Source organism: Schistocerca gregaria, chromosome 1 (genome assembly GCF_023897955.1).
Source record: "Schistocerca gregaria isolate iqSchGreg1 chromosome 1, iqSchGreg1.2, whole genome shotgun sequence".
Classification (NCBI taxonomy): domain Eukaryota; kingdom Metazoa; phylum Arthropoda; class Insecta; order Orthoptera; family Acrididae; genus Schistocerca; species Schistocerca gregaria.
In genome coordinates, this window is record NC_064920.1 from 226,911,149 (window position 1) to 227,133,552 (window position 222,404).

General features: G+C 42.7%; 1 protein-coding gene and 1 non-coding gene across 2 annotated transcripts; one reads left to right on the forward strand and one right to left on the reverse strand.

Moving 5' to 3' along the window:
- Positions 1 to 4,720: 4,720 nt before the first annotated feature.
- Positions 4,721 to 179,973, reverse strand: LOC126340263 (uncharacterized). The gene is made up of 18 exons (XM_050001682.1): positions 179,763 to 179,973; positions 174,121 to 174,300; positions 172,517 to 172,674; positions 162,623 to 162,751; positions 158,207 to 158,394; positions 153,760 to 153,961; positions 149,214 to 149,659; positions 147,612 to 147,755; positions 144,110 to 144,195; positions 69,873 to 70,046; positions 54,499 to 54,678; positions 51,681 to 51,838; positions 45,119 to 45,247; positions 38,714 to 38,901; positions 33,468 to 33,669; positions 19,466 to 19,911; positions 14,803 to 14,946; positions 4,721 to 4,961 (listed from the first exon to the last, which is right to left on the reverse strand). Exons 1-18 carry the CDS (start codon positions 179,917 to 179,919, stop codon positions 4,874 to 4,876), a joined length of 3,399 nt encoding a protein of 1,132 aa, XP_049857639.1. The 5' UTR covers positions 179,920 to 179,973; the 3' UTR covers positions 4,721 to 4,873.
- Trnat-cgu (transfer RNA threonine (anticodon CGU)) lies at positions 113,593 to 113,667 on the forward strand. Its single transcript has one exon. It is a non-coding gene; the product is annotated as a tRNA-Thr (tRNA).
- Positions 179,974 to 222,404: the final 42,431 nt, after the last annotated feature.

Genomic DNA, 222,404 nt, shown 5'->3' on the forward strand with positions numbered 1-222,404 from the left:
TCTAGATAAGATTTTCAAGGAATGCAAAGACTGACAGCTTGCTTTAAACGTTCAGCAAAAGTAAAATTTGACACTCCAGAAAATGCAGGAAACAGCAGATGACAGAATCAATAAGTCACAAACGGAGTCAGTTAACTGTTATAAAAACCTGAGTGTAAAAATTTGTGAAGATATCAAGTCACAGGTTAAGCAGGTGGCAGATTTCTGTTTATTGGTAAGGTACTTGGAAAATGCATTCGATCTACATATAAAGGAGGCTGCTCACAAAGCCATCCCTGAATATTGTTCCAGTGTTTCAGACCTATATGAAATAGGATTATCAGGGGACATGAAAGGTACACAAAGAATGACAGCGCGAATGTTCATAGCATGACGATTAGGTCATCGTCGACGGTTCGAATTTTTATTCCAGCCTCACAGCGAAGGTGCCGGAGAATCCTGCTTACTGCAATTGTTATCGAAGACAATGTTCCCTCACACATATGTCCTTCTGATTGTGTTCGTATGGAGCGTTCATAGTCTGCAATACACGAGTGCAAGTTTATTCATACTTTAATCAGAGTCCAGAAAAGGACCTTTCAGAGAATGGCGGATTGACTGCGTCTGACTGAAAATCATAGTTACATTTAACCATACTGTTTAGGTTCATACCAATCATTCGTTCTACTGGGTGTCATAGTGTGTCAGAGATTACTCTTTCGGTTTCACTTTTAAAAATCATGCCTAATATTGTTAACGAAAATTGGAAGTCTTCTCGCAGTGAGATAACATGAGATAACAGTTCTTCTGCAGATAGCTTCAGTGGAGTTAATCGCATCAATGGCGAAATGAAAGCGCTACTCCTATTGTTTTTTATACTTGTAAAAAGTAGCTGAACTGTGCTTCGGCTCGCGTTGTAGGTTTCCGCCCTCTCTTGGAGGCCAGACTGTAGCGTTTAGTTGGCTTTGTTGCGGCTGTTTCTCTTCTTGTCGTGTTGACTGGCGTCACTCCGTTTTGTAAGCATTGCCCGTCGGCTAGTGGCAGCAGCGGCGGCTATCGATATGTAGTAACTGTTGCCCTATCTTTGGGGCGACGTCCTTGTTTGTGGAGGCAGTGTGGATTCGGTTGGGGGACTCAGGAGGAGCCAGGTCCGCGCAGTGCCAGAACACGCCGGGACCGCTGGCGGTGCGCATGGACTGCCGGATCGAAGGCCTGTCGTCACGAGGGTGCACGACCTCTTCGTAAACCAGATGCTGCAAGCTTTAAGTTGAGTGCATTTCAGTCCAAGTAGAGAAACCTCCACCATTGTGATACCCCGCGATTCCCCAGTGACTTGGGTTCGTGTTGCTGCTCGTAGTGTCGCCAAGGCGAAGAGCAGCGAGTGGAATGCTTGGGAAAGACGGATCTGATTAGCTTTCCTCGCTTTCTTATTACTATTTACTGCGTTCGGCTTGTTACAGTTTGTTAAGTTCAACCAGTGGTATTTTTCCTGCATGGCCGCCGCTAAGGCCCCACTTACCTGCCCTGGGTGTTAGTGTATGTAACGACAGTGTACGTTTGAAACTTCCTGGCAGATTAAAACTGTGTGCCCGACAGAGACTCGAACTCGGGACCTTTGCCTTTCACGGGCAAGTGCTTTATCAACTGAGCCACCGAAGCACGACTCACGCCCGATACTCACAGCTTTACTTCTGCCAGTATATCGTCTCCTACCTTCCAAACTTTACAGACGCTCTTCTGCAAGGTTCGCAGAAGAGCTTCTGTAAAGTTTGGAAAATAGAAGACGAGATACTGGCAGAAGTAAAGCTGTGAGTACCAGGCATGAGTCGTGCTTCGGTAGCTCAGTTGGTAGAGCACTTGCCCGAGTTCTAGTCTCGGTCGGGCACACAGTTTTAATCTGCCAGGAAGTTTCATATCAGCGCACACTCTGCTGCAGAGTGAAAATCTCATTCTGGAATGTACGTTTCTTGCCTTGCCGCTGCTGTGCGGTAAGGCGTGTAGTTTTGACAGCTTTCTTGATTGTAGGATGGTTGGCGATTCTTCTACTCTTATGCTAGTGATTCCTTCCTCGTTCCGAGTGCTCTAAACACAATATTCTGGGGACGTAGTGCAGACCGCCGGTCCCGGCTTTGGCGTATTGTCCCATCGTTGCATTTGGTTTGTAGGACGTCAGGTAGCTTCAGAAAATTATCGTTAGTTATTCGTTAGTGTGCCACTAGTCTGAGTTACCATCTTGTGAAGCGAATGCAACTCTTGCCTGCCTGTCTCATCGCTCGCAAAAGTGTTTGTTCTCAGAGGTCGAGTTCTGGAGCACCGTCTATGACTGGTTTTATTATTGTATTACTTATTGTAATACCTTGTAATGCCTACATTAAAGGTTATGTGTGTCTAGTTAATATTCTGGTCGCCTTCTGGAATAAATCTATATAATTGCCGTTCTTGACTTGTAAGGCCTTCAGCCGTAATTGTGGTAATTTGCTTTAAAATTCTAATTTTGTATTGGTAATTTTAGCAGTAAGCCTTAAAACCCTATTTACTGCCATGTCTGGTGTCTGATGCCTCCTGCTGTGTTTGTGCCTACTTACGTGTAATATTTTAATGCTTGTAAGTTGCGTGCGGTAGCGTTCTCCCTTCCCACGCCCGGGTTCCCAGGTTCGATTCCCGGCGGGGTCAGGGATTTTCACTGCCTCGTGATGACTGGATGTTGTGTGCTCTCCTTAGGTTAGTTAGGTTTAAGTAGTTCTAAGTTCTAGGGGACTGATGACAATAGATGTTAAGTCGCATAGTGCTCAGAGCCATTTGAACCATTTTTGTTTGTAAATTGTAAATTGCAGCGCGTTCTTAAACATTCTTAATTTATTGCCATTCGTGACGCATAAGGACTTCAGCCGTGATCACAGTGGCTTGTTTTTAAAACATTTTGTGTTGTATCTGTATTTTATGGTGATTTGCTAAATTGTAACGCACTGAAAACACTATTATTTTACATAGTTGTTCATTGCTTCATTAACAACGTGTGTTTTTATTTATTGTTGAGTCTGGAATTACTGGTTTAAAATAAATGTGTATAACTGTAAAAGGCAACCAATAGTAACTGACTACAGCCCCGTTCACAATCGTAACTGAATCCTGCCTTCTCCTGACTACCAGGTTTCAGTAGCCTTTGGAATCATATGAAATAGCCCTGACGATCAAACTACCTTGATTCCTGCATCTAGTTTGATATGTATTGTATTATGGTGGTTAAATTAACGTGGGTTAATTAAATAATGCAAATTAAATAAAATATATTAATCCCTTTTTTAAAAGTAGATTGTAGATTCGTACTCTCCAAATCACATGCTACAGTTTGATGCAGGGAAAGGAAAGATAAACGCCGGACGGAATGGCCGAGCGGTTCTAGGCGCTACAGTCTGGAGCCGAGCGACCGCTACGGTCGCAGGTTCGAATCCTGCCTCGGGCATGGATGTGTGTGATGTCCTTAGGTTAGTTAGGTTTAAATAGTTCTAAGTTCTAGGTGACTGATGACCTGAGTAGTTAAGTCCCATAGTGCTCAGAGCCATTTGAACCATTTGAAAGATAAACTGGACATGGCAGAAAAAGTTGTCATGCATAATTTTTTTCCTGTACCGTGCTGCTCCCTGCCGAGATGCGGTCGCTGTAGTTCTTATATACACCATCACTGTTACAATTCAGTTTGACGGCATAAGCTTTTTGCGGTTTTTTTTCTTAAAAAGTTTTCTAGTTACTGGATGTCTGATAAAAGGTAAATCATTTATGTTATTCTTGTTACGTCAATTAAACGCTGAGTAATACTTTTTTACACACTAGTAATGTCGGTACAAGGCCTGTGGTTATAAATGTACCGTAGTCCTTTATTGTTTCTGTCGGTCTGATAGTGCCGACATGGCGTCCCATCGAGGAAGCTGGCCACACTACTCGTCAGGAAAACTGACAAAGATGTTTTCTTTCATATTTTACAAATAGTACTACAAATTCACTTCTAAATCCCTTCATACAAAAAGCTATCATCCGTCATGGTATCTCTTCGTGATGATTTTGAACTTAATAAAACTGAAAATAAGTTTTCTAAGAAAAAGATTCAAATGAAGAAGGCGATAAAAAGAATTATAAGAAGCTTATGGAGTATGTTCAGAAAAGAACAAGAACAAGGAATCCGTCATTATGCTTACGAAATTGAAAAAACTATTTTATAGATTTACAGCGAACGGTCTATGGAGATTGGCATTCAAACTGGAGGAATGGGAAAGTGAGCAATCTCGAGAAGTAGATAAAACTCGATGTATTTCAAAAGTCTTGAATGAGCATTTTCACTATAAATCATTTTATGGTGCCTACAGTGATATTAGATATCTTAGAATTTTTAGTCGATTTTGTGTGTGTGTGTGTGTGTGTGTGTAACATGTATGTTTTTATTCGAGCTTCAAATGAAAAATAAACAAACATTACATAAATTTGCTTTCGTCCTTACCTGTAAAGAATCTTTAAAGTACGTGCAGACTACAAAGTAACCCGTGGGCTTGCACCTTTGCTCTAACCAACAATTTCAAAAATATAAGTGTATCAACTGGATTGGCGATCTATAAATGTATGCTGACGGAGCAGCGAAGCAATTTTACATGTGAAAAATATACTTTATGTAGGACCTTAACTTACCGTGAAGATCGAGATCTAAGATCAACTGTAACTGCACCTGGATGACAGACAGACAGACACTTCGTTAAATTAATAGACGGCGTAAGCGTACTTTATTTATTTGTCAAACGACAACGTCATGAGACACATGCACGTCTCAAAATAAATTCTCGGTAAGTGCATTTGTATCATGTAGGCGACAGCAGGTGGGTAGTTGGCACACGTCGACACAGCTCGCTCAGTACTCTTCGAGCTCCACTGGCGTCGAAATGAGTGTGACGGATTCGTGGGGAGAGAACACCAACAGGCCGGGATCGGCTGGCCCACTGCAAGAGAAGCAGAAGTGAAGTGCAGTTTAGGCAAATTTTTCTTTCACAATCTGTCAACCACAAGCTCCTGAGGCACATGGGAATGGAGGTATCTAGGATGGACATGTAGCTCAAGGTTATGAGACAGATGTATCTCTTAGAAATAATGTATTTTAGTCTATAGTCGTAATGTTTTATTTTGCTCGCTGGCGACCAGTTTCTGTTCACAGTATCATCCTCAGGCAATAACATGCTTGGCATTCGGCACGCTCGCTACCCAAGTAGGTGTGTCAAATGTTTGACACTTCCGATTGTAAACTAAAACGTATTACTCCTAAAGTGCATTGGTCGCTGTTCCAGCCGACAATATCTCAAGAATATTATGTATCTAGTCTCTATGATTAGCATAAATCTAGGATTTTAGTAGCAATGAAACAATTCAATCGCGTACTTGGGCATGTTATGTCACACGGTAAAAGCGTCTTCATTTACTTAACTGTTATTCAAATTGTCTCTCACGTAACATTGGACAACACATCATAACCTAATCGGAAGCAAATAAATGACAACAATAACAAAATGAAAACAACATTTACTTAGTAATTGTAGAATAAAAATAACAGTTAGAACGTTAATAACAATTGTAAATACAGAGCTTACGAATTTACATCTTTCACCAGTTTAGTTATAATTGTAATGGAAGTGAAGCGCAAGCATGTAACCAACGAGCATAAAGCATGAAGAAATCTGGACAGGGCCATCACACGGCAATGGGTGTCACATGAATGATGGTAGTGATGATGACAAATCTTAATAATGGGCCTACTAGTAGGCCGCTCCTCAACTGTTTCCTGGAGTATTTTGAATAAATAATAACCTTAATCAAGGCGGTGGGATCATGTAAATAAACCAGCAACGTCTTTACACAATTAGTTTTTCCACTTTTCAATGCATTTTGGGGTCTAAAACACTCACATATGAATAACATTGCCTACTATTTCAACGAAGTACATTCCTGCAACACGGTTAGGTGAATTCATAATATTCCTTTAGGCAACGGAAAAACTTAGAGTTGAAAATCTGTGGTCTGTCGCTAATAGCCGTCAGTTTTGTCTAGTAATAGTTGCTAAAACACATTTTGCCAAAACAGAAGCAGCCTACGACTCCGTTAAAGACAAAACTTGAATTCAAAAACCTTGAACTTAAGTAGGTACTGAAAACATTTTAGAATGTCTTAGAAGTGGCATTTTATGGAGTATATATAATACCCAAATGGTACGGCTAAGCAGTAATTTTTTATATGAGATGTACAAGATTTACACAGTGTGATCACAAAATTGTATAAGTGCCATCATATAAGTACACTTTCACCAGTTGCACTTCAGTGAATACAAACTGTTAATTTTCAGTTTATTGCTCATAGACGTACCGTAATTCTAACATTAGATTTCGAGCTTTATCCTGCAATTAAAATATGTTGTCGTCTGTCTAAACCAAACTGCACTTTTTCTCCGGTTCTGACTGAGACAATGTAACGTATTATCTCTTCTGTTGAAGTGAATGTCTTCCATAAAGTATTTTGATCGAAACGTTTTATTATTGTCTGCACTCTTTTAACTAACCAAATATGTAGGTATGGCGCATTGTCTGATAGTAACGTCCCCAGACAACGACTCACTAGGAAAGCCGGCCCAAATGCCACTGCATTTTCAGGAGAGACCTCTTTCGCATCTTTGGTTAAGTCATACTGCTCTGGCCAGTATGACGTAAATATTACGACTCAACAAGGAGTGCGTAGATTCTGGGAAAAAAATCAATAAACTGTTATATTATCGGCAAGTGACTTATTTTGAGTGAAAAAGAGACCATTGCTCATCAGCAACGAAAACTACTCTCAAACACACTGCATAGATGCCAGTATACGGGAGTTGCAGCAGTTGTTAAGGAAATGGAGTAGCATATCCGAGACTTTTGTCTTCCTGGGAATGTTTTATTTCTCGCAAAGTAATTAGTAAATGACATGCAGAAAAGCGACTCTGAGATCATCATTAATGGAATGGGCTGGTTACTATTTTTAAATGTAATTTATGGCAGAACGATATCTGCTGTTTTTATTTAAAATAAAAGCCATAATCATTTAGTTTAATTACAGTTCTCAACCTGCCATAATTAATCCTATTATTGTTTATTGATTTTAAATGGCGCATAAAGGTACAGTGCTTTAATTAGTCTTTCTATTAGATAGTAGCGACACTTCTAAGCATGATTTGTAATTAATAAATTTAATTAAGATATATAATCTCCATAAACGGCAAAGTGTAATAATTTTTTTGCTTTAATTTTGAAAAATGATGACCTGTGAGGTAAGACCAGTGTGTCGATACTGAGATTTAATTTCGAAATTATGTGCTAATATCTATGTTTCATCTACAGTAAAGATACAGGTCTGTGAGACTACTTAATCGCATGTAGAAAATAATTCTGATTACATTCCTACAGCGCATTATAGAGAACAAAAAGACAACAGTTGCATTTCCAGTCAGGTAATCTATTGAGCTAGAACGAACGCAGGATCTGTCATGGCATGAGTAATTTATGTAAATTTCATGCTGAATGGCGAAAACTTTTTGACATTTCCAACAAACAGCTCTGGGCACATTGGCTATTAGTCAGTACCGACGACGTGTTCTGGTTCACTTCAAAACAGCACTGAATTCATATTTGTGAGTATTTGATGGGGAAAGATGTGAGCTTCGTTTACGAAGATTTTCGTCTAGCGGGTTGGGTGCTACCCTCCCGTGTACCCCTTTCACAAAGTTCTTTATTACGAGTATAATTATACAGCGCATCAGTACTGAAGGTGTCCCAGCACGAAAACAAACATTGCAACTTACAAATGGCATGAATTTCAACCTCACTGCAAAGGTGAATATTTGACTCAGTGACTCCATTTGTTTTCTACAGTTTGTAACAATAGAATATTTCGATTTCCTTTTTTTCAACATGTTGTTACAAAATGCTTCTGTCAACAGTTCAAGAGCTCCCAATTTATTAAGTTCGGTAAGTAATATTTTGGCAGTATTTGTCCTTTGAATTAATTACTGGCCGAAAAAGGTAATCTGAACTCAAAAATACACTCCTGGAAATGGAAAAAAGAACACATTGACACCGGTGTGTCAGACCCACCATACTTGCTCCGGACACTGCGAGAGGGCTGTACAAGCAATCATCACACGCACTGCACAGCGGACACACCAGGAACCGCGGTGTTGGCCGTCGAATGGCGCTAGCTGCGCAGCATTTGTGCACCGCCGCCGTCAGTGTCAGCCAGTTTGCCGTGGCATACGGAGCTCCATCGCAGTCTTTAACACTGGTAGCATGCCGCGACAGCGTGGACGTGAACCGTATGTGGAGTTGACGGACTTTGAGCGAGGGCATATAGTGGGCATGCGGGAGGCCGGGTGGACGTACCGCCGAATTGCTCAACACGGGGGGCTTGAGGTCTCCACAATACATCGATGTGGTCGCCAGTGGTCGGCGGAAGGTGCACGTGCCCGTCGACCTGGGACCAGACCGCAGCGACGCACGGATGCAAGCCAAGACCGTAGGATCCTACGCAGTGCCGTAGGGGACCGCACCGCCACTTCCCAGCAAATTAGGGACACTGTTGCTCTTGGGGTATCGGCGAGGACCATTCGCAACCGTCTCCATGAAGCTGGGCTACGGTCCCGCACACCGTTAGGCCGTCTTCCGCTCACGCCCCAACATCGTGCAGCCCGCCTCCAGTGGTGTCGCGACAGGCGTGTATGGAGGGACGAATGGAGACGTGTCGTCTTCAGCGATGAGAGTCGCTTCTGCCTTGGTGCCAATGATGGTCGTATGCGTGTTTGGCGCCGTGCAGGTGAGCGCCACAATCAGGACTGCATACGACCGAGGCACACAGGGCCAACACCCGGCTTCATGGTGTGGGGAGCGATCTCCTACACTGGCCGTACACTTCTGGTGATCGTCGAGGGGACACTGAATAGTGCACGGTACATCCAAACCGTCATCGAACCCATCGTTCTACCATTCCTAGACCGGCAAGGGAACTTGCTGTTCCAACAGGACAATGCACGTCCGCATGTATCCCGTGCCACCCAACGTGCTCTAGAAGGTGTAAGTCAACTACCCTGGCCAGCAAGATCTCCGGATCTGTCCCCCATTGAGCATGTTTGGGACTCGATGAAGCGTCGTCTCACGCGGTCTGCACGTCCAGCACGAACGCTGGTCCAACTGAGGCGCCAGGTGGAAATGGCATGGCAAGCCGTTCCACAGGACTACATCCAGCATCTCTACGATCGTTTCCATGGGAGAATAGCAGCCAGCATTGCTGCGAAAGGTGGATATACACTGTACTAGTGCCGACATTGTGCATGCTCTGTTGCCTATGTCTATGTGCCTGTGGTTCTGTCAGTGTGATCATGTGATGGATCTGACCCCAGGAATGTGTCAATAAAGTTTCCCCTTCCTGGGACAATGAATTCACGGTGTTCTTATTTCAATTTCCAGGAGTGTATAATTGTACATGTAATTTGCGAGTTCTTTATTTCTCGATTCAATTTTCTGCCATTTTATTTTAAGTTAGAAGCGATAATTTTTGCTGGCAAAATCAATCAGTCTCCAGAGTTCATTGTCACAGTAGAGCGTGTGTCTGTGTGAATGTGTTTGTGTGTGTGTGTGTGTGTGTGTGTGTGTGTGTGTGTGTGTGTGTTTTGTCACGCCATCTTATAAGAAAATGTTCTTCTATAAATCTTCAAATATGCAGCTACCCAACAACTAGGTAGCGAACGTATACACTGATCACCCCGAACATTATGACTACTGCCCTACTGTAGAATCAGTGAGCGTCTCGTCCATGTGTAGAATGGAGAAGGCTTGTAATCTATCTGAGTTTCACCGAGGGCAGATTTTGATGGCCCGGAAGCTCGGCACGAGCACTTCGCAAACTGCACGACTTGTCAGGTGTTCGAGGGGTGTTGTGGTGAGCGCTTCAACACGTAGAGAAACCAGAATCAAACCACGTTCAGAAATCGTGGTGTTGGACGACCACCCTCATTACAGATGTCGGATGTCGTAAGCTGGAAATACTTGTAAAACAGGACAGGCGGCGTACTGTGGCGGAACTAACATAAGACTTTAATGCTGGGCAGAGTGCAAGTGTGTCTGAACACACAGTGCACGGAACTCTCCTAACGATGGCCTCCGTTGCCGACAACCCTTGCATGTCCCAGTGTTAACACCACGACATCGGCAACTATGACTGAATTGGGCACGTGACCATCGGCACTGGACGTTGGTGTAATTGGAGAATGTTCCATAGTCTCATGAATCCCTATATCTTCTTCATCATGTCGATGGGACAGCACGAATCCGTCGTCTTCCAGGATAACAACTCCTTGACACTTGTAGGGCTGGAAGCAACATGAGACTAGCGATAAACTCAACATATTAATTGCTGATCACTAACTAGTTGAACTGAAGGAACTGTCGTTGCTTGGAAGTAAGGCACGAGGGACGAAGCTGGAAGGATATAAAAAGTCTAGGAGTACAGGAATGGAGAGCACTCCTTGTGCAAAAAACTCTACTAGTATCAAGCATTGGGTTTAATTTGGGGAAGAAATTCCCGAGAACTCGGTTTTGGAGCACAATATTGTACGGTAACGAACCATGCGTGGACTGCGGAAAGGTCAGAAAAGAGGATAATTGACGCGTTTCAGAAGTGTGGTGATTTCATTGTTAGAGACATAACATTTGTGCAATTTTCATTGGAGTCTTAATATGAAAATTTAAAAAAAAACATATAAACTGAATGTGGCCCTATTTTGCAACGAAGGTTTGAAATCTGTGTTGTTTTGCCACCATACAAAGGAACAGGTAGTGTTAAAGGCGTAACCAAACTTTCACCTTTCATGAAACGACCCTTGGTGCTACAGCAGTATGCTGAATATTATGTAGCCTGATAAGAATCGTAGTACAAAAGAACAAGATCAGGATGAGGGGCAGAATGGTAGGACATGAGTTAAGACATCAAGGAATAACTTCGGTGGTACTAGAGTGAGCTGCAGTGGCTAAACACTATAGGTGGAAACAGAAATTGGATAACAAAATCCAAGAAGTAACTGAGGATGTAGGGCGCAGGTACTATTCTGAGATCAACGGGCTGGCACAGGGAAAGAATTCATAGAGGGGTGCATGAAACCAGTCAGAAAACTGTGAGAGAAAAAAGAAAAACAAATAAAAAGTGTTGAGAGGAACTGGTACAGCCTCAACTGGGAGGTTTGACTGTGATTCTCCGCGGACGCGCTGCAGTCTCGACTCTAAAGAGGCAATCTATCGTCACTTATAAGAGAACCCGACCATGAGTACTCGAACACTGGCTGTGCCAAGGGCTCCTGTAGACCACACAGGTCGGCACTCATTGTCTCCAGCGTGTCCGTACCGTGAAGATCGCGAAGTGATCCGATCTTCACCCTTATTTTGCATTGAAACGTAGGGCTGGGATGCATCTGTATCCCCGGAACCGTACTAGTTTTGAAGGCGTTCCGGGACGGCCCTAAAGATTTTATACAACTGTACGGGAAACCCATACCTTTTATTGTGTCTGGAGATGTTCGATTGATTGGTAACAATAGATTTTAATAACTCTTAGTTAAAATTTACTAAATGAAAAATGGTGCATAGAGAGTTTCCTTCGTTTAATACTAGAAAAACAGTGGCAAGCCCGCCAAGACAGTCTTCTTAACACGTATTTTCCACCTTTCCTCAGAACAATGAGAAGCCGTTGACAATCGATGATCGCATTCACAGCGCCACCCCGCCCCGCCATCGTTCAACTTGTCTTTAACGGACTGTGTGAGTCCAGAAAAATAATCCGATTTGACCCTAATATCTGTGGTTTCCGAAGGTGATGCAAGGCGTGAGCAAGCGTTAAATATCACAACATGGGTTCTCATATGTCTCGCACCGATGGGGGCGCAAAATGTGCCTAATTATTTATCAGTGTACAATGTCAACCATTTAGCACTTTACGCATTCTGAGCCGTGTGTCGCTCATGTTCGTGTCATATGTTGTGTAAGATATTGTTTTACCGTACGGCCACCCGTAATTTTATTTTTCAATTACTGGTGCCACTGAATTGCATGCCCGTGAGTGGCAGCAGCAGCGTGTATCGATATTTTCCCTGCTGTATTATCTGTGGTGGACGGTTGTTACTTCCCATTCGTGATGTGTCACGTGGAGAGATCGGACCTGGCTCCGTTGGAGTTGGAACGCGGCAGAAGTGCAGTCGGTATGTAGCAGCAGTCGGGGACGGAGCGCCAGGGAGGCGCGGACGACCAGTACTCGCCGACACAGGATGAACTGTCCAATGGGGCACCGGAATCGACCGTTGGTCGGTCGTTCAGTTGATCGCCTCTTTGGGCGAAGTGTGTTTGGTCTTTTGACCGTTTCTGGGCCTCGTCGATGGGTCATCTTGCTGGACATGGCTCGGTTCCTTCTTGTGCGGAGACGCCGTGGCCAATGGGAAAGAGTTACCTCTGCACGATTCTGTCCGAGGCTGTGCGCCCGGATCGCCGTCTCTCCCAGTTCCCGACGGACAGAGGAAGCACATGGTTTGAGTGCCAAGACCTTGGTTGGTTGTTGGTCGGTCGTCTGGTCAGACGACGTGTGTTTCACCGCCGACCGTCTTTCGGGTTTGTGTGTGTGATTTGTTCTAGTTGTTCATCAGTGATTCGTTTTACGAGTGTTCGAGTTTCTTGTGGCAGTGTTTCGCGCAACACTGTGTACCCTATGTCAGTTCGACTGAGCAATGCTTTAAATGCTGTAATGCTGTCTGCGTTCTGCAGCAGCCAGTTGGTCGACTGCGACAGAGCAGTGAGTGAGTGTTTTCTTACCGTGTTGATGCTGACCGCCACTGCGTGTATTTGCACAGCCGTTGCGCTGTTCATGTATGTCAGTAGTTATTGTGCCGTGGTTTATTAACTCACCAATATTTGAAGACTAGTGTTACTGGTCTCTTCGCCTCGCTGGCATTTTGGTTGTAGTGTTTTTGGTCTGGTGACCGAAATCAGGTAGTTGGTTGGTTCGTCGGCTGTCTGTCGGTTGGGTTGCCTTCCGATTTAAACACTGTTGGTCAGGCTGTCTGTCTCGCCTGAACGGGCGTTAGTGTTACAATTCCAAGCGGACCCTTGGAAACTTCTGAGCGCCGTTCCGTGTCTGTTACGTAGTAACTTCCCTGTTTCAGTTTTAGTTATTTGGTTGGTGTGAGGCCTTCAGCCGAGTTTTTATATATCCTGAATTAATGTTCCTGTCTTGCCCTTTAGACATAAGCTTGTTATTCTTTAAATGGGGCTTTCAGCTGAATTTTACATCAAATCTTTTAAGACCTTAAACCTTTAAATTATTGTGGTGATGTGTGGCCTTAAGCCGAGTATTAATATGTCTTAAATTAAAGTCCTTGTCTTGCCCTTAAGTCATGAGATTGTTATTCTTTATTTATATGCAATGATTTAAGATAAGGACTTCTGCCTTTTGATTGAGACTCCTCTTCTTGCTTAATATGCGACCTGCAGCCTAGTTCCATTAAAATTAAATTGCTAAGGCCTTCAGCCGATTAGATTGAAGATTTAGAAAATATTCTTGAGTGAAACCTCCAGAAGATGCTTGTATTTCAGTTTTGTTTAGGCCTTGTGCCTTAGATTTTGAATGTGACCTTCAGCCGATCTAAACTTAATCAAAGAAGATCGATTAAAGTTTTGTAATATTGTGTGTTGATAAATAAAGATCGCATGTTGAGTGCAACTGAAAGGAACACATTTTGCCCCCTTTCCACAACCTAATCCGCTATGTCCTGCTAGCCAGGCACTTCACATTCATTTTTCAAATCCACTGTAATTAAAAATAATTTTTTGCAGCGCTAAACAGGTGTATGATCAGCAAGTGCACATAATCTGGCTTCCGATGCTGTATGTGTGCAGTATTGTAATTTGCTCCATAAATCTGACCGTCGCCACTGTATTAATATTTTCCGAATGGGTAGCAAACACACGATTTTGACGTTTTAAAAGCCACCTTATAAATCACAAGGAAGGACTAGCTTCAGAATCATATGTCCCACCCATCTCGGGTTCCGACTTTGTACCAATGCCTTGGGTTGTACACCAAACCTCTCTGCGGAGCTTCATGCAGTAAGGTCATGTGTGAACCGTCCGTCAAATGGGGACGTTAAGCTTAGCGGTGCCCTTGTTGCTGTTATAGAGGCGTTGGAGCTGTACCTCGCCCGGTTCATCGGGCCACCCCACCCCTTCTCTCATCGTCATACAGCACAAACACGACACCCACCCACTGCAGTGACCCAAACTCAAGAGACACACTCAAGAGAACACTCACGCAACTCGAGGAAAGATGCCATTGTAGGCAGAGAGAAAGAAAGATGAAAAGGTACTTGAACCTGCTCCTCAGGGTATCCTCGCAATAGATATTTTCATTTCTGTTACATGATAGACAGCAACGCCCCAGAGCATTGATATTTTTGAGACCAGTCCGTCGGATGGGTATATTAAGCTTACATCACAGAGGAGATTCACACCTTAATGAAATTTCAGAAGCAAAGGACATAAACAATTCTGTAATCCTAATCATTGCCTGCTCTCGCATACGTAATACTCCATATTCCGTCCATGACAGTCACATGTATCCTTGTTGTGTGGCAGTTATCGTAATCATTAGCGTACCTTGTCTCTAACGTAACTGATTATTTTTTTTTTTTTTTTAGTTTAAGCTCTTCCCAGCATGTAAACAGTGAGGTGTTGGACTCACCCAGGCTGTCGAATGCTGGATACGCTGGCGGCGCTGATGACAAAGGACCTCTGAGACAGGCCGAGCATTTCGTAGAGGTCCACGACGTCTGGCCGGTCGCCCACGTTCACGGCAACCACCACCTCGGTGCCGTCATCTGCAGTCCTGCCAACAGTACACAACCACGACACTATCAAGTAGGTGCTGTTTTCTAGGTAATACAGTATTGACTATAGACTCATTGTACTGAACACGTATAGTAGAAAAGAAAGGTTTTTTGTGAAGGAACGACTCATTGTGAATTTATCCGGCAACTGAGTTAATAAATAGAGGGTAGCGAACGAATAATTGACACATTTAATACGGTCATAACACTATTACTTCTGAAATGAAAATTTTCAAATTTTGCACACAGGTAGCTGGTCCATGGAAATGTATTTCACTTCATCAAGTGTACAACATATGCTCCATTCCAGCGGACAACTTCGAGAAAGCGACTACACATATTCCTTACAACTTTGCGGCACAAGTCTTCATTTATCTCGTTGCGCAATTGAAATAGACCGTGACTGAATAGACCTTCCGACAATTTCTCTTTTTCTCATGCGTAGTTTTTTCATGGAAATGACCGTTTATCGGTTTTTTTCTGCCACAGAATCGAATATGTTGTTTCTTTACGGTTCCATTAACGTGGAAATAAACTTAGTCCCATGAAATGGTTCAAATGGCTCTAAGCACTATGGCACCTAACACTGGAGACCATCAGTCCCCTAGACTTAGAACTACTTAAACCTAACTAACCTAAGGACACCACAGAGATCCATACCCGAGGCAGGATTCGAACCTGCGACCCTAGCAGCATCGCCGTTCCGGACTGAAGCGCCTAGAACCACTCGGCCACATCGGCCAGCAGAATTATTTCATCTTTTCCTTCTGTCCATAATGAATACTTCAGTCTTATTTGTTTGTTGCGCCCAGTCAGCCTCTATGTCACAGTAATTTTGTAAGGGAATAGCCTGAGATCAGTCTGCAAAATTCTTTGTACAGAACCACGATATATCTCTAGTGCCCTTGCTGCCCGCCGGGACTACTTGTTTGGACTTCGTTGAATGGGACCAGCAGCGTTGCAACGCTTTCCGGAGAACGAACAGTCGGTGCCCGGTGTCGTTCCACTGGCAACAAATTGCTTTATTCATGTAATTTTCTCGGTGACTGGAGAATTGTCTCTCTTGATGGAGCCCAACAAATGTAGAGTAACACCATAAATCTTCTTTGCTTTCCTGTGGTACTTTTCAATTCAGCATAAAGGAGAACTGCCGCCACACGATGTTGAACAGATATACGTCAATGCCAAGCTGTGACGAAACGCTAAATTCGAAATAAGGGGCTGGCGATGTTGCAGCAACATGACCTCTGACTTTTACGTGAAATGAAACATGTAGAAGCGAAACTGAAGTGAAATATACAAGGGCTATTCGGGAAGTAAGGAACGATAGGTCGTGGAATGGAATTATTCAATTCCTTCGTTATAGAAGACAGCTGCCATTGCTTTTCGACAATTTTCTTCTCTGGACTGCAGCTCGTTGTCTGTGTCAAAATATTGTCTTCATAGCCAGCGGTTCATTTGAGCAGAGAAGCACCTAAGGGATAGCCAACTAAGGGCTGTATTGTGGGTGATCAAACACTTCCCATCTAAAACGTTGCACAAGCATCTTCACTGCCTCTGCGGAGTACGGCCGACAATTGTCGTGTACAGCGAACCGCATGACAGTTATGTTGTGTGGATTGCATAGCTTCAGGCGAAATCTTTCGCCAGGCCTTCATACTTGGTGGGAGACGCTAATTTCTAGCCGTCTTTACGTTCTCACTGTGAGCTCAGAACTGAAAAGATCGACATGATGCGATCGACAGGCGTACTAGACACAGTGCCCAACGCATCTGTGCAAAGCTTCATCAGATTTTCACTGTATTTTCCATTTCGCGACCGATCGTTCCTTACTTTCCAAATGGTTCAAATGGCTCTGAGCACTATGGCACTTAAAATCTGAGGTCATGAGTCCCCTAGAACTTAGAACTACTTAAACCAAACTAACCTAAGGACATCACATACATCCATGCCCAAGGCAGGATTTGAACCTGCGACAGTAGCGGTCTCGCGGTTCTGGACTGAAACGCCTAGAACCGCTAGGCCACCAGCGGCCGGCAACTTTCCAAATAACCCTCGTAGTAGAGGTACGATTTTTATTCAGTGTTGAAGTATGTCAGTTATTCGTGCGCCACCATATACGTAAATATAAACTGAATCTGGACTGTTTATTATTATGATATGATGTAAGTACCATTCATCATTCGAGTCCACACATCAATACGTTCACTTTCTGATGAGGATGTGGAACAATTATAAAGGGAGTTAAAAACACTAATTTATGAAGGAATATTAGATGATGATGATGGGAGATCATGTCATGTCTGGTTTTCAACTAGATGTATTAAGTTCTTGCGTTGTATGGCGTAAAATACCTTCAGCAATACAAAACGTATCTACCTACGAGGGTTGGAACTTTAATAGTGGCTACTATTTATTTACAACTCATACAAAGTAGATACGTGTCTCAAAGTTTAACTGTCCTTCAGAGTAGTCACCAGCATTGTGTATAACCCGTTGCCAGTGATGTAGAAGTCGTAGGATACTCTTAGCGGTGCCAGTTGTGTTCACAGTTGGAGCGACGCGGTCTATTGCACGACGAATTGTGGCAGTTACGAAGCGAATGCCGTGAAGTGTTTCCTTCAGTTTAGAAAACGAGTTGAACTCACGAGCGTTTAAGTCAGTGGACTGCAGTAGGTGGTATAGCACTTAGCAGCCCCATCAGTCAAACAAATCAGTAACAGTTTGCACTGTACGTGCTTGAGCATTGTCCTGCAAAATGATGGTCAGGTCCTGCAGAAAGTGTCAGAACTTCTGTCTCTATGCTGTTCATTTTTGGAACAAAAAATGGTTCAAATGGCTTTGAGCACTATGGGACTTAACATCTGAGGTCATCACTTCCCTAGAACTTAGAACTACTTAAACCTAACTAACGTAAGAACATCACACATCCATGTCCGAGGCAGGATTCGAACCTGCGACCGTAGCAGTCGAGTGGTTCCATAGTGAAGCGCCTAGAACCGCTCGGCCACTGAGGCCGGCATTTTTGGAACACAACCTACGACCATCTTAGAGACAGTAGTGATGACGCTTTCTGCAGAACCTGACTATCATTTTGCAGGACAATGCCCAAGCACGTATAGTGCAAGCTGCTATGCTTTGTTTGACTGATGGGGCTGCTAAGTGCTGTATCACCTATTTCACTCCCCTGACTTCAGCCCTCGTGGGTTCAACTCGGTTTCTAAACTGAAGGAAACACTTCATGGCATTCGCTTCAGAACTGCTACAAATTCATCAGGCAATAGACCGCGCCGCTCGAACTGTCAACACAACTGCAACTACTAAGAGTATCTTAAGACTTCCACATCACTGACAACGTGTCATACACAATGCTGGTGACTACTTTGAATGTCAGTTAAACTTTGAAACACATATCTACTTTGTTAAGAGCTGTAAATAAATAGTAGCCACTATTAAAGTTCCAACCCTCGTAGGTAGATACGTTTTGTACTGCTGAAGGTATTTCACACCATACAACGCAAGAACTTAATAGATCTAGTTGAAAACGAGACATGACAAACAATGTAATTTAACTAAAATAACATATAATGGCAATATGAAAAAGAAAAATGTCCAAATTAAGCGACCGCTACGGTCGCAGGTTCGAAACCTGCCTCGGGTATGGATGTGTTAGGTTAGTTAGGTTCGAAGAGGCTGATGACCTCAGATGTTGAGTCCCATAGTGCTGAGAGCCATTTGAACCATTTTGTATAAATTAAGAAGTATTCATAGTTGCAGGTGACGAATTTTTTTATTTAATGCAGTTGAACACACCTGGCTGGACACACAAAAACAAAGTAAAACAAACGGAAAAGTACGGTTAGAAATCTAAGTGTCCGTTAGGATGGCCTAATGGAAAGGCGTTGAGATGCGTTAAAAGACATGAAGTAACAACATTGATACGAATAGCTGAAGACCATAATGTTTGGAAAAGTCGTGAGGCTGCCTTCATCGAATAGTTGGTGTGAAATGATTGATGATAATGACAAAATGGTTCAAATGGCTCTGAGCACTATGGGACTTAACCTCTGAGGTCATCAGTCCCCTAGAAGGTAGAACTACTTAAACCTAACTAACCTAAGGACATCACACACATCCATGCCCGAGGCAGTATTCGAACATGCGACGTAGCGATCGCGCGGTTCCAGACTGAAACGCCTAGAACCGCTTGGCCACAACGGCCGGCAATGAAGATGATGTTGATAGTTACTGAACGGATGGCCTTTAGATTGCGCTGAAGCCAAACGCTTTAAATCGAGATTCGGGTCACGATGGTGATGCTGGTAGTGGTGGTGAGCTTGGTGGTGGTGGGGGTGGTGGTGGTACGAATGCTGAGAGTAATGACCGTGTTGGTGATGGTGAGGAATATACTAATGACGTTGATAAGACAGTGATGATGGTTTTGCTGAGTCTTGTGATAATGATGTTCACTATGGTGGCCTGTGCTAGCCATGACTGGAGACTGAGCTGTCTGGGTACCTGGAGAAAGCGATGACTTGGGCGGAACTGTTGACGGCCGTCACTCCAGTCTGCACAGCTGGTTCCTCTCTAAGCGCCACCAGCTGGCGGTAGGTCTTGAGGTGGCTCCTGCCAGCCTCCTCCTGAGCTTCAGCGTTGAGGGTGACGTAGTTCTCGTTCACTGGTAGCCAGGTCTCGTTAGCCGTGCTGAAGCCCGCATTCGTGCTGTTGTCCCATTGGAAGGGAGTCCTCTCAGGGTCTCTGGAATTGCCGAGTGTGACACCGTCCCAGCACCCTGCAGGGTCTGTAGCAATTTCACACGTCATGTTGTAGTTGTCCTCCATTCCGATCTCCTCTCCGTTGTAGGTGACGGCGGTTCCGGGCAGCAGCGTCACCAGCATGTTCATCCCGTCCACCAGGTCTGGGCTGAAGCGGCTGGCCACGCGGTGCTGGTCGTGGTTGCCGATCTGCAGAGGAAAGCAGTAATACAACTCTCGTAAATACTGTTGGATGATAAAAGTCATGGGGTAGTGATATGCAAATATACAGATGGCTGTAGTACCGTTTTTTTTTTTTTTTAGTCATCAGTCTACTGAGTGATTTGAAGCGGCCCGCCACGAATTCCTTTCCTGTGGTAACCTCTTCATCTCAGAGTAGCACTTGCAACCTACGTCCTCAATTATTTGCTTGACGTATTCCAATCTCTGTCTTCCTCTACAATTTTTGCCCTCTACAGCCCCCTCTAGTACCATGGAAGTCATTCCCTCATGTCTTAGCAGATGTCCTATCATCCTGTCCCTTCTCCTTATCAGTGTTTTCCACATATTCCTTTCCTCTCCGATTCTGCGTAGAACCTTCTCATTCCTTACCTTATCAGCCCACCTAATTTTCAACATTCGTCTATAGCACCAAGTCTCAAATGCTTCGATTCTCTTCTGTTCCGGTTTTCCCACAGGCCATGTTTCACTACCATACAATGCTGTACTCCAGACGTACATCCTCAGAAATTTCTTCCTCAAGTTAAGGCCGGCATTTGATATTAGTAGACTTCTCTTGGCCAGAAATGCCTTTTTTGCCACAGCGAGTCTGCTTTTGATATCCTCCTTGCTCCGTCCGTCATTGGTTATTTTACTGCCTAGGTAGCAGAATTCCTTAACTTCATTGACTTCGTGACCATCAATCCTGATGTTAAGTTTCTCGTTGTTCTCATTTCTACTACTTCTCATTACCTTCGTCTTTCTCCGATTTACTCTCAAACCATACTGTGTACTCATTAGACTGTTCATTCCGTTCAGCAGATCATTTAATTCTTCTTCACTTTCACTCAGGATAGCAATGTCATCAGCGAATCGTATCACTGATATCCTTTCACCTTGTATTTTAATTCCACTCCTGAACCTTTCTTTTATTTCCATCATTGCTTCCTCGATGTACAGATTGAAGAGTAGGGGCGAAAGGCTACAGCCTTGTATTACACCCTTCTTAATACGAGCACTTCGTTCTTGATCGTCCACTCTTATTATTCCCTTTTGGTTGTTGTACATATTGTATATGACCCGTCTCTCCCTATAGCTTACACCTACTTTTTTCAGAATCTCGAACAGCTTGCACCATTTTATATTGTCGAACGCTTTTTCCAGCTCCACGAATCCTATGAACGTGCCTTGATTTTTCTTTAGCCTTGCTTCCATTATTAGCCGTAACGTCAGAATTGCCTCTCTCGTGCCTTTACTTTTCCTAAAGCCAAACTGATCGTCACCTAGCGCATTCTCAATTTTCTTTTCCATTCTTCTGTATATTATTCTCGTAAGCAGCTTCGATGCATGAGCTGTTAAGTTGATTGTGCGATAATTCTCGCACTTGTCAGCTCTTGCCGTCTTCGGAATTGTGTGGATGATGCTTTTCCGAAAGTCAGATTGTATGTCGCCAGACTCATATATTCTACTCACCAACGTGAATAGTCGTTTTGTTGCCACTTCCCCTAATGATTTTAGAAATTCTGATGGAATGTTATCTATATCTTCTGCCTTATTTGACCGTAAGTTCTCCAAAGCTCTTTTAAATTCCGAAGTACCGCGTACAAAACGTGTAAAACGGCAGTGCGTTGGCGGAGCTATCATTTATTCATAGGTGATTCATGTGGAATCAGAAACTCGGACTGGATTTAAATCTACCATTCCCTTTCTAAGGAACCATCCCCGAATTTGGGTGGAGCGATGTTGGGAAATCACAGGAGACATAAATCAGGATGGTCAGATGCGCTATGAACCGTCCTACTCCAGACTGGGTGTTCAATGTGCTAAATACTGCACCAATTCGCTCAGTCTTGGATGTAAAAATAAATGAAACATATTCAGATGCATTAAAATGGTCTGGGCATTACAAACTTCTTTTGCTTTGCAGTGTTAACGTTACTTTTAAAATAACACAAAACATGATTTTATCAGTTTCTGCAAAGATACTTTTCAAGAGTAGAAGAAGTCGTTCTTCAGAAAGTTCTGTAATTTATTCTTAAACTGCACCGTATTATCTACAATGTATCAAATATGCTCTGGCAGATTTTTAAATGCTTGTGTCACTTCTTTCTGCACCACTGTTATCCCTCTGAAACGTTTGTAAAGGTAGTTTTGGTGATGGTGCTCTATTCATGAGATTCACTATTCTTTGAGACGCGAAAATCGTTTTAACGACTAAAGACATTAATCAATATATCTGCTGTCAAATAGTTATCAGAGTACTTAGCTTTCTTAAGAGGTATCTGTGGGATATCGTAACTTTAGAAATTTTCTTATATATGTTCTGAAAGTGTTTGTAGTCTGCTAGCCTTCTATGCTGAGTTATCCCAAGGAATGACTCCGTAACTCAGTGGTAAATGGAAATCTTCAGAATATTTTAGTTCCTTTGTTTTTAATTAAACTACACCAATAAATTGTTGAGTTAAAATTGTGATTTATGAGGAACTTAGAAAACTTAACACATTCTATTTCCTGTAGACAATTTTTACAACTCGTGGAGTCTTACAAGAAGCAGTTAACTGGGTGTACTGAGTATTGTCAAAGTTTATTGGTAATCAGTTTGATTTTAACCATCTTTTGACATTTTGAAATAATACGTTAGTTCCTTCTTATGTAAACTGCCACCAGGTATTATTCCTTTGTTTCATCATCGAAAAGGGTACCATTCTGATCTTCTGATTCTGCAAAGTAGAGATAATTTAATAGTATCACAAACAATAGGGGTCGCAAACCAGAAGCCTCCAATACACCAGTTCTGGTTCCTTCAAAATCTTAGTGGAGCTGCTACGTGATTGATGTAGAACTAGTATAGTTTAATTTCTGTCATCAAGATGAAAAGCATGTATGTGCCACTCTACAGGGTGCGTCACTAAGTAACGCCACCAAGAATAACTCCGAAAGTATAATAGGAGCTGTAAAGTTTGTGGGACAAAAGTTGCATGGGACAACGGGGGCCATAATATGACGTTGGGTTTTTGTTGCAACTTAGTTTTTTTTTTAATTGGATGCTATATTCTGGTACCTATTTTCTGATAGCGACTGTCCAGACGAATCCAAGGATGTGTAACAGTGAGGTCTTTGAATGTCAGCGAAGGTCACAAAGGTGGCATGAACGTCCATTCACAGAAGGTGTTCGAACTGATGACCATTGGTATCAACGCAGTGCTGTAATCTTCTTATCATGGATTGAGTGGTATTCCTTATAGCGTCAGCACTTGTCGAAGCACATGCTCTGATTGATTATTCTCTCTCACATCTTCAGGTCCAGTTGGAACGTCTTAATAAACAATGTCCTTTTCGAATCCCCACAAGAAAACATCCAGAGGCATCAAGTCTGGCGAACGAGCCGACCACGACACATCTCCTCGGCGATCAATCCAATGATTTGGCAATTGTCTCTGCATCTCATTTCTAGCCATCAGCTAAAAAGTGTTGTATTACGAAACCGTCGAATGGTGTACACATCAATACCACGTTAGATGGATACGCCGTATTCGGCGAATATTTACTATTTTGCACGATTTACGAGAGAATTGTGAAAGCATGTGCTTCGATACGTGTCGAAGTAATAAGGAATACCACTCAATCCATGATAAGAAGATTGCAGCACTGCATTGATACCATCACTTCGAACACCTTCTGCAAATGGACGCTCATGTCACTTTTTTGACCTTCGTTGACCTTCAAAGACCTTACTGTTACACATCCTTCAGTCCGGAACCGCGCTGCTGTTTCGGTCGCAGGTTCGAATCCTGCCTCGGGCATTGATGTGCGTGATGCCCTTAGGTTAGTTGGGTTTAAGTAGTTCTAAGTCTAGGGGACTGATAACCTCAGATGTTCTCATAGTTCTTAGAGCCATCTGAACCATTTGTTACACATCACTAGATTCGTCTCGATAGCCGCTATCAGAAAATAAGTACCAAACTATAGCATGTCATTCAGAAAAGCAAAGTTGACCTTCACATCCCTGACAAGACCGCACCTATCAGCAAAAAACAAACGTCATATTATAGACCTCGATGTCCCATGCAACACTTTTCAGATACTGTATATTTTCGGAGTAATTGTAGGTGGCAATAGTTAGTGACTCACAACGTATAACATCTAAAAACTTGCATCAATATGTTATTGCTCACACAAATAAAATATTTGCCTTCCTATGATAATAATTTCTGATTTATTGATTCCATAAGAGACAGTCAAATGAAAACGAGATAGAGGGAAGAAGAGTGGTTAAACTGTTTATTATTTCAAAAGTACCTGCCATAACTTCGAATACATTTACCCAGGCGTGCTCTATGTCGTCCAAACAAAACGATGGCCACAAATGTCTTTCTTTAGCACTCCAAGGGCATCGAAATCATATGGGAGAGATATGGACTGTATGGAGGGTATGCAAGGACTTCCCAGCGTAATTTCTGCAGCGTAGGGAAAATAACGTTGGCAACATCTGGTTACACTGCAGCAGACTGATGCCGTCTTTCAACATTCCTGGGCGTTTGAACTTGATGGCACACTTCAGTTAACGCACAGCCGTACGTGAACTCTTTACAAAAACTTAAAATGGCCATGATGTCCAAACGCACACGAATGTTGACGGACTTCGTCATTCTGTTGGAGGATAATACTCGCCCACATGTTGCCAACGTTGTTTCGATTACGTTGCAAAACTCTGCTGGGTTCCCCTTACACAAACTCCCCATCATTCCCAATACGATTTCCATATTTTTCGAGCCCTGCAATGGTCATCGATTTGCTTTGGACGAAGAGGTGCACCGAAACACTTTAGGATGAATGCACTGACCGTCTTTTCTCACACTGGGAAAAATATATTAACAGAGATGGCGATTCCGTTTGAAAAAAATAATAGCTTTCATATGACTGCTATGACTGCCCCTTATAGCATATCATCCGTTAAGCTAAGTATAGGCTGTCCAGTTTATTGTCTTCTTTGAAGTAAAAGCTGTTTACTGCTGACCATGGTTTACCGTAGAAATTGTTCACAAAGGGTGCTGGACATGTTATTATTCATTTTTAAAATAGTGACAATAATGTGTTTCACCAGTGTATTATCAACCCCCCCCCCCCCTCCTGGAACCATGGACCTTGCCGTTGGTGGGGAGGCTTGCGTGCCTCAGCGATACAGATAGCCATACCGTAGGTACAACCACAACGGAGGGCAGGTAGGTCAGAAAATTTAAAAAGGGAAATGGATAGGTTGAAGTTAGATATAGTGGAAATTACTGAAGTTCGGTGGCAGGAGGAACAAGACTTCTGGTCAGGTGACTACAGGGTTATAAACACAAAATCAAATAGGGGTGATGCAGGACTATGTTTAATAATGAATAGGAAAATAGGAATGCGGGTAAGCTACTACAAACAGCATAGTGAACGCATTATTGTGGCCAAGATAGGCACGAAGCCCACGCCTACTACAGTAGTACAAGTTTATATGCCAACTAGCTCTGCAGATGACGAAGAAATTGAAGAAATGTATGATGAAATAAAAGAAATTAATCAGATAGTGAAGGGAGACGAAAATTTAATAGTCATGGGTGACTGGAATTCGAGTGTAGGAAAAGGGAGAGAAGGAAACGTAGTAGCTGAATATAGATTGGGGCTAAGAAATGAAAGAGGAAGCCGCCTGGTAGAATTTTGCACAGAGCACAACTTAATCATAGCTAACACTTGGTTCAAGAATGATAAAAGAAGGTTGTATACATGGAAGAACCCTGGAGATACTAAAAGGTATCAGATAGATTATATAATGGTAAGACAGAGATTTAGGAACCAGGTTTTAAATTGTAAGACATTTCCAGGGGTAGATGTGGACTCTGACACAATTTATTGGTTATGACCTGTAGATTAAAACTGAAGAAACTGCAAAAAGGTGGGAATTTAAGGAGATGGGACCTGGATAAACTGAAAGAACCAGAGGTTGTACAGAGTTTCAGGGAGAGCATAAGGGAACAATTGACAGGAATGGGGGAAAGAAATACAGTAGAAGAAGAATGGGTAGCTTTGAGGGACGAAGTATTGAAGGCAGCAGAGGAACAAATAGGTAAAAAGACGAGGGCTAGTAGAAACCCTTGGGTAACAGAAGAAATATTGAATTTAATTGATGAAAGGAGAAAATATAAAAATGAAGTGAATGAAGCAGACAAAAAGGAATACAAACGTCTTAAAAATGAGATCGACAGGAAGTGCAAAATGGCTAAGCAGGGATGGCTAGAGGACAAATGTAAGGATGTAGAGGCTTATCTCACTAGGGGTAAGATAGATACTGCCTACAGGAAAATTAAAGAGACCTTTGGAGAAAAGAGAACCACTTGTATGAATATAAAGAGCTCAGATGGAAATCCAGTTATAACTAAAGAAGGAAAAGCGGAAAGGTGGAAGGATTATATAGAGGGTCTATACAGGGGCAATGTTCTTGAGGACAATATTATGGAAATGGAAGAGGATGTAGATGAAGATGAAGTGGGAGATACGATACTGCGTGAAGAGTTTGACAGAGCACTGAAAGACCTGAGTCGAAAAAAGGCCCCCGGAGTAGACAACATTCCATTGGAACTACTGATAGCCTTGGGAGAGCCAGTCCTGACAAAACTCTACCATCTCGAGAGCAAGATGTATGAGACAGACGAAATACACTCAGACTTCAAGAAGAATATAATAATTCCAATCTCAAAGAAAGCAGGTGTTGACAGATGTGAAAATTACCGAACAATCAGTTTAAGAAGCCACAGCTGCAAAATACTAACACGAATTCTATACAGACGAATGGAAAAACTAGTAGAAGCCGACCTCGGGGAAGATCAGTTTGGATTCCGTAGAAATGTTGGAACACGTGAGGCAATACTGACCTTACGACTTGACTTAGAAGAAAGATTAAGGAAAGGCAAACCTACGTTTCTAGCATTTGTAGACTTAGAGAAAGCTTTTGACAATGTTGACTGGAATACTCTCTTTCAAATTCTAAAGGTGGCAGGGGTAAAATACTGGGAGCGAAAGGCTATTTACAATTTGTACAGAAAGCAGATGGGAGTTATAAGAATCGAGGGACATGAAAGGGAAGCAGTGGTTGGGAAGGGAGTAAGACAGTGTTGTAGCCTCTCCCCAATGTTATTCAATCTGCATATTGAGCAAGCAGTAAAGGAAACAAAAGAAAAATTCGGAGTAGGTATTAAAATCCATGGAGAAGAAATAAAAACTTTGAGGTTAGCCGATGACATTGTAATTCTGTCAGAGACAGCAAAGGACTTGGAAGAGCAGTTGAATGGAATGGACAGTGTCTTGAAAGGAGGATATAAGATGAACATCAACAAAAGCAAAACGAGGATAATGGAATGCAGTCGAAATAAGTCGTGTGATGCTGAGGGAATTAGATTAGGAAATGAGACACTTAAAGTAGTAAAGGTGTTTTGCTATTTGGGGAGCAAAATAACTGATGATGGTCGAAGTAGAGAGGATATAAAATGTAGACTGGCAATGACAAGGAAAGCATTTCTGAAGAAGAGAAATTTGTTAACATCGAATATAGATTTATGTATCAGGAAGTCGTTTCTGAAAGTATTTGTTTGGAGTGTAGCCATGTATGGAAGTGAAACATGGACGATAACTAGTTTGGACAAGAAGAGAATAGAAGCTTTCAAAATGTGGTGCTACAGAAGAATACTGAAGATAAGGTGGATAGATCACGTAACTAATGAGGAGGTATTGAATAGGATTGGGGAGAAGAGAAGTTTGTGGCACAACTTGACTAGAAGAAGGGATCGGTTGGTAGGACATGTTTTGAGGCATCAAGGGATCACAAATTTAGCATTGGAGGGCAGCGTGGAGGGTAAAAATCGTAGAGGGAGACCAAGAGATGACTACACTAAGCAGATTCAGAAGGATGTAGGTTGCAGTAGGTACTGGGAGATGAAGAAGCTTGCACAGGATAGAGTACCATGGAGAGCTGCATCAAACCAGTCTCAGGACTGAAGACCACAACAACAACATAATCTATTATTTTGTGGAGGTTCTTCACAACAGCATCTTTAGACCTATCAGGGAAACTATCACTATGAAAAATCACGTTACATACGTAACTTAATATTTTCTAAAGTTCAGGTGAAGAATAATGAATTATTTCAATATAAACTCTTTCTAAGCATGTGGATAATCCTGAAAACTGCTTTTAGAGATGCTGAATGTCGTTAAATGTTATCAGACTTGCAGAAACTAGTGTCCTGTTCTCTTTCAGAGAATTCCTTAACTCATCAACAGTGAACAAGCGGGCGTGAGAAGCAATCCAGAGCTGACAAATCAGTGAATAGCTGTACTTTGTCTGGTAGTGCTTATCTGCTTACAATGCCTTTCCATGCTTTCTGTGAGTTACATAGGCGTCTCACTGATATCAAAGCAGGTGAGAAGCATCTGCTTTCATATCAGTTTTGTCTTCGGTTTACCGCACCCGGTGGAGCCGATACTTCCGAAAATTTTCCCCCTTTGCTGAGTAATGACATAATCCGAATGATCCATACAATGTTGATAGAAGGGGCTTGTGTCTTGCCTCATCCGAGAAATGCAGTGTCGAGTTTATCTGAACAACCGCTTCCTGTGGGAGGAGGAGGCCTGCCAGTATACACGAAGCTGTCAGCAGTCAGTGACATCGGGTATAACTTCCCCATCCCGACTACCTTTGTACACATCTACGTCATCCTTCTGGGTTTTGTCCGGCAGTGTCGGTGTTCATTTCTTAAGTGCCGATTTTAGACGTGCCACGTTGTTGTTGAACTTTGGCTGCGAAAGGCTAGATAAAAATGGTGAACATGATAACCTTGAAACTTCTTGGCAGATTAAAACTGTGTGCCAGACCGAGGCTCGAATTCGGGACTTTTGCCTTTTGCGGGCAAGTGCTCTACCATCTGAGCTACCCAAGCACGACTCGTGGCATGTCCTCACAGCAATGACTTTTTTTCCAATGGATCTGTGCTGAAGGACCTACCGAGTTTGAAACTGAGCATAAACCTGGAATTCTTCTGTTTATACACTCATGGAAATTGAAATAAGAACACCGTGAATTCATTGTCCCAGGAAGGGGAAACTTTATTGACACATTCCTGGGGTCAGATACATCACATGATCACACTGACAGAACCACAGGCACATAGACACAGGCAACAGAGCATGCACAATGTCGGCACTAGTACAGTGTATATCCACCTTTCGCAGCAATGCAGGCTGCTATTCTCCCATGGAGACGATCGTAGAGATGCTGGATGTAGTCCTGTGGAACAGCTTGCCATGCCATTTCCACCTGGCGCCTCAGTTGGATCAGCGTTCGTGCTGGACGTGCAGACCGCGTGAGACGACGCTTCATCCAGTCCCAAACATGCTCAATGGGGGACAGATCCGGAGATCTTGCTGGCCAGGGTAGTTGACTTACACCTTCTAGAGCACGTTGGGTGGCACGGGATACATGCGGACGTGCATTGTCCTGTTGGAACAGCAAGTTCCCTTGCCGATCTAGGAATGGTAGAACGATGGGTTCGATGACGGTTTGGATGTACCGTGCACTATTCAGTGTCCCCTCGACGATCACCAGAGGTGTACGGCCGGTGTAGGAGATCGCTCCCCACACCATGATGCCGGGTGTTGGCCCTGTGTGCCTCGGTCGTATGCAGTCCTGATTGTGGCGCTCACCTGCACGGCGCCAAACACGCATACGACCATCACTGGCACCAAGGCAAAAGCGACTCTCATCGCTGAAGACGACACGTCTCCATTCGTCCCTCCATTCACGCCTGTCGCGACACCACTGGAGGTGGGCTGCACGATGTTGGGGCGTGAGCGGAAGACGGCCTAACGGTGTGCGGGACCGTAGCCCAGCTTCATGGAGACAGTTGCGAATGGTCCTCGCCGATACCCCAGGAGCAACAGTGTCCCTAATTTGCTGGGAAGTGGCGGTGCGGTCCCCTACGGCACTGCGTAGGATCCTACGGTCTTGGCGTGCATCCGTGCGTCGCTGCGGTCCGGTCCCAGGTCGACGGGCACGTGCACCTTCCGCCGACCACTGGCGATAACATCGATGTACTGTGGATACCTCACGCCCCACGTGTTGAGCAATTCGGCGGTACGTCCACCCGGCCTCCCGCATGCCCACTATACGCCCTCGCTCAAAGTCCGTCAGCTGCACATACGGTTCACGTCCACGCTGTCGCGGCATGCTACCAGTGTTAAAGACTGCGATGGAGCTCCGTATGCCACGGCAAACTGGCTGACACTGACGGCGGCGGTGCACAAATGCTGCGCAGCTAGCGCCATTCGACGGCCAACACCGCGGTTCCTGGTGTGTCCGCTGTGCCGTGCGTGTGATCATTGCTATTGCTTGTACAGCCCTCTCGCAGTGTCCGGAGCAAGTATGGTGGGTCTGACACACCGGTGTCAATGTGTTCTTCTTTCCATTTCCAGGAGTGTATTTCCTACTGAACCTTTTCTAATACACACGATTAAGTTGCTCTCTTTCAGAAACAATATCTTTCTTTTATTTTACGCTCCACAGTGTTGTGTGATATGTGTTTATGTACGTTTGAATGCAATTATCTTGACATAAATCATGTGTAAAACTATATTTATCTGTACATTTTAGGGGGAAGACTTTCTGATACTTGCTGAACGTACTGTCTATCTGTTTCTATGACAATCCAGGTCAAGTAATACTGTTCATGAGTTGCCTCAGCGTACTTGGTAGCCGCGTTTTATCACTGCTTTTTGTTATTAATTATTTTCGTAAAATATATGTTTATGTATTTATCATTAGAGTATTTCTAAAAATCTGTTCAGTGGCTAATAAAATACTCGTTTACGATCATAGAGTGCTCATAGATTATATTAGCTAACAATGAATGTGTTTCACGGTTAATTATTAGTGTGTGGAGCGGGTGAGTAAATCAAGGGAACCATCAGTAGAATAAATGAGTGAGTGAAGGGGTAACATGTATAAAAGAATTGTAAATACGTGATAGAATGAGTCAGGATTAAAACCAGCAACATTTTTACACTTTTTCATTTTGTAATAAATGGGGTTTGCAGGCTGGAAGCATTCTTAAAAAGAAAATTTACCTACATCAACTGTAAAACAAAACATCATATAAAAGCCTTTAGCATCAACACCAGCAATGAAGTTGCATGAGTTTGGTGATTTGTGTAAATACAGGGACTGAAATTTATGTTTTAGTATTGGCAGAGTAACCCCGTTTCCCATGTCCTTGACATTCCTACTTCCACTTGTGGTATGGCGTTCCTACTTAGTGTAAAACTAAAAAAAGATATGAATGAGAAAAAGGAGAAAATTTCATTGATGGTGTCACATCCTAATCCATTACTGTATCTCCATCCACCCAAATTTTTATTGTGAGTTGAGAGTGATGAGTAGATGTGTGTGAATTCCTAAGGGACCAAACTGCTAAGATCACTTACACACTACTTAAACTAACTTATGCTAAGAATGAAACACACATCCATGCTCAAGTGAGGACTCGAACCTACGGCGGGAGGGGCCGCGCTGTCCGTTACATGGCGCCTCAAACCGCGCAGCCACTCCGGCGGCGCTGATATTCAATTCTTGCAGGTGTTGCTCTTGTCGTGGCGCGGCCGTAATCAGCGCACCATTGGCCAACGTCGTTTCACCGCCTTCACTGGTCTTGCGTTCTTCGTCTTCGTTCCGGCGCTTGTGGTTACGCCGGAACAACTTCCACCAAAGGTGGGACACGTTCTTATTGGCCAGTCTTAAAAAATTCTCAAGAGTGCGAGACTAGGATCTGACTTTCTGGGGATTGTGTACGCAGACGAAACCAGAGATTGGCGGACTGAAAAAGAAATCGATGGAGGAACAAAGGTAGATAAAATGTTTTAAATACTGCGTCGGCAAGAAGCCAGCAGATTGGAGAACTTTTTTCGTCGTTTCTTTGGCTAGAGAGCATACAGCGCATTATCAGTAACCTCACTGGCCAGAAGTTGGTACATCTTTTTTCATTGGCGGTCTGTGTTCTGTGATGCAGACTCTGCTTAGAGTAGGGACAGGACACATGGTGGGCCGTGCGGAGTGGGTGCTGCGCCGTTTGAGGCGTCATGTCATGGATTGCGCGGCCACTCCCGCCGGAGGTTCGAGTCCGCCCTCGGGCATGGGTGCGTGTGTGTTATTCTTAACGTAAGTTAGTGTAAGTAGTGTGTAAGTCTAGGGATCGATAACCTAAGGAGTTTGGTGCCTTAGGAATTCACACACATTTGAACATTTGAGGAGGCTGTAGGAGGACTTTGAGGAGAAGAGTTGGTGATAGAATTCGGAGTTATGACTGGGGACTTACGGGCTTCAGCGAGGAGACGCGGCAGAGAATGAAACTTCTGAGTGTCAGCTTGTGCATTGTCAGACGAGTGGCTACAGCAGCCATTAGGACCGTATAGAGCTTGCCTCTCTACACATCGTCATGGTGAGATTATCTGGCGGCGTCAGCCGGTTAGGTAGGAACGAAGACAGGCTCTTTTTTCACTTACATTCATCTAGGCTCCTCCATAACCAAGTGAGCAGGAGTAGCTGCTTATTTGCTTTCCATTCTCTGTTTGGTATCATCCTACAATCTCTGTGCAACCAGCAAAGACCATGCTTCCCCCAGTTAAGTTACTAGAATAATAATTATTTCTGAAACCCTTCATTCCTCTTCCAAGGACTTCGCCAAGTTTTGCTCACTCTGTCTCATTTCTTTCTCTTAATTCGCTGTTGCGTTTGTCATGTGCCTAATTGAGATTCCTTTTAATGTTACGGTTGACATGTACACACTGAGAGTGATTGCAATAAACTTAGGTTCACACGGGCCAAGATTTAAATTCAGCTGGTAGTGAGTCCATTTTTCCCAACTGTGTACCTTTAACGATTTTTTCCAAGCTCAACACCCAGGACTCATTTACTAGAGCCAGCCCCCTACTATCGTAAAAGCCGATATACACAGTTCCCAATTCAGTATCTGAGTTATTTGGGGAGGAATTTGTCTCTCAGTAGCCCACCTGATGCAGATCCCAATATCAGATGCAAGGCTAATGTTCATACATCCCCGTTGACGCTTATTATCTTGCGTATAACTGGTTCCACTGGCAGCACTTTTCCTAAAACTAATTGTGATAACTAATAAATGCGTATTGCTATGAACTCTTTTCACCCAGGCGGCCGGAGTGGCCGAGCGGTTCTAGGCGCTACAGTCTGGAACCGCGCGATGGGTACGGTCGTAGGATCGAATCCTGCCTCGGGCATGGATGTGTGTGATGTCCTTAGGTTGGTTAGGTTTAATTAGTTCTAAGTTCTAGGGGACTGATGACCTCAGCAGTTAAGTCCCATAGTGCTCAGAGCCATTTGAACCATTTGAAATCTTTTCACCTTCAGATTCTTTTTTGTGTTGTGCATGGTCAAAATAAAATTAAAAAAAGACTGTATCAGAGGAACTTATAATCAACGCCAAGAATAAACTTACCACCCAGTTGGACCACACTCCCCGCTCGTCGACAATGTCGATCCAGTTGCCGATGACTTCAGCGAAGTCCGCTGCAGTGGAGCTGGCGTTGACATCTGTGATCAGCAGGAAGTTGAAGGAGAAGTCAGCCCCAGGATTGGTCTCGTTGCCGTAGTAGCCCAGAATCTGGTCCACTGTGCCATAGGACTCGGTTATCATCGTCCTGGAAAACCATAAAACCATTTAACAACTCTGGAAGGAAACGACAAATTTTTGCCAAGTCTTTGCTCGCATTTACCCACGAGATATATTAACAACGTGTGCTGGACAGGGACTTCAAGTTCTGTAGGGTCCGCTCTATCTACTCAAATCCACTCGCCAGTATGACAATTTCAGTTTGCCAGTGCTTTCCATCCGTAATCCCTGTATAACTCTGTTCGTAATAACATATTTTACTTGAATTCGTGAAATTTAAACAATGTTTTTTCTGTTCTTCTCCCTAAATTAAACCATATGAAAGAGGAGATTATTGTAAACATGGTTATTGCACATAACCAGCTCAGTTAGGCTCATGGCAGAAGACAAAAAATATACCAGTACATAAACATAAAACATTAAGAAATAATGAACACATACATTCCACGAATCATGAATAAATAGAATGGTAACATCACAGATATTGATTTCAAGTGTTTGCCCGTTTGCTTTTGTCTCTGTCACTCTAAGTGCTGACTGTTGGATCTGCTTCTTCATTAAAGTTCTGTCTTTCCATCTCGGTCGCGGACGCCCTCTTGAACTCCTACCAGTTATCTGATGTTCTAATAGTTTTCTAAGGGATGTACCCTCTGCTCGGAAAACATGATCTGCCCACTATAGTCTTCTACTTGCAGTCACTCGTCCGACATTAGCGTTCTTAAACCGCCGATACTATGTTACTGCTGGGCTAGTACCACGAAATTACGAACTACGAGTTGCAGTTCAGTATGGTGCTAGTCATATGCTGGCTGATGACCAGTTATCTCCACCTTTCTACACGACATGGTGTCTGCAAGGTGTACGGTATTCTCTTCACAGTTCTTTCTAAAATAGCTGCAAAGGCTTGTTACCATAACTTCATCGTTGCTGTTATCTTTACATGTTAGTTCACCTTGCAGAGTCAAATAATTTTTGAAAAGCTGTTTAACTGTTCTCACTAATGCTACGTTACTCGCCAACATCAGTAATACTGCCGCGCGGGATTTGCCGAGAAGTCTCGGGCGCTGCGTCATGGACTGTGCGGCTGTTCCCGGCAGAGATTCGAGTCCTCCCTCGGGCATGGCTGTGTGTGTTTGTCCTTAGAATAATTTAGGTTAAGTAGTGTGTAAGCTTAGGGACTGATGAGCTTATCAGTTAAGTCCCATAAGATTTAACACACATTTAACACATCAGTAATGCTATTTACCACACAGGTTAGCGGACTAAACATAGTACAAGGTATTATAATACAGAGTGTTTATAAATGAATATCGCGGATTTAACGCTTGACAATATTTATTATATTAAACTTACAGTTATAAATGATATGTCAAATGAAAGAGCAACCTCAAACAGTTTTACCAAGAACCTTATAAATTGCAATGTGAGCACAATTTGTTACACAGCTCACATCAAGTCTATAGCCGAGTTCTTCCCAAACGTTGACAAGTGTGTGTTCAGTGATTGTAGAAACAGCTGCTTCAATCCGGTTTCTTAATTCAGGGAGGTCTGCTGGTAGCGGAGGCACCCACACATGATTCTTGATGAAGCTCCAAAGGAAAAAATCGCATGGCGTTAGGTCGGGTGAACGTGGAGGCCAGGCAAAGCAAGCCCTGTCATTGGGCCTCTTGCGGCCTATCCAGGGCTTGGGTACAGTGAAGTTCCACCAATCGCGTATTTCGCTATGTCAGTGAGGTGGCGCACCATCTTGCTGGAAAATGAAGTTCTCTGGCTCATCTTCTTCCAACTGAGGGAAGAGCCATTGCTCTAGTGTATCAAGGTAAGAAGTGCCAGTTGCAGTAGGTTCACGAAAAAAGAAGGGCCCATAAACTTTCCATTGGGATACGGCACAAAAACAGTCACTTCAGGGGAATCTCGTTGCATTTGTACCACCTGGTGAGGATTTTCTGAGCCCCAGATGCGCACATTGTGAGTGTTAACATGTCCACTAAAGTGAAAGGTCGATTCATCACTGAAGACAACATCATCCAGAAAATCTTCATCGTCATGAAACAACATTTCATTTGCGAAATTGGCACGTAATCCATGGTCTGCCGGCTTTAGAGCCTGTAATAACTGTAAACGATAAGGACGTAGCTGTACGCGTTTTCTTAAAACTTTCCAAACAGTCGACAAGGGAACTTGTAATTCAAGACTAGCCTTCTGGATTGATTTCTTCGGGCTACGAGTGAACGAATCTCTCACTCGCTCAACCGTCTCTTAACTAACTCTTGGTCGTCCTGTGCTCTTCCCTTTACAAAGGTTGCCGGTATCTTAAAATTGATGATACTATCTACGAACGTTATTATCACTTGGAGGATCACAACCGAACTTCAGGCAGAATGCACGCTGCACAGTTACTACAGATTCGGTCTTTGCAAACTGAAAAACACAAAACAGTTTCTGTTCACTAGTCGCCATCTTCGCTACTACCGCTGTCTAGCGGATTGCTGTGGAAACATTGCGTGCTGCGCATGTACACTGGTGCCAAACAAAATTGTTTGAGTTCCTCTTTCTTTTGAGACATCATTTACAACTGTAAGTTCAATGTAATAAATACTATAAAGCGTTAAAACCCCGATATTCATATATAAACACCCTGTATTTGCGAAGGAAGAGAACCATGGAACGGAACCACCATTTCACTCCCTTCATCTGTCTATTCTCCAGCTGTCTAATCGATAACATAATAACATAGCTGTTTAGGCATTAGACACAATCAATATTTCAAAGGAGTGGATATCATAGATATTTTAATTGAAGTAGGGCGAGATCGTTCCATCTCTACAGTCTCATTTAATTTAGCCCTGCCGTAATATGCAGATAATCTCACAGTTTGTGGTATGACTGCCTGAGGCTCCAAGCTGTCTGAATTCGCAGACAAGGAAACCAGAGGGAAGGGCCACACCATATTATATTGCTACTGGTGTCTACAACAGGGACGCTTTGGAGAGTGCTTCCGTAACAGCCTGAAAAAAGGATGCTCCACTCAACAATTTGAGGTAGGGAACTTGGGATCGGAGAAACCAGAATTTGGAAGCCAAGGCATTAACGTGTGTGCACTATTACGCTTCTCCAAAACAGAAGCACGACTTTGAGCAATTGTCTGGCTACAAGATGCCATCATCGCCAGGCAAGACATCCAGCATTGAGGGATGCAGTCGGTCCGCAATAATGTTCACGTACTCCACAGCAGTCACGGTGCGTTTGATTACTATCACAGGTCGCATGGAACCCAAGTGAAATGTCCCCCATAATATAACAGTGCCCCATCGGCCTGTGTTCGTGGTGCAGTGCAAGTTTCTATCAGCAGTTCATCCAATGATGGCATATCTGGACACGAGCTTCGACCTGGTGTAAGAATAAACGTGATGTGTCCAAGCAACATGTTTACATCGATACAGGGTCCAGATTCTGTGATTCCGTGCACAGTGCTATTGTAATTCTTTGTGTCAACATGGGAACACAGTAGGACCCTGGCAATGTGCGTTGAACTGTGCATTCCGAAACATCTGTGCCTGGAGCAGCACCGTACTTCGTAGTCATATTGGCCACAGACAGTCGCATACCCAGCTCTACGTATGCTGGCAAGCCTCCCACTTCAGCGTTCTGTAACGAGACGTGGACGTCAGGTACCATGTCGCCTACTCGTAGTTTCATAGTCCTTTAGCTGTATCACGTGACAGTCGATCAGCATCAGCCTTTGCGAAATGATCTCTATCATCAGGCCGTAGCAATTTGTCCCCCGTCAAGGTCGTTTACATCAGTGGATTTCCACATTTACGAACCGTATCGTCGCTAGAATCATTCCTCATTCCTCCGTACTCCACTGGTACGCTTCCTTTCCACGTCACATCCCTGCGTCACCATCAGGAGCATTCAGTATCGCTGTGAGCAGTGTCCATAATGTCTGGGCTGGCCAGATTACACAATCTCATAGAAAATAGACATCTGTTGGTGAACGTCATGGGCTGTACACCTATATGATGACTCGAAATTTGATGGGGACACTTCCAGATGCACCATTTGGTTCATATTAGGACTCTGGTCATTCCAGTACATTTCGTGAAAGTTATTGACCACAAACAGTCGCCTCACTGATAACACATTATGAGATAGTCCATTGTCATGCTGATACAAACAGTCTCTTTTCCTCTACTGTATGCATTACACAGTGCTGTGAAACGGGGTCGTATCTTATACAATTAACGTTTTCTTAAGCACACAAAGGTGACCAGACTCTAATCATAAATAATATCCTCATACCGTAAACCACCTCCTCCATGCTTCATGGTTGGCGAGACACAGAGAGCCATGGAACATTTTCCACACATTCCTCAGTACCCAAACCCTTCAACCGTATTACCACTAGGTGTAGTTTGTTTCATTACCCCAATCACTCTTTTCCACTCACCAGCTATACACTGGAGTCGGTGGGCATACCACCCCAAGCGTCGCTTAGCACTGACTGTGGAAATGTGTATCTGATCAGGAGCTGCTCTACCACTCTATTCACCCCCTACATACGAATAATGTGCAAGATGGAACTGTTGATAGCACTTTGGAACTCACGAGTGAAACCTCTCCCTCACTGCATCCGATTTTTTACAACCACACCCCACAATGCACGCTGGTCCCTGGTCCGTCGTTATATGAGGCCTTGCGTGTTGTTGGCTTAGTAGTGGTTGTTGCTTTCCAGTTGAGAACTATATCTCCAAAAGTCGACTTGGTTGGCTTTACAAGGGTTGAAATGTTGCTGAAGGATTTGCTACCCAGATGACATCCAATGACTAGTTGACTTTCGAAGTCACTTATCTGTCCTTACTGACCCATTCTATTACTGCTTCTCTACTGACATCAAAACAGTCCCTCTCATGATGCCTAGAGTGAATTCCGCATTACATACACATGTCAGGTTATTTTTGATTAAACAGTATAAGGTGTCTGCCACGTGCTGAGAACCAGGGTTTAATTTTATGTGGACACTGAAACGCTGAAACATGTATCTTCAGTGGAATACAGTGATTGCTTACCTGTTGTCATATTCATCGACGACGGCACGAAACTCTTGTACGACGACGTAGGACTCAGGCTGGTGCATGTACGGCTGCTCTATGTCGCCTGGGACCCCATCTGGAAAGCCCTCCGCCTCGACCAGGAACGTCACCGCGTCCATGCGGTAGCCATCCACGCCCTTGTCCAGCCAGAACCGTAGGTTGTTCTGAAAACCGAGGTCTTGATTTATGCAGGGCAGCGCTTTAAAGAATCATTTCAGAGAAAAGAGAAGTTCCTTTGTCTATGGCGTATGAGCCTAAAAAGTTAACCTCATGCGGAAATTCCTTTCTTTTCCGAAATTTTGTAAGCGTGTCAAGCATTTGGAGTCCAAACCAAACGCAGTCTAGGTCTGTTCATCTGCTCCTTGGTAACGTATAGATAATTTTTTTTCATCAACTTTCTCACTCCGGCTATCGAGGGACTGGTAAACTACAAATGTTGTATCCTAGCCAACAGCCATTTTGCGCCCACATCATGATAGTAGCTGTTGAAGTACAAGTATACGAACGTCCATTAGGCCTTGTAAGTGTGTATGTGGATGGGTGTGTATGTTTGTGCGTATGTGTGTGTCAAGGAGGTAGAAGGGGAGAGAGGTGTTTAACAGTCAGGAGATGGGTGAAATGGAAGGAATTAAATTCTGGATAAATAAATATCGCATTAACGCAGATTTTTTGGAAATTTATGGGGAGGTCGTATGGGAACAAACTGCAGAGGTCATCGGTCCCTGAGCTTACGCACAACTTAAACTAACTCAAACTGACCTACGCTAAGGACAAACACACACAGCCATGCCCGAGGGAGGACTCGAACCTCCGACGGGGGCAGCAGCGCGGACCGTGACAAGGCGCCCTTAAACCGCGCGGCTAAAGCTGATTTTTCAGCGACAGAGGAAAGCGAGCCGATTTATAAGCAGTATGGTGAAACAAAATTGAACTGGTGAATAGTTTTCGAGTGGTGCAAACGTTTCTCGATCGCAATGTGCAGTAGCGGGCGATGAATGCAGCGTTTGGCCGACAGTCTGGTTCAACAAGTATACTGCAACTATTGCTACGTTTATTAAAAAACTGTTAGGAAATGACGTCTCAGATGATAGAAGAAACATTAGACCTCTCCAAAAAAGTCGATTTTCTTCTTTTTGGTGCTCAGCCGAATTGTTGCTTCCGTTTTTATGCACAGTACTTCGGCGCAGAAGAAAATGTGAAGAATTGGAAGTTGGTTTTGACTCAGGAGCAAATTGACGATCGATTGATACTTCTCAAGACACTACTGACAATGATAAAAGGGTTCTATTGAAGCTTATTACTAGCGTATAATTTTCTGCTCTACTTACTGTTCTGAAACAGTCTTAAAGCCATATGGGCCGATGAAAAACCTCCAAGATCGCAAGTGTCAACACAAATTTATTTCTGATTTCCGTAGTGGAACCTTCACACAAAAAATACTTCGTGCCTCCACATAGAAAAGTATATACACAAATGTATCTGAAAGTGTTTAAACGCTTGGTACCTCGAACACAACTACACTCATGTTCAGAAGAAACAGAACACCTTGAACGATTAGAGACAGGGCGTTCATATTCACAGGATACGAACATTAGTATGTTGTGCAGAAATGATTAGCATTTGAACCATGTCGGCTCGCGGATTCCAGGTTCAATACCGATATCGCGGCGCAACACCACTTACCGGTAAAATGTACCTGCAGATCTCGTTATTGCTATAAACCAAAGGTAATGGATCATTTTGGCTTGAGCAGACGTGCAGGTAGCCTCGCAGACGTATCCGAGAACCGTATCGTCAAATCATTGAGTTTGAAAGAGGGCGCATTATCGGAATGACATAATGTGATTCGTCCAGCCGGAGAATTGCTGCTCACGTGAGACGAACGCAGTGCAATGAGTGTGTGCAGCATGGTTCACCACAGGCAGTAGTTGTTGTTGTTGTGGTCTTCAGTCCTGAGACTCGTTTGATGCAGCTCTCCATGCTACTCTATCCTGTGCAAGCTTCTTCATCTCCCAGTACCTGCTGCACCCTACATCCTTCTGAACACGACGAAGTGAGTCATTTCGTACCACCCACTTCTTCACCCCCCCCCCCCTCCCCGAGATCGGCACCTCTGTTGAGTGGTACTTAAGTAAATAAATTAGTGAAGTCAAAGTGAAGTAGAAATTAGATTATAAATGAAAAACCTATGTCCAGCCTCAAATGGTTCAAATGGCTCTAAGCACTATGGGACGTAACATCTGAGATCATCTGTCCCCTCGACTTAGAACTACTGAAACCGAACTAACCTAAGGACATCACACACATCCATGCCCGAGAGAGGATTGAAACCTGCTACCGTAGCAACAGCGCGGTTCCGGACTGAAGCGCCTAGAACAGCTCGGCCACAGCGGCCGGCTTGAGCGTCAACAAGCAGTAACCATTGACATAGGCAGGTAGCAGTACTAGCTGTGGAGAGTACACAAAGGGTGTCCAGGGGGCCGGAACAACATTGTGGTCGTTGTCGTAATGCGGAAACGGAGCTATTCATCTGACGTTCAAAAGGCCATGATCACTGGCTTTTGGGCCTAGGGTAGAAACGTTTGAGAATCGGCTAAGTTTGCAGCTCTTTGCTTACCGGTCTGGTTATTAGTACAACGTACATAGCAAAATGGTGCTATGTGAAATCGGCAACAAAGCAACTGTGGTTCACCACGCACCATAGAAGACAGGAGTGTACGACGGCTGCAGAGATGCGTATCGGAGAATAGACGTACAGCTGTCGAGCGGCTGACCTCCCATATGAAGCAAACGTCTACCAATCACGACCGTTTAGCGGCAGTTGTTGCGTATGGGCCTCTGCAGCAGGCGACTAGTTCACGCTCACATGCTGAGATGAACTCAAATGGATATCCACTAAGTGGCGACTCGTGGTCTTTCCAGACGAATCACGTTTTATGCTCCATGGACAGGTGGCCATTTGCGTGAACGGCGTGAAACGTCTTAAAGAAGACACCCTACAAGAAACGTCGGAAGGATCCACGCCGGAAGAGGGAGTGTTGTGGTCTGGGGAATATTTTCGTGGCATTCCCGGGGTGATCTCGTCATTCTCTAAGGCACAACGTGTTAACAACAGCGTGCATCTATGCTTGGGGATCATGTCCTCCCCCACATGCAGTTTGTTTTGCTCGACGTCTACCAGCAGGACAATGCAATGTGAGACAGAGCTCACAATCTAAATGCGTGGTTCGAGAGAGCACCAGGATGAATTTATCATAATCCATTGGCCACCAAACTCCGCCGGCCGGAGTGGCAGAGAGGTTCTAGGCGCTAAAGTCTGGAACCGCGTGACCGTTACGGTCGCAGGTTCGAATCCTGCCTCGGGCATGGATGTGTGTGATGTCCTTAGGTTACTTAGTCTCAAGTAGTTCTAGGGGACTGATGACCTGAGAAGTTAAGTCCCATAGCGCTCAGAGCCATTTGAACCATTTGAACGAAACTCCTCGGATTTAAAGCCATTCGCCAATCCGGGTGGCCCACCTCCACCAGCCTGTTCGCGCCATGGATCCCCAACGAGAAACCTAACACAGCTAGTCAGAGCACAGTAGTCCGCATGGCTCCACATCTTCGTCGGCACCTCCCAGAGCCTCACTGACTCCCTTCGTCCACATCACACAGCGGTCTGCGCTGCAAAAATATCGTTGTTCAGACTTGTGACAGGCGGTCACATTAATGTGGACACTGGAATGAGATTTTCACTCTGCAGCGGAGTGTGCGCTGGTAGCTCGCAGGGAAGCTTCTATGAACTTTGTATGGTAGGAGACTAGGTACTGGCGGAAGTAAAGCTGTGAGGACGGGGCGACAGTCGTGCTTGGGTAGCTCAGATGGTAAAGCACGTGCCCGCGAAAGGCAAAGGTCCCGAGTTCGAGTCTCGGTCCGGTACACAATTTTAATCTGCCACGAAGTTTCATGACTGGACACTATATGTTCTCCAGCCACCATACGTTGTGGCTGTGGGTACTTCTGATTTAACTATTTAAGTCCCATACCCCTTCTTTCTTCAATATGCGAATGGTGCATGGAAAAGACGACACATACTCCATATGAACTCTAACACTTCTGATTTTGCTGTAGTGGTCATTTCGCGAGAAGTATGATGGCATACGTTTCCCGACTCTTCTTCCAACTTACACTCTCAGAATTTTAATAGTAAAGCTACTTACTATATACGCCTTTCTTGTAGGGTTCTGCCACTGAAGTTTGCGAAGCACCTCCGTAGTGCTCTCGCACCGACGAAACCATACCGGTCTTCATTTGGTCTTCTCTACGTCTTCCATTAACCTTGGTAAGGATTGCAGACTGAAGTATAATACTAGATCGAACAAGTTTTTAGTAGGCGGCTTCTTTCGTGGATGAATTACAATTCCTTAAGGTTTTTCTTCTTTTCTTACAGTTGGTCCACTTTCAATACGTCCAGATGTTTCCTCCTATTTTATAATTCACAATTTTTCCCTTCTGCACTGCAACACCCTTGTGGATTCGATACCAAAGGATTGACAAGACTTTGCTGAAAAGCAAGTCTCAACGTTGTGACGTAGTTGCCTTTCCGGTTGTAATACGTCTTGGAAGTCTCTTCAGGTTTTCTGCCGGACCCTAAAATCAACTCGATTCAATATTTCGGCCATCCAACCGTTCGCCATCTTCAGGAGAACGTTCCTGCTGTTGAGTTCCGCTAAGAACTGATGAGCAGGAACAGCGTTCTCCTGAAGATGGCGAACGGTTGGATGGCCGAAATATTGAATCGAACTGATCACCACGTTTACCAGAGAAGTTTACATCTACATCTACATTTATACTCCGCAAGCCACCCAACGGTGTGCGGCGGAGGACACTTTACCTGCCACTGTCATTACCTCCCTTTCCTCTTCCAATCGCATATGGTTCGTGGGAAGAACGACTGCCGGAAAGCCTCCGTGCGCGCTCATATCTCTCTAATATCACAATCGTGATCTCCTCGGGAGGTATAAGTAGGGGGACGCAATATATTCGATACCTCATCCTGAAACGCACCCTCTCGAAACCTGGACAGCAAGCTACACCACGATGCAGAGCGCCTCTCTTGAAGAGTCTGCAACTTGAGTTTGCTAAACATCTCCATAACGCTATCACGCTGACCAAATAACCCTCTGACGAAACGCGCCGCTCCTCTTTGGATCTTCTCTATCTCCTCTGTCAACCCGACCTGGTACGGATCCCACACTGTTGAGCAATACTCAAGTATAGGTCGAACGAGTATGCCCCCTCCTTTGTTGATGGACTACATTTTCTAGGGACTCTCCCAATGAATCTCAACCTGGCACCCGCCTTACCAACAATTAATTTTATATGATCATTCCACTTCAAATCGTTCCGTACGCATACTCCCAGATATTTTACAGAAGTAACTGCTACCAGTGTTTGTTCCGCTATCATATAATCATGCAATAAAGGATCCTTCTTTCTATGTATTCGCAATACATTACATTTGTCTACGTTAGGGTCAGTTGCCACTCCCTGCACCAAGTGCCTCTGCGCTGCAGATCGGATCACCATCGGAATAGTTCCTCAAAACGAATTGTGCATTTGAGGTGTTCTAAATTCTGCTATCTGAGACACAGGAAACAGGCAAGGAATCTGAAGTATATTACCAATTAACAGAAATACCACTCTGTGTAACCAATTGTAAGTGTCAGAACGAGATTTTCACTCTGCAGCGGAGTGTGAGCTAATATGAAATTTCCTGGCAGATTAAAACTGTATGCCCGACCGAGACTCGAACTCTGGACTCCTTTCTTCCAGGAGTTCTAGTTCTGCAAGTTTCGTAGAATAGCTGCTATGAAGACTGGCAGAACTGAAGCCGCGAGAAAGGGTCGTGAGTTGTGCTCGGGTAGCTCAGATGGTTGAGCACTTGCCCGCGAAAGGCAAAGGTCCCGATTTCGAGTCTTAGTCTGGCACACAGTTTTAATCTGTCAGGAAGTTTCAATTGTAAGTGTCTCAGTATGGTTGCAACCTTCCTTTCTCACCACAATCTTGATTGGATGGAGGTTACAGAAGAAGATCTTAAATTTTGTTTGGGAACTCTGCTTTCCACTAAGAGTCTTCTTTAGAAGGTCGTTATTATGTGAGATCCGTAACTGTTACAAATCGTTTCCCACTACTATGGACCAAACATCTTTTACGTGTTTTAACTGAAAAGTAGAAAAGAATCCGACTGGATAGCCTTTCGTGTCTCATTTTCGGCAAGTGGCGATAATTTCCTGTTGATCAATATTTCATATAATATTACATAGACGTTTCCTCCGTTTCAAGAGCATGTACATTTGGCTCAGAAAAGATCAGTGAGCATCGAGACGTTGTAGGTACCTGCATTTCGGCGAGGACCTCAGGGTTCCTGTAGTTGAGGTCGGGCTGCTTGATGTGGAACTGGTGAAGGTAGTACTGCTGCCGGGCGTCGTTCCACTCCCACGCCGTCTGCTGGTCGAACTGAGTGGGCTGAAAAGCACACGTGACACTTCATTAAGCACTAGCCAAGTTATAATCATGATATCTAGCAGCTAGACGTCTTTTTCTGTGAAGTTCGTAGCATGACGTGCTGAAAATTAATACCTCCGAATTATTTCTATGAAAGCTCTTAAGGATTTTAAAATAAACCAGATATCATTAAAATTCTATACCTTTATTCTTCATGTTATACGTTTATTTCCCAACTTAGTCAACCTGTCGATGAACACGTTTCTCCCGATGAGAGAGAGTTTGTTCATACAGTCACTATTGAACGTCTGCCTTTGTTGACGGTGCCACAACCTTACCTCCGATTGCACCGCTTCATTATTATGAAAGAGAAGTCCTCGAATATGTTCTCTAAGTTTCGGAAACAGATGAAAATCGAATGGAGCGAAGCCGGCACTGTATGGAGGATGACCATGACAATGAATCCTCACGCTCAAAACGTGAAAGAAATTGTTAACAAGTGTCCCGTCTTGTCTACCTCACGCCAGTAGTGAGTATTCAAGGCAATCACCATGCACACAGTTTACTGTACCGCAGTTCTGTATTGATGGCCTGTACACGCTCCTGTGGTATGCAAAACTTACCTCAGACCTGTGTGCGTGTTGTCCGACGATTTTCTCTGTTTATTTCGTCAACTGGTTACCGTACGCTTTCGACCACTACGTGCTCTGTACCACATGTTGAGGTTAGCACCACTCTTTCCTTCATAATGAGTTCGAACAAGCCTACGTCGCACATTACTGAAGTCGATAGTCATCACCACACACAGTTTTCATCCATCTTTGGATTTCAATTGGAGGTACTTTTACTGCGGTTAGAATCAAGACTACAGCACGCTGTTTCTCACGCATCGACATACACTGATGAGCTAAAACATTATAACGGCCTCCTTAATAGCTTATTTGTCAGTCTTTGGAATGACATGTCTCTGAGCACTGTGGGGCTTAACATATGAGGTCATCAGTCCCCTAGAACTTAGAACTACTTAAACGTAACTAACCTAAGGACACTACACACATCCATGCGTCCGTAGCAGAACCGCTTGGGCACCGCGACCGGCCTTCAATGAAATACATCACTGATTCCGCCCATCAGGGATCCGTCAGTTTCTTGGTAGGTTTGTGGAGGAATGAGGCATTAGACATCAAATAAATTCGCAATTAGGAACAATGAGCACCATCAGCTGTAGAATGGAATGAGGACAATGAAAATTTGTGCCGGGCCAGTACTCGAACCAGTGCAACGTCTGATGAGCGCAGCGTCTGACCTGTACGGGAATACACATAATGTTTGTGCGAGTACAGATCGCAGACGTATGGTTGACGACATATGGAAGTTTGAGTCTGGCCGTGAGTCGTGCAAGGATAGCCAAACGGTAAGGCGACTGCTCGCCATAAGCAGGAAATCTGGGTTCAAATTTTCATTGTCGTCTTTCCATTCTACAGCTGATGGAGGTCATTATTCGCAATGTGAATTCATCTGACGTGTTTCGTAACGGCTGTGTTCGCTACAGTGCGCTGTCATCAAAATAACACAGGCACTGGAATACTGAGACATTAGATGTCAACATATAGCTAAATAATAGGTCACTGATTTGCGTAAATGGCCGAGCGGAGTGACCTCGCGGTTAAATGCGTCATGTCACTGATTGCGCGATCCCTCCTGCCGGAGTTTCGAGTCCTCCCTTGGGCATTCTTTTACGTTAGTTTAAGTAGTGTGTAAGTCTAGGAACCGATGACCTCAGCAGTTTGTTCCCTTAGGAATTTACACACATTTGAGGATTTTGTGTGTGTGTGTGTGTGTGATGGTGCCCGATAGCGACCCAGGTGCGTTCCACAGGATTTACATCAGGTGAATTTGGTCGCCGTCACCGTGAGTTCAGCATAATGCCCCTCAAACTACTGCAGCACAATTCTGGGTTCGAGACACGGACAGTTATCTTACTGAAACATGACATCGCCATCAGGGAAGACATCAAACATAAAGGGATGCAGATGTAATTATGTCTTCAATTACTACCACAGGTCCCAAGCAAGAGCAGGAGAATGTTTCCCATAATGCTCCCACCAGCCTGCGTAGTCTTGATTGGCCAAGACCTTGCAGCTGTCGAATCCCGGCACGTGCTGGTAGAAGTTTCTCGTTCTTGCACGAGACGTGAAGCAATTTTTACGCAAACAACCAACATTTAAATGCGATTTCTGAATGATAAATAAACTACATAACCTCTGCTTACGTATGGATTGTTGATGGTGTTACTCCGTTACTTTGTGAGGTGTGTCCCAAATAGAAAATTGAGAAAAAATATCACCAAAGGCTGTCCACAGGGTTAAGTTGGTCGTCCAAAGTTCTGGGATGTTGGCTTAGATCCATTACTAAACCAGCTTCGAAGCTGCATCACCTACGCAGACCATCTGCTAATTATACTACCTGCCAACCCAAGGGTTTAATTACTAGGTCTACAACTTTGCTTCAGCCGTTTTTTTCTCTAAGTTCGGGACTTCATTGCGAAAAAATTGTAAACGGGTCAGATGGCTCTAAGCATTATGGGACTTAACATTCTGAGGTCATCAGTCCCCTAGACATAGAACTACTTCAACCTAACATCACACACATCCATTCCCAAGGCAGGGTTCGAACCTGCGACCGTAGCAGCAGCGCAGCTCTGGACTGAAGCTCCTAGAACCGCTCGGTCACAGCGGCCGGCAAAAACTTACAAAAAAATTATGATTAATAGTATTTCCTATCGCTGGCCACTACATTCTCCCATCTTTCGGATAGCATACGAATCCCATGGCGGAAGAATTTGGCGTCTTTCGTGGGGATCCATGAATCGATTCAATTTTGCACTTGTTCATATGGACGGAAGTGCTGGTCAGCCAGACTGTATGCCACTGATCGAAAAAATTGGTAGTCAGAGAGAGCAACGTATGGAGAATACGGAAGGAGGGATAGGAAGTCTCATTTCAACGTATCCATGTATATTTTGGCGGGTTTTGCGACATGGGGTCGAGCACTGACCTGCTGCAAAATTACCTTTAAGTGCCTATCGTTGTATTGTGGACGTTTGTGTTTCAGTGCTGGGCTCGAACGCATAAATTCCTTTCGATAATGATGTCCTGTGACTGTCTTCGTCTGTTTCAGTAGCTACGAAAACGTTTTGTCTTCCACCGCCATGCCGATCTTCGACATCAAAATCACCGTTCTTAAGACGTTGAAAACATTCTCTGCACGTTCTTCTACTAATAGTTCCCTGACTATTGGTCTTACGCAGCATTTTAATAGCCACAGCCGCAGAGTTCTTCATGTTAAAGCAGAAAATTACAACTTCCCGTAAATGGCGTGAAATGGGTACGTAAGTTGACGTACTTAATCGAGAATAACCTTATGATGCAATCACAAATTGACTAATGCTTTTGTGGCAATATGTTTAGAGATGCCTAAGCTTATTGTATGACACGTATGACCACCCACCTGAACCCCACTTGCCGCTACTGCCATCTGTTGCAAAACGGCGGAAGCAAAGTTGTCGACTTAATAGATGAAAAGACTAAGTAACTGGTACGTAGAAAATAGCTAACCATAGCAGAACACAAAGCGGTTCATATGTTACGAAAATGAGCATTATCAAGAACGAGAACCATACAATCAGAATAAACGACCAACCTGCGAAAAGAAAGGAAGTATTTGGATACCTTTGCATAAACGTTGATGGAAAGCAAAACTTTCATGCTCTTGTAGAAACTGTCTGCCAGGTAGTCATTAAACTCCTGAGCAAAATAGCAACAATTGGCCACAGAAGTTTTCAGCTGCCACTAAGTACGATAAGAACATACCACAACTTAGTCGTAATTGCAATTGGGGCTACAGGTGGAGAATTTTGGCTCATAGAGCCAGGAACGTAAGGACAGTACAGGCTCCACGGCGAGCACAAAGAAGTATACCCATGCCCCTGACAGGCGCGTGTAGGGCAACACAGACTGAAGCAGTGCTGGTGATATTAGGCTTTCTACCTCTGCACCTGGCAATAAGAAAGAAAGGTGCACAATATTGGCTTAAAAACGGCGAATGTCATAAGGTAAAGAAGATACTGGGCACAAAACCAACTGCGGATACAGAAATAAAGGCTTGCATTGACAGAGTAGGGCTAGAAATGGGGGACAGGCCAGAAACAGGAAGTAGAACTTACCAGTTCCTTCCTGAAATAAAAGAAAGATCAAAAACGTCATAATTATTCCCTCCGAGGGAGCTATACGCTACCTGTCGGGACATGGTTCACATCCCAGCTAGTTACTGAAAACATATCAACGCACCACAGATATTTGTCAATGTGGAGCAATCAGCACCCCAGACCACATCGTCTGGGAATGTGCCACTAGACGAGATGTTGCTTACCACGACAGGATCGTCTTTGGCAATAAAACAGTCTATAATATAATAAGGAACGAGAAATTGTTGCATATGTTGAAATCGCTGACAGCTAAGATATCAGCTTATGAACTGCAAGGGTGAGTGACAGACAACCAAGCAGAGGCCATACATCACCGTAACGCACCACGACATTACATCCACTGCAACAATCTTACGGAGGCAGTGACGAGATGCGCCTCGGGGAGGACCAGGATGGATTTCCTTGGACACCCAAGCCATCTCCCAATTTTTTACACCTTGGGTGGCACAGCAGCGCAGTCCCTTTGAATCTGGAGTTGTACTTCAGCGCACCAGGATCTAACTATCCAGGCAAATGAGAAACCTATCTTCGTTCTGATACCAAGTACAGTAGTGTAATGTAGTTCTGTGTAGTGTAGTGTTGTATAGCAGCGTGGTTCAGATTTGTAAGTTACAAATGCAGCGTAATGTAGCAGACTAGTACCATGTGGCCTCTGGATTCCAGATGAACATATGTCTGTGGGCCAGATGGCCAAATGGACTTTATAGCTATTCTTTTCTTTTTTCCTTTGTATACAGATATTGTATGTAGACCTTTCCCCCCTAAAGACCACAATGCTTAGTTATACTAAAACATTTGAAATTATGATAAAATATTATGTGCTATATTCACTGCAATTCACGTCTAACACTTGGTCTGTTCTTATATTTAGATTACAGACTAAAAGAAAACAGTAAATAAATAAATATGTAAATGAGAACTAATCGCTTTGGGAACGTGAGTATTACTTACTTAGCAACGTTTCAAAATGCACTCAGCAATCAAGAGCTCCAATGATTAAACTGAAGTTATGCGTTAAGCTAAACTGTGAGGCTTACATTACCACAAGTGGTAAGTAGATTTAGTTCACTACAGTTGTACTGTCAAGTCCAAAATATAGTGGTCAGCATTCAACCTTAGCTCTTGATGTTCCTAACAACAGGGTACAGTAGTGGGAAGACGTGGGTTACTGCGCTGAGACAGGGAACCTAATGTTACGAGTTGTTAACGAGATTCTGATATGCCGCAAACTATATGATAAGCTGGTTTTCTGACAGGCACATACTTTGCTACTTGGTATTCTCAGATTCACATAGAGTCGACACACTACACGTGTCAGTTCTTTTAGTTGGACGACCTACTAGCGTATCGGCCAAGGAAAGTTCAGATTTGATTTGCTGGACGTCCTAGAGAATTCAGCAGTAGCGTGGTGTTGATATTTTCCTGATACGAAAGCAACAGGTTTCATTGAATGTGCCATCTATTAGTCCCTGACACACTATATTCATCAACTCCAAGAACCTGGGAGCAGTTACTGAAATGGAGTGATACGTTGTTTCTACACTGGTCTTGTGGTCATTATTTCTGTTCTCTTAGCAAAATTTCTTACAGATATGATCTGTGCCGCACGCAGATCCAGCACCTCACAGAAAATCCAAAATTACTAACGAACTGTTGCTTACATTCATCTGTAACATGGCTCACATGGTAGGGAGCAGTTCAGAAGAAGCTAGTTCGAATCACGGTCCTTGAAGACTAGCAGTATGCAGAGGGACACTGTCTGTCATGCTTTCCCCCTTCCTTTCACATACAAAACCATCCATAACAATACAAACACTACATTCCCAGTAAAATCTCTCACCGCAGTATTTACACAACGAAGATACAAACATAAAAAATTTGGTGTGAAACAGAAAACAGAGAGTGATTCTACATCATTTCTTCAGTACATTCCAGACGTACCCATTATAACAGGCCACAATGGCTACGTTCGAACTGGTGACAAATAGATATACTGTTTTACACACAGTTTAAGTGTGCTGGGCAGTTCAAATATTTTCAGTCACATTAATTTCTTAAGTGATACAGGCAGTTAGCACTTAAATTAAAAAATGTTATTATTCTTTAATAAAATTTTCAACGATTAGCTAGAAGTCAACAAATCGCCCCATTTACGTAGTGATATATGGTATGTGCGACGTAGCTTACCCAGTTGTTTGGCACTGATCCGTCTTCTTTGGCGTCCACCCAGACGTAGTAGTCCTTGTATTTCTCGTAGTTCTCGTGTGTTGGATCGCTGGAAGCTATGAACCACTCGTGCTCGTCGCTGGAGTGGTTGGGAACGAAGTCCAGGATCACCTTTATATCTGCACATAGTATCATATAAAATGTTGCCTGATTTTCACTTCGGAATTCAGCTGTATGAAATTAAAAAAAAATGGTTTAAATGGCTCTGAGCACTATGGGACTTCACATCTATGGTAATCAGTCCCCTAGAACTTAGAACTACTTAAACCTAACTAACCTATGGACATCACACAACACCCAGCCATCACGAGGCAGAGAAAATCCCTGACCCCGCTGGGAATCGCACCCGGGAACCCGGGCGTGGGAAGCGAGAACGCTACCGCACGACCACGAGATGCGGGCTGTATGAAATAAAAACATTTTGCTATACCATGAGTTTTTTAGTCTCTTTTTATCTTTGGCAAAAGTTCTTATATGCTTGCTGAATATACACTATCAAATAACAAGAATCTGCCACCTATTAGAGGCATTAATATGAGTTGCTGAACGTCCATCTTTTCGCAGATGGTTGCGGGACCTCGGCTGTTCAGTACAGAATGTCAAATAAAACACCTTTCGGCCTTCTAAATTTCTAACCTGTTATTTTATTGGCCCCCCTGTTTCTGAGATATATTACTCCATATTCAGTCCCCTGACTGACGTTTAGGAAAAGTTATTTTATTGGGCTACCGGTTTCGGTGACATATTACACCATCTTCAGGCTCCTGACTGATGTGTAGGAAGAATCCTCTTCTGGTCCAGTCGAAATAGGTGTTAGCGTTGAAAGGCTGGTATCAGTAGATTTTTGAGCCAGCGATTACTTCAAACAGGATCTGCCGACTCGTCAGTCTCAAAAATCTACGGATAGCAGTCTTTGAAAGCTGGCCGCTATTTCGACTGCATCTCTGTACATATTGGTCATGGGGCCTGAATATGGCTCCGAACTGCATTGCCGAAACTGATAGCCTAATAAAATAATGAATTGGAAATTCAGATGTCTGAAATGTGTTTGATTTGACATACTGTTAATATGGGTTGGGTGTACCCTTCGCCTTTACAACTCTTCTAACATTTCTGGGGACAATTTCAATGCGTTTTCTGAATGTTTGTGGTAGAACGATAGCCCATTCTTCTTCAAGAGCTGAAACCACAAAAGATAGTAATGTTGGACCCTGCGATCAAGAGCGAAGTCAACCTTCTAACTCAGCCCAAAGATGTTCCATTGGGTCAGGTCGGAGTCGGGGCAGGCCATTCCATTTCAGGAATATTGCTGTCCACAAACCATTGCCTCACAGTGCTGCTTTATGAGAGGGTGCATTTTCATGCTGAAACGAACAATCGTCTCCGTACTGTTCCTCTCAGCATTCCTCTCAGCACTCAGTAAACATTGCTCTTAAATGTGGTCATATCCTTCCCCATTTAGCGTTTTTAAAGAACATTAAGGGGACCATGAAAAAAATCCCATACTATAACACCACCTGCACCTCACTGTTGGTGTTTCACACGAAGGTAGATCTTCTCCAGGCTTTCGCCAAACCAAAACTCTTCCATTGGATAGCCACAGGGTATAACGTGATTCATCAGTCCAAATCACTCACTTGCAGTCTTCCACTGCCCAGTGGCGTCACTGATTACATGATATCAAGCGCCACTTAGCGTTAACTACAGAAATGTGTGGCTTATGAGGAGCTGCTCCGCTGATTTCAGTGGTTCAAATGTCCCAGATATACCCAGGTGGTATCCCTTCTAAGTCACTGAGCCTTCCCAACCGACTCACTCTGCTGTTATGGCTTTGCTACTAACAACCGGAGGGTGCGCCTTTGTCGACATATAATAGTCAGTTTCTCATTACGTAGGGGTGTCCGTATACCTTTGATCAGACGTGTAATATGGAAAACGTGTGGATTTTTCTACCTTATATTGCAAAACCTACTATACGAAACTTATTTTATTAAAAATAAAAAAATGTGCTTGATAAATTTTCACTTTCTCAACAAAAAAGGGTTAAATTACACGTTAAGCTAAACAGTGAGCATCCATGTATTTTCACAGATATGAAACCTCACCGACAAAAAACTTTTGTGTTTTGTTTAGTTAACTCCGTCAGAAATTATATATCTGCAATCCAACTTCAAAGTGAGAAAGAACGTTGTTGAGTTCAACACTTATATTCACTAATACGACTATCTTTAGAAGCTAAATTCACCTTTTCTTCTAGAGAAATTTTACCATTATAGATTAAGAAAGTTAAATGGCTGTACCTTAAAAAATAAGTTAGTTACCGCAGCTGCCAAATGGCTTCTGCCTTCACATCAGCGGATTATTTTGCAATTATTTCCTAGGACAATGATTAGTAAGTAATAGCCACTACCCATACTGCAGTTATTGACAACGTTTGGAGCTTCTGGATGTATGAAAGGCGGCGATCCCGTAATGTAGTCAGTTGAAAGTTCTGACTAGAATAATTGTATGAATGAAGAATCTGTCACCACTCTTCAAAACGGAGAAGAGTACTGCACTTGAAAACACACGTTTCTCAAAGAATATGTTGATTTTGAGGAAACGATAACATATATCGTACTAGAAAATGAAAAACAACAAGAATAACATTGTGAGGTAGAAAGAGAAATTTCCACTGAGAGGACACTATGTTGTAGTCTTCCTACCATTTAAATCCAGGAATAGTACATTGTTCAGTACGTTTTCCTGTGCCGATATAATACACATGTTAGATACATACCTCTTTGATGAGCACCTTCCAGAAGGGCCTCGAAGTCGTCCATAGTGCCGAACAGAGGGTCGATTTCCCTGTAGTCTGATATGTCGTATCCATAGTCCGCCATCGGGGATTTGTAGATGGGTGAGAGCCATATCGCTGCTACTCCTAGACTCTGAAGGTAATCGAGCTTCTCAATCACACCTGTGAAAGTGAAGTGCGTCGTGCTCAGTAAAGAATGAGAATAAGAGTACAAGCTGCTCATCTGATCTAAATTGTGAAGTGATCAAATCCAGAGGCAGGTGTTTCAGATCACAGAGGTAGAGTCAATTTCCATCTGCAGAACATGACCACCAAGAGGAGCCTGGTTTACCGAATCAATGGGGTATCAGCGTTGCGACGGCATTTGGGAATTATACAGCGTCGTTACTATGTTGTGCTTTCGCTAGCAGATACCGTAACCTGGGAAATCCAACGGACCAAAATCTTCTTTGTAATTCTCTAACAAAACTGTCTACGACTTTGACTTTCACCTTTGTCCCTCGTCGCCAAGTGTCTGCAACATCTCGGGAACTATTAAAACGAAAATGTCACTGGGTCTCAACCGCAATACACAATGCTAAGTCAGGATAAGACTGTACTTGCTTCCAATAATCACGTCTCATTTACAATACAGTGTTGATTTGCTTTTGGAAAGCTCAATTTACGTTATTACGGCTAGGCTACAAATTGACTCTGGATAGGGAGGACAAACATCTATAGAGCAAGTTGAATATTACATGCATTTCACGAATATTCTCCACCACTACCCTGAAATCTAGTGTCGATGATGAAGTCCTCTGCATCCATCGCTCACGATGACCCACGAACGTGTCAAGCTTTTCGAGCGGTGTCGTCACCAGGTCACCAGACTGACAGCACAAAGAATGTTTATGCGAGCCAGTCTGGTGTCCCTACTTCACATTATGGTACTTCAGCTTTTAATATAATTTTACACTACGCCTATGTAAAAATAGCTAATCTCTCCGTTACTTGGTGGGAGTCATATCTTCTTTGCCTATATGTCTCACAGTACATGACATGAAAATGGCTAGCTCCTTATTTGCTCCATTCCATTTCACCATATCGCACGTTGTTAACTGTACCCAATGTGGCCTCCTTCGTCGACAATAGAAGCACATAGAACGTAAAGTGATGGCAGGGTTATAACAGTACACACTTAAACGAAAAACAATGTGGAATTGAAATTACCACCTGACTGTACTGATTAGGGTTTTCGTTTGTATCCCCTAACACCTTTGGGAGGATTCTGGGATGGTTCCTTCAAAAGGGCCGATTCATACTTCATGCTCACCCAGTGAGGGCTTTTGGTCGGTATGTAATGCCCACGAACCCAACCCACAAATATTTGTTCTTATTTTCTTTAACAGAAACGCAACCATTCCACATGATACATGTTATACTCATTCTGCAAAGGAGAAATATTAGAAAAAAATAAAAGTAAAGCATTCCTCAACCCAAATTTTTATTTAAGCACCGTTGTGGTTTTACAGCCATGGTTTTATTGGAGCTATTGCGTCCTTACCTTCCTCTGTCCATTGTCCTTGCCCAGCCAATTACATTTTTTTTCTTTCTCGTTATTTTAAACACCTTGTACAAAGGTGGGCTGTCAGCAGCATAGTGCGCTGCTCATCAGCCGCGAGTGATACAATGTATGACATAAAGGAGGTACAGATAATACAATAAAATGGCGGACAAAAACTGTAGACACGGAAAACAATATACACGAATAAACGATGACTAACTGAAACCATCAGCTGCCAACAGGTGTTGTTGATATACCTCGATGTGGACAGATGAAAATACATGCCCCGACCAGGACTCGAACCCGGGATCTCCTGTTAACATGGCAGACGCTCTATCCATTTTAGCCACCGAGGACACAGATCAGTAGCGCAACTGCAGGGACTTATCCCTTGAACGCTTCCAGTGAGACTCACATTCCCAACTGTCCACAATTCTACATACGTCATGTACCTTATAGACATTGCCCATTCACTCATTACTCGCACACGCTTTGGCGATTTTCGTAAGAGTTTGGGCAATCTGTGGAGCATTCGCAGAGACGAAGGTCAATGGATGGGTAGCCTTAACTACAGTATATGGAGACAGTAACTGTTCTCGAAAGAACAGATTACTGTTGTTGACTCTCCAGCTTTTCCCTGGAATATATGATGACTAACTGAAACCATCAGCTGCCGACAGGTGTTGTTGATATACCTCGATATGGACAGATGAAAATGTGTGCCTCGACCGGGACTCGAACCTGGGATCTCCTGCTTACATGGCAGACGCTCTATCCATCTGGTACATTACACTGAGTGTGTACGAGTCCGGGGACCTCCCAAGGGAGGAGGAGGGGGGGTGGGAGAAGGGAGAGCAGGGATGCCATTGGCAGGGGTGATAGGGGGAGGAAGGAAGGGGGGAAGGGAGAGGGGAAGCACAGGGGAAGAGGGGTGGAGGAAGGGGGGATGGGGGGAAAAGGAGAGAGAAGGGAGGGAGGGTGCCCAAAGAAAAAATACAGGAAGTGGGAGGGGAGGATCAAAGTTGATAGGAGGGGTAGATGGAGGGGGAGCAGGCGGAAGCCACCTTGGGAGAGGGTAAGGAGGGTGGAGAGATGGAGACTGGGTGGGACATTGGAATACAGGTGCGGCAGCAGGCGGGGGTGGGAGAGGATGGGCGAGAAAGTGGGTCAGGAGGATCGAGTTTATGGGAGGTGTAGAGGATCCGTATCCGTTCGAGGAAAAGGAGGAGGTCGGGGAATGGAATGAGATCGTACAGGATCCACGTGGGGGAGGGGAGATGGATGCGATATGCAAGGTGGAGAGCATGGCGTTCAAGGATCTGGAGGGATTTACAAAAGGAAGGGGGGGGGGGGCGGAGATCCAGGCCGGACGGGCGTAACAGAGGATAGGGCGGATGAGGGATTTATAGGTGTGGACTATGGTGGAGGGGTGCAGACCCCACGTACGGCCGGAGCCAATTACATGGGAACCTACATTTTAAGAGGAACCCCTGATCACGGTGTAGCTTGACGTTTACACATTTTTAAATCATTGCTATACGGAAAAGAGTTTATAAAAGGCAGAGGATAGTCACAAAACAGATTTAGGATTAAATATACAGGGTGGTACATTGATAGTGACTGGGCCAAATATCTCACGAAATAAGCATCAAGCGAATGAACTACAAAGAACGAAACTTGTCTAGCTTGAAGGAGGAAACCAGATGGCGCTATGGTTGGCCCGCTAGATGGCGCTGCCATAGGTCAAACGGATATCAACCGCATTTTTTTAAAAATAGGAACCCCATTTTTATTACAAATTCGTGTAGTACTTAAAGAAATATCAGTGTTTTAGTTGGACCACTTTTTTTTGCTTTGTGATAGATGGCGCTGTAATAGTCATAAACATATGACTCTCAATTTTAGACGAGCAGTTGGGAACAGGTAAGTTCTTTTAAATTAAAATGCAGAACGTAGGTACGTTTGAACATTTTATTTAGGTTGTTCCAGTGTGATACATGTACCTTTGTGAACTTATCATTTCTGAGAAAGCATGCTGTTACAGCGTGATTACCTGTAAATACCACATTAATGCAATAAATGCTCAAAATAATATTCGTCATCCTCAATGCATTTAGCAGTACGTGAAACGACATTCCTCTCAACAGCGAGTAGTTCGCCTTCTGTAATGTTCGCACATGCATTGACAATGCAAAGTGGGTAACTTTCCGAGTTGATAAATAAACGTTATACAGGGTGGTCCATTGATCGTGACCGGGCCAAATATCTCACGGAAAAATTTCGCAACAAGGGATTCCATAAAATCCTTTCTTCTGATGCGTATGTACAGTGCCTACTGTACGCCGTCCGTTTACGGAAGCTCACGCTTCAGGAACACTTGGCATTCCTTCGTCCGTGTTAATGAAAGGTTATTTATATTTTTGTAACTACTAATACTGTACACCACGACTTTACTGGCTTGTGACGTCTGACCAAACGGTGCTTGTACATTGCTGACCATTAAAATTGCAATATCACACAGCGGGATTTTTGTTTTTATGTCATCACTCTTCTGTGTCGTCTGATGCGCCCCGTTTCCTATAACAACCTTTTCATGTCGGAGTAGCAGTTGCGAGCTACGTCCTCAATTATTTGCTGGGTGAATCCCAATCTCTGCCTTTCTCTACTGTTTTTACCCTCTACACCTCCCTCTAGTACCATGGAAGCTACTCCCTGATGTGTTAACGTATGTTCTGTCACCCATCCATTCCTCTTGTCAGTGGTTTTCATATCCTCGCCGATTCTGCGGAGAACATCTTCATTCTTTACCTTATCAGTCCACCTAATTTTCAACATTCTCCCGTAGCACCACATCTCAAATCCTTCGATTCTCTTCTATTCTAGTTTTCCCAAAGCAAGTGGTTAAGAACCAAACATTTTGTGCTCCAAAACTACATTCTCAGTAGTTTCTTCCTCAAACTGGGGCCTATTTTTAATACCAGTAGACCTGTCTAGGCCAGATATGCCCTTTGGTAGCAGATTTCCTTAACTTCATCTACATTGTGATCCGCAACACTGATGTAAAGTTCCTCGCTGTTTTCATTTATACTACTTGTCATTACTTTCGTGTTTCTTCGATTGACACTCAGTCCATATGCTTTACCCATTCGACTGTTCATTCCACCCAACATATAAAACAATTATTTTCCACTTTCACTGAGGATAGCAATGTCATCAGCGAACTTTATCGGTGACATCTCTGTCTTACAGCCTTTCTAATTCGAGCACTTCGTTCTTGATTTTCCAGTCCTATTGTCTAGTCTTATTCTTGTACATTTACGTATTCCCAGTATTTTCTTGTAGCTTGTCCCAATTTTTCTCGGAATTTCGAACGTCTTGCATCATCTGCCATTGTCGAACGCATTTCCAACGCCGACAAATCCTATGAACGTGTCTTGGTTTTTCTTTAGTCTAGCTTTCAATATCAGAAGCCACGTAAGAACTTTTTCTGTGGTGCTGTTACCTTCCCCAAAGCCAAATTGATCGTCATCTAACACACCTCAATTTTCTTTTTCATTCTTCTGTAAATTATTGTTCTAGGAACTTGGGTCCATGAGCTGTTAAGCTCATTGTGAGATAGTTCTCGCTCTTTTCGGCTCTTGAAATCTTTGGATTGTGTGAATGAAGTTTTTCGGAAGGTTTGATGGTACTTCGCCAGTCTCATACATTCTAGATACCTACGTGAACAGTGGTTTCGTTGGCACGTCCGCCAATGATTTTAGAAACTTCAGTGAAATGTTATTTATTCCTTCTGCCTTATTTGACCTTAAGTCATAATAAGATCTTTTAAATTCTGGTACTAATATTGGATTCCCTATCTCTTCCCTGTCGACTCATGTTTCTTATTCCATCACGTCATCAGACAAATTCTCCTCCACATAGAGGCCTTCAATGTATTCTTCCACGCATCCGCTTACTAATCTGAATTTAACACTGGAATTCCAATTACGCTTTTTGCTTTACCGTCCTTGCTTTTAATTTCACTAAAGGCTGTTTTGTTTCTTCTGTTTTCTGATTCAGTTCTTCCGACAGTCATTTCTTTTTCGATTTCCTCGCTTTTTTCATGCAGCATTTCGCCTTAGCTTCCCTCCACTCCCTGTTTATTTCGTTCCTAAGTGGCGTGTATTTCTGTATTCCTGAATTTCTCTGTACATTTTTATACTTCCTTCTTTCGTTGATCAATTGAAATATTTCTTGTGTTACCCATGTTTCTTTGTAGTTCTCCTTTGTACCTACGTTTTGCTCTCCAACTTCTGTGATTGCCTCCTTAGAATCTCCATTCCTCTTCAAATGAACTGCAGTATCCATAGCCACAGAAAATTTAAAGCGTATCTCTTCATTCCTTAGTTCTTTGGTATCCCACTTCTTTACGTATTGATTCTTCCTGGCTAGTGCCTGAAACTTCATCCTACTTTACATCCTTACTAAATTGTGATACGAGTCTATATCTGCTCATGTGTACGCCTCACAGTCCAACACCTGATTTCGAAATCTTTGCCTGTCCATGACGTAATCTAACGGGAATCTTGCCTTATGTCCTGGCCTTTACCAATTATACCCCCCCCCCCCTCTTGTGATTCTTGAACACGGTATGCGGCACATAACAAACGTAATATTGGAATGGGGTGTACTACATGTCATGATATGGAAATGATTGTCATGTAGGAGCAACTCCACGATATAGGTAGATGTAATGTCGCATATACTTTGTAAACAATAGATTATTCAATAGTTTTTCATGCACAGTTTGCATTTGAATTTTAGTTGTTGTTGAGAAGATCGTACTCCGTCCCGTGTAAGTGTCGGAATTCAACAGCGGCAGAACCGTGGCCCATCTGGTCTGCAGGTTATCCTTCCTTGATATTGGTTGTTGCGCTGGCCGCGATCCAACGGCTATGAAGTGATAACAGTTAAGGAGGGTCATACTCGACGCCATGCAGGATCTCTACACTCCCACGTGGCTATCGCCGGAGAGGTCAGACATTGTTTATTCGGTCGTGCAGGACTGTAGAGCCAAGATAGGTATGTACACAGACAGCGCGGCCCATAGCCGCAGAAAGGGGGGGGGGGTATGGACGGCGCCCCTCTCTACCTCTGAGGGAAGGAAAAAAATCGTGTAGTCAAGTGCTTTTCTATCAAAAAGTGATTTAAAAGTCGGTTTTCTACAGGATCGGACCTGTGACTTTTTAATGGCTACTTAAAAGTCGCGATTCGTATTTTAATCAAAAATACTACATACGCCCCGTCTAGCCCCCCCCCCCCCCTCCCACACACACAAACTATCGTATGGGCACCCTTGATCTGCAGCACCCTGGGCTGTTACCACAACGACTGCTGTTGCAGCTTCGTTTGAACCCTTAGTCTCGGTAGCACCGCTACCCCCAGCGATAACACTAGAGAGAGGAGAGGGCACCACACACTCTCTCCAAAAGAGTTCTGGTTCTGTATATAGCATTACGCTGCCAGACTGTATTCGCCATGGTCGTATGGTCCCAGCATTTGGCTTGATGTTGTGAGGTCCAGTTGGGGACACATCATGATTATATCTGATTCGCATAGCCGGCAATTTGGAAAGCAGGCGTTGCATTTCTGACGTTTTGTTGCCGGTTCCTGTGCCTGACTTCATCTTCCAACAAGATAACGCCAGTTCTCGCTTTATTTCTCTCGAAACAAAGTGTATTCGAGTGTTGCCCCTGTCCAGCACGTTCTCCAGATCTGCCACCCATTGAATCCATCCGGTCACGGGCTAATGAAAGACAGGCCCTCCACCACTCACCTGACACAACAATCGATCAACTCTAGCACTGAGCTGAAGTATGACAGAATGACGTCATCCATGCTGCATTCGATACTGTTCCCAGACGGTGACTGCCTTTGTTGCTTGTAGACGTGGCAGCTGTTTGCACCAAATTTCGCACCCTGTGTGCTCACAAATCACCTAATCACATACTCTTACCACTAAATGTATAAACACATAAAATAAAATTTTATGATTTGCTGTCCTTCCCGTTCTGCACATTTGTTGATCAGTGTAGTACTTCGATGGAATAACCATTTATTGCCTCAGAAGAACAATTACTCGGCACCATAGTTCCCAGTTGTGTGAGAATAACATTTCTCAGTAGTTGGCCTTTCATAGCGGGCGCTACAGTATAATGGAGGCTCTAGACCGAAAATTTCTTCATTTAGGTACTGAGCAAACCCAAGGGGATCTCAGCACCAACAGTCCTACACATTCTGTTCCACTCTGCCAATACCTGCTGCTGTCCAGCTGGGTGCTGAGCCAACACAACGGGGCCACCCTGCTAACGCTTCCATACGATCCATTCCACTCTGTCGGTATCTGCTGCTCTAGACTTCGTTTGGGTACTGAGAAAACACAAGGGACTGTTGCTTCTATCAGTTCCACACAATCCATTCCGCTCTGTCTGTACCTGCTCCCACACAATCCATTCCACTCTGTCGGTACCTGCTGCTCTGTACTAGGCTGGCAGCGTCTCCTTCCCAGGCGCTTAACCATGGCAGAAACTGATACACGGACGTAATTATCAAACCTTAGAATAATCTTGAAGGTCGACGATCTTATGTACAGGCCACTATTCGGTTTTGCACCATACGAGAATCTTTTCATCCAAAGCAAATTTGCCACAATGTTGAGTGTGTATCGATAAAATTGTTGACGTATTCCTTAATAATGATTATATAGCCCATGATACAGCTGATATTTTACGGTAGTTATAAGTGGATGAAAAAGTAAAATTTCAACCTATTGAGTTTCTATTTAATAGCATAGGATCACCAAAGCAATGAAATCATCTTTGATCTCTCTCCTAACTCAGCCACCACCAAATAGTTGAAACTAAATCAGCACTGTACCTTCCTGTCTGTCTGATTCTATCGTGCAAATTCGCTCAGCATCACATTAAGGCTGCCATTTCCAACAGGTTCCACATGCTCCGGCCTTGCTCCAGCACTTCCTTAATACTGTAAGGCAATGCGCGTTCTTTCCTTGCTCATACACTATGTGGCCTGTACTATGTAACTGGTTTTCAGTAATCTACAAAAACCCACCTTCCTTGTACTGAAAAACGGTGCGCTCTAGACGTTCCTTTACAAAAGATGTAAGACTTTGGTCTTTTCTCCGACCCCTTCGTAGATACCACCATAGTATGTTGAAAAACGACGTCAGTGAACGTTGTAATCGAAAATGACATGTATCTGGTAAGTTTGTGGAAAGATCTGACATCCAGTGACAGTATGGTTATTTTTCCGCACTTAGTGAACGATAGACAATGCAATCTTATCACACAAATAACATTTAACTGCGATTTCTGAATGATATACTCACTGGATAATTTTCCTTGTACTATGAGTGGAACAGGGAATTGTATCTATGCTTTATAGATCTAGAAAAGGCATATGACCGGGTTCCTAGGAGGAAGTTATTGCCTGTTCTACGAGATTATAGGAGGCAAACTTTTGCAAGCAAATGGTTCAAATGGCTCTGAGCACTATGGGACTTAACATCTATGGTCATCAGTCCCCTAGAACTTAGAACTACTTAAACCTAACTAACCTAAGGACATCACACAACACCCAGCCATCACGAGGCAGCCCTGACCCCGCCGGGAATCGAACCCGGGAACCCGGGCGTGGGAAGCGAGAACGCTACCGCACGACCACGAGATGCGGGCTTTGCTAGCAATTAAAGGTCTTTACATGGATAGTCAGGCAGCAGTTGGAGCTGGCGGTAAATTGAGTTCATGGTTCAGAGTAGTTTCAGGGGTAAGACAAGGCTGCAACCTGTCTCCACTGTTGTTCATATTATTTATGGATCATATGTTGAAAACAATAGACTGGCTGGGTGAGATCAAGATATTTGAACACAAAATAAGCAGTCTTGCATATGCGGATGACTTAGTTGTGATGGCAAACTCGGTTGAAAGTTTGCAAAGTAATATTTAAGAGCTAGATCAGAAATGTCAGGACTATGGTATGAAGATTAGCATCTCCAAAACGAAAGTAATGTCAGTAGGAAAGAAATATAAACGGATTGAGTACCAAATAGGAGGAACAAAGTTAGAACAGGTGGACAGTTTCAAGATGGCAACATAGTGAAAGAACTGGAAGCGAGGTGTAGCAAAGCTAATGCAGTGAGCGCTCAGCTACGATCCACTCTCTTCAGCAAGAAGGAAGTCAGTACCAAGATTAAGTTATCTGTGCACCGCTCAATCTTTCGACCAACTTTGTTGTATGGGAGCGAAAGCTGGGTGGATTCAGGTTAACTTATCAACAAGGTTGAGGTTACGGATATGAAAGTAGCTAGGATGATTGCAAGTACTAGTAGATGGGATCAATGGCAGGATGGTGGCCACGATGAGGAAATCAAAGAAAACTTGGGAATGAACTGTATAGATGTAGCAGTCAGGGCGAACAGGCTTAGATGGTGGAGTCATGTTACACGTATGGGAAGCAAGGTTACCAAAGAGACTCATGGATTCAGCAGTAGAGGATAGGAGGAGTCAGGGCAGACAAAGGAGAAGGTACCTGGATTCAGTTAAGAATGATTTTGAAGTAATAGGCTTAACATCAGAAGAGGCATCAATGTCAGCACTGAACAGGGGATCATGGAGAAATTTGATAAGGGGGCTATGCTGCAGACTGAACGCTGAAAGGCATAATCAGTCTTAAATGATGATGATGATGATGAAACAATCACATTAATGTGAACATGAAATACCGCAACGTACAGTAACCACTCACAGATAGCAGGTGATACCACAAGCTGTGGAGGGTATGTGAAGGTTGTCGGAGGAACACGGGAAACAGTGTAGTCGTTGTCGTAATGCGGGAATATAGCGATTAATCTGTTGTCCAAAAGGGCATGTTCATTGGCTTTCGAACCAAGGCGGAAGCATTTCCATAATGGCTAAGTTTGTGAACTGTTAGCGTTCCTTGTGGTTAAAATATACCGTGACTGGCGCTATCTAAATCCACACGAAGGCAATTGTCATGCAGGGGTGAACGACGACTGCAGAGATATATGCAAATGAATAGACTGTTGGCCAACTGACCGCCCAGATGGATCAAGAGTTTCCCGCAGTGTCTCCTCAACGACCGTTCAGCTAACGTTGCTGAGTGTAGCCTTCCACTGTAGGCCCCTGTTTCGTGCGTCCATTCTGACTACTGTTTATAGGCAACGAAGGCTGTAATTTGCACGTCAGTACCGAAACCGGACTCCACTGGGGGGCGACAGGTATCCTTTTCAGATGAATCACTTTTTATGCTCCACTGGACAGGTGTCCGCTGTCCTTGGAGACAAACACACACGGTTTGGTGTCTGAGCCGTGCTGACCACGGGTTATGCGTTGCTTTGAAACTTGGCAGTTACCCTGATTTTGGTTTCCTGCGGTTATTGCGGTTATGTCGTGGTTCTTCCTCTTTCTACGTGTGGCAGCAGCGGTGTGTATCGATATTTGCACCGTATACCATATTTGGTCTGGTGCTTATAGTTCCGGCTTGCTGGTGTGCAACCAGTTGGTAGGTTGGAACGGATCAGCAAGCAAGTTTCCGCACAGCGCAGTCGGCTGGGCCCGCTGGCAGTCTCTATGCAGTGCTGGAGCATGTTGGGACTGTTCCGAATGCTTGGCCCACCGGCGCAGGGCATAAAAGTTGTGTGGTGATTTTATTACCAAAGCCACGTCTATTCACGTTGTTCCCTTGGTTGCTGGTTTGCTATTGACGGTATTCCTGGGAGCAGCAGCGAATGTTCGAGTTGGTGAAGATTTAGCCGCCGTATGGTGGAATTAACTATATTTGTCGAATTTTCTGCCTTGTGGCCGTTAGAGCTCCGGTTACCTGCCCTGGTCGCTGACGTAAATTCAGGCAGTGTCCTTTCATCACTTGTTATCACTGTCCAATATGGTGTGTGGTTTTTGACAGCTTAAAGTATTTTTGGTTGTGGGCGGCTATGTAACGTTTTGGCTTTGGAATTCTCCTATACTGGTCGGTGGTTGGTAAGTCGTCTTGTCGGTGGGTCCCTGACTGTCTCTTGGTTATGTTGCAGGCGAATCGAGTATAGTCGGGCTGACGGTCTCACTTAAGCGAACATTAAGATTTCAAGGGCAGACCAAGCCCCCTGGGAACTTCTGAGCGCCGTTGCCTATGCTGCCTTTTTATAAGCGTTTAATAGTGTATTTTTAATGGCTCATAGACGATGGTTGGAATTTGTATGCTTGTAATTGTGCTTTTAAAAACAAAGGCCTTCGGCCGTTTTAAAAGTAAGTTTTTCTAAATTGGGCAAGTCTTAAGTTGTCTGAAGATAAAGCTTGGGCCTCTTACCTGTTGAAAATTTATTGTATTGTTTTTAAAAGAATCGGCCTTCAGCCGCCTTAAGTTTTAATTATCTTATTTATCAAGTATTAGCTTTCGGAAGATAAAGCTATGGGCTTTCTGGCTGTTGAAAATTTATTGTAGTGTATGGTTTTTAAAAGCATCGGCCTTCAGCCGCTTTAAGTTTTAAGGTTCCTACTTATCAAGTATTACACATCTAAGCAAAAAGCTGTGGGCTTTTTGCCTGTTTAAAATTTATTGTCATTGTATGGTTTTGAAAAGCTATGGGCCTTTAGCCACCTTAAGTTTTAAGGTTCATATTTGTCAAGTATTACACTCTTTCAAGATAAAGCTGTGGGTCTTCTACCTCTTGAAAATTTATTGTAGTTGTGTTGTTCTTAAAATGATGGGCCTTCAGCCACTTTAAAATTTTGGATTCTTAGTTATCAAGTCTTACATCACTCAGGTCTAAATACTATTTAAGGTTAGAAGCTTTGGGTCTTCTGCCTTGGAAAATTGGCTGCAGCTTTTTTAAACAAAGGGCTTCAGCCATTTGAAGTAAAATTTCTTATTGGTCATAAAGCTTGGACGTTCTGCTTATTGAAAGGTTATTGTAGTTACGTTGTTTTAAATTTATGGGCCTTCGGCTGCTTTTAAAAACTTAATCTATCTGACTAGTCAAGTCTTACATCGCTTGGCCTTAAATACAATTTAAGGTTAAAGCCTAGAGCTTTCTGTCTCAAAAAAAATTATTATAGCAGTTGTATTTAATTCATAGGCCTTCGGCGGTTTTAGAATTAAAGACGTTTCCTGTCGATAGTCAAGGTTAGAAGTTGCGCTGTAATGTTTGCACAACTAAATAAAGTGTTATGTTTGGAGTGTAACTGACAGTCGCTCATTCTGGCTCCCTTCCTCAATTCCTACTACTTGTTCTGTCCTGCGGGTTTAGCTGGGCGTCTCAGTGCTCCTCGGCACAATGGCATCTTCCAGCAGGACAATGCAATGTGTCACGCAGTTCGCACTGTACGTACGAGATGTAAATAGCACCAGGATTAGTTCACCATACGCCCCTGGCCACCAGACTTCCCGTATTTAAACACAATCGAGTGCCTGTGGGACCACCTCGACCAGGCTGTTAGCGCCACGGTTCCTTAATCGAGAAACCTAGAGCAGCTGGCCACGCCACTGGAGTCGGCATGGCTACACATCCCTGTTGGTACGTTCCAGAACCTCACCAACTCTCTTCCTGTACGTCTCACAGCGCTCCGCGCTGCAACAGGTGGTTTTTCAGGATGTTGACAGGTGGTCACGTTAATGTCTAAGGACAGTGTGTCGTGCTGTTATGGTGTAGTGTTAACTGTTTACGTACCTAGGCAACTAGTACTTTTCACACCAACTTGATGGTTTTTTACATTCTACCCTCATGTTGCAATGTTAAAGCCCAGCAGTGGTAATACAGTACGTGTACCAAAACCAATTGGATTTTTTAACATCCCTTCAGGTCTCAGATTCCGAGTGACATCGTGAGACATTGTTCTCAGTGTCCACAGCAATAGTAGATGCTGGAGCACAAGGTCTCTGTTGATAATTTTCCCTAAGTGGAAACCCAAATGCTGCAAATAGGTCTGTTGACAGCGTTCACATTTAACTGATCGGTAAAGGTGGGACGTCAATATTCATGAAACACTGCCCACATTATTGTGTGCTAATATATCTTACGCTTCAGGACTTTGAAGTTGTAGTTATATCTTTATTTTATGGAGCGCTCAAGTGTGTAACAAAGCTTAAATCATTACGTACAGTTTTATCGTATCTTGCCAAGTGCCACTAACTGAATAATATGGAGTGCTGAAAAAAGATTAGCTAGTTATCAGTGTGAATTAAGTGTCTAATGGATCCAAATGTCAAGTGTTAGCTAAAGCTGCCGACATAACTGTTACTGACTGACGCAGTGAGGGTAGAAAGCACAAGATAATACTGCTGTCTGTCAGACACAGAAATAAACATTATTTGTAGAAAGTTCAAATACATAAAATCACCGTTTAAATCTGTATTTGTAGGACGAATGATGACGTTTTCGAGAGATGATTTGCTTAATTTCCTTATAGTTCACAGCGAAACACTATGATACAAAAAATTGGTTCTTCTATTATTATGCCTGTCGTTCTCCCCACTAGTGCAACTTTAATGTGAGTACTGACTCTTCGCAGTTTTTGCAGTCGTCCGTGTGTTTTGGCTTGTGAGTACTTATTGACACTAATAATTTACTTTTATTTAAAGAACTGTCTCACACAAAACAGTTGTAGATTCTTAAAAGTAAATCTATAAAGACTTTGTGTCTCTCTGGACGTTTTTGAGAGGTACATCTTGAATCGATTGCAGTGATCTAATATGTTTATATCGCACTCTCAGTACGCCTCCAATGACACAGATATGCACACTTGTAAGAAAACGTTTAGCACATTACCCATGATTGTATCTGTTTCCTGCCTGTTAGTCTCATATCCCTCTGTTTTATTTTCTGTCTTGTCTCTTTCCCTTAATCTTTTCTTCCATTTCTCCATTGTTCGCCAACTTTTCATTTTTGTCTCACTTTACATTTTTCTCAATAATTTCTCTCTTGCCCTTCCTGGTCTCCCCTCACAACCCCTCTCTCTAACTGTTTGTTCCATCACACCTTCTCACTCTCCTGTCATCTTCTATTATCCCTCCTTCATTCTATACCACTCTCTACCTGTCATTCACCTACACCTCTCTCATTATCACACACACACACACACACCTAACACACACACACTCACACACACACACACACACACACACACACACACACACACACACACACACACACACACACACACACCAATGCATACCATGTGAACAAAAGCACAAACGATATATATAGTCTGTTTATTAAGGTCGTCCCTTTAATTTCCCTCTGTCTGTTATATTGGCAGCTTCCTCTTTAGTCCTTAATATTCTTACTACAAAGTGCTGTATATCACCTCCATCTAGTCCCTTTCTTCACTCGCCAATTTTCCCTATATTATCCTACCTGTTGTCTTTCTAGTTCCTTCTCTTCCTTCCTGGCAACTTCCTTCCTCATCTTCCATCATCCTCTTCTACTATGCTCTATTCATTCTTCATTTTTTCCTTCTGTCACTTCTTTCCCTTTTTCATGCCAAACCCCTGCCCATCTCTCCCCCTCTTTCTACGCATGTGTCTGGCTCTTTCTCACCATCCTCATGTCCTTTAACCATCTTCCTCTGCCTTCCCTCCTCTGTTTTTACTTTAGTCTTTCCCGAATTTCTTCTGTTTCTTATCTATACTCGTATCACCTCATTACTCTCCTTCCACCTCCATATATTTATCTACTTCTGGTCGCAGAGTTTGATTCACGGCAAACGCTGTCGCAGTACAAGAATGTCCTACCGTGTCTTACCATTGAGGTCGCCCACGCCGTCACCATCGCTGTCCTTGAAGGACCGTGGGTAGATCTGGTAGATGACGCCGGACTGCCACCACGCCAGCTGTCCCGCTGTGGCGCCCACCATAGCGGCCACTGCCGCAAACAGCAGAAGTTCCTGAACGTTACGCATGTCAGTGACTCTTAAAACTGCTCACCTCTAATAATTGCCCTCTAGCAGCAGTATTTATACTTCCCAGTCGCAGATTGTGACGTCACTGCTGTATCTTGGAAACATGAACCAGCTTGCGGTCTACTGCACGATATCGCGAAATCTGAACATGTGACCTTATCTGTATAATGTCCCTTGTAACGTCTTGAAGAATCAATATAGTACAGGTTACGCCAATGGCTGCTGCGACAGCTTTGTTGAAAGACAAGTGTGAACTATTGAGCAAACTGTCCATTCGCAGCGCTAAGTTTCGGCACGAAGAGAGAGGTACTGGGAATCTGGATAACGTGTGTATAGCGTTCTGGATTCTCTCCCCAGAAATTCGACAAATTGAATGAACGCAGTTTCCGCTACAGGAGGACGTTAACACCATTTCAAAAGCCATGTTGGGCGAAGTTAGGTATTACATAATCTGTCTTACAAAAAAGCACTACTGGCCATTGAAATTGCTACACCATGAAGATGGCGTGCTACAAACGTGAAATTTAATCGACAGGAAGAAGATGCTGTGATACGCAAATGATTATCTTTTCAGAGGAGTCACACAAGGTTGGCATTTCTCATACACAAACAGCAGTTCACCAGCGTTGCCTGTGAAGCGTTGTTGTGATGCCTCGTGTAAGGAGGAGAAATGCGTACCATCACGATTATGACATTGATAAAGGTCGGATTGTAGCCTATCGCGATTGCGGTTTATCGTATCGTGACATTTCTGCTCTCGTTGGTCGAGATCCAATGAGTGTTAGCAGAATATGGAATCGGTGGGATCAGGAGGGTAATACGGAACGCCGCGCTGGATCCCAACGGCCTCGTATCATTAGCAGACGAGAAGACAGGCACCTTATCCGCATGGTTGTAACGGATCGTGCAGCCATGTCTCGGTCCCTGAGTCTACAGATGGGGACGTTTGCAAGACAACCACCATCTGCACGAACAGTTCAACGACGTTTGCAGCAGCATGGACTAATAGCTTGGAGACCATGGCTGCGGTTACCCTTGACGCTGAATCACAGACAGGAGCTTCTGCGATGGTGTACTCAACGACGAACCTGGGTGCACGAATGGCAAAACGTCATTTTTTTGGATGAATCCAGGTTCTGTTTAGAGCATCATGATGGTCGCATCCGTGTTTGGCGACATCGTAGTGAACGTATATTGGAAGCGTGTATTCGGCATCGCCATACTGGCGTATCACCCGACGTGATGGTATGGGGTGCCATTGTTCTTGTTTGCATTGACGGTACTTTGAACAGTGGACGCTACATTTCAGATGTGTTACGACCCGTGGCTTTACCCTTCATTCGATCACTGCGAAACCCTACATTTCAGCAGAATAATGCACGACCTCATGTTGCAGGTCCTGTACTGGTCTTTCTGGATACAGAAAATGTTCGACTGCTGCCTTGGCCAGCACATTCTCCAGATATCTCACCAATTGAAAACGTCTGGTCAATGGTGGCCGAGCAACTAGCTCATCACAATACGCCAGTCACTACTCTTGATGAACTGTGGTATCGTGTTGAAGCTGCATGGGCAGCTGTTCCTGTACACGCCATCCAAGTTCTGTTTGACTCAATGCCCAGACGTATCAAGGCTGTTATTGCGGCCAGAGGTGGTTGTTCTGGGTACTGATTCCTTAGCATCTATGCACCCAAATTGCGCGAAAATGTAACCACATGTCAGTTCTAGTATAATATATTTGTCCAATGAATACCCGTTTGTCATCTGCGTTTCTTCTTGCTGTAAAAATTTTAATGGCCAGTAGTGTAAAAAATGGAATCACCCCAAAAGGGAGGAGGAAACGAAATAACTCTTCACGACTTGACACGATATGTGACGATATCTGAGTGACGACAAAATCAAGACAAATTTACTAAGATTTTGGCATAATGAGCTCGGTTGGGAAAGGTGGTATGAAGCTGTGGTATCGTCTCTTGAAGCAAGCTGATCCACAATATCTGTAATGGGTCTGCGATATCCTGGATACTGACGCTGGGTCGAAGTCGGCGTCCAAGATGGTCTCACACATCTATAAGGAATTGATCTGTGGACTTCGCTGGCTACAGGAGTATCTTGGCATCAAGCAACCACTTCATAGAGACACGTCTGTTATGCGGACGGGTATCGGACTGTGAAAAATGGCACCACGATACTGTCGCGTGAGAGGTGATATAGGAGCATGCAGAAAGATTTCCGAGACGTACTGTTGTGCCGGCAGAATTCCCTAAATCACTAGCAGCCTTAACCTGAATTCATACCCCATGACGTCAGCAGCTACACCACTGTGCCTCTCCAAAACACTCGAGGAACGGGACCTATCCCAAGATCGCCGTCATACACACCGATGATGTTAATCTGGGTTGTGCAGAACGGCGATCCATTGTTGAATGTAGTGCGATGCCATTCATCAGCGGTCCATATTTCGCAGTCATGGCATCTTTACAAATGCGGCCGTTTGTGTTGTGGACAACGAATATGACGGAAATTTACGGTATAGCTGCTGCTAGTCTCCGACGAATGGCGTGGAATGACACAGAACGGGCTGGGAGTCCATTATCGGATTGCACGTGCGCATCTGAAGCGCTTACGAAGTTCTTAGTCAACAATACAGCGACCCTGCCTTGTGGTGGTCAGACGTGGCTGACGGCAAAATGGTTCAAATGGCTCTCAGCACTATGGGACTCAACTGCTGTGGTCATTAGTCCCCTAGAACTTAGAACTACTTAAACCTAACTAACCTAAGGACATCACACACATCCATGCCCGAGGCAGGATTCGAACCTGCGACCGTAGCAGTCGCACGGTTCCGGACTGCGCGCCTAGAACCGCGAGACCACCGCGCTGACCGCAACCTAGAAGACGATATGCTAATTCTCTCATCCTCTTGGAGTTGAATATTGGGCTTCAGTCACATCCTTATGCCCCACAAATCTGGATATTGCACGATTCGACCAAACGGCCGAATGAAGATCCACAGTAATGTCACTTTCAAACGCTGAAGGGAGTTGGTAACACTGTCTGACACAAGTATGCCGCACCTCGGTATCCTTCACAGGAATCACATCTATCGCTGCTTACGGCCCTTGTAGGTTATACTGTACCACGCCTGGTAACTACCCTAAACACGAACATACTACGTCTGTGAAAAGCCGCCCACAACTCACCACATCAGCAGAGATCCGTAAAATTATGCGGCAGACTTGGAATAACGCACCAGGCAACTACTCCATGAGCAACACCGATTTGAAACAGTTGCCCAGGAACCCAACTGCACTCCTTACCAGAATTTTCAACTGCTGTCTCCTGCAGGTATATTTTCCTACGGCATGGAAGACGGCTCGAATAGTTCCAATACAAAAGGCAGGTAAAGACCTAGCAGTACCCAGCAGTTATGGGCCAATTAGCCTGTTGCCGACCCTTGGAAAGGTGCTCGAGAGGGTGCTGGTGAAGAGGCTCTATGATACGCTTACAGCGCATGCTGTTATACGACCCGAACAATTTGGTTTCAAGGACAAGTTATCTGCCGAACTTCAACTTCTGCGGATTACCGAACGGATACAAGAAGGATACAACAAGCAGCACTTCACGATTGGTGTATTCCTTGACATCCAAAAAGTTTAGGATACCGTGTGGCGGCCCAACCTTATCATCAAACTACATAGCACTACCCCTATTGCGGATTGTTACATTGGACTCACGGACAACTTCCTGCAGGACAGGAAACTGTATGTACGAGTCGACGATAAAAACTCCGAAATGAAACCTCCGTAGGAATTCCGCAGGGCTCTGTCATTTCACCTCTGCTTTTCAACTTATGTATAAATGACATTCCAACAATCCCCCTTGTTACGGCGAGATTTTATGCGGAGGATACGGCCTTTCTGACAACAGGACGACACTTGGACCAACTAATCACTAGAATGCTACGACAGTTTGCTGTAATGGAACGCTGCGCGCTGCAAAATGAGATAACGATCAACCCGACGAAAACGGCAGCCGTCATTTTCACACGGAGGAAACCAGTTCTGAACAACAGACACCAAATAGCTGATCAAATTACCCCATGGTCGCCGGGAGTGAAGTACCTCGGTGTCTACCTTGACTAAAAATTGCTCTTTACGCAGCGTATTGGCGACAAGAAGACAGCAGCCCAGAAGATGGCCAGGTCATTGATTCCGGTCCTGAAGAGTAAAGATCTCAACCCTAAGACTAAACTCCACTGGCCGTGGTGGCCGAGCGGTTCTAGGCGCTACCGTCTCGAACCGCGAGACCGCTACAGTCGTAGGTTCGAATCCTGCCTCCGGCATGGATGCGTGTGATGTCCTTAGGTTAGTTAGGTTTAAGTAGTTCTACGTTCTAGGGGACTGATGACCTCAGAAGTTAAGTCCCATGGTGCTCAGAGCCATTTGAAGCATCTGAACTACACTCCAACTGTATAAGGCAACGGTGGAACCCACAATGTTATATGGCTCCACCTCGTGGGGAACTACGTGCGTCTCCAACTACAACAAACTCCAAACGCTGCAAAACATTTGCTACCGATGGATCACAGGAGCTCAATGGTGGACACGAAACGTCGACTTCCGCACCGCACTCCACGAGACCACTGTACAAGAGAAGGTCCATGACAAGGCTCTACGAGTTTTTGACAAAATCGATGGCATTAGGGACGAAGTTCGACAATTAGAATCGGTAGGAACGGTAAACCCTGCCAGATGGCACAAGTATCGAGTACCGAAATCAATAATGTTCCCCCCCCCCACCCCCCCTCCCATAGGGGATCTGTCACAACACGAGCAAGTTGTCACACATAACAGCCTAGAAACATCTACCCTCCACAGCAGATAGACATCACCAAAGACAGCAGGCTAAAGGACCCATTGAGAGCCCAAGCCTAACTGAATGTGTAATAAATAAAGTGTTTTCCTTTCATCCTTACATCCCATCCTAGAAGAATAAGTCATCAAGGATGATCTCTTCAGCCCACACTAAACAGTAAAAAAAAATAACAAAACAAAGTAACGATTCATGTTGAATGTTACTTAACGTAAGTATCTTCTGCCTGGTCCATTGATGAATGTATGCGAAATTTTCATGGTTTACAGAATTTATTCACATTAATTGACATCCGAAGAGCACACTCATCATATAAACAAAACACGGACAGACTTCACTGATCTCTTTTACTTCCAAAAGAAACTTCAAAACTGACGCCTCGCAACATCGCTTCATATAGAACTTCCAAAATAAAGCATTATTAATTTTGTACAATTTTGATGTTCCAATTAAAATTTACAAAATGTAAAGAAACTGATGTTACAGCCGAATAAGGTAGAAAATACAATATTCAATGACAATAGTTTACAGTAATATCTTTAGTTTTCCATAAGAAAATCATTTTTATCTTTAATTACAGCAATTTCTCTCTTATTACTTTATTAATTAATTACAGTTTGGATTTGGTTACTAATATTCAGTGGCAGTACAGAGCTTGTGCTTTATCCGATTACATACATAAAATACACAATAAGACAAATTCTGGAAATTGGAGAACTGGGAGATGTAAACAGTTGGAGGGTTAATTATAAATGTAATTACAAAGAATATTAATTACAGAGGAAGACATAAAAATAAGTAAGAAATGAAAATACATCGCATGATAATAACTTTTAAGCTGTATCTCAAGATAGTGAAGTCTTCTGTTACTGGGTTTTTAGATTACCATTTTGTTAATTAGAGGCATTGATTTTTGTTGCTAACGTCTCTGCAGTCTCTATTTATTTATTGCTAAGGACTTACTACTTCAATTTTTTTATTAGCTACTTAATTTAGTATATGTACATAATTTTGTCAACGACAACAATCCATCGATAATTATGACAACGCATGTCCTTCCAGAACATTCCACATGCCTTCGCAATGAATATCAAGTTTTTTATCATATAGGACAGGTTGATACGTATAAAGACACACATACAAGGCCTTAGGAAGCACTGAATTGTTCGATAACTATCCGGATGCATATAAAAAAAGGCAGTGACCATGCCTTTCTGCTGGAGTGGGTAAAGTTCAGCTCTGATGTTAATGTTTTCCATCTTTGTTTCCGTTTTTGGTTTAATGATTCTATTATTTGTTTTCCCTTTTGTTATCACCGCTCTCGCTGTCCTCTTGGTATAGCTTGGTATTTTGGGGAAGGCTATATCGTTATAAGCTGTGATCATTTACGTGCCTGCCGTTGGTGTGTACGCATCCAGAGCAACACAGGCATCCTATCAAGTCTTTTGAACGCTTCACTTTTTCCATTAGTCACATGCCACCTATCTCAACGAAAAAGCAAATCTATGAAAATGAAATTTGAATCGTAGCTGCTGATAACTGATCGAGAGTTTTGGTGTTGTACTACCCAAGCAGCATAATATATTCAAATGTAAACATGAATATTCGATCGGAAGACGTTCTCCACTCAGAAAATCGATATCTGAATTTTAATACCTATCAGTAAAAAAACGTGTCTCTGGATCAGTAGATTAATCTCTACAGTGTCTTTCTCTGCCAGTGACCGTGCAATTCAGCCATCCTGCACGCCTGACTGATTAAGTCACAGGTTCAGGTGTCGTCAAGTTACTCTTTCGCCTTTCCTTGCTCCACACAATCTCAGTCGCGGCACTATGGTCATAACACTTCTGGCTATGGGCTGGCTGTCTGCCATTGCACACGGATCCGTGAGTCGTTTATAGAAACATGAGCCAGAGCTTGAGTCAGTGACTAGCACACAGTGCTAGCTGTCTGTGAATTGTATGTTAAACAACTGATCTGACATTGGTGTCTAATTCTCCCTTGAAAACATGCACATCAGTGTTGAGATATGTACATGACCCCATCCTCTACCCTTCTGTTGCAGCAATTCATGTTTTCCTGGATTCATATTCTACTTCGTGGCTCTCACAAAGCTTGATTCATATCAGAGGGCTCGGATATATCGGTATTGAAGCTAAATTACCTGGAAGCATTTAGTTTTATCATTCACTTGATCTCTTTTTGTATTGTAGTTTTAAGTCGCTATCCGTGACCATAAAGATGTAATTTCCACTTTATTGCAGGGTCAGGCAGCTAAGAAAGGCCACCTAAAATACACTATCTGATCAGAAATATCCGGAGACACCTTTTTAATGCGGGACTGACCACCAGATGACTCCATAGGCGGATCAACCAGAATAAAAGCAGGCGGCGTGCATTCTGCTGACAGTAGAGAAGCAATAAAATCAGAATGGGCCAGTCATGGCAGCTCTGTGATTAGAACTTGGTCTAGTCACCGGATACCACGTGAGTATCAGAGCTGTTTCAATCCCTCTAAAGTTGTACAAATCGACTGTCAGTGACGTGACTGTGAGATGGAGATGCGACGAACAACTACAGCTAAACCACAAGACAAACTTTAATTACAGACGGACAGTGACCATCCGGAACTGCGAAGAATGGCTGTTAAAAATTTCTTGCGATCAGTCAAAGGAATCACTCCTGTGTTCCAAAACGTTACCAGTAGTCCAGGTAACACAGTCACAGTGCGTGGGGAGTTCAAAAGAACCGGATATATTGGTCGAGTAGCTCCTCATAGGCCACACTTTTCTGCACTCAGTACTAAGCGACGCTTGAGGAGGCACAAAGAGAGGCCCCTACTGGACGCTAGGTGACTGGAAAAAAACGATTTGGAGTGATGAATCACGCTGTATCTTGTGGTAATGCGACGCGACGGTCTGGTGATTCGCTGCAGATCGTTACTTGCCGTCATGTGTAGTGCTAACAGTGAAGTAAGTAAGAGCTGACGGGTGTTTAAGTGTGGGAGTGTTGTTAATGGTTAGCGTGTGTGCACCTTATTTGCTCTTAACAAAATTATAAATGTGGTAGAATATAAACATATTGTTCGGCATTATACAGGGTGGTCCACTGATCGTGACCGGGCCAAATATCTCACTAAATAAGCTTCAAACGAAAAAACTACAAAGAACGAAACTCGTCTAGCTTGAAGGGGGAAACCAGACGGCGATACGATTGGCCCGCTCGATGGCGCTGCCATAGATCAAACGGATATCAATTGCGTTTTGTTTTTAACAGGAACCCCCATTTAAATTACATATTCGTGTAGTACCTAAGAAATATGAATGTTTTAGCTGGACCACTTTTTTCGCTTTGTGCTAGATGGCGCTGTAATAGTCACAAACATATGGCTCACAATTTTAGACGAACAGTTGGCAACAGGTAGGTTTTTTAAATTAAAATACAGAACATAGGCGCGATTGATCATTTTATTTCGGTTGTTCCAATGAGATACTTGTACCTCTGTGAACTTATCATTTATAAGAACGCATGCTGTTACAGCGTTATTACCTGTAAATACCACATTAATGCAATAAATGCTCAAACTGATGTCTGTCAACCTCAATGCATTTGGCGATACGTGGAAAGACATTCCTCTCAACAGCGATAAGTTCGCCTTCCGTAATGTTCGCACATGCATTGACAATGGGATGACGCATGATGACAGGCGTTGTCAGTGGATCACGATAGCAAATATGCTTCAACTTTCCCCACAGAAAGAAATCCAAAGAAATCCTGGGACGTCAGTTCCGGTGAACGTGCGGGTCATTGTATGGTGCTTCGACGACCAATCCACCTGTCATGAAATATGCTATTTAATCCCGCTTCAACCGCACGCGAGCTATGTGCCGGACATCCATCAGGTTGGAAGTACATCCGGATTCAGTCATGCAGTGAAACATCTTGTAGTAACATCGGTAGAACATTACATAGGAAATCAACATACGTTGTTACATTTAGATTGTCATCGATAAAATGGGGGCCAATTATCCTTCCTCCCATAATAAAGCACCATACATTAATCCGCCAAGGTCGCTGATGTTCCACATGTCGCAGCCATCGTGGATTTTCCGTTGCCCAATAGTACGTATTACGCCGGTCCACGTTACCGCTGTGAATGACGCTTCGTCGCTAAACAGAACGCGTGCAAAAAATCTGTCATCTTTCCACAATTTCTCTTACGCCCAGTGGCAGATCTGTACACGACGTTCAAAGTCGTCGACATGCAATTCCTAGTGCACAGAAATATGATACGGGTGAAATCGATATTGATGTTGCATTCTCAACACCGACGTTTTTGAGATTCCCGATTCTCACGCAGTTTGTCTGCTACTGCTATGCGGATTAGCCGTGACAGCAGCTAAAACACCTACTTTGGCGTCTTCATTTGTTGAAGGTCGTGGTTGACGTTTCATATGTGGCTGGACTTTTTTTTCCTTTATTATTATTTTAATACCTAACAATTAGGTAGGCTGTCAGCGGCATGCTACGCCGCTCTTCAGCCATAGTGTTGACAATAACAGAACACAGAATGGAGAAGCAGAATGAGCATAGTGATGGGCAAAAAATAGTGGTCACAGATACACAAAAAACACGAAGCCGTTCACACTCGACGATAACGACACTGAAAACACGTTGGCACGGTGCACAGAACACTGATGAATCCGACGTCACAAGTGAACGTAGAAGCGTGACAGCGGACACTAAAAAACACTAAACGACGTCACACACACGAGACACAGATGGCGATGATATCCGGCGCGCGAAAGTCCACATAGCATGTGCGAGTCCAGAGGACCTGCCAAGAGGGGAAGAAAGGTGAGGGGGGTGGAGAGGGTGGAGAGGGGAGAACAAAGATGCCAATGGCTGAGGAGATGGGAGGAGGGGTAGAGGGACAGGGAAGGGGATGCTCAGGGAGGAGTGGGGAGAAAGGGAGGAGGGAGAGAGGGTGGCCAGACACAGGAAGAGTGAGGGAGGATCAGAGTTGGTAGGAGAGGTATATGGAGGGGAGGAGGTCATCATCAGGGAGGGGGAGCTGGCGTAAGCCACCTTGGGAGAGGGTAAGGAGGGTGGAGAGATGGAGACCGAGTGGGACTTAGGAACACAGGTGCAGCAGCGGGCGGGGGCGGGAGAGGATGGGCGAGACGAGCAGGTGAGGAGGATCGGGTTTGAGGGAGGTGTACAGGATCCGTATCCTCTCAAGGAAAAGGAGGAGGTGGGGGAACGGAATGAGATCGTGTACAGGATCTGCGTGGGAGAGGGGAGACGGATGCGATAGGCGAGGTGGAGAGCATGGCGTTCAAGGATTTGGAGGGATTTATAAAAGGTAGAGGCGGCAGAGATCCAGGCCAGATGGGCGTAACAAAGGATAGGGCGGATGAGGGATTTATAGGTGTGGAGGATGGTGGAGGGGTCCAGACCCCACGTATGGCCGGAGTGGCTGAACTCTTCCTATTTCCTTAAATAACGTAACTATGCTGCGAACAGTCCGGACACTTGGATGATGTCGTCCAGGATACCGAGCAGCATACATAGCACACGCCCCTTGGGCATTTTGATCACAATCGTTATACATCAACACGATATCGACCTTATCCGCAATTGGTAAATGGTTCATTTTAACACGGGTAATGTATCAGGAAGCAAATACCGTCCGTCCTGTCGGAATGTTTCGTGATACCATGTACTTATATGTTTGTGACTATTACAGCGCCATCTATCACAAAGCTAAAAAAGTGGTCCCACTAAAACATTCATATTTCTTTATGTACTGCATGTATATGTAATAAAAAATGTGTGATCCTATTTAAAAAAAAACGCAGTTGATATCCGTTTAACCTATGGCAGCGCCATCTAGCGGGCCAACGATGGCGCCATCTGGTCTCCCTCTTCAAGCTAGACGAGTTTCGTTCTCTGTAGTTTTTTCGCCTGACACTTATTTGGTGAGATATTTGGTCCGGTCACTATCAATGTCTCCCCCTTCCCACTGTATACTTTCATATAGGGAGGAAGAGTTCGGAGATAATGACTGACACATTAGAAAACGCATCCTGTCATATAGCAGCATCTGTGGATGGTAACATTCCTGAAATATGCTGGCCTGCCCCGAGTACTGACCTGAAACGAATGGAACACCTTTGCGATGAATCAGAACGTCGACTTCGCTCCAGAACGGAGCGTTGGCAATTTAATGGCATCCGTCATAAATAAAAACAGTATCCGTTTGTTTGTTTTTTTCGTGTGTCGTATAGGGGAGACAGAACGAGCCTGTCACAAGGGTTGATTGTCACAAGTCTCATTGTTCAGTTGTCAACCGCTGCTTCTTCGTAGATGTCTAAACTCAAACCACAGTAGAACTACAACATTCTGACTACAAAGTTTCCTGTTCCTGGTGATAGTAGTCAAGACATTAAATTTTTTGTAACTGAAAATATTTATTTTTTATAAAGTTAACTCTTATTATTCTCTCTGCATTCAGTGAAGTCTATATTCTAACCATTTTCTGTTATAAGAGTTGCACAATATTGTTCTGTGTCAGGGTTAAGGCTAAGGTCAAGCTCTTTTTCCCCAGCTCGGTTTTGTCAATAACGTTTGTTCAGCGTTCGATGTCACAATAATTTCCTGCATGGTTGTTACATGTGGGAACGTACCATGGAAGGTTTTTTATGTTTTTATTATTTCAGGTGAATTTGGTGAGAAATCACAAACAAAAGGCAAACCGAGGGAAGCTGCTGCAGGCATCAAACTTGCAGCAGTGATGAACATAAACAAGAAAGGATTATCGGTTTTTAAAGCTGTGGCTGATTATCAAAACAAATATCGAACTTCCGCAAGATACTGCAGAACGTTCCCTAAGATGATACTAATGATAAAGTGGTAGCTCTGTCTCCTACCACAGTTGATCACTTTCGGTATGGAAAATTTCTTTTTGATGACAACAAGAAGGAATTATGCAATATGTTCTTCAAGTAGCCGATAATTACTACTGATTATTGCAAAATAGAAAAAGATGATTTGGCTGATGATCTATGTGGGCAAACTCTATTAAACGTCCTGAATCATGGCAAGATAATGGATGTGCCTGAATCTCTGTTCAGCTGCTTTTTCAAAAGACAAAAAACTCTTTAATTACGTAAAAGTGGTACGACCAGCTTAGCGCAAGCTCCTAGCACCAACCGAACGAATGTGGAATCTTTTTACAGTAGTTAGACAACAGTTCCTGATTGACAATTTTCAGCCTCATGAAGTTTGGAACATGGGCGGAAATGTTGTTACTTCAGTGCAAAGACAAGACAGAACTGCCTGTCGTAAAGTAGCTAAACAGATCGGTATACTTCTTTCTGCTGAAATCAGTACTCCAGTAACTTTGCTTTGTGCTGTCTGTTCTGTTGGAAATCTTATACCAGTATCCTTTGTGTTTCCTATGGTCAGATACTGCAAGCTCTCTAGACACTGCGCCTGCTGGTTCTGATAGTACTTCGCTCTCTATGAACCGGTTGCCAGATACAGCACTTAACAACGGTATCGTGAGTCAGTCACTTCGTGCGTGTTATTTTGTTGGCATAACAACAGTGCCACTGAATCACGTGAGTGTGAACAACGTAATCAGTGAAATTATCTTGGACTCGGTAAATAACAGACGTGATATTCCGCAGTGGCTTAGCCAATGGCGTTAACCGGCAGCCACAATCCCACTTTCTAAGCCTCTTACCAAAGCACCTAACACAAACGTTTAGTGAGTCACGCGTTGAGAAGGACGAGATCCTGTAACATGGCCTACCCCTTCACCTGATCTGATATCCTTTCATTTCTTTGCTATGGGGGCGTTTAAAGACACTAATACATTCCACATCAACCGCTACGTGCAGACGTTACAGTCCCGTGCATATGACCCAACCTGGGAGCAGTCAGGATACGCTCGCGATTCACTGAGAAGAAGTATTGAACGATAAGTAAGAATGAGTGGCAACCACTTTGAACATCCCCTGTACTACCAACACTTAGCTCACGTAGGACGTAATGGCGCATATCTCAAGAAGTATTTGTTTACGACCATATATTTGTAGGAAATTTATTTTCTATTTTTGACCTGTATTCTGCAAGAATATGGGACACTTTTTTTAAAGCATCCTGATTGCGTCTTTCACATCATTCTTTTCCCTGGCCGAAGAGTTTGTCTCCACATATCTCATAACATTTCCTGTAGACTTTTACTAATATTAGTCGCTATTCAAAATATGTGAAAGTTAATCAAACTCTAAATCTAACAGTATAGTATATTGCCTGTTAACGCGACAAGTTCAATACGACGCTATATATGTTGCAAATAAGCAAGGTAAGTAAACAATATTGTCTCTCGCAGAACTGTACTTATTCTCTTCTCATTTTCAGTAGCACTACACAGACGTGTGTTTATATTTTTACATTTTTGTCAATATTGTCCCACGTATAATTCGACTAAAACGGAACATTAATATTCTGCGTACTGTAGGTGAAATCTCCGCCAGGAAATAAAATTTGGTACCATGCTTTCCCTGGATCTGTTTTCTTCGTTTCATCATTGGGTGTTTAATATTATGACTACGATCGAGTTCGTGCAAAGTTGCAATGTTAGTAGTGTTTTTATTAACAACTGCGCCTGTAATTTGTGATTATTATACAATGCTCAGAATGAGTGGACTCGAATGTGTTTCATCTCCAGAAAACACAAGGAAAAGAAAAGAATATAAAAGGAATATTATTAAAACTGGTCGTGTGAGAGGCAACGAATACATGGAGCAAGACGATGTTAGAAGGAAAGCGAGAATGACTCGTTCACCTTGTAAGTATATTTAATTAACAATATACTGTACGTCTCTGAAGAGACCTAACTTTTCATTTATACGATTTGACAAACGAAAGCATGACGCCGTGCTTTTTATAAGACGTGCAACAGAAAATGCTACGACCGGTTTGGGGACGTCAACGAAGTAGTTATCTCTGATTCACTGCATACGTTGGCGTTCAAAAATGAAACAGATTTACATACACAACGGATGTTTAATGCATGTGAAGTGGCAATTACCGGTCGGTAAAAGAAGAAGCCATATTCAAAGAAAAAATTTTCAAATATCACACGCTAGTGCGTGATACGGAAGTGGGGTTCCATAGAGAGACCTATTGTAGGCATTACGACGTTTCTAGTGAGAGAATAAGACGTTTACGAAAACTCTTGTCGGACGAAAAATTCCCCAAAGATAAGTGAAGTCATCATGACAGACTAAAGGCCGAAATACTAAATGCCTTTTTCCATAGCTGTTTCACAGAGGAAGACTGCATTGTAGTTCCTTTTCTAGATTGTCACACAGATGACAAAATGGTAGATATCGAAATAGACGACAGAGGGATAGAGAAACAATTAAAATCGCTCAAAAGAGGAAAGGCCGCTGGGCCTGATGGGATACCAATTCGAGTTTACACAGAGTACGCGAAGGAACTTGCCCCCCTTCTTGCAGCGGTGTACCGTCGGTCTCTAGAAGATCGTAGCGTTCCAAAGGATTGGAAAAGGGCACAGGTCATCCCCGTTTTCCAGAAGGGACGTCGAACAGATGTGCAGGACTATACACCTATATCTCTAACGTCGATCAGTTGTAGAATTTTGGTACACGTATCATGTTCGAGTATGATGACTTTTCTGGAGACTAGAAATCTACTCTGTAGGAATCAGCATGGGTTTCGAAAAATACAGTCGTGTGAAACCCAGCTCGCGCTATTCGTTCACGATACTCAGAGGGCCATAGACACGGGTTCCCAGGTAGATGCCGTGTTTCTTGACTTCCGCAAAGCGTTCTATACAGTTCCCCACGGTCGTTTAATGAACAAAGTAAGAGCATTTGGACTATCAGACCAGTTGTGTTATTGGCTTGAAGAGTTCCTAGATAACAGAACGCAGCATGGAGAGAAGTCTTCCGAAGTAAGAGTGATTTCAGGTGTGCCGCAGGGGAGTGTCATAGGACCGTTGCTATTCACAATATACATAAATGACCTGGTGGATGACATCGGAAGTTCACTGAGGCTTTTTGCAGATGATGCTGTGGTGTATCGAGAGGTTGCAACAGTGGAAAATTGTACTGAAATGCAGGAGGATCTGCAGCGAATTGACGCATGGTGCAGGGAATGGCAATTGAATCTCAATGTAGACAAGTGTAATGTGCTGCGAATACATAGAAAGAAAGATCCCTTATCATTTTGCTACAATATAGCAGGTCAGCAACTGGAAGCATTTAATTCCATAAATTATCTGGGAGTACGCATTAGGACTGATTTAAAATGGAATGATCATATAAAGTTGATCGTCGGTAAAACAGATGCCAGATGAGATTCATTGGAAGAATCCTAAGGAAATGCAATCCGAAAACAAAGGAAGTAGGTTACAGTACGCTTGTTCGCCCACTTCTTGAATACTGTTCAGCAGTGTTTGATACGTACCAGATAGGGTTGACAGAAGAGATAGAGAAGATCCAACGGAGAGCAGCGGGCTTGCAGGATCATTTAGTAATTGAGAAAGCGTTACGGAGATGATAGATAAACTCCAGTGGAAGACTCTGCAGGAGAGACGCTCAGTAGCTCGATACGGGCTTTTGTTAAAGTTTCGAGAACATACCTTCACCGAAGAGTCAAGCAGTATTTGCTCCCTCCTACGTATATCTCGCGAAGAGACCATGAGGATAAAATCAGAGAGATTAGAGCCCACACAGAAGCATACCGACAATCCTTCTTTCCACGAACAATAAGAGACTGGAATAGAGGGGAGAACCGATAGAGATACTCAGGGTACCCTCCGCCCCACACCGTCAGGTGGCTTGCGGAGTATGAATGTAGATGTAGATCCACCTTCTTTGTAAACTAAAAGGAATGATCATGTTCAGCGGCACACACATATAAGTTCTTTCCCATTGAAACAGGCTCATTAAACTTCATTCAGTTACACTTAACTTGTAGTAGAACTTTATTTTGCTTAAGTGTGCAGCCTTATTAAAGAAAGGTACCCCGATTCAAGAATTAAATATGAGTTGTAATTATGCTATTTCAAAAAAAAATTCCGTCTTAAGTTTGGCAGGCCGCAGGTGGGCTCTTGCTGTGAATGTGAAGAAAAAAAACTGAAAACAAGTTGTTAAATGATAATGCAAAAAAGTCATTTCTGCAGAATTAATGGGGCACCAAAGGAAATCCAAACACTTTGCAAACACTTTACACGTCACCAAACAAAAATCTAAACATTATAATGAGGTCCTGGATCTTGTTTTAGATTGCATGCAAACTCTCGTAAAATCCGAAAATCCTGTTCAGGAATCGTTTTATTTAAGACTTATCGTACAAGTATTCTGTGTGTATAACATGAAAACTGGTCTGGTACATCATGGTGGAGAAACCCGGAAAGAACCGAATGATGGTAACTACATCAATAATAATGTACAAAATGGTTCAAAAATGGTTCAAATGGCTCTAATCACTATGGGACTTAACATCTGAGATCATGTGTCCCCAAGACTTAGAACCACTTAAACCTAACTAACCTAAGGACATCCCACACATCCATGCCCGAGGCAGGATTCGAACCTGTGACCGCAGCAGCAGTGCGGTTCCAGACTGAAGCGCCTAGAACCGCTCGGTCACAGCGGCCGGTCTTCTCCTCATAGTGTGAAAATATGTGCAATCTAATGTCCAGGAAATTCAGATTTTTTCAGATAACTGTCCAAGACCAAATAATCACACTTTGTCGCTTTCCTGCTTGGCCCTTACAGACTCCGGGCGATTCAAGACAATTATGGTCTTCCTCCGCCCCCACCCTCCCCCTTCGAAGTCACCCGTTCTTACCTTATAACAGTAAATTTAGTTCTATAAACCGGTCAGCACGAAGAAAGGATTGTATTTCGACAGTGAAGGGTATCTGCGGTTTCGTCTGTATCGCTTACAAAACGGCTCAAGAATCTTTAACAATGGTTGAGAGTGGCATCATTCTTGATTTTAAGAGCTTCTTGCCACTATTGGGCTATTATAAATGATCAGTGAACTCGCCTGAGACAATGAACGCTTCTCGTTCGGAAGGAGAACATTTCAACGTACTCATGTTCCATTATACTGAGTACAGCAGTAAGTTGAGAGGTGTTGTGAAAGTATCAGAAGCAATCAGTAACACCACTTCCTGTCACATGTTTGTACTTCGCAAAACATCACGAGCGATTTTTTTATCACACGAAGCCTACCAGCCTGATAAGAAACCGATTAAGAAAGCCAAGCTGGATAACATTCAGAAGGTTTACCGCCGTATTCTACATGAGTACTCTGCCATCCATGAGGAAATGGCCTTCAGTGTCTGGCGAATATTACGATTTATTACGATTGCGATGATTGACAATGAGATTATAGTGCCACTACAAGACATGTCAGTGTGGGTATCATTATTGTTACTCTTATTAATAGTAGTGTATTATTGTTATTATTATTGCTCCTGAGTGAGTTCTCTTCTTATTCGACCTTTCCAAATACACTACTTGTTAAATACAACTTACGTTCTTCAACTGTTTTTCTTTGGTACAATAGAGTCTCTTCGGCTGTGAAACTTGCAGTATATTTTCTCCGTCAACAGAAAAAAAACTGCAATTTATAATGCCACTGAAGTAAGAAATTATGGCTTTATAGTTAAAAGGTACATAAGCCGTCGAATCATAATATTTTTTTCTCCTTGAGAAGCATTTCAGTAAGCAGGCAACAATGTGCTCTACAATTCATTCGCAGTTAATTATTTCCTAAAATGAACTCTACTTGTATGGTACAAATTCTAGAGGACAGAACAGTGTGTTTTTCACAAAACTGTCCAATAATAGGTTAGGTCTCTTTTCATAATCACCTGTTCTTTCGTAATGACTATTTTCAATGTATTGTATTTGTAACACGTCTGGTTATGTGGCACCTTTTCACCAAATGCCAAACATTTAAAAAAAAAATCCTTGTCTCTGGCTCACGAGCGTTTGTACCACAGTACTGTATGAAGTGGTTTAAATCCTGCTAGCGACTCTCTCATAGCTCTAAGTTAATCAGACGAAATATAGGAACAAGCAAAAATACTAACCTGGATGCACGTCCGAAAGATGATGGAGTAAGTAAAATATTTTCTACCCTATTTCTAATCGTGGTGGTGCAATTTATTAACCAGAGGTTGCGTGTCCTGCACAACACAGGACTGCACAAGATGCGCTTATCGCAGGTGACAGTTTGCCCATTTATGCAAAGCCTGTTGATAACTATTACAAAAAATTAAATGTTATTCGCGGTTTGTGTATCTTTGCGCACATTGTCGAAAATACTTGTACATTGCCGCATTACTGAAATGTAGATGTTGAGCGTAGAGAAATACCAGAAATCGGTGCTTGGTCTATCCGGAAGGGACGCCGAAGAAATTTCTTTCCATGCGGGTGATGTGGCTCCTAAAGTGAATTACTTCAAGAGCTTAGTTTAACTTTCTGCAAATTAGCTCCTGAATAAGAAATCAATTGGCATGCGCTGAGCTATGCGTTACGTAAGAGAACCTTATGGCTACCATATGTATGGAGAGTAGCCATGTATGGAAGTGAAACATGGACGATAACTAGTTTGGACAAGAAGAATGTGGTGCTACAGAAGAATGCTGAAGATTAGATGGGTAGATAACATAACTAATGTGGAGGTACTGAATAGGATTGGGGAGAAGAGGAGTTTGTGGCACAACTTGACCAGAAGAAGGGATCGGTTGGTAGGACATTTTCTGAGGCATCAAGGTATCACCAATTTTGTATTGGAGGGCAGCGTGGACGGTAAAAATCGTAGAGGGAGACCAAGAGATGAATACACTAAGGAGATTCAGAGGGATGTAGGCTGCAGTAGGCACTGGGAGATGAAGAAGCTTGCACAGGATAGAGTAGCGTGGAGAGCTGCATCAAACCAGTCTCAGGACTGAAGACCACAATAACAACAACAATGGCTAACATAATAATATTCCTCGAGCAAGCTGCGGAATTTTACAACTTGTAATATGTTATCATTCAACAATTTCATTAAGTAATCAATAGCGCGACTGTGTCGGAGATTAAAGATGAGAGAATTCCCTTGTCTCGGCTCCTCTCGGGAGAATAGCTAGTTTGAAAAACCGGATCAGTGTGGTTCTTAGCGTTCGCCACCGATTGCTGCGTAGAACAATAAGTGCAGTCAGATAAAGTAAGGAGTCTCCGTGTAGCGATAAGGATATGCGTTCTCGTGTTGAGTTAGGTAACCAATTGGCTCACGCCACTAATACCGCCGGCCGATGTGGCCGAGTGGTACTAGGCACTTCAGTCTGGAATCACGCGACCGCTACGGTCGCAGGTTCGAATCCTGCCTCGGGCATGGATATATGTGATGTCCTTAGGTTAGTTAGATTTAAGTAGTTCTAAGTTCTAGGGGACTGATGATCTCAGATGTTAAGTCCCATAGTGCTCAGAGCCATTTTGAACCATTAGTACGGATGCGGTGTTTTAAGACGCTCCCTAAATACACCCGCTTTTCATATTAAGGTTGACTGCACAATCCTTACCTATATCTCTTGTATGCTTTAGTGATTATTTTAAAAGCTGTTGTATCTGTCTAGTAAATACCCACCCGTGTGACAACTGTGGTTATCGCCTGTTATTTACGTGGGGATCGTGGTCACTGATTGTAGCTTCTCCACGACCGTTTCACACACTCACGACGCGCGTTAAGTTTGTATTATATGTCAGTTAAAAGAAATTTTAGAAGTGGCAAGTGTAGAGGCGTACACCCGCTGCTCCGAACCAAATACGTTTAATTATCTTAAATGTTTCTCGGTTAAGGTCAGCCGGAAGGTGAAAAATGTGAAAGGTATGGATTTTTTGTTTTTTGCATATTAAAGTATTACCAAGTTTTCTGATAAATTTCCTTCAAGAATCACGTATCTACCTTAATTCTAAATATTTAAAAATTAATAAATGGAAAGGGCCTGCGCTGCTTTTTTTTGGGGGGGGGGGGTGTTTCCCGACCCGTTCGACAGGTTATTTTTGTTTTTCGGAGAAAGATTTTTTTGCATCTTTTGAACTTTCTTCTATTTTTTTCGGTGATAAGGATAGGGACTTTGCGTTGTATCGATTTTGTGCAGAGGATGGCAGCTCTGGCAGAAAATAGTCAGCTGTACATCAAACTTGGTTGCGTGGTTTTCAAGCTCGGTTTAGAGTGTTTTACGGAAGTTTGTTGAGTAGATAGACAGAGTGGGTGTAGTCTTGTTTTAATCTCACATTTCTTAGCGAAAATGCCATGAGTGAGTAATAGAACATTTAAAAATCAGAAAGACAACGGAAAGAAGCGTGTTTGGAAGAACGTTTCTGCAGATGTAGAGGTTAGGTCTGAAGCAGATACTGAGGCTTCCTCCGCACACTGCAGTGCATCCAAGAGGAAACTGAATATTCATGAAGATAGTTACAATAATGTCTCAGAAAATAGTTCAAAACAATGTAAATGAGATATTTGACATAAATTTACTATCAGATATTTTTAAAAATATCTGGTCCTAGAATTGTAATCAGGAAGATCTTGAACTTCAAGTCAAGCGACATGTTGGGCTTGCATAAGTAAAGTTATCATGTGATATGTGTGATTAAAAAGTATTTTTTTATTTGTCATTCTTTGCAAACGGAGTCGGGATTGTTATTTGAACTTAATTTCTGTTGGGTAATGTGCAACAGCAGGAGAAATGATGTGTGGTCTTATGAACTTACCAAAGCCTCCACAAAATTTAGTATTCACAATAAAATGTTAGGGTCTGTAGTGGAAAATATTGCACAAGAAACAATGCAGGAAGCAGCTGAAGAAGCTGCTTGTGGCAATGACAGTGTCAACAAAGGGGACCTTACTATAGGCTTAGACGGTACCTGGCAAAAGAGAGGGCATCAGTCACTCAATGATATGGTAACAGCCACCAGTGCAGACACTGCAAACGGGATTGATGTAATTTTATCAAAATGTTTCAGACGCCCTGAAAGAATTAAAAATAAACATTCTGAAAACTGTCAAGCTAATTACAGTGGAAACAGTGGTGGTATGAAAGTTTAATGGGTAAAGAAAAATTTTGGAAGGTCTATCCCACGGTACAACGCTAGACATTCAATTTCTTAGGTAATGGTGACTGCAAAAGTTTCAGAACAATTGAAGAATTGAATCCCTATGATAATGACATCATAGTAAAAAAGTTGGAATATATTGGTCAGATTCAGAAGAGAATGGGGTCAAGACTGAGGCAGTTCAAAACATCTTTACAAAGAAAGCAACTTGCTGATGGGAAGTCTATTGGGGGTAGTAACAGGTTGACAGATGGCGTCATAGGCAGATTGGAGTGATATTACAGGCTTTGTATAAGGTAGAATACCAAACAGGTAAGTGACATGAGAAAGGCAGTTTTGGCACTGTTTTTTCATACGATGTCGACAGATGCAAAACCTGAACGCAAATGATGTCCACCTTGTCCATCATCATGGTGTAAGTACAATAAATTGAAAAATTTATCTGCAGAAATTTCAGAAGTTAATCCAATATTTAGAGAATTATCAAATGGAACATTGCTGGAGAAATGTTTACTTAGAAAAACACAAAATTGCAATGAATGTAAGAAAAACGTAATTTGGAGTCACATTACCAAAAGGATTTTTGGAGTCAATGATGCTGTAGCTGTTTACAATAAATGGAATGTGATCAAGCGCGAAGTTCTGAAGAGGCTAGTAGTAAAACCAGGATTCTCCATAATCGAATCCCTGCCTTCGATAGACTCAATAAGAAATGCTGAAAGGGTACAAACTTTTGCTGAAGTTTGTTTATGGGAACAAGTTTGTTTATGAGGGCAAACTCCATCAGATAAAAAGTGTAAAAATGAAACTGTTAGATGAGATTGAAGACCCTGACTGTCCATCCTATGCAGCTGGATTGTTCTAAACAGGTAATAGTATTTAAAGCTTCGTTTCTCAAATTTGTCAGATCTACATTTTTTAAATTGTAAGTGTGGTTTTCTTTAAAACTATAATACATACAGAGCTCAAACTTTTTTACAGGCTGTTGTAATATGTATGTTTATTGTTTTAAAATCTTTCTGTTGAATTCCATGCTACAGAGGAAAATGTTATGAGATGTTTCAAGTGATACTTCCTGTTAAAATATTAGTATTCAGATAAAATCTTCTCGAGGTAGATTTCAAGATCTCTCAAAGTTTTCCTTCCATTGTTCAAGTTCTCCACCTAGTTGTTCTCTGGCTTCTCACAAACCTTTATTACATACATTTTCTTCAGAATTCTCGGTCATTGGTATACAGATAAAAAAATAAAAATATTTCATGTTATAGTCCATGATTGTGTACAACCGCGCAAGTGATTTTTTTATCTCAAAGACTCATTATGACTGCTAGAGTCAGGTTATCTCTGACTAGTGATATAAAGCCTCTGTGGATATACTGTGGAACATTATATGTACAATGTACTTACTACTTCTGACTGAGAATTGCGGAAAGTGCAGTGCATTGGAACTGTAATTAGCGGCATTGTTGTAAGACGCCATTTTAAATACGGAATGAAATGTGATTAAATGTGATAGCATCTCATCTCAAATTAGAGGATGATGTATATTGGAACCTATCTAGGAAAACCGTTTATGGGAAATTATAATTTCATGAATGGAATAGGAACATTCAGTTCTTTGGTTATTTTAACTCCCCCCTTGTTTGTGGCTGGGAACGTTATTTGGTGTGTCGTAACTCGTCGGGAACCTTGTATCGTTGGAAATTAGGAGACCCTACACCACGGTAATTTATACTCTGTTTTAAGAGATTAAAATCTGTCTTTATCGAAACATACACAACTTCGACACTGATTCCCATGCAGCATAGTGAGTACATCGTAGCACCTAAGACGGTTCCCCATGGTGCCTCTGCAGATTTTAAGAATTTTCAAAGTCGACGATCGCCGTCATTCTGCAGAGCCACAGAGATTTTATTGCAGGTTCTAACTTCGACGACGAGAGTTAGACGGATTATGATCACCAACTGTAACTTCTAATCATTATGTGTTATACACTCAAGGATTTAAAATAGTAATAAAATTTCTACCTGGAAGCGTGCGAGATAGTTGTGTCAAAACTATGGAGAAGCGACTTCTCTCGACCAAAAGTTTCCATTCAAGTAACTACATATTATTCAGTCATAATAACTTCAAATCTTAGGCGGAGAGAAGTTGAACTATTTATGCGTATCGGTTTTTAAAACCATTAATGCGAGAATGAAATGTTCGTTTTGGTAACTATCTCCAGTTTATTATAAACATCTGTGAAAGTGTAAAGGCCTAATTCCAGATTTGATGTATAAGCAGCAGTTGAGGAAAAACTGCCCCCACCCGAGAAATAGTGCTAGAGGTAGGAAGTCGCAGCGGTTCTCTTAGTTTCCTTAATTTGCTAAACAGTTCTTCCAAAGTAACATTTTCTTTGAAGTTATGTGTGTAGTGGCCAACGAAACTGCTATATCCTGAGTCTTCGATACCCAGTTACCTTTCGCTGACTTCATACATCAAGATAAAATGAAAGATAGATCCCAGTTTGAAGAGGAATTGGAAACATCTACATCTATGTGATTACTCTGCTATTCACAATAAAGTGCCTGGCAGAGGGTTCAATGAACCACCTTCATGCTGTCTCTCTACCGTTCCACTCTCGAACGGCGCGCGGGAAAAACGAGCACTTAAATTTTTCTGTGCGAGCCCTGATTTCTCTTATTTTATCGTTATGATCATTTCTCCCTATGTAGGTGGGTGCCAACAGAAAGTTTTCGCAATCGGGGGAGAAAACTGGTGATTGACATTTCATGAGAAGATCCCCTCTTAACGAAAAACGCCTTTGTTTTAATGACTGCCAATCCAGTTCACGTATCATGTCTGTGACACAATCTCCCTTATTTCGCGATAATACAAAACAAGCCGCCCTTCTCTGTACTTTTTCGATGTCATCCGTCAGTCCCACCTGATGCGGATTCCACACCGTACACCAATGCTTAAGAGTAGGGCGGTCAAGCGTGGTGTAAACAGTCTCTTTAGTACACCTGTTGCACCTTCTAAGTGTTCTGCCAACAAATCGCAGTCTTTGGTTTGCTCTACCCACAATATTATCTATGTGATCGTTCCAGTTTAGGTTATTTGTAATTGTAATCCCTAAGTATTTAGCTGAATTTACAACCTTTAGATTTGTGTGACTTATCGAGTAATTGAAATTTAACTGATTTCTTTTAGTACTCTTGTGAGTAACTTCACACTTTTCTTTATTCTAGGTCAATTGCCACTTTTCGCATCATATAGATATATCTAAATTATTTTGCAAGTCCTTTTGATTATCTGATGACTTTACAAGACGGTAAATGACAGCATCATCTCCAAACAATCTAAGACGGCTACTGAGATTGTCTCCTATGTAGTTAATATAGATCAGGAATAATCGAGGGCCTATAACACTTCCTTGGGGAACGCCGGATATTACTTCTGTTTTACTCGATAACTCTCCGTCTATTAATACAAACTGTGACCTTTCTGACAGGAAATCACGAATACAGACGCACAACTGAGGTGATACTCTGTAGGCACTTAGTTTGGTAAGCAGATGCTTGTGAGGAACGGTGTCTTCTGGAAATCGAAAAATATGAAGTCAATTTGACATCCTCTGTCGATAGTACTCATTACTTCATGAGTATAAAGAGCTAGTTCTATTTCACAAGAACGTTATTTTCTGAATCCGTGCTATGTGTCAATAAATCGTTTTCTTCGAGGTACTTTATAATGTTCGAATACAGTATACGTTCCAAAATCCTACTGCAAATCGACGTTAGTGATATAGACCTGTAATTCAGCGGATTCTAATACTTCCCTTTTTGGGTATTGGTGTGACTTGAGCAATTTTCCAGTCTTCTGTGAGCGAGTGGTTGTATATAATTGCTAAATATGGAGCTATTTTATCAGAATACTCTGAGAGGAATCTGACTGGTACACCATCTGGACCGGAAGCCTTGCCTTTATTTACGAGGGTCAGTCAAAAAGTAATGCCTCCTATTTTTTTTCTACGTTTAATTGTCAGGAAATTTAAATGCAATTACATAGGTTGAAAACCACAACATTGAGGATCATTTTGTCATTTTTCAATGTAATCTCCGCCCATCTCTACAGTTTTGGTCCATCTTTGAACAAGGGCATGTATCCCAGCACGGTAAAAATCACAGCTCTGCTTCCTAAGCCATTGACGCACGGATGTTTTGACGGCCTCCTCATCTTCAAAATGAATCCCACGATGAGCTTCTTTTAGTGGCCCGAACAGATGGAAGTCTGATGGTGCCAGGTCAGGGCTGTATGGGGGATGAGGCAAAACTTCCCATCCAATTTTGACAATCTCGTCAGAGGTGTGACGACTGGTGTGTGGTCTTGCATTGTCATACAAAAGAAGAACATCTGCCATTGATTTTGTTGGGCGAACTCGCTGAAGACGTGCCTTAAGTTTTTTGAGGGTTGTGACGTATTGAACAGAATTTATTGTGCATCCCTGCTCCAAAAAATCAACCAGAATCACACCCTTTGTATCCCAGAAAACTGTTGCCATAACTTTCCCTGCCGATCGCACAGTTTTGAATTTTTTCTTCCTCGGCGAGCTTGTGTGACGCCACTCCATTGACTGCTTCTTTGATTCGGGTTCAAAAAAATGCATCCATGTTTCGTCCCCGGTCACAATTTTTTTCAGAAACTCATCTCCCTCCAAACAGAAGCGCTGCAAGTGTTGGGAGGCTATTGTTTTCCTTGCCTCTTTATTCTGATCGGTTAACATTCTTGGAACCCACCGTGCACAAACTTTTGAGTACCCCAATTGTTTAATAATCGTGATCACACTGCCTTTACTAAGAGAAATAATGCGACACACTTCATCTGCAGTCACCCGACGGTCACCACGAATGATGTCATCAACTTGCTGAATGTTGTGTGGAGTCACTGCACTCACCGGCCTGCCGCTCCGCTTTTCGTCAGTCAACGGTGTTTGCCCTTCAGCTTCCTTACAACGACGAACCCATCGTCTAACAGTGCTGACATCCACTGTCACAACACCATACACCTTCTTCAGGCTTTCATGAATGCGTATGGGCGTTTCACCTTCTGCATTCAAGAATTCAATCACACAACGCTGTCTCAAACGAACATCGATGTCGGCCATCTTACAAACTTCTGCTGTGCTGCCACCTGTTGACACAGAAAGTTACTACTGCAGTGGATTGCAGAAGGAGATTTGAGGAATGGCGCCAAATTCAAATTTTTCACTTAACTTAATTTTTTTAAGTAGAAAAGAAATGGGAGGCATTACTTTTTGACCGACCCTCGTAGTTATTTAAGCTGCTTTGTTACACCGAGAATATCTACTTCTATGTTTCTCATCTTGGCAGCTATTCTTGATTGGAGTTTAGGAATATTTAATTCGTCTTCTTTGGTGAAGGAGTTACGGGAAACGGTGTTTAATAACTCTGCTTTAGTGGCACTCTCATCAGTGACTTCACCGTTGTTATCGCGCATTGAAGGTATTGATTGCGTCTTGCCACTGGTGTGATTTATGTATGACCAGAATCTATTTAGGTTTTCTGCCAGATTTCGAGACAGAATTTCGTCGTGGAAATTATTAAAAGCATAAAGCATTGAAGTACGCGCTATATTTCGAACTTCCGTAAAACTTTGCCAGTCTTGGGAATTTTGCGTTCTTTTAAACTACGCATGCTTTTTTTTCGTTGCTTGTGCAACAACGATCTGACCCGCTTTGTGTACCATGGGGGAACAGTACCAACACTTATTAATTTATGTGGTATATATCTCTCAATTGCTGTCGATACTATCTCTTTGAAAACATTCCACAACTTTTCTACACTTACATGATGAGATCGGAAGGAGTGAAGACTGTCTCTTAAAAAAGCGTTAAGAGCATTTTTATCAGCTTTTTTAAATCGATATACTTTGCGTTTCTCTTTGATGGCTGTATGTGTTACGGTTTTCAGCCTAGCAGCAACTGTCTTGTGGTCGCTAATTCCTGTATTCGTCACAATACTCACTATTTGTCCAGGATTATTTGTTGCTAAAGGGTCAAGTATACTTTCGCAACCATTTACGCTTCGAGTGGGCTCATGAAATAATTGTTCAACATTATTTTCAGGGAAAGCTTTCAGTACAATTTGGATGAGGTTTTAAGCCTGCCGCCGGCTTTAAACGTATAGTTTTTCCATCATATCGATGGTGGATTGAAGTCACCACCGACTATAATTATATGAGCGGGGTACGTATTTGAAATGAGACTCAAGTTTTCCTTATACGAAGGAACATATTATAGTTATAGAGAACCTCACCTACCTAGTTTAAAGTGCCTTCACAACACTTCTGTATACCACAAACCAGTTTCTACAATCACGAAGATGAGATTGAATAATGGCAGCTATCCCTGTCAGTTATTTCGTCTACAACTAAGGAAATCTGACAGCTGTGCCTGCAGTAACCCAGATGTGGGTGGCATTAATCATTTAATCTTCGCTTGCACAAAGTACGATCAATAGAGAAAACAACTGCTCTCAGAACTAAGCAATCTTAGGATTCTATTCCCAACAAGCACTATTAGAACGTTACAGCAATGCGTCGACGTCAGGCAAGACTTATTTTGGTGAGCAATTTTAAAATTTGACCACAGAACTATAGACAAGGAGCAATCACCATTTTACTTAAGAAATCGTTTAGATCTCATAGAGTGGTGACTTGACAAACATGACACTGCTTCTTCATCCTTTTTTTTTATTCGATTGTTTACAAATTAAGCTTGTTTTGGTTTACACGACAGTGAAGAAGCAATTTTCAGTTATTGCAATGCACACGGTCATGTCTAAGTTTCAGAAATTCCCCTTTTTCTTTTAGCTGTCAATAGTTACATAGAATACTCACGCTGAAGGCCAAATAAATAAAAAAAATGGAAAAGGAACTGCTGCCAACTGATTTTGTCTGAATCTTATAAAACACTGAGCCTTTCTTTTGTTAATGTAACTGATAAGTTTCTCTACAGGGGCGATGTTCTTGAGGACAATATTATGGAAATGGAAGAGGAGGTAGATGAAGATGAAATAGGAGATATGATACTGCGTGAAGAGTTTGACAGAGCACTGAAAGACCTAAGTCGAAACAAGGCCCCGGGAGTAGACAACATTCCATTAGAACTACTGATAGCCTTGGGAGAGTCAGCCCTGACAAAACTCTACCAGCTGGTGTGCAAGATATATGAGAGAGGCGAAATTCCCTCAGACTTCAAGAAGAATATAATAATTCTAATCCCAAAGAAAGCAGGTGTTGACAGATGTGAAAATTACCGAACTATCAGTTAAATAACTCACAACTGCAAAATATTAACTCGAATTCTTTACAGACGAATGGAAAAACCGGTAGAAGCCAACCTCAGGGTACATAAATCTGGATTCCGTAGAAAAGTTGGAACACGTGAGGCAATACTGATCCTACGACTTATCTTAGAAGAAAGATAAATGAAAGGCACACCTACGTTTCTAGCATTTGTAGACTTAGAGAAAGCTTTTGTCAATGTTGACTGGAATACTCTCTTTCAAATTCTGAAGGTGTCAGGGGTAAAATACAGGGAGTGAAAGGCTATTTACAATTTGTACAGAAAGCAGATGGCAGTTAAAAGAATCGAGGGACATGAAAGGGAAGTAGTGGTTGTGAAGGGATGTTAATCAATCTGTATATTGAGCAAGCAGTAAAGGAAACGAAAGAAAAGTTCGGTGTAGGTATTTTAATCCATGGAGAAGTAATAAAAACTTTGAGTTCCGCCAATAACATTGTAATACTGTCAGAGACAGCAAAGGACTTGGAAGAGTAGTTGAACGGAATGGACAGTGTCTTGAAAGGAGAGTATAAGATGAACATCAACAAAAGCAAAACGAGGTTAATGGAATGTAGTCGAACTAAGTCGGGTGATGCTGCGGGAATTAGATTAGGAAATGAGACACTTAAAGTAGTAAAGAAGTTTTGCTATTTGGGGAGCAAAATAACTGATGATGCTCGAAGTATAGAGAATGTAAATTGTAGACTGGCAATGGCAAGTAAAGAGTTTCTGAAGAAGAGAAATTTGTTAACATCGAGCATTGATTTAAGTGTCAGGAAGTCGTATCTGAAAGTATTTGTATGGAAGTGAAACATGGACGATAAATAGTTTAGACAAGAAGAGAATAGAAGCTTTCGAAATGTGGTGCTACAGAAGAATGCTGAAGATTAAATGGGTAGATCACATAACTACTGAGGAGGTACTGAATAGAATTGGGGAGAAGAGAAGTTCGTGGCACAACTTGACCAGAAGAAGGGATCGGTTGATAGGAGATGTTCTGAGGCAACAAGGGATCTCCAATTTAGTTTTGGAGGGCAGCATGGAGGGTAAAAATCGTAGAGGGAGACCAAGAGATGAATACACTAAGCAGATTCAGAAGGATGTAGGCTGCAGGAGGTACTGGGAGATGAAGAGGCTTGCACAGGACACAGTAGCATGGAGAGCTGCATCAAACGAGTCTCAGGACTGAAGACCACAACAAACAAGAAGTTTCTTAACTTGGAGGAGAGAAAATAGACGTGAGATGAGGATCAGCTCTCATTATTATAACAAAAAGAGTATTCAAGAAAGCAGCACTATTATCCAGTGACTTACAGAATCGATATGTTTTTACTAATTAATCTCACGCACATGAATTCACATTTTGAACTACGCTGAAGGAAAAGTACTTAATTCGTGTTTGTCACTATAGTCATAGAGTGACGAATACATAATAACGTTTGTCCACATGAAACAACTTCCATAATTCAACTCAAAAATTCAGTAAGAGTTTGCAAAGACTGGTAATTAGTCTGGCACCGCCTAAGCAACAGTCAACAAAAATGGACAAAACTTATATCATCTCGTAGTCGAATTGAATTGATTAAGAAATCCATATGTTATTTATCACATTAGCAATAATTGTTGGGATATTAGATAAGGAACTGTGCAACTTTAAAAAGGTTTTCTATCTCGCCTATTTTAACTGAGCTCTAAACCATTACATATTAACTAGCTAATCAGTTGATAATTTTTATTTTGGCTTGAGTGACAGTCACGGAAAATTTTTTGAATGTAGCTGAAGACATTTTATCCGTAGATATCCGACCCTTGCTGAGAAAGAAGATGATCAGTTTGCATATTAATTTCGAGGTACTTTATATGCCTCTTAAGGAGCGCTTTCATCTGCCGAAATCTTGGCGTCGCGATGTCTTGATTTTTGCGTCCTGTGTTCGAAACGCAATTATTACTTTTAATTTATATATCCATTTCTGTAGAAGATTGCTATACGAATGTTTCTCAGTGTATAATGATATAATGTTGTCCTTATTTGTCTGCTAATTGCATGTCAGATGAATGACTTTAAAAATGAGAAAAATTTTTGAAATTGTTTTCGATGAAACTCCTGTAGTGTATGTTGATTTTTACCTATCACAAACGCCGGTTTCGGGGAAAGTGATCCGTTATGTATATTTTGCCGCGAAATTATTGCTAACATCCGAAATCTTGTCTAAAGTTAACGGCGTTTCTTTCTCGAGTTAAATGCATAAGAAGAAATATCACTGTGGCAAACATGCCTTCGAGCGATGCTCGCGATGTTCGGAATACCTGTGTTTCGAGTATTTCTATTATCGGTATCATCCAAGGTAGTGCACCAAATTTTCCAGAATAAATGTGTGAAGAAAATATAAAAATTAATACAAGAATTGATAAAAGAAAGAAATATCAGAATAAGAGAATTTAAAAAGATTGTGACACTTCAACATGCCATGTACACATATGTTATATAATGAATGTGTGACACTTACTGTGACATCCAGTTGTAATTTTACAATTAACTGTATCCCCTAAGTTGATAAGAAACATTCGTGTAGCAATCTTCTACGGACATGGGTAGATAAATGAGATATAACTGAGTTTAGAAACTGGGGCTGAAATTTAAAAAAAGTTGATGCGCGACACTGATTAAGATTCCAGTGTTTCACGTGAGCATATCACGCAGTAAAAGGGACATAAAGAATCTGTAAAATACGTCGCAAACTTAGACCGTCGTTCCCTCAGAAACGGATGAGTACCTACGTATAGTCCAAGACAACTATAGGCTTATTTTAACTCCTCTTACACTGAGTGAAGTTCCTCGGAAATCGGATGATAACATTTGCCGTGTTCTCCTCTTAAGAATGCTGTTACCCACATTCTGTTCAACAGTAAAGACAAGATTCCATCTCCACAAAAGAGTGGAATTTATAGAATTTTCTACAGTTTGTGTGGCAAATTCTGTTAGACAGGACTATAACTGCTAGACTGATTGAACTTGACAGGAGTCGGAGACTGAAAACGAAACATTCCACCTTTACTGAATATGCTTTGAACTTCATTCTTATGATGTGAAATGAGATGTTGCCAACAGAGGAACTAAAACCAAAACACTAACATTACTTGAAATTCTGGCTATCAATAAACACCATCCACAGAATCGTGAATTAATCCTTAACTAGCGAAAACTGTTTCATTATACACCCCTGCCAATGTAACAGAAAACAGTTAATATTTTTTCATGATAAGATAATATGCTTGTTGTAAACAGTATAACTGTTCCCCACACACATTCCACTGACTCCTAGCTCAACTTTGCCCCTACGATTTTTGGCTGTTTATAACGTTCGCCAGTTATTTTGTCCACTAGTCTGTGCCACTACTCGTTTCCGTACCGTTACTGGTCTGTGCGTTCTTATCCTTTTAAACTGTGAGTATAAGATAATATAAGATTTATTTGTTCATAGCTTCTTTCCGAATATCATTATGCTTGTGTTTTTGTAGAGATATGTAGTCGTTAAAGGGCATATATCTTCCCAAAAAGAGTCTTTGTACCGCTATAAACTCTGTGCATTTAAGTTTTTCATATTTTACAATTAACTTCGGTCCAAGTTCCGACGTACGATCGTAGCCTCATTAGAGATTATATTCTCCCAAACTGCTAACGGAAGTCTGCACATTTCGCACTAGATGTGCGTCACAGACGGCGGTTGCTTGGAGCCAGTACGCTCATTCTCCTGTACCGTTACTCTGATAATTAGTACATGCTTCCTCCCTTGTTTCTACATGGACCATATCATCTAACAAGGGGATCTTCCCTACTGGTTCTCTTCGTAACTTACACCACTACACGATCTACAGTTCACTGCCCAGACATCATTATCCTAAAGCATTGAGACGCAATAATTAAAAAAAACTACGGAAAAACTGTCGTTGAACATCAGGAGATTTCCGAACGCGGTTAAATATGAAATATTGGTGCTGTTTTACCGGGTTTCCGTTGCGTATCAGTGTTACAATACGATGTCCCACTTTCGATTGTCACTTGTTGTAGCTGTGTTCCACTTTTCTTTAGCCGGAAGTAGTGGTCGAGCGGTTCTAGGCGCTCCAGGCTGGATCCGCGCGACTTCTGCGGTCGCAGGTTCGAATCCTGCCTCGGGCATGGATGTGTATGATGTCCTTTAATTAGTTAGGTTTACGTATTTCTCAGTTCTAGGGGACTGTTGACCTCAGATGTTAAGTCCCATAGTGCTCAGAGCCATTTGAACCATTTCACTGAGTTATGGGCGAATCTTAAAAAAAAGGGATGGGAGGGGGAATGTATCCTACCTAACAGCACTCGGAAATTTTCTCATTTAAGGAGACTTTTTCTAGTTTTGTTCTAGATTTTTATTTAATTGTGTCGTAGTGATTTAGGGTTTTGATGTCCGGGTAATGACCTTCAAATTCTATAAATATGAAGCCAATCGAAGGGCGCCGGTCTATAACGGCGCGTTTTGAGTCCATCTTCGAGTATGATCATCTCCTGTGCCCGCCAAGACCGGCTGACGCCCTTTTACAGCGCTTGGGAACTGTCCTGTCATTAACTCATATTATTTATTTAAGCGTTGCTATTTACACTTGACCTGCATGTGAGGGCAGAGACAGGTGAAATTTATCTCTATTTACAGTTGCACATTATTTTTCATTAATGACATAAGTAAGTAAACAGCTGCTTCATTCATTCATGTGAACTTTGTCCTGTTTAGTCTCGGCTACATCAGTATTATTTAATAAAATGAAGTCTGCTTTGACTCCTTCACAACGCTTGGGAACTGTCCTGTCGTTAACTCATATTATTTATTTACTCGTTGCTATTAACACTTGGCCTGCATGTGGGGGGAGAGACAGGTGAAATTTATCACTATTTACAATTGCATATTTGTTTTGATTAATGACGTAAGTAAGTAAACATCTGCTTCATTCATTCACGTGAACTTTGTCGTGTTTATCCTCTGCAACATCAGTATTACTTAATAAAATGAAGTCTACTTTTACTTGTTCTGATCAAGCGTATTCGTCAAGAAGAAACAGAAAGATGACAGAAAAAGGGTAGCAGCTACTGGCACCCAAGTCGAGCACGGGTGGAAGAGGCCTTGGATAAAGTCAGAGATGTTCACTCTACATCTAAATCTCCTGATCGGAAACTACTTTTATTGTGCTACTGTATATCTAATGCTGATAACGTATTGTTATTTTTCACCTGTTAAGAATTTACTACTATATTCGAAATCGAATGTATCAGTTATACAACTATTTTTATTTTAATAACAGTTTTTATGTAACTAAAGCTGCTTAAAATCCAATCACGATCTAGTCTATCTGAGAAAACTTTAGATTTTCATCGTGACCCACATCTGTGTCTATTCGCGTCCGTGCCTGTGGTTTCATAAGTTTGAACGTCTACGTCATCACCCACGCCCTTCAGTTTCGTTTGCATGGCCAAGTCCCCTAGTACTCCCTGTAAAGTGTGTTTCAAGTAGATTCGGCTGCATTATTCAAATAAGTCCTCTGTACTGGATCCCTGGTTGCGTTATATTCAGTTGTCTTGAGTTTGTCCAGGATGTATGACGTTTCCAAACAATCTGCAGCGAAGAACTGTGTGTTCAGAGGATCGTATTTCCCTGCAAACACAATATTGCCTTTGGCTGAGATGTGTAAAATTTAAATGCGTTCGATAAGGACAGTGTCCGGTGAAGAAACGGACCATGCCAGGGCCGGTCGCCTTATATCCCATCTCAGTAATGTCGAGGAAGAATGCTTATCACCTAAGGCCCTTAGCGCTATTGTCCCATTCCCTCCGCCAGGTAACCCTCCACGTACTCACTCGGCGTTTATGATGTATGGTCTTTGCTTCTATAGCCAATATGCACATTTTTACAACTACACCAGTACGTGGCAGCCTCGTAGTTAACGCTGATATCTACGGGGCAGATTCCAAGCACCACTAGAAGTGTCTCCACCGTCTTGGCGCTGAAAGACAAACGTTCAAATGTGTGTGAAATCTTATGGGACTTAACTGCTAAGGTCATCGGACCCTAAGCTTACACATTACTTAACCTAAATTATCATAAGGACAAACACACGCACCCTTGCCCGAGGGAGGACTCGAACCTTCGCCGGGACCAGCGGCTAATCACGCGCGGTGAGCTGAAAGACGCTAGCAAGAATTCCATTCTCCTGACTGCAGTGGTGTTCGCTGAAAGGCTTATTTGGTGAGCCCCTATGATTACTGCGAAGTAAACAACGGACTAAAAAAGTGATAATTGGTATATTCTCACAGAGGCTAGAGGCAGTTGCATTCTACAGAATTTATTCAGCCAGGTTTGTGAAAGATTTTTTTCGGCTCTATCAGATCTCTTTCGCGTAGGAAAGCCAGTCGCCCATCTATGATTACACCTATACATCTAGTTACGGTTTTCCCGTACAACAATAAGTCGTTACTCTAAAAAAGAACAGTCACCTTTGATATTTCCGTAGCATGCTTACTCCCTAGCCCAGACTGACTACACACACACTGCGTTTGTACATTACTAGCAAGTATCAAAGAGGAAATAACAATGCTGGATCAGTGACTTGAGAAGTTTGTTATCAAAAATGTCAAGGACACAGCCAGTAGACGTGTTACTGATAAATGTTGCAACACACCGACACACTCAAGATGGGTACTAATTGCTAACTGCCACGACATGAATATCTCTGGGGAAGCCTGTTAATGACCTTACAGACCCTCTGGTTTTCTTCCTCACATACCTGCACTAAACCCTAGCATCTCGACCATAATGACGACTCAACTGGAAACGAAATTGGTGTCTGGGTGTTGGAAGAGCATGTAACTAAGCGAATGAGCGGTATGTGTACGACGGAAATACTTCGGTAGTTCCCATGTGACAAGGAATAATCGAGGCGCAGACTTATCGAAATAATGCAGGAGCAACATTGACAGTGAACATTGCGTTGTATGAGAAAGTCCAGACTGGGCCTTATACAGCAGTGGATGTATAACGCCTACTGCTGCTGATGATAATGTCTAACATCCGTACAGCAACACTAGTCGTGTATAAAAGTATTTTGAACTTTACCGACTGACTGGGTCACTTGTTGGCTGAAAATTCAGTGAGAGAAGTTTCCGACTTGAGCCCTTGCATTGACGTGTGTCTAACAAAAAAATGATTCAAATGGCTCTGAGTGCTATGGAACTTAACATCTGAAGCCATCAGTCCCCTAGAACGTAGAACTACTTAAACTTAACTAACCTAAGGACATCACACACATCCATGCCCGAGGCAGGATACGAACCAGCGACCGTAGCTGTCGCGCGGTTCCGGACTGAAGCGCCTAGAACCTCTCGGCCACCACGACCGGCTACTTGTGTCCAACAGAACGTGCTCTTCCTCTTCTTGAGCATTTCTATCAGGTGCTTAAATTCCGTGTAATTTTTGTAGTACTGATTTCTAAAAATGGGTGGCTTGAGTGAACTACTGATTGCTGCTAATAATAACATAAGCTGCTTTCGATTTATTTATGATGAAGAAGTACCACTCCCTTGAGTCCTGTGGCTTCCCTCATTCGTCTAGTTCTACTCTAAATCTGAACATTCTGACTACCTCATCAACATATCGGAAGTGAGTACGGTTTCTGTCTCTGACATATATTCCGTTGAAGTCCTCATCAGATGTTTTATTCATTATCTTCTGTAATGAAAGGACTGGACATGTCAGACATCCTGTACAAACGCAAGACACTTTGCTTCACGAACGACACTCCGCTTGATACAGTTCCATAATTATGTGGTAGACTCAAATTCTTTAACGATGTAAGTAGAAGACGAGCAAGGAGCAAATAAACTGAGCAGCTAGAAAGCCTGGCAGATATTTAAAGCACACGCCTGCTTGAAGCCTGCGACAGGGTTGTTGTTGTTGTTGCGATCTTCAGTCCGAAATCTGGTTTAATGCAGATATCCACGCTATTGGGTCCTGTGCAAGTTTCTTCATCTCCAACTAACTACTGCAACCTACGTCCATTTCAATCCGCTTGGTGTGTTCACCTCTTCGTCTCTCCCCTGAAATTGCTCCTCCCCTTCCCTCACACTTCTCTCCATTACCAAAATGTCTCACGATATCTCCTACAACCAGATCTCTTCCGTAGTCAGTTCTTTTCAGTACCTCCACAGTAGTCCTTTCACCTTGCTGTAACTTTTTAGTAGCAACTATGCCAAATACCCATATTGATCGTTTGTCTTATTCGGAAGTCCACGTCAAGATCCCACCTAGTTGCTGGTTCTGGTCCACATGGAATGTTAACTAGTCTGCCGCCACTTTTCAAGAGCTTCTGAACTATTCTTGTCCGAAGCGTTTATTGTCCACATTTCATTTCCGTCCTAGACAACACTCAATATAAATACCTTCAGAAAACACTTTCAAAGATTTAAATTTATTTTAGATGTTAATGAATTCCTCTTTTTCATAAATGCTTTTCTGTGCTATAGTCAGTCTGCATTTTGTACTCTCTCTATTGCTACCATCATCGGGTATTTTAGTGTCCAAATAGCAAAACTCAGGTACCTATTTTAGCGTCTGCTGTCCTAACGACGTTCCTACGGCATCAACTGATTTAAATCGACTACATTCCAGCAGCTTTGTTTCACGTCCTTTGATGTTAATCTTATGACCTTTTTCAAAGTACTATTATTCCTTTGAACTGCTCTTCGAAATTCTTGGTTACCTCTGACATAAATATAGCGTCGTCGGTAAACTTCAAAAAAATATTTTTTCTTCTTCTCGGACTCTAATTCCCTTTTCAAATTTCTCCTTGGTTTCCTTTACTGCTTGCTCAGTGTACACTCTGAATAACGTCAGCGACAGGTTATAACACTGTCCCAGTTCCTGCTTTCCTTTCATGTCCTTCGACTCTTGTAACTCGGATCTGATATCTGTACCAATTGTAAATAACCTTTCTCTCATTATTTTTATCCCTGCCACCTACAAAATTGTAAAGACTGTATTCCAATCAGTAGTGTCAATATATCTAAATCAACTAATACTGTAAACATAGGTTTACCTGTCATTACCCTGTCTTCTAAGACAAGTTGTTGTCACTTCTGGCTCGTGTGTTCCTTCATTTCTCTGAAACTCAAACTGCTCTAGCCCAAGGTCGGCTTCTACCATTTTTCCCATTGTACTGTAAATAAATCGTGTCTGTAGTTTGCAGTCATAATTAAATTAAATTGATAGTTCTGTAATGCCTCCTTTCAAACTGAAATTATTGCATTCCTGTTGAAGTCTGAGGTATTTAGTCTGCGACAAGTTGGTATAAAATAGAAACAGGTCCGTTGGAATCACGGCAATCGGATGACAACAACGGAAGAGATGACGATGATGGTGTCGTTGTTGTTGTTGTTGGTAGTGGTGGTGTTAGTTTTCTTTTTAGTGATGGTATTGGTGGCGGGAGAGGTGATGACGATGATATACACTATGGTCCACACTACTGTTCAGACTTACGCACAAAATAAATGCCCACAGACAGAAGTCAGACAGATGCAAAACACTTGCTTTGATATTTTTCAGCGCTACCCAAACAAACTGTGACAAAAACAGTTGCTAACAAGATTGAAACTTCCTGGCAGATTAAAACTGTGTGCCCGACCGAGACTCGAACTAGGGACCTTTGCCTTTTGCGGGCAAGTGCTCTACCAACTTTTTTTTTTTATCAAAATTTAGGCAGTGGCGGGGATCGAACCCGGGCCCTTAGGATTCACAGTCTGTCACGCTGACCACTTTTTTTTTCCTGATCCTTTTTTTTTTCATAGTACAAAATAGTACACAAGAAAACGACTTATTGGGAAAAGTCTTACAAAGCTTCACCTTTGTGGTGCAGAACATAACAATTAAGCTCAAATTTTACACTTCAAATGGAAAATAAAAATATTACAAAAAAAGAAAAGAAAAAATCAGTCTGTGCATAAAATAACCTCCCACCTTTTTGGTTACTTTCATGGAAATGCGATGACAAAGCCACAAAACTGAAGTTGTACTAAGGCACTTATGCAAATAACATGTACAGAAATATGTCAATGAATACTTAAAGAAAATGGTGTTTCTACACACACTCATTATTAAGCTCAACAAAAATATAATCACAGCCTACAATGCTTATTTCACAAACTACTAACTACATTTTTTTTTGAGAATGCATAAAAAAAAACAAGGCAGCCATGCGCAAAAAGTTGCCAATAAAGTGAACTAAAAAGGGCCATCTTGCTCGCCGCGGTCACATTGCTAGGCGGGCGGCCAGGAACGGGCGGTCGTCATTGCATTGGACATCACCAGCCACCAATCGTTGGAACGCCCGGGGCCGCTGCACACAGTCAGAGACTGTTTCTGTTACCATAGGGGAATCGTGGAAAGATCACATCTACAAGTTAATGTCTTCTCACACCCGGCACACCCCAGCTGGGTGGTGGGTCCATGAATGACGAACCCAAATAGTTCGCAAAAAGGTTCCGGTAATCCTGTCTGTTCGTTAAGACCAGAAACTCGTCGATCATATAGTACCATAAATCGAGGACGTCTTTGTCTCCATCGCGGTATATGTAGTGTATCGCCATTCCTCGTACCCAATTAACCGCATTCATCCGGGTCATAGGGAAATAGACAGCGTCGGGATGAAAGAGTTCTTGGGGTAAAATTGAAACGTAGGGGCGGCGGAGCAGGAAAGCCAGGATCTGGCGGATCAGTTTCCAGCACTCACGTGCGGGGCCACAGTTCAGTCTATGTTCGTCCGTGTCTAACGTCGTGCAACGGGGGCACACAGGGTCGTCAATTAGGTGAATGGCATGCAGCCGTTGTCGGGTTGGAAGTTTCTCGTTAACGACCACATACCACGTCGACCGCACGAAAGTAGACAGGAACGGCGCGTGGATGGCTCGCCATACTCGTGGCCAGTCGACCGTAGGGTGGCGCCGTACAATGTCGTTATCCGGAGTCCAGTGCTGGAGAGCACTATAATAAGTCTTCGCTGTCGGATTCCGTGTCTCCAATATAACCCGCAACACATAGCTATGCTCTACGAAAAACGTTCTAATGTGTGACAGCGAGGGCGATAAATGTCCAACTGGTACCGGTGGGTACAGCGTACGTGGGGCCACTTCTTCAATCAGTAGGCCGGGGAGACTGGCTGTTGGTGAAAGCCAGAGTCGCCTCATGGAACGGAGATACAGTGCCAGCGCTCTGTGCTTGACGTGAGTGAGTCCAACACCGCCTTTGTCGAAGGGTAAAGTAAGCGTAACAAAACGGATCTTGAAAACAGCACCATCGTTCACCACGTGTCCAAACACTGCCTGTATCCTGGAAGCCATCGTGTCCGTTATCGGCAGTACATGGGCGTAATGGTTAAGGTGAGAAGCCATGTACACATTAACGTATTGGGCGCGTTGCAAAATGTTCAATGATCTGAATTTATTGAGACGAGCCTCTAAACGGAGTCGTCGTAAGACCATACGATACGTAAAGGCCGCCGTGCGTTGTATTTGTCGATGGAGTGATATCCCTAAACACTTGAGCATCGGGACCTTTGTCAGAGGTACGGCCAGACCTGCAGGCATTCCTCGTCCTACCTCCATGTAGCGTGATTTCCGAAGGTTGAGCACACTGCCTGCCACCACCCAATACTGGTGGAGCCAGGAAAACGCCGTGTGTATTTCGTCACCAGACCGTGCTAAGAACATCACATCGTCGGCGTATGCACCACATCGAAAGGTTACGGAACGGAGGGTAAGTCCTTCTAAGCGTCGCCGTAGTCCGTGAAGAGCTGGTTCGAGGGCAACAGCGAAGAGCATGGCAGAAAGAGGACAACCCTGCCGGACGGACCTGTTGACACGGACGGGGGCGGACCGACAGCCGTTGATCATAATCCTCGTGACAGCCCCATGGATCAATCGAAGCACAACAGACGTCGTCAGACGCGGGACACCGATGTGTTCCATAACAGTACGCAGGAAACCATGGTTAACGCGGTCGAAAGCATGGTCGAAGTCCAGCGCAACAAGAGCGCCTTGGAGGCGGCAAGTTTGCATGAGCGCCACCACGTCTCTATAGGTGCTTAAAGTCGTAAACACATTAGTGTCGCCCCCGAGGCAGGTTTGATCAGTGTGAATGGCCGCCATTACCGTAGGTTTGAGCCTCTCACGGAGCATGCGTGTCAATAGCTTATAGTCAGTGTTTAGCATTGTCAACGGGCGAAAATCAAAAGGGCGACGGCCTCCGCCGGGTTTGGGCACAGGGATCAAGAGACCCTCAGTAAAGTCAGATGGTACCTGAAAATCGGCGTCCAGGAGTTCACTGTACATCCTGACCCACATTGGGCCCATGAGATCAAAGAACCGCCTGTAAAATTCAAGAGGGAGGCCGTCAGGGCCAGGCGTTTTGTTGGGAGAGCCACGCAACAGAGCCTCTCGCAGTTCTTCCAAAGTCACCGCCGACAAGAGCGTAGCATCATCTTGTAGGTTCCGAGAGACTGGTAGGTCAGATAGGACTTCCCTGACCCCTACATTCATGTGGTACTCCCTCTCGTAAAGAAGTTTATATGACTGTGTGAACGCTCGGACGATATCCATTTGTGCGTCAACGCGTCGCCCGTCCTCCGTCTCAACCTCGGTAATGAGCTGCCTCTTGCGTCTTCGGCGTTCTTGAATGATATGGTGGAGGGAAGGTCGTTCACCACGAACATCATCAGTCGTCCTCGCTCGCACCCGCACACCCGCAAGACGTATGGCGTTGATACGAAGCAATTGTGCCTTGACGCGTTGTACTGCTGATTGTCGCTCTGGCGACGGCGGTTGTACAGCCAGTTCGCGGAGCGCAGTATAGTAAAAATCAGTAGTCGCAGTATACCAGCGCGCTCGGTCGCGTCCATAGCTGACTAATGTTCGGCACAGTGCGGGTTTTGCACACCGTAACCACCATTGAAGTACAGAACGGTAGGCGGGTAAACGCCGGTGGCAATTGCTCCATGTGGACTCGACTGCGCGTCTGCAATTTATCTCATCAAGAAGGGCCACATTGAGGCGCCACGGACCCCTACTTCGGCGGACGCGCTGGCGGGGAAGGGTGAGAGTACACACATATGCGAGGTGATCCGTGAACGCTGCCGGCCACATCTCAGCGTCGACAACGGCCGATCGTAGGCCGCGGGTGACGTAGACTCGATCCAAACGGCTCGCGGAGTGACTAGTAAAGTAGGTGTGTGCTCGACGGTCGCCGTGTTGGATGATCCAGGTGTCCAACAAGGCCAAGTCCTGTACAAGTGCCTGGAGTGCCGGGCAGGTGGTATAGTGTGGCTCCTGGTCGGATGGGCGGAGCACACAATTAAAATCGCCGCCTAGTACCAAGTGGTCGGTATTGCCCTGTAAGAGCGGGGCTATATCTTCGGCAAAAAAGGTGCGCCGTTCTCTCCTTTTGCCGGAGCCTGAAGGAGCATATAAGTTCACCAGACGTACTGTACCAATCGTGAGTGCGACCCCCCGGGCCGACGGTAAATAGGAGACATCAGTGGCCATTATCCCTTCCCGCAGTAGAATCGCCGTACCTCCGCCGCCCACATCTGCAGGCATAGTGTAGGCGTCATATCCGTAGGCATCGAGACAGAGTCCTGATCGGACTTCTTGAAGGAAAACAACGTCCAGATTCGCAGCGCGTAACGTATCCTTCAGCATACGGGTCTTGACATCAGATGTAATGCCATTGACGTTGATCGTGGCGAGGCGGTATGCCTGGTCCATCAAGTCTCGGGAGGTGACCATGGTATGACAGGAGGGCAGTAGTCGTGACGTGGAGCGCCGGTCTTGAGAAGTGCTAGGCAGCGACGAGAGGTGCTCATGCCGTCCTAGGCGTCTGTCGCCGGCCGCGTAGACGCTGCCATCGGCATCGGTGCATCGTCTTGGTTCTGAAACGCATCCTGCAACTCCATCTCCTGCGCCCAGTCGCCCAGGGACGTTGACACCACTGGATCTCGAGAGGCAGACGGAGGCAAGTGTGCATCCCCGGTGTCGGAGCTGCGGTGATCTCCCGCATCCCCATGTGGTCCAGACCCAGCGGTAGTGGGAGGAGACGTCGAACCGTGTGAGACGGTAGGGTCGCCTGTGTCGGCGCGGTGGAGTGGTTGATGCACCTCGTCATCCAGCGGTGTCGCCTCGGGCTGTTCTACGTCGTCGGTTGTCTTGCGCCGCTTCTTATGACGCTTGGGTGATTTCTGCTTACGCTGCCGCGCCTCTGTTTCCGACGTAGGGCAAGGGGAGGACGCTGCATCCTGTGCTTCAACTTCCATCGCACCGTCGGCGAGCCGTTGTGACGGTGCGCCGGGGTCCGTCGAAAGGACATCAGTAGCATCAGCACTGAAAGACGCTTGGGGCTCCGTGGAAGCTACTGCAGGGTCCTCCAAAGCTCGCACCAATACAGTGGGGTCGTCATATACAGCTGGCGTCTCCCGTCTCGCCGCCGCAACATACGTAATCGGCAGAGAGGTCGGTGTCGACGGACGAATCTGGTCGGTCGAGGGTGTCTGCGCGAGACGGCGTTGCAGGCATTCGGTACGTATGTGTCCCGTCTGGCCACAACCGGAGCAGGTTCTCGGCTGACCGTCGTAAATAATTATTTCCCTGCAACCAGCGATCGTGAGATACGAAGGAATATGGCGATGCAGGTCAATACGGACTTGTCGCACCCCGTTAAGGACAGGGTAGGTGTCGAAGGTCTTCCATTTTTCGGCCGTGTGGCCGAGAACTGTTCCATAGGGTCGAAGAGCAAGGGTGACCAAATCCGCTGGAACTTCAAAACCAACTCAGCTACCGAAGCACGACTCACGTACGGTGCTCACACCTTTACTTTTGCCAGTATCCATCTTCTACCTTCTGCCAGGTAGTTTCATATCAGCGCACACTCCGCTGCAGAGTGAAAATTCTCATTCTGGAAATATCCCCCAGGCTGTGGCTAAGCCATGTCTCCGCAGTATCCTTTCTTTCAGGAGTGCTAGTTCTGCACGGTTCGAAGAAGAGCTTCTGTAGGGTTTGCAAGGTAGGAGATGGATACTGGCAGAAGTAAAGCTGTGAGTACCAGACGTGAGTCGTGCTTCGGTAGCTCAGTTGGTAGAGCACTTGCCCGCGTAAGGCAAAGGTCCCGAGTTCGAGTCTCGGTCGGGCACACAGTTTTAATCCACCAGGAAGTTTCATATCAGCGCACACTCCGCTGCAGAGTGAAAATTCTCATTCTGCTAACAAGATTATTTACTCCATCGTATGGAAAATCAGTTTTCCTTCAGTAATGTTTTCTTCACATTACATATTTAAGTCTTGTCAGTCAAAATGAAAGTGCATGTACTTACTAGGAGAAAAGAAGTACAACGTGGCGCGTTACTGTGAAGTAATGCGTTTTAGGCCCACATGTTGCACAACTGTAGACAGGTATCTCTTTACTTAGTTTTAATCGGGAACTTAACTGTAGAGCGGTGAACTGACCAACCCTACCACAACTTCTTCTAATTTTAAATTCTTTCTGATTAATTCTGTAACTGTTTGCAGGTTCGCCTCGTCCGAAGAAGAATGAGCTAAGAAAAGAAAAATTGTTTTTCTCTATAGTCTCCACATGAAAACGACGTAATATAGTTGTTGATTTTGTTCGTAGTTCAGACAAAATTTGGCACTCCAATCCAAAATGTTCAAATGTGTGTGAAATCTTATGGGGCTTAACTGCTAAGGTCATCAGCCCCTAAGCTTACACAGTACTTAACCTAAATTATCCTAATGACACACACACACACACGCCTATGCCCGAGGGAGGACTCGAACCTCCACCGGGACCACCCGCACAGTCCATGACTGCGGCGCCTGAGACCGCTCGGATAATCCCGCGCGGCAATCTGGCACTCAGCGAAGCTCTGTGGATCACTGGTGTTCGCGCTATGAGGTATATTTGAAATTTAAAGTTTGGATGGAACCTGCCCTCCTATCTTTCTTGGTCTCTCTGAGGTTAGCATATTTGTGACCAGTCCCATGCTCGTAAGGCCGGCACGTACTTTCCAGTGGATCACCTTCACAATGGGACAAACAGGTATATTTGTTTTTAGAGGGTAACCAGTATCAGATGTGGGACAATAGTTTGATTCTAAGAATCAAATCAAGTCCTAGTTTAATATGTCATTTATTTACTGCAAGATACGACCCATATCACATTAAAATGATAGACAATAAGTTTCCACGGTATCAACATAAAGCCTACAATATTGACAGAAAAACTGCTGCAGCACAACGAACACAAACTCACGTAAACTATTGAACACAAAGTTCTCTAGAAATTCAGTTTAATCATGAATGTCCTGCTAACACAAAATGCTTCGTTTTGTCGTTTTGAATTATAACTGAATCATTTCTGTATGTTTCAACAGGTAGAATTAGTTCTTCTTCTTCGTTTAGTGATAATGAAATACAAATTCCCTATATTAAAAATTTTATAAGTAGCCCACGCCTTTATGTCTCTTGGACAGGATTGGGTACAATTCAATAACAGCATGTGATCAGTTTTATGGCTTTTTTTTTTTCTTTTTTGTGTAAGAGTGAAATCTCAGCGGTGTAGTATATGCTGAGAGGCGACACAAACATGTGGTTCGTCAGGAAGGGCAGCAGGATTCTCAGTAGTTGCAAGCGGAACAGTCCGGATGACTGACTGAGCAGGACTTCTAACATCAGTCAACATGGTCTACCTGTGCTGATACTGAGAATGGCTGAAAGCTAGAAAAAACTACAGCCGTTATCTTTCCTGAGCACATACAACTCTACTGATGGCGTCCGCTTGAGTAAAATATTCCCAAGATAAAATAGCCCCCATGCAGATCTCTGGGAGGGGCTACTCAGGATGATGTCGTCATCAGAAGAAACAAAAGTGTATTCCGTGGGTCGTAGGGTGGAATGATAGAGCCGTTAACTGGGGAGGCAGTTTAGAGAATTTGAAAAGAGGAATGGGTAAGTTGAAGTTAGGTGAGGTTCAGTGGCAAGATGGACCGGACTTCTAGTTGGATGAGTACAGGGTTACAAATACAAAATCAAATAGAACTAAAGCAGGTATATGTCTTATAATTAATAAGAAAACAGGAGTGCAGGTAAGCTACTTGCATAGTGAATGCACTATCGCGTCTATCATGACATGAAGACAACGTAATCCAGCACCATAGTAGTCGTATAAGCTTATAAGCCATTTAACGCCGCAGACGATGAAGAGATTCAAAGAAAACGAGAACAGATAAAAGAAATTATTCAGAGAGTTAAGGGAGGCAAAAATTTAACTGTGATGAGGGGCAAGAATTCGTCAGCAAGAAAAGGAGGAGAAGGAAAAATAGTAGGGTAATATTGTCTCGGAATTTTGCTCGGAGCATATTTTCATCACCGCTGTCAGTTGTTTTAAGAATCATGACAGAAGTGTGTGTACATCGAAGAGACCTGAAGGAATTGGAATCTTTCAGCTTGCTTGAATACTGGTCAGACAGGTATTTCGGAATTATATTTTAAACTGTAACACATCTCAGGGGCAAATGTAGACTCTGACCATAATTTATTGGTTATGAACTATTTGAAGGAACCAGAGGTTGCTGAGACTTTCAAAGGGAGCATTAGGCAAAGATTAACTGAAACTGGGGCAAGGAATACAGAAGAAGGCGAATGGGTAGCCTTGAGAGATGAAACGTTCAAGGCAGCAGAGGATTAAACAGGATAAAGGACAAGACTCAGCAGTAATCCTTGAGTATCACAGGAGATACCTAATTTAATTGCTGAAAGAAGAAAATGCAGAAGTGTAGCAAATGAAGCACGCGAAAGGAAAAACAGACATCGGAAAATGAGACTGACAAAAGTGCAAAATCGATAAGCAGGAATGGCTACAGGAGAAACTGAAATCTGTAGAAGAATTTTTAAGTAGGTGCAGATTAGATACCGTCTACAGGAAAATGAGAGAGTCTGTTGAAGAAAAGAGAAGCAGTTGTATAAACATCAGTAGCTCAGAAGGGAAACCAGTACTACGGAAAGAAAGGAAAGCTGATAAGTGCAAGGGATATATGAAGGGGCTATACAGGGGAAATTAACGTGAAGGCAATATTATAGAAGAGGAAGTAAATAGTAGATGAGATACTGCGAGAAGAATTTGACAGTACTAAAAATCTATGTCGAAAGGGGGCATCTGGAGTAAACGATTTTCTCTCTGGACTACTGCCCTTGAAAGAGAGGCCATGGCAAAACTATTCCACCTGGTGTGCAATATATGCGAGACATTGAAAATATCCTCGGATTTGAAGAAGAATGTAATAACTCGAATTTCAAAGAAAGTAGTGCTGACAGGTGTCACATTACCAAACTATCAATTTATTAAGACAATCCTGATAAACAATGACACGCATTATTCAGAAAATGGAACAACTGGTAGAAGCCAATCTCGGATAAGGTGAGTTTGGATTCTGGAGAAACGTAGGAACATTGTAGGCAGTACTGACACTACGACTTCTCTTAGAAGATAGTTTAAGGAAAAGGAAAACTACTTTTATAGCATTTTTAGACTTGGAGTAATCTTACGACAGTGTTTATATCACCCTAACTCTGTGAATAATCATACATTTTCTACGTGCTTTGCAAAGTTCGTTTTATTAGTTGTGTTGAATATTATTCTTGTAAATATGTTGTCAAGTTACAAATGCTATTTGTTATTTAAGAAAGAGAATACATATGAAATTTTAACACTATGTAAGTAGACACTCTGGCCTAGTCAGGGAGAAGATTTTGTCAAAGAGTGTAATAAATTGCAAATGTGTTATCGCTGGGCGTGCGAGCGCGCCAAAATAGTAGCAGTCAGGAGGCGAGAGGAGACGATTGGTGTCGTTGGTTGTGTGTGTTCGCTGTGCAAAAGTGCGGAGGTAAAAAGTCTGTTTCCGAAGGGCGGAGCGTGAAAACTGAAGTGGTTGGTTTGGCGGATGTTTAACATGGGCAACCTAAGGCACTTACTGGACGCAGTACAAATGCAAGAAGAGTAATTCACATAACATCGACAGTGCTGTAGGCCCTTGTTAATGGCTATGGTATGGCAAGAAGATCAACCTGTGCTCTATTTTACCGTTAAATGAAGCCACTTGACAGACCAACGGCATCATAAAGTGAAGTAAAACCTAGACTTTTTATAACTAGAAGTGCAATAGGCTGACCAGCGTAGTTGGGATTTCATTGCTTAAATAACATCGTTCTCGTGCATGTTGTTACATAAATAATTTTCCCGAGTTATCATCCAAATAGTATTCATCCTATCCCTTTGTACGAACGGAGATAATCAGAAGGTGAACCGAAAATGAATTGAACATTAATTTAGTAGATTATCAAAACATAATTTTCCAACTTTTGGACATTTACGTAATAATTAAATCTTTGGCTGCAGTATGAATGATGTCAGAAATGGAACGACGCAAAAGCCAGTATTAATATTTTGCTAAAAATAGAGTAACCTCCATGATTAAAAAAAATTGGTAGTAAAACTTTGCGAAACTTGGATACTGAATTTCTTTGTCAAAACACAGTTCTTGTTCATTTTTGCGGCATAATTTATAATTTTTATTACAAAGAAATATCTGACTAACTGTTAGGTAAATGACAGTCCTTAGTACTGAGTAAATTCAAACAATCTTTCTGCTTGCTACAAAACGACAGTCACTATTACGGTGAGTAACGTAACAAAAAGATTCAGTTCACAGTCTGTAAACAATCTTACTTTAATTGATCTTTGAAAATTAATATAATATGTAGGATGTGTTTACGATTGGATTATTATTTGACTACTGCGACAAATTTTGTATGGAGTACTTGAAAGAGTGCGTTAGATACAGTTCCTACGCTATGACGCCAATAACTAGTGTAAGATTGCTTACGAGTATAAAGGTCAGTTTCAATTTAATTATTCTTGTTCCGGTGAGGAACATACTTCGAAAACCATTTTTCCAAATTTTCCTCTAACTAGTATTAAGTAAACATTAGGTCCCGTAATAAAAATATATATAGTTAACTAAACTTTGTCTGTAATCATCATTGCTGAAGTACTGAGCAGAAACGATTCAGTTATAACTTCATCTACTTCTCTCGGTTTTGCCTTGTTCTATGGATGCATTTTCCCCACAGATTATGGACTTCAGGTACACGGTCATATAGAAAAGCCAAATTAGCCGGAGAGATAGTAGGGGGGCTATGTTGACTGGAATACACTCTTTGGAATTATGAAGGTATCACGGCAAAATACAGGGGCGAAGAGCTACATACAGCTTCCACAGAAAGTGGGCGGCAGTTAACAAGTGTCGAACGGCGTGAAAGGGAAGCAGTGGTTGAGAAAGGGGTGGAGGATTGTACGCTATCAACGATGTTCTTCAGTCTGTAGGCTACATTGAGAAGGTAGCAAATTAAAGCAAAAAACATTGATGATGATGAGGTCCCATACTCCGAGGAGCGTAGGGTATGATGCGTGAGACCTGCACCCCCGACTAGCCAAGGTCCTAGCGGAGGTGGTTTTGCCATTGCCTTCCTCCGACCGTAAGGGGTATGAATGATGAAGACGACACAACAACACCCAGTCATCTCGAGGCAGGGAAAATCCCTGACTCTGCCGGGAATCGAACCTGGCATCCCGTGCGCTGGAAGCGAGAACGCTACATCAAGACCACAAAAAACATTAGAATATGAATTAAAGTTCAAGGAGAGGAATTATAAAATATGAGTTTTGCCCACGACAGTGTAATTCTGACACATACAACAGAGGACTGGGAAAAGCAGCTTGACTGAATGGACAGCAGCTTGTACAGAATGGACAGGATCTTAAAAGGAGGTTATTAGATGAACAATCAGAAAAAAAGCAAAAAGAGTGTAATGAAATGTAATCGAATTAAATGAGGCAATGATGAGGGGATTAGATTAGTAAAGGAGATACTAGAAGTAGTAGACAGGTTTTACTGTTTGTACAGTAAAATATACGGTGATGACAGAGATAGAGATGATATAGAATATAGACTGACAATGGCAAGAAAAGAGTTTCTGAAGAAGAGAAATTTGTTAATATCGAATACAAATTTAGGTGTTAGCGAGTTTTTCTGATTTTTTCATCTGGAGTATAGCCTTGTATGAAAGTGAAACAACGTGGACGTTAAGCAGAAGAGAACAGGAGCTATTTGAAATTTGGTGCTAGGGAAGAATGCTGAAGATTAGATAGGTAGATCACATAACTCATGAGGAAGTACTGAACTGGGAAGCAAATTGTGGGATAACTTGACTAAAGGAAACGATCGGTTGACTGGGCACATTCTGAGACATTAAGGAATCATCAATTTCGTATTGGAAGGAAGTGTGTGTGTGGGGGGGGGGGGGGGCGAATAATGAAGAAGGAGATCAAAAGACCATATAGTAAGCAGGTTCAATGAATGTGGGTTGCAATAGGTATTCGGCGAAGAAGAGGCTTGCACAGAACAGAGTAGCATGGGGAGCTGCACCAAACCAATCTTCGGAGTGAAGACCACAGCAACAACAAAAGTGAAATAAGCTAAGTGAGATGATGTTTAAACGACGTTTTACCACTGTAAGAAATGAAAGATGACAAAAATTGTGTCACGTTATTAAAATAGTTAGGAAAACCTTGGAACAGTATACACGGCATTAAAGCCAAATATAGAATATTTAATTATTGTTCAAACAATTTCCATTTCATTCGTGTCAACAGGTGAGAATTTTTTGTTTTATTAGCAAGAAAAATCATGTACAAGTTAAATCTTACGTAATATTAGAAATTCATTAGGTTATAATAGATATCTCAACATTTTCGATCTTAGCAATTGATTTCAAGGATCTTCCTTAAAAAATCTCAAATCTTACGTAATATTAGACACTCATCACGTTATAATGGATATCTTAGCATTTGCGACCTTAGCAATTGATTTCAGCGAACTTCCTGTTCATATCACCAAATGATCTTTAAAAAATCACGCATTCGGCTGTCACATGAGCGCTGGGAGAATGCTGTACATTCCTTGCACTGTCACACCATTCAGAAGGAAAATTACGGTAAGAATCTCATCACGTGAGAATGTGGGATTTTCTACCGATGTTAGTTCAGATAAAGGCTACCTTGTTCAGTTAAATTACAAGAGACGTTATCTGGGTGAAATTAAAACCTGTACTGTAAGACTGCTAATCTGAAACGCTCCTGTGAAAGCTAAAAGATAAGACAGAAACTTTTCCCCATTAGAGTAGTCAGTCTTGGATGAATATTACGAATAAATAGAGTTAAACTAAAAAACTATATATATCTCGATGAGGCCCTGAAGACTACGCGACCCTTTACCATAAAGCGTCGTGCGGATATGGTACGCCGGCAGGGGTGGGCGAGCGGTTCTAGGTGCTTCAGTCTGGAACCGCGCGACCGCTACAGTCGCAGGTTCGAATCCTGCCTCGGGCATGGATGTGTGTGATGTCCTTAGGTTAGTTAGGTTTAAGTAGTTCTAAGTTCTGGGGGATTGATGACCTCAGATGTTTAAGTCCCACAGTGCTCAGAGCCATTTGAACTTTTTTCTTTTATATGGTACGCAGGAACATTGGGTCAGTACACCGCTCTCCCGTCCGTTGTTAACGTTTAGACCTTGAAGCCGCTACCTCTCAGTTAGGTATCCCCTCAATTGTTCTGAGAGCACCATGTTTCAATTTTCCAACCAAGTAACAATCCTGGACAGTACTGGGAACTGAGCCCGGGACTTCCGGATGAGAATAGGACGTGCAGACTACTCTGCTACGGAAATAAACCTACCTATAATTACAAACGCTGAAGTCGCGCGCGTTGGAAATTGAATTGTTTTATTGACTACGCTACTGTTACACAAATTTGAATTTATGTTAGCCATAAAATTAATCTAAGATGGCCTTATTTATTGGGCTAAATTTGCATTTGAAATATTCGTATTATGTCGTCATATCGCAAACCAGCAGAAAAATGCTCCTATAGCAGCACAAAAAAGTCGAATATGCTCCTGTTTAGAAGACTCTCACCGAAAAGTGGGGTACCAGCTGCCAAATTCTACCTTCCTCAGCACCTTTAAAATTTTCCCAACAATTTTGACATGCGAACATATTTGCGCTCTTTTTAACGCGTAGCTCACCTCTCACTCCCACAAACTCCCATAACTGTAGCTCACTTACTCACATCTACTAGGCCATCGCTGCAAATCGCTCATACCCATCCACTCCCATTCGTCGATTTTCACTCACTCGTTCGTCCCAACTCTTTCTCAAAAGCTCTTTGTATCTCTGTAACTGTCGCTGTCCCTGTCTCACAGCCATAGTCGCCTTCTTTCTGTCCAACTACTCCTGTCTTCTCTCATTGTAAATGTCTCTCTATTGCCGCCTCTTACTGCTACTATCTCATTCACTCCTTCCCACTGCTACTATCTCTTCTCGTTACGACTAGCTCCTCGTAAGCGTCGTATACTCTCTCTCTCATTATCACTTGCTCCCAACCACTTCCACTTCCTCCTTCTGTTTATTCCCCTCCTACTTCCACTGTCCCCCTCACCCCCTTCGTAGCACTGTTCTGTCACTGTCAACTACTTTCCACTCCCATTATGTCTCTCTCTCTTTCTCTAAAAAAGCGTCACTGTATTCTTCGCTCTTTCTATACCACAACCACTGTCTACTGTACTCCAGAATTTATGACTTTCCGTCTCCTTCCCACTGTCACTGTCTCTCTCACCATAATCAAGCGCGAATCTGATGCCAAAATTTTTTGGAAAATTTTTTAAGGTGTTAGAATGCGACAGCTGTTACTGCACTTTTCAGCCAGTCTTTTCAAAATGTCCTAATAAAGGTAATTTATGGGGCATTAAATTTTGACAATTACGTGAAACTGATATAACGCAAAACTAATTTTACGCCTCAGACCGGATTTTACATGCACGAAAATTTTGCGTGTGCTTCAGTACTACAACATGAAGTTGCCAGACCCTTCTGATGATAACGGAGACACTTATTGCGTTCTCCGGGTTCTAACTGGATGCAGAAATAATAAATAAAGCAATTCAATACTTATAAACATATGCACAAGTTCGGAAAGTTGTCTCAATCGTTACCAAATTGCTACAGTACTTTATTATCTAAATCGCTTGCTGAGGTACCCGACATCGCTCAGGACGCTGATATGAGATTGTGTGGTAGCTGGAATATAAGCATAAAAAATTTTAACGGAAACATATTCTAACAACTTACAATGATTGTTAAAGCATAAGAGGTAAAAACGTATTCAAACTATTTGCAATACTTGTTTATAACCAACATTTTAAAAAAAATGGCTCTGAGCACTATGGGACTTAACATCTTAGGTCATCAGTCCCCTAGAACTGGGGACTGGTCCGACCAGGCAACATGTTTCGAGTCATCAACAGTTCAATGTCTGTGTTGACGGGCCCAGGCGAGGCGTAAAGCTCAGTATCGAGTAGTCATCAAGGGTACATGAGTGGACCTTCGGCTTAGAAAGCCCATATCGACGATGTTTCGTTGGATGGTTCGCACGCTGACACTTGTTGATGACCCAGCATTGAAATCTGCAGCAATATGTGGAAGGGTTGAAGTTCTGTCTCGTTGAATGATTCTCTTCAGTCGTCGTTGATCTCGTTCTTGGAGGATCTTTTCCCAGCCGCAGAGGTGTCGGAGAGTTGGTATTTTACCGGATTCCTGATGTTCACGGTACACTCGTGAAATTGTCGTATGGGAAAATGCCCATTTCAGCATTACCTCGGGGATGCTGTGTTCCATCGCTCGTGCGCCGACTATAACATGACGTTCAAACTCACTCAGATCTTCATAACCTTCCATTGTAGCAGCAGTAACCGATCTAACAACCTCGCCATACACTTGTCTTATACAAGCGTTGCCGACCGCATTTCCATATTCTGCCTGTTAATACATACATCTGTATTTGAATAAGCATGCCTATGCCAGTTTCTTTGGCGCTTCAGTGTAATATACAGTTTTGATGAGTTGAGATTTCTTAGTAGTATAATCGGAGATCCAATTATGACTCGAAGCCATGGTAATGGCATTCCTGATATTGCCAAAGAGTTTAGAAATCCTGTACGGACGTTCACACCTTCTTCAATGTTTACCAGTGTGTCGATTAATTTATATTTTCTCTCTTCACCAGGAATTTTCTTTTAAGTATTAAAATTAATATCGTCTAAAATAACCTTTATAGTTGCCAAAATTGCCCTTTCAAATAGCCATTCCGGACTGGTAAAATTGTGAGTAATGTGTGGATAAATTTCGTCGATGATTTCGTTTTCAGCAGTGACTATTGCAGAAATCACTGTTGACTTTAATGAGGCCAGTCATTTGGTCAGTAGGATATGTGCCTTCACTTATTTATAAATGTTGTTGAGCAAAGTGTGCTGTTGTTTCGTCTTTCGACAGTTCAGCTCTCATATTTTTTGTTAGTCGCAGAAATTGTATCTGTGGCCAGAGATGCGATTTTTTTAAGCATGGTTTAATCTCGTCTGCTGGTGTTGATAACTGCAAGTGTTTGTCGAAAACCTCCTGAGAGTATCAGTAAAGCTCCTCGCATCACTAGAGAGTTTCTTCGCAAGTCTTGTAATGTTCTGTCCACGGCTTCGAGTGTTTTTTTTTATGTGCCGTCGTGCATTCGTCCCAGAAGATAATTTTAGCTTGCTTTAGCAGTTCACTCCGTCCAGATGCTCTTGAGATTTTACAAACCGCGGATTGTTCTTCGGCTATATTCAACGGTAGTTTAGGGCGGAATGAGCAGTTCGTCCATCCATAAGTGTGGCTGCAATGCCTGATGATGGCAGTGCAGGTGTGATGTGTTGTTTAGTACTCATTGACGCAAGCAACATATTCATTAGGAATGTTTTCCCGGTGGTGCCTGGTGCGTCCAAGTAAATAATTCCGCCAGTGTTGTTGTCGATCCGGCTCATAATAACGTAATACATTTCCTTCTGATTGTCAATGAGGATTGGTTTGTTGTGAGCAACGTGTTGAAGTACCTCGTTGATACTGTAGCTTTTTTTCCTATGTAATTTCGAAGTTCAGCACACTGTCTTTTCGTGGTTCTTGCATCCCAAGTTGTACTAAAATCTGCTTAGTTATTGCTGAACATTTGTTATCAAGGCAAATGAGTGTTTCATTGAATGCGTCGCCCTTGAATTCGATGGTCAGTTCAGGATGAGGTTGTCGGATTTGGTACAGTATGTCGTCATTCACATTCTCTTTGAAGGAGTCCCATAGCTGTTTTGGATACGATGGGTTATCCGGCCGAAATGGCCGAGCACGGTCGCGGGTTCGAATCCTGCCTCGGTCATGGATGTGTGTGATGTCCTTAGATTAGTTAGGTTTAAGTAGTTCTAAGTTCTAGGGGACTAATGACCTCAGCTGTTAAGTCCCATAGTGCTCAAAGCCATTTGATACGATAGTTTACTTGTAGTTAGAATTATGGTGATTAAGTCTCTTGTTCACCTGAGGCTGCCAGTAAGGCTTCTGTCGTTTTCCAGTAATCGTAAGCGTTTGCATGCTTCTCTGTACGTCTGGCGTAGGTAAGCATCAACAGTCTTGAATCTGTGACACTTCTTGTTGCTTCTCGTATTTTGCCTAACAACACCCAGAGATAGAAACATTCGGTGCTGTTAAGGTGTACGGGGTATACTCGGTCTAGTGCGCTGGTTTTCATGGCTCCTGGATGATCTTCTACTGGAATTCCTCGTTTTTGTCGTTGAAAAATGTTTGTAGCTGCGCTCCACGTAGAATAGGTAGCGACGTCGGCATATAGTAATGTTTTCGCAAATGGATCCATTTTTCATAGTTGGTAAAAACTCGTTAATGTTGTGTTCTGAGGTGGTTCGCTTGCAGTTTTTCTGGTGATGTCTTTTATGAAGTAAACATTCTGTCCATTCTCAAAATGTACTGCTTGATGTTGGATAATTGGTTCGTGTTCGTGTATGGGAAAACCGAAAATCCACCACGCTGTTTCTTTACTTTTGATGTATCTTACCATTTGGCACGTGATGATCTCGTCGTGCCGGCCGCGGTGGCCTCGCGGTTCTAGGTGCCCAGTCCGGAACCGTGCGACTGCTGCGGTCGCAGGTTCGAATCCAGCCTCGGGCATGGATGTGTGTGACGTCCTTAGGTTAGTTAGGTTTAATTAGTTCTAGGTCCTAGGGGACTGATGACCACAGCAGTTGAGTCCCATAGTGCTCAGAGCCATTTGAGCCTTTTTTTGTTTTTTGATCTCGTCGTTTCTGTTTTGTTGTTCGCTGCCTCTCGCTGTTTGAAATTCTGCCCCTTCACAGCCTTTGTTCACAGACATATAGAAATACTTGATGGATGTCACTGAATTGCAGTATTGTACGTTTGTTTGTGCTTGGAACATTTTGGAGAGTAGTCTGTTTTATGGTATTACCCCTTGATTGTCTGTTTCCTCATATTCATATTTTTGCTGCGAAGCTATCGATATTGGGTGATAGTCTTCTGTACTTTGGATAGCCATCAACTCCGGTTTGCGTGTCGTCCAAGTATGCTTTTTGGCATTTTTTTCTACATTTTCCATCACTCATACATGGAAAATTGGGCTTTACTTGTCCTCATGGCCCGTGAATCATGTTTTTCGCTACTACGTGGTACAGTTCCCGATCTTCTTTTGGATTGGTAAATTCAACTTCGATGTTTGTGTCGATATCCGTGGGATGAATCATTTCTTATAGTCAAATGACTATAACTTTTGAGGTCATCAGTCTCCTAGAACTTAGAACTACTTAAACCTAACTAACCTAAGGACATCACACACATCCATGCACGAGGCAGGATTCGAACCTGCAACCGAAGCAGTCACGCGGTTCCGGAGTGAAGCGCCTAGAACCGCTCGGCCACAGCGGCCGGCTGAGTGTATGTTTCATTGTTTCTGATCATTAAGTGGCAATCATAGAACCCCTTGGAAGGGACTTTTTTGATTGCTTCTACGCCTGTGTCAGTCTGGATTTGTTTCACATTAAAATGATATCTGTACTCTCCATCCAGAATTGTTAATGATATCGGAGGGCATCAAATGAATGGCGTGTCTCTGCAGTGCGTTGTAATCTTCCTCTTGTTCGTTCTACAATTATGTCACGGAATGTGTTTTCATTGTCCACGATTATGATGGCAACTTCGTCTATCTGATGTGCATTAGATCAACGTTAGTGTTCTCCAGGTGGTCTTTTGCCTGCTCGAATTATAACTTTATTGGCATCAGAAATTTGGTATAGTTCTGTTTTGAATCTGTGAATCAGTTGACTGTATTTGTGTAAGATCCTCTGTACACCTTGGACTACTTCTCGTATCAACCCACTGATATTTGTGCACCGTTGATCAATTTCTGTTTCTCCATTTCCGATTAAATATACTTGCAGAAATTTATGGTCTTCGTTGGGTAACGGTAATAATGTTCCCATGTTGTGATAGATTTTTCGTTGGATGGAGAAAACATAACCGATTTCTTGTCAGTTAATCACGATCGAAGTAACACCGAAGGAGCTCAATTGGAAACAGACTTTGTACTCTTTTATATTTTGAAGAAAGTGTTTTGATTCTGGAGTTTCCCCGGTCATGCAGTGTAAAAAATTCCTGCGGAAATTCCGCTGTACTTTGGTTTCCTGCTTCTCACGGTGCTCATAATTATGCGCTGGGAACTTGAACGTGCTTCGAGCTCTTCGTCTCTTCCGTTTTTCCGTTTTCCTTTTTGTTTTTGCCTTTTTGCTTCAGAACTGCCGAGATCTCCTCCTCTCTTACGTTTGGGTATTGCTTAGAACATAAATCATATCAACTTTTAATTATCAGATACACTAAGTCCACTTTACACACTTCATTTTCGATATTTTTATCCAGAAGTGTGAGTACTCACACTTCACCGTTTGTTTTTATTCACTTGCTTCACTACTTTTTCGCTTCCTCTCCTCGTCACTCATACAAAACTGACAATCGAACCCACGACGCGTCTTGCTTTCTATACTCTACCAATGGTAGCCCCACAAGTGACAAATCCCAGAACATACTAACAAGGCTTCGAATAGTCCACAATGTTCCAGAACATTCCACAACATCCGAGAGTATTCTGGAGTCTTTCCACAATGGTCCGGGATGTTCGCGAACGTTGTGGAATCTTTCCGAATGTTCCAGACAATTCTCGAATGTTCAAGAACATCCCGGATCATTGTGGAACATTCCGGAAGATTCTATAATGTTGGGGAACGCTCTCAAATGTTCTGTAATGTTCTTGAATAATCTCTAATGTTCTGGAATTTATAGAAATTTCTAGAGGACTAAACATATCTTCAAGAGCACGCCACTCAGGTAAAAATGGGAACATTCTTCACGGATGGGGGATAGAGGGCTACCCCAACATACAACTCCCTTGATCGTACCGGGGCTCCGCTATCTGAGTTTAGCGACACGCGCATTGGACTCTTAAATCTAACTAAAACGTCTTCACAACTAGAAAAAAAAGAAAGATAAACCGTGACTATCAAGAAGCTGCACTGTGTCTTTATTTATTCATGACTGTTTTGATGATATTGTCATATTCTGGTCGACATATTAACACAATATGGTGGCTCAAAATGTGTGTAGGTACTACAATACACGAATGATGATACCCAAATACAGAAGCTAGCTAGGAGCTCGTAATGCATTAGGCTGGTTAACATATTCCTCCCACTTCCATTTCATTTTCATTATAGTCATAATTACATCTCCCAATACTCTCTGCTTCCTGATCTATATCTTTGTTGTAATTCTTCATGCTTTCCCGGCGATCTGTTGACATCTTGGATATTCGGGAATCCAGCCGGATGTTCGCGTCGTTCTCGCACGAGATTTCAACAGCGTGCCTCGCTGTCTTCTTCAGGTGCTACCTGAGACTGGTCCTTGGGTCGATCCAGTCCAGTATTTATGCCTGGGAGGAGCTGGGCGTTCCCTAATCGGTCCGCGCCGCGTCTAGTGTTCCATCTGTGGTCCGCGCCCGCCAGACTCGGCTTCAACGGACCCCTCCAGTCGCGGATGTTCCGACTGCCGTCGGCGCCGGTTTTGGCCGTCCTCAACGGTTGTGGTTGTCATTTGAGGTGTGTCAGACCCGATCTGAGTTGTTGGGTGCTCTATCTCATGACTGTTACTACGGTTTCCACTTCTGTTGCGTGCTGGGCGCTCCCTAATCGGTCCGCGCCGCGTCGTGTGTTCCATCTGAGGTCCGCGTCCGCCAGACGCGGCTACATTATCCCTCTCTGGTCGCCGGTGTTCCCTCCGCCGTCCGCGCCCGGCCTGGCCGTCTTCTGAAGTCGAGTTCATGATCTGGGGTGTGTCAGATCTGGTCTCAAATGTCCAACACCTTGTCTCACGGCTGTTCCCTAGGTCTCCACTTATATTTCTTGCAGAATCCCGGAGTGTCCTGCGTTGAGTTTTCAAAAGCTCAAGCGCAGGATTCCAGACAGTGCTAATTTGGTATCCCGAGTCACGGTTGATTAGATTGTCTGTGACCTTAATCTCAATTGCTTCTTTAATGACACTGTCCCAAAATCTTGAGGTCTGTGTCACAATCTTGGTGTCATTGTAATCCATTGAATGACCAAGTTCCAGACAATGCTCTGCTATGACTGATTTAGTTGCCTGCCTGAGTCTGGTATGTCTCTGGTGTTCTTTATACCTGATGTCCACAGTTCTGGTGGTCTGGCCAATGTATGACATCCCACACTGGCATGGTATGTTGTAAATACCTGGCTTGCGTAGCCCCAGGTCATCTTTTACATTCCCCAGCATAGCCCCAATTTTGGTGGGTGGGCAAAATATCCTCTTGATGTCATATTTCTGGAGAATCCTGATGATCTTGGTAGAGATAGGTCCGGCATATGACAAGTATGCCATCTTCTTTGCCTCTTCTGGTTCTTCTTCTTGATCCTTTGGCCGGTTGGCAGGTTGAAGTGCCTTCTGGATATCTCTAGAGGAGTACCCATTCCTGCTGAACACTGATTGTAAGTGTTCTATTTCTGTGGCCAGACTATCAGGATCTGACAGAGTTTGTGTTCTGTGGACCAGTGTTTCGAGCACTCCATTCTTCTGTGCCAGATGGTGGCAACTGCTGGCTTGAAGGTATAAGTCAGTGTGCGTAGGTTTGCAGTACACACTGTGTCCAAATGTGCCATCTCCCTTTCTCCAAGAATGGAAGTATTCCATCCTTCTCCATTTCCATTGTGAACTTAATGTTCGGATGGCAAGAGTTCAGATGTAGCAGGAACTCATCTAACTTCCCTCTACCATGGGGTCAGATGACAAAGGTATCATCCACATACCTAAAAAAGCACTTGGGTTGATATGTGGCTGAAGAGAGTGCTTCCTCTTCAAACCTTTCCATAAACAGGTTGGCCACCACTGGTGATAGAGGGCTGCCCATCGCCACCCCTTCTGTTTGTTCATAAAATTGACCCCCATATAGGAAGTACGTCGATGTCAGTACATGCCTGAACAGGTCAAGGAGAGCCCCATCGAACTTCTCTCCAATAAGCTCAAGTGACTCCTTCAGTGGTACACGTGTAAAGAGAGACACCACATCGAAACTAACCATGATGTCTATGTCTGTGATGTGTTGCTGACCCAGTCGTTGTAGGAAATCCTCTGAGTTCCGGATGTGATGTACACATTTACCCACATGTGGTGTCAACATCTTCTTCAGGTATTTCGCAGTAGGGTAAGTTGCTGCACCAATATTGCTGACAATAGGTCGCAGTGGAACCCCATCCTTGTGAATCTTGGGGAGTCCATAAAGTCTAGGTGGTGTTGGCGCTTTGGGACGCTGCTTCTTGATGACTTGTTCAGGCAAGCCTGTCTCCTTCTACAGAGCCCTGGTCTTTTTTTCCACTTTCTCTGTGGGGTCGCTAGCTATTGACCTGTATGCAGGATCCTCCAGAAGTTGTTGAACCTTTCTGTCATATTCTGTTTTTTGTTGGATGACTGTGGAGTTCCCCTTGTCTGCGGGCAACACCACAATGCTGTCATCCTCCCGGAGTCGCCTCAGTGCCACCTTTTCAGCTCCTCCCAGGCATAAATACTGGACTCGATCGACCCAAGGACCAGTCTCAGGTAGCACCTGAAGAAGACAGCAAGGCACGCTGTTGAAATATCGTGCGACAACGACGCGAACATCCGGCTGGATTCCCGAATATCCAATATATCTTTGTTTTTAGTTTGTCTGACTAAGTCCCAACATGCCTCTCTCCATTCCTTCTCGAGTAACAGTGCCAATCATAAATCGTTTCTGCTAATAACCACTGATTTTAAACTTTCTTTTTCAGTCAGTTTGGTGACTTACTTTTCAAAACTATATTTTTTATGAAAGGAACTCAAGGTCAATTTTACTCTATATTTAGTTCCTTATCCCTCTTCCTAGTGGTCTTCGTTCACCTAAACACATCGATTGAGTCTGAAATCAACGATCGTCGGTTGATCGTTCGGTCGGTCGTCTCATCGGGCGACGTGCATTTGGTCTTTTGACCGTTTCTGGGCCTCGTCAGTTGGTCATCTTGCAGGACGTGGATCGGTTCCTTCCTTGTGCAGAGATGTCGGGTGGCCAATGGTTGGGTCCGATAAAGTGTGTCCGGGTCGTCGTGTCTCCGAGTTCCGAACAGACATGGAGTTGAGTCGGGATGGAGCTGCAGTGAGGTCCAGACAGCCAAGACTCTCCCGACTGTTGGTGACACATATGACTTGAGTGGGGACGACCTTGGTTGGTCGTTCGGTCGGTCGTCTCATCGGACGACGCTTATTTGTTCGCCGACCGCTTCAGGTTCTCTGTGTGTGTGTGTGTGTGTGTGTGTGTGTGTGTGTGTGTCGACTGGTAATTCGTCCTGTTTGTTGCACAATGATTGCTTTTACGATTGTTCGAGTTCTTGTGGAAGTGTTTTCGTGGAACTGTGTCTAGTTTGTGTAATTTAGACTGAGCAGTTATGTTAATGCTGAGTACTGGAGTAGGCAGTCGGTCGGTTGGGACAGTGCAGCGAGGAAGTCTCCGCGGCGAGTGCATTAGCGTAGTGCTCCACAGTGTGTTTCCTCGTTCTGTTGATGCTGTCCGTACAGCGTGTAGTTTGACAGCCTTTGGCACTGTTTATATTTTTGAGTGGTTATTGTGCCTTGGCTGCTTTTAGCCGCCAATTTTGAAGACGTACTGCTGCTGGTATCTTCGTCCTCGGCTGATATTTACCGTTGTTCTGCCGTTGGTCAGCGCAGAGGAACTGATTAGGTTGTTGGTCGGTCCTTCAGCCGTCCCTGGGTCGGGTTGCCACCTGATTACTTAATCTTATTCTTGGCTGCCTATGTCACCTAACCTTACGTTAGAGTTACCTCCTCAGGCCAACCCCTGGAACACTTCTGAGCACCATTGTCCTGTTGTTTTTAGACTGTGGTTTTTGTCTCAAGTACGACGCGAGGCCTTCACCACGTATTAATTGAGTTTGTCTTAATTTTAAAACGAGGCCTTCAGCCGTCTTAAGTTAAAACTTTGAAGATTCTTGTTTGAACTATATTTTTTTAAAGAAGCAAAGGGTAATTTTGCTCTATTGCAAATCCTTGTTATCCAGGCCTTAAGCCGTGAGTTGTTTTATGTTCAGTATGTGGCCTTCAACCGAGCTTTTATGTAAAATTTTGTAACTAAGGCCCTCAGCCCTGTGTATTCCTCAAGACAATTTTTAATAACTTGTGTTCGGGCCTTCAGCCATGTTGTTTTGAATGCTTTTAAGGGTATGTGTGATTAAGTGTTTTAGGAAACTAAAGTTTGTATGTTTTGTGCAACTGACAGTAACTGATTTTGGCCCCTTTCCACAACTATAACCTAATCTGCTCTGTCCCGTGAAACCAGTTTCTTTACACTGTTTGACAAAAAAGTGAAGCACCTAGAAGGAGAGGAGGAAACCAAATTAAGCTTCGCGGATTGAGAGGGTGGTGTTATTTCAGTGATTATAGAATCAAGTCACATTTACAAAGAACTTCGACAAGAACAGTCATCGGAAGTTAGACCCGCCAGGAGGCCCTTTCCTAACTCTGGTAGGTGTCGATAACTCTGTCTCACACAAGTACATCGACTCTGCATGTCCTTCAGAGTGACGACTCATCAAATGGTTCAAATGGCTCTAAGCACTATGGGACTTAACATCTGTGGTCATCAGTCCCCTAGAACTTAGAACTACTTAAACCTATCTAACCTAAGGACATCACACACATCCATGCGCCTAGAACCGCACGGCCACACAGGCCGGCGACGACTCATCATCTGACGCTGTTCATTCTCTTATATACCCTAGTAAGCCTTGTAATAAGAATAAACATGACCAACGCTAATGCTCTCTGGAGGCTTCACTTTCTTTGTCAGGCAGTATATCGTTTTCATGCCTGCAGTTTAATTTTATGTGTTAGGTTTTTCACTCTGTTGTTAAATTTTGTATTTACAACCGGCAAACAATTCACTGGCATTAGAAAAATGAATATGGTTCAGATGAGTTTCACTAACAAATATTCCTCCTCGTTTTCACCGTTTAAAAATTTGTAAACGTTTCTCTAGGACTGCTCAGAATATGAAATCTCCTTGTCTGGACCCTGTCTGAATTCTGGATGTCTCATAATGTTGATTGACTTCAATGGAATATATAGCGTAAGTTCTCAGTGAAGTCTCGTACGTCAAAGGAACATACTGCTGTGTACGAGTTTGGTATATAAAAGGATGAAATTAACCAGGAATGGTGTGCAATGGAGACATTCTCTTTAAGATCGGATATAAAAGTTTCACAATGACACATGGTGCTACAAAATGATTTATCCGATTTCATAAGACTATGTCTCGAGGCACTTCTTAACACTGAAAAGCGGCTGCAAAATAATGAGCTCCTTACGTTCATCCTGTATCTGCATTTTGTACTGCATTTGTCAGTTGTTTGATCAGTGTATCAATCAGCGTGCCAGCTACAAAACAAGGGAGCAATATACCGCCGGCAGTGCGAGAATTTGGTGATCTCTTTTGAGACGCTAAGGTATTTGAAGCTAAATCAGCCAATAGGAATAACAGGTAGTGGTTTTCGCTGATGCCAGTCACGCGAGTGACGATTGACAAAGCTCTCCACTCATTTTCTTGACTGGTCTTTGCCCAGTGGGTAGCCGCACTGACTCTTCTCTCGTTGCCAACAAACATCATATCAAGCAGCTACTCACACCTTTATTTACTGAATAAGGAAGAAGCTTTTGATCAGTACATTTCCACGTAACATGCTCAGATGCATATAGCCATGCACATATTATTTGGCTTCATTTCCGGTTGAACTTGTTAGGATTACTGGTTTTGTAATTACGTTTGATAAGTGAAGGTCCTTGTCTACCTAACACTTGTTCAATATCATTTGTGATCCAAAATCCATTTCAGTGATAGGTATTCTAAAACTCAAGTGACTTACATTCAAGTTATCTTACCTTAAATCGAGAGTAGGATTACTAGCCCAACTTTGGACCAATAATGACCTTGAAAAGTACAAGTGTCCTAGAACTGGCATACCTCTACAACCCAAGATGTCACAATCTAAGATGGTGGCAGCGACATTCTCCGTAACCTACCACATGACAAGCCAAGCCTCCCCTACCTATCACGTGACTCCAGACAATCCTCAACTCTCCAATTCACTCGTCCTCCCCCTCCAACTGCTCTTTTCCCTTCTTCAACCAATATCAGTACAATATTAAAACTAAACAGTCAGTCACAGAGTAGTATATTAGCGAAATCTTAGTGTAGCTCCGGCGCAATAATCTCAATTGTGCTCAAAAGCATCCAAAAGATCTCAGTATTTGCATCAAGAAAATTCGTTTATTCCGTGACACAATACTTTTTCTAACACAATCATTACCGATTTCGGCCTCAATGGCCATCTATCACTACGAATGATAGTAAACCTTATGTTAAAACCTTAAAGCAAGTAACACTATTTTTACCATGTCTGCTTATAGGTTAAGTAAAGTGCTGTTGAAATACACGTTAACGATATCTAAAAGCGACATTTGATGAACAAATGTTCATGTATTGTGAGACCGAATGTGACACGAAGAAACAGGAAATTATACAGGTACAATTAATTATACTTTTCTTTCCCTAATCTTTGAAGCTACCTGCAAGTGTCGTCTATTAATCAATGCTTCCTTTTTGAAAGCCATAAAATAAAACACACATTTCCATAACATTTCCGTCAGTTATGAATAAAATATAAAAATAGTGTACAAGTCAGGTTTTAGTTATACTGCTAGACTGTTTTGTGCAACTGCGTCTAACTTTTCCACTAAGTTAACTTCAGCTATGATTTTCTTCATTTTACCTGAGCATGAAATAGCAAGCAGGCATGTCATTAATAGATAAAGGAGGCTTTTAGGTCCTTTAGGTTTTGTTCATCGTTTGATGAGATGATTATTCTACAGCAGAAGTTTTACATAGTCATAAAAAGAGCACCTTTCAAGTATGAGGCTTCTCTGAACAAGTTAGACAGTTTTTTTTTTGTTCTGTCGTTCAGTCGGTAAAAACGGACACCATATATGATCACTTTGTTGACCGTTCGTCTGTCTGATTGTCTGTCTGTCTGACGTTGAGATCCTGTTCTCAAGAAAAAAACTGAAGTTTAAGTTAATGGAGTCAAACGGTACTGCCATTTATGTCACATATTTCACTTCTTTGCTCGACAACAATGGTGATATTGAAGTACCACTGAAGCATAGTTACAAAGTGCGGTTTACTGAAATTCCTTCACCAAAGAAGACAAGGTAAATACTCCACAATTCGAACCAACGTGAGTAACTTAAAAGTAGATATCATCGGCGTAGCAAAGCACCTTAAATCACTTAATTAAGGCAAGGCCTCCGATCCTAATTGTACATCAGTCAGGTTCCTCTCTGAGTTTGCCGATACAATAGTTCCATATTTAGCATTCATGCACAAGCGATCGCTCGTTGAATGATCCGTATCTGGAGACTCGAAAATTGCACAAGTCACTTCAATACCCAAGACAGGAAATAGTAGTAATCCGCTGAATTATAGACCCACGTCGACAACGTCGATTTGAAGTAATTTTTGGAACATATACTGTATTCGAAAATAATAAGTTATCTCGAAGAGAACGATTCATTGACAAACAGACAACACGTTTTCAGAAAATATCATTCTTGATAAACACAACTCGCTTTTAATCCCCACTAAGTAATGAGTGCTATTGATAGGGGATGTCAAATTGATCTCATATTTTTAGATTTTCAGTATGCTTGTTGACACCATACCTCACAAGTGACCTCTAACCACATTGCGTGCCTATGAACTATCGTCTGCATTTGTGATTTCCTTTCATAAAGGTCACAGTTCGTAGTTAATGATGCAAAGTGATCGAGTAAAACTGAAGTAATGTCTAGCGTTCCTCAAGGAAGTGTAATAGGCCCTCTGCTGTTCCTGGTGTACATAAGCGATTTAGGAGACAATATGAGGAGCACTTTTAGATTCTTTGAGATGATGCTGTCATTTATCATCGTGTAAAGTCATTTTATGAACAAAATAAACTGCAAAATGATTTAGACATGGCACCTGTATGGCGCTCAAAGTGGAATTGACTCTATATAACGAGAAGTGTGAGGTCACCCATATGAGTACTGAGAGAAACCTGTTAAATTTCGGTTACACGATAAATCACACAAATCTGAAGGCTTTAAATTCAACTAAATACTTAGGGATTACAGTTACAAATAAGTTTGAACGAGGACATAGATAATGTTGTGTCTGAAGCAAACTAAACTTTATTGGCAGAAAACAGATAATACAACAGGTCTACGAACGAGATTGCCTACACTACATCTGTACGTCCTCTTCTCGAGTATTGCTGTGTGGTGTGGGATACGCATCAGATGGGATCAACTGAGAAGATCCAAATAGTTCAAGGAAGGGCAGCTTGTTTGGTACTATCACTAAACAGGAGACAGAGTGCCACGGATTACTACTTGAGTTGGGGTTGCAATCATTAAAACAAAGGCGTTTTTCGTTGTGGCAGGACTTCTCATGAAATGTCCTGCTCCTTCTCCTCAGAATGTGAAAATGTCTTGTTGGCATCCACCAACATGGTGAGGTATGATCTTCATAATAAAAGAAGCCAGAGCTCGCACAGAAAGATTTAAGTGTTCGTTTCCCCCATGAGCTGTTTCAGAGTGGAGCTGTAGAGAAATAGCTTGAAGGTGGTTCGATGAACCCTCTGCCAGGCACTTAATTGCGAACGGCAGAGTAATTATGTAGATACAGATGCAGATCAAGGTATTTTGTTATTCGTTAACTCACTCATCAAAACCAATAGTTCATTGTGAACTGCAGATTAATCATGTAGGTAGAGACGTACACACTTCAAAAAAGTTTGCATCTCCCCAGTTCCCAGAATTTCTGAAGATAGACGTTGACTGTGGATATTGTATCACAGACAAAGTCGCTTTCACTGCTCAGAGATTTCACTAAACCCGCCCAAAGCGGGGCATGAGCATAGACGGAGGGGATCCGACAGCCGACCGGCTCCAGTCATTCCACCAGGAAGGAGGTACACAGCTCTTGCTGTCTGTAGTTCAACCATGCCTAAACGATCAATGCCGCAATTCGATCGCTTCCGCTTTGTTACTTTGCACCAGGAAGGCCTCTCAACAAGGGAAGTATCCAGGGATCTCGGCGTAAACCAAAGCGATGTTGTTCGGACTCGGAGGAGATACGGAGAGACAGAAACTGTCGATGACATGCCTCGCTCATGCCGCCCAAGGGCTACTACCGCAGTGGATGACCATTACCTACGGATTATGGCTTGGAGGAACCAGACAGCAATACCATGTTGAATAATGCTTTTCTTGCAGCCGCGTATGTCGTGTTACGACTCAAACTGTGGACAGTAGGCTGCGTGATACGCAACTTCACTCCCGACACCCACGGCGAGGTCCATCTTTGCAACCACGACACCAGGCAGTGCGGTACAGATGGGCCCAACAACGTCCAAATGGACCCCTCAGGATTGACATCACGTTCTCTTCATCGATGAGTGTCGCATATGCCTTCAACCAGAAAACCATCGGTGACTTCTTTGTAGGGAACCCGGTCAGGCTGAACGCCTTAAACACACTGTCCAGCGAGTGGAGGTTCTATGAAGTTTTGGTGTGGCATTATGAGGGGACAATGTACGCCGTTGATGGCAATGGAAGGCGCCGTAACGGCTGTACGATACGTGTATGCTATCATCCGTTTTCATGGACGACATATCGCGCTCCCTTCGTGCACATCTTGTGAATGACTTCCTTCAGGAAAACGACATCGCTCGACTAGTGTGGCCAGCATGTTCTCCATACATGAACCCTGTCGCACATGCCTGGGATAGATTGAAAAGGGTAGTTTATGGACGAAATGATCCACCAATCACTCTAAGGTATCTACGCCGAGTCGCCGTTGAGGAATGGGATAATCTGCATCAACAGTGCCTTGATGAACTTGTGGAGAGTACGCCACGACGAATACAGGCATGCATCAATGTAAGAGGACGCTGTACTTGGTATTAGAGGTACCGGTGTGTACAGCAATCTGGGCCACCATCTCTGAAGGTCTAGCTGTATGGTGGTACAACATGCAATGTCTGGTTTTCAAGGGCAGTAAAGAGGGAGGAAAGGATGTTTGTCTTGATCTCTAGTCCAATTTTCTGTATAGGTTCTAGAACTCTCGGAACCTAGATCACGCAAATCCTTTTTTTATGTGGGTAAATGTTGGTATTTTGATATTAGCAAACTCACTCATCAAAACAGAGTACCTCTCGTTGACCTACTACCATGATATTTGAGAAAAATCGAGGTTTCACAGTACAGCTAAAGGGAAAAAATCCGAAAATTCTTAATTAGTAATTATGTCAAATGGCAAACATTTTCTTGACATTTGTTGTCAAAAAAATGTTCAGATGAGTGTGAAATCTTATGGGGCTTAACTGCTAAGGTCCTCAGTCCCTAAACTTACACACTACTTAACCCAAATTATCCTAAGGACAAACACACACACCCATGCCCGATGGAGGACTGCAATCTCCGCCGGGATCAGCCATACAGTCCATGATTGCAGCGCCTGAGACCGCTCGGCTAATCCCGAGCGGCATTTGTTGTCTGTCTGTCTGTCTGTCTGTCTGTCCGTCTGTCCACATTCTTTTGCCTCAGGAAAGGGTAGGTGTATCATATACTAATGTCAACGGTCACTTGGCAGAGTAAATAATTTAAACTTCTAAGTGAATGGAGTCAAAAGATCCGGGCACACATATATATCACATATTTCCATTCTCCATCAAAACTTTTCTGCATGAATTCAGGCCTGGTACTCTAACGGTAAAGCGCGTGCCTCGAAAGTGGGAAAACATGCGGTAGAATCCGTGTCATACCACGGATTTTTCAGTGTTGGTTTTAACTTAGTCTACACTTCTCGACACCGGATTCCACGGTAAACTGTAGCTCCCGTTTCCCCGGATAGATAACATGGTTAGGTTAGGGACACACAGCTCGCTGAAGTAGCGTCCAATAGAAAGACTTACACAAGGCGATTGAGCTACATGGAATTATTATGACCTATATACGCTGATAGAAAAATAGCTACATCAAAAAAAAATTAATGTAGATTATTGAAATTTCAGGATTACATTTCTCTAGGTAAGATATTTCTGTGAATAATACTGTAAGATCACAGGTTAATGTAGGCACGAGATAAGCCATTGTAAATGTGAAACGCTGGTACAAAAAATGGTTCAAATGGCTCTGAGCACTACGAGACTTAACATCTGTGGTCATCAGTCCCCTAGAACTTAGAACTACTTAAACCTAAATAACCTAAGGACATCACACACATCCATGCCCGAGGCAGGATTCGAACCTGCGACCGTAGCAGTCGCGCGGTTCCGGACTGAGCGCCTAGAACCGCTAGACCACCGCGGCCGGCACGCTGGTACATTAACAGCCCATGTAACCTCCAACATCTTAAATGCAAGCACGCAAACGCGCATGTATTGTATTGTTCATGTTCCGGATGTCGGTATATGAGGTGGAGTTCATACCTGTTGTACTTGATTGACCAATAAAGGGACGATTAGCGCTGGTTGTGAATGACACTAGAGTTGTCGTCTGCCGATGTGTCATATGTGCTGTATTTAAGACAGATCTGGTGACCGAATAGGCCAAGGCAACATGTCGACACTCTGGAGAGCATTTTGGATTCCAACAGCGGTATGCGTGTGAGCCTTATCGTGTTGGAAAACACTCCCTGTAATACTGTTCATGAATGCCAACAAAACAGGTCAATCCAAGAGATTGCCGTACAGATTTGCAGCCAGGTTGCGTGAGATAACAACTGGAGTGCTCCTGCTGTAGTACGAAGTAGCATCCCATAAGTATCAACAGGTATAGATCTAATGTGTGTAGCACGCAGAAAGGTTGGTTACAGGCTGTCAGCTGACCTCCTTCTAACCAACACACAGCCATCTTCGATACAGAGTCAACTTTCATCAGAAAACGCAATAGACCTCCACCCTGCCCTCCGATGAGCTCTCGCTTGACAACACAGATGTCGCAAGTGGCGGTGAGTTGGGGACAGTGGAAGGCAAACTACAGGTATATGGCTTGGAGCTGTCCTTGAAGAAGTAATCGATTTGTGACAGTCCTTTGCTTCACTGTGGGGTCAGCTGCTGCTCGAATTGCTGCTCAGATGCCGTACGAGGTGCCAAAGCAATACGCCGAACACAATAGTCTTCCCCTAGGTAGAACACCATGGCCGTCCAGAGGCCGTTCTTCTTGCGAATGAACATTTTAGTGGAAACTACAGCCAGCAGCCATGTACAGTGGCTAAATTCCTGCCAAGTTTTCCTGCAATATCGAGAAGGAAGACCCATCTTCTCGTAGCCCTATTACATGACCTCGTTCAAACTCAGTGAGGTGTTGATGACGGAGTCTTTGTCGCCTTAAAGGCATTGTTGACTAACATCAACTCATCACGTCCAATCTCATAGATAACAAACCCTTAAGACCACCACAGCGTGTATTTAAGGCAAATGTGATCTGCATCTGCATAGAGACGCTACTAGCACTACCCAAACGCAACTACCGTGAAATTTGAACAGACACCTACTTTCAGATGCCGAAACACGCCCACTAACTGTCGTTTATGTCTGACAACTCTTTCTTGGTGTAGGAAATTTTTACCGTCAGTGCACAAGCGGCAATCAACGGAAAACCAGAAAATTACAAGGAAAGTAAGTAAATTTTTTATTATTTCAAAAGTAATGGCCATTACTGTTAATACGTTTATCCCGTCGTGGAACAAGACGGTCAAAGTTTTCACCGAAAAATGTTTGCTGTTGCCTGTGGAACCATGATTGCATATTGGTGCGCATCTCTCCGTTCGAAGCAATCGACAGCTACGAATATTTGTCTTCTGGGTTCCAAGAGTATGGAAATAGCATGAGGAGAGGTCGGGATTATGTGCAATACATGTAAGAGCTTTCCAGCGAAACGTCAGAGGCGTGGTCAAAACAACCTTGGCAACATGGTGGCCCGCCCATAGGCAAAGGCAATCCTTTTTGCACGAAATCACTGACCGTCTTGTCTAGTTGTGAGCTTAATGTATTAACAGCTATGGTGATTAATTTTGGAACAATAAGCGGTTTACTTATTGTTTTCCATCTGCATTTCTTTCATTTTACTGTCCCGTATACACTGAAACGTCAAAGAAATTGATATAGGCATGCGTATTTAAATACAGATATGTGTAAACAGGCAGAATACGGCGCTGCGGTAGGCAACACGTATGTAAGACGAAAAGTGTCTGGCGCGGTTACTGAAGCTACAATGGCAGTTTATCAAGATTTAAAGGAGTCTGAACCTGCTGATATAGCCGGCGCACAAGCGATGTAACACAGTGTCTCCGAGGTACCGCTGAATTGGATATTTTCTCGTATGACCATTGCACAAGTGTACCGTGAATACCAGGAATCCGGTAAAACATCAAATCTCCGACATCGCTGAGGCAAGAAAGAGATCTTGCAAGAATGGCACCAACGACGAATGACGAAAATCGTTCAACGTGACAGAAGTGCAACCCTTCCGCAAATTCCTGCAGATTTCAGTACTGTGCCATCAACAACTGCCATTGCGCGAACCATTCAACGAAACATCACCGATATGGGCTTGCGGAGCCGAAGGCCCAATCGTGTACCCTTAATGACTGCGCGACACAAAGCTTTACGCCTCGCCTGGACCCGTCAACACCGACATTGGACTACTGATGTATCGAAACATGTTGCCTTGCAGGACGAGTCTTGTTTGAAATTGTATCGAGCGGATGGAGGTGTACCGGTACGGAGACAACCTCATGAATCCATGAACCCTGAATGTCAACAGGGGACTGTTCAAGCTGGTAGAGGCTCTGTAATGGTGTAGGGCTGTGCATTTGGATTTATATGGGAGACTTGCTACATCTAGACATGACTTTGACAGTTGACACGTACGTGAGCATCCTGTCTGATCACCTGTATCCATTCATATCCATTGTACATTCCGACAGACTTCGGCAATTCCAGCAGAACAATGCGACACCTCACACGTCCAGAACTGCTACAGAGTGTCTCCAGAAACACTCTTCTGAGTTTAAACACTTCCGCTGGCTACCAAACTCCCCAGTCATGAACATTATGAAGCATATCTGAGATGCCATGCAGCGTGCTGTTCAGAAAAGATCTCCACCCCCTCGTACTCTTACGGATTGATGGGCAGCCCTGCAGAATTAATGGTGTCAGTTCCCTCCATCACTACTTCAGACGCTAGTCGAGTCCATACCACGTCGTGGTGCGGCACTCCTACGTGTTCGCGGGGGCCCTACACGATATTAGACAGATGTGTCAGTTTCTTTGGCTCTTCAGTGTATTATGTTCTTTTAACACGTGTGTAATGTGGTGGTCTGTAGGTTTTACATTTCTTAAATTTAGCATACATTTTTAAATATTAATGTTATGCCATATTTTAGAAATTTATAAACGATATTACATTTTACCTCTTCTAACATACACTACTTTGTTAAATATATATCTCTACAGTTGTCTGTAAATGGTATTTTTCTACAGTCACTTGCACCAGTCATTGCAAACTTCATCGACAAAAATGCACTGTCTGCTCTTTTAAGTACTTACTACTCGCTTGCATGCCTCTGCTGTAATTTTTAGGTGTCTTGGTCGTTTAATTCGCACATTTATTGTCCATTGTCTTGTTTTGTAAATCTACTGATATGTATTTCTTTCTATTTTCTCGTTTTTATGTGATGATTGCCAGTTTTAATAAAATACCATGTAGCCCAGACAGCGACTTACAAAATCAAATTATTAATTAGGTGATTGGAACACACACACACAGCAACAACAGAGTAAATACAAATGGAGTTATTGACTGACACATAGTCGTTTTTGCTTGAAACGATTAACAAAAAATATTTATGGTTGTTGTCATATTTTAACTTCTCCATCTGCGACGTAAATTGATCCGCTTGACTTCATGATTTACCATAACGTTCAAACTTTCTCTTCTTGAAGTATTTGGCAACAAATCAAGAGTTCACTTGAACATTTATGTCTGCCTTACCACCACAGTTTAATTTGTCATGACAAGGGGAAGAAGAAGGAGAATGTAGGCGGCATAAAAATTAAATCACTGTATGTGTGTGTAGTCGAAGTGACCTCGGAAGGACGTCGAACACCGTTGTAAGAAACAAAGAAATTGTGTATGGCATTTGTCATCACTTGCGACGAAGCAAATAAATGGGTGAGTGAAGTAAATCCTTTGTCCTTGGTTCCATTATTTCATTCCAGTTCTTAATATTTCACTCAAGTATTACTAGCACCAAATTTACAAGGCTGCAATGCAGGTTCATTACGTCTGCCTGATGAAACTGGAGCCATAAGAAAAAGTAAAAGTATCTTCATTATTAAGGTCAGGAAAGAAGAAATATCGTAATATGTGGTAGTACATCGTAAACGAAAATAGGTATAAATAAGCGAAACGGTGTGCTAGGTTCCAAGTGTTCAGTGGCGGATCCAAAGCCTTATACTTATCAGCGTATTATGTAGTATCAACAATACAATTTCCACACGACACTTTCATAACATTGAACAAAATTATAAAACTAAAATATTCACAGGATTCTTCTTGCTGTATGCAGTTACTTGCAAGACGCACACAATGGGCAGTTAGTATTATGTTAAAAGAAATTTTTGTGTTGTCTACTGGTGAGAAAATAAATAATCTTTCCCAGGTGAAATGAAATGCAAAAGCGTATTTTATTTGCGTGTCAAACAAGAGTAGCTAATGTCATGTCACACTGGCATAGCATTACAAAAACTCTCAAGAGTGATGTTTATAACAGGCAGTTTCCAGAAAGATGTAGAAACTGAGTCAGGATCCATCGACTGGAGGGTGCGACCGTGGAGTTCACTTACTTCCTCCGGATCTTGGCCGGCGCCGTAATGATGGTGACAGACTCGTGGCCAGAGAGCGTCAGCGAAGAGGCGTCCACCGCCGAGCTGCAGGAACAAGAAGAGGGGATTCAGGTAACAGTGCTTCTCCCACCACAAGTCTCAACTTTCAGCTGCTGAGATATTTCGCAATCGTGAAGTTCAGCTAGACCACGTTTAACATAGCTGTAGCATATGGCACAGACATCCTTCTATAACATACGCGGTGTCAATCATTCGTCTGTTTTATTATCCACTGTGATATCTTTTTGTATTCATGTGTAAAATGATCATCTGGAAGAATGTCTTCATGTAGTAAGGTGCGAATTTTGTAAGGCGTTTAGGTCCCGAATCGAATTACAATAATGTATTTATAATTACAGTGAAACAACATGGAAGATCTTTTGAATGCTGCGGATAGTATATATAAAAGATATTATGAGATTAGACAAACAATGGTAATGGAATCTAGTCGAACTGAATCTGTAAATGCCGAGGGAATTATAATTGGAAATGACACACTAGAAACAGTAGATGAGTTTAGATTTTGTGCATGAAATATCTGACGATAGCTGGAGTAGAGAGCATACAAAATGCCGATTGTCTGTGACAAGAAAAGCGTATCTGAAAAAGAGAAATTGGCATCGAATATAGCTTCCAGTATTATTTCGCTGAAAAACAAATAGACAATTACATCTACTACTTTTAGTGTCTCATTTCTTAATATAATTCACACAGAATCGCTTGATTTAACTCAACTACATCCCATTAGTCTTATGTCACTTTAGTTCACGTTCATCTTATAATTTCTCTTCAAGACACCATCCATTCCGTTCAACTGTTATTGTAAACCTTTTGCTGTCTCTGACAAAATTTTTTAGTTCTTCATCCTGAACTGTAACACTATTTTCTTTAGTTATAGCTCGATTTACAGATTGAATAACACTATGTAACACTGTTTCACTCCCTTCTCAGCCACTGCTTCCCTTTCGATATCCTTTGAATCTCTCCTGTAACTGTACACGTTATAAGTAACGTTTCGCTCCCTATCTTTTACCCTGATACTTTCAAACTTTCTAAGCATGTAGGCCGGTATATATTGTCAAATACTTTCTCTGAATCTACAAATGCTACAAAAGTATGTTTGCCTTTCTTCAATGTACCTTCTGAAATTAACCATAGGATCAATATAGCCTCGTGTGTCACTGCATTTCTCCGGAATCAGAGCTGGTCTGCCCCGAAGCCGACTTCTTCCAGTTTCTCCGTTCTTACGTCAGTAATTTGTGTTGGTATTTTGCAACTATGACTTACTAAACGGATGGTTCAGTAATATTTACACTAATCGGTACCTGGATTCCTTGCAATTGGAATTATTAGATTCTTCTCGAAGTATGAGGCTGCTTTGTCTCTCTCATAAATCCTGTAGACTAGGTGAAATATTTTTGTAATTCTATGCTCTTCTACGTATCGCAATAATTCTAAGGGAACGTCATCTATACCAGGGGCCGTGTTTCCACCAAGGTCTTTCAGTGCTCTGACTACCTCTCCTCGCAGTATTTCATCTTTATGTTCTTCCTCTTCCTTTTACATAATACTGACTTTCCCTTGTATTGTCCTCACATATATAACTTCTACCTTTCAGCTTCCCCTACTTTGCTTACTACTGCACTGCCAGTTGAACTGATGATATGCATACAGGTCCTTCTCTTTTCTAACAAGGATCACTTTAATTTTCCAATAGGTGCCATCTATCTTTCTTCTATCCATGAATGCTTCTACACCCTTGCATTTGTCCTCTAGCCATCCGTACTTTGCCATTTTCTATTGTCAGTTAGTTTCATTGTTTAGCCGTCTGTATTCCGTTTCACCTGTTTACTTTATGTACTTTCATATTTGCTTCTTTCTTCAGTTACATTCAATCTCTCTTATCCTAGACAAGGATTTCTACCAGGCCATTTGATCCTATGCTGCCCTTCTGCAGTTCGTAACCAATTAATTACTATCGAAGCCCACATCAACCCTGAGAAAATCCTGCTGTTTTTCGAAATCTTTGTCTCGCCATTATGTAATAAGTCTGAAACTATACTGTCTCCACGTTTACAATTTTCTTACATGATACGTAAATCAAGTCGTAACGTTTGCTAAAATTTTGTTCTACGAAAAATCCTACCAAGCGGCTTCATCTTTCGTTCCTTTCCCACAGTTGATACTGACTTACTATTTTTCCTTCTCTTTCTTTTCCCATTATCGAAGTTCAGTGCCCCATTAGTATTAAATGTTCCTCTCCCTTTTTTATATGAATAATTTCTTTTATCCCAACATTCATTCTTTCAATCTCTTCAGCTAGATAATAATTGGCATACAAACTTGTACTACAGTAGTCGTTGTCGCTTTCGTATCTATCTTGGTTATGAAATGCGTTTTCAATGCTGTTTATAGCAGCTTACCCACAGCCCATTCTCTTATTCATTATTAGACCTACTCCCGCATTACCCTTATTTTATTTTATGGTTATATCCCAGTTCTTACCTGACCAGAAATCCTGTTCCTTCTAACATCGAACTTCACTAATTCCCACTATAACTAACTGCAATGTAACCATTTCCCCTTTTTAAATACCTTGCTGCGCATCCCATTCAGAGGTATAACATTTCATGCTCCGACCCACAGAATGCCATTTTTGTTGTTTCTGATGACGATGTCTTCCCGAGTAGCCCCCACCCGGAGATCCTAATGGGTGACTATCTTATCCGAGAAGATTCAGTATAACTGCATACTTCGGGAAATATAATGGCTGTAATTTTTCCTTGTTTTTAGCTACTGACATCAGCAGAACATCAAGGCCAACCTGACTGTTGTTACAAGGTCACATTGGTCAGTGGTCCACAAAGATATCCCTGCAATTATTGGAAAGGCTGCTGCCCTTCTTCAGGAACCAAAAGTTAGTGTGGCTTCTCGTAGTTAACTGTTCCATCTTCTTAGTGCCAAAAGTCAGTCCCCTTTTGCTGTACCCTTCGTTACTTTCCTTACCATATAGGAGATATATTCTACATAGGTCGCTACCACCAACTGGTCTTCTGCGAACAGAAAAGGTATGCACACTGTGAGGTCTTTTATCTGAATGGGGATTCAGCTGTCATAATAGTAGTGGACCGAATGTCGAGCCATATATATCGCCAGTGTTGATTTGTCCACAATCGAAAGCCAACAACAGGCACTGTCTATGTTTGCTGCATGCATTCTTGAATCATCGGCGCTTTACTTTCTAATTAGTTTCATACTTCATTGTTCGTTTCTGCAATGTTTCAGTGTTTGTGTCTGAGTATACAATTGTAGTTCTCTCCACAGTAACTTCCATTTCCATTTTGTGGGGTGTAGGAGAATCTTCTGCTCGAATTCCTGACCTGGGCATCGTCTTTGCACCGCAAGATCTCTGTTTCTCTGCACCTCTGGAAACTCGGTTAACGACAAAGAGATTGGCTTACCCTTGCAGCAGTGGGCTGGATATACTGGAGGCGCTGACGACGAAAGAGCTGCTGGACAGGCCGAGCACGCTGACGAGATCCACGCTGGCCGGTTCGGTGCTCAGGTTCACAGCCACAGCCAACTCGGTGCCGTCACTCGCAGTCCTGCCAACAACGCAGCATCGCTCCAGTACAGTGCAAGTGATGCCTTGCAGGTACACTACAGCGTACACAAACACTTCTCCCATCGCTTATATTAAGATGATGTACCGTTTAAGAAATAATCTGTAGCATACAGGTGATTTGCCTGTTTTCTGTTGAAAAACTCTATCAAGACTTACAGTATCTGATCAAACATATCTGGACAACACTACGTAATGCGGAATAGACTAATAGACATCACGAGATGACAAATGCAGTATTGCTGAGAGTGGTAGTGGCGATGATCAAGAGTATAAGAATTTTTTTTAAATCTTATCGTATGTCTAGGGGTCCCCGTCGGGCTGAGCGTTTGCTGGGTGCCTGTCTTTCTATTTGACACCACTTCAGAGACCTGCAGTCTATGAGGTTGAAAGGATGATGATGAGGACAGCACAACACCCAGTCTCTGGGTGGAGAAAATTGCCCGACCCAACCTGGAATAGAACCTGCGCCCAGAGGATGGCAATCCGTCACGCTGACCATTCAGTTGGCAACGGCCTTGCCGCAGAGGATACACCAGTTCCCGTGAGATCACCGCAGTTAAACGCTGTCTGGCGTGGTCGGCACTTGGGTGGGTGACCATCCAGGCCGCCTTGCGCTGTTGCCATTTTTCGGGGTGGTGCACTCAGCCTCGTGATGCCAATTGAGGAGCTACTCGAACGATTAGTAGCGGCTTCGGTAAAGAATACCATCATAACGACCGGGAGAGCGGTGTGCTGACTCCACGCTCCTCCCATCCGCATCCTCCACTAAAGATGACACGGCGGTCGGATGGTCCCAGTTGGCCACTCGTGGCTTGAAGACGGAGTGACCATTCAGTTAGCGGGTGATGTTGTAGGTGGAAAGGTTGATGGTCTGGATAGTGATTACATTAATGGTGTGGATTTAAGATGATAATGATGGTTTCAGCACTGTCAGCAATAGTATTAGTGATATTAATCATGATTATTGGAATAGTGCCTGTCTTTGTGTTGATGATGGTATTGACTATTGTCGATGGTGATGGTCATCATGTTGATTGAGGTTGAGATAGTGATGATTGTAATGCTGATAGTGGTAGTGGTGATAATGACAATGCTGACTGTGCCGGTGATGAAGAGGGTAAACATGATAATGGTCCATATGATAGCAGTGGTGACTCTGTTCAAAAATGTTCAAATATGTGTGAAATCTTATGGGACTTAACTGCTAAGGTCATCAGTCTCTAAGCTTACACACTACTTAACCTAAATAATCCTAAGGAGAAACACACACACCCATGACTGCAGCACCTTAGACCGCTCAGCTAATCACGAGCGGCAGTGGTGAGTCTGATCATGATGATAATGATGACCTTGACCATGACTACGAGGATAACAGTGAAGATGGCCAGACCCATGGAGTGAAGTCCAACATTTTACTTGCTACGAATTGAGTGCAGACCTGGAGAACGCAAAGACGGTGCCGGAACTCTTGACGGAACTGGCGCCAGTCTGCACAGCTGATTCCTGTCTCAGCGCCACCAGCTGGCGGTAGGTCTTGAGGTGGCTCCTGTCTGCCTGCTCCTGGGCCGCGGCGTTCAGCGTGACGTAGTTCTCGTTCACTGGAAGCCAGGTCGAGTCACCCGTGCTGAACCCGGCGTTCTTGGTGTCGTCCCACTGGAAGGGCGTCCTCTCCGGGTCTCTGGAGTTACCGAGAGTGACTCCGTCCAAGCAGCCTTGAGGGTCGTGCGCCACCTCGCACGACATGTTGTAGTTGTCCTCCATGCCGATCTCCTCCCCGTTGTAGGTGACGGCGGTACCCGGCAGCAGCGTCACCAGCATGTTCATCCCGTCCACCAGCTCTGGGCTGTACCGGCTGGCCACGCGGTGCTGGTCGTGGTTGCCGATCTACGGAGAAAACAGTACTGCTGTAAGCTGGAAGAGCATACAGTTCCAAACAAATCTTCAGTTATTCAGTTGTTGCACTTACACTACCATTCACGCATATTACACGTAAGAGATTACCATGGCATGATGATGTTGGGTATGTGGGGCGCTCAACTGCGTGGTAATCAGCGCCCGCACAATGACCCCATTTATACACAGTCCAATTTTTTTACGCAATCCAATCTAGCCACTATGATGATCATGATGATGATGAAATTATGAGGACAACACAAACCCAGTCTCCGGGAAAAAATTACCACGGGAAGATATACGGGTTAGATAAAGGAAACAGGTAACATTTCAGCTAAGATCTTGTCCAGTGCATAGCCTATAATCACATTTCTCGACTTAGACTTCTGTTTTGTGTTTGCAATGTTCTTAAGGCCTAGACCATTTAAGAAATGTGCAACATTTGATTCGTCCGCTTTGACTCTATTTGACGATTATTTGTGGTTGTTTGTGACTCGAGAATAGACTCCAGTTTACCACGGATGACCGGTTGATGATGATATGAACTGTAGGAAAGAGTGTTGCACCTTGGAATACTTCTATATCCTACAATGTAATAGAAGTTTAATAACACAATGTTTATTACATTTTGAAATGGTGGCAGTCGCTTTACCTGTGCTGCAGTCTTTTTCTGAAAATGGAAAAATTACTCTGGAAAAGTAAGATTTTTCCAAATGTGAAACACTGCTCAAAGTTACAAGGTGATCATGTACCGAGGGGCAAACATCCTATTCAGATTTTAATATGTTGCGGTGGAGAAAATCTTGTCGGTACTGAATGCAATAGTCTGTTACATTGTAACTCTACTACAGCCCAATAATCAATCAGATAAATCAAATTAAGAAGTGTTATCAAAAACAAGTCACAAGGTAAAAATATTTTGAAATTGAAGTTAATGATAACTCATACAAATTTCCATTTCCAAGACAGGGAAAATAGTTAAACGCTAAAAAATTCAGTTGATTTTCTAATATCACGTGTTCCATAGTATAAGTCGTTCCGTTTCTAGGCACAAGATTGTGTACAACTCATGAAGTATGGCTTAACCCTCCACACATTATGTAACTACTTTACCCATTATAAAGCAATGTAACTGAAGAATTAACAAAATACTCCAAATAGCTTTAATGTGTCACACAGCACTTAAATATGTAGAACCTGTAATATTTACAACCGCCACAAAAACACTACCTCATGGCTCACAACACCAAAAAACAGTGGACAATGCCGGAAACTGGTAATGGCGACCTGTACTGGAAGTTCCTTTATGTGAGCGGAAATACCGGTCAGGAACATTCATGTGTTCCTAGGTACACTATGCTCGAGCTACAACACTCACCCTTACGTTTTACTTTGAGCCAAACCTGTTGTGTGTCTGCCCTTTCAAATTCAGACACGAAGAACATGGCATTTATGTAGGACAAACTATTTGAAAGTTCGACAAGTGTATCTAAGAAGAGATTGACTCCTAAAAACACACTACAGTACCGAAATGTACGATAGCTATCCACATCCGAAATACGAACAACGTAATTTCGATAAGTGATCTCAAATAGTCCCTCATTATCCACAAACTCGCAAACAGATACGTTTTCAACTTTCGTCTTGCACAAAATCATCCCAGAAGCAAAAACACTTCAGACATCCCAATTTCGACCAAGATTTATGGAATGACCCTTTAAACTTGCCCTACGTTTCAGAACGAACTGTTGTTAATTCAATCTTTATTAACAACCATAATAGCCGTTTGCAAAATAAATTGGATGATAATGACTAAATAACGCACTTTTACCAACATCAAGATCTTCACCAGCTGATAAACACAAAGAAAACAATAAGAAAGGAAGAAACGAATTGCTGCAGTTGGTTAAGTGCGAAGTGTTTTTCGATTTAATTTAGTTATAATGTGGCACCAGACGATACCCGTAACAAAATTGTACCATCGAACTTCGATGGGTTGTTGAAAATGTCTTCAGGGAAAGAAAGAACTGACGATAGCATCCCATGTCCGGAAACTTCATTTGACGATGGTGAAGGACATCAAAGTTATAGCACCCCTTCGGCAGTGACCTTTAATGTTTACGCCAACGAACCGCAAGCAGAATTCTTCGCAGTGGGTCCGAAGGCATTCAGGTTACTAGACATCGTCGAAAGCATCCACGCAAACGTTGGCCCCTTAAATCCAATGCCCTGTAGCCTATTTGAATGACGTTTCTAGACATGTATTTTCATCCTCAATTTGTTCTTCAAGACACGCTCTACCGCCCCTCGAAGTTTGTCGCTATCATTTTCTTATGCTAAGTGCAGTAGATACAAATATATTGGGTGATTCTAATGGTTCTTCACAAATTGGAGGGAGATTCGAAGAACGACATTGGAATAGGAACTTTTCATCTTGAAAGTTGACACTGACCTACATAGGGCGGAACGATCACCACGATAAAATAAGGGAAATCAGAGCTCGTACGGAAATATGTAGGTGTTCATTCCTTCCGCGCGCTATACGAGATTGGAATAATAAAGAACTGTGAAGGTGGTTCGATGAACCCTTTGCCAGGCACTTAAATGTGATTTGCAGAGTATCCATGTAGATGAACGTAACCCTGAGCCAGTGAAATCTTTGGTGTTTTAGGAACAGCAGCGGCAATCCAAACGCTCCTTAAAGTCAATGGACTAATCACCTAATATTTATCATGAAATGCCTATGTAACCGATAGTACGGTTACGTCGCTCCCCTGATCTGACGCCTCTTTACTTTTCTTTATGGTGTCACATCAAAAGACTCGTGACATCATTTCTCAACGAAGAAACATTTAACAACTGGGTAATTGAAGGCTTGATGAGGCCCCGGCCATTTCTGGTGTTTACGCCAGAATTTTCTACGAAGATGCTATGCCTGTACTGAATGTAGTGGTCGCCATTTTGAACACCTTCTGTAATGTACATCGTTGTTGGGTAAACAGTACCTTGTCTCTGGTGAATGTAGAGCACGTTTGCACTGATTGTCGTTGTTTTGGCACTCCAAAGCTTTCAAAAGCCAACATCGTAAGTTCCTACTCCAACGTTCCAAAGTTGTTCTTTTCTCCTCTACTGGTTTCCTTCAATTTGTGCACAATGTTTTGAGTGACCCTATATAGCGAAATAGACATTTTACCGTGCACTCTATCACCGATCATGAGAAATGTAGCTACATGTCCTTCGAACTAATGAATTCATTTTAATCCTAAATGATTGCAGTAAGACAATGGATGCAACTGGAACCATTTGACCAGTAATTCAATTTCTTACTATGTGGGTGTGCGCTTTCCAGGTTTTCTCATTGTTGAAACACCTCCTTGCCTAGGGCACGAACAAAAGTGAGACTAAAACAAAACTATTCCACTGTTTCAATTATTTACTACAGAATGAATAACGTGTCTCGTGCGTCACGTCTGAAAAAGACATAAAGAAAAAAATCTGGGAAATGGTTTCAGCTTGGTGAAGCTCTTTCAGTCACTAAAGTAATTATAGTGCATTCAAGCACTTTACAAATTACCGTTGCTCCATCCGTCTTTTTTAAATAAAAAGAACTTCAATATGGTTCTCTCTTTCTCTTAGTCAATCCTGCGTGTTAACAGTCAAATTACGCTGAATACAACTTGAAAATTTCAGTGTGGGTAATTAGTTTACCTCCAAAGTTGCATATACGGAAACGGAGCGAATGTGTTCTACAGTTCGGGGAGGTGTTGTCTTGAGTTTAGTGAAACTAGGGTGAGAGAGACTCAAAAATCTTTTTAATATTTCCAGACGCAGACATATGCTGTTATTAGGCTAAACTGTAGCAAGGTAATATTCATCTGTGGTGACGAGTAAGAACCCAGTAAAGTTACTTCCACTACATGGGTTTTCGGTTTGTACTAGCTATTTGGAAACTGTATATACAAAAGTTAACTGTCAAGCCGCCAATGCAACTTACATTGCTCTATACCTCTACTGTAAGGTATGTCGCTCATAGCTACAGAGGAACACAAAACACATCGCAACACAGGAAGCAATCACAAGAATTAACGTACCACCCAATTGGACCACACTCCACGCTGGTTGACAACATCGATCCAGTTACCGATGATCTCGACAAAGTCCTCAGCAGTGGATTCGGCGTTGAGGTCGGTGATCAGCACGAAGTTGAAGGAGAAGTCAGCCCCCGGATTGGTCGCGTTACCATAGTAGCCCATAATCTGGTCCACCGTTCCGTAGGCCTCGGTCATCATCGTCCTGGAAGATCAACCAACATCCCACATTGTCATCTGATCTGGGACTCTTACTGACAGCATCGTTGAACATGACATTCGTTTTCCCTATAACAGCACCTTAGATGCCTCATAGCTCCACGGGGGACGTTTCGTGAAGTCTGTTATGCGTGGTCGCTTGGTGCTATTAGTTCACTATTTATGAAAGCCGGAATACATAGTTCTGACTCCTGCGCGTCTCGTAGTCCTCCATTCTTTCATGTAATCGTCGTAGTTAACAGATTCAAATATTTGTATTTTATCGCGGCTAATGATATGAATTTTAATTGTAAACTGTGCCTTGTGTTTACCAACATTATTTATGAGTTAACCGGCTGTTTATATCGATTTTAAGTGTGATTGAGGTAGCCAGCAAAGAGTATTATGCATTTACATTACGATTTGAAAAATTTAAACAAAGTCAACAGCTGTGTCGATTCAGTCTGGAGGTCCTGAGCAATACACCCTCAAACGCAGACGTTTCACCGTCTAACAGGACCATTGAAAGAAACATTTGATGAAATATACACTTCTCTCCTTTAGAGACTACCATTATTACTACACACGTTTATTAAAAATGACTGAAACGATTTCATAAATTCACTATTAGCAACATTAATTGACATATTGTCACAAAACCCAACATTCTTACACAAAAACTCAAAATTTGTAGCTACTCTTCAGATTTCTGCCACGAGCGCGCAACTGGGTGCATTTAGACGCCGAAAAAGGACATGGTGAGCTGAAAACGCAGTCACATCAGTGGTTTATAACTGTTTGACGATAACACTTACCAAAGAATCGAATGTGTTGAATCCAGTCTCGCGACTATAAAGTTTACGGTGCCTTTTTCCTCTGCGTGAAGACCGTTAGACGACATGTATATCTGGACATACTGGAAAATTAGGGCATGCCGCAACTAGATACCGGGCTTCATCTACCAACAGAATGGTACTCCACTCTGCTTCCAGCATGATGTTCGTGAACTCTTAAACAGGAAACTAAGAAGCTTAAGGAGCGGTCGTCATGAGTATAACGATCAGCAATTCATGTCACGTTCTCCACGTTCTCCCGACATAACCCCATGTGATGTTTCTGTGTGGAGTTATGTGAAAGATTCAGCGTTCACTCTTCTTCTGTCAACAAACCTACCAAACTGCGAGTTCGCATCAAGAGTGCTTTTGAACAGATTGATAGGGACATGCTGCATCGAATATGGGAAGAATTTGGTTATCGACTTGTCAGCAGAATCAGTAAGGGGCACATATGGAGTACTTGTAATATATCAAGAATAAGCTTTTTGAGTTTTTCTACGCGTCATCAAAGTCCAGTGACAGTATATTAAACACTACACCTACAGAAAATCTGTAAAATCACTTCAGTCATTTGTTGTAACCTTATATTTGTTACAACAGTTTTTATTCCCAGGCATATTCACATTTTATGTTTTTCGATTAGCTGCACCGACGGTGTCAACAGGTAAAATTCAGATTAATATGCTGTACAGAAGGACCTTGCACTGCCAAGAGTGACAGAGTCCTGAAACTGGTGATGCTGGTATGTACAGCGCGCTCAACAGCGAGGTCATCAGCAACCTTTCTAAACTAAGTGGAAACGGATTTTTTTTTAAATTATACATCAACAGGTAAAATACAAAATGTAGCTCTCAGCCATCCTGTACACTCACTTACGCTCTCATACGCAAGACATAATGACATATCTATAGTCATTTTATGGTTAAAAAACACAAATGGATGGGGAACAGTGCCTGGTTGATCAATGGGAAAATAAAAGATGAAGCCATCGCCCTGAAAATACATTAAAATCTTTTACCCAAGAAGTTATGTATAAGGTGAGATATCACACAGAATAGTGAACCACGAACCACATTCTATTCATTGTCTCCTGAAATACAGGACAGATCAGCTGGTAAGTCGGTTTCAGCCCTCATATTTTGATACTCGTAGTTAAAATGTGGTGTGCACATTCCTGGTACTGATGCACTTTACCAGCTGACGTCGCTAAACTCCCAGTATTATAGTGTAAGGTAAGTTCTTTACCCGAAGGCTGGTATGAACACTTTAGTGCTTATTTGAGTAGGCATGGGCCAATTGACATAATATGACCTTGCCATCCTCAAACTGACTTACGTAGCCAAAAACAGTGTTGCCTACAGTTTGAAAGAGTTTGAAAGCGTATAGTCCTTTTGAAAAATTAAGCTTATTTTTCAACTGTAATTTCGGAATGGGTTTTACCCTGATTTCAAACCATCCAACTGATAAACTGATCCGATTTGGAAGTTTTAGTGTCAACAGCGGTGCTTTCGCAAGCACAACGGGAATTTCACTGAAACCTTTCTGAGGTAAAACAATTAATAAGTCGTAACCAGGACTACTGTTGCATTAATTAATAGATGTTTGATGGGCCTCATCTTGTAGACGAAAATTTTATAAGACAAATGCATTTTCCATCTGTACGACTCAACCTGAGCATCCAGGGCAACATTTAAAACCTTAACAAGTACTGGAAGATTGATCTAATAATGTCGTTGTTCTGACCTGCACACACACAGCAAGCCACATGACGTCGACTAACAGCTGTAAATAGCCAGAAGAAGAGTGTGTGGCGAAGTAAGGCATGGCGAAGTAAGGCACGTCCATTTCTTATGAAGCATAATCGTTTAATGGAGACAATGTCCTATGAGGAAACCCAGTACTGGAGCAAATAAATAAATCCTCGTGGATGTATTGCGATCAAATGACCCCTTTTAATGCAATTAAAAGACAAAAACAAATTTTGGTAGAAAGATATTCTAAAATTACTGGGTATACAACCTCATATTGGCAATTACATTTCGTCTCAGGTCCTGCACAAACTCATTAATTGTTGAGCCACTTAACAGGACCAAACATACAACAACGAAAGCGCCTTCCCTACTATTAGTGGACAGAATGAAGGAGAAAGAGGGGAGAAGGCGGAATGGGGGGGGGGAGGGGGGGAGGAACACCACTTGGCAGTAATGGATGTGCTGAACTGGATATCTCTGTCTACTTCGCGATGTGGTTTCGAAGAGGTCACAAAGGAGTGTTGACTTTCATTACCTTTTACACATGTACGCGATAAGAGAATTTACTCTGCATAAATAACAATGGAACAATAAGATCCATTAGAAACTGAAGGGACACACAGATTAAGCTAGGAGCATGCAGCGATCTCACCCATATATATGAAGAAGCATGTTGAAACCACATATCTATGTCTTCACAGTATTGTAACTAGAAAAGCTTCCAATTGGGACCACGTTGACTCAAATAAAAATTTTCACGGTGAGCACCGTGATTGACTCCCACATTCCAAAATTTTATGCTCCATGAGACGACCGTGCTAGACGGCTCAGAGACACCCTTGGCAGTCAGCCAGACATATCAGCCTTCGATGTTTTCGAAAAACAGCTGAGCGGCGGGGGACGCACTTCCTCACTTACGAAACAGGTCCGTGCGGAAAGAGGCAACATGTTTCAGATTTAACGTGTACTGCGAGACAAGGGGCATCTTGGCAATTGTAACATTAACATATATAGCCAGCGGTGAAAAAAGTGGTAAGGTGAAGTCTGTTGCACAAGTCCATGACCAGGCTCCTGACATGACTGCATACAGAGGTAAGCCATTCTTCGCCATGGCACAAGTATGGTGGAGGGCCCATCGTCTCAGCCACTTTTTGCCCCCCCCCCCTCCCCCGGAGAAGACCCCTGTACTCATTTCATAACAAGCTGAGTGGGTCTGGGGTCGTCGTGGAGGGAATGGAACAAGGAAGAGATCGCCACTCCATCGATGATCGAACCCATGACCTCCATGCTGCAGTCTAGCGAGCTACTAGACTACCGCAGCCACCTGAAAGAAGTGGTAAGTGATAATAACTACTGTAACATGCGTGGCCACTTGCTGGCGTATTGCCTCTCGGCCTCTGTCTCCGATCTTGGGCCAACTCTTTTTAATGAATTTCCTGACCTTTTACCAGCACAAGTGCCTGGCTAAACGATAGGAAATTCGTTAAACAATCGTCGGCCTAAGATCTCGAGACAGAAGCTAGCTGGTAAGTGACACATGGAAAAAGCTCTAGGACTAACCATGGATGAATCATAGACTTTTTATTTTAGTGTAGGATGCAATAAAGGAGTTTCTACGCAACTTGGGTACAAGAACATCATGAGCAGTGGGGGATGGTGGCTTACCTGTCATCATACTCGTCGACGACGGAGCGGAACTCTTGTATGATGACGTAGGTCTCCGGCTGATGTTTGTACGGCTGGTCAGGGTCGCCCGGGATCTCGTCTGGGAAGCCGGCCTTCTCCACCATATGCGGCACCGCGTCCATGCGATAGCCGTCCACGCCCTTGTCCAGCCAGAACCTCAGCACGTCCTGAAAACGCCCAGTATTCAGTCAATCAGGGTAGACGTTTGGCTGCTCACCCACTGATCGGTTCAAAGCCCTAAATTACAAACAGCACTCTTCGTACTGCTCTAAAACGGTAGACATGTGCGTGTGTGGTCTTCGGTCCAGAGACTGGTTTTGATGCAGCTCTCCATGCTACTCTATCCTGTGCAAGCTCCTTCATCTCCCAGTACCTACTGCAACCTACATCCTTCTGAACCTGCTTAGTGTATTCATCTCTTGGTCTCCCTCTACGATTTTTACCCCCCCCCCCCCCCCCTCCACGCTTCCCTCCAATACTAAATTGGTGATCCCTCGATGTCTCAGAACATGTCCTACCAACCGATCCCTTCTTCTAGTCAAGTTGTGCCACAAACTCCTCCCCAATTATATTCGATCCCTCCTCATTAGTTATGTGATCTACCCATCTAATCTTCAGAATTCTTCTGTAGCACCACATTTCGAAAGCTTCTATTCTATTCTAGTTTAAACTATTAATGGTCCACGTTTCACTTCCATACATGGCTACACTCCATACAAATACTTTCAGAAACGACTTCCTGATACTGAAATCTATACTCGATGTTAACAAATTTCTGTTCTTTAGAATTTTATATCCTCTTTACTTGCTCCCTAAATACCAAAACTCATTTACTACTTTAAGCGTCTCGTTTCCTAATCTAATTCCCGCAGCATCACCCGATTTTATTCGACTAAATTCCATTATCCTCGTTTTGCTTTTGTTGATGTTCATCTTATATCTTCCTTTCAAGACACTGTCCATTCCGTGCAGCTGCTCTTGCAGGTCCTTTGCTTTCTCTTACAGAATTACGATGTCATCGGCGAACCTCAAAGTTTTTATTTCTTCTCCGTGGATTTTAATGCCTACTCCGAACTTTTCTTCTGTTTCCTTTGCTGCTTGCTCAATATACAGATTGAATAACATCGGGGAGAGGCTGCAACCCTTGTCTCACTCCCTTCCCAACCGCTGCTTTCCTTTTGTGCCCCTCTACTCTTATAACTGCCATCTGTTTTCTATACAAAATGTAAATAGCCTTTTGCTCCTTGTCTTTTACCCCTGCCACCTTCAGAATTTGAAAGAGAGTATTCCAGTCAATGTTCTCGAAAGCTTTCTCTAAGTCTACAAATGCTAGAAACGTAGCTTTGCCTTTCCCTAATCTATTTTCTAAGATAAGTCTTAGGGTCAGTATTGCCTCACGTGTCCCAACATTTCTACGGAATCCAAACTGATCTTTCCCGAGGTTGGCTTCTACCAGTTTTTCCATTCGTCTGTAAAGAATTCGCGTTAGTATTTTGCAGCCGTGACTTATTAAACTGATAGTTCGGTAATTTTCACATCTGTCAACACCTGCTTTCTTTAGGATTGGAATTAATATATTATTCTCGAAGACTGACGGTATTTCGCCTGTCTAATACTTCTCGCTCACTAGGTGGTAGAACTTTATTAGACCTGGCTCTCCCAAGGCTGTCAGTAGTTCTAATGGGATGTTGTCTACTCCCGGGGCTTTTTTTCGACTAAGGTCTTTCAGTGCTCTGTCAAACTCTTCACGCAGTATCATGTCTCCTATTTCATCTTCAATTACATTCTCTTCGATTTCTATAATATTGTCGTCCAGAACATCGTCATGTATAGACCCTCTATATACTCCTTCCATCTTTCTGCTTTCCCTTCTTTGCTTAGAACTGGGTTTCCATCTGAATTGATATTCATACGGTAGACATAAACTTCGCAAATCAAAGAAGTCGGCACACAAAACCTCGGTTTCTGAGATGCTCTTCTATCGTTATAAAGCTGTTCCAGACTCCTAGTTTTTCCCGCAACTTCTCAAATGCTAGCTGGAGTTGTTGGGCACTCAGGCTTAATTTGTGCCCGTGCACAGTATGATAACTACAATGTGCAAAGTAGTTCAACTGAATAGGAAAAATAATAGCAATACGTGAAATGATCAAAAGGTGAAAGGGAAAAGAATACAGTGTTTGATACAGCTTGCTTTCTTGCAAATTTCAGCGAGGAAACCTTTTCTCTTGTATCAGCTGAGTAAGTTTCGTCTCGAAACTACCATATCACAAGTTAATTACTGGTAATCTTCAGGTGAAACGCTCAACGCTGTACGCGATGCTGATAACGATGACAATGATGATGGTAATAGTATGAAATTTGTCTGAACTTTGCTCCAAGACGAACCTGACACTCGACTGGCAAGCAGAGAATTTTTCACCAGTGATTCTTTTCACACAAATTTGCTTGTTATTATTGTAGGTTTCTTTCTTCTTTTAATAACCCGCTTCAAGTGGCAGACGCAAAAGTCTTTAAACTAAAGACAGCAAAGTGGGAAAGCATGCACTACAAAGAGTGATACTATCTTAGAACTCTCTACAAACTATTATACAGGATGTTTGGAAATTCTCGTTATAAACTTCTAGGACTTGTAGAGCGTAGTGAGTAGAGAATATTTTGAATAGGAATCTACGACGATTTAAATTTTGACATGTAACAGAAATGTAACACCTGTGCGTCTGCTGAGGGAAAGAGAAATGTCTCAGAGTTTCTTGTCCTGGTATGCGTCAGTGTAGACGTGATGAAGTGTACTGCGTTAGACGGTCGCCTGAGGTCACTTAATGTGTCCTGTAGATTCAGACGAAGATCTGCTGGCACGAGTTCTGACCGTTGTTTTAATGCATCAGTACTGCTCTGTGCGAAGAGTATGCTGGGTTCTTTTCTGTTTTGGAATAATGTAACCACGTAGTGTTTAAGTATTGCTACAAACATGTGTGCTTAAGTGATAAATGGATATCTCGTTACGTTTCCTTTCGAACTGTTACCTAATAGTTTTCTGTGTTACGTCTCTTTCGATCCTCAGACGGAAGTGGAGGAGTTAAACATCTCGTTTCCAAACATCGGTTGTAATTCGAAATATTATGTACTGACTCCTCTCTACAAGTCCCTGAAGTTTATAACGGGAATTTCCGAACATCCTGTATACATGTTTTGATTCCGTATTTATTGTTACGTGCATCTACAAAAGAAAAATTCGGATTAGGTATTAACATCCATGGAGAAGAAATAAAAATTTTGAGGTTAGCTCATGACATTGTAATTCTGAAGAGACAGCAAAGGACTTGGAAGAGCAGTTGAATGGAATGGACAGTGTCTTGAAACGAGGATATAAGATGAACATCAACAAAAGCCAAACGAGGATAATGGAATGTAGTCGAATGAAGTCGGGTGATGCTGAGGGAATTAGATTAGGAAATGAGACAGTTAAAGTAGTAAAGCAGTTTTGCTATTTGGGGAGCAAAATAACTGATGATGGTCGACGTAGAGAGGATATAAAATGTAGACTGGCAATGGCAAGGAAAGCGTTTCTGAAGAAGAGAAATTTGTTAACATCGAGTATAGATTTAAGTGTCAGGAAGTCATTTCTGAAAGTATTTGTATGGAGTGTAGCCATGTATGAAAGTGAAACATGGACGATAAATAGTTTGGACAAGAAGAGAATAGAAGCTTTCGAATTGTGCTGCTACAGAAGAATGCTGAAGATTAGATGGGTACATCACATAACTAATGAGGAAGTATTGAATAGGATTGGGGAGAAGAGAAGTTTGTTGCACAACTTGACCAGAAGAAGGGATCCGTTGGTAGGACATGTTCTGAGGCATCAAGGGGTCACCAATTTAGTATTGGAGGGCAGCGTGGAAGGTAAAAACCGTAGAGGAAGACCAAGAGATGAATACACTAGCAGATTCAGAAGGATGTAGGCTGCAGTAGGTACTGGGAGATGAAGAAGCTTGCACAGGATGGAGTAGCATGGAGAGCTGCATCAAACCAGTCTCAGGACAGAAGACCAAAACAACAACAACAACTTCATAATACGATTAATACTAGTCACTACCAGTCAAGCACCATTAGAATAACTTGTTACTGGACTCAAATTAAGTTTTTTGGGCGCACCATAGTATTTTCGATGAGTCCGTGAAAATTTGTAACCCACTGAAATATACACCTGAATGAATTTACGTAGTTCTAAAATACTTTATCAATTTTTTTTAACAGTGAGGCGCACAGTTTGACATTATTGCAGTTCTGGTACCTCATTCGTCTCCACTTTGAAGAACATCCAGGTTTCTCATATTGCAGAAGCATAAATATCTGGGGACAAGAGTCCGCAAAGAAAGAAAGAGACGGGGTGGGTACCTCCATTTCGGCGAGCACCGCAGGGTTCCTGTAGTTGAGGTCGGGCTGCTTGATGTGGAACTGGTGCAGGTAATACTGCTGTCGGGCGTCGTTCCACTCCCACGCAGTCTGCTGGTCGAACTGGTTGGGCTGCAAATCACAGAGAACACTTGAGTCAGTTGTGTTCAATACATTACCACATGTACAGCTTTCAGTAACCAGCTCAAGTGTTCGCATCAGAGAGACTTAACATTGGTCGTCGCCGTGTCTACAGTGAACCATTCCACGAAATTTCCTGTAAACGTGGCTTGTATCAAACGCTCAAGTAAGACTGTCACATACACATTGAAGACGGAGCCACAAGCATCCAAATGGAATGTGCGTATCAGGAAAGATACGCTCTGCAATTCCGAATCGCTGTCATAGATCAATTACTCCAATGAGTAATTAAAAGTTGACTATTTAATAAACAGTTAATGCTCACAAGCTTCCATGGGACGAAGGAGGCTACGGAGCTTACTTTTCACGATCGCGTAATCTAGCTGAATAACGCTCTCCAACATGAAGAGCCCCCTGCAAACTCTTTGGTTTTCATATTTTTGAAGGAGATTGCATGGACCAAAACAATAAAAAAATTTACTCAGTTCCAGCTTGCTGAATGGTAGTCGGCAGCGAGTGTGAAAACGATACCCAGTACGCATGGGCACTAAAGACACAGTAGTGCTCATAGCTCTTAAGGTATGCATTTTAGAGCCGATGTGTAGTAGACTTTTCTTCTTGTTTTGGCCGATATTGCAAGCCTTCACTCGCTTCAATCATAAACATATGTCTGGCAAGGGAACCTCCCCATCGCACCCCCATCAGATTTAGTTATAAGTTGGCACAGTGGATAGGCCTAGAAAAAATGAACACAGATCGCTCGAGAAAACAGGAAGAAGTTGTGTGAAACTATGAAAAACATAAGCAAAATTTGCAAACTGAGTAGTCCATGTGTAAAATAAGCAACATCAAGGACATTAAGAGCTCAGGAGCGCCGTGGTCCCGCGGTTCGCGTGAGCAGATGTGGAACGAGAGGTCCTTGGTTCAAATCTTCCCTCGACTGAAAAGTTTAATTTCTTATTCTCAGACAATTACTTTGCGAATCTGCACAGGTACAGAGAGCAGTATTGTTTACGTGATCGTGTGTCAATAATCAAAGTTCAGGCACTCACACATAATCAACTTCGCTCTCCAAAATTCCAGGACCTGTTCAAATTGGATAAAGAATGGTGATTGATAGACAAAGGATACACTAGGTGGAAGTTATACAAATTCTCCCCTGAACTACGCGGTCCGGCGTTCTGATTATCAGAACGCGGGAAAACTTCCCTGTCGGATACCTGAAATCCCAGTAGATGTCACTGTGAGGTGCACTCGTTCGCTGCTCTGGCCAACCTAATTTGGTCAAAGACACGATGGTGCGTGCTGGAATTTTCAGATGTCAGACGGCCGACTCAGGACGAATAAGTTGACTCTCGTGACACATAATATGTCCAAGATGATATGCAGTTCTACGGCCAGTATAGCTGGAACTGCCACAGGCTCTTAGTCCACGACAAGACACAGACCACAAGTCTCACCCACTAGGGAAAGACTGGAAGTTCTCCAGCAGGGGAGGACCAGAAGAAGAGACCCAAAGAGTCACAACCACTTTCCACCAAGCCTCGGTACAGGAGCAGAATTATCAAAACGAAACCGTCCCCACACATTGCACAAACCAATCGAACTATGCCGTATTCATTCAATCTCCTCTCTTGTTCGACTGGTAGGCAATTCAGTCCCAACAGAGGGGTTCCCATGCTGGGGGAGCAAGCCTCTACTTTGCATATCCTCACATGAGCCAATCACTCTCAATTACTATCAATTTTTTCATCTTTATATGTTCCACGCCTCACTCACGTGACTGGCACACGCACACTGACAACAAATTTATGTGTCAGTCTGGTGCTTCGACCTGTTGTGCTGCCATTCATGAACAGCATTCCAACGAGTTTTTCCAACAGGATAACGCTCACCCACATACCGCTGTTGTAATCCAACATCCTCTACAGGGTGTCGACATGTTGCCTTGGCCTCCTCGATCACCAAATCTGTCTTCAGTTGAGCACATATGGGACATTATCGGACGACAACTCCAGCGTCATCCACAAACAGCATTAACCATCCCTGTATTAAATGGCCAAGAGCAACAGGCATGGAACGCCATTCCACATCACGTAAACTGAAACCCAGCACCTACACAACACAACGCGCGCACGTTTGAATGCTTGCATTCAACGTTCTGGCAGTTACAACGGTTATCAATGTGCCAGCATTCACGTTTGCAATGGCTTATCTCGCTCTCACATTACCCTGTGAAGTTACAATGTGAGTTAAAAATATTACGTAGACAAACGCATGCCCGAAAATTCATTTCTCTACATTAATTACTTTTTGGTGCTCCTATTTTTTTCTTTCAATGTAGGTGCGTGCTTAGCGAGGCATTCTGCGAAGTGTAAAACACAGAAAGACGAAATGCGTTGCAATTGTAATGCTTTTTTCAATTTGACTATCAATCTTTTTTAAAAATTCGGTAATTAATAATTTCGATTTGCAATGAAAAATTGATTTTTGTGCGCGACGTGTAATTACAAATAATAAGACGTCCATTTTTCATAAAAATTAGGATTAGACATATGTTAACTAGCATATATTGAACGAATTTTGTATTTAAAAGAAGTGGTATTCGAAATTAACGAAAAGAATAAAATGAAAATAATAACTACCGAAATTAATTTGGGAATTCAGGGATGACCTTTGATTCCCTACTCTTTACAATTTACAGTTTCAAGTCGCAATATGGAAAGTTCGCACAGTGGATGCTCTACCCCAGGTGGTAACTCTGATGGGGAATCCACCATTCCTTCATGTAATGCAATGGGACCTAGGATTCTGGGGAGTCCCAAGATTTGCGATGAAGAAAAGATGAAATATGTAGAAAAGCCTTCCAAGTTTCAGTTCAAGAAGAAGTACTACTTTGGAACCTTAAATTTAAATTCTCTTCTGAAAACTGGGAAACAAAAGGAATTAGAATTATTTCTGCAGAAGACCGATATACAGATTATAGCAGTTCAGGAAACACGATTCTTAGATGAGGATGTAGTTGATACACAACATTATAGAATTTATAAAGAGAAACCAGCAGTGAGAATAACGGAAAAAATGCCGATGTTTGGAACAACATTTTATGTAAACAAAAAATCGTAGATAGTGTAACAGAATTTAGATCTAATTCAGAAAGGATATCCATGTTAATAATGAAGTGCAAGAGTAAAAGCTACACCCTCATAAACTGTCATGCACCTATAAACGCCGACAACAGAAGAAATCTGGAGAAAGGAAATAAATTCTGGGATCTTTTAGAATCTTAAATTTCTATCATACCTAAAAAGAACGTTAAAATACTTCTTGGTGACTTCATTGAGCAAAAGGGGAGGGAAAAAAAATTTAGAATTATTGTAGGTGAATAACCAGCACACTCAAGAACAAACAGAAATGGTGAAAGACTGATCAACATGTGTAAAATGTTCCAGTTAAAACTCATGTCCACACATTTCCGCAAACTGAAAAGAAAAGCCAAAACCTGGAGACATCCAAATCCAAACCTAGGCGAATTTCAACTGGATCACGTATCCACATCTAAAAGGTTGTTGTTGTTGTCTTCAGTCCTGAGACTGGTTTGATGCAGCTCTCCATGCTACTCTATCCTGTGCAAGCTCCTTCATCTCCCACCTACTGCACCTACATCCTTCTGAATCTGCTTAGTGTACTCATCTCTCGGTCTCCCTCTACGATTTTTACCCTCCACGCTGCCCTCCAATGCTAAATTTGTGATCCCTTGATGCCTCAAAACATGTCCTACCAACCGATCCCTTCTTCTAGTCAAGTTGTGCCACAAACTTCTCTTCTCCCCAATCCTATTCAATACCTCCTCATTAGTTACGTGATCTATCCACCTTATCTTCAGTATTCTTCTGTAGCACCACATTTCGAAAGCTTCTATTCTCTTCTTGTCCAAACTAGTTATCGTCCATGTTTCACTTCCATACATGGCTACACTCCAAACAAATACTTTCAGAAACGACTTCCTGATACATAAATCTATATTCGATGTTAACAAATTTCTCTTCTTCAGAAACGCTTTCCTTGCCATTGCCAGTCTACATTTTATATCCTCTCTACTTCGACCATCATCAGTTATTTTACTTCCTAAATAGCAAAACTGCTTTACTACTTTAAGTGTCTCATTTCCTAATCTAATTCCCTCAGCATCACCCGATTTAATTTGACTACATTCCATTATCCTCGTTTTGCTTTTGTTAATGTTCATCTTATATCCTCCTTTCAAGACACTGTCCATTCCGTTCAACTGCTCTTCCAAGTCCTTTGCCGTCTCTGACAGAATTACAATGTCATCGGCGAACCTCAAAGTTTTTACTTCGTCTCCATGAATTTTAATACCTACTCCAAATTTTTCTTTAGTTTCCTTTACTGCTTGCTCAATATACAGATTGAATAACATCGGGGAGAGGCTACAACCCTGTCTCACTCCTTTCCCAACCACTGCTTCCCTTTCATGCCCCTCGACTCTTATTACTGCCATCTGGTTTCTGTACAAATTATAAATAGCCTTTCGCTCCCTGTATTTTACCCCTGCCACCTTTAGAATTTGAAAAAGAGTATTCCAGTCAACATTGTCAAAAGCTTTCTCTAAGTCTACAAATGCCAGAAACGTAGGTTTGCCTTTTCTTAATCTTTCTTCTAAGATAAGTCGTAAGGTCAGTATTGCCTCACGTGTTCCAACATTTCGACGGAATCCAAACTGATCCTCCCCGAGGTCTGCATCTACCAGTTTTTCCATTCGTCTGTAAAGAATTCGCGTTAGTATTTTGCAGCCGTGGCTTATTAAACTGATAGTTCGGTAATTTTCACATCTGTCAGCACCTGCTTTCTTTGGGATTGGAATTATTATATTCTTCTTGAAGTCTGAGGGTATTTCGCCTGTCTCATACATCTTGCTCACCAGCTGGTAGAGTTTTGTCATGACTGGCTCTCCCAAGGCCGTCAGTAGTTCTAATGGAATGTTGTCTACTCCGGGGGCCTTGTTTCGACTCAGGTCTTTCAGTGCTCTGTCAAACTCTTCACGCAGTATCGTATCTCCCATTTCGTCTTCATCTACATCCTCTTCTATTTCCATAATATTGTCCTCAAGTACATCGCCCTTGTATAAACCTTCTATATACTCCTTCCACCTTTCTGCCTTCCCTTCTTTGCTTAGAACTAGGCTGCCATCTGAGCTCTTGATATTCATACACGTGGTTCTCTTCTCTCCAAAGGTCTCTTTAATTTTCCTGTAGGCAGTATCTATCTTACCCCTAGTGAGATAAGCTTCTACATCCTTACATTTGTCCTCTAGCCATCCCTGTTTAGCCATTTTGCACTTCCTGTCGATCTCATTTTTGAGACGTTTGTACTCCTTTATGCCTGCTTCATTAACTGCATTTTTATATTTTCTCCTTTCATCAATTAAATTCAATATTTCTTCTGTTACCCAAGGATTTCTAGCAGCCCTCGTCTTTGTACCTACTTTGTCCTCTGCTGCCTTCACTACTACATCCCTCAGAGCTACCCATTCTTCTTCTACTGTATTTCTTTCCCCTATTCCTGTCAATTGTTCCCTTATGCTCTCTCTGAAACTCTGTACAACCTCTAGTTCTTTCAGTTTATCCAGGTCCCATCTCTTTAATTTCCCACATTTTTGCAGTTTCTTCAGTTTTAATCTACAGGTCATAACCAATAGATTGTGGTCAGAGTTCACATCTGCCCCTGGAAATGTCTTACAACTTAAAACCTGGTTCCTAAATCTCTGTCTTACCATTATATAATCTATCTGATACCTTTTAGTATCTCCAGGGTTCTTCCACGTATACAACCTTCTTTCATGATTCTTAAACCAAGTGTTACCTATGATTAAGTTGTGCTCTGTGCAAAATTCTACTAGGCGGCTTCCTCTTTCATTTCTTAGCCCCAATCCATATTCACCTACTATGTTTCCTTCTCTCCCTTTTCCTACACTCGAATTCCAGTCACCCATTACTATTAAATTTTCGTCTCCCTTCACTATCTGAATAATTTCTTTTATTTCATCGTACATTTCTTCAATTTCTTCATCATCTGCAGAGCTAGTTGGCATATAAACTTGTACTACTGTAGTAGGTGTGGGCTTCGTATCTATCTTGGCCACAATAATGCGTTCACTATGCTGTTTGTAGTAGCTTACCCGCATTCCTATTTTCCTATTCATTATTAAACCTACTCCTGCATTACCCCTATTTGATTTTGTGTTTATAACCCTGTAGTCACCTGACCAGAAGTCTTGTTCCTCCTGCCACCGAACTTCACTAATTCCCACTATATCTAACTTTAACCTATCCATTTCCCTTTTTAAATTTTCTAACCTACCTGCCCGATTAAGGGATCTGACATTCCACGCTCCGATCCGTAGAACGCCAGTTTTCTTTCTCCTGATAACGGCATCCTCCTGAGTAGTCCCCGCCCGGAGATCCGAATGGGGGACTATTTTACCTCCGGAATATTTTACCCAAGAGGATGCCATCATCATTTAATCATACAGTAAAGCTGCATGTCCTCGGGAAAAATTACGGCTGTAGTTTCCCCTTGCTTTCAGCCGTTCGCAGTACCAGCACAGCAAGGCCGTTTTGGTTAATGTTGCAAGGCCAGATCAGTCAATCATCCAGACTGTTGCCCCTGCAACTACTGAAAAGGCTGCTGCCCCTCTTCAGGAACCACACGTTTGTCTGGCCTCTCAACAGATACCCCTCCGTTGTGGTTGCACCTACGGTACGGCCATCTGTATCGCTGAGGCACGCAAGCCTCCCCACCAACGGCAAGGTCCATGGTTCATGGGGGGAGATCTAAAAGGTACATCACGGAAATTATGAATGTTAAAATAGTCAGAAATGGGGAATTCGATTTATATCATGATCTCCCTAAGATTAAAATAAAATTACTCCCAGCTAAATAAAAAAAGGCGACCAAGAACGTGATCAGATACAACACCACTACAGCTAATATTACATAAGAAAATGTAGAAAAATTTAGAGAAGTAATTGAGACAAGGAAAGAAGGTCATTGGCATTAACTCCAGATGAAAATAACTAAAGCAGCAGAGAAAACTTTAGGATTAGCCAAGAATAAAAAGAAGACATGGTGGAATAAGGAGTGTGAAGAAGCACTAATACAAAGAGCTCAAAAATGGAGAAAATGGAGATGTTCGAAAAAAGAGGAAGACCTTGAACAATTCAGACAACAAAGAAAAGAAACATAAAAAATAATCCAGATAATCATAAGGAACTTTGAAAATTGTCAACTTATTGAAATAGAAGAAAATTTCACCAAAAATAGTTCTAGAAATTTTTACCAAACCTTTACACACATACTTAAATGATATCAGGCACCAAGTATTTGTTTCAAAGATGAAAATGGCAAAATAGGGTTAAATAATAAAGAAAATTGTGAAATTTTAGCAATTTTTTTTTTGAAAAGTTAAACTGTCCCGTTCCAGCAGATAAATTAGAATTTCCAGTGACACCTCAAAATCTAGAGGAAGATTTCCCGCCAACAGAGCTAGGAATTCATGAAGCCATCAAAACACTGAAAAACAATAAAGAATGTGGTGAAGACTCCATTACAGCAGAATTATTGAAGTGGTCAGAACCAAAAATGATAAACGATCTTCAGCTGCTTTTTGAGAACATTTGGAAAACTGAAAAGATTCCAGTTGAATGGAAAAGAGCATTAATCCACCCGCTACATAAAAAGATAGACAAACAAAATGTCAGTAATTACAGAGAAGTGCCACTTCTGCCAGTGGCATACAAAATATTATTAAAAATTCTCCTCAACAGAGTGGTAGATACTTTAGACAAACAACTAGGAGAATATCAAGGTGGTTTTCGAAAGGGAGGATCCTGTGCAGAACAAATTTTTAACTTAAAGTCAATAATTCGCAATAGAATGTTAACCAGCAAACCAATACTAGTGTCATTTATAGATTTCAATAAATCGTTTGACTGTATAGACAGAGAAACGATAGATAAGGTCATTAGAGAATTTGGTGTTAAACCAAAACTAGCAAACATAATTCGTGAAGCACTAACAGGTACAGTATCTAAAGTCAAATTTATGGGAGAAATATCTCAGCCTTTTGAAATAAAAACCGGTGTTAGACAAGGTGACGATTTATCACCTTTACTGTTTAACTGTGTTCTAGAAAAAATTGTAAGGATCTGGAATTCGGAGCTAAAAAATCACAAAGTTGAACCAATAATTCTGGGAAGGAAAACAAATGAAATTAAGGTAAACTACTTGGCTTTTGCGGATGATTTCGCAATACTTTCAGAAAACCTTACAGAAGCAGTTACTCAAATAAACATTCTGGAAAAGTTAGCAAACAGAACTGGTCTCAAAATTTCAGCTGAAAAAACAAAATTCACGACAAGTATAAAAAATGCACCAAAAGAAACACAAATAGGTAAAATAGAGCGAGTATAGAAATTTAAATATCTTGGAGAAACTATACAACAGAATGGACTAGAAAAATCTGCAATAGATGTAAGAATTAACAAAATGGAAAGAGCATATGGTTTGACCAAAAATATTTACAACAAGAAATGCATATCTAGAAAAACAAAACTAAAACACTACACCACAGTGGTACGACCAGAATGTTTATATGGATCAGAATGCCTAACGATGAACTGTAAGATGGACAAACTAGAGGTTCTGGAAAGAAGGATTATTAGAAAAATAATGGGTGCAATGACAACTGCAGATGGTTGGAAAATAAGAAGTAATGAGAAGATCTACAAAAATATAGAGAAAATATCTGAATTAATGGCCAAACAAAGATTAACCTTTTTTGGACATCTCTACCGAATGGATGGAAATCGACTAACAAAACAAATGCTGCTATATTTCTGGAAGAAGAAATCGACAATAGCATGGATTACAGAAGTAAGTAAAGATCTTGAAAGAAACAACATCAAAGAATCAGAAATAGCAGAAAGAAACCGTTTTAAAAACAAAATACTAAATTTGGAAGGCTTTCAAAAGAAGAAGAATTAAAAAACCGGGAACAACATGGACAGAAGAAAGGAAGAGACTTCATGGGGAGAAAATGAGGTAATACTGGAAGAATAGGAAACAACAACAAAGGAAGAAGAGGAATTGAAGTTGTTAACGTGATACTAGTTGGTCAATACGATAGTAAAAAAAAAAACAAAAAAAAACAAAAAAAACTACCGAAACGAGACTCGAGCCAGTGATTAAGCAATTATCGGTCTCGAGTGCTATCAATTTTTTTTCCATTCTACGCTTCACGAAAACGCTCGTAGAACATTCATCTTTGCTGAAAAATTTGTATCAGCCAGAAATCGAATCCAGGCCCTCCACATGGCAGAAAAGTATTCTACCATGGACTTACGTTTGGAAATATCGGCCTGATTTTCGGGTGTTAAAGATGCCGGGAAAACTACAAAGTCGATTTGCTAGAAAAATTTTGAGAGTTGCATGGGGCTGCTTTGCTTGACTGGTATTTAAATTCTTAACTTCACGTACGATAAATACAAAAAAAATACAAAAATCCTGTTGATGTCTTCTTGTCATTTTGCAATATGAATTTTACATTCGTAGCTTATCTGAAAATCAGTTAAATATCTAATTTACACAACGTTGTATCTACGTAGTAAAATGTCCAAAGGACACCAAAACATTACCATTTACTTCTGGAGAAGAAAGACGCACGACGTAACTTACCCAGTTGTTGGGCACTGATCCGTCTTCCTTGGCGTCTACCCACACGTAGTAGTCCTTGTACTTCTCGTAGTTCTCGTGTGTTGGATCACTAGAAGCTATGAACCACTCGTGCTCATCGCTGGAGTGGTTGGGAACGAAGTCCAGGACCACCTTGATACCTGCACAATGAGAAAAAACCAAAATTTGAAGTGTGGGCTATGGAAAATACTGATTGATCCTCTCAATATTTCAGTCAACTTTTGTAATGGAATAATTTCTTAGTAATTCCAATAAGGGCGCCGCCTGGAAAGAGAGAGGTGAACATTAATGGCTTATTAAAACCAGTAAAAACATTACCAAAATCGATGCTATGAAACACCATGTCTGTGGTGTTATTGGGTGAAAGTTCTTTTCATGCGAAAAGTGATTTGTGGGCATGAGAGAAGGGAAGGTGATACAAGACAGTTCGCACATAGCTGGCACGATTGTTTTATTAATTGTTAAGTGGTCCATAGAAATAGTTGGTGGACATTGTACGAACCATGTTAAAAAATCGGAAATTTTGTCCAGTGCGGCAATGAAGAGTGCTCATGACGTACCGTTGGCAGCACTGTTCAAAGCTTGTCCACAATAAGAAGACCACTAACATTTTTGTAGTGTGGTCCGAAATGAAGCGTGTCTCGCCCAGGATACAGAAAGCGGAAGAAGAAGTGTGCAGTATTTTGTATCAGTGACTGTTTCTTGCAGTGCTAGCATAATTACTTGTGTTTTTACTTACAAAGTCAGGAGTGACAAAGTGCCTTTTCCATTGTAAAGTTCTGGTGAAGTGAAAAACTTACTTCATCTGGGGACGACCTTTTCAGACATTTTAAAAACTGCTAAAGAATAAACAGTCGAAATGCGATTTACAGATGTGAGAAGTAGACAAGCAGTTTCTACTGCAGTTCTAAAGGACCAACAAATACCAAGTGAATGCTCAACATCATCTAATATGTGCCAATTTTCTCCGCTGCTGGCAGTGTCAGCGTAAAGAGTCTTCTTATTGTGGACAAACTGTGTATCGTTACCTTGTTATTCACACAGCAAGGGGACTTTCTTGTTTAAAGAGAAAATACAGTATAGAAACTACGCCGGACTCAAATTAACGTTACCTATAATCCGAAAACGGTTGACACAACTTACTACAGAAACCATAAACAAAGTAGAATGTTCAGCAGCTGTACTGACACTTTCACATGTTTCAAAGCTAGTCCACTCGAAGGGTTATTAGCACGGGGTGAAATTAATCGCCTACAATGAAATCCGCTCGTTATTTATTTAAAATAATGGCAGTCAACAGTCTGAATACAAATGTAGTTATTCTGCATACATGCTGAATACAATGGTAAAACATGAGTCGTTTCTCCATTGCCACAATGCTTACATAGCCTCTGCTACTTTTTTAACGATACAGTGCCTAAGAAGGACAGCTGACGCACTTCTGCGACTCACTCAGTTTCTATTAAGGCACATGGCTTCGTCTCCATTAGCTGGCATTTCAGCCAATTCTAGAGGTACGCATATTTAAGAAGATTAATCTAGAACAGGAATGCTACAGGCTCCAGTAATAGTTTGCTAGATCGTACCTCTCTCGTGGGCAGCTTCCAGAAGCGCTTCGAAGTCCGCCATGGTGCCGAACGTCGGGTCGATGTCTCGGAAGTCCGAAATGTCGTATCCATTATCAGCCATCGGAGATTTGAAAATGGGTGACAGCCATATCGCCGCTATACCCAGGCTCTTAAGGTAGTCCAGCTTCTCAATCACACCTGTAAAAAGAAAGTGCAGCAAACTTAGCGAAGCAATAGTAAGTACATTCGATTGAGTCATATGGGGAAATGAGAGGCTCTTCCTGAAGCGAAGAGCGGTTCTGGATACATGCTATGCATGGGGTTGCGTCTCTCATCCATTCTCCGCCCGTCTTAGTAAGAATGGCAACCGGTCCAGAATACTCAAAATTTTTGTCGGCACAATTTGTCGGCAAGAGAAATTGTGGCAAAGTAAAGAACATATTACCAGTGTGATCTATATTACTTCAGGATAAAAACTTACACTCTTTCCTCAGCCAGTTACTTGGAAAAGCAAGATTTATCAGGCAAAGAAGAAAAGTTAACGTCGCGATTGGTGAAAATTTTCCAACGAAGTGGCTGAAGTACCTTAAGTTCCTTTCCATTTTCCACAGACAACAATTCAGACATTTTATGCATCGCCTAAAAATAGACCTGCTGGGGTACTATTTGAGACTCTACGCAAGAATCTCCAACTCCACCCTCTAGTCGGCCTAGGCACGCAGTCCTATAATTCTGATGGACCTCTTCCGTGGCCCTAAGGAAAATACAGACCCCACCATTCCGTTCCGTTCTCTACGACTGACCCAACTCGAAGTGCATCTACATAGAAGGTTTGAAAGTGAATGACAACGAGTTCGTTATCCTGTTGCATACATAAGGGGAACAAGAAGCATTCTGTGCAAAATGGATGCAGCGTGTATATTGCAGAGTTAGCAGCCATATCACGGGATCTGCTTTACATCGAAACTCTGCCACTAAAGAACTCTCCGGTTTGTAGCTACTCCTCGAGCTGCTTACAGGGAATATTTCAGAAGCTTCTTTGTCACTACCATTCAAGACCTGCGGAACCACCATAGCGTTCATTTGGACACTGAGCCCTGTGCGTAATCCGGGAAATGTACTCGCTGACAAATGATCTAAAGAAGCAACCGCAGGAGAAAAACTGGAACTCAGAGTAACAGGCATAGACGTCCGAGTGAATCTGAGAAGTCAAATTTTGAAACCTTGGGATATGGAATGGCATGGTACCAAAAAAAAAGGTTCAAATGTCTCTGAGCACTATGGGACTTAACATCTGTGGTCGTCAGTCCCCTAGAACTTAGAACTACTTAAACCTAACTAACCTAAGGACATCACACACATCCATGCCCGAGGCGGGATTCGAACCTGCGACCGCAGCAGTCGCGCGGTTCCAGAATGAAGCGTCTAGAACCGCACGGCCACACCGGCCGGCAAGCAGGATACAAAAACCCTCAACAAGCTGAGAGCAATCAAGGATACCACAATGCCTCTCGGAAAGATCCCATCGTACGGGGCCGACTACGTATCGACCACATCAGACTTACCCAGGAGTTACTTTGACGTCAAGCGCCTTCCCCTTCCCCACTTACAGCTGTAGTATTTCATTTCCTCATACTGTGTAGCCTACTGGCAGATCTGAGACAATTCATCGATTTGTCTACCTCCCTACGCCACATACTTGCGGACGGTGCGATAGCAGCCATCAAAGCTTTCCTGAGGAAAAGCGAATTTTATTGCAAAATTTAATGCACCTCTAGTTTCGGTCGTATAGGTAGACGTTATGGTGAGGACATTTCGCTGCTGTGTATGCCCCAACTAAAAATGCATTTTTAAATTTTTATTTACATATTTCATTCAGCTGACTGTTTAAGCTAGTTGACTTTCCAATCGATATAGCCTTCCTTTTGTCACTTTTTAGTGCTACTGAACACGATGACCCTTCTGGTCTATCCTTCAGGCCGGCCGGTGCGGCTGAGCGGTTCTAGACGCTACAGTTTGGAACCGCGCGACCGCTACGGTCGCAAGTTCCAATTCTGCCTCGGGCATGGATGTTTGTGATGTCCTTAGGTCAGTTAGGTTTAAGTAGTTTTAAGTTCTAGGGGACTGATGACCTCAGATGTAAAGACCCATAGTGCTCAGAGCCATTTGAATCATGTGTATCCTTCAGTGGTTGATATGGGATGGAAGTGGAAGGTGCGCTTACCGCCACAGATGTCCGGTGCACCGAGCCTCCATCTACGGCAATTCCACGTCCACTCCATCATCAGTTTTCCTTGACCGGTTATAACTTCTAGTTGACTGGGTTTTATCTCTCTGTTAATCGTCTGACTTAACCTAGCGTCGCAAAAAATTTTCAACCGTGACTAAAAGCTCAAAGAACCTTCCTCTTTTCTCGGTTCACATCATTTTATATGAATTTCCAGTGAATGGGGTCCTTAAAACCAATATGATTAGTTCCTTTAAACCCTTTATCATCATCATCATCATCTATACATGAATGATAGGCCATGCTCTTACTAGGCACACTTCCTTGAAGCGACCTCTAACAAAAGACTTGGTCCCAGTGTTAAATAAGAGATAGCTGTTTCTTGTTGCTGTAGTCAGCTTTACGTCAATGGGAAGAACTATATTTCTCTGTAATCTTTCATCCAGTACAGTATCACCCATGTACTTCGGATGTTGGGTTCTGTGTCACTAAAAATGTGATGTACTTGTTAATTCCGTAAGCTGGAATGTTGACGAACTAGCAATTTGGTAAAAAACTATAAATTGTTCGACTTTTGCCAGATAGTTACTACAAATCTCTGAAGGTATCTTCAACTCCGTGTAGGTGAAACATTTAATATGTTCCCACGATATCACTGTTGAGATTGGCAATGGTTACTAAATATTTCACCTATACACACCTTGAAAATGGAATATAACTTTATAAAAATGTAAAGTGAGGCATATATCATCTAAGCCTCCAAATATCGAACTTATTATCACTACTAAAAGTATAATATATTTGTGATTTTGTAGAATTTATCTAATAAAAAACTTGTGATATTCTTCCCGGATTTGCAACCACGTCTTCAAGTCAAGTTGGCACTATATTTCGACAGTCCAACTGACTGTTATTGCTGAGTGCACCTCACCTGAAGATGTCGCGGCCGTCGAAATATTATGTCGAGTTGAGGATCTGGTTGCCATTGCGATAAGAGTATTAAAAGTATGAAACATTTGTTCAGATTTTATTATTCCTCTCCGAAACACAATCAAAGCGTCGTTGATGTGCGCTGTGTCCATTTTCCCGCCTCGCAGCCGTTGGTAAATTGACTTATCAGTACTTAATGACTCCGTCAATTTTAATTCGTTTATTTGTTTAACTCTGTTCATTCCCCACTCCTATAACTGGAGCGTACTGTTCGAGTTCACCTCCCGAAAATCTATATCGTAACCTGCGGCAGGAGCAATACTAATTTATTTCTGGGACAACGTTCTTCGATGAGAACGTTGTCCCAACCAAAAACTAAAATGTTGCGAATGGGTGAGGAATGTATATGTTGTATGAGTGTGTATGTGTTACTGAACGGAGTGCAGTATGTGTGCGAAATATCTTGTCTTAGCCGCGCGGGATTAGCCGAGCGGTTTAAGGAGCTGCAGTCATGGACTGTGCGATTGATCCCGGCGGAGGTTCGAGTCCTCCCTCGGGCATGGGTGTGTGTGTTTGTCCTTAGGATACTTTAGGTTAAGTAGTGTGAAACCTTAGGGACTGACGACCTTAGCAGTTAAGTCCCATACGATTTCACACACATTTGAACATATCTTGTTTTAAGGGGGGTAGGACGTCAAACGGGCCGACTTGGAGCAGGAGAGGCACCACGGGACCTTTAATTTCTACTGTCTATACTTTTACAAATAAATTCTTAAAATTTAACAGCATGACCAGGAAGGTTCAAATGGTTCGAATGGCTCTGAGGACTATGCGACTTAACTTCTGAGGTCATCAGTCGCCTAGAACTTAGAACTAATTAAACCTAACTAACCTAAGGACATCACACACATCCATGCTCGAGGCAGGATTCGAACCTCCGACCTTAGCGGTCGCTCGGCGCCAGACTGTAGCGCCTAGAACCGCACGGCCACTCCGGCCGGCTGACCAGGAAGGATTCAGGATTCATACTCATAGCAGTGGAAGCTCAAAAACTTAAATTTCATCATTTTTTCACTTACTACTGGGTGCATTTGTTGCTATAGGTACACTTTTATTCCTAAATAAGAGGGACTCTTCGATGACTTCTGCACAGCATACAAACCATAGTTACAGGTGTATGAAACTCTAGAAGTTATTTAATTTATGAAAAAATGTGTGAACTGTTATATTTTAAACTTCATGTTCAGAAAAAATTCATGTTGTATAGTTGATTATCTCAATTTTTTCCACAGTTTTTTAATAGATTAGGAAAATTCTAGAGTTTCATACACCTGTAACACTGTTCGTATGCTATGAAAAATTCATAGAAGAATCTCTCTTACTTGTGAAGAAAAATTTACCTATAGCAACAAATGCAGCCAGTAATAAGTGAAAAAATGATGAAATTTCACATGTAAAAAAACGTATTTTACTACGTTTTTGAACTTACAATGCGATGAGTGTGAGTCCTCAATCCTTCCTGGTCATGGTGACAAAGTTTTATGAATTTATTTGTAAAAGTATAGACAGTAGAAATTAAAATGTCCTGTAGTGACTCTCCTGCTCCAAGTCGGCCCGTTCGACGTCCTACCCCCCTTAAGGGGAAAGAGAAATACAGACCTGCGACGCCTATGCTTTCTCGGTGATCCCCACTATTGGTTTATCAATCAAATTACTGTGTCGTCTTTACGAAACGTTTCGATTTGTTTTTTGAACACCTTTTTTTCCCCTGAATATTGCACTTAGAAAAATTGTCAAACGGTTGTTTAGGCCGACGTTGTGACTTGGTTGATAGCGTGGGTACATTTCTTTATTCAGTCTACCTGTATAACCTCTTCATCGCTCTCTGTAAACCATGGCAAACTAAGTTTTTTTAAACGACTACAGTTGATTCAGATCTCCATCTCCCCATACCCATCTCTTAAACACATATATTCAAAAAATTGTTCTAAGGATTTCAACGCATCTCACACACTCTCTCTCTCTCTCTCTCTCTCTCTCTCTCTTTCTCACCCCTGGCCCTGCTTCTCTCCAGTATTTAGCCTACCTGCCGCCTCTTTACCTTTTCCTCATCTATCTTTGAACTCCATGCCCTCTGAACCTTCATTCCATAAAATTCCCAAATTCGTGCCTCTGTTTCTGATTCTGGATCATTCCTTACCAGCTTACATCATCTATCACTCTCCCTCTCTCATCATCCCCTCTTTCACATAAATTTCTTTCTCTTTGCCACTCAATTCTGTCTTCGTCCCTCACACATTCTTATCCTCACTCTCACCTTCTACGCTCCTACTATCATCCTGTATTCTCTCACACCGTCGTCCCTCCTTTCTCTCTCTCAATCTTTCTCTTTCTCTTTCTCTCTCTCTCTCTCTCTCTCTCTCTCTCTCTCTCTCTCTCTCTCTCTCTCTCTGTCTGGCTTGGCTATTGCTTAGCAGTGTAAGAGATCGGCGCTGTGCCTCACCGTTGAGATCGCCGACTCCGTCGCCGTCGCTGTCCTTGAAGGACTTGGGGTAGATCTGGTAGACGACGCCGGACTGCCACCACGCCAACTGCGCCGTCGCAGCACCGGCCATGGCTGCCACTGCTGCCAAAAGAAGGATCGTCCGCGCCTTTCCCATGTCCCTGCCGGCGACGCTCTGCCTGGGATCTGCACGCCTCTGGCACGAGGCCACCGCGCGCGGTATTTATAATCCGCAGCTTGTGGCTGCCACGTCAGGGAGGTGTCTAGTAACCGTGGGACAGGTCGCGGATTACGGACGTGCCACGCCATATCTCGCCATCTCAGACCGCAGGCTTATCGTTATCAAGCGCCTAGTAACATCTTCAAGCGTCAATGCAGTTCACGGCTGCGCAACAGTTGCGAAGGGAAAATGCGGACCATTTTCTTGACCGACCTGTCAGCACGAACCCCCTTCATGAGAGAGGCAGCTGCCAATAAGCAGTCGGTAAGGATGCAACAAGTACACGGTTCCCCACAATCATTTCGAAATTTTTCCCGTCTTTCACCACAGCTGAACACATAAGAAACACAAATGCGTTTTACCGTGATTAGGATGCACTGAGGTGACAAACGTCATTGGATACCGATACGTACTGGGTGATCAAAAAGTCAGTATAATTTTGAAAACTTAATAAATTACGGAATAATGTAGATAGAGAGGTACAAATTGACACTCATGCTTGGAATGACATAGGGTTTTATTAGAACCACAAAAAGACAAAAGACAAAAGTTCAGATGGCGCTTCATCTGATCAGAATGGCAATAATTAGCATAACAAAGTAAGACAAAGCAAAGATATTGTTCTCTACAGGAAATGCTCAATATATCCACCATCATTCCTCAACAATAGCTGCAGTCGAGGAATACTGTTGTGAACAGCAGTGTAAAGCATGTCCGGAGTTATGGTGAGGCATTGGCGTCAGATGTTGTCTTTCAGCCTCCCTGGAGATGTCGGTCGATCGCGATACACTTGCAACTTCAGGTAACCCCAAGGCCAATAATCGCACGGACTTAGGTCTGGGGACCTGGGAGGCCAAGCATGACGAAAGTGGCGGCTGAGCACACGATCATCACCAAACGACACGAGCTAGAGATCTTTCACGCGTCTAGCAATATGGGGTGTTTTTTTTTTCTAATAAAACCCCATGTCATTCCAAGCATGTGTGACAATTTTTACCTCTCTATCTACATTATTCCGTGGTTTCTTAAGTTTTCAAATTTATACTGTCTTTTGATCATCCGGTACATAAACAGATGACGGTAGTATCGTGTACAAGAGGTATGAAAGAGCAATGCACTGCGGAGCTCTTCTTTGTACTCAGATGATTCGTGTCAAGATGTTCGACGTGATTGTGAGTGCACGACGTAAATTAACAGGCTTGGAACACGGAATGGTAATTGGAGCTACACGCAAGAGACATTCAGTTTTGGAAATCGTTATGGGTTTCAATATTTTCCGATCCAGAGTGTCATGAGTGCATCGATAATACCACATTCACCATGGTGTCACCTGCTTGACAAACAAATAGTCGGGTGTCCTGTGACAGCAACCACCGAGTTTCACAATAAGAATGTTTACAGATTGATTTAGGACGATCGTCGTATCTCTTAGAGACAAACTGCAAGCACACTCGGCATCTCACAAGAACGTGTGGGTCACGTTATTGCTGTTCTTGGCTATCGGAAGATCTGTGCACGATTGGTTTCCCGGATGGTGACCCCTGAAATGAAAGAGCACAGACTTGAAATTTGCCAGGAACTCCTCTCGCGTAACGAGATGAAGATGACGCATTTCTCCATTCATTTGTGACAGGAGACTAAACGTCAGTCTATGGAATATAGACACAAAAACTCGCCCCAGAAAAAGAAATTCAAGACGCAGGCCTCAGCTGGAAAAATCATGGGCACAGTGTTCTGGGACCCAGATGCTGTTATCCATGTTGAAATCTTTGATCGTGGAACAACAATAAATTCAAAGCGTTACATCACAACGCTGGAAACTCTGAAACGACGGCTAACAAGCGTCGAAAGAGAGAGTTAAGTTTTTTCTTGCAGCATGAAAATGCCAAACCACACACTTCACGTGCCACCACAGAAGAACTTCAGAGACTGAATCTCACCACCGTACGCCATCCTCCATACAGTCCAGATTTAGCACCGTCTGACTTCCATCTATTCCCGATAATGAAAGACGACCTGCGGGGACATCATTATGCTTATGATGAAGACGTTGAGAGAACTGTGAAGCTGTGGTTGCCGAAACAGAGTGTCGACTTCTTCCGTGACGGCTTCAGAAAACTTGTTCATCGTTGGCAGAAATGCATCCAACTGGATGGTGATTATGTGGAAAAGTGAATATTGGTAATTAAAGATTATTTCTGTGTTTGATTTATTAAAATATTTCCATCCAAACTCAATTAAAGAAGGTGAAGACATTACTTTTCATTCCAGCCTCGTAGTAGAAAACTCCTTATGATTGTGGACTCAGAGGGATTAGGACACATTGAAGAACACCCTGAAACAATTCCTCTTGTGGACGTAAGACATTCTGTCCATACATTTCATGGTCATCCAGAAGTATGTCCTCAGTTTGGTTGCTGGTTGATTGGAGGCAGGGGACCAAACAGCGAAGTCATTGGTCCCATCGGATTACGGAAGGATGGGTAAAGAATTCGACCATGCCCTTCCAAAGGAACCACCCCGGAATTTGCATGAAACTATTTAGGGAAATCACGGAAAACCTAAATCAGGATTGCCGGACAAGGATTTGAACCATCGTCCTCCCGAATGCGAGTCCAGTGTGCTAAACGCTGCGGCATCTTGCTCGGTTATCATGAGTTTTGCTAATAACTCCCTGATTACAGAAAACCATTGTAAAATAAATTAAGGCTTCTACCGTTGTGAAGTAAAATATCATTTACACATGAAAGGATAGCTATAGTTCTATCCTCTCTTCCCACATTCGCCACAAAGCAGGATGGATGTTAGTTGCTGGCAGTGAAGTTGTTGTTTGCTATTAATGTTTCACATGAGCGTAATTTTAGATAACCCGAAAGAGGGCTGCCTTCAACCAGACATTTTAAAAAAAAAGGTTGAAACGGCTCTAAGCACTACGGGACTTAACTGCTGAGGTCATCAGTCCCCTAGAACCTAGAACTACTTAAACCTAACTAACCTAAGGACATCGCACACATCCATGCCCGAGATTTCGAACCTGCGACCGTAGCGGGTGCGCGGTTCCACGGACATTAAACCTTGATCTTCCATGTCTCTATGCTGTTAATTTTTAGAACACAACCTACGACTAGCTTAGAGACAGAAGTGATGACGCTTTCTGCAGAACCTGACCATCATTGTGCAGGATAATGCTCAAGCACGTACAGTGCAAGCTGTTACTGATTTGTTTGACTGATGGGACTGCTAAATGCTATGCCATCTACTGCACTGCCCTGACTAAAGCCCTCGTGAGTTCAACTCGATTTCTAAACTGAAGGGAACACTTCACGGCACTCGTTTCAGAACTGCTACAAATCCGTCGGTCAACAGACCGCGCCGCTAGAACTGTCAACACAACTGGCGCTGCTAAGAGTGTCCTACGAGTTCCATATCTCTGGCAATGGGTTATACACAATGTTGGTGACTACTTTGAAGGTCAGTAAAACTTTGAAACACGTATCTACTTTGTTCGAGCTGTAAATAAATAGTTGCCACTTTTAAAGTTCCAAGCCTCGTACTTCTGTTAAATATTTTCTTCTTCTGTCTGGCAATCCTCTTGTGTCACTTCGTCCGTTGCCTTTCTCATCCTAGCCTCTATCTTCAGAGACGCTCATAATTATGCAAGTTAATTAGGATAATAATAACTACCAAAAAGCAGATAGACTGCATTGTATCTCTTCATTTTTTCTCACACTAATGCTATACATGTTTTTTTAATAGATTGTCCTTCGGAATTGTCGATGTATTTGTTTCATGATCAATAGTAGCCGGTTTGGACGTGATCTGTTTAGCAGCCATCAACGTTATCTCATTGAGATAACTACTACTTGTAGTAATTGATATAATCTGCTGATTTATATTAGGAAGAAATCCGATTTTGCATTGCGAAGAAGATTGGCGTGCTTGAGACATTTAAAATTTGTGGTTGCAGAATAATCAACCAAGTCAGCTACATCTAAAGCACAATGGTTCGTGTCTTCCTGTTAACACTTGAACTGCGCCGTCAGTGTCATATTTCTTTAGAGCAGATACGTCAAGGATCGTGTGTTCAGAACGCCAGCCACTGTCACGGCTGCCTTTCGTGCACGATCAATGAAGCAATGAGAACTGTCAATGCTGCCTTGCTTACCCGTACAAGGGCAGAACTCAAATTCGCCCTGATGGTGGCTCGCGGGACATACACTGAAATCTACGTATAGCATATTTGGCCGAGAGTCCCCTTCTGGGGAGTTCGACCGCCTGGCGCAAGTCTTTTTATCTGAAGCCCTTCGGCAACTTACATATCGATGAAGAGGAAATGATGATAAGGGACAGAAACACACCTAGTCCCGAGCGGAGAAAATCCTCAAACCTACCGGGAATCGAACACGGGGCCTCATGATCGAGGGCCAACAACGCAGACCAAAAGACCACAAGCCGCTGACGGGGCACACATTGAAGTCCTGGCGTAAGACTAAATACACTCATGCTCATAAATTAAGGATAATGCTGATACATGGTGGAACAACGCTCTGGTGGGCGGTCTGCGGGTTTAAATCACCTCAGGGTATGACCATGCAATCACTGGACCTGCGGTCGTCGCACGGTGGCGCTGGCAGCAGTCAACATACGCAGAGGTGTGTTGGTGCATGTGAGAGTACGGTGCAGCGAGTAAGTGTGCATAAGTTTTCAGACGTGCAAATGGTGACTGTGTGTTGAAAATGGCCCAAAGAACACATGTTGATGACGTTATGAAGGGTAGAATACTAGGGCGACTGGAGACTGGTCAAACACAACAGGTCGTAGCACGGGCCCTCGGTGTGCCACAAAGTGTGATCTCAAGATTATGGCAATGATTCCAGCAGACACGAAACGTGTCCAGGCGCTACAGTACGGGACGTCCACAGTGTACAACACCACAAGAGGACCGTCAGTGCCCGCTGACGGCCACGGAGTACTGCAGGTAGCCTTGCTCGGGACCTTACTGCAGCCACTGGAACACAGTCTACAGACGACTGAACAGACACGGTTTGTTCTCCCAGAGACCTTCAAGGTGCATTCCACTGACCCTTGGTCACAGGAGAGACCGTAAAGCCTAGTGTCACGAAGACAGTACATTGTCATTGGAACACTGGTTCCAGGTTGTATTCACGGACGAGTCCAGGTATAGTCTGAACAGTGATTCTTGCCGGGTTTTCATTTGGCGTTAACCAGGAACCAAATACCAACCCCTTAATCTCCTTGAAAATGACCTGTATGGAGGTCGTGGTTTGATGGTGTGGGGTGGGATAATGATTGGTGCACGTACACCGCTGCATGTCTTTGACAGAGGAACTGTAACAGGTCAGGTGTATCAGGACGTCATTTTGCACTAGTATGTCCGCCTTTTCAGGGGTGCAGTGGGTCTGACCTTCCTCCTGATGGATGATAATGCACGGCCCCACCGAGCTGCCATCGTGGAGGAGAACCTTGAAACAGAAAATATCAGGCGAGTAGAGTTACCTGCCTGTTCTCCAGACCTAAACCCCATCGAGCACGTCTGGGATGCTCTCGGTCGACGTATCGCTGCACCCTTAGGACACTTCAGGAGCTCCGACAGGCACTGGTGCAGGAATAGGAAGCTATACCCCAGCAGCTGCTCGACCACCTGATCCAGAGTATGCCAACCCGTTGTGCGGCCTGTGTACGTGTGCATGGTGACCTTATCCAGTATTGATGTCGGGGTACATGCGCAGTAAACAGTGGTGTTTTGTAGCACGTATGTTTCGGGACCGTTTTCTCAACTTATCACCAATACCGTGGATCTGTGTCTTGTGTGTTCCCTATGTACCTATGCTATTAGCGCCAGTTTTGTGTAGTGCCACGTTGTGTTCATTCTGCAATTATCCTTAATTTATGAGCATAAGTATACTTCGGTAGCTGCTAAACGTTTTTTACAACAAACCACGATGTTCTATCTCTAATATAATGGGCAACAACATAACGCAGGAGGACACGATACATTAGGGATGATAATGGATAAGCGCCCTTTACTGCTTCGGATCACCTTCAAATTTCGTCGAATGGTGTTGAACTATCCATAGTGGATCCAGCATGTGAGACCAAAAACTGCGGTCACGGTGCTCTCCAAAGGGATCAGATCACCTTTAATGGGAACACGCCTCCACAATGTCTGACGGTGGCAATAGTGTCAAATGTTGACCAGAATGTCTTCCTGTTGCTCGCCACACTACGAACTGTCGTTTTCGACGGCAAAATGTGTGAGACTCAATGCCCACGGGAAAGCTTCATTGACGTCCTTTGTCACCCACTGAGGCCTTTTTGTGTCGATTCTGAGTGGCGTGAGTTGAACGCTGCGTGTCGCGGTCCGGACCTCCATCCCAGAGGAGTCAAAAGTAGAGAATTTTGAGTAAGACGGACTGTGACGACGACCTTCCTATCGTGTGAGACATGCACGGTGGCATTAGGCAGAATGGTGAAGTTTGGTGCCAGGGTGACATCACTGATGCTCCTTACACGCCATAAGAACTCCTGAGTTCTGACCTTTTTTCGGAAGTTCCGTCAAGCCCGTGGGTAACGTCACAGGGTGCCATACTTTTGTACGATTACATAGGAAAGTTGTACGCATCTTTGAGCCAAATTACAAACTTACGCCGTGCAATGGGTGGGAATTATCAGGTTTAGAAAACGCGAGCCTTTAATTCTGTTGAGCACTATAGTTTCCAAGTTATGATCTTTGAAATGATAAAGGAAATTTTTGGACATTTCATACATGTATTGTAACATATTTGAAACATGTCAGTCGTGCGCCAGCGTGAAACTTACTGAAGTAAGCTGGAAACGGCAGGAAAGAGCGTGAGACCTTGAAACGTCCCCTTTGAAAAAATTTATGAATGATTGTGCTGATAAATCTCTTACATTATTTGCTTTACAGACAGCTGAGAAAAACTGAACGTATTCAAACATTACTCTCTTTACCTATTCTGATCAACACTAAACTGACACACAATATTTTTAGCGCAACGCAATCTGACTTTTACTAATCCCTACAAAAGAATGGCGCTGACAAACAATAACCTATACTTTTCACAAATCACTTACCTCACAAAAATCTTCGTTACTCGAACTACTCAAATACAGCGAGCGCAAATACTGCCAGCTAAATAAAAGATTCTAACTACTGAAGTCACTAACTACTGATAGGCATAGTTAGCAAATGAAAGATTTTGATAAAGAACAAATAATGTATTTACCTTAAAAGTGTTCGAAAGTCATTATATATATATATATATATATATATATATATATATATATATATATATATATATATATATACTCCTGGAAATGGAAAAAAGAACACATTGACACCGGTGTGTCAGACCCACCATACTTGCTCCGGACACTGCGAGAGGGCTGTACAAGCAATGATCACACGCACGACACAGCGGACACACCAGGAACTGCGGTATTGGCCGTCGAATGGCGCTAGCTGCGCAGCATTTGTGCACCGCCGCCGTCAGTGTCAGCCAGTTTGCCGTGGCATACGGAGCTCCATCGCAGTCTTTAACACTGGTAGCATGCCGCGACAGCGTGGACGTGAACCGTATGTGCAGTTGACGGACTTTGAGCGAGGGCGTATAGTGGGAATGCGGGAGGCCGGGTGGACGTACCGCCGAATTGCTCAACACGTGGGGCGTGAGGTCTCCACAGTACATCGATGTTGTCGCCAGTGGTCGGCGGAAGGTGCACGTGCCCGTCCACCTGGGACCGGACCGCAGCGACGCACGGATGCACGCCAAGACCGTAGGATCCTACCCAGTGCCGTAGGGGACCGCACCGCCACTTCCCAGCAAATTAGGGACACTGTTGCTCCTGGGGTATCGGCGAGGACCATTCGCAACCGTCTCCATGAAGCTGGGCTACGGTCCCGCACACCGTTAGGCCGTCTTCCACTCACGCCCCAACATCGTGCAGTCCGCCTCCAGTGGTGTCGCGACAGGCGTGAATGGAGGGACGAATGGAGACGTGTCGTCTTCAGCGATGAGAGTCGCTTCTGCCTTAGTGCCAATGATGGTCGTATGCGTGTTTGGCGCCGTGCAGGTGAGCGCCACAATCAGGACTGCATACGACCGAGGCACACAGGGCCAACACCCGGCATCATGGTGTGGGGAGCGATCTCCTACACTGGCCGTACACCTCTGGTGTTCGTCGAGGGGACACTGAATAGTGCACGGTACATCCAAACCGTCATCGAACCCATCGTTCTACCATTCCTAGACCGGCAAGGTAACTTGCTGTTCCAACAGGACAATGCACATCCGCATGTATCCCATGCCAGCCAACGTGCTCTAGAAGGTGTAAGTCAACTACCCTGGCCAGCAAGATCTCCGGATCTGTCCCCCATTGAGCATGTTTGGGACTGGATGAAGCGTCGTCTCACGCGGTCTGCACGTCCAGCACGAACGCTGGTCCAACTGAGGCGCCAGGTGGAAATGGCATGGCAAGTCGTTCCACAGGACTACATCCAGCATCTCTACGATCGTCTCCATGGGAGAATAGCAGTCTGCATTGCTGCGAAAGGTGGATATACACTGTACTAGTGCCGACATTGTGCATGCTCTGTTGCCTGTGTCTATGTGCCTGTGGTTCTGTCAGTGTGATCATGTGATGTATCTGACCCCAGGAATGTGTCAATAAAGGTTCCCCTTCCTGGGACAATGAATTCACGGTGTTCTTATTTCAATTTCCAGGAGTATATATATATATATATATATATATATATATATATATATATATATATATATATATATATAATGATAAAGATTTTGATAAAGAACAAACAATGTATGTACCTTAAAAGTGTTCGAAAGTCATTTTATATATATATAATGACTTTCGAACACTTTTAAGGTAAATACATTGTTTGTTCTTTATCAAAATTTAAATTGTCTCTGATGGACACACGTCCAGATCGTCCGCTCCCAAAACTCCGCCATCTCTCTCGCCACGTCCACCACTGCTGGCGTCTCACCTCCAGCTGCGCAACGCTACGCGTTGTTCACATCCAGGTGCCCAACACTACAATAGCCAATATTACAACAATGCTAACCAGCCACAGACTGCACACAGCACAGCCAGTGATTTTCATACAGAGCGCTACGTGGCGTTACCAATATAAAAACCTAAACAGCCTACTTTCAACCTTCTTTAGGGTCATGTCTACGTACGTTTAACTTTCAAACATGTTTGCACATAGGTAGTAAGAGTATTATTTTATTTTATTTTTATTTGCACGTCAGGTTCCGTAGGACCAAATTGAGGAGCAAATATACAAGGCCATGGAACATGTCAGTACATGAAATTACAACATAAAAATAATAACAGATAAAAATAAATGTTTATGATCCCGAAAAGAGTCAGTCCATAAGTTCAAGTAAACGCAGTCAACAATACAATAAGAATCAGCTTAATTTTCCAAGAAACTCCTCGACAGAATATAAGGAGTGACCCATGAGAAAACTCTTCAGTTCCGATTTGAGAGCGCGTGGATTACTGATGAGATTTTTAAATTCGAGTGATAGTTTATTGAAAATGGATGCAGCAGTAAACTGCACACCTTTTTGCACAAGAGTTAAGGAAGTCCGACCCAAATGCAGGTTTGATTTCTGCCGAGTGTTAACCGAGTGAAAGCTGCTTATTTTAAGAAATAAGCTAATACCGATAACAAGAAATGACTGTAATGAATATATATAGAGAGAGAGGCCAATGTCAAAATACCCGGACTCATGAACAGGGGTCGACAAGAGATTCGTGAACTTAACCACTCCTTTTAGAATGGGAAGAGGTATCCCAAAATATAATACTATACGGCATAAGAGAATGAAAATAAACAAAGTAGACTAATTTTCGTGTCGAACGATCACTCACTTCTGATACCGTGCGAATAGTAAAAATGGCAGTGTTAAGTCTTTGAACAAGATCCCCAACGTGGGCTTTCCAAGGCAGCTTATTATCTATCTGAACACCTAGAAATTTGAACTGTTCAGTTTCACTAATCATATGCCCGTTCTGTGAAATTAAAACGTCAGGTTTTATTGAATTGCGCGTTAGACACACCATAATGTGTCAAACGTGTCAAATTCTCATAAAGGAAGTTTCTTTCCCGCCACGATTCCTGCTGCTACTTCCAGGTATCAGTAAAAAGTATCAGCACATAAAACAATTATCGTCTGAATTTCGTATTCAACGGATTATGTACTAACTTGCGTATTTTTTTCATAAAAGTTAGTGTCCCACACTTTTACACGTTTGTAGATCAATGAGCATTTCTATCAAAACTAGTATGCATCTCATATATTGCTGCGCGCCTGTACGTAATCAGACATATCACATGAAGTGTAATTGGAGTAATAAATCGATCTGCCTTGAAAGAAAGAATGTAATCGAGAGATCGCTTGTTTAACCGCAAAGCGACAGGGGATTCACGTATCTATAGCTTCGTAATCCGATGTGTGAAGTAATAGCGCTCTTCACGTAATCTCTTAAAGTCTGGGTTCTGACAAACAATTTAATCCAATGTCACGTGTCTATGCCATTCAACCAGACAAAAACTACATCTACAACTATACTCTGAAAACCACTGAAGTGCATGGCAGAGGGTGCTAACCATTGTAATCACGTCTTATGGTTTCTTCCCGTACCGTTCGAGTATGGGGCAAGGGAAGAAGATAGCTTAAATGTCTCCAGGCGGGCTGTAATAAGTCTACTGTTCTTCTCGCTGTTCCTAGTTCCTATATGAGAAATGCTTATTCCTAAGTTCCTCGCTTAAGTCTTGGTCTCCCTCTACAACTTTGCCTTTGACCCCCCTCCACCCCCTCCCACACTTAATAGAATAACTAAATTAATTATTTCTTCGTGCTGCAGGACTATTAACTATTCTTTTAGCCAAGCTGAGTCATCAACTTTTCTGCCATCATGGGCCAGTATATTTTCATCAGATATCCAGTCTATCCATCTAATCTCAATTATTCTTCCCAAGCACGGCATTTCAAAATCCTATGTTCCCTTCCTGTCTGAATCTTTTGCAGTCTATGTTTCTCTTCCGTACAAGTTCACAATCCAGACAAATAACCCAGAAAAACTTCCTAACGCTTAAAATTATATTCGATGTTATCAAGTTCTCTTTTGCGGAAACGCAGTTCTTGCTGTTACCAGTCTGGATTTATGTCTTCTCTTCTTCGCCCACTACCAGTTGTTTCAGTTGTTTTACTGGTCAAATGGTAACATTCTTCTGGTACTTTCAGTGTACCATTTCCTAATCGAACTCCTACGGTACCGTCATGCTTAGTTGGAGTACACACCATTACCCTTGGTTTCCCTTCTGATATTCAAGTATAGTCTCCTTTCAAGACATTCTGATCTTTCAAGACCTTTGCCGTCTCTGACAGAATTACAATGTCATCGGCAAACCTCAAATACTTTTAACCAATTCTGGTTTCATAAGGAACCATTGTCCGCAGCGACTGAAGACTATTATAAGGAAGGATAGGAACACAGTGATCAGTCACAATCCCATTGGTTTTCTATTATTTTTTTGCATCCAGATTTCAGCTATAAATAGCCATCTTCAGTACATTTGAGTGAGTTACTTTCCAACAAACTCGCAGCAGTACATGCCACCACATTTCTTTACTAGGCTATTGGCAGAAGTGATACACAATACGCTTCTAAATCCTTCCATCAATTAAATTCAATACGTCCTGTGATAGCCCAGGATAGGCCTTGTCTTTTTACCTATTTGATTCTATGCTGCCTATATTATTTAATGTGTTAAAGCTGCCTATTCGTCTTCTACTGCATTCCTCTCCCCTGTCCTAGGCAATCGTTGCCTAATGCTTCTCTGAAATTGCCAACAACTGCTGATTCTTTCAAATTATACACATCCCATTTCCTTCATTTCCAATACTTTTGCAATTTCTTCAGTTTTAATCAACTGTTGAAAAGCAATAAATTGTGGTGAGAGTCTACGTCTTTCCGTGGAAATGACTTACAGTTTAAAATCTGATTCCGCTTTCTCCAGGTCTCCTCCACTTATATAACCTTCTTCCATGATTCTTAGCCGCGCAGGATTAGCCGAGCGATCTCGGGAGCTGCAGTCATGGAGTGTGCGGCTGGTCCCGGGGGAGTTTCGAGTCCTTCCTCGGGCATGGGTGTGTTGCTTGTCCTTATGATACTTTAGGTTAAGTGGTGCCTAAGCTTAGGGACTGATGACCTTAGCAGTTACATCCCATAAGATTTCACACACATTTGAACATTTTGAACATGATTCTTAAACCAAGTGTTAATGGCTCTGAGCACTATGCGACGTTACTTCTGAGGTCATCAATCGCCTAGAACTTAGAACTAATTAAACCTAACTAACCTAAGGACATCACACACATCCACGCCCAAACCAAGTGTCAGCGATGATTAAATTAAGCTCTGTGGAAAATTGGGATGATATCACAAGAGTTGGAGAAAAAGCACGTGTTCAAATGAGTCGTGACGTCGGAAGTTCACTGAAGCTTTTTGCAGATGATGCTGTGGTGTATCGAGAGGTTGCAACAATGGAAAATTGTACTGAAATGCAGGAGGATCTGCAGCGAATTGACGCATGGTGCACGGAATGGCAATTGAATCTCAATGTAGACAAGTGTAATGTGATGCGAATACATAGAAAGATAGGTCCCTTATCATTTAGCTACAAAATAGCAGGTCAGCAACTGGACGCAGCTAATTCCATAAATTATCTGGGAGTACGCATGAGGAGTGATTTAAAATGGAATGATCATATAAAGTTGATCGTCGGTAAAGCAGATGCCAGACTGAGATTCATTGGAAGAATCCTAAGGAAATGCAATCCGACAACAAAGGAAGTAGGTTACAGTACGCTTGTTCGCCCACTGCTTGAATACTGCTCAGCAGTGTGGAATGTGTACCAGATAGGGTTGATAGAAGAGATAGAGAAGATCCAACGGAGAGCAGCGCGCTTCGTTACAGGATCACTTAGTAATCGCGAAAGCGTTACGGAGATGATAGATAAACTCCAGTGGAAGACTCTGCAGGAGAGACGCTCAGTAGCTCGGTACGGGCTTTTGTTAAAGTTTCGAGAACATACCTTCACCGAAGAGTCAAGCAGTATATTGCTCCCTCCTACGTATATCTCGCGAAGAGACCATTAGGATAAAATCAGAGAGATTAGAGCCCACACAGAAGCATACCGACAATCCTTCTTTCCACGTACAATACGAGACTGGAACAGAAGGGAGAACTGATAGAGGTACTCAGGGTACCCTCCGCCACACACCGTCAGGTGGCTTGCGGAGTATGGATGTAGATGTAGATGTAATTAAAGAACCATCTTGCTATGTATAACAAATTTCAAACTTTTCGGTAAAAACTTTTTCATCCTTTGGTAGAAAATATAAAGAACCGCTTTGAAGGCTTCGATTTATTTACAGATGCAGCCATATTAAATCCAGACGTATGACCTTCAGGCGAATATTGAACCCGTGTTTTATTGGGATATGTCAATTCCTCGCTTATGTAAGACGGTGAATTTTAAAATAAGTGAAAGCACGTATGTGTCATTACTTTAAGGTTATCTATCACGAAAATAAACTACTTGTGAAAGCAATCGAAATTATAACCGAATGTGAACGCAGATTTAGTGTCATGAATCTACAGCTGACTGATCACAAAAATCATTTGCAAATTCCGACACTTCTAAATGCTCCCGTATCTAGGCAAGACGTCAGTTAATCCAGATGGCTCTGGAAAATTTATATTAGCGTGTGGATACGCCAATCAAGTTTATCGACTTGAGAACTAGCTATGCAATATCCACGTGAGTATAATAAATTCAATCACAGGTAAGTATATTGTATTAATCCATGATTGTAAACGTTATTATTACGTGATTGAACACTCTTTCCTTGCGTGGGACTGGACTGCATGGCTGCTAAGGACTCTCGAAGTGTGTAGTAGGCTTATATCTCGGAAAAATCCTTGGTTTGCAATATACCGTTACTCACTGCTATACCAGACGCTACCGTGTGGAAGCTGGAGCGGCACAAACACCCCGCGTGGCGACAAAGACGGCCGTTTCTTAACGTCATATAGAGCGCACAAGGATTGTTTTATTTTTCATTCTTTTGCATTTGATTTTGCGAAACACTTGTTAAATACTATGGAATATTACACTTATGAGCCAAAACAATATGACCTTCGATGGTAATGTCTTCTGAAGGCCTCCCTACAGGTCACGAGGAATGTTGATCTATATGGAAGATACGCGACAGCTTCCTCTATCGAGGTGGCAGAACGAAGATCAACATGCGAAAGAGCACTGCAGTTCAGCATTATGCGAACTGGATGAAGATACCAGCTGTAGGTGATCAGAACTACCAGGGGCTAAGCTCTAAAATAGACAAAGTTTTACGGCTAAAGGGCGCATATATTTTCAAGCGGTCAGTGTAAATCGAATGAGTCAGTGGATCGCGTCATTTCTGGAGGTAGGCATAATTTGGATGATCAGTGTTTTGTTGAATAGTCGCGAATATTAAGTGATAGAATAGTAGACAGTTGGGATGTGTGCAAAATATTGATGAAAGACGTAATGAAGGCAATAAGATGCAACTGAGAAAGTTCTGTTGACGCTTCAAGCGACTCAAGTTTTTATATTAAAAATCGTGTGTCAGTAATAAATGGTTCAAATGGCTCCGAGCACTATGGGAATTAACATCTGAGGTCATCAGTCCCCTTGACTTAGAACTACTTAAACCTAAGGACATCACACACATCCATGTCCGAGGCAGGATTCGAACCTGCGACTGCAGTGATCGCGCGGTTCCAGACTGTAGCGCCTAGAACCGCTTGGCCACCCCGGCCCGCGGTCAGTAATAAACGGTGGAGATTTTAAGAGGGAAGTATTCCAAAATGAAAACAACAGAGCAAGAGCGATTGGTATCTTAAGGGGGTCAGGGTTGAAATATTTTACTAAATCGTGGATGGAATTAGATTTGTTGTCCCTGTGAGATAGCGTACATAAACCATGTGCATACTGCCATAAACAATGATCAAATTGTATTAAAAATCTAAACGGGAAATGGGATTGTTACCATGCAGTCAGTCACATCTCTTAATCTTCTCTTTTCCTCCTGTGACTTCTTCACACCCACATAAATAATTTCCGATTGACTTTAACTAAATTCACGGTCGCTAATGTTCATTTAAATACAAGGTGTTTCAAAGCCTATGCATAAAACGTCTAGGCGTGATAGAGCGCGTCATGGAGACGTGGGCAACGCTAGGCCTTTTTCATTGAATTCGCCGGCCCTGGGAGACGAGATTTCACTGAATTATCAAGGCCTACAAATAAGGTGTACTGCATCTGCAGACTACCTACCCCAGTAAATTGATAGAATCACTTTCAACTAGACCTTTGCGCGGAGCACATTCCTTGCAGAAGTCGCAGAGTGCCTACGTCCTGCCGGCTCTCACTTTCATAGCCGAGAATAAAAGTCACCCAGCGTAGCCAGGAAGTATCAGCGAACCATTTTCTTCTCGAACCAAAGTTGATTCTCATGAAGTGATCTATTATCCTCCGGGCTTTAGTACATCGATGCTGAGCTCACCAGTTGACCTGCAGGAAGGAAGCAGAGTGACTTGAGTATCTCATCAGGTGGGTGGAGACGGAGCTATAGCTAAGTTCGAGAATGAAGGTTGTTGGGGAAGCAACTACGGATTCTTATGAGAGAACAAACCAACATTCGGTTGCAGTGGCCTACATGAACAACTGAAAAGCTACATGAAGACGACTAGACGATAATCTCAGAACCACTGCTTGCCACGAGCGAAGGGTCGTGCACCACTTACCACTATAGCTTTATTTAACGTATTAAACAAGGTCCTACACAAAGGAATATTTTCTGCGTCGATCGAAGCCCGTGATTAAATATAACTCAGGATAGTAAAGAGTGAAAAATTCAGTATTTTCTTTTTTTTATTTTGTTACCGTAAAATTGTAAACGCATGTCTGTGTTGTGGCCTTGGTTCAGGAGGCTGACATGAAATATCTCTCGACGCTAGTCTATACTGTGCAAATCCCTGTATCTCTGCGTAACGACTGCAAGTTATATCGAATTGAACTTGAATCCTTGGTGTGTGTCTCTCTCTCTCTCTGTGCAATTTTAACTCTTCCCCCGCCCCTCCACCAGCCCACATACACACTTCTTTTTCCCACCATCTTCAGATTGTTCCATTGTGTTTCGATATGTGTCCTACCCACCTAGCATTATTTCTAGTCAAGTTGTGCAACGAAAGTTTTTTTTTGTCTCCGACTCTATTAATTGCCTCTTCACTGATTATTTTGCTTCTGTGTCGTTTCCTAATTTAATTCCCAAACATCATCATATTAAATTCATCAGCCTTATTTAAGTGTTGTTGATATTAATTTTCTTTTCAAGATATTTCCATTCCATTTAAATGCTTTTCTAAGTTTTTTTCTTCTCTGCCACAATTAAAATGCAATCGACAGACTTTAAAGTTAATGTTTCTTCCCTCCTGATTTTAATTTAATTTCTAAAATTTTCTTTAATTTCCGTTATTGCTTGCGCAGTGTAGAAGAGGAGACTAAAATTTGCTTTAGTATCGACATATAAGTTCCATAGACATAGACGTACAGTCTTTCATTAGTAGCTGTATCACGTCGGATCACCATTTTCATAGAGTAACCAAAACTTCTGTATAATTTCAAAAGAAGAACGTCGTCACTAGCACGGACTTACCGAATAGTAACCTATTGTGTCGCAGAGAGGACCTGCTATTGAATCTGACCTGTTTATAAACTGGCAGTATTTCCTTAGTTAATAACACCATCATAACAAATCACACGATCGTATTTTAGAACTTGCATTTACTGATGTAAATTCAACAAATGACACATATGTTATGCAATTTACCGTTTCCAGTGAGTAGCCAGCTTTGTTATGAAAGGTTAAGTTCCTAATCTATTTTCTCTCCGCCCGACCGTAATGTTTCACACGGGCGGAGCGGAGGTGTTTAGATCTCGAGTGTCCTGATTGGCGGACGAGTAGGCGTATTTCACGTGATAACTGCAGGATCAGCACCAGGTAAGGCGCTTAATACCTACGTGACACGTGCCGCGTGTTGTTATATAAGGATGGGATGAGACGTACGAGAATTTCGTGATCCTTGACATCCATTGTTCTTTCTGAGTTGTAAATCGCATTAGCGCCCAGCCTTCCGAAAAACATCCTATAGCACGCCTACCAGAAGCGTGGAAACACTGAAACTGATAAGCCTTATCAGATAATTTGGAGGTCTATCATGAGGAAACAACCAATGTGTTATGTCTGACAAAGGCCTTGTTTCACTGTACCAACGAACCGGGTTGCTTAGCCTTTCAAGGAAAGGAAGGAAGGGTAGGTTTCATCGTCCATCGACTACTAAGTCAATGGAGTCGGAGCACAAGATTGGAATGCGAAATGATGAGAAAGCAATAAGGTCGTGTCCTTTTCAAAGGGACAGTCACAGCAATTTCGTTTAAGCGATTTAAGGAAACCACTGAAAAATTAAACTTGGATGTCTGACATAATTCGAACTTCTATCCTCCCAGATGCGAGTACTGTGTCTTAACGTTCGGTCTCTGCTTCACACCAACTGAATCATTGGTAGATGAGTAACATGTTCAACTATGTGTCTTGCGAACAAGTAATAGCAGCTCGAGAAACTTCAAAACCACATACTACAAAAAAGAAAAGAATCCTTCCAAAATCAAAAGTTATTTCGTTTCTTTGCTCTCTAGGAGTTCAAGTTCCACGGTTCAAAGCGCTCACCATGGCATCATTTTAACGTCCAGAAGTCGGTTCCATGTGCTGTTATTAGTGTGTAAATTCACTACCTGAGGATTGGTAAACAAATAGCAGAAGAGTAGCAGTTACAGCTTTTACTCAAACTCCACTTTTTCTCTGATGTTCTTTGTTACTACACACAATTATCGAGGGTGGCAGAATAATGTGCAGAATCACAACGTTTATTTCCCAAACTATATATAAATCAAACTGACACAATAATTTAAAATGTTGAATATAAGCAGCTGCTCAACAACGGTGATTATAAATTAATAATTCGAGAAAATAATCCAACGAGTTGCATATTTAAAGGTTTATTAACAACCTTTGACCATCGTTTTAACACTTGTAAAATTGTCTTCTTCTGAAGTACATGGAACTATTGAGAAAATTTGTACGTAAAAAGTAAAGAGAATTCTCAAATTGTAAAGGATGTACAAAACCACTGGACAAAAATATAATAAACGTAAAATCAAACATTGGTGACGACAAATTTCAGAGCAAAGGAGCTCATGTCGAGTAACATCGTATGTGTGACCATCAGTAAAACCAAATATAATCCCTTAAAACACATTCCCATTGGAGTTGGGCTAAGCGTAAATGTCTAAATATTACATGTACAGAGAATTAAAAAACAGTGGAATGTCCCGTATACGGCTGGTGCCGTGCAGTGAGCAGCTAAGTCACCCTCAATATCCCCAATGCTGAAATTCGACCTCCCACATTGCTAAGCGACCAGTCTTATGTGGCCTGGTTAACACCCAAGTAACGGCCTCAATTAACTAGGTTTCGAGTAAGAAAGGTCGATGTTCTAACAAGGAAAACTCCCCATCCTTGCGTGTACAACTTGTAGAGTAGCCCTCTATGCCATAATGAGTCGAAGGCTTTGGCTACGTCTAATAGCAATATCCCGCAGTAGCCTCCGTGGTTGAAGCCCTCTGTGGCTGCATCAACCACTCTCATGATCTGTAGTGGGGCAGAGTGGTTCTGCCGGAATCCAAATTGGAAATAAGGCAGAAGTTTCCAGAATGAGATTTTCACTCTGCAGGGGAGTGTGCGCTGATATGAAACTTCCTGGCAGATTAAAACTGTGTGCCCGACCGAGACTCGAACTCGGGACCTTCGCCTTTCGCGGGCAAGTGCTCTACCATCTGAGCTACCGAAGCACGACTCACGCCCGGTACTCACAGCTTTACTTCTGCCAGTATCCGGCTCCTACCTTCCAAACTTTACAGAAGCTCTCCTGCGAAACTTGCAGAAGTAAAGCTGTGAGTACCGGGCGTGAGTCGTGCTTCGGTAGCTCAGATGGTAGAGCACTTGCCCGCGAAAGGCGAAGGTCCCGAGTTCGAGTCTCGGTCGGGCACACAGTTTTAATCTGCCAGGAAGTTTCAAGGCAGAAGTTGCTCTCTGGTGATATGTTCCTGTATGGGTATTAGCAGGAGGCACTCATAGATCTTGCTGAGAGTGGCTAGAGGCTAATCGGCCCGTAGTGCTGCGGGAATGGAGGGTCTTTCCCTGTTTTGTGTATCGCGACCGCTTCCGCGCGTTTCCAGCAAGCTGGGAACGAGTAGTCTCATTGAAGACGTTCGCGTGTGTGATCGCCACTGTTACTGCTTCTTTACTGACAAGACAATACTCTCCGCTTCCTTTTATAGTGGCGGGTCTGCCTCTCATGACATCTAATTTTCCTTTCAGCATTACATAGGGACGTCCAGATGTGTGACTATGTACTGTAAGGTTCCCAAATTGACAGTAGAGTTATTGCAGGAGCCTACTAAAGAAAAGACCTGCTAGGGACGTTTCATAAATAATGCACATTCCCTTGTTTTACTTACAGGTTTATTTTTTTAGTATTTCTTTACAGCCCTTCAGTATAGTCTCCCTGTTTCTCTATGGCTGAATCCCAAGGCCTCGGAAGCTCTGTTATACGGTCCAGCACACCACTTCTGTTCATTTGTCGAATAGCTCTGGTCACGGTGGCAGAAAGCTCTTCCAGAGAAAGATAACAATGTTTAAACATTGATTTTTTTAACTGCGGAAACAAGCCGAAGTCTGATGGACTTCTGTCCGGACTGAAGGGAGGAGCTAGCAAGATTTCCTGTACGTATTCACGCAACTTTTGGGCCACAACAATGCCGATATGCGGGCGAGCATTGTAGTGTAGAATGAGTGGCCCAGCCTCGGGCAACTGAGGTCGCTTTTGCGCGTTTTTCTGCGCAGGTTTTGCATGAAGTTGCGATCATACACTGCTGTGACGTTGCACGTGGGATCTATGTGTCATCATAATTCCTCGTTGATACCATGCAAAAATAACCTTTTGCTTGAGCTTTGATGAGGGCCTCAAAATTTTTTTGACGTGGAGAATTTGAAGCTTTCCACTCATTGGACTGTGGTTTCAACTCGGTTTCAAAGACTCTAATCCACGTTTCATTAATAGCGAAAATTCGACACAAGAATCTGTGACGTTCAAGGTCGAATCATTGTTTGAGCAAAATTGCAATGTCCAGGCGTTTCTCCTTCTCTTCAGAAATCAAGCAGTGTGCGACCCGTCCCGCAAAAAATTTTCTCCTCTTCAAATCATTTGCCAGAATACGGAATACTGATGTTAGGGGAATTCCCGTGGCTTCAGAGAGCTTCTCAGAAGTCACACTGCGATCTTCTTCAAGAGCATCTGCCACAAGTTTCACACTTCGTTCATCTTTTGACTTTTTGATCTTTCGGTTATTGAATTATCGTCTATACTCATACGACCATCACGAGAACGATTAATCGAGCGTGAAACTGTGTACGTTGCCCTGTAAACTCGCCACAAACTTCACTTAACTGAACTGTGAATTTTTGTCACATTCTTGCCGCGTAAAGTTTCGATCTTAATATACGATCTCTGGCCCTGAATAGTCACAGTACGCTAGACCCCTGAAGGGTCCATTTCTACATCTCGCCAATTTTGTGTTAGACTACACAGCGGAAAAACAAAGACCCTTACTTCTCCCTGAAGCTCGCAACTACTTCTGGCTTAATTTTCATTGTTGTTGTACCAAACAATCCACAGTAATACAAACCTGTACGTTATTTATGGAATGTCCCTCGTAGAAAGGCAGACACACGCACTCGAACACGCGCGCGAGCGCACACACACACACACACACACACACACCGACATATTTTGGATATTTGCCCATTCTCCCACGAATGAAGCACACTTAGATCCAGTCCCCTAATCCAGACTCAGGTTTTCAGGAGTTTTGCCTTGGCGGAAAGCAACGGACTTGCTCAGTGCATGTTGTTGTAGGCTTTACGCACCGTTTAAAACATCTTTCCCTCAAACAGGAAGGGAAGAAATGGGAGTGTATTTGGAAGAGATATGCGATCCAGGTGGTTGGATTGGGTTGATTTTGGGGAGGGGACCAAACAACGAGTTCATCGGTCCTATCGGATTAAGGAAGGAGGAGGAAGGAAGTCGACCGTGCCCCGTATTTGCCCGAAGCGAATTAGGGAAATCACGGAAAACCTAAATGGGGATAAGGATCTAGTATTAGTGTCAGAGGTTAACTGAACTTTGGAGGTCTTGCGATTAAGTAAGGAGGTCGGATGTATAAAAATCCTTTGGAATTTCTGGAAGAATTGGCGGAATTGGCAACAAAGCACCTATTCAAGTTAACAGTTCACGAATCCAAATTTCTGCCAAGAACAAGATAGGGAATAATGTAAAACTAAACAGAGGATCTGTTGCATATCGACGACTGTGGTTTCAGAAAAAGTAAAAGCACCAGAGATGTCTCTCTCATTGAGCTTGATAAGAGAACGAGACTAAGGAAAAGCATTCGACCGTGTAAAATGATATACGAAATTCTAAGAAAAGAGGTGTAAGTCTTAGGGAAAACGCGATATATGCAAGAACCAAGAGGGAAAATCAAGAATGGAAGACTACGAAGTGTAACGTTCCCTGTTTCTGTTTATTTAGGTTTGATTTGCTTGATTGTTATTCTTTATTTCTATTATTCGGAATCTCTTTTTTTATTAAATTGAGCCTGAAACTTACGTAATAAATACTTCGCGTGAAGTACGATTTGCAGCATAAACAAAAATTAATTTCGGAAATGTAATCCACTGAATATTAAAAGTAAAGCTCTTGAACAACGCGCGTGACTGACTAGATACATTCAGAGGGTACGTACATTCGCGTGCGAGTGGTTGCGGTCTGATGAGAAATTTTCATTGTGAAATAATTTCGTCATAACACACTCGGAGATTGCGAACGTACATTCAGAGTAGAGGCACGTACGTTCTATCATTCCCCGTGGCCTGGGTAAAAGAATGGCAATTATTTAAATCTAAGAGTATTTCTTTTTCATCGGACTAGTACTTTTATAAGAAAAAGAAGATTGCAGGTTCTGAATGTCTCGGCAAAACGAATCGGAAGTAACTTTAGCGGCCACGAAAGGAAAGTAGAGAGCACAATCACGTACCTCTATTGTTGAGCAGCGCCGTTTTGAAGATCTTCGGTTCCATCTAAAACTCGCCTTCTCTGCTTAACATAAATACTCCATAAGCATGGGAATAAGGCTTGTTGTGCGATGAAAATAATATAAACCACATCTTGCGTCTTTTAACTCTTTCATTTACCACACACACACACACACTAGTAATTAGACAGTACGACATCCCACCAGCCCATCAGAACAAAAAGTAGTCGTTCATACAAGAAATAAAAAACGAAGGGCGAAATTGTTCCTATGTCTCTCAAAGATAAAAAGTTTACCAGATATTTCCCTGGTGTGTCACTGGAACAATTTTTCAGCACCTCTGCGATTAAATCACAATATTTTCAGTTCCTTTACAGAAGGAAGTGCTCGGATTAAAAAAGGAGTAAAACAGACATGTAGTCGTTCGCTCCTACTTTTCAATCCATGTCACGAAGAAGCAATGACGGAAATAAAAGAAAATTTCAGGTGAAAAGCTATTAATAATAAGATTCGCTGATGGCATTGTTCTGCCAAGCGAAAATAAGAAATAATCACAGGAGCTATTGAAAGGAATGAACAATCTAATGAGCCCATAATATGGATCGAGAGTAAACCAAATGAAGGTGAATGTTACGAGGAGCAGCATAAATGAGATTAGCGAGAAACTTAATGTCCAAATTCAGGGTCACTAAGTAGACAAACGCATGACACAAGAAGCTAGGGCGACACAAAAAGCGTATTATCACTGGAAAAGGGGCGTTCCTGGAGATAAGAAGTCTGCTGATATTACACATAGACCTTAATTTAGGGAAGACGTCCCTGAGAAAATAGGTTTGAAGCATACCATAGTATGGGAGAGAGCCTTGGCTTGTGAAACACGAGAGAAATTCTGTGCTACAGAAGGATGTTGAAAATGAGGTGAGTTGATAAGATACGAAATAAGGAGTTACTCAGCAGAAACGGCGAATAAAAAACCATATGGAAATCACTGATTAGGAGTATGGACAGGACATGTATTGAAAAATCTGGTAGTAACTTCCATGGTACCTAAGTGAGTTGTAGAGGGTAAAAACTGTTGGGAAACAAAGAGGCTACAATACTTGCAGCAAATAACTGAGAACGTCTCGTGTAATTAGTACTTTGATATGAAGAGATTGACACAGGAAAGAGGTCGAGTCGGGCAGCATCAAACTAGTCAGATGGCAGTCGAAACAAACAAGTCATTTTACTCAGCTCCAAAGGGAAGGTTCGTTCTGAAAACAGTTCCTGGATTGAAGTTAAGAGATTTCTATGTGTTATCGTCTCTCTCGAGAGTACTAATATAACAACACGTTCAGGAAATCCGAGAAGATGGTAGCAAAATAAGGCATGTAGAGGGTGTCCCAGGAGGGTTGGTCAATATCCAGGGATATGACAGGGATGGTTAATATTCAGGGACATGACAGGGACGATTATTCAGAGCAAGAACGTCGTCTATTTAGCATGGGCTCTAAAATACATACCTTAGGAGCTATGGGCAGTTCTTCATCTTCGACACTGTGAGTAAAATCTCTTTGCTTTCCACATTTTGAAAGGTGGTAGTACAGAGCAAAACAAGGAAAAAATGTGCAGTAAACATGAGCTTTGAATTGATTACTTCAACATTTGAGAATACTTGTTCATCTTTGCTGCTGAGAAACACATTTCTTCTGTTGAACCACTTAAGGTATGCATTTTAGAGGTCATATTTACTAGACGTTTCTGCTTCAAATGATCGTTGCTGCCGCATGCCTGAGTATTCCTTCTGGGGCACCCTCTATACAGCTAGAAGGAAACAGACAAGTAAGTACACTACTGGCCATTAAAATTTGCTACACCACGAAGATGACGTGCTACAGACGAAAAATTGAAACGATAGGAAGAAGATGAGGTAATATGCAAATTATTAGCTTTTCACAGCATTCACACAAGGTTGGCGCAGGTGGCGACACCTACAATGTGCTGACATGAGGAAAGTTCCAACCGATTTCTCATACACAAACAGCAGTTGATCGCCGTTGCCTGGTGAAACGTTGTTGTGATGCTTCGTGTAAGGAGGAGAAATGCATGTCATCACGTTTCTGACTGTTACCAAAATATGGAATCGGTGGGTTCAGGAGGGTGATACGGAACGCCGCGCTGGATCCCAATGGCCTCGTATCACTAGCAGTCGAGATGACAGGCACCTTATCCACATGGCTGTAACGGATCGTGCAGCCATGTCTCGATCCCTGAGTCAACAGATGGGAACGTTTGCAAGACAACAACCATCTGCACGAATAGTTCGACGACGTTTGCAGGAGCATGGACTATCAGCTCGGAGACCATGGCTGCGTTACCCTTGACGCTGCATCACAGACAGGAGCGCCTGCGATGGTGCACTCAATGATGAACATGGGTGCACGAATGGCAAAACGTCATTTTTTCGGATGACTCCAGGTTCTGTTTACAGCATCATGATGGTCGCATCCGTGTTTGTCCACATAGCGGTGAATGCACTTTGGAAGCGTGTATTCGTCATCGCCCTACTAGCTTATCACCCGACGTGATGGTATGGGGTGCCATTGGTTACACGTCTCGGTCACCTCTTGTTTGCATTGACAGCACTTCAAACAGTGGACGTTACATCTCAGATGTGTTACGACCCGTGGCTTTACCCTTCATTCGATCCCTGCGAAACCCTACGTTTCAGCAGGATAATGCACGACTGCCTGTTGTAGGTCCTGTACGGGATACAGAAAATGTTCGACTGCTGCCCTGGCCAGCACATTCTCCAGATCTCTCACCAATTGAAAACGTTTGGTCAATGGTCGCGGAGCAACTGGTTTGTGACAATATGCCAGTCACTACACTTGATGAACTGTGGTATCGTGCTGAAGCTGTATGGGCAGCTGTACTGTACATGCCATCCAAGCTCTGTTTGAGTCAATGCCGTTATTACGGCCAGTAGTGGTTGTTCTGGCTACTAATTTCTCAGGATCTATGCACCTAAATTGCGTGAAAATGTAATCGCATGTCAGTTCTAATATAATATATTTCTCCAATGAATACCCGTTTATCATCTGCATTTCTTCTTGGTGTAGCAATTTTAATGGCACAAATACCTTACTCTGACAGCAGATCTTTATCTCTCTATTTTAGAGTTTACTTTTTTTGACACCTATATTAGGAAGCAAGAATTTAAAGCTGTTCTCGATGGCAATTTCTAGTTGATTTTTTCAAGCCATACGTTTATGTTCTAAATATTCAGTCGACTTCTAGGTAAGTTGTTTCACTCATTGTTAAGATTTGTATGTTCTAAAAAGAAGAGCAAGATTTCTAAGCGTGAATGTAGACTTTCCTGTGCATATTCCGGATGTAAACGTCTCGAGCTTCAAACTGGGTTGCAGTATTGACATAACGAGAAGTTTCGGCAAGTGTCGTAATAGTAAATTCACGTTTAACGGATCCCGACAGAATTATTCGATATACTGGAAGCAGAAACACCGACATCTTTATACGCTAAATACACTCCTGGAAATGGAAAAAAGAACACATTGACACCGGTGTGTCAGACCCACCATACTTGCTCCGGACACTGCGAGAGGGCTGTACAAGCAATGATCACACGCACGGCACAGCGGACACACCAGGAACCGCGGTGTTGGCCGTCGAATGGCGTTAGCTGCGCAGCATTTGTGCACCGCCGCTGTCAGTGTCAGCCAGTTTGCCGTGGCATACGGAGCTCCATCGCAGTCTTTAACACTGGTAGCATGCCGCGACAGCGTGGACGTGACCCGTATGTGCAGTTGACGGACTTTGAGCGAGGGCGTATAGTGCGCATGCGGGAGGCCGGGTGGACGTACCGCCGAATTGCTCAACACGTGGGGCGTGAGGTCTCCACAGTACATCGATGTTGTCGCCAGTGGTCGGCGGAAGGTGCACGTGCCCGTCCACCTGGGACCGGACCGCAGCGACGCACGGATGCACGCCAAGGCCGTAGGATCCTACCCAGTGCCGTAGGGGACCGCACCGCCACTTCCCAGCAAATTAGGGACACTGTTGCTCCTGGGGTATCGGCGAGGACCATTCGCAACCGTTTCCATGAAGCTGGGCTACGGTCCCGCACACCGTTAGGCCGTCTTCCGCTCACGCCCCAACATCTTGCAGCCCGCCTCCAGTGGTGTCGCGACAGGCGTGAATGGAGGGACGAATGGAGACGTGTCGTCTTCAGCGATGAGAGTCGCTTCTGCCTTGGTGCCAATGATGGTCGTATGCGTGTTTGGCGCCGTGCAGGTGAGCGCCACAATCAGGACTGCATACGACCGAGGCACACAGGGCCAACACCCGGCATCATGGTGTGGGGAGCGATCTCCTACACTGGCCGTACACCTCTGGTGATCGTCGAGGGGACACTGAATAGTGCACGGTACATCCAAACCATCATCGAACCCATCGTTCTACCATTCATAGACCGGCAAGGGAACTTGCTGTTCCAACAGGACAATGCACGTCCGCATGTATCCCGTGCCACCCAACGTGCTCTATAAGGTGTAAGTCAACTACCCTGGCCAGCAAAATCTCCGGGTCTGTCCCCCATTGAGCATGTTTGGGACTGGATGAAGCGTCGTCTCACGCGGTCTGCACATCCAGCACGAACGCTGGTCCAACTGAGGCGCCAGGTGGAAATGGCATGGCAAGCCGTTCCACAGGACTACATCCAGCATCTTTACGATCGTCTCCATGGGAGATTAGCAGCCTGCATTGCTGCGAAAGGTGGATATACACTGTACTAGTGCCGACATTGTGCATGCTCTGTTGCCTGTGTCTATGTGCCTGTGGTTCTGTCAGTGTGATCATGTGATGTATCAGACCCCAGGAATGTGTCAATAAAGTTTCCCCTTCCTGGGACAATGAATTCACGGTGTTCTTATTTCAATTTCCAACAGTGTATAACGGTTTCCAGCTGTCAACAAAAAAGAAAAAATAGAATGAGAAAAATTATTTTAGTTTAAAGAAGGAAGTATTTCATTTTCAAACAAGGGCATATTCCAGTTTCAAAGTAAGAAGAATTTCAGCATCAAAGAAGGATAGATTTAAGTTTTATGAAAGGGAGAATTTTAGTTTTAAAGAAAGAAGAATTTTACGTTTAGTGAAGAAAATATTGATACCAAAAAAAGGAAAAATTTTCAGATCTCAAGAGCATGAAAGTTAATTTTCAGAGGAATATTTTAGTATGCTACAAATACAAATTTACCTTTTCAGTTTCGTTTCCAAGATAAAATGAGTTTTGTTTGAAAGTCCGAATTTTTTTTATTTGGTAAGGAAAAATTCCGAACCTGCTAACGAGAGAAAGAGATAATCTAAAAATGTGCAACGCTTGAGGCGAAATCGGTGAGAAAACAAGGTTAGGGTAAATGAATGAACAGAGGTCCAATAAAAAAGAAAGAACAAAAAATTAAAAAATTCAAACATTGTAAGAGGATTATTATCCACCAAAGTGAAGGATTCGTGTTTCATTTCCTCTGCAGCTCTCACTTTTGTGTGTCTCAGTGCTAGGTAAGATCACACTGTCACCTGTGCACAGTTTATGCCCGTAAAAGATACGTAACCTTCTTCTGACCGAGCAAAAGGAGAAGCACTTTGGTGGTGTTAACTGCAGCAGGAATTGGAATTCACTGTGCAGAGTGAGTGAACTGAGTGCGTTTATTGACCCAATGGCAAATTGTAAGTGGATCACTAACTACTGATATAAAAATTATCACCTAAACATTGAAAGAATACTTGTAACTTGCATATCATGTATTAGGGATAAATCAAAGTCAGCAATACATATGAGTAACAAAAGTTTAATTTTTCGTTTTCATTGCACAATGTAAATTTAATAGCATAGAATACTCATTCTCTAGTGGCTGCTACATTTGGTATGTCTAAGGGGATAGACTCGAGTATGAGTACTGTCGTGTCATTGTAATTACGTAGACCACTTCTAGTTTCCATTCTACTGTATGGTTTGTTATCTAGGTGACAATAATATGAACACTGAATCTTCAAACACGTTGTGAGTTACTCTCATTGGTACTGAAAGACATATCAATTACACTACAGTATAAAATAACCAGGTTTACAAAACTGCATATGATCTGTATCTCCGAGAATATAGGATGGTGTGTTGCTCCCAAGAACCGCAGTTCGAAACCCAAATCGTCGGTTTATGCAATCAAAGAGGCCTGAAGATGTTTCTGGAAAAACTCCCTCCACACAATATGCAGGAGAGTACATTAAGTATTAACACCGATCGTAGGCCAGAAAGCATTGATTTCAGTCTTTCTTTGAAGAATACTTGCGCATTCCTCACTACATGTGAGTGAGAATTTTGTTGTTGAAACATGACATACAAACTTATCTTGCGAGTGATCATGCGTAAAACACGAAAATCTTCCTAATGAAGCGAATGCTGTTCATGTTGTCCTCAATATGCAAGAGGAAACTGTAAGTAGTTTTCAATGTGTCCCGAATAATTATAGATGGATACCATCACTGTAAGGCTTTCGTTTAAATAATAATGTGGATCTCATCGCAAAGGACGCAACATACAATCGACAGTTACTAATCCCCAGTTTGAATGTGTCTGACCATATCTCTAGCAAGGATGTACAAGTATAATGCTTGGAAAAAAGAGTGGGGAAGAAACATCGCACCACAATTGACTCTGTTCTATAATATGCAATCTAACCCTCCTCACCCATTCACACCCACCACCCCTTCAAAGGTCTTGTTTTACGAACTGGACATGCGACAGGCGATGGTAAACGTCCATGACAAGGATGCGCTACCGTCATGGAATCTACCCCAGTGACCTACACAGAAATGGCGTTAGACACTCCCCAAAGAGTTCGCACGTCTCACCATCAAGAGATGATTTAAATTAATTGTAAAAAACTCTCTCAATCCCGTTTATGTACCGTTGTGAGCGATTTCGGTCAGGATACCTTCATCACACAAATTTGTGGCAGCAGAGAGGCTGGTATCTAGCTAATACTGATTGGTGTCAGTCAGTGGACGAGCAGAGGTCTATAGTGGATCTCAACAGATTCCTGATTAGCAACTGATTCATCAGGTTTGAGTGGATCTCTGTCTAGCACTTGATGCAGTAGGTCTGGAAAGACCCCTGTTACGCCCTTGAGTCATCAGGAGAAATCAGACCTCTGTTGTTTATAATTCTTCCGGGTTATTTGGCCGTGGTCCATGGAATTCTTCTATTCCTAACGTTTCGTCCAATACTACGTTGAACATCTTCAGAGGTTCTCCGACGCCCGACTCGCCAGTCGGCAGGACTCAGCAGGACCAGCCACACCTCTGAAGATGTCCAACGTAGTATTGGACGAAACGTTAGGAACAGAATAATTCCATGAACCACGGCCATATAGCCCGGAAGAATTATCAATAACAGTACCAACCGGTCGTGAAAGCCTTCGCTGTATAATCAGACCTCTGTTCATCATTTGATTGATTAGGCCTAAGCATTCATCTGCTGAGCGTATGATTCCTTAGGTCTGAGCCGTAGTCTGCTCAGTACTTTGTATTGTAGGTCTCAGTAGACCACTTCTCAGCACTTGATTCATTAGATCATCTGAGTACACCTCGGCACTTGCTGCACTGAGTAGGCCTCCACGTAACACTTGATGGAGGAGGTCTGAAAAGACCTCTTCTTTGGACTTGATTCAATGGTTCTAAGTAGACCTGTGCTCAGTACTTCATACAGTAGATATCAATGTACCTCTTCTCAGCACTTGATTTAAGATGTCTAAGTAGACCACTGCTGAGCACAAGTCATTAGGTCTAAGCAGAGAGACATGCTCAGCACTTGATACACTATGTCTGAGTAGACCTCTTCTCAGCTCGTAATAGACTAAGTCTGAGTATACCTTTGCACAGCACTTGATAGAGCAGGTTTGAGTAGACTTCTCCTTAAAACTTGATTGATTAGGTTTGAGTAGACCTCTTCTCAGTACATGATTCATTATGTTTGGGTAAATCTCTTCTCAACACTTGAAACAGTAGGTCTGAGTAGACCTCTGCTGAGCATTTGATATAGTTGATCTGAGTAGATATTTTCCGGCCTGAATTGACGAGCGGTTCTAGGCGCTTCAGTCTGGAACCGCGCTACCGCTACGGTCGCAGTTTCGAATCCTGCCTCGGGCATGGATGTTTGTGATGTTCTTAGGTTAGTTAGGTTTAAGTAGTTCTAGGGGACTGATGACCTCAGATTTTAAGTCCCATAGTGCTCAGAGCCATTTGAACCATTTTTTTGAGTAGATATTTTCTCAGCCCATGATACAGTAGGCCTAATTTTTTTTTACAATTGACATACAGCAATTACTGTAGTCCCATAGACTTTATGTCTGAAATTATTGATTGAGATTAACTGTCATTTTCCTATAAGTCGTAAAGTGATCACTGCACACGTGAAGCAGGTCATCCACATTACTGAGTTACGCGCATGAACAGTCACACCTACAGCCACTAGGCCTTCTTATTTTTGTTTGGGGCGTATTTTCCCTTAATATTAGTTCCAATATTAGCTGGGAATATTCTCTGTAATGATTTCCTCTGCTGACTAAGAGCTCGTCTGAAAACACTTCGAACAGCTTGCTCTATTCTTCGGGTTATGGAATGAAGCATCTATAATAAATAGGTCGTGATTAGAGATTAACTTTATGCAGAGACACAGCAAATTTAAAAACTAATTGCTCGTTAATATCACCACTAAGCAAGTATACTACAGCATAGAAAATCCTCATCGAACACACCCATAACTTCCCCAAGGAGAGTTTTCTTACCACACTAGGGACCGTCTGTCAGACGATAGTGCCTTACCTATGTACTGCTTAATTACTATCTCATAGAAGCCATCTTATCAATGGAAGATAAAGTCGCTGTGTCACATGAGAACAAATTAGTGTATTTTTTCTGATCTTTATTTTTCTGCCACAATAATCTAAAAGAATTGTACTTTTTGCCACTTATCATGATGTGTCATTATGATAACATTATCAGGAATTATGTAGTCTGTAAGTGTTTATGTAATTTTCTTTGAATAATCATACCTATCAGTTACGTAACATAATGCTGGAAGCATGCCATGTACACCAAATGTTAATGAAATAGAAATAACTATTGGAAAATTATACTTGGACGTTTCTTTGTCCTGGCACTCAGTAATATAAGATGACACTCCGCAGTTAGCGTGGTAGTGTCAAACTTGTAGGTATGGGGATCGTAAGAAAATGCAGTCCGACTTGCATAAAACTTCCACTTGTTGTAATGAATGGCTGCTCTCTTTAAATGTGGATCAATGTAAGATAACGGCTATAACAAAGAGTACAAACTATTTAGTGTCCCTTTACATTATTGGTCGTAAACATCTTCAGCACGTCTCTTTGCATAAGTATTTAAAAGTAATACTAGGAAGCGATATAAAATTGCACACTATCGTAAAATCAGTCTTATGGAACGAAAAATAGATTTACTGGAAGGATTCTGAGGAAATGCAAAGCATCAGTAACGGAAATTGCAGAGAAGGCGCTAGTGTGACTAATTCTAGAGTACTGTTCCAGTGTCCGGAATCATGACAATAGACGTCGTACCCATCCAGAAACTTGCTGCTACGTTTGTTACAGACGAATATGGAACAGAAACGCAAGAATAACGTAATTGGGAATCACTGAAAGAAGACTACGTAGTTCTCGTAAACAGAAGTTTGTGTAACCGCTACGTTTCACAATCGAATACCTCGCATGTGTATCACGAGAATAACATGCGAGAGATTTGGGTGTGAACACAAGCGAATAGACAGTTTTTTTTCTTTACAGGTGATTACAAGCATTTTTGTGTCACAGAAATAATCCGTCGTGTGATTTGTTGCTTCTCTCTAAATCACGTAATTAGCAAAGAATATATGACACGATATTTTTAACAAACCTGAAGTAACACCTATAAAACAGAAAAACAAGGGATAGAAGAAGGGGAAGTGGACAATTTTTTGTCCTAGTTGGCAACATTACGCTTAAGATGCAGTACAGTACGGGGGTTGCGACAGGTTATAGCGTGAGCCATCACTCGAAATCACTTGTTTCCAGCTTCAAATGTGCTAGAGGCACATTCTTTTTTCACAGTTCAATACACCTTCCTGTTTTCATGCTTGATCTGTGCTCAGTTTTTGACTGGCAAGGCACTAGGCTATCTTACCACTAAATCTGAGGAGAATACGATGGGGAGATTCCTTTATCAGTGTGTTGCACAACAAATTGTTTACTCGTAAAATTTTGAAGTCATTTCCAGATAATATATTTAATTAGTTCTGGCTCATGTAAGTGACCACACAAATAACCAGCTTGCGATTAGTTTTTTTTTAGTGTAGTATTAATATATTTTAGAAAACAACTGCCGAGAGCCACCGCCGATTCAACAGTCTACTGTGCCCCCTCTCAGGCTGATGCTAGCAGCAGATAGTCGAGTCAAGGAAGACCAACAAAAGTCAAATAGCAAAAACAAATCAGGTAGTTGCAAGTATGTTACAGTGACAGGCGGGTATATCACGAAGAACACACTAACAATCCCCACCAGTGGAGTGTGGGTGTGGGTTAGGGAGGCGTTTAAAAGACTCTTTTTCATATTTTTTTGACAAACTCGCAAACTGTAACTTCCAGCAAAAATGTTTCTCAGTAAATCCGCCTAAACCCACGCTCACATTCTACCAGCGGGAATTTTTAGTATATTGGTCATAAAACTCATTCCTAGTGTAAGGTGTCAGGTAAATCCAACACCTTCCATGAAAACCCTGACATGATAAGCAAATCCAGTAGTATATCACATAGCTCCGAATAAATCGTGACATTAAATTAACCAAAGTAATACGAGTAACGAGTGAGCAAATGGAATACCACAAAGAATGCCTAAATGCATGTCATACCTTCCCACCGTGAGACAGACGCAGTTCCGAGGGGAGAAACGAGAACAGAAGCTGAAAGCAGAACCGTGTTAAGCTGAAGGCCCTACGATAAGGGATGGACACCCACGTCGCCAGCTAACCGCTACGTCCACCCCCCCCCCCCCCCCCAGCCCATGTTAAAATCTAGAGCCCTCCAGAAGAACAATATAGATCTTACGATAACTCTAAAAGGACCACACCAGCTGCAAGTTTTAGCGTGAGACTTTTTCGCTTCTCTGTTACGTTGGAAACTTTAAAAACATTGCCCCACCACGAAAAGTATAACGTTTCTCATTCGATAGACAGAATTTTTGTAGGTGGAGCTTAAGGTTAACCTTGAGACCCTGATTGGTCAGATGAAAACACAGCCAGATAGTTTTTTTAAACCAACTTCGGTAAATTGTAGTAAGGAGAAGTTAGGAGAGAGTTGCTTGCGAGACGGCGAGGTAAGCGGAGCTGTGCTGCCCGCCGCCCCCTGACGAACACCGACAAGGTAATGAACGCACGCGATGCCGCATAACAGCGCATAAAGCTTCACTCAGAACTACAGAAGTCTCATCTGTTATACCCCTTTTTGCCTGATATTAGTGTCGATCGTCAATTAAAGCTCATGGTGTTCACATTTGCCACTTGAAGTAAAAATCTGAAACGCGATGATTTTTCTGTTATATAGTTATTGAGAAGCCACATCAGCCACTGTAATTTATGGCTAGTTAGATAAGTAATTAAAGATAATTGAGGGTCACTGTAGACCATTTTGATAGTTTTCTCTTTTGTGAAACTTAATTTAAACCTAGATTATAGATGTGATATAGCATAGGACATCCTTCGATCCATTGTAGAACTTGGAAACCCATTCAGGGAACATTCGTTCACATTTTTGTTGAGTGCAGTTCGTTTTTACCATCCTGTATTAAAACATTTCCTTTTATCACATCGCTAGTCTCACGGAACTCTTCTGCATTCTACATGTTATGTGTGGTCTGGCGTCTCCTTACCAGCTACATGTCCCAGGTTCAGACTAGTGAATTTCCTAAAAAAACACGCTCAGAGCGTCGTTGCGCGAAAGTGGTAGGGAGACACGATATAGAACAAACAGACACCATGCAGAATGTTGGACTACCTCTGTACAAGAATTTGTGACAACACGATTTTTCTCCTAATTTTCCTTTGTTGGTTGTTGGTTGGAGCTCTTTCTGTTGAGACAAGAAAAGTCTGGTTTAAGCGTTTTACCCCATCAAAGCAAAGATAATTTCAAGCTGCTATACATAATGGAGCCTTGCTTGGTCAATAGCAGGCGAGAACGTTGTTTCCAGTTGGATGAGGTTACGCCACGTCAGCAGAGTGCCATGATGGGACCTCCACCTATCTTCCAAGCACATCGTGCAGGATTTATTATGTATTGCACCATATTATGAATATTCGATATTCATTTTAACATAAATGATGCAATCATTATCATTTACACACCCAAAGCAGTTCATATTCAAATGTACAGGGCAAATCATTACAAATACTGTGTTCATGAACTAGGAAACTGAGGAGTTGAGACCTGGATAAGTTGAATAAAGTGTAGTTTGTTGACAGTTTCTAAGGGATCATTAGGCAATGATTGAATGAAACAGGGGAAATAAATACAGTGGAAGACGAACAGATAGCTTCGTGATACGAAACACTCAAGGCAGAAAAAGTATCAAATAGGTAAAAAGACAAGGCCTGGTAGGAATCCTTGGATATCACAGCAGATACTGAATTTAACTGGTGAAAGGATAAAACATAAAATGGCAACAAATGAAGCATGCGACAGGGACCGAAAAATCAAAAACGTGTAACAAATAAGGCTGATGGAATGTGCAAAATAACTAAGCAGGGATGGCTAGAGGACAAAAGTAAGTGTATAGGTGCATGTATAACCAGGAGAAAGATAGATACCACCTACAAGAAAATTCAAGAGGCTTTTGGATAAAAGGCATGCAGCTGTATGGATATTAAGAGCTCATATAGAAAACCAATGTTAAGCACAGAAGGGAAACCCGGAAGGTGGAAAGGGCCATACAAGGGGAATGACCTAGTAGGCGACATTATAAGAAGGGAAGAGGGAAATGAATGAAGATGAGCTGGGAGATATGATAGAGTGAGAAGAATTTGACAGGACACTCGAAGGCTTAGGTCGGACTAAGGCTCCTGGAGCAGACGATAATTCCTCATAACTGCTGATGTCCTTGGGATAGCCACCCACGACAAAACTATTACACTCGGTACGAAACATACATGAGACATTGAAAATTACCTCAGACGTCAAGAAGAATGTAACAATTTCCATTCAAAGAAAGCAGGTGCTAACAAGTGTGAATATTACAGAACTGTCAGTTTATGAAGTCATAGATGCAAAATGCTGTCACGAATTATTTACAGAAAATGGAAAAAAACTGGTAGAACTCGTCCTCTGGGAAGGTCGGTTTGGATCCGGAGAAATGTTGGAACATGTGAGACAATAACGACCCTAGGACTTATCTTGGAGGATATGTTAAAGAAAGGCGAACCGACGTTTATACCTTTTGTAGCCTTAGGTGCAGCATTGAATTGGAAAGAAAAGAAATGTTTCGTGTAACATGGCTAAAGAAAGAAATTGTTGATAGGACACATTCTGAAACGTTAAGGAATCATCAATTTGGTATAGGAGGGAAATATGGGGGGATGGGGAAGGGGAGGGGGTAAACATTGTGGCGGGAGACCAAAAGACGATAGCGGCGGATAAAAATAAATGTTGCTTACAGTATTTGTTCGGGAGTGAAGAGGCTTGCACAGAATAGAGTAGCCTGGAGAACTGCATCAAACCAGTCTTCGGACTGAAGGCCACAACAACAAAAAAGGTAGTAATTATTTAATGCATAATGATACATTGATAATAATTAAATGAACGTTAGAAGTTTCAAAACTTTCTTTGTAGTGCGAGCGAAGTGATCTGCAGCTAGCCTCGCGTGTCGGCACAGAACGTTGAAAGATTTCGTTTATCGTTTGAATGTAGTCCACGTAAATCGATGTAGCAACCAATAGGCAGCTACAACTGCAACAACGCTTTCTAAACGTTCCTGAAAACGAAACTATACGGAATTCAAAATTTACAGGAAATGAAACAGAAAGATTACGTCATGTGTACGATTTTTACTATGTCAATTTTGGGGACCAGGGATAAAGAAACATTTTCCGAAGATCCATTTTTGACGATGAAGTAATGTTCAACCACACCGATCAGCCACAACATTATGACCACCGACCTATTATGGATAAAAACCCGCCCAGGCGATAGCGGCGCCATCTAGCGAGAAATGACTGCTAGTCAGACACACTCACGGTTCGTGTAGTATCAGTGAGCTTGCTGTCTATGTGTAGAAGGGGGAAGGCAGATTGTGATGACCCAGAGGCTCAGCACAAGCTTTCGGAAACTGCACGACTTGTGTGTTCGAGGAGTGCTTTGACGAGTGTCTTCAACACGTGGCGAAAACAAAGTGAAACTACGTCCAAACGTCGTGGGGTTGAGCGACAGCTCCTGCGAGCTTTCGCAAATAAGAAAATTAAAAAATTAAATGACTGTCCCTCAGCCACATACCCTCACACTCAGAGTTGAAATATTAAACGTTTTGGCTGGTTTCGTTGTCTAGGGGCTGGGATACGTAGTTGCCGCATTACAAGCCAAATACTGCTGAGTCTACAGTATCAATATTAATATACACATGTATCGAATGGTCAAAGGTTCCTTTCACTCAGCAATTGCGAATGTAGCGTAGACGTTTATAAATGAAAGATTGCAATTAAATAAATCTGCAGGTACTATCTTAACGACTTTAAATTATGAGTACGATAGTAGAATTACTTTTGAGAATGTGGTATATTTCTGCAAAAACAATTATGGTGTCGATGGTCCAGCAATTAAATAAAATATAAGTAGCCAAACAGGGAAACAAAGATTCCTACTGCACGTAATTAGTTATGAACATAGCTCGCGACATATTCACTTCCACACGCGTACTACATCTTCACAGTAGAAGCCACGGAAATCTCACAACTACGCAAGTCGGCACTCCGAAGTATTTCTATCTCTCGCGATTACACACAAACTGCCCCTCTCCAAGTCTTTCCCGCGACTGTACGTCGCGCCTTCACGTCCAGCACTTTCTATGACCTGTCGCGTCCGTGTCCTGTGCCGTCCTGCCCAGAACCGTCAGTGTCCTCTCGAAACGATCCTCCTCCCCCACTTCTATACAGTGTCACCATTAACGAGCGCTGTGATTGGCTAGAGCGCACCCTCCATGTCTCCAAGCCAATGTACACTCACAAACATATTTAAACACATACAAAATGCTAGAGATACATTTAAATAACTTGAACTGAAATAAATATTCCAACGGTTGGACCATAAACACGCTCTTACACACATTATTAAATACATAAACAAATTAAATAGACATATATCAAAGGAAGCAAAAGTAACCTGTAGCCTAACGTCTCTGTGCTTTCTAAAACGCAGTAAACAATTGATCAGTCTCTTCATGAATAGCATATATCGGATATAAACAAGATGAATAGCCGGGGTGGCCGAGTGGTTTGTGATGACCTCAACCCACAGGAAAAATAATTATCAAAATCTGAACTGTGAAGTCATCCAAAATTCTAGTTGGAAAACCACACTCTTTGTTACACTTCTCAATTGGTCACGATCCCACTTTGTTTATGAACTGAAAACTCTAATATTCGCGAGAAACTGCTATTCTCTGAAACTTCAAAGACATCTAAGAGAATATCTGAAAGGAATTAGAAAAAAAGTGACAAAATTTCGTGAATCACACACAGTACTGTTAACAATCGCATTAACACTGGGGAGTTTCACCATACATCTACCCACTTTTGAGTATAAACAGTGTCTCTTAATACTACGACTCGTAGCAACACAATACCAAAAAACTTTTATTACTGGGTAAACAGTCACTACGTGATTTGACAGCTGATATTTATAATTCCCGCTCAGGAAAAGCACCTATACGGGAATAGCAGCTTTTACGTTATTGGTCAGAACGCAAGCAATTATGGCGGTCGCCGCAATTTTCGCGCGAAGCCATATTTCGCGACAAAATACTCTTATTCTTCACAGTGATATATCTAGTCTCATAACAATATATAAAATAACTACAATAATTTTGACATGCAAGTAGAATTATTCCTAATGAGAGGAAGAAGTTTATATTTACTAGTGTTTCAACAATGACTACTAGGCAACTTTTAATCCACTGATTGTAATTTTATTTTCGTTAGCAGAAAGCAAACAAACTAAACAAAGAATTTTATTAAATAGAATCTGTAATTCTTATACTTTTAATAGAGAAAGAAAGTTTCTAGGTCAGGGGATAGCGATCGGCGAAATCCCTCAACTTTTTGTTGCATACGAAGCGTTGCGTTAGGCAGCACGATGTCGGCGGGTTACGATGATGAGAGCAGGACACAGCCAGTTCCGCTGGTTAATCTTCTCCGGCGAAACGCAAATAAAGTTCCGGCACAGCTGTATCATTAACCCCGCGGTGAATAACAAACCACAAGACGCCAGTATACGAACGTTGTTGACATGTCCTCTCTTTCAAAGTACATGACGTAGACATCGCTCGTTTTTACACTTTATGCACTGTCCGTGACGCTATCGTCCATAATTACACGGTTCGTCACATTCATATAGTCTTAGCCACAAATACATAGTTCATAAAATTGTGCTTGTGTGTGAAGCACACCGTAAACCATGTCCACTCTGTTCTCGCATTTCAAACTTCGATAACGTCACTGAAAGCCATTTATATTGCGCAGTTAATTAGTCTTCACTTTCACGGCTTGATAGAATGTGATATACAACAGTTCCACCACCCAAAACCAATACCAGCAAAGTTGATTCGCATAAAAGCACAGCTCGTGTCGGCCACAACAAAGTAATGTTAAGGTACTTTCACAGTCCGATTTATTTGCTCTTAAAGTTCGCTGGCGATGGCATTACATACCGCAGCGGTAAAGAGAATTAACAATCTGGTAGTTCGGTATCACTGTCCATACAATTACGTATGCTTTTCATGAAACACAGTACTATTTTTTTCCCGCGCACGCTTCACCGACACGCCATCCACCACCCCCTCCACTACGCAACAACCTTTCGACTCTCGATATCACTATCGCTGTCCCCTGTCTATAGATGTTATATCGATATCGCAAATTACATAAACCTTTATAAACGTTATTGACTGCATTTTTCACAATTAATGATATTCCAAAAGAGGACTTTACAAACTTTACCACAGGTACAAAGCAAGAAACACATTTGTCCATTGGCAAACGAAATAATCACAATTTCATCTTTACATTTAAAAACCACAGTAGAATGTTACATAATCACAATTATAAATGCCCATATGAACAAAAGAAAAAGAATAGAAATCTAAAGAAAATCACGAAAAAATGTTTATATGTGTAATTAGCAATGCCTTCACAGGTTCTAGGCGCTACAGTCTGGAACCGCGCGACCGCTACGGTCGCAATTTCGAATCCTGCCTGGGGTACGGATGTGTGTGATGTCCGGAAGTTAGTTAGGTTTAAGTAGTTCTAAGTTCTAGGGGACTGATGACCTCAAAGTTAAGTCCTATAGTGCTCAGTGCCATTTGAACCATAGATGAATAAATGTATTTATAAGCATGCTGCTACCGTTTTTTCGTGCAATTGTGGCCTGACGCGATCAATAGTAATCGGCCACTTTGACCTCCAATAACTCATGTACTATTCAAGTTAAATGCCTGTAATTTATATCAATGTAGGTTTACACTAATAACTTTCTAAACACACGTCGATCGAGAAAATCGGATTAAGCGTTTAGATTTTGGAAATTCGTTGCTGGGTGTAACATGTATATTTTACTGTCAGGTACTAAACTTTAAACTAATAAAGATATTGAAAATCTAATTACACCATCAGAATCGTCGTGCAAATAATGGTAATGTACATGTTTCTTTTTGAGGTCTCGTCATTCATCTCGCTACTATTAATTTCTATACGAACTGAGAAATGTCTGCTGTTATGGTTTCACAAAGTCCACCATCTCTGGCACTCCCGGCATAGACATCTCCCTCATCGACACGAAGCAATGCCCTCGTCACGGCGTCAACACGGAATTCCCAGCAACGTGATCGGCCTGGACCCCTCTTGCTTCGGCCACCGTCCGGCACCACGTGGTCAGCCAGCCGAGCGGCCCTCGCACTCTGAGCGGCTTGTGCGACCATGCCAGTTCCGAACTTGGAATATTTTCAGGGCGCCACAATTCGCCCGTTACCTCACACCCCTCATTACAGGTGTCGAATGTCGTAGACTGGGCAGACTGGTAAAGAACGACAGGTGACAGGTGGTGAACCGTAGCGGAACTAACATCAAAGTTCAATAGAGGTGAAGTGTGTCTGAAGACACAGTGCACCGAACACTCCTAACGATGGGTCTTTTAGCCGATGACCCATGTATGTGCCAATGTTAACATCGCGACTCGGCAACTACGACTGAAGTGGGCACGTGACCATCGGCACTGAACGTTGGCTCAGTGGGTTGAGCGTTGCCCGGTCCCATGAATCCTGATACCTTCTTCCCCCATACCGATGGAAGAGCGCGAATCCGCCTTCTTCCAGGGCAATAGCTTCTTGACACCTGTACTGTGATACGGAGATAACACGGCGGCAGCTCCATTATGTTCTGGGGATCATCCATGAGGGCATCCACGGGTCCAGTGGAGCTTGTCCAAGGCACCATGGCAGCCAAGGAGTATCGTACGTCAGTTGCAGACAACATACACCCAGTCATGACGATCATGTTTCACGACGACAATGGCACTTTTTTACGAGATAATGCACCATGTCACAAGTCCAGGAGTGTTATGGAGTGGTTCGAGGAACACAGTGACGATTTCCGATTGATGTGCTGGCTTCCCAACTCGTCAGACCTGAACCTGATCGAACACATCTGGGATGTGATTGAACATGACGTCAAGGATCATTGCCCCCTTCCCGGAATTTACTGGAATTGGGTGACTTGTGTGTTCAGATGTGGTGTCAACTCCCTCCAGCGACCTCTCAAGTCGTCATTGCCTCCATGCCACGACGCATTGCCGCTGTTATCTGTTGCAAAGGTGGAAATACTGGCTGTTGGGTAAGTGGTCATAATATGCTGACCAATGTAGGTGGAAAGATTAACACTTGGGATACAATAATGCCAGCGTGTGTAAATGAACATATTTATTACTCACCAGAAGTTAATATGTTCTGTGCGATGTTAGCATAAAAATTGTACTACCCATTTTCATTCATTAAGTTGGAAAAATTTGGAAATTAGTGGTAATAATTATGGGACCAAACTGCTTATATCATCAGTCCCTAGGCTTACGCACTACTTAATCTAACTTAAACTAACTTATACTAATCACAGCACACACCCATGTACGAGGGAGGACTCGAACCTCCGACTGGGGGACCCGCGCGAATCGTGACAAGACGCCCCAGACCTCACGGCTACCCCACGTGGCTCATTAAGTTGTTTCAACAGACATTTACCTGGGCACGCCTGAGCAATGGCTGATGCCACAGCTTGATACACATTCCACGGATAACATCTTTCGGCAAGACATGATATTATGCCATGGCCATAAACAAAGCACAAAGCCAGGCGATGTGTGTTGCACGTGTGGAACTAAGTGTCAGCTGCTTTTTGCACGGCCAGGTGTACATGGCTCTGTCCCATGTCAGTGAAGCAGACATTCGTGGACGTCCCCATTCATAGCGTTTCTAACAGTGTGTGCAAAGAAGCTTTCTAAGTCAAAAATAAATCCCACTTGTACAAAGTCTCGGGCCCAGGTGAAAACAAATACCCAGGCAACACCATGTTTCCCAGCTAGTCTTTAATATTTTTAAAGACTGTTAGGGACTTCAACACGACGAGGAACAGTGGCTGTAATTTTATTAGGAAAATACGTTCCGT

Excerpts from the sequence above, each read along its gene's own strand:
- LOC126340263 (XM_050001682.1), bottom strand. The coding sequence starts at position 179,919 with ATGGGAAAGGCGCGGACGATCCTTCTTTTGGCAGCAGTGGCAGCCATG. Across the intron at positions 162,752-172,516 it reads GATCAGTGCCCAACAACTGG|CCCAACCAGTTCGACCAGCA; the intron begins GTAAGTTACGTC and ends TGTGATTTGCAG. Across the intron at positions 153,962-158,206 it reads GTCGACGAGTATGATGACAG|GACGATGATGACCGAGGCCT; the intron begins GTAAGCCACCAT and ends TTGATCTTCCAG.